At 41.0% G+C, this 266,269-nt stretch overlaps 1 protein-coding gene across 6 annotated transcripts; it reads right to left on the minus strand.

The window, feature by feature from the left end:
* Positions 1–124,693: 124,693 nt before the first annotated feature.
* Positions 124,694–233,910, minus strand: LOC126213094 (zinc finger protein 729-like). Of its 6 annotated transcripts, none has more exons than XM_049940696.1 (8): positions 233,805–233,896; positions 233,336–233,526; positions 232,085–232,173; positions 215,215–215,277; positions 200,327–200,419; positions 199,321–199,401; positions 163,094–163,131; positions 124,694–126,701 (listed from the first exon to the last, which is right to left on the minus strand). In XM_049940696.1, the coding sequence occupies exons 3-8, from the start codon at positions 232,154–232,156 to the stop codon at positions 125,054–125,056; spliced, it is 1,995 nt and encodes a 664-aa protein (XP_049796653.1). In that variant the 5' UTR covers positions 232,157–232,173; positions 233,336–233,526; positions 233,805–233,896; the 3' UTR covers positions 124,694–125,053. The 6 variants fall into 6 exon arrangements, with proteins under 6 accessions (XP_049796653.1, XP_049796651.1, XP_049796652.1 ...); XM_049940694.1 differs by having other exon boundaries at positions 233,327–233,526; XM_049940695.1 differs by lacking the exon at positions 233,805–233,896 and adding an exon at positions 233,616–233,738 and having other exon boundaries at positions 233,327–233,526.
* Positions 233,911–266,269: the final 32,359 nt, after the last annotated feature.

Below are 266,269 nucleotides of genomic sequence, written 5' to 3' on the forward strand. Positions count from 1 at the left end.
CCTGACCCCGCCGGGAATCGAACCCGGGAACCCGGGCGTGGGAAGCGAGAACGCTACCGCACGACCACGAGATGCGGGCTGCAAAATATTAGCCCCAACTATTGATCTCGAGGAAGATTTGTGCCATAATTCTGAGAGTACGCAGTTATGACCTTCTGAACACATAGCTTTTCAACGCTCGTGTACGACTTGTTTCTGACACTCTCCAACCCACTGCGATCGACCATTGTCAGAGTACGAACTACTGTACGGTATGATGAGTGAGAGGTTTGTGTTTATAATGTCGGTGAACCAAGAAGCGATAGTGTGGCACCTCCAGGATCACTATACAGTGACGATCAAAGTGCAATTATTAAACCTCAAAGCTCGTGAAAGTTGTAACTCGTAATCTTCGTGACATGTGGCTATTCGACTAACTCTTACACGCGGGAAATGAAAGTGCGCAAGTGTTTCTTTCTGATATTATTTGTACCTTGTAATTTACTAGTAATAATCATAGAGAACATCTGGTAAATGTAGGCAACAAAATCTGAGTGACAATAGAGTCTTCTTTATGAGAGGATGACGGCGACAATGATGGCGGTGCGCTTTCACAAAAAACCACATTCGTCATACAATTTCTTTGATACAGTGGAACAGAGACGTAAAATCAGGAATTGACTGATTAAGCAGCTTGCTTTGAAGATGTAATATTGTCAGATAACAGAGATCTATGTATCAGTGTGTGTGTTTTATATAAAACTGCCTGAGAATATCAGTACTAGAATATCGTTAAACAATGTTGATCATATATGTGCATGAGATTGACATACTATCTGCTCATATTGCTTACCTGTTTTTCATGTTAAATAACATGTGTTCCACTTGTAGAACAAAGTTTCGAAACACATGGGGCAGGCGTGACTGGTTCCACTCACCTCCTCCCACGCTTTCAATGTGAAGTGAGTATGAGGGCTGTAGATGTCACCCCGTCCCCCCTCCCCTGTACAGTACTCTGCACTCGTGCATTAGGCAGTTGCAGTGGGGCAGAGCCACTGACAGGCAGCCTGCGCGTGCAAAAGGTTAAAAGCAATGCATTCAAAAAGTCTTCATTTAATGTTAATTTTAAGAGGGAGCGGGTGTTCGGTTGCTATGGTTGAGATCTTGCAAGTGTACCTTTTTCTCCTTAAAACACAAGGTCAAGTTGGTTGTGTTTACTTGGAAGGTTACAAATAATAAACATGAAGGTTGAGGACAGATTTCAGTCGATGTCAGATAAGGAGAGATCATGCCAACACAGCAGTAGAGCACACCGCCTCTAGCCTTGACAAGGGCCTGACTTCACCGACACAGAGACTCCACAAGTCTCTCCAGCCGTGTCGTGCTCAGCTGACGTCACTCAGCAGATCCCGTAGAGCCGCCAGATCGCAGGGACTTTGAGACCTTCACTTTCCACACGCTGGTCGCAGACATTTCCTGTGAATCGAATCGTTTGGCGGGCACATGGGGACGTGACAGGACGCCTCAGTGGTCGCAAAGCCAGGAGCGCGTCCACACAGATCTGTGAACATGGCTGCTGTCTCGGGAGAGTCCACAGGATACTCAGCATGAAGCCAGGGCAGAGGTCCTGAATTAAAAGATCACTATGTGATGTGATGCGATCTAGACTGCACGTACACATAATTTCAGCACAAATCTCTGACACGTGACTCCTGTCCGTTGTCGTTCTGATAAAAGCGAGAATGGAGAAAGGTGGCGCCATTTTATTCCGAAATTTTCAGATCTTTGAGGCCATCTGGTGTCGCGTGTGGCCCACTGACACATACGCTCCAGAGGGTACGGGGATCCACTACACGATGGCAACTCCAGCAGGACAGACACTATGAGTCGCAAGGAAGGGTAGAGCCGGTGGCCTTAGAGATAGTTTAAAGTGGATAACAAGCACTAGCGGATTTTGGCACATTTATTTACTTCTTTACGCGTTTATTTCACGTGATAAAATTAAGGCGACCGTGCACTCTCTTACACATAATCCGACACTTTAGTCTGTCAACATCACAACAAGCGTAGAACACGAGCAGCAGGCAATAATGTTAATTATACTACTACAACTAATAACAACAACAATAACAACGCAGACAGATATGAACACACGTTTCTCTTGATGGGACATGCACAACTGTCGATATTTATCACCAGTGGTAAAATTAAATACAGTTGGAAAACTTTGCAACAGTAGCTTGTTTTATCATTGATGATAGAAATTAATGTAAATTCCATATGTTATGCTTTATATCAGAATACACATACTATAAAAATTGCAGCTCTGCATTTCTGACATAGATGTAAAACAGCGTAAAACATCGATTTTTGGAGCAACTGTTTCAAACTGTTGATGAATTAATTTTACATGTTTCTTCGCCTTTCTACTAACAAACTACATAATGACAAAAATATCAAAGATTTACGTACTCCGATTTCGTAACATTATGGCTGCAGTACAAACAATCACGATCGCATACCAGATTTAGCCTTGCAGCGGAGTGGAAGAGACCGGAGTCCCTTTCTCTCTCTCTCTCTCTCTCTCTCTCTGTCGCTATTTGTTTTAACTCGCAACAATCGCTAGCTATCGAAAACTCTTGCTTCCCCACAGCAGGTATGCTTAGAAAAGGATCGAGGCACAGGAAAATACCAGCCTTAGGTTACGTCCGGGTCACACAGAAATTTGACTGTGAGGCATACCCAGGGGCAGATATAACCTGAGATTTCCATTGAATAGCGATGAATTATGGACAGAAGATGAAGGGAATTGTCTGGAAGAATTAATATGGAAAGGAGTGGCACACTGAAGTTCAAGACAATCATGAAATGCATCTGAATTTCTCTTAGGCTGTAGATACAACGTTGATGAATGCCACAGAGGCAGGAATAGACATTATGAACAGGGCATCCTAGAAGTTGGACCAAAAAGGATAAATACAAGGCGTTAACGAACAAGAAACGTTGCGAAACAGAAAAAAAACACTTCAGTTGAAGTGTGAAGAAGAAACAACAATGGCAATGGAAGACACTGGAGATCCCATATAAGAGTCATAGCTTAACACAGATTTGGAACGCAGAAGCAATAGGTAACATACCTTCGTATTTTCCGAAATCATCGGCGGAAGCGTCAACCAAGAACTACACAAGTTGGCGTGTAGACTATACGAGAGTGGCGGTATGCCGTTAGACTCAATCCTGTAGACAAGAGCAGGTACTTGCGAGGACTATCACACAATTAGCATAACACCTCATCTATCGAATTTGTTGACAGGAATAATAGAGATCAAAACTATCTGGACACCTGGCTGCCAATGACACAGGTTCGCGGCGTCCTCCATTGGTAATGCTGGAATTCAGTAAGGTGTTGGCCCACCCTTAACCTTGATTACAGCTCCCATTCTCGCGGGCATCCGCTCAAGGTTTCCTGGGGAATTGCAGCCCATTCTTCACCGAGTGCTGCACTAAGGAGAGGTATCGATGTCGGTCGGTGAGGTCTGGCACGAAGTCGGCGTTCCAAGATATACCAAAGGTGTTCTGCAGGATTCAGGTCAGGACTCTGTGCAGGCAGTCAATTACAGGGACGCGCATTATGAATAGGTGTTCGATCGTGTTGAAACATGCAATCGCCATCACCGAATTCCTCTTCAACAGTGGGACGCAAGAAAGTGCTTGAAGCATCAATATAGGCCTAAGCTGTGATAGTACAACGCAAAACAATAGCAGCTGCAAGGCCTCTCCATGAAAAACACGACCACACCATAACAAAACCGCCTTCGAATTTTACTATTGGCACTACACACGCTGGCAGATGACGTTGACTGGGCATTCGCCATACCCACACCCTGATATCGGATCGCCACATTGCGTACGGTGATTCATCCCTCCACACAACGTTTTTCGACTGTTGAATCGTCCAATGTTTACCCTCCTTACATCAAGCTAGGCGTCGTTTGACATACACCGGCGTGATTTGTGGCTTCTAAGCAGCTGCTCGACCGTGAAATCCAAGCTTTCTCTCCTCCCGCCTAAACGTCAAAGTACTTGCAATGGATCCTGTTGCAGTCTGGAATTCCTGTGTGATTGTCTGGATAGATGTCTGCCTATTACACATTACGACCATCTTCAACTGCCGGCGCTCTGTGTCAGTCAACAGACGAAGTCGGCCAGTACGCTTTTGTGCTCTACGTGTCTCTTCACGTTTCCACTCCACTATCACAACAGAAACACCGGACCTAGGGATGTTTAGCAGTACGGAAATCTCGCGTACAGGTGTATGACACAAGTGATACCCAATCACCTGACCACGTTCTAAGTGCCTGAGTTCCGCGGGGCGCCCCATTCTGCTCTCTCACGATGTCTAATGACAACTGAGGCCGCTTACACGGAGTACCTGGCAGTAGGTGGCAGCAAAATGCACCTAATATGAAAAAGTTATGTTTTTGGGGTTGTCCGCATACTTTTGATCACATAGTGTCTATGCAGAGGAATGTAAAAGAAAATAGAGGATATGACAGATGACGATCAGTTTGGTTGTCAAAAGTGTAATAGCACAAGAGAGCAGCACGTCTGACGTAATTTATGAGGTAAGCAAAACTTGAAAACAAAATGGACACATTCATAGGACCTGTAGACCTAGAAAAGCCATCTGGAAACTAAAATTGTGCAAAATGTTCAAAATACTGAGAAACGTAAGAGTATAATTCAGCGAAAGGCGGGTAATATACAATACATGCAATAACCAAGACGGAACAATAAGAATGCAAGACCAAGAACAAACTGCTGTTCCATTTCCTACCAACGCGTTCCGTATATTCCATTCTTTATGGTTCGGCTGAAAACCTTATCATTTCGTGTTTTATCAGTCCATCTAATTTTCAACGTTCTTCTGTAGTACCACATCTCAAACGCTTCGATTTTCTTCTGTTCCGGTTTTCCCAGTGTCCTTGATTCACTTTCATACAATCTCCATGTTCAGTTATTCGTCCTCAAACTAAGATCGACATTTGATATTAGTTGACTTATTTTGGTCCTGAACGTCCTTTTTGAATGCTCTTGTCTACTTATTACGTCCTCTTTAATTTGTTACTATGGCAGCAGAATCTTTTCAGTTCGTCTAGATCCTCGTCTACAGTTTTGATGTTATGTTGAACAATAATCTAATTTCTGCTACACTTCATTAATTTAGTCTTTCTTTGGATTTGTGCGAATCTTCTCACACTAATCTGCACTTGCAAGCATCTGAACTGTGTGACTGATATTTTCCTGAGATTCTGATTGTCTATCTCTGGAAGACTCTACAAACCAATTGGAATGATAGTTTCGTTTCCAAGACTCTCAACAATTTTCGAAACTCCGAAGGACTGTTCCATATGCCTTCCACATGATTTGGTCGCAAGTCTTCCTCAGCTCTGTTTGTTTCCGTGGGCTGGAGAGGCAGCCATGTCTATGACCGCTGCTTGCCGCGACCTCCCACCAGGTCACATGAGGACAAAGCTGCGTCGACCTGACCGCCACAGGCAAAAACGACACCCGCCGCCCAACACCACAGAACGCCACTCAGTGCCCCAGCTGACTCTGGCTCCACACTACACTGCCTGTGGTACGGTGTCAGTGGTAACCACAGATCTCAAGCCCGATTCCATCAGTCTGTCTGTGATGGTTGGTGAACTCAACACTCCGTTGTCTCGACCCCATCCCCTAGCTACACGTTCTGCAGTCGTTGCCCTACCGCGAAATGTCAGTGTAATGTGTCGGTACTATGCTCTCAAGTCCCTCATGCCGAAGATTCGATCTTCTACAAAGTCTGAAGGATGCCCATAAACTGAACGTGCACGTTCTTTGGACATTTTCTTTTGTGATCTGCCCGTGAATAATTCCAATAGCGTTAAACACACACAATAACCATCGTGTACTCACATCATTCTCCATCTGTAGGTATATCTTTTCTGCACTGAAAATAAGCTCGCGTAAGGACTAAACTCGAAATCATCTCACATGCATAAGAGTAATGCAGTATGATTTTTTAAAAGACAACATATCAGAAATTAACTGTAAAAATTATTTGTTTCCACAACTCCAGTTTTGATCTTATGCCCATTATAAACTGGTATACAGCAAAAGCTGAAAATAAAGGACAGAGGGCATGTGTAGAACGGCACTATCCTGCCATCCATACGGCAGTTACATCAAAAAACGCTAAAAACAACGCATCACTTACATTGTGCCTCAGTAGATGTCAAAATTTACGAACCCTCTGACGTGTATATACCTCATCATTGTATCTGTATGTTGAGTATAATAGCTCTGAGAGTACATCAGCATTAAATGAGCGTAGAAAGGATCGTAGAACTGGCATAAGGTAGATTTATTGTTACCAATGTCAACATAACTAACGTGAATCTCATCAGATCACTGTTCATGTGCACTGTTAACACGGCAATTGAGGCAGTTGGTGGCGGAAAATATTCACAAGTCGGTTTTCCTTAGTTGTCATCAGTGATTGTACATACAACAGTAAACGTTTTATATCGGGGTATCTTAATATCATGTTTACATTCGTTAACAGAATTTGTCATTCTGTATTACGATACAGTCATGTGGCATAAGGGAATAAGATAAGAAATTTGTTTATTATGATAGGGCGTAATAGGACATATGGTATCTACCTCCAAGACTTGCAGTAGCTTGGATGCTCATAATAATCATAAACATATCATTTTACATATTAATTCATTGTATCAGATTAACATCACAAAGACATAAATCACACTGTCGTACATGAATTGACCCACACGACAAATAAGAAAAAGAAGTACAATAAACTGAGATAAAAATGTGTGATGGGATACTTCCCACAAATTACAGAACATTATGTATACCACTACCTAATTGTAAAATGCACTAATAGTACATAAGGTACCATAGCGGTACAAATGTAGTCATAGATTTCCATGGTCCCTAGAAGTTTAGGGGCAGAAGTTCTTTTCCGGCTGCACTTGCAAAATACCTCGCACAATTTTTTCCTGAATTATTAAAATATATTACTTACGTTACAATAAAGGCATCCTAAATATAAAAACGTGTACGAGTCGACACGATTCCTCATCGTTTTCTTAGAAATCATACAACTCATTGGATACGTCACAAGGACTACTCATATTATAAAACCAGCATAGACACGATTCCGTGCAAATCGTTACATCCTATGTTAGTAAGTCAAAGCCAAATAGGCAAACTACACATCCTCATTTATCTTACCTTCTGTTATTAGCACATAAAACTGACTGGAAATTATCTCAAGATCTCTTACTCCTTAAATCCGCCTTATTGCTGAGCAAGTCGTGTGAGCGATTTTTTAAGTATTTGTATATTTCCATTTTTTCAGGTAGGTTGATACTTCTACCTTTAGGGAATGTATTAAGAACCTTTATCGTCGAATCTACGATAGGTGATGGTACTCTTCTCGCTCTGCCTGATGTGCTCTTTAAACTTGTGATTGGAATATGAGCTTTGTAACATCTGGTCAAGGTGTCCATGTTGTAAATCTTAGGATTACTGACAGTGTATATTCATCTAGTTTCAAAGGGTAAATGCTACTTGTATACATTCTGTGAAGGCAGAAAGTGAAAGCTGTCCTTCCACAGAGATTTGGACCACTGGCTTGTTCACCAGTACGTCGTCTCCCGTCTTGTGCAGAACTGCAGGTCCAGGCGGCGGTTTTCCGGGAGCGCCTCTCCAGCTACTGGCGAGACGTGGCGCAGCTGGTCTCACTCGGCGAGACGCACTTCTCACAGCTGTTGGTTCCCCTCGCCTTCGAACATGTGGTGGGTGGTGATTTTTTCTCCTCTTACAAACTTTGTTATATGTACCATAGGTGATAAAATGACACAGTCCGCAGCTCGTGGTCGTGCGGTAGCGTTCTCGCTTCCCGCACCCGGGTTCCCGGGTTCGATTCCCGGCGGGGTCAGGGATTTTCTCTGCCTCGTGATGGCTGGGTGTTGTGTCATGTCCTTAGGTTAGTTAGGTTTAAGTAGTTCTAAGTTCTAGGGTACTGATGACCATAGGTGTTAAGTCCCATAGTGCTCAGAGCCAGTTGAACCATAAAATGACACACACGACCTGGTCAGTTCACGGAGTCTGTTTCCGGGTTTATCTGGTTCCCACTGGGGCTATCTTTGGTTCTCCAGTTATATTGCTAACCCTCTGCCAGAATTCAGAACCGACCTCTACTTCTTTGAGCATTGTGGGATTATGACACAGGGAAGTTAAGCTCAGAATGGTTGAGGATAGGGAAAAAAAATCGTCTGTATTTTCCTTTTCTGGTATTTGCTCGCTACTTCTTTAACATATTTAGGAAACCTTGCATCAGATTCTGGTTTACAATCCCAAGCCAGTTAGCTACGTATTTAGTGGAGACTGGTCTAGTATCTATTGTCTGATTTTTTTATGTGACTATTTTTATGTGACTATTTGCTTCTTTGAAATCTGTACTCCCAATGGAAGAAGGAAGGTAGGAGTCGGAGATTACATAACTAGGAAATTGCAGTGTCTAATAAGGTAAGAGATAAATAAAGTTTTACACACTGATATGGATGCTGTCATGCACAATATCACGAGGATTCTTTGGCAAGGGTCAACAGCAAGTAACACGAAAATCGTAGCATAAGCAGACGACGTGATTTTGTAGGAAGACCATGAGCAGAAATTGAAAGAATAGTAGTTTGTTAGTCTAAAAACGCTATAACATTACTATATCTTTCTCATGCGCACTGATACAACTCGTAATTCAAAGCGCGTTTATTTCAGAGAAGTCAAGGCTAGTTGATGTTGGTTCAGTATTAATCTGTAAGTATTCTAGGCTAGGCTATAATTTATGCTATAGTAACAATTGACGTTCATAAGAATTGCGTAAGTTGACATGTGGCCATATAAAATTACTTCTTCTCAACATGGGGGATCGTCGAGTTCGCATTTCCTAATTAACCTGTATACATACCTGATAATGTATACACTTCGATACAACTGCTCCAACTCCTCCCACCTAAACATTCCCCGCGACTCCGTGACCAGATGTTAAGTAGCTGGTGCTTGTGACTCGACAATGCTCCAGCCATCACAGCCACAAAGGACGAGGGACAATAACCACAACCTGAAGATGAGGTCCATCAGTTGGCGCATTTTGCGTCAGTGGGTGTCGGTCTATTGTCAAAACAACTCAAAGTTTGTACTTTCCATGTATCCAACTATTTTGTTATTTCGTAATTGATTCATGTTTATTGCAATACACACAATCTCTTATGAATAAGGTAAGGTTTTTAGTTTATAATATGTAAAAAACATTTATTACTAATAGAGACAGAAGCTTTCAGTGTATACCTACTTATGACAGCAACAGCAATGGCAGCACAAAAACAATACACTGACACACACACACACACACACACACACACACACACACACACACACACACACACACACACACATGCACACGCCACAAATATATAAGATACTTTCCTTACAGGGTTTGATGTCGTACGTGTTCTACACAAAGTATATCCTCACTCACTCATATACATATATATTGTGCAATAAAGCATTCATGACCTCACACATGCCGAGAGAACTGTGACAAACGGTTCACCAAACTGTACCACAAACAAAAGTCACAAACTAGAACTGTTTAATAATTAATAAAAACACACAGTCCCTTCAGTGAATAGTCTGGATGCAGAAGGGTCCCAAACTATCGCGACAGATGGATCACTTGTGATCGTGAAAGGACAGCTCTGCTTCCAGCTACAATTGCAGTCCATACCTCAGTATATACCTCGATAGAAAGATTACCTGAACAGCATTTTTGGTGCAGCACCAATGCCCCAATGCCGTCGAGGAAGCACCTGTTGTAGTCCCCGATTAGGAAAGCCTTTGAGGCTTTGCAATGGCTGTGCTCGTCATGTAAACTGGTGGGATGGTCCAGCTGTATCTCTAGGACATATCCCTCAACAGCTTTAGCAGCCACATATTTCATCTTTCTCCTCATTCCGGCGACTTCCCCTTTGGACATCCATCAGAACCATCCAAATGATAGACGTTGTGGTCTGGTTTGCCTGTAGAGGCTGTTTATACCCAGGTAAAGGATGTAACGGAAATCGTCAGACAACGTCTACTCCTTCTGGCTCATTTGCAAGTTATTCGCCTCGGCATACCTATGCACAGGTTGGCCAAGTCACTCCTGTATCGCATGTTCCAAGGAGACAAGCAATTCAACGTTGGTCAAGAATTCAATGCTGGCATGTGTCTTTCTTAACATGGCATCCCACGAAAGCTCAGGCATGCACTATAGAATTTCTCGAAGATGTCGGCGGGCAGATGTACATGGTGTTCATTATTTTACATGTTCTTATAAATCAGAGATGCCGAACTCCTGCATTCACCAAGTGTCTCTTAGTTTACTGGGGAGTCTAGATTTTCATATAGACAGACCTCTTCTTCGTCATAAGCTGAAACTTTGAAACATCGAGATATGTGGCTCCCTTTGCTATGCATATCTTCAGGACGCGTTGGTTCAGCATGTTTCTAAAAAGAAGTGAGCATGAAGCGTTGTGAACCTAGGAAGTGGAACATTATTCTTTGTGCGATCATCACTGAAACGACATGTATATCCGAATGGTGCCAGAAATGACACTGATCTTATCATCCTACATCCCAGACTCACCAAAGTGCTGAACTAGAAAGTGGGCATCATACTCACTTAAATTGTTGAAAAGACCGCTATGTGGTGTAGCAGTTAGCAGTTAAAGATAAAAGGCTTGTGAGCTGCACTGTGGGACTTCCATGTTACATGACAACAGGCTCTACAGGGAGTTTCCTCGTCGCGGTCCCCAGATATAACGATCAGCTACCTGCCTTGTACAATGCATCATTCTCCTTCTAGTTGGTCGTGAGGACGTTCTCACTATAAATGTTATAAACATCCCGTGCAAGATTTTCCAGCTCAGGGAGCAACCATCTCACAGTATTCCCTCGACATAAGATTTTAATTTCTTGTGATCAGAGTTGTACGTGTAGACAACTTGATAGGTAGCCACATGTCGTACGCGTCATTCTGTGACAGTGGTATGGGAGCCCGAGGCATCACCTTCACACAGTCCCACGAGAGCTAGGAGGCACTCTGAATCGATGTAAACAACAAAGGGACAGAGCTGCTAGTGAGAGGCATTCTTAAACTTCGAGAACCATTTACCCTTGATAAGCATTTCCACACATATTGGTTCTTCGCTAAAGAAGTGAATGAGGTGTCTTTCAAGATACCAGCTCTTGCTAAATGACTTGAGACATCTACAGCAAAAATATCTTGCAACTTTATTGATCTCATTTGAGAACAAAGTAGGTGGGATACACATTTGATCCAAACATAGTGTTGCTTATCGGCTTTAGAGATTAGCAGCAGGTCTACAATTTTGGGACGTTTAGCGGCTAATTTGGACAAGATGAGGGGACCAACTACTTTATGCTTGACTTCTTTGTTGTTGTGCGACACAGTGTGTTAATGTTCGTCTTCTTCTTCCGGCTTACCAACATTCAGCCCATAAACGCGAATCGAATACTCGCAGTTCTTACTGTCTCTGAAATGACCTGGAGTACTGTGGGGAATTCTGTGCTCGGGAAATTAAAATGTCACTGGACATCTGATGTTTGGTACGCATCTGTGTGCCTTCATTTTTAGGATTATTTCTATCGCTAGCGAGAAGCAACCATGCAAAGCAATTTAAATTTCTCTCATCAAGATTTTGGACATTAAGGGATAATTTTAGCAATATATTCTTTCGAAGAGGGATGTAACTGGACCCCACAATAAGTGGATCAAAATCTTATGAATATAAATCAGGGTGGAGTATATAGCTGAGTGTCTTACTGGACCCCATTTCCTGCATCTATGACTCAGTATGACCACTCTGGTATCGACTCGCCCCATGATGTCGCAAACAGTTCTAACCCAAATTTGGACAATGCTCTTCTCCTCAGCATCACGTCCTCTTTTGGGGGTGCGTAAATCCACAGCAGAGAATTGATTTCCACTTAATGACGGGATACTATGTATCGATGACGTATCCAGGCAGCCACAGAGAGGGGTCGGCTGTGCTGTAAGCCCAACTCCTAATAACTTTGCGCATAAGAAGAAGAAGAAAGAGAAGCAGTTGATAAGAATCTAATGAATGAGAAATGAAAAACTGTATTCGATCATTGATAATAATAATAATAAATTATGGGTACTTACATGTATAACTGTTGTTGTGTTCATTACTGGAATACACTTCAAGCAACTCATCATCAATGGGCGTGTTTGTCATTAAGGTCATATTCAGCATGGGCATTAGTGGAGGTGTATGGCGTCGGCAGGGGCATGTTCCTGAGAGAATATGGACAAACGCAAACGACAACTCAGCTTCAAATGCACCAGCAGCTAGCGGCTGTGTCAGAATACCGATATTCTCACTGCGCACATCTACACACAAGAGCATCTCAAAAATAAGCACAAAAATTTTTATACTGTAGAATAATGAAGGTAGAACTCACATATCTACTCCTGAACAATCGAAGTCATTCCCCAGGGATCATCTTCATCATTATCAGCTGCTGGGTTCAGGTGCCACAGTGAGTCATGGCTGATCGCATCTAGCGAATGAGAAGTAGACCCCGTAAGAATCACTAAAAACAGTATAGAAAATATGTATATTTACTTTCATCCTCTGCCAAACTGATCATGGTGAATGACAGCACACCCCCGTCGGTAAATAGTGACAGCAGTGGGGCGTCATCATTGTCATCCAATGTGCGTGGGCGGCCACTGCAGTCACCATCATCACCACGGTTGCCACACGAGCGCTTCACTGCGACGTCAGTGCTGGATGGCAGTCGCAGGCAGCCCTCCACAGGGCAGTTCACAGACCCCTTTCAGCCACGCAGCGTGCGCTGATGAGGAACTCAAGTCGCAGTTCATCACGCTCCTTCTCTCACCACTAACATTATTTACAGATAGTTCATTGGGACAGGTCCCACCATATTGGTACGCGTTTGAACGTGGCTCTCCCAACTTGCTACTACTCTCATTACTTACCAGGCGAGGGCGCAAAGCAGCACGAACGGGTTTATTTCTCGACAGAAGAAGAACTGCACATATTAAACGAGTGGGATTATGCCGCGACAGAAATGCACGAAATGGAATATGCTGGCTGCAAGCAGTCGCTGATAGGCTACGTTTTGAGCGACACTTTGCAGGAACTTGGAAAATCATCTCGACAGTTCTCGAAAAACAGTGTAGATGTTACGTGGTAAATAAACGTAGCTGACAAAATAACTATACAGAACGCTGTAGGGAGTATCTAAATAAGTACAAAAGTTTTATTAAAAAACCATTTATTTATAGCTCAGCCTTTTTAATAGTATTTGTACCTATCTGCAACACAAGTAAACCCGATTTTCTTTCCACCACCATACATTTTCTTGAAATGTCGGATTGATGGACAGTGGTATGATTCCAAATTCAGGATGGCAGTGTTCTTGAAAATTTCCCGCATTCATACCACCTTCTCACAACCTTTGATGCGCACGACGCTGTCTCTATGATCAAACTTTCGGAGTAATGCCAGAATATCCTCATAGATCATTCCTGTATCGCCCCAGCTTCTGCGCTGATGGAGTCATATCAACCACGCTACTTTCTTCCAAGTCATGTCACATTTCATTGTTCTGAATAGCTGGGGCGAAGTGACAACTGTGTAGGAACTTGTCAAAACACCGACTGAGCCGATGCATATCACAAAAGCTTGCACAGCAGCAACATGTTGCACAGGCAGACAGGCAGTTTGGACTCTGGAAAGCAGGTGTTCAGCTGTATCTACAGGTGTTTCATACACCACCAACATCTTGACATAACCCCAGAGAAAGAGGTGAAGGGTTGTAAGATCCAGCTATCGCGCTGGCTGTCGCACAGGATCTCCCCTTTCCAATCCAACAATGAGGGTGGGTGTTGTTTAGGTGTTTGCAAACATTAACATCAAAGTGGGCTGCTGCACCAACGTGTTGAAACGACACGATTCTGTGGACAACAAAAGGTACATTCTCCAAGAAATGTGGTAACATATCTCGCAGAAACGCCGAGTTATGTGGACAAATCAGATGGGGAGGCAGCAAATAAGGTCGTACGAGTGATATTGGCTAACAACCAGAAATACATTGACAGAGAATGTTTGCTGATGGCCACCGATATGAGCAGTCTGGGGATTGTCCTGTTTCCAGATCTGGCTGTTCGGCTGTCCACCGTCATAGGTAAATGAGGCCTCATCAGCAAACAATACAAACTGTATGAAGTTTGATCGTACAGCACTGTGGAGGATAATGGATTGATAGAAGCGGAGGCGGGGTTCTAAATCCTTTTGTCCCAGTGCTTGCACACGTTCCTTATGATAGGAATGTAATACCTACTCCAACAGTACTCTACACACTCTGCCCTCTGAGGCGTGCATTTCTCTGCTAAATTGACAGCTGCTTAATGCTTGGTAATCGGCTACATGATCTAACAGCATCTCTTCAAAGTCTATTTCTCAGATAAGTCTTTGGCGGGTACTTTGGCTGGCTCTCCGTGGCGTGAATGAACCTCTCTCTCTCAAGTTGGTACCCACAGAGGTAAACTTCTGCAAATTAGGATAATGGCTGTTGAAAAAGCATTTATACACTCATGTTGCTTTACAGCGACTACATCGTACTGTACCGTACATTAAATACACGTCTGCAAACTCTTGCGACAAGTAAGGTTCCATCTATAACTACTCATTGTGCACTGTACACAGCAACACAACTCACCATGACACGTCACAAGCTGTCTGACGCAATGGACAGCTGACAGCAGGGACAGTGGTGTGCTTGCAGCGCAGATTATTGCTCCAGTGCGATGCTTGCAGTCGTCACATGACACACGTGCTACGAGCCAAGTTGTGTACAGTATGTATGTTTGGTAGTCAGGGGTGTACACTGTTTATCAGCTAATACTGTTCGACTGCACAACGGACACACGAGATCTTTGCAAGAGTATGAATAACTGCAGGCATTATTACAATACATGCATTGAGACTGACAGTCGTTGGTTGCAACAGTTACTATGAGCTACATTGTTGTTAGGTGGTGCATGCTGTGTACGTCATTAGCACAATAGATAAGCATTTTCGAGCATTCGTTCCCTATCTCAATATACTGTGTTGTGGAACCACTGTCACCTGTTCCAATATGACCCAAAAGGATTGGGACACCACGTATGGAGAACAAGAGTAGTTCTGTCACTGTTCCCTCGGCCACTACTGATGGCACCCTTGTCTGTGACGAGCACTCGCCTACCAGGACAACATACTGCCTGCTCCTAATGTAAGCAAAAAGACTGGACCTGTGGGAGACGGGCTCGCAGACTAAGGGTTCAGCACAAACTCCCTGTCGAGAATCAAGAATACCAACCATTTTTGCCAGCTGTCGATATGATACTGCCAACATATTGGTCCTGGCAATACCAAAACCGCTTCAGAATTTCTACAGTAGTTCTTCAGCCTAGCCCGAACAAACAAGAACAAGCGAGCAGGGAACCTCAGTTTATGTAAGCAGGGAGAGAAGACTTAATGACGCATTTCTCTTGATGTACTAAAAAACGGCTACAACATACGTTTTATGTTTGGATGCACTAATGTTCGTATGTTATGCTTTTAACAGATGATCAATGCAATGCATGTCCAAATGGCCAAAAAATTTTTTTTCATGTGATATAATTACAACTTAATAAACTTCAGATTTTTTCCTTTACTTACACTGGAAAACTCAGTTGCTGCCAAATCTCATGATTCTAAGTCAATGGGGAGCACCCTATAGGTTTCGATGAGTGAGTTTTCGATTATCAAAATATGTGACACAAATGGCCGTATCTGTTGACTGGAGTGATTTATAAGCTTACAATTTTTACGCCGCCGAGGGTCCATAGACCTATATATCTGACATAAATTTGAACTTGATAACCAGAACATCCAGAGAAAAAGAGTCCTAGCAGACGGACAGACAAATAACAGACTGATAAAAAATAATACGAAAAGTATTTTCTAGAGTTATATAGTTACAAATTAAGGACTTTCAGATTTAGGCCATATCTTTTGAGTGCATTGACTTAGAAACTTACAATTTGTCCAACGCCAAGGGAGCATAGACCTTAATATGTGACGTAAGTTTGAACTTCGTACCCGAAACTGGTCCAGGAAAAAGGACCTTAACATTCGGATAGGCAGACAGACAGATTGATAAAAACAAGACAAGGAAGTATTTTTTATTGTTATATAATTAATATAACTACAGATTAATAATTTTAGGATTCTTTTCGTTTACTTGTACTGTGAAACCTCGCTTGCCAAATTTCACGATTCCAGATCAGGTTTTGACGAGTGAGTTTCCGAGTGTGATTATATGTAATATAAATGGCCGTATCTCTTGATTGGAGTGACTTTTAAGCGTAAAATTTTGATACCTCGCTGGGAGCACAGACATTAATACGTGACATGAATTTCAACTTGATACGTAACGACAAGGGTTCTTGGCAGTCGGACCGACAAACGGACAGCAAAGCGATTCTATGAGGCTTCCATTTCTACAGATTGAAACATCGAACCCTAATGATTCCACAGTATTGTGTCTTCATCCACTGGAGTTATTTTGAGACATTTTCTCTGTTTGGTTCCTGTGTTAACATCAATTAGAACAACTGGGACAGGCTCATTTTGTCCCCTCTGAAACTCCAACGTCAATAAACCGTGCTACATCCCTTCAAATCTGCAATATTCGAAACGTGTTCAGATATAGACGACATCGTTTTAGATGACGAGCAATAAACGGAAATTTTCGGCAAAAGTGAGCAGCCAGGCAATGGAGCAACGCTACAGAATGCTGAGTCAAACTGACATTTCACATGTCACAATTAATTCACATAATTTTTCTGATACGGAACGGCTGATGTATATCATTGTGTTTGGAAACGGTCGCAACGTGTGTTCAGGTTTCTCATAGCATTGTTAACGAGTAAGATTTTGACGGAATAGTTAGCGATCTCACCATTCTATTTTCGAAAAGTTTGGGTAGAATCTCCTCAGAGCCACAGCCTCGCCATGTGGCTCTACACGTAGGAAATCGACGCTGCTGGTGGCCCCAGAACATTCCAGTCGGACACGTCGTTACGAGAGTATGCATTCATACATCCAGACGTTTGTAATGTCAACTACCAAGAAATACCTGCGCCTCTCTTACCTGATGTCATAGTTTGAGAAATGTGTGTATTTAATAAAACCCCAATAGGCATCTGCTGTGCTTAAATGTTTCAATGCATGTACAAAACTGAATGTACCACACTCATGCGCTGGCAGTAATTTCAGTTTTATTTGCTAGTGGTACACGTAACTGTAAATTAAGACAGGCTGCTGCTTTTCAATGTTATGCAAGTAATTTGAACTATTTTCTGTGTGTCTCAGGGTAACCACACGAGTGGTCAGCAATTCCACGGTTGGATGAAGGACGTGGAACGTGTGAAAGACATGCTGCACACGAAAGTAACCGGATTGGTACATGACGCGCTATGCGTCAGCAAACAGGTAGAGCACTACGAGATGGAAGAAGACAAGGACAGGCCAGGGCACTTGATATTCAGGTATGAACCAGTGTGCACTCAAATCTTTGCCGTACTCACTATGAGTCATTAGTGTTCATTTCACTTTTTCCGTGGAAGTGTTCATTACTGTAATAGAATATACTGGTATCATTTAAGTCAGGGTGGAATAAAGAACTAGGAGCGAGAGGCCGTAGTGAAAGAGATGGTTACAGAAACTAGTCATTTGCAAAGTATTTTGATTCCATGTAGCCTTTGATTTTTTTGGTTCGTATTTTGTCTTAAAATATGCCACGTATTACGTAAGAGACAGCGCGAAAAGAGACACAACGAGCGATGTTACTGCTTTGAATAGAGAAAGTAATGATAGTTGCAGATACGTTTTCATAATTTGTGGATTCAATAACGTGGAACCTGACACCAAAAGTGAGGGTGTCCTCATCTTATGCGGAAGAAAAAGGAAGTCACCTGCGGGATAAATTAGGCCAATACCGTGTAGTAGGGACTCTAGCCCATATATTGGCATCTAGTCGGTGAGGAAAAGAGGCCGAAAGTCATGTTCTTCTGAATAGACGAAGAAAAAATCCAAGCACCCATGAGGGAAGATGTCAGCAGAGGGAAGGAAGCGGGTAGCCATGGTTCTTATATTTTGTCCTGTGGTTGGTGTGCTTAAATCATTTTGTAGCATATAGCGTAAATACCGGAAGTTGCGAGTGAGAGGAAAGCGGAATAGTCTCTCGAGTGGTTTACATACGAGGCCGTGGAAGGGAGTAGTGTAGGAGATATGGTGACAGCATGGAGTGTGACCAGGTGGCTTCCTATGTGGGAATGGGTAAGCTCCCAGTAGGCTTCCCACGTCTTGTGGCGGTGTTCTTGGATTATATTAGGTGGCTTCTTGTGAGATAGGTATGGAGGTGGAAAACATGGATTAGAATCGACAAATAGACTCAGTCGTGATTGCTTCCAATTGGATGAAAGACTTCTGCAGTTACGTCTGAAGAGCTTGGTATGGGAGTCACTCTGGAATGAGTGTGTCTGGGAAATGGGCTAGGTCTTCTGAAACGAAGGTGATCAACTGACATCCACACTTAAGTTCATCATGGGAACTGATGTGGAAGTAAAGCTGTGGAGAGCCAATGGTCAGTGTGAGCACTGAAATTATGTGGTATGGGATGGCTCGGACAGAGACAGGCAGTAGGGTGGTAAAATTCACACTGAGGATAAAGTATTATGCAGCGTGATTGAACATGATTTGTAGGTAACTGGTGCTGTTTTTGAGGAACAGTATTGTTACTCCACATTGGTTATTGTGTGCGGATTTTCGGTTCGCTACTCTACATCTGTCATGGGCGCTGTGACTGGGTTACTGGTTCACTGTATACAGAAACCTGCACATGGTGCGATGGGATAAAATTATGGATAATCTGTCAGGCAGTGGGCCGGCTGGCCGTGCGGTTAAAGGCGCTGCAGTCTGGAACCGCAAGACCGCTACGGTCGCAGGCTCGAATCCTGCCTCGGGCATGGATGTTTGTGATGTCCTTAGGTTAGTTAGGTTTAACTAGTTCTAAGTTCTATGGGACTGATGACCTCAGAAGTTGAGTCCAATAGTGCTCAGAGCCACTTGAACCACTTGTCAGGCAGTGGTCACGAAGGTACGAGTGGCTGGGGAGGTGACTTGAAAAATGTAGATGAGTATATTGTTAGACAGGCACAAAGGAAGCTGCAACTCGGGCAGCAGAGTACTTGCGAAGTGCACATGGGGGGGCTATAGTCTAGGCGATAGTTTGAGGTACTCTCATGAACACTCGCCCGTTGGTACACCGATAAAGAAATCAGACCGCTTTCGAAGTAAAGACAGATGGATTGTAAAAATTTTATCAATAAGGTGTCGAAATATTGGTAACAAAACTTCACAAATTTACCGAACTCCAGACAAGTTCTCAGCCTCAAATTGTTCTAGGAACTGAGAGCTGTCTAAAAAAAATGGTTCAGATGGCTCTGAGCACTATGGAACTTAACATTGGAGGTCATCAGTCCCCTAGAACTTAGAACTACTTAAACCTAACTAACCTATGGACATCACACACATCCATGCCCGAGGCAGGATTCGAACCTGCGACAGTGGCGGTCGCGCGGTTCCAGACTAAAGCCCCTAGAACCGCTCGGACATATCGGCCGGCAGCTATCTAAAACCCGAAGTAAAAAACTCTGACATATTTAGCGAGTCTTGGCATGTTTATCGTCAAGACAGATTAGACGCCATAGGAGGGGAAATGTTCATTGCAGTCGACAAAAAATATTCTCTCTACTGACGTTGAAAATTGTGTGTGATAGTGACGTTATCTGGTCTCGCAAACAGGTCTAAGTGAAACCATGTTTTTGCCGCCCACCCGACTCGCTGAGACAGATGTAGAATCATTCAAAGAAGGTTTATAGTCAGCTGTGCTTAAATACTCAGATCATGCAACACTAGTTAGTTGGTAGTGACTTTAACTTAGCAAGTATAGACTGGGGCGATATGGATTCATTGCAGGTGGTACAGATAGTCTTGTGAAGTATTTTTATAAACGTTTCCCGAAAACTGTCGTGAGCACATACTTCTGCAGCCAGCATGTAGTGGAAGTATCTTAGGCCTTGTAGCTACGAGCAGGCAGGACCTTATCGAAGGCGTCAGTATAGAGATGGGGATTAGTGGTCGTGATATTATCATAGCGACACTGGATACGAAAGTCAATATATCAGTCAAGAAGGCTAGGAGAGTGTTTCTGCTAGAAAGAGCAGATAAAGTGTTGTTAGCATCTCACTTGGACAATAAACTTAAATCATTTAGTTCCAGAATTATGGCCATAGAGGAATCATGTGCAAAGTTTAAACATACTGTAAATCGGGCTTCGGAAAAGTATGTGCCTACTAAGTGGATTAATGGCGGAAAAGGCTCACCGTGGTTTAATAACGAAATTCGGAAAATGCTGAGGAAAAAGTCTGTTGCATTCTCGGTTAAAAAAGAGGACGCGCAAATGGCGACAGGCAAAGATTAGTAGAGAGACGTGTGTCTGTGGAAAAATTCATGCGCGAAGCATACAGCGGCTACCACCGTCGTACCTTGACTAAGGATCTGGCGGGGAATCCGAAAAGTTCTTGTCCTTTGCAAAATTGCTAAGCGGGTCTAAGGCTTCCATTCAGTCACACGTGGACCAGTCTGCTTTGGCGCTAGAATATACCAAAAGGAAGGCTGAAGTTAAAAGTTCCTCCTTTAAGATACCATTCACGCAGGAGAATAACACAAACGTACCTTCGTTTGGCCATCTCACAGAGTACCGTATTTACGACATAGTAATAAGCACTCTTGCCATACGGAAACAACTGAAAGAGTTTAAAATAAATAAGTGGCCATGTGGAGATAGTATCCCAGTTTGGTTTTACAAAGAGTACGTCATTGGCCCCTTACTTAGCTTGCATTTACCGCGAATCTTTCGATCAGCGCTAAGAACCAAGTGACAGTCAAAAAATGCAGGTGACTCCAAAGAAAGGTAAAAGAACGGATCCGACAAATTACGGACCAATATCTTCAACTTCTGTTTAATGCAGAATCTTTGAACATATCTCAGTTCCAATATAATCTACTTTCTCGAGACTGAGGAGCACATGTGCACGAATCAGCACTGTGCTAGCACTGCTCGTGCGAAACTCAGGAATTCCTTTTCTCAGATGATGTTGTTGTTGTGGTCTACAGTCCAGAGACTGGTTTGATGCAGCCCTCCATGCTACTCTATCCTGTGCAAGCTTCTTCACCTCCCAGCACCAACTGCAACTTACATCCTTCTGAATCTCCATTGTGTATTCTTCTGTTGGTCTCCCTCTAGGATTTTTACCCTCCTCGCTGTCATCTAATACTAAATTGGTGATCCCTAGATGCCTCAGAACATGTCCTACCAACCGAACCCTTCTTCTACTCAAGCTATGCCACAAATTCCTCCTCTCCCCAATTCTATACATTACCTCCTAATTATTTATGTGATCTACCCATCTAATCTTCAGCATTCTTCTATAGCACCACATTTCAAAACCTTCTATTCTCTTCTTGTCTAAACTATTTATCGTACATGTTTCACTTCCATACATGGCTACACTCCATACAAATACTTTCAGAAACGACTTCCTGACACTTAAATCTATACTCGATGTTAACAAATTTCTCTTCTTCAGAAACGCTTTCCTTGCCATTACCAGTCTACATTTTTTATCCTCTGTGCTTCGACCATAATCATTTAGTTTGCTTCCCAAATAGCAAAACTCATTTACTACTTCAAGTGTCTCATTTCCTAATCTAATTCCCTCAGCATAACCCGATTTAATTTGACTACATTCCATTATCCTAATTTTGCTTTTTTGATGTTCATCTTGTATCCTCCTTTCAAGACACTGTCCATTCCGTTCAACTACTCTTCCAGGTCCTTTGCTATCTCTCACTGAATTCCAATATCATCAGCAAATCTCAAAGTTTTTATTTCTTCTCCTTGGATTTTAATCCCTACTCCGAATTTTTCTTTTGATTCCTTTAGTGCTTGCTCAATATAGAGATTGAATAACATCGGCGATAGTCTACATCCCTGTCTCATTCCCTTCCCAAACGCTGCTTCCCTTTCATGTCCCTCGACTCTCATAACTGCCATATTGCAAATAGCCTTTCGCTTCCTGTATTTTACCCCTGCCACCTTCAGAACTTGAAACAGAGTATTCCAGTCAACATTGTCAAAAGCTTTCTCTAAGTCTAGAAATGCTAGAAACATTGGTTTGCCTTTCCTTAATCTATCTTCTAAGATAAGTCGTAGGGTCAGTATGGCCCCACGTGTTCCAACATTTCTACGGAATCCTAACTGGTCTTCCCCGAGGTCAGTTTCTATCAGTTTTTCCATTCGTCTGTAAAGAATTCATGTTAGTATTTTGTAGCCGTGACTTATTAAAATGATAGTTCGGCAATTTTCAGATCTATCAACGCCTGCTTTTTTGGGATTGGAATTATTGTATTCTTCTTGAAGCCTGAGGGTATTTCGCCTGTCTCATACATCTTGCTCACCAGATGGTAGAGTTTTATCAGGACTGGCTCTCCCAAGGCTATCAGTAGTTGTAATGGAATGTTGTCTACTCCTGTGGCCTTGTTCCGACTTAAGTCTTTCAGTGCTCTGTCAAGCTCCTCACACAGTATCATATCTCCCATTTCATCGTCATCCTCATCCTGTTCCATTTCTATAGTGTTGTCCTCAAGTACACGCCCTTGTATAGACCCTCTATATACTCTTCCACCTTTCTGCTTTCCCGTCTTTGCTTAGGACTGGGTTTCCATCTGAGCTCTTGATGTTCATGCAAGTGGTTCTCTTTTCACCAAAAGTCTCTTTAATTTTTTTGTAGGCAGTATCTATCTTACCCTAGTGATATATGCCTCTAAATCCGTACATTTGTCCTCTACCCATACCTGCTTAGACATTTTGCACTTCCTGTCGATCTCATTTTTGAGACGTTTGTATTCCTTTTCGCCTTCTGCATTTACTTCATTTTTATATTTTCTCCTTTCTTCTATTAAATTCGATACCTCTTCTGTTACCCAAGGATTTCTACTAGCCCTCGTCTTTCTACCTACTTGATCCTTTGCTGCCTTCACTATTTCATCTCTCAAAGTTACCCATTCTTCTTCTACTGTATTTCTTTCTCCAGTTCTTGTCAATCGTTCCCTAATGCTCTCCCTGAAACTCTCTACAACCTCTGGTTATGTCAGTTTATCCAGATGTGCTATGGATGAAGTGCAACAGGCAGATTCCATATTCCTAGATTTCTGGAAAGTTTTTGACACGGTGCCCCATTGTGGACAGTTAAGGAAGGTACGAGCATATGGAAAAAGTTCGCACATAAGCGAGTGAATCGAAGACTTCTTAAGTAATAGAACCCAGTACGTTGCCCTCAATGGCGAGTGTTCATCAGACGCAAGGGTATCGCGAGGAGTGTCCCAGGGATTTGTGACAGCACCGCTGTTGTTCTCTGTATACATAAATAATTTGGCAGACATGGTGGGCAGCAGTTTGCAGTTTTGCTGAAGATGTCCTCGTGTATGGTAATGTGTCGAAGTTCAGTGAGTGTTTGGTGATACAAGACGGGTTAGAGGAAATTTCTAGTTGGTGTGATGAATGGCAGCTGACCCTTACTGTAGGAAAACGTAATTTTAAGCGGGTGAATAGCAAAAACAAACCAGTAACGTTCGAGAACAGCATTCGTAGTGTCTAGCTTGCCACAGTCACGTCGTTTAAGTACCTGGGCGGAACATTGCGAAGTGAGGTGAAATGAAATAAGCATGTGAGGATTCTGGTAGGGAAGGCAAATGGTCGACTTCGGTCTGTTGGGAGAATACTAGGAAACTGTGGTTCATCTGTAAAGGAGACCCTGTGTAGGACGCTAGTGCGACTTGTTCTTAAGTATGGCTCGAGTGTTTGGGATCCGCGCCAGGTCGCATTGAAAGAAGACATCGAAGCTGTTCAGACGCGAGCCGGTAGACTCGTTAGCAGTGGGTTTGATCAGCATCTGAGTGTTACGGATATGCTTTGGGAGCTCAGGAGGAGATCCCCGGAGGGAGGAAGACATTCATTTCGAAGAATACTACTGAGAAAGTTTAGAGAACCGGCGTCTGAAGCTGACTGCAGAACGGTCCTGCTGATACCAACATACATTTCTGGCAGGCACCACGAAGATGAGATACGAGAAATTAGAGCTCATTCTCCGTCATTCTATCAGCAAGTGGAACAGGAAAGGAAACGACAGGTTGAGGAACGGGGTACCCTCCGCCACGCACCGCACGGTGGCTTGCGGATTATGTATGTAGATGTAGATGCAGAAGACGATAGTTGAGAGGAAATATTGGTTTCATGTCCATAAATTTAGTGAAATCATTTTTGGTTTGGTTTTATTTGGAATGGTGAGGGTTCATCTGCTCTATTTAATTTGTTTGGTCTTATGACTGCATGCATGAGGCCCCAGTTGGGTGAAGATAAGGGCTACTAACAGGAGTTTATGACGGTGGTGATGACGCTACAGTGGTGGCGGATGTGGTTGGATCTCCTGCCACTGGCAATGGTGCGGGCGGTGGGGCGGGCCGCGGTTTTGGGGCTGCGACGTTGCTGGCGAGAGAGTCGACGATGGCGTAGGTGACCGTGATGGTGATGGAGCACTTGACGGTGGCTATAGCGAAGATGCTTCTTCGTGAGTGGTAAAGCAATGAAGAGGAGGAGGAAGGGTCTGAGATTATCGGCGAAGAACCACTAAGAGGGTGGAGGTGAAACTGAGGTGGTGTCGTAGTATAGTGGGTCGTACCAGTATGATGGAGAGTTTACTTCATACTCGAAATGTTGAGAGAACATTTTCAGGTTGGTATGAGTAAAGCGAGTCAGAGAATATACTCGACCATAGAATAATTGTCAGTGAAAGGGTGAGGGATGTTGCTCAAAACAAAGAACGCTCTCCGATTTGGTATGAATAAAACTTTTCACAACCGGAAAACGTTGAAGCGAGCTCTGTAGCAATCTTCGAGATTGGTAAGTTCTGTTGAGGTTACGTTTTACCGACTTTTTGGCAGTAACTGCAGAATTCATGTTTCTTAGAAGGCAAGGAAAGATATATGTATCCCAACGAAATGCTGAAGAGAGGAACTGTAGATGTTTATATCGATCTCACAATAAGAACACTACGAGTGTCTGCCAGGTAAACTTCCCTCTAGAAAATCACAAAAGAAAGGCCGACCTTCCAGACGAAGTGAAAATTAAAACATTTTAATTGCTATTTAGTTACCCAAGTTTTCAGACTGATGTACGAGAACATTTAGGTGTAGGCCTACACCAAACAACCGTGTCACAGACATTTCCAGATGTTCACCATCACGTCTTCTCGCAGGATAAGTCCTATATTGTGTGATGTTGGAAATAATTAGGCGTATGAGAAAAATTGATAACTAGTTTATTACAAATTTAGCGATCTGTTCCTCGTAACGAACCACACGGGCGGCCGCTCACATGCTTCAACACGCGAGCAGACCGTTGTGCGCCGTATTTAACCAAAATTATCTTATCGATCTCATTTTGGAGACCTTTGTATTCCTTTTTGCCTGCTTCATTGATTGCATTGTAATATTTTCGCCTTTTATCTATTAAATTCAATATCTCTTCTGTTACCCAAGGATTTCTCTCGTCTTTTTACCTACTTGATCCTCTGCTGCCTTCACTATTTCATCTCTCAAAGCAACCCATTCTTCTTCTACCGTATTTCTCTCTCTGACAGAGTTTCAGTTTGGGGTGGATAAAAAGTCATGTAATCTTATGGTTTCGTTTGCATAATGTGTTCACCTGACTACTATAATAGAAAAGATTAGCTCATGTTGAATGATCGGTAACATCACTAGAAGACGCATCTTCGTAAACTGTACGTAATCGTTTTAATAATTTGTTGCCGCACATAAAATAAGTAAATTGAAACGTAGTGAAACTCTGGGAGAACACACTGATGCCGGTCCCATACACGTCGCCTGTTTGAGCAAGCTGAATGAAATGTAACATGGTGCGTGCTTTCTGTGCCGGACACGGCAGATCACACACACCGAGAACTCAGCAGGGAACAGAGGTGGTGGGAACGAACACTCTCGTCAGAGAATATGGCTGCGAATGTTTTACTCATAAGAGCTTTCTCAGAAAATGTTCTTTTGCTCTGAGAATCCTCTACAGAGAATATCCTCTTGTTTATTAATACGCTACGGTGTGTTTATTGTCTGTTGGATGTCAGTACGAAGTCGAATACCGGAGAAGCATGTGGGGGCTCAGAGTTCCAACGGCAGTGGTGGAGCTTTGGTACCACCCTTCTAGTTCAGGCAGGGTACCATTTCGTGTATCTTCTATAGTTCACGTATCACCATTTATAGTAGGTCAGCTCTAAATTCCTCCAGTCCACTTCATTACTGGACTCGCATGATACCTTTAGTAATGGCTGCAGCACTACAAGCCAAAAACGTGGATCGCGCACTGACCTCTGTACGCAAATTGACGATTGTCTTTCGTGGTGGTGGTCTGCCTCGCTTGTCGACACTCCAGGTCCCTGTGGTAAGTATGTATTGCGTCTTCTGTTGATCTGCCACTTTGTGTACCAACCCACATGCTCCTGAACTGAATATGGCAGTCAGTATTGTATCACTACTGCAGTGTAGTACATTGCAAATTGTCCAGAAGTTTCGAGATTTTCTTTACACTTTGTTTTAATGGAGGCTGTATGTTCACCACCTTAACGCACTTCCATCCGTTTTCTGGTTGCTTTATGGAATGAACTGTTCCATTACGTTAAAAACAGCCCTTTCTCGAAATTCTTCCCCAAACAAATCTCCATACAATGATTACTTAGATCATTGTCAATATGCACGTACTTCCTCCCTCTGGGGCGTGCAAATGATGAATTTAATCACGGCACGGGTTCTGAGACCTAGCGTGCCACGTGGAGTAGGTGTGGTGCTGTACATCCAGGCAGAACACCGTGCGGGGATACGTCGCTTGGAAACGATTTGAGAGTCTTAGCACTATGGCACCGACGACATATCTTGGGAGGGATTGCTTTCCGGTGAAACTGGGGACCCAGACATCACACGGAACTCATTACCATGCAGCTTCATGCTTTAATTGACAACGTTGTTCTCAAGTAACAGTGATAACCAAGGACCATGCTACAACGAGTACAGGTTGTTGCACATTGTCTCAGGCTGTTTGTAAGCTTCCCATCGTTGATGGGCTATAGTGAATGCAGTCGTTGATTAATTAGGAAAAAATTGCCTCATATCCTATTGTGAGGGTTCCATTCTCGTCATGAGATGTACCTGATACACACGCATCGAATCAGTCTAGAGAACACTGACCTTAGGACCAAGTTTTACGGCCAACAAATGCTGTAGGATAACTTGCACTGTTAAACGAGAGACCCACACCAACAATTCACGAAGCGAGACCCAGCGAATGGTTCAGACCCAGGTAAACAAACATTTGTATGCAATAGTGGTGCGTTATTTTGTCAAGTCTTACGTCAACAGACATGTGCTTTTGGACGTCAAGCTCCAAATATATCATACATAGCAGTGTCAGACGCTGGGATGCGCAATTCCGGACGTAAGCGGAAACATTATAAAAAAAAGCCACAACTGATAATGGTTTAAATGAGTAAAACAAAACACATATTGTGGAATAAACACATACTTTTGGTAGTTGCAAAGATGGATTGTTGCAAATACCTTGAGTCATCATAATGCGCTGTCCTTAACCATTGGATTAGCTGAAAGGGACTGGAGAAGTGGAATGCATGTGAGATTCTTCTTTAAAGAAAAGACGTATTCTGCAGCAAGCGCTTCAGTTCTGCAGTTGAATGTGTCTAATTTACATCTAAAATCAGTTCGAACGATGTAGCAGCAGAGAACGCAGTGGATGTTCTGCAAGAAACAGTCAAAATCAGTATCTCTCTTGAGTGCTCTGAAATAGGAAATCTCGAGGTGCAAGAATACTAAAAAAAGAATAGATTTGCGATTGCTTGCTGTGTTTCTATGTTTCTTTTAAAGAATGCGAAAGTTCCAGGTTTGAGTCCCAGTCTGCCACACAGTTTTAATCTGCCAGGAAGGTTATCATCCACCGCTGAGTGGAAATCCATTCTCGATACATTTACATCCTTGCATACACTGTACACGGTTGGTTTTTAACTTTTAACCCCTTCGGCTTGTGTGTTGCAGGCGGCCGCTGTTGAATGAACGCCTACTGCCCTACCAGCCGTGGAACCTTTCCTCTCACGACGACTTCAGTGCGCTGTGCAAGGAGCGGCAGCCAGAGGCGTCGCAGGTGTTCAGCCTCGCTGACGCACTGTACGCCTACTATCGTTTCAACTGGTACACTGTAGCTGTGTACATCGATATGTTCTACGACGATGATTTCAAGACTGTAGGTAAGTTTAACAGTGGGACCCGTCCATTTTATCGTTACGCGCTGACGGCTGAGGAATGAGGTTCAAGTACCCTTATGATTATCTACTTTTGGATCTTACGTGATTTTGCATGCACGCAAGATAATCACTGGTGCTCTCAACAAAGTCAGTTTTTCGACTGCTTGGCAACTCTCCATCGGGACCTGTTACAATCTAACTGCTTCATTTCGATGTACTATTGTCTCCTTCATTGTACAGGTAGTAAAAAAGACTACGTTCAGAAAATTTTGCTGTGTTTAGAGAACTCTGAAAAAGAACAACCTTATGTGACACAAACGTCAGAGGTGGACCCTGCTCGTTGTCCATGAAGGTTTAGACGCTAGTGATGTTCAGAGACTGAGTGATGTTTTAGTGATGTTACACTAGTGGCAGCTGGGTGCTAGTGATTGTATAACACATTCGAAACAAATGGGTGTTTCACAAATAATGGTTGCAGCCTCAGCCTGACAGGCAACCAGCCCACCTGGAGTGTCTGCCAGTTCTCGTACACCGAACAACTCGACTCCCTCCCGTAGGAGGCCCGCAACGTGTCTAAAAGAGTATTCATCGCACAGCAGGTTGAACACCGTCTCTGAACGTCAGTGGAGGTGCGACATTTGCGTCACATAAAAAAGTGTTCCTTTTATATTCTCTAAACACTCTAAAACTCTGTACATGTAGTTTTTTTCAGACCCAGTATGAGGCTTGTTTCAAAAACGGCTGTTGGTTTCTGTAACATAACGGCTACAGACAAACAAACTTTTTGTTAATACTGTAACTGGTGTAGTGTTCTAAATTTCTCTCTGGTATGATATTGTTCGATTTAAAAATTTTCTTTACGTATAATATTTTGATTTGTAACTGAGCAGTTAATTGGACAAGCTAAACTGTTAATATTATTCTTACAAATGTTAATACTATGGACTGTATTGGGACTGAAGAAAAACTGTATTTTCAGCAACGGCACCTGTCTGCTAAACAATTCTATTTCATCGAGATCACTATATTTTTTTGGCTTATTATTTTATTCTCGTTGCTGGACTTATCTCTTACTCGATCATTCGATCTGTCTATCGTGCACCAGATATGAAAGGAGTTGTAATCGTTCGTTTCTCTCCTCGTAACTGCCAGACAGCTTGTTGTTCGGTAGGGAGTAACTCCATTTAAATTAGAGGAGGGGTGGACAGCGAGCCCCACGGGAAAATTGATTATGCCTGCGGGTGTCGCTCTTGACCACTTCAGGCAACCGAACTTGCAGGGTTTTAATTGGTAGTAAAGTGACTAATTAACAAACTAAGATGGTCGAAAAGGGTTACAACAGATAAAGAAGTAAGTTTTCATATGAATATGCCTATATTAGAACCAGGAACTCTAATACTGCAAAGACCTACCTTTAAAAAATTTCGGCTACGCCAGTAAATTACTGCAGACACTCATAAGGATAATACTGGCGCTAAACGGAAATACGCATTGTTAGCAAATTACTAAACAAGTAGACGTGTCGGGAAATGAGAGACTCTTATGCCAACTATATGTAGACTGTGCTGCTCTCTGCAGCGTATCTGTAATTATGACTGAAACTGTAATGGACCCTGAGAATAAATGTGTGAGCTGAAGTCGATGTTTCAATTACTTAAAATGGGAGCGAGTGATGACAAGATTTCACAGATCGAGCAGCGACAAGAGCTGACAGACTTGTGGACAACTAGCCGTTTGTCTGGATGCTAACTTTAAGCCCGACAGCGAACATACTGTCAGAGGAAAGCTATAATGAAAATCTAGAGAGATTGCCGCAGTTCAGTCGACATAACAAACGAGGGGGAAGGAGGAACGGTTGCGAATCTCTTCTGAGCACGTGGCCATGCTGGAGATGGCTTGCGACATCCAGCACACTACTCTCGTCACTTTAAAACCGTGGCGCTTTACTGCCTGCTTTTTACGCATCACTACCCAGCAGAACTGTAGCGAGAGGAGGCGGCCACTCCCTGAGCCGAATGCGGAAGCCTCTAATCGCACCCGAATGACCGTCCCCACTGACCATCTGACGTCAAGAATTAGGACTCACTTGAACTGCTGACAATGGGAGTGGCCACGATCTACCTGCTGGTACACAGAGAGCTGATAACGCCTTCATTCCTCAGACGCTTTCCGTCCTGCCTAGGTGGCAAGTGGCGCCGGCAATGACGCTTTCTGCATCGGGGCGCCTCTTTGAGAATTGTAAACCTTTCACATTTCCAGCGGATTGGACATTACTCAAAGGCAGAAAATGTATTAAGCGATGGTAAATCTGTAGCATCCAGTCTCGAATGCTGTAGTTGACTGGACAAACATTTATGAAAGTATAAGTATATTCAGTTTCATCACGCATCACTTTAGTTTACTAATTGTTAGTTTAGTTCATACACAGACAGAAAGAGTTTTTTGAATATTGTGGAATCATTAAGAGAGTATATACTGTACATGTTGGTTACTGACAAAAATGCTTACTTCTAGCAACAAACCTGGTAATCACTCTCTCCCCCAAATTATCCTACGAACTACCTCACATGACAACCTGGCCACAAAAACTAACAAAAGCTTCACCCTCCATAAACCTCCCAACCTACAAAAAAGGAAGATATATCTCGTAATTTCAAGTACACATATTCCACACCCACTTCTTCTCGAAATCTCTCTCCAACGACTTACTCTTTTGTTTAGTCCGACCGATCCACTAAGTTCCTTAGGCCTAAATCCTTGGGGCCCAGTCTGAAAACGTACTAGCAAGTCTAAACTAATCTAATAGGTAATTCTTAGGAATGAATCCAATTTTACAATTTGCACAAATCCTGATTTCCAGACGATCCTCCTACAAAACATCCCAGTCAGTCTCTTTGGAAGCAACGCTTCTCTCAGTCCCCCTCAATCCCAGTCAACCTAAGTCTCTTTGACTCCACTCGTTTTCGCCGCTGTCAACCAGGCTGGTGAACATGACACACAGTGGGAGATGTTGGGCAGCGATTAAATTCCCATTCCAGCAACCAGATAACCAAAACCTTCCGTATCAACAATAATTGTCACATTCTTACAGAATCCCCGTCCACAACAGACCATCAAATCAAGAACACAGCCCTGATTTGCTGTCGCTACCATTGTGTAGAATCAACTAAATCGCAAACACAAGCCTACAGATGTCAAAAATACTTCCAGTGTGACGACTATATCGCACAGAATCGCAGAACCATGTCACCTATCCCAGTTACAAACAAAACCACCCATCAGCAGAACGAGGAACCAGTCCAAGCGGCAAATTTTTACTTTGTATTCATTCGATGACTAGTTTCGGACCGAGAGCGATTTTCAGATCGTCATAATATAGTGGAAAATGGCATTCCCGAAGATGTTAAAAATGTGCAATGAACATTTGCAGCGCATTCAGAATGAACAAAAAGTAAAAATAGGAACTTGGACTGGTTTTTCCTTCTACTGATTAACAGAAGTTGCCAACCCAAGCTACTTCAGCATGTTAACTGTGCCCAGATGTACAATCTTTGCACACATGCATCGTTTACACAGCTTCAGCGTTGAGCTACATGGGACTTAATTACTCTTCATAATGAGTTACTGGAGTGGTAAGATCCGATATTTGTCATGGCCATTTCCAAGGCTTGCTGAGGTGGTAATGCTGGGATTTCGTTGTCACCATTTTAATGTGGCTTCAAATATTGCACACATAATCCGAGGCAAAATTGTTCATTAAGGAACCCACACACCTGAACAACAAAACGTGACTCAAGCTCCGTCCTGCCATAACCGCACTCGATCCGTGACTGCCTTCCCATCGAGTGGAGGTACTGCAAACTTCTGTTGTACAGTTAAATAAAAGTTCCCATTCATGTAAGCTTCAAAAGAATGTGGTCCAAACATGTACTGCGATCACACCATGGCCCATGTGACATGAGGTGGGTTTCTTTCTAACTCTTGCTGATAACAGGTATTTTCCTTAGACAAAAAAACAACTCCTGTGCATAATGCGGTATATGGCTCATTTACCAGTAAACAACTGTCTTGAGCCCAACAAAGTACGGTAGGCTACAAATCGTAGCTCTATGTCATTGTCAGCTAATTCAATAACAAACATCGGCCCAGATCCTTTCGTATTCAAATTTCTTTCAATGTGGTCTTGCATTGTTGAGCAAGATGCTTGAAGTCCAACTGCTCTTTTGCAAATGGATTTCATTGGAGATGGTTCATCTGATTCAGAGACAGTGACACACGTTTCCTCTCACGGTTTATTGCTTCCAATACGTGCCCTGTCTTTGAGACAACCTGAAAAAACAGACATTTATCTCAGTCAGGCAGGCTACTTTACGAGGTAGACTGTGGCAAGTTGTCTCATCATGCCCTTCGTAGTTTTTTCTATCTATGGATGTTCATGCTCACACAAATCTGCCACTAATCTCTCCTTTGAAATATAGCTGTTGCACCATGGGTTCGGAACTCAGAGACTACAGTGCTGAAACAGAAATACAACACTGATAACATTGCTTTTTCGCCAGCTTGAAAGCAGTAATATCAACAAAACTTATTGCTCTCCTCATTTTTATTAAGCCAAGAGCGACACAGGGACTTCTTGGATGCCCTGAGATGAAATAGACTTTCATGGTAACAATGATATCTGTCTATCTGAATAGTCTTAATTTGTTATGACATGTCGCCTTACATAATTGTGAGTAACTGAACCTGGATAATATAGGTAAACAACGACCAATCTTATCATCTAGAGGAGACTTTGGATCCAGCTACTTGCAGTATATGGGCGCCACATACTTGCTGTCATATTTTTGCAGATGAGAAGTGGGAGCTGGAGGACAGAAGCAGCGCTACGCTCTCCGTGGACACTGAGTGCGTGCAGCTGTTGGCGAACGCCCTGGACCACCCCACGTGTCCGCTGGAAGACCTGCCACCGGAGACCATCCAGCAGCGCCTACAGTGCCGCGAGCAGCTGTGGGACGACGTGGTGCAGAGGTCGCCCCACATACCCGTGACCAGCTACCTGGCCTACACGCAGAGGGTGAACGTCAACCTCTGTCTGCTGGCCTGGATGGCAGTCAACTCGTACGGCATTTGTCAGGGCGTCCCGTTTAGTATGATACAGTCCGTGAGTGATGCTCGCTGCTACTTCGATAGTCCTGACGACCAATCGTGTCTGGAATCGAACGCTACAGATGCCATCTGCTCTGTTTCCAGAGCTATTCTGCTGCTAAAGTGCCGCGACTTTTCCTCCACTAAGGCTTCCGATAATTGCATCATTTATTACCCATTTATAAAGCAATATAGTTCTAGCAGCATACTGTATCAAAAGCTAACAGAAGAAACAGTGAACTGCAAAAACCGTTTAAAGAACGATAACTTGAAATACAAGGATTTCAAAATCGATAGCTTAAAGCCCTTAGAAATCTCATTTATACTGGTGAACATTATTTTCCGCTTTTCGACTGCCGCAGTATACGTGTACCTTCCCCAGTTACGTAACTTGCCTGGAAAGATACTCTTGTCCTTTCAGATCACGTGCATAATCCAGATCCTGTGTTCTGAGGTCGTGTATCGTATGGCAGGCGTCCCTGACTTACCTACAGCAGTACTGATAGACAGCGCCCTCACACTTCTCAGCTGTATCTGGCTAAACTCATTCTGCTACCAGATGTATGCTTGTGTTCGTCATCTCAGGCTTCCTAACGACCTGCTACCTGCTGAAGTAAGCAAGTTATTCCGTCGTCAGGTGTTGTACGTGTTAATACCGTGGAGTATAGTGTGTGTGGCAGCTGTTGCTTTGGAAAAGACGAGTAAATATTACCTGATCCACAGTCGTGTGCTAGTCCTTGTGGGCATTTGTCTGTCAGTGGCTTCCAATTTGGTTTGTCTCGGACTGGTTGGATACATGTACCTACGTAATCGGTATTCCATGCGGCAACTCAAAATTGTTGATAACAATAAATTTGCCTCAAAGAAGCAATGTATTTTTATGTCAGTTAAGGCTGTTATCGTAACTGGAATAGGTATTACAATTAGAATTGGGTTCCACCAGGCTCAAGGAATTGCGCAGTTTGTCTATTACGTATATCTAGTTACAATGGTGCAAGGACCAGTGCTCTTCGTCTGTTTCGTTTGTAATGGAACGACGCTCCCCATACTGAAGAACAGGATACTAGCGTGGTTTAACCCAACTAACATCCCTGCAGGGGGACACCTCTGCTCAGCAGCTGAGAGGAATCTGGCCAGGAGAAACAATGAACAGTCTCTGGTTACAGAATCCTCTCTGTAGCGTCCTTCAGTATTTTTCTCCAGTAACTGTCTTGACAGTAGATTGCGTTAAAGCCTGCAATAAAAGTGAAATCTATCTGATATGGCAACATTAAATGTAATTAAATGTGATATCGTACAGCCATTACTTCTCCTTCCCAATGTCTTCTTTATTTTTAACTGTCTACTTACTTGGAAGTGGTAGCCTCTGTCTACATATCCTATGCACTGAGATTACTTACTACAAACGTTGCGTATCCAAACACACACACACATACATATATATCTGCTGAATTTGTTGGATTTATTAGTGTTCAACCAGTGTATGTATATATATATTGGTTGAACACTAATAAATCCAACAAAAGCAGCTAAGTTCAGGGAATTACCCTCGACTGGCTGTATGAAATATACAGGTCAAAGTCAATAGGGTAAGGATGGCTCAAAAAACGACACTTCCAGATCTGGAAGATAAGAAATTCAGATTATTACTATGAAATTACCGCATCCAAGTCAGTCAATTTTAACCTAAGCGATACTGCCACTTAGCTAACATCACCAAGTTTTCCATGAGCTACAGCTTGCCGACAACGCCGAAGCTGATTACTCTGCAACATTCACAGAGAACGACAGGAATGGCCCTGCAGTAAAATCTAAACATTCACCAAGCGATCTTGTGAAAAATTTGAGCACGGTATAAGAGACACAACGATATATGTACCTCTCGCCAAGGATCTCCCAATTGATATCATCATTTTTCGTACCTTCACTCGGCCCAGCTAAAGTCCAGTGCTAGATCCACGATATTTCCTGTAAAACTCAAACAACAAAAATGGTGAACTTGTAGCCTGTTTGAATCTCGCCAGACTTAGAAATAACGCCCACTTTTAACAATCACTATGACAGTTTTATCTTCGATCACAGATACTGAAGCGAGACTGAATTAGGCGACAGCATAGCTAATGAGTACCTGCCATTTACTGTATGATCTACAGCTATTAACCACAAAAGCAGGAAAAAATTAAACCAACATATATTCACGGATTCGAATCGCCGAAAAATTCAGATTGAGACGTTTAAGCACAAAACCTAGCGTATCAGCTACTGAAACCACTTATTATAACATATTACAACCAACAAACAGTGCAAGCAATACAACCTGCTGCACCTGAAAACGCCCCTAAGAAGAAACCAACATAACACAGAGAAACACTAGTTACATACATAATAAACAAAATTAAACAGAAATAAAATTCCGGAGACAATGCAGCACTAACCAAACGGACGTTTTGATTTGAATAGTCTCAATGCCCTAATAAAAAGAGAAGCCCACCAAGTGATGGGCGAGGGAATCACAAGAATTAGGTCCCACAGTGCCAGTCGTTTTTGGAAAAGAATTCAAACGAGCCATAGCATACCATCTGAGAACAGCCAGCCTTAATAGCAGATGACGATGTCATCCATTACTGATGACCTCAACTAAGTTCCGCAAAGTGCTGGAAAAAAGAGTCACGATCATCCATGGTATCCAAAATTCGTCAAAACTCACGAAGAAACGACACTCCAAAACCAAATGCAACCGCGTAACATCCACTACTTCGTAAGATTAAGGAATGTGAAACAGAAGAAAAGCAGTGGAGGGACTAGAGGCACAGAAAGACAACAACGTAAATTTCTCCTTTCACAAAACACCTGCCACAAACACATTAAAACATTTCTTCATACCGGCCATGAAACTGAAAGCAGTCTCTCTAAAATAGAGGCAAAGTAAAATGAATGTGTTTTCCAAACCTGATAGACCAAAAACCACCCCTACTCATAGGTTACCGTCCTCTTAGTGATAGCGAAAACTTTCGAGACAAATTAAAAAAATTTCAAGGAATAAAGCAACATATTCCGACAAGAACAGGCCAGATTCAGCTGCAACCATAGCACAGGTAATCCGGTCCTAGGACTGAGCAGCAAAGCGACACAGGCTCAACGCAACGCGGCAGACACAATGACATCCCGCTACCTGGTGGACACCGAGCTTGTGGCATGCTGGGCTGCTCTTTGAAATGTTACGTTGCAGTTTTCCACGCCAAGCTATGCAATTAATTACAAACGTTATTGGGAACAGGCAAGTACAGGACCTTATCGGTGATCACCATTCGACGAGATTTACGCCAGTCGCAAAGATGGCACGTGGAACAGCCACGTCTCCACTACTACACACGAGCAGCACACCTGACATCGCTAAATCTTGGTCAAGGAATGAAAGAACAGCTCCGTAGATTAAAATACCCTGGATTCACGAAATCTGTCCTTCAGCACCTATCTGGGACCTTCAATTACTCATACTTTAAATATATATGTATTCCCCAAACATCATCTTTGAAGTTACGTCAGACACATTCTGCAAGTCAGTCATAAACAATGAGGAAATACACCAAATGGAAAATAAGATGTTATAACGCAGAAATATGTTGTCGTGGCCTTCAGTCTGAAGACTGGTTTCAAACACAGCTCTCCATTCTGAAAGCCTCTTCATCTTCAAATAACTACAGCACCCTACATCCTTCTGAATCTGTTTACTGTGTTCACCATTTGGTCTTCCTCTACGATTTTTACCTCCCACACTTCCCTTCAAGACTGAATTGGTTATCTCTTGACATTTCAGAATGTGTCCAACCATCCAATCCCTCCATTAGGTCAAGTTGTGCCACACATTTCTTGTCCCTCGAATTCTAAATACATCCTCACTAGCTATGTGATCCACCCATCTAATCTTCAACATTCTTCTGTAGCACCACATTTCGAAAACTGCTATTCTCTTTTTGTCTAAACTGTTTATCATCCATGTTTCACTTCCACATATGCCTACACCCCATAAAAATAGCTTCAGCAAAAGATTTCCCAAGACTTAAGGATATATTTGAAGTTAAGAAAATTTGCTTCCTCAGAAATACTTTTCCTGCCATTGCCAGTGTATATTTTATATCCTCTCTACTTTGGCCACTATCAGCTACTTCGCTGCACAAACAGCAAAAGTCATCTACTACTTTCAGTGTTTCATTTCCTAATCTAGTTCCCGTAAGATCATCTGATTTACTTCGATTACGCTCCATCATCCTCGTTTTGATTTTGTTGATTTTCATCTTATATCCTCCTTTCAAGACACTGTCCATTCCCTTCAACTGTTCTTCCAAGTCCTTTACTGTATCTCACTGAATTACAATTCATCAGCAAACCTCAAAGCTTTCATTTCTTCTCCCTGAAATTTAACCACTACTCCAAATTCTCTTTAATGCGCCTCGACGCTTATAACTGCCCTCTGGTTTCTGTACAAGTTGTAAATAGCCTTTCGTTCTCTTTATTTTACCGCTACTACCATCAGAATTTCACACAGGATATTCCATTCATCATTGTCAAAAGCTTTATTTAAGTATACAAACGCTATAAACGTAAGTTAAACCCATCTTCTAAGATAACTGTATGGTTAGTACTGCCTCATGTGTTCCCACAGTTCTTTGGAATTCATACTAAACTTCCATGAGGTTATCAGTTTTCTCATTCTTCTGCAAAGAATTCCTGTTAGTGTCTTGCAGCCATGATTTATTAAACTGATAGTTCAGTAATTTTCACACAAATCAACAACTGCTTTCTTTGGAATTGATATTATTACATTCTTCTTAACGTCCAAAGGTATTTCGCCTTTTTCATGCATATAACACAACAGATGGAAAAGTTTTGTCGGGGCTGGCTCACCCAAGGCTATCCATATTGCTGACAGAATATTGTTTACTCCTAGGGCGTTGTTTCGACTTAGATATTTCAGCTCAATGTCCAATTCTTCTCGCTGTATTACATCTCCTATCTCATCTACAACTGTGTCCACTTCCCTTTCTGTAATTTGTGATATAACTGACATACCTACATTAGCTATAAACGAAAACTGTATGACTTCATGACAGCAGAAATTGTAAATATGATGTAGCTATGCTACTGCGCACACAAAAACATACATCACTATACCATTCAGAAGATTGTAGTTCGTGATAAATAACATAGCACTTAGCTCATTTTCGTCAAAAGCTGACTTAAACAATTATTTCATAAACTCCTTCGTATTATACTAGAGATTAGTTTTTAAAAATTAGTCGAAAAGACAACCAGAACACTGGAACAGGACACAAAATGCTTTGACGTTCGACAAACAATCCCAGGTGATGTTTTTTTACCCAGAAGTTTTAACCCAGCCGTAAGGTGAATGCAAGGACTCAGCAATACGAATCACATCGTCCTCCAATCCACCAGGATTACGCACTATGTCCAAACCAAATAAGAGCCTGAGATTAAAGGCAAACACTGTGACAACACCATTAAGTGCATACCAGTTCGAAGAGTTACACGTTTGGCAAGGCATACTAATACTTGTACAAACTTAAGTACTTTCAATTTTACCTCTAGCCTGTAAACAGTGACTGTAATTGGGATCAGCAACTTAGAAGCTGACTTTTTTAACTAGGTCAATTTGAAATAGTCAACAAATCATCTTAATCATAATCACATGTTATTAAAACCTGATTTTGGTGATGGAAATTGTAATCTTACGTATTTCTAAAACATCTAAACTAAATTTCAAAACCTTTTAGTTTTCTTGAACTCAAAAACACAATCATCTACTATTCATTACAAGTTCTGGCTACGAAATAACCATCATCGGGCCTGTAAAAGAAACAGGAAACAGAAAATTGCCTTAGGTTTAACTGACTTTCAAAATCTTCAGTTACATTCGTTAATTCTATGTAATGAAAGTTATGTAGTGTGAAGTGATAATTTGCCACTCATAGTAAATACTATGTGGCAATGAATTCTGTAGGCTTGAACGACATCATCTAATATCATATCTTGGAACTATGTAAGTAAATGCAAAGTACCTGTCTGGTCAACATCAACAGTACACTATTTTAAGATATCGTAGAAATTAGCAAAAAGAAATAATGAAAACATACCATGTAGACTAATGAGCCATATTTGCAATAGAATGTTGGTTGCACCAACGAAGTTAGACAGTGCAACTCTGAACATTTAGGGACAATCAAAACACACTGTTTCGTTAAAAATAAAGGCACTATACCAGCTTAAAAATCGAAATTAATTTAATGAAAAGAAACTCTCTCTCGTTACTTATATCGAAAATGGGTATGAGCAGAAATTAGTAAGGGTAGCTGTCTTTTTGGGCCTATCAGCTGCTCACGACACTGCTTGGTGAGAAGGACTTCTTTAGGAATTTACGATTGTTATGTCATGTCGCAAATTTAAAGACTTAATTTATAACATGCTAAGCAATAGATGATTCCATATCTACTCTAATAAAGACAGATACAGGGTACTTAAACTGAATAATGGTTTACTACAAGTATCTGTGCTGGGGTCACGTCTTCAGGATTATAGTTTATGCTGATGACATTTGCTTGATGGTCCAGAGCCACAACGTTTCTGATGCTGAAACCTCTTTAACCACTGATAGGGAATTCTTCAAGAAATGGTGCCTCCACCTAAATCCTCAGAAAACAGTTCTATCTTCATTACATCTATGCACAACACAGATTACATACCAGACGTCAGATCCAGAGGCCAAGTCTTGCTGTATCGCATTACACCATAATACCTAGCGCCATACAGAATTCTTAACTTGCATGCAAGTAGCATCTTTCTATTTCAGCAGCTAAAGTCAAAACGAGAAACAACAGTCTTCAAAAATTTGTTGGTACCTTATCGGTAACTAATGCCCCTGTTTTATGAGCTATAGCTTTAATCCTATCGCAGGTGCTCTGTTACCGAAGATTGTTGTTCGACCAGGATCAATGATGCCCATACGAAGAAGATAGATGTCCAAATCAATCAGGCATTACGAGATGTATTCAGAGTACAAACACTACAAGACTTCTTGTTCTCAGCATCATCCCACCTCCAGCTCTAAGAAGATCAACTGTCCTAAAGGTCTGGAAGAATGATTGGAAGAATTCTCAACTACCCATTCATCGAGATATTGCACAGCCAGAATACCAACGCTTGAAATCAAGGACGGCCTCATGGTTCACAGCAAAAATCCTTGTTGTGCCCCCTTTCATTGTCAATTATTCACGGAAAATTCAGTAAGCGCAGTCATCAGTAGTGAACAAACATCTAGTCAAGGGCGCTTTCAGGCTGACAGAAGGATTCGATCTCCTCAGACGTCAGTAGAGGATCATGAACTGGATTAGCACTGGACAAGGCATATGTGCTTATCTAAAGTAGGTGGTGAGTGTTCTTTTACAGACAGTTTAATGTCACTTTCTAAATATTCCATTTGCCTAGCCTCAACATAACAACAACAAGGTCACATGTTGCAACACCCTCTGAGGCGTGTGCATGCGCTGTCCCCGGTCATGACGTCACATGATGATCCACTTGTGCTAATTCAGAGATCTCTATATCGTCAAACGTGTTGATGCGATTATCTCCATGTTTAATCATCAGGATATATAACTACCCTGGGGCTGTCTCCTGGATCCTGAAATGTATGTCATAATTTCAACAAATAATTACATGTGATTTTATCAATTATGCTGCTCCCATGGTCTTGGTCCCTGGATCTTGAAGCAGACTCGGTCGTGGATGTTGAAATAGTACTGACTGATGAGAATCCTTGTACAGTGTCATTTTTATTATGTCTTCAAGGCTCAAAATGTGTGTAATTGCCCTGCAGTTGTGCTGCACAATTTTTACATGTTACTACATTAAGTCTTAGGATTAAGAGGTCATCTATACTGCAGAGAGATACATAAACTATACAGCTATCTCATACTGTCAGTTCATTTCCGAATGCTACTCCTTACCAGTACATACATGTTAACAGCATGCGGTTCCAAACATGCGCATGTAAGATTAGTGTATCTGTATGAATGTGAAGTTATAGTAGAAACTGACAATGTTCGTCGTAATGCTAAAACACAATGTACAGAGATAAAGTAGGGAGAGCAATGTAGGCCGATGAAGCACACTGTGAGGTTGATGACAACACACACTGATCCATCTCAACTTGCTCCTGACATGAACATCTGTAGCAATAAGGCAACCATCATCGATCTGTATGAAACTCCTACATTAAAGTTCTCATCATCATCACAGGACTCTTCACAGTGTGTTTATTTAAAACTTAGATGAGTTATGAAGTTCTATTGGCTATAAAGTTCAATATGGACCGCAACAGACAATGTCGGTGGCAACCATATGTGAAACCGTTGTTTAACGATGTTGTAAGTGATGTACATGAAATGTACCATAGAAGACGGTTCAGAACAATGTATAAATGTATGCATGCTTGCAGTACCGAAGTCTGCTACTATAACTCCTATGGATATTAAATCTGTAGAATTGGTTTACAGATGGAGAACCGAAATATATTGTGCGTGCTGTTGATTTGAACACAATGATATTAGAATATAGAGGGTATTAAAAAAGCTATTTAAACAATACTGTAAGGATGTAAGGCAGAATGAATAATAAGAAATATGTCAACAACGTATTTTTTTTATTTTCTGTGCGTAAAAAACGTTAATAAACAAAATTATATACAATGTATATTTGTCTTTTACTGCAACAACAGCAGTGGGAAACAAACATTATGCAAGATTTTTGCAGATATGATAAACAGGTCATACTATTCTACAAACACTCAAACATAAATAACTCACTCACTGAGTGAATAGTGTAAATATGGCAGAGTGTCAATAAGTTTCGACGATATAAACACACATTTATAACAGCATCAAATGGGTTGAAGTTACTTGCAAATACCAAGACACTTAAAGCAGAGACATGAGCAACTGAAGGGGGTATTGACTTTGCAAATGAAGCTTCAGTAGTACTACTTTTAGGCTTTCTGAGAGAAGAACGTCTAGCATTGGATGCGAAAAAGGTTTACAAGTCTGACCTAGCTGTAGATATATTCCTGACAATTCATGCTTAATGCAGTTTTGCAACAGATATGTATTTAAAGGATAAGCTGCTACATACAATTCTTGTTTTTTCCCCCTGCAGTAGGTGCTGGATACAAAACATCAGAGGCTCCATCTAATTTTATATATCTCCCTGTAAGCGTTCAGACGTTGGATACGCTTGAGGTGAATGTTGTTGACCAAGACAGTCAACTTGCAAATTCTGTGGAGAAGAAATAATCGTGCAACTACATTTGAAAAAAGGTAATGGGGATATGATATAAACGAGGTATATGCACACTGCAGAGCAACACTTCTTTGTGTAAACTCGATACATCAACATATGCGAGGAGGTGGCCATGGTGGGGGCAGCAGCATGATGTCAGTGGGAGGTCCGCTGCTATTCTCGCCCCAACACCTACGTCACACAGCAGTGGCAGAAGCAGCGTGACGTCACCTCAACTTGGATGTTCACACTGGGAGACACCCCCAACTCTCATCCATGCTGGAGGCGCACAATCACTGAAAACATTGTCACTGCAGTAGAGCTCTATCAGTAGAGGGTACAGCTGTCTCAGCAGCAGTTCCAATAAAAAAACACCAGTTGCTTGAGATCAGCCAGACCACAGACCTAAATTATTCACTGATTGGTGTGCTATCAGAAACAGAATATCACAACCTCGAATTAAGAGTGGTGTTTGATATCTAGACCCCCTCCCCTTATATTTCTGATGCATGTAAACCTGTTTGGAGCCAAAGGATGTCTAAAATTCAAAGAAGCTTCGGTACCCTTCAGTTAATTGTAAAGCAATGCTATGCTATGAGTTTGAAATTCCTACACATAACGATGTGACTGAGATGGCAGACATACACTTGTAGAGTAGAATAAACGTAATATTGCAAACCACCTCGCTCACTGAATGGTACGAGAAGTATGTCTACGACCGCTTACAAACAAAGTTGTCATAATTCGAAGAAAGACGCTCTGAGCAAGTATAAAGTAATGTGCTGTACTTAGACATTTGTGCATTCATCCATTGTCAACGTAATGACAGTTCTTTATTCATAAAACTTCCAGGAGATACTGCATCGTAACATACGGCTGTTCATGTAATAAATAAAGATGAATTCTGTTTTGTATAGTGTAGCCCGGGAGAATAATTTTGACTCCCTTCCAGAGTGTTCTGGTAAATATGTCGATGTTCCCAGTAATTATAAACATGAAGGCACTGGTTATCCCATGAAAATTCAGGATATCGATAAATATGAAGAGCAGAGTGGGGGGTCTGAATCAGAGCCTCAGACGGTACTGCGACCGTGTAGGCTGCAGATTCCGCGACTTGCGCCATAGGGTGGTGGGGTTTCGGGTTCCGCTAAATAGGTCAGGTGTCCATTACACACAGGAGGCGGCTACACGGGTGGCAGGGGCTGTATGGCGTGGACTGGGCGGTTTCTTAGGTTAGACAGTCTCGGTAAAGATCAAAAAGGGCTCAAGTCTCAAAGGGTACAGGGCAAAGAAACGACCAGAATCAGCCAAGCAATAGTCGCTATTGTAGTTGTAGTTGTATACTCAACAGCCATACCAAAACAATAATTGGCTCCTTCTACCGACCACCCGACTCACATGTTATAATAGCTGAACGGTTCAAGCAAAACTTGAATCTCATTACAAATACGTACCCCACTCATACAGTTATAATTGGTGGATACTTCAATCTACCCTTGATTTGTTGGTGAAAATACATGTTCAAAGCCAGAGGAAGACAGAAAACATCTTCCGAAACTGTAATAAATGCTTTCTCTGAGAATTACTTTGAGCAATTAGTTCATGAACCCACACGAATTGTAAATGGCTGCGAAAACACTCTTGATCTCTTAGCCACAAATAATCCTGATCTAATAGAGAGCGTCATGACGGATACAGGGATTAGTGAACACAAGGTCATTGTAGCGAGGCTCAAAACCATATCAACCAAAACCACTAAAAATAAACAAGAATATGTCTATTTAAAACAGCAGATAAAAATTCGCTTGATGCCTTCGTAAGAGAGAGTCTCCATTCCTTCCAAGCTAATTATGTAAGCGTAGACCAGATCTGGCTGAAATTCAAAGATACTGTATCGACAACAATAGGTAGATTCATACCGCATAAGTTAATAAGAGACAGAACTGATCCACCATGGTACACAAAACACGTCAGAACACTGTTGCAGAAACAACGAAAAAAGCATGCCTAATTCAGAATAACGCAAAATCCCCAAGACTTGCGAAGTTTCACAGAAGCTCGAAATTTAGAGCGGACGTCAATGCGACATGCTTTTAATAGTTTCCACAATGAAACATTTACTCAAAACATTGTAGAAAACCCAAAGACATTCTGATTGTATGTAAAGTACACCAGTGCAAAAAACAGTCAATACCGTCACTGCGAGATAGTGATGGAAATGTTACCGATGATGGTGCCACTAAAGCGGAGTTACTAAAGATAGTTTTCTGTAATTCCTTCATGAAAGAAGACGAAGTAAATATTCCAGAATTCGAAACCAGAACAGCTGTTAGCATGAGTGGCATAAAAGTAGATTTCTTAGGTGTTGCGTAACAGCTCAAATCACTTAAAAAAGGCAAGTCTTCCAGTCCAGATGTTATACCAATCAGGTTCCTTTCAGAGTATACAGACACAATAAAGCGTTTCTTAGAAATCATATACAACCGCTCACTTGACGAAAGGTCTGTTCCTAAAGACTGGAAAATACCACAGGTCACACCAATATCCAAGAAAGGAAATTGGAGTGACCAATATCATTGATCTCAATTTGCAGTAGTATTTTGGAGCATATACTGTACTCGAACATTATGAATCACCTTGAAGAAAATGACTTATTGATACATAACCAATACGGATTCAGAAAATATCGTTCTTGTGCAGCACAGCTAGCTCTTTATTCCAATGAAGTAATGAGTACTGTCGACAAGGGATCTCAGATCGATTCCATATTCCTAGGTTTCCAGAGGGCTTTTGATACCGTTCCTCACAAGCGACTATTAATCAAGTTGTGTGCATATGGAGTATCGTCTCAGTTGTGTGAGTGGATTCGTGGTTTCCTCTCAGAGAGGTCACAGTTCGTAGTGATAGACGGTAAATCATCCAGTAGAACAGAAGTGATATCTGGCGTTCCGCAAGGTAGTGTCATAGGCCCACTGCTGTTCCTGATTTACACAAATGATCGAGGAGATAATCTGAGCAGCCCACTTAGATCGTTCGCAGATGACGCTGTAATTTACCGTCAAGTAAAATCATCAGACGATCAATTCCAATTACAGAATGATGTAGAGAGAATTTCTGTGTGGTGCGAGAAGTGGCAATTGGCACTAAACAAAGAAAAGTGCGAGGTCATCCACATGTGTACTAAAAGAAACCAGATAAATTTTGGATATATGATAAATTGCACAAATCTAAGGGTTGTCAATTCGACTAAATACCTAGGAATTACAATTATGAGCAACTTAAATTGGAAACACCACATAGATAATATCGTGAAAAAATGAAATGGCTCTGAGCACTATGGGACTTAACTTCTGAGGTCATCACTCCCCTAGAACGCAGAACAACTTAAACCTAAGTAACGTAAGGAAATCACACACATCCATGCCCGAGGCAGGATTCGGACCTGCGACCGTAGCGATCGCGCGGTTCCGAACTGTAGCGCCTACAACCGCTCGGCCACCCCGGCCGGCAATATTGTGAGGAAGGCGAAACAAAGACTGCGCCTTGTTGGCAGAACACTTAGAAGATGCGACAAACCCACTAAAGAGACAGCCTACTTTACACTTGTCCGTCCTCTGCTGGAATATTGCTGCACCGTATGGGATCCTTACCAGGTAGGATTGACTGAGGACATTGAAAAAGTGCAAAGAAGGCAGCTCGTTTCGTGTTATCGCGCAATAGGGGTGAGAGTGATACGCGAGTTGGGGTGGCAGTCATTGAAACAAAGGCGGCTTTCTTTGCTGCGAGATCTATTTACGAAATTTGAATCACCAACTTTCTCTTCCGAATAAGAAAATATTTTGTTGACATTCACCTACGTAGGGAGAAATGATCGTCATAATAAAACAAGAGAAATCAGAGCTCGAACGGAAAGATTTTGAGTTTCTTTTTTCCCGCGCGCCATTCGAGAGTGGAGTGGTAGAGAAGTAGTATGAAAATGGTTCGAAGAACCCTCTGCCAGGCACTTATGCGTGATTTGCAGTGTAACCATGTAGAGGCAGATGTAGATGTAGAATAAACATATCTCCCATACGCCTTGGATGCGTGAAACGATAGTGATGGTAAGATTGCTCATAAAGTTGTTGTCTCTCTGCGTTTTTCAGAATTTGCCAGGCAACGGGAACACTATGCAGATTTTCTGATCATCTCTGATGAAAACAATACAAAGCAGCATCATTATTTGTCATCACAGCTTATTTCATCACAGCTGAATAAACATCATGGTGTGCAGTATATCTACAGTAGATGTTTGAGTACATTCCACATGAGTGAAAATTTTCCTGAGCAGCAGCATGACTGTTCTACAAAAGCTTCCGACTGTGTAAACAGCTCATGATAAATTCACAGAATTTAAAAATTTTCACCACAAAGAGCGACTACCATTTGCTGTCTACGCAGGCTTGTAATTTCTACTCACACCTGTACATTGGTACAGGTCCTGCAGAATGGTTGCTATCTGAGCTGGAAAAACTTGCAGTGGGAACTGATGATCTTTGTCATACCATTGTTCATATAATCGAAACACCTGAAAGTCATTCACTATATGAAAATGCATTTGCAGTCAACTGTTGGATAAAACAACTAAAAAAGTTGTTAGGGATCACTGTCATTTAACAATTAAATTCTGTAATTTGAGTTATAAACTTCCCTGGCACATACAATTTGAGCATTTCCTCCCTGAACACTTGAACAAAATAGGCATGTCTGACGATTTAGTTAATGTTATAGTCCAGTACCCTGATAAATATATTTCATTTTCAAAGAGCATAACGAAAAATATCACATAACAGACAGCGTAATTATCTGACAAACTTATGACATACATCTCTGAATGCAAGGATCAGGACCGAAGGAACAACATAATCGTCTGATAATATCTTACATAATATCTGATGAAATGAGGAAATATATTTCAGGATCCAGGCACAACAGGAGAATAGCAACATAATTTAATTATAATTAAATATGCAGGTAATCGAAGCAAAACATGTCACCACGTTTGACCTTCTTGTTGTTATGATTGTACAGAGACTAGGGCAACTGGCGAAATTAGAAAGGGACCTTGCACTATCCATAAAAGAACAATCCTCTTCTACCATTTAATTCACAAATGGGGATGAGCAAGTTATGCAAATCACGATTGTGGTACCGCCTTACAGTCACTCCACCGTATTGCTGCTGACCATTGTCTTCGAGCCAACAAGGAAACATTAATGGGCATTTATCACGCATCAGATGATGCAATCTAATAGATCAGACAATGAGATCTATAGATGTAAGATGCTAGTTAGTGACTGTGCGCATTTGTTTACAGATGTTGTGTATACATGTTTGTTTCCATTATACAATAATTAAGTAAGTAAGTGAGTGCAGAAGCTAATGATACACGTTATGTTTGTTAAGAAGCGACACTAAGTCTTTACAGCCTCATGAGAAATGTAACTTGTCATATTAAGAATGTAAAATACAAAAATATGAAAAGATAGTCGACTTTACCTGTCACCATTTGAAGATACCAGAACATTAAATGCTGTGTGTACTTCTTGGTGCTAATCAAATATTGCCAGAATAATCGCTATTTGGCCCATAAATATGTATAGTTACAATTCAAATAATAAAATAGAACTATTATTATCATTATAAGAAATATAAAATACACTCCTGGAAATTGAAATAAGAACACCGTGAATTCATTGTCCCAGGAAGGGGAAACTTTATTGACACATTCCTGGGGTCAGATACATCACATGATCACACTGACAGAACCACAGGCACATAGACACAGGCAACAGAGCATGCACAATGTCGGCACTAGTACAGTGTGTATCCACCTTTCGCAGCAATGCAGGCTGCTATTCTCCCATGGAGACGATCGTAGAGACGCTGGATGTAGTCCTGTGGAACGGCTTGCCATGCCATTTCCACCTGGCGCCTCAGTTGGACCAGCGTCCGTGAGGGACGTGCAGACCGCGTGAGACGACGCTTCATCCAGTCCCAAACATGCTCAATGGGGGACAGATCCGGAGATCTTGCTGGCCAGGGTAGTTGACTTACACCTTCTAGAGCACGTTGGGTGGCACGGAATACATGCGGACGTGCATTGTCCTGTTGGAACAGCAAGTTCCCTTGCCGGTCTAGGAATGGTAGAACGATGGGTTCGATGACGGTTTGGATGTACCGTGCACTATTCAGTGTCCCCTCGACGATCACCAGTGGTGTACGGCCAGTGTAGCAGATCGCTCCCCACACCATGATGCCGGGTGTTGGCCCTGTGTGCCTCGGTCGTATGCAGTCCTGATTGTGGCGCTCACCTGCACGGCGCCAAACACACACACGACCATCATTGGCACCAAGGCAGAAGCGACTCTCATCGCTGAAGACGACACGTCTCCATTCGTCCCTCCATTCACGCCTGTCGCGACACCACTGGAGGCGGGCTGCACGATGTTGGGGCGTGAGCGGAAGACGGCCTAACGGTGTGCGGGACCGTAGCCCAGCTTCATGGAGACGGTTGCGAATGGTGCTCGCCGATACCCCAGGAGCAACAGTGTCCCTAATTTGCTGGGAAGTGGCGGTGCGGTCCCCTACGGCACTGCGTAGGATCCTGCGGTCTTGGCGTGCATCCGTGCGTCGCTGCGGTCCGGTCCCAGGTCGACGGGCACGTGCACCTTCCGCCGACCACTGGCGACAACATCGATGTACTGTGGAGACCTCACGCCCCACGTGTTGAGCAATTCGGCGGTACGTCCACCTGGCCTCCCGCATGCCCACTATACGCCCTCGCTCAAAGTCCGTCAACTGCACATACGGGTCACGTCCACGCTGTCGCGGCATGCTACCAGTGTTAAAGACTGCGATGGAGCTCCGTATGCCACGGCAAACTGGCTGACACTGACGGCGGCGGTGCACAAATGCTGCGCAGCTAGCGCCATTCGACGGCCAACACCGCGGTTCCTGGTGTGTCCGCTGTGCCGTGCGTGTAATCATTGCTTGTACAGCCCTCTCGCAGTGTCCGGAGCAAGTATGGTGGGTCTGACACACCGGTGTCAATGTGTTCTTTTTTCCATTTCTAGGAGTGTATATAATAAGTGCATATCGTGTATGACAAATGCAAATCACAATGCCTATGTCAGTTTCGCAGTAACTTTACCACGAATACATCAGAGAACATAGCAGCTCTCAGAGGGGAACTATTTAAATAAAGGCAAAATCAAGGAACCTAATATGCATTTTTAAAACAAGTGAGTACAAACTGAAAAATTATAATCCAATGAATGGGACATCTCCCTGTGTGTGTGTGTGTGTGTGTGTGTGTGTGTGTGTGTGTGTGTGTGTGTGTGCGTGTGCGTGTGCGTGTGTGTGTGTGTGTGTGTGTGTGTGTGAGCAGTGGAGCCGATGTCAACGTGTTTGAGGGGACGACCATGAGAGGGGCAGAAACCCATGTCACAGTGTCCTGTGGAGAACACTTTCAAACTGGTCCATCATACTGGCGCCTTCAGTATCCTAACTTGCAACATGTTTATTAACATATGTCACAGAAAAAATCGAAAAAGTTGTTCTGGTCGAATTCACCTTGCTGATTTAGTATTGGTTCAATACCCCTTTTCTTATTACCCTACATTTCTATTTCCGCCAGCAAATCAGGCATTCTTCCCTTGGTCACAGTGAACAGCACCTCAACGCTATGTCAAATTTCCTGCACCATAAATCCCTTGCCACCGAAGGCAGTGCAACTCTGGCAGTATGTGCGCTCCTTAAAGCGAATTGATAATTCCAGTTTGTTATTTTAATTGTAACTGCACGTACATGCATTAATACCAGATGCGAACATCATCCATTACTGACGACCACAAGAAAGTTCCGCAACATGCTAGTAAAGAGACTCACGATCATCCATAGTATCCAAAATTCGACAAAACTCACGAAGAAATGACACTCCGAAACAAAATGCAGCCGCTTAACACCCACTACTTCGTAAGATTAAGGTATGTGAAATGGAAGAGCCGCGGGACTAGAGGCACCGAAAGATAACATAAGTCACTCCTTTCACAAGACACCTGCCTCAAACACTTTAAAACATTTCTTCATCCTGGGCATGAAACTGAAACAGTCTCTCTAAAAAAGAAGCAAGCTAGATCGAAAGTGATTCAAAAGCTGATAGACCAAAAAACAACCCCAAGTTATGGATTACCGTGCTCGCAGTGATAGGGAAAAATTTCGAGACAGACTAAAAAAAATTCAAGGAAGAAAGTAACATAACGCTAACCTGGTCCTATCACGCCAAACTGTGCAGTTTATTAAAAACGTTGTCGGAATCAGGTAAGTACATTGAACGCGTCTCTCATGTCTTTCCTTACACTCGTTTTCGCTTTGCTCATCATTTGTTTGTCAGCTAGGTTTTTACTTCTGTTGAATATAAGATGTGCTCTTTGATTACACAGCGCTTTTCAGACACGGCTATTAAACCAATGAGGATCTTCCCATCCCTTAAAACTTTATTCGGAACATACCTGTCTAGGGCATATTGAACGATGCCTTTGAATTTTTTCCATTTTTTCTCCACATCTTCTTCCTCATCACCGAGTATTTGAGGTATTCTGAACTTTGTGTCCTGTCACCTTTGCTGAGTAAATATATCCTACTACCTTTCTTAACATTCCTTGTAGAGCCCGTCATCATAGATGCTGTCACATCTCTGTGATCACTGATACCTTCCTCTACGTTAACTGATTCGATAAGTTCAGGTCTGTTGGTTGCCATGACGTCTAAGACGTTACCCTCACTAGTTGGTTACCTAACTACCTGCTCAAGGTAATTTTCGGACAAGACATCTCGAACAACGCCACACGAAACCCTGTCTCTGACACCAGTTTTGATAGCATAACACTCCCAATCTATATCTGGCCAGTTGAAGTCACTCCCTATTGCAATGGCATGATCAGGAAAATTACTAATGACATCCTGCAAGTTCTGTCTCAAGCGCTGTATAGCTACAGATCCTGACCCAGGTGGTCTATAAAAGCATCCCATCACCATTTTCACTGTTGGTTGATGCTCAGCTCCACCCAGGTTAATTCAGATTGGGAATCTGTGATTTCATCGAATTTTTTACTGCATTAAACACCACGCCACCATTGGCGGCTAACCTATCCTTACGAGAAACATTCCCATCATAACTTAAAATTTCGTTGTGACTGATGTCTGGTTTCAACCACAGTTGTTAAAAAAGTCTGTTATAAAGTTTCTCACCTTCATGTGTGTCTCATTTACTAGTAGTCAGCAGCGTGTCTACGCTGCAGTTAGCAAAGACTGCCAACATTGAGGAGTGTCTCGGTGTATATTGAATTGTTCTGACATTTAACCTACAGAATGAGGGTGGCTGGGCTCACTAAATATTTTGCAGACTTTATAGTTGGTGCGCACTGTTCTAAAAACATATGTAGATTTTTTTGGATGGTTATCATCACACAAATATTTAAAACATAAATTCTTCTCGCACTATGAGAAAATGTAAATGATACGTTACTGCAATCACATTCTTTTAAATACAAGTTCATGTCATTTAATTCGTGCAAAATAATAAAACTAATATAATAACTGGAGTGAGGCTTTCAAGGATCAGAAATTAAATTTAAGAAAAGAACGATGTTTAAAACAAAATCAAATGCAAAATAAAGACGACATCCATTTGATAAAGATTCTTCTAAGATTAGCGTTGTGTAGGTACTGAGTATGCGACCTTTAGCTCACGAGCCTAGAGCCTCAGCCACTACGCTGGGGAGCTGCTGGGTAAACTTGTGTTATCTTTAGTGGTGTAGTGCCTCATGAGGCATTAGTTTCGTCAGGTTTTCACAAACTGGGGTCCACCAGGGTGGATGGCTGCACGGTGTGAAACCTGGCACCCAGTACTACACCCCTGTATGATAGGTTTCAAAAAGTCAGTCCCACACCTGGTGTCTCAGTGACAAATAAATCTTTACTGCATCCAGAAGTAAATGAATCATAACCTTAACTTTTATTATCAGATGAAATAACGATGACTCATATCTACACTTTTGTAAACTTTGCACATACGAAACAAATGCATTTTTTTAAATTTTTACTAATTGGATGGCTTGTATTAACAAAACAAAGGAGGCTGCTTGATTCATCAGTGTTTGTTGTTTTTTCTGTCGGCGAGCTTCTCAGCCACTAGATAAAATCATATTTCACTCACTTCATATCTTCTACCGTTGTTACACAATAGTATTGTGTCCTATTACTGCACAGCGACCAGCAAAGAAACAACATATAAGAAACACAGAAACCGCCAAACCATAACTCCTTTTCAGAAGGATTCCACCAGCAAGAATGCAACGTTCGCTGTACACGGCTCATATCGAGAGTACTGTAAGAAAAGTACATACACTGTGGAAGCAATGAAAGGCTGTTGTAGAAGACTTACAAAAATGAGTGTGTTAAACTCGTGCATTACCTACTTTTTTATTGGTAATCAGTACAACTCTTTTATAATTCATTCGGTTATTATGACTAGCTCGAAAAACATTAGGGACTTTCGCAGTAAGTTTTGCGCTGTTGACAACTTACAACACACAATGTTTGGTGTACCCAGCGCTCCGTTTTACAAACGAGCTAAAATCGATAGTGCCCTCTGTAGATTTGGACGTCATTGTCTTTCCAGTGGACAGCAGGTGGAATGCCTTTTCGTGTCTAACTGGACAGATTATTTTACGCACAATCCCTGGCCGCCTAATAAGCGGGGCCTGTTGCGTCTGCTGACCATCGCTACGGGGCTGACCTGGCAGCGTCGGCAAGTGCTGTCAGCCTCAGACACTGGATGAGTAAAGTCCGGGTACTTACACTCCAGCAGCTGCGCTGCGTCAAGACAAACACACAGATTCGAAGTCTATTATCTGTCTCGCTGTGTTAAACGTTTAACGAAACGCTAGTAGTTTCAATCAGTAGATTTTGATAGAATTTAATTTCTTAGAGTCGGTCATTAATTACGCGCAATACTGAAATTCCAATTTCAGTTGGCCCTGGAAGCCGTTAGAGAGACAAACCTGCAACTGTTATTGGTTTTGTACGATAGTGGTTTATGAATATAGATGGGTTGACCATTCGCCTAAAGCTTTGGTAATATCCTAGTCTGATTTGTACGACTATGAACATTCATTAGGAAAACTTGTAGAGATATGTTTTCGGTACAGAAGCGTTCTCAATACTGAAATGAACTGACCTTTTTTCTATGGGAGTTTAGCTGTACACACTCTTGACCATATCTTTCTTTGGCGGTTCTCAAAATCGCCTTTTCTCGGAGTTGCCTCATGCAGTTGGAATCTCCGTGCTGCACTTGCTGTGACATAAAGGCCTCTGCTAGCAAACTTCAACTGTTGCTCGTCGCCCAAGGATTAGCTTAAAAAATAATCATAATATAGCATTAACAAATAATTGTACTAGCACATAAAATCCTTTCCAATAATACGCTATCCACGAAGCGTGCAAGTGTGAATCGTTAAAAAGGAAACATCATGTTAAGCGACTGCATGTTTTCTCTTCTATAGGAGACCAGGGTACAGGAAACTTTGCACCTCTAATTTTTATTGAAAATAATCCAGAATTAAACTACAAAAAATTCTGTACCCTCACAAGACTCACAGAGGTGGGAAAGAGCTGGCCATATTGGACGGGTACCTAATTAGCTTCGTTGCTGTAAAATTAACACTTCTTGTTCTATTCGACATTTAGTGCGATCAACGTCTCATATGGGCTTTTTGGAGCCATATCGTCGGGAGTGAGTTCTGTGTGTTCAGGAACAGATCGCATGCGGACAGCATTGATTTTATTGCATTGACTTTGTCCACTTTTGTGGATGTGACGAATGGAATTATTGTCGTAAGATAAGTGGCAGTATAATATTTTATGAATGTGTGAATGCAGACGAAGTAGTCTTAAGAAAATGTCAGTGTTGAGTATAATATAGCGTTCTAAATTTCCGAAATTGTACCGGTGAAAATTAAGAAACGTTCTAATATTGTGATTTGTAAAAATGGCGTTTAATGACATTGGTGGAACAGGATATTTAGAAATGGTGTAGTGAACGTTCAATGTTTTTACTTTTTTACCCTAAGTTATTAATTAAATAATTATTCAATATTACAGCATGGCAACAGATGAATTGCCTTTAGCTGTAACAGTACATGCAAACATGCAAAGCGCACCTAAGTCAACAATTATTAACATCTCCTGGCTGACATAATGACGTCATCAAAGTGTGTCAAGGTCCACTGCCGAGTCCAAGGCCGTGCCAGAGGGCGGGGGTCTTGTGTGCCGCGCTGTGAAGTCTTTACATTTCTTTTTTGACGAGGCACCACGAGCTCAGGGTAGGTGCGTTGCTTACAGCGACTACGAGGCAATACAGCGTCTGCTGTCAGGTACGTAGGTGTTTCTTATGTGTGTGTGTGTCATTCTCTGGAATCAAGGACACATGTTTAGTTAGTTATATAGCACGAAAAAATTGCTTTTCTCTCACTTTTTATCCGTTATTGGGTTTGTATTTTCGGCTTTGCGACCGTTTTTCCCTGGAACAGTTTGTTGGAGACAGTTCACATTTATATAACTAATAGATGTTGATGATCTGTTGGCAGTGTAAAAGTTTCATGCTTCTAGTGTAGGCAGTCAGACGTTATTGCCATTTTGCATTTTTGTCACATGATTTGAAACACGAAGCGACGCGCCGTAGACCCCAACAGCGTACTTTTCGTTGACCTAGAGCCATGAGACGTAGACAGAAACAAGTGTTCATACTAAGGGAAACAACGGAAAGTTGTTAGCTTGTAATTATATAAGACGAATAAACAGTGTGTGGACGTGTCGCATACTTTGACGTTAAAAGTTGTGGTGGATGCTCGCTAAGGAACATAGCGTAGGGTAGAGAGTGTGTCGTGAAGTGCAGTGATCGCGAGGTGTTTGAGACATGAGTTTCTCTCGCAGTCACTTGGTTGGCGTGGTCGCGTTGATAGGGGGCCGGTATCAAACGGAGCGCACGTTGTTGGTCGCACAACGCCATCTAGCAGGGCTGGTATGTCACAAGCATTGATGGATTCACAACGCCATTAGGAGCAACTAGCGAGGCTGGTCCGTCTCTCGCTTACGTCCCGCATTAGAGTGGATTGCTTACCTTCAATTCTTTTCTGAAAACTTGTCCACGGCGTCACACAGCAGTGTTTGTCTTTCAGTTATTGTAATGCTCCAATCGACGGCGATTTTGGTGCGTGTGTTTCAATTGTAAATTTATGTTGCTGTCGTGACAGACAGCACAACTAATGTTCAACACCACAACAACGAGCGTATTTTATTTCAGTTGCTATATGGCTCAGCTCCTATTCTACAACTTGGTTTCTCCACTTTATTAATCGATGTCTCTCAACTTCATCGAATATTATACTTTTCGTATCACCAGAGAATTAGTGACTGTTTTCTCCTCATCAGTCTCCACTTCACTGCCTGTTCGACATGTTTGTGTGATCTCAATATAGTAAACATATTTTTTCTCTATCTACCTCCATTCTGTCCCCCTTCTATCTCCTCTGTTACTTTCCCTCCCTCCTTCCCTCCTCCCCTCTCTCCTTATCTTCCTCTTTGCCCTTTGCACCATTCTTCCTCCCTGTTCTCACCATACCTCCGTCCTCCTCCCCTCCTCCTCCCATTATTTCTGTCCTCTGTCATTTTTCCTCTCCCAATCCTTCCACCTCCTCTACACCTCTCCCTTCCCCCCTACCTCCTTCCCTCCTTCGCACCCAACCTGCCTCCCTTTCTCCCTCCCTCCATCCCTCCTTCCTCTGTCCTTCCATTCCTTCTGCCTCCTACTCTTCTTTCTCTCCATCTGTTTCTTCCTGCATTACAGCATGCAAAGCAGTTAATGCAAGCTCCACAGCTACTGCACACACATTAGCTGAAAACACATGAGTTACTGCACATGCAAGAGTTACTGTGCATGCAGGAGCTACTGTTTACCAGGAGCTACTGCACATGCAAGACTTACTCTGCACTAGAGATACTGTGCATACAAGAGCTCCTGCACACGCTATAGTTGCTACATGAGCTAGAATTGCTTAATGTTCCTGCACATTCCAGTGTAGCTCTACATGCGAGTGTTACTGTGTACAGAAAAGTCACTGCAAAAACAACAGTTTTTGCACACACAACAGTTACTGAATGCACAAGAGTTGCAGCATGCAAAATGGTAAGACTTACTCTGCACTAGAGATACTGTGCATACAAGAGCTCCTGCACACGCTATGGTTGCTACATCAGCTAGAATTGCTTAATGTTCCTGCACATTCCAGTGTAGCTCTACATGCGAGTGTTACTGTGTACAGAAAAGTCACTGCAAAAACAACAGTTTTTGCACACACAACAGTTACTGAATGCACAAGAGTTGCAGCACGCAAAATGGTAACTGTATGTATGAGAGTTACTGCATGCATAGCAGTTACTGCACACACAACACTTCCTGCATGTACAAGAGTTATTGCTTGCACAAGAGTTACTGCAGATGCAAGAGTTATTGCGCCCATGAGAGTAACTGCACACACGAAAGTTGCTGCACACACTGGAGATACTGTACACACAAGAGTAGAGTTATTGTACATACGAGAGTTACCACATCCACAACCGTTACTGCATATCCAAGAGTTACTGTGCACAAGGAGTACCATGCATTCAAGGCTTACTCCATCGGATACTGTATCGCAAGTATATATCCAGAAGAGGAGTTGATATCACACTATGCATCAGTCTCTGAGTCATCACTTCCACATCACAGAAGCTATAAAATTACTCCGTTTCTTTCTCTTTTTTTTTTTTTTTTTTTTTTTTTTTTTTTTTTTTGAGGATTATGGCAGCAAAGTGACCAACGCAAATTGTGTTTCATTTTCAATGCTTTGGGAATTGACCAATGGTGCATAGTCTTTCGCTTCATTAATACCGATGCTGTAGGGTCTCATATATTGCCCACAGTAACATACAGACACTTTTGTTACGACATTTAAACATTCACTGTTTCAGTTGATAACTTTTTGTAATCAAGAAACGTATTTTACATCTTAGATTGTAACACCTTTGTTAAACATATCGCATTTTCTGTCTCGTAGTTAGCGTCTACCAAATTTCGAAGTTATAAATCGCCACGAACGCATTCCGTCATTTTGGTATTTCCAGCGCTTTCTATGGACTCCTGACAATTTGATCATCATTCTGTAACGCCTTGTCCGGCACATGCAGTATTCGGAAAAATAGTCTGACCAAAATTGTAGGGCAGAAAGACAGCATAAAAAAATAATCTGGGTATAGTAACTAGAGGTCGTAGTTGAATATTTACAGCGCTATGCCAGCATGAATGCGGTAATCTGTTTCAACCTTTGTTACAACGTACTTATGTTAGTTTGTGGTCGCTTATTTATTACTTACTTTGACCATTTTAAGACATTTAGAAACATAAAACATGGACATGTGGTTGTCTTTGTTTCTAAAGAAGTGTTGTCTGGAACGTCGGCTGAGTATTATACACATGTTTGTGATGTTTCAAGATTTTCTTGATTTCATCCTGGAGACTGGTTAGACTGTTTACGCATACATTTTGTGTGAATTAACTTTAATTTTGAGTGAAGACGACTAGTATGTCAGATTTTAATTGCGTTCCTGTAGCGCCGTAAATACGCATTTGCGACCGCGAATTTTTCCTATGTTTCATACTGTTTTTTCGCCATACACTTTCGGGCAGATTGTTATTTCGCAGCCTGTATAATGTTGCGGGATGGTAAACCTTACTCAACCACCACTACTTAAATTATATACTATTTACGTACGCTACGCATATGTCATTGAATGACTTCCAGCCCGGTCGTCCGCCTATTCGTCACTGCAAAGCCAGCACACGACACACAAATTCACGAAAGCAGCATCTGATCCGCATAATTACACTGTACTGACTGTGAGCACATTTAGACGTTAATCGCAAATGCAGATAGTAGTAATGTAGAACCTGAATTTATTTTTCCGTTAATCAGCCGTCTCCTGCAACGGACAGCATTGTTGCTGCCTCAGCGATTGATTGTTGCTACTAGCACCGCGGAATGGCACTTTTTAACTTTCTCGTGAGTAATGGCAGTTTTCTGAAGTAAATGAAAACGGAAAAGTAAGTCACATGCAAGTTTTCATAATCGAAATCCCTACATGATGCAGCGACTTAATTTTTAATGTCCACCCACATGAGAACCTCGTGTATCCCTAAAGTTGCGAGATGAGTATCCATTCCCACATGTGAATCACATTCCCAGCCGCTGGCCAGTTGCACAATTTTAATTTTGGATCCGGAGAGTGCTGTTTCGCACTCCGCACATTCATGGATGGCCTTATGTCACAGCTGCTCCCAGCTGATGTTACCCTACAGTCCTGAGAAGGAGGCGATTGTGTGAGAAAATCTTAAGGAAAACGCGTGAAGCAGTCGTCAAAGATATCTTCAAAATGTTTTTATCCAAGCCAGTTAACTCACGTAATACTGTGTTATTATGCTGACCTGGATGACATGCGTTGGGAAGATTACGTGCAGTGGTAAAAGGGAGAACATATTCACACTCCATGGCTTTGAAGTTTGGAGTGGCTAGAAATATTCCTCTCGATTCAAAAAAAGGTCTTAATCGTGTATGTACAACTAGCGGACATGTTGTCACCAGCTATCGCTATTGTAGACGTAACAAAAAAGATGACAGCATAATCTGTTTTGTATCCTTGTGAAATTTATACTCTGTGTGAGAACCGTTTTACTTCGTGGCAATGTGTCCTCTGTTCTCCCTCTGTTTCTATAAACTGCGTTCGTTAAACGGTAACAGATAAATAAATGATCCGTCCAGGGCCTTTACACACTGCACATGAGAGGAGGTAGACTGCATCCAAGTCAACAATTAATTCCCTGAAAAGGCGATGGAAAGAAAAAGAAACTTTTGTCAGCGATATCATTCTGACGTGCCGCTGGGGAGCACCGATCGCGAGAACGATGGCCACCAAAGCTTTATTTTACGGTTCTTGACTGGGTTATACGCCCCTCGTTGTCGTATGTGGGCAAACGCTAACCTTGGACCATGGACCATAGAGATGTAATAGATGGCGCATGCCTCTGTCCCTGTCGTGATGGTATTTCAAACCAAATAGACCAGACAGTAGCGGCATCTGTAGCTGGAATCAAGCAATGATTTCAACAACTGATCTCTTTGTTCAATTAACCAAATTTCCCCAAGAGTCGCAGTGTTAGACCGATAACTATCCTTGTTACGTTTGGCCAGGTTGAACGACAGCAAACGTTTCAAACACTGTCCTGACAATTCTTTATTTCCACAAACGAAGGAATTACAGTAATTCGACGATTTCCTGTTCTTGTTGGACTGTGGCTCATTTAGCTGACCGTTTTTACAGGAGACCTAATATCGGTTTGGCGGGAAGCATATTTACTCAGGAGTACGTGTGATGTGTTTCATTATGATTTACGAAGTACCATTCGTAATGTCCGATTTTTACATGGAATAAAAGACTATGAATTTTGCTTAATCGAATAGGGCTATCGATATAATATCGAGATAAGAAGCGTGATGTTCCAGAAAACGTTACTTGTAGAGTAACTGGGTCAGAGATTAACGTTCTGTTGTGTCAAAAATTTTCAACATTCGTCGAGTCTTATATCTGACGACCGACGTCGCCTACATCCCTACTTTCATCGAAAGAAGGATTTTTGGAATATGTCTGCTGCGCAGCTTGTGAAGTCATTTGGCTTGAAATTCTCCCTTTGAAAGAGTGCGTCCAAACATTTCTCAGTCCTCCGTTACAGAGAAAACAGTAACCACTTTTGTTTCACGTGTGTTTGTGATGGGCGGCAAGCCCTTGCATCTTAAGCAGTACCGACAACTCACCACCGTTAACCCAGCCCTGGAACGCATACGCAGATATAGACACCTACTTTAGAAAATTTACGTACGTTCTATACACATCGCATTCCATGATAAACAACCGCGACGTTATGAAATTTTCACTCGCGTCCTGTTTATTACGAGCTACTCTCAAACACCATCCATATAAGCAGCTCCTACAATCGACAGAGCTTGGCCTTATACTCTTCTCACTAAGACGATACGTTTAGTATTCCAAAAGATTCCTCCTGTTATTAAGTTCAGTCGTCTAAAGGCGGTATTTTTTGTTCGGCTACAATTGTAACATACTATTTTAACATATAAATGGCGTATAATTAAACGACAGTTAGGAACACTGTGGGCTGCAAGTGCAAAACGCACAAACTGCCATCGCCTTGTTTCCACTCTCGACAATGGAACCTCCCAAATTCTGTTGCCCAATTGTTAACGGTGTAGTTGCATTTTCCTCCTTGAAGTAGTGTTGCCGCATCTTGACACATTGTGGCTGCGTATCAAATCAGTATCAAACTTGCCTTGATGTCGACACACAAGAAATTTATCATTAATATCTGCTTCTACCATATGTGTTGTCTACTCTCTGGTGTTTTTAAATAGTCCATACTAGAAGACTGTACTAGAAATTGGAGCGAATGGTACATGTACATATTTTTTTAAAAAACAATGACCAAATTACAGAAAACCGAATTGCTGTACTAGAATTACTGTGCACTACTATAATTTTCCATTTGTCATTAATGCACCGACTTTTACGTAGCGAAGCGTCTCTTGTACTGATAACATTTCTATGAATGATGCGTTATACGACTCTGTTGTTTCGTTGAGACCGATGCTTCGATGTAAACGTCGAAATTTCCAGCTACTATTAAGGTTTTGGAGCGAATGCAAATATCGTTCTGGAGACAGTATTAAGGGGCTCTCAGTTTAGTCAGTATTGGTAACATAGGAAGCTACATTGTCTTCTTGTCCGAACAATCTTGTAGCGTCTCTTTATTCTTAACCGTTGCTGCACGCACAATCACCACGTCACACAGAGTATGTTGCTATTATGCCTTAGGTTCGCAGTGAGACCAGATAAGGAAAAAAGACGCTTCATATCTGAGTGTTTAACGTCGTCCTACAATTCTGTGAATGTTATTCACCTCTCACTGTGTGAACTGCTTCGTTTGGGAACTGAGGTAACGTCTCCAGTTAGTAATGGTAGAGAACTTTTGCCAACGGCTGACTCTCCGTTTCCAAACCAGAGACACTATCAAATCTTGTCGTCCTTACTGGCCAGGCGATGAAGCGATTTGCCAACTCGGGTAAATCTTCTGTTTCTGACTTTCATTGGTTAGGGGAACAGACAAAGAGCACAGTTATGTCTGTCTTAATCCACAGGAAACACACGTGCTTCCGGTTACACTGCAGCTAAGAAAACGCTTCACCTCATCAACGTAATCGCAATGATTCGACGAACAGCCTCTGTAAAAGTTGAAATTATTTCTGCGAGATCTGATCTGTGTGGCCTCTCTGATGACAGAAAATGGAAATCCCCTTTATTATATAAAAGATTGTCTGCATTCCTCGATTTTTTCGTTGATAACAGTAGTCTAAATATTTTTGCGTAAATCGTTAGGCGAAGTATTATACTTAGTTGAGGCAAGTAGAAAACGACGGAAAATGTTATAAATATGGATCGCTTCCCAGAATTAACTGTTCCCTTCGCTTCAGTTGTGTTACATATATTCAAGTCTCGGGATGGCGTCTATTGCTGTTACATTATGGTGACGTCGTAACATCAACACTCGCGACTCATTTATTATGAACGATACTGCACTGCCAAACACGTTACCCCTATATTCGAGTTCCTCTTATTAAAATCTGAAGAAACATTTTTTTCCATGTTAATGTGTCCCATTTTTGCTGTAGTATACGCCTAATACACCTTGAAAACGCAAACGGCGGACATCTTTCCCATAGGCTTTAACTCTCCCGGTTACAGCTGCCAACTATATAATTGTTAATCTCTTGAACTTCTGATTCAGCAAAAGGACCGCGCGAGCCGTGTAGACGACATGTTTACATCGCTGTGACACCTTCTTTCCCGAAACGGCGCTCTGTTCTCCTCCACATTCCGGTCGTACATAAAAACAGGAACATAGTCGTCTTGTTGGCAATGTGGAAACACGTAAAGTTATCATTTTTGTAACCTCTCGACAAGTATGCCACGCATTCTCCGACGTGTCTGAATAGTCGATACCACAAAAGCCATAAAAGAAATAGGTGCGCAACCTATATCTAGACTTAACTGAAAACCGTGCCCCAGTAAGCGTAACTTTGGTCGCTGAATAAAGCACCTCTGCACGCTTTAACGGACACAGATAACACTTTGGAACATACCTTTTGTGAGCAATCTCCGACTTCTCCTCCTCATTCTCATGATTTCACTGGCGTCAGTAGAAAATCCATGTCCTCCACCATTCGTTAACGTCTCCTCTCGATGTTAGGAAAACACCGATAAGTTCGCTGTAACAAGGACAGTTGCACTGCAGAGACCATGTGAGTAAAAATTATGAAGCTCGCAACATGAACGCTTCTTCGGACTCGCAAAACCTATTAAGCATTAATATGTAAACGTGACTACAGAAAAACGGTTCCCGAAAATTTCGCCAGCTGAATCTTGCGTCCCGTGTAAACATCGTGTCTGTCGTACCGTCCACCTCGCGTGCTCAGTAAATACGAGGAAACTCAGAGGATGTATTGAAAGCTAGTAGCCTAGCGAGAAACCAAGAGGCGCTCAGCCACAATGTTTTAAGTGAATATTGTTTTTAATTTAAAAAAAAAAAATCTCACGGGATAGATAAGGATGGTTCTTGTGTAGGACAAACTTTATTGTCTGTAATATAACATACAGTCACCATTAATCTTTATTTTACAATTTCCATTACCAACTTTAGCCCAGATAAACAGGTATTCATCTGCATTCAATTTCTTCTTCCTTCTAGTACTCAAAACAAATGGCATACTTGGAACAAGTGTACCATACGGCTGTTTAGCCAAAAGTCCTGTTGTCTCTGCTATACTCCACGTCTTCCATGTAAGAATATTTGCATCTGATTGGCTAGCAGGCTGTGGCGCGCGACATAATGTCTATTTTAAGAACTAACTGCTAATGCTGTACAGGAAGTGCTTATCAGCAAGGTTGCGCAACCGGAAGTGAATTTTCCAGCAACAAACAGACAAGTAAAATAATACACGGAGAAAAATTCTAAGTCCGACAACAATGGACAACAAAGAAAATACCCGCCCACCAACCCCAACAATGGACAGCCACCACCCATAGTAAACTATCTATAAGCACATCTTTAGCTCACTGAACACACTGGGGAACACAGAGAGCATCCCAGAGTGCCCCAGAGAGCTAAAACACTAAGAAGAATCGCTTCTCGGCTTTTGGCAAGATCAATGTGTAGTCTTCTTTATTAATAAATTCATAACCTAACAATAAAAATAACCTAAAGAAGGATTATTCTGCAACAAGGTCCTAGTAATACTAGGTCCCTTGTTGCTGCAGAAAACAGGATTACATAATGTCTATTTTAAGAACTAACTGCTAACGCTGTACAGGAAGTGCTTATCAGCAAGGTTGCGCAACCGGAAGTGAATTTTCCAGCAACAAACAGACAAGTAAAATAATACACGGAGAAAAATTCTAAGTCCGACAACAATGGCTGTATTAATGTGCCACAGCAATGCCTGGGCGACGTGGTTACCGTCGTCGCTGGCGGCGCAGCGTTCCTGTTTATCGTGCTTTGAAGGCGATAGACATTGATCTTGCTGGACAGTTCAATAAACAACAACTAATTGGAGGTCCAAACGTATTTCGTGGACTCCGTTTGAACTTTACATGTGATGTACAAGCCGTGTTTGGAGGTAGTACATGGCTCACACTTGCAGTTGTATGGGGCAATCATTGTGATTATGGTGGCCTTGAAGCATTTCCAGATGCAAATATTCTTACATGGAAGATGTGGAGTATAGCAGAGACAACAGGACTTTTGGCTAAACGGCCGTATGGTACACTTGTTCCAAGTATGCCATTTGTGTTGAGTGCTAGAAGGAAGAAGACATTGAATGCAGATGAATACCTGTTTATCTGGGCTAAGGTTGGTAATGGAAATTGTAAAATAAAGATTAATGGTGACTTGAAGGAGATCTTGAGGCAAAATTTACCACCTTTCAGTATAGTCAAAACAGATTTTAAAGCGAATAGTGTTTGCCTCTGTGCGGGAGAAAAACGACGGCTACATAGGTCCATAGAACATTGTACATGTGTTGTAGGTATATATTGAGATACAAATGTGAGTTAATATCATCGTATTTAACAGTCATCACTTCCGAATAACTGAAGACAAGAAAAGTATTTTATTATTGCTCACGATGATAGGAACAATGTGGCTAAAGCTGTTAAACATTTGGTTTGTTTTCAATGCTTTGGCAAGTCTGTTCTTTCCTTAACACAGATTCTGTGAGGTCTCATATGTTGGCCCATAATAGCGTGACTGCACTCTTGTCACGACATTTATACATTTACTTCATTACCCGAGGACTTTTTGTAATCACGAAAGGTATTGTACACCTATTTTCTTAGCTCCTTTGCTAAACGTATGACATTTTCTTTGGCGTAGTTATTTTCTACTGAATTTTAAAGTTACATATCGCTAGCAACGCATTCCGTTATTCTGCCGTTTCTAGCACTTTCTGCGAAGGACTAAGTGTACTGGACTCCTAAGAATTCGATCAACATTCTGTCACGCCTCGTCTAGCATGTGCGGAAACACAATTTGACCAAAAGTGTAGGTCACAAAGACAGCATCAAATGAAAGAATTTGAATACGAAACTAGAGGTCGCATTTGATTATTTATGGCGCTATATCAGCATGGAACACACTTAAAATTTTCATTCATTTTGGCCCTTTAAAGACATGAAACATAGAGATGTTATTGTCTTAATCTCTGAAAAAGTACTGTCTGGTACGTCAGCTAAATCCTATGCCCGCGTAAGTGCTACATTAAGTTTATCTTGATCTCAGCGTGACGATTAGTTCATCCAAACATCCTGTTTACGAATACATTTCCTGCAAATTACTTATCATTTTGAGTAAAGACATCTATATGTCAGATTTCAATCACTTTCCTATAGCGCTGAAAATATGTAGTTACGACCCTTAGTTGCCATACACAAATTTTTGTTTTTCATGCTGTCTTTTCCACCCCGTCACTTTTGGTCAAATTGTTTTCGCACGCCCTGTATAACGGTGCTGGATGGCAAACCTAGCTCAACCAGCCCTGTTCAAATTATTCACTTTTTACGTACGCTACGCATGTCTCATTGAATGACTCCCAGCCCAGTCGTCCGCCTATATTCCGCCACGTCACTGGAAAGCCAGCACGCGATCCACAAAATCGCGAAACCAGCGTCAGATTCGCATAGCGATGCTGTACTGATTGTGAGGACATTCAGACATTAATCGCAAATGCCGATCGTAGGCTGCTATTGTAGAAGCTGAGTTTATCTTTCCGTCAATTCTCCGTATCCTGCAGACCACAGAGCTCAATGGCTGCATCATCGGTCGATTGTTGCTGTTGCAGCCACGGAATGACGACAGTTAAACTCAGGCTTTCTCCGGAGTGATTGGGATTCTATTAAATGAATAAAAACAGTAAGAAGTAACGAACGCAGCAGCTAGCAGTAAAACTGCACGTTTCTGGTGATTTTATGCGATGGCAATTTTAAACGGTAAATTACGTAGTAGGACTGAGTTAACAGCTATTACACAAACCCAGGTTTAAAGTTACGTCCTCCACAGACAAATTAACTAACGTTATCGTCCTTGCCACATTTCATTTAACACGCAGCTGTCTTCAACTACTTCTTATGAATCAGAGTTAACTATGGCTCTAACTCATGACGAAGTTGACTATTACTATTACTACTCTCTTATTTTTCTTAGGTAAAGAATGAGCAAAATGCTCACAGGACACAGCAGTCTTGCGTCTAGCATGCAGTCATCCACGAAACAATTCTTCCTGCCAGAGCATTACCTGTTGCGGCGCAGAAATGATTTTGTAATTACCTCTACATGCAATTCATATGTAACCTCATAAATTGAATATTTAATAAAAGGACTAACCGACTTATGTACTGCGTAGTATGAATGAATACTGCAATTTTGGCGGCAACAACGATAAACTAGCGCAAAAGACTTAGCTATAGACGTCTGCCATCATAGGGCTGTCGTGACAGCTAAGTCGTACATGAAATCTTAATGGTGCCAATCAGTCGGGAAGACAGTGACAAAGCTCTTTCGGCTGCAGGAAACGGAGAATTGACGGAGACATAAATTCAGTTTCTGCATTTCAGGGATCTGCATTTGTGATTGAATGTGCTCAAAATGAGTTCGGTGTCCTCTGATGCTGGTTTGGTGGCTTCCTGTGTCACATGATTGCGTTCCAGTGACGTGGCGGAGCGGAGGCGGACGACTCGACTGGAAGTCGTTCGGTGATACACGTGTGGCGCACGTGAGAAGAATCTTCATGACGCAAGCAGTGCTGGTTGAGCGAGGTTTGCCCTGCAGCACCATTATATTCGCCTGTAGTGAAGTGACAGCCTGATGTGCTAAAAACGGCACAATGCGGTGGTACACAGTAGGTACGCAACAGGAAATGAGATACGTATGACCAAGGCGCTACAAAATAAGATGAAAAATATATTTATTAATTACAAAAAGCCCTCTAGTAAGCTACTAAATAAATAAATCTAGTGACAAAAATGTGTGTCACACTATTATAGGGCACCATACGTGACCCTACAGAATCGGTGTTAATGAAAAGAAGGACTATGCATCGTTGGTCAATTGCCAAAGTATTGAAAATGAAACAAAACTGTTAACTGTATTGGTCACATTGTTCCCATGATACTGAGTAATGACGAAATACTTTTATAGCGTCTGTGATTTCGAAATGACGACAAAGAGACTGTTAAATACGGTGATATTAACTCCTGTTTGTATCTCGATATGTATCTAAAATACATGGATAATAATCTATGTAACCAGGTAGCTCTCGTTTTATATCCCAAACACAGGCAAACACTATTCTACTTATTAACGGTTTTGACTGTACTGAAAGTTGGTAAATTTCGCCTCAAGGCCTTAATCAAGTTGGGCTGCTAGACTTTAATACCTCCTGCGACTTTACATGTATTTGCTGAGTGACGTGAGGTGACGGTACGACAGATACGACGTTTACATGGGACACAACATTCACATGACGAAAATTCCGGAAACCGTTTTTCTCCAGTCATATTAACATGTTAAACTGTAATCGGTTTTGTTAGTCCCAACTAGCGTCCATCGTGCGAGATTCATGATTTTCAGACGCATGGTCTCCACAGTGTCACTGTCCTCGGTGCTGCGAATTTTCATCAGTGTTTTCCTAATATACAAATAATGGAGAGTATGGATTTCCAACGGACAACAGTGAAATAATAAGGATGATGATGATTATGATGACGATGATAATGGTGATGGTTATGATGATAATGAGATTGCACATAAAGGGATGTTCAAAACTATTATCCACATCCGTTAAAGCGTTCGAAAGAGCTTTCCTGAGCGACCGGAATTACGCTAGTTGTGGAACGACAAGCGAGGCATCGCTGGTGCAAGAGTATTCCATCCAAAAGTTGAGGCGTGTAGGAATGCTCAGAAAACTTCTGAGCGAGTAAAGACACATTCATACAGCTGTGCACAGAGTTTGAGGATATTTTGTCATTGGACACTGGAAGTGTGGGGGAGCCTTTGCCAATGAGTGAGTGGGTGACTGTGGGTACAGCTTTGAGTTTTCAGCACTGTTTCTCACACGCCGACATACGAGTCCCGTAGGAACTTACCACAAATTTCCATGAAGTTTGTAAACCTAGAAAAACAAGAGTCTGCAAGACCGCTCAATGGGTAGAGCGATTTTGTACCCAGTTCAGTCCTTGAACTTCTGTTATGTACATATTGCCTTTGTATAAAATATATTACATATTTACTTCATATTCTTGCAGTGAGCGTACCACGCTCGTGTTTACTTGTCCTTTCTCTGTTTATGTAATATATTTCATTAACTATATAATTTCATAAATTGACTGCTAAGGTGTTTTATTATTCTGTTCTGGTGCCGGCGTGTCACAGGGTATGATGAGCTCTAACCTCTTGTCGCCTAAGGGAATTTTAGTGGCCATGCCAAGAGAGTGCGCAGATTACTTACTGAAGACTGTATTTTCATGCATTTGACTTTTTTCCATATTTGCTTTATCATTTTTACATAATTATGTTAGCTTCGTGTTCTCATGTACGTCATTATTTTTTTGTACATAAAATCGCTACAACAGCATACAGAATTACATATTGCATCTTAACCATTTCGTTTTAACGGTTTAGATTTAACTTCAGGCACATTTTCATTTGTTGCATTCTATCACTGTAGTAGCTTATACATCCGTTAAGCCAATTGTAAATTTTACTTACTGCATTCTTCCTTCATTGCATATTGTGCTATTATGTAAATCATGAATATGGGTAGGCTTTGGCTACTGTTCATCAGTGTGTTGTGAACAATAGCGCTGTTAACAAGATTACTCTCTCCACACTATGGCCTAGTTTACACCATATTTTAAATACACTGATGGAAAAAATAACAATACAAAGAAAATTTATGTAGAGTAATGGCATTTCGGGAATGTATGTGTTTGGCGAACACATTTAAGTGATTAACATTTCAAGATCATAGATTAATGCAAGTGTGAGATAAGACATAGCAAATATGAAATGGTGGTACATTAATAACCGGTGTAACAGCCAGGATCTTGATTCCAAGAATGCAAACGTGCATGGATTGTCTTGTACAGGTGGGGGATGTCAATTTGTGGAATGGAATTAATGCTGGTTGCAGATGATGTTGGACTTGTCATCTGATGATGTCAAATATGTGTTCGACTGGATACAGATATAGTGGTTGAGCAGGTCAAGGAAGCCTGTTGACACTGTATAGACCATGTTGGGTTACAATGTAGGCGAGCATTATGCTGTTGCATAACGTACCCTAGAATGTTGTTCATGAATGGCAGTACAGCAGCTCGTATCACCAGACTGACGTAAAATTTCGCAGTCAGGGTGCTTGGGATAACCACGAAAGTGCTCCTGCTGTCACAGCAAATCGCACCCCAGGCCATAGCTCCAGATGTAGGTCCAGCGTGTCCAGCACACAGATAGGTCATCACTAACACCGAGGCACAACCAACTTTCATCAGAAAGTACGGCAGACCTCAGCCCTGCATTCCATTGTGCTCTCGCGCGACACCACTGAACTTGCCAGTGGCAGTAGTTTGATTTCAGTCGGCTGCACACTACAGGTTGGCCGACTCGCAGCTGTCCTTAAAGTAATTTATTTGTAACAGTTTATTATGTCACTGTGAGCCCAGTTGCTACTCAGATTAGTGCTGCAGATGCAGTACGGTTCATCAGAGGCGTATGCAGAGCAGAATGGTCTCTCCTCTCTGTCGTTCTGAGCCCGGTTTTCTTCCGACTGTACATTCTCATGACGACTGGTGCCTGTAATAATGCACAGTGCCTTTATTCCTGCCAAATATTTCATAAGTATCGCAGCTTGTCATAGCCCTATTACATGACCTCATTCAAATTCAGTGAGGTGTTTATAAGGGAGTCTTTATAGCTTTAAAGGCATTCTTGACTAACATCCCCACGCTACGTCCAATCTCAAGGATAAAAAAACACTGACGACCGTTAAAGCGTGTATTTAAAGCGAACCTAGTCTGCATCTTCATAGTGGCACTACTAGCGCCACACAGATGCGACTCACGCGAAATTTGAATAGACATCATATCTCAGATGTAGAAACACGCCTCTCAACTTCCATTTATGTCGCACAACTCCTTCTTGTTTTATTGATTTTCCCCCGTCAGTGTGTATGCAACGATGCTAAGCTGATATTGTACTTATTTTGTGATCATGCTACTAAGGCTTCATTATGCTAAGACACGTTTTAAAACGCTCATGCCTTCTCATATTTAAGCCCATGTTTTCCAAAAGTGTGCCAGAAGTAATTTTCAATGTCGTCTATTTCATTTTTCAAAATGTAAATAGACTATAACACTATTTGTTTTCGGTTCATTTAAATTTTTACAATTTTTGCTTCAAAATGTAAAGCAAAGTGTCTCTATACTGGAGGTTGAAGTTCTTGGCATTGTATGTAAGTAATGTACATGAAATACTATGTAAACTGTCTATCGCGATAAATAATTTTCTGATGACATTTTGTATTTAACTGTGAGTAATTTAATTGTAATAAATGGTCACACTTAGGAAAAATGTAAGAAATAGTTGTTATGTAAAAGCCAGGGTGCTTTTGAATGTAACGAAAGTGGCTCTGGAAATGGAAGAGGTGGCAAGGGCGAATTGGCGCGCTACCTAGAGCAGTAAGTCACACAGTCTGTGGCAGCGGTGATTGAGGCAACACCCTTGTGGAGCAAGAGAAGCTTTGAATGCCAATTTACAATTGGGACAGTATTTTACTTTTGCACAGCGTGAACCATTAATTTAAACTGTGTTTTGTTAAAGAATAATAATTCGTGAACTTTAAAAAAACTGGTTTACCCTGTTGTTTCACCCTAATTTTATAACTATGTAGGGTTACTTCCAAGTGTTTGATTAATCTTTCCTGTTTTATAGACTTATGAAGTGCCAAGCTAATATAAAGAGGCACAATTTAAATTGTTTTTGTGTAAAAAGTTGTGTTAGTTGTTTCGCTGAAAGGCACAATGAGAATTTTAGTTAAGAGTACTAATACGTTCTCTTGGGTAAAATATTCCTCATGTATTCGGATCTCCAGGCGGGGACTACTCAGGAGGGCGTCGTTATCAGGAGAACGAAAACTGGCGTTCTACGGATCGGAGCGTGGATGTCAGATACCTTAATCGGGCAGGTAGGTTGAAAAATTTAAAAAGGGAAATGGATAGGTTAAAGTCAGATATATTGGGAATTCGTGAAGTTCGGTTGCAGGAGGAACAAGACTTCTGGTCAGGTGAATACAAGGTTATAAGTACAAAATCAAATAGGGCTAATGCAGGAGTAGGTTTAATAATGAATAAAAAAAATAGGAGCACAGATAAGCTACTACGAACAGCATAGTTTATGCACTATTGTAGCCAAGATAGACACAAATCCCAAACCTACCACAATAGTACAAGTTTATATGCCAGCTAGCTCTGCCGATAATGCAGGGATTGAAGAAATGTACGATCAGATAAAAGAAATTATTCAAAAAGTGAAGGGAGACGAAAATTTAATAGTCATGGGGAACTGGATTCCATAGTAGGAAAAGGAAGAGAAGGAAAACTATTCTGTGAATATGGAATGGGGGTAAGGTATCAAAGAGGAAGCCCACGGTAGAATTCTGCACAGAGCATAACTTGATGGTAACTAACACTTGTTTCAAGACTCATGAAAGAACGTTGTAGATGTGGAAGAGGCCTGGAGACACTGGAAGGTTTCAGAAATATAATGGTAAGACAGAGATATAGTAACAATGTTTTACATTGTAAGATATTTCCAAGGGCAGATGTGCACTCTGACCACAAGCTATTGGTTATGAACTGTAGATTAAAACTGAAGAAACCGCGAAGAGGTGGGAATTTAAGGAGGTGGGACCTGGATAAGCTGAAAGAACCAGAGGTTGTAGAGAATTTTAAGGAGAACATTAGTGAACGATTGACAAGAACGGGGGAGGGAAACACAGTAGAAGAAGAATAGGTAGCTTTGAGAGATGAAATAGTGAAGGCAGCAGAGGATCGAGCAGGTAAAATGATGAGGGCTAGTAGAAATCCTGGGGTAACTGAAGAAATATTGAATTTAGTTGATGAAAGTAGAAATTATAACAATGCAGTAAATGAAGCAGGCAAAATGAATAAAACGTCTCAAAAATGAGATCGAAAGGATGTGCAAAATAGCTAAGCAGGGATGGCTAGAAGACAAATGTAAGGATGAAGAGGCATATATCACTTGGGGTAAGATAGATACTGAATACAGGAAAATTACTGAGACCTTTGGAGAAAAGAGAACCACTTGTATGAATGTCAAGAGCTCAAAATGGAAACCCAGTTCTAAGCAAAGAAGGGAAAGCAGAAAGGTGGAAGGTGTATATAGAGGGTCTATACAAGGGCGATGAACTTGAGGACAATATTGTGGAAATCGAAGAGGATGTAGATGAAGATGAAATGGGAGATCTGATACTGCGTGAAGAGTGACAGAGCAATGAAAGACTTAAGTCAAAACAAGGCCCCGAGTATAGAAAACATTCCGTTAGAACTACTGATAGCCTTGGACGAGCCAGCACTGACAAAACTATACCATCTGGTGAGCAAGATGTATGAGACAGGTGAATACCCTAAGACGTCAAGAAGAATATAATAATTCCAATCCCAAATAAAGCAGGTGCTGACACCCGGGCTATGGGTGTGTGCTGTGTGGCACCAATGTCTGTCAAGATTGAAATCTACTTGAAGTACCCACGTGGCCGTGTTGGCCGCATTCTGTCTCCCACACCACACATTGAACACCAACCCATTACTCAAGCACAATGTCATTAGGTGTGCAATACATCATAACTGAGGATTGGCCTGTTATGACATTTTTGCGACAGAACTGGTTTGCTACCATACATGCACTCTTCACTTGAGCAGTAGAATGTATGAATATATATTACATATATATGGTGAAAATTGGTGTGTGTGTGTGTGTGTTTGGAGATGGTACAGTATGACCACTTATCATAGTATATATATATATATATATATATATATATATATATATATATATATATATATATATATATATATGCAGGGTGGTCCACTGATCGTGGCTGGGCCAAATATCGCACAAAATAAGCATCACACCAAAAAACTACAATGAACAAAACTCGTCTAGCTTGAAGGGGGAAATCAGATGCAACTATGGTTGGCCCGCTAGATGGCGCTGCCAAAGGTCAAATGTACGTCAACTTCGTTTTTTTTTAAAATAGAAACCCTCCATTTTTATTACATATTCGTGTACCCGTAAAGAAATATGAAATGCTTGAGTTGGATCACTTTTTTCGCTTTGTGATAGATGACGCTGTGATAGTCACAAACATATGGCTCACAATTTTAGACGAACAGTTGGTAACAGGATGGTTTTTTAAATTAAAATACAGAACATTCCTACATTTGAACATTTTATTTCGGTTGTTCCAATATGATACCTGTACCTTTGTGAACTTATCATTTCTGAGAATGCATGCTGTTACAGCGTGATTACCTGTAAATGCCACATTAACGCAATAAATGTCCAAAATGATGTCCGTCAATACGTGTAGCAACATTCCTCTGAACAGCGAGTAGTTAGCCTTCTGTAATGTTCGCACATGCATTGACAATGCGCTGACGCATGTTGTCAGACATTGTCGGTGCATCACAATAGCAAATATCCTTCAACTTTCTCCACAGAAAGAAATCCGGGGACGTCAGATCTGGTGAACATGTGGGCCATAATATGGTGCTTCGATGACCAATCCACCTATCATGAAATATGCTATTCAATACCGCTGCAACCGCACACGAGCTATGTGCCGGACATCATGTTGGAAGTACATCGCCATTCTGTCATGCAGTGAAACATCTTGTAGCAACATCGGTAGAACATTACATAGGAAACCAGCATACATTGCACCATTAGATTGCCATCGACAAAATGGGGGCCAATTATCCTTCCTCCCATAATGCCGCGCCATACATTAACCTGTCGAGGTCACTGATGTTCCACTTGTCGCAGCCATCGTGGATTTTCCGTTGCCTGATAGTGCATATTGTGCCGCTTTACATTACAGCTGTTGGTGAATGACGCTTTGTCGCTAAATCGAACGCGTGAAAAAAATCTGTCATCATCCCGTAATTTCTGTTGCGCCCAGTGGCAGAACTGTACACGACGTTCAAAGTCGTCGCCATGCAATTCCTGGTGCATAGAAATATGGTACGGGTGCAATCGATGTTAATGTAGCACTCTCAACACCGACGTTTTTAAGATTCCCGATTCTCGCGCAATTTGTCTGCTACTGATGTGCGGATTAGCCGCAACAGCAGCTAAAACACCTACTTGGGCATCATCATTTATTTCAGGTGGTGGTTGACGTTTCACATGTGGCTGAACACTTCCTGTTTCCTTAAATAATGTAAACGAAGTATTCAGCGAACGGTCTGGACACTTGGATGATGTCGTCCAGGATACCGAGCAGCATACATAGCACACGCCCGTTGGGCATTTTAATCACAATAGCCATACATCAACATGATATCGACCTTTTCCGCAATTGGTAAACGGTCCATTTTAACATGGGTAATGTATCACGAAGCAAATACCGTCTGCACTGACGGAATGTTACGTGATTCTACGTACTTATACAGTAGTTTGTGACTATTATAGCGCCACCTATCACAAAGTGAAAAAAGTGGTCCAACTAAAACAGTCACATTTCTTTAGGTACTGCACGAATATGTAATAAAAAATAGGGGTTCCTATTTAAAAAAGCGCAGTTGATATCCGTTTGACCTATGGCAGCGCCATCTAGCTGGCCAACCATAGCGCCATCTGGCTTCCCCCTTCAAGCTAGACGAGTTTCGTTCTTTGTAGTTTTTTCATGTGATGCTTATATGCATACATACTGTGAGTTTGTTTTTTGCACACTATATGAATGAGTTATACTTTTTTGCACATCATGTGTGTATGTCCGTACGCTGTGTTAAGTTCTGCTGCTGCTGGCCATAACAGAAGGGATTTATTTTAAATCAATGTTGTATCTCCCAGGAAATTTGTGAATAAAAATTCCCTTCCCACTGCAGTTAAAGTCCATAAGTGTATAAGCCCATCAACTGTATTACAACTTCTTAAATTGTATTATGCCTACTCCTAGCTATTGGAAGGGAAATGTGTGAGTGCATCAACCGCAGACAAAAAAGTATTAGCCCAAGAGACATATTGTGTATATATTTCTGTACATTGTTAAATGATTTTTTGTAAATATTGAATGCACAGTTTTCACAGTTTTTGCACATTGCTTTTCTGTGTTGAAACTAATATATTATATTATGTTAAATCCTATTGTGTGTTCTGTGCGGAAATACGTATATTATTTGAAAGTGAACTGGTACAACATATGGGAGATATGATTTTGTAAAAGCATGTTGGTGGGAATCAACGTTGATGAATAAATAAGTACAGTTAGTTAAAATCTAGTTATTTGTTTTCTTTCTACTTCAAGTATAACACACACACACACACACACACACACACACACACACACACACACACATATATATATATATATATATATATATATATATATATATATATATATATATATATATATATAGTTACATGCACAGAATTGCACAAATCTTAAATCTTTTTCTATAAGAATAATGAATGCAATTACACTCCGTTCTTTTTTTGCTATAGTCAGACACAAATGTCTGCATAAAGTGCCATATTTTTTACAGTAGGGATGTACATCTGCATTGTACATTTATTTCTCTAAGATGGCATTATTTACCCTTCATTAAAAGCATTGTAATATGATTACAGTTAATGCTAGGCAGATGAGTGGAATAGGTCTAGCTCTGTGGGTTGAGTGACAGTGCGACACAGGTAAATTAGCCACCTGACTGCCCAGCCTGGCTGATGGTGATGCGCATTGGCTGCTATCTAGCACGGCATGGTCAGAGGTGGAAGCTGTGGCACATCTGGCCCTTTGTACACACTTGCTCAGTGTTGTGGCATGGGATGGTGTGGGACAACAGGATGGTGGTGTAGAATGGGGAGGTCCCTTCCCACTCACGTAGTGTTAAAAACTTAGCACAAGTGGACAGATCCAAATGTAATGAAAATTGGACCCAGGACAAGCAATATGTGTGTGATATCCAGGGTATAGACACATGAATTCTATAAGTGACCAGACTTTTATAAATAACCATGCAGTTCTGAGTGACTACTGGCTTAAAACAACCATCTTATGTGGTTTTTCATGTCGCTGAAATGCTTACTATCCCCAGGGTGAATAACATGTTTGCATATCTATAAGGTCTGAGTGGCGTCCTTCATCTAACAGATAGCCTGAAAGGTCTCTGTTGGATTCCTTTCATGTTAATTTCTTAAATATCTTGTCATTTACGGCATAAATTCCTCTTCTAAATTTGCTGTGGTGTTTCTGACTATCTGGGAGGAGACTGAGCAGTGGAACGTGTTAGTTTTACACATAAACAAGAACGATCTGTCACACTACTACACTTTAAAACACAGTTTATACGTAATTCATGTCACACAGTCTCATACGGAACCTACATCCGCTTTCTTTTGTATACCGTATATGATAAGATACTGTCATCCCCCTTCCCTTCTGTGTGAGAGAATGAACGAGCAAATGTATTTCTAGTTGCATGCTTGATGGTAGCAGACAAGCCTGTCTGCTAGACAACAGCAGGACCAACCTCAGAACAGGTAGCTACGCTTTCTAAAAGCAGAGAGGTTTCTATTCTTAGTATGGTCCTGTCCGTCCCTTGTCATGTTGGTATAGGAAGCTGCCTCTCTGGTCACTTTCGTTTGTATCTGTTAAGCACACTCTGTAGCGGCCCAGGTCAGTCTGCCCGCGGCGAGCGTCTGAAGTGGTAAGATCTCCGGCTAAGTGCGTCTCTGCTAAGTCCGTAGGACAATAGATTTCTTAAGTTCAGCCTAACTGAAAATTTAATCAATTTTATTCCAGGTTTAGCTCTAAAATATCTAATGTTATGTTAAATTGCAATGCAGTGTAATTCGAGTGTGAAGTTCAGAATGTCTTCCGGTAGTTGCTTTGCCACTACTTTGTGAGTAAAGTGGAACCACGTGTTGATCAGTAACTCTAAGTAAGATCATCAATCTTAAATGTGAACGTGCGTGAGATTATAACGTCGCGTCTTGACAATATTTTTCAATATAGCAACTTTTCTTTATGTTCAACCCACGTGGGGTGTACTTTGTAAGACCAGTACCACGTGCTTATACAATTGTTTGACCCATCAGGTTAATAATAAGATGATAGTAACCAGTTCGAGGTTTTTCTTTTGTAAGTTGCTTTTCGATCTAATTTACTTTAATTATCAAAATTATTGTGGAGTTACACTCTTTGTGTAAAGCAAGTTGACCACGTGAAGCATGTGGTGTAATCATCAAAGTAGCCCTCAGCTATTATTTTCGGAAAGATTTCACAGAGAGTTAGTATGAATTTAGTAGTGTGTGGTAATTACATGACGGACAGGATTGCGCTACGAATGTAACTTCTTTGGGTGAAAATTGAACCGGTTGGTTTTGGTTAATTTCCTCTTGCATATGTTTCTACGTTCTTCGTGTGTTATTTTATGAATACAGTGTTGTATGCAGTCTCCCAATCTTGGCTCCATATTTGATGTGTTCTGTAAGATTACAAACTCACATTTTCACAATCCTAAATAAGGCACCAGTTCAGTTATAAATCAAGTTTAATATGCTGAAATTTCAATGATCAATGTTAAAATAAATTTCCAAATATAAACTGATTTATTTCTTTTTATTTAAATTCTGTTTATATATATATATATATATATATATTCAGGTTTAGCTCTAAAATATCTAATGTTATCTTAAATTGCAATGCAGTGTAATTCGAGTGTGAAGTTCAGAATGTCTTCCGGTAGTTGCTTTGCCACTACTTTGTGAGGTAAGTATATATATATATATATATATCACCGGTTGCCATATGACAATTAAACGATTATAATTAATGTTAGTCTGGTTGGGAATTTGGTAAGCTAGACAGGATACCTGGTGAAACAGTTGCTCAGTAATGCAAGGTTAACTTCCCCAGACAGCTCACAGCTTTTAACCCGCTTTTATTGTCTATCAGCACCGCTTTCATAACAAATTAAAGCAACAACATTACAAGCCTTGGACCTGCAGGTGAAGAAAAACATTGTTTGTCTCAGGTGATAGGCACAAGGGAACATGCGAAATCTTATAACAATGCAAGTTGTGCCCATATCCTACATTATTCATTACAAATGCCAGCACAATCATGCACCATCATGGATTTCTAGCGAATTTATATTCAGGACTACAGCCATACATCCAATGCTCTCTCATAGGAGTGGGGAAAGCTACCTATCACACTTGGGAATCTTTAAATTTCTCAATAAATTTTGAATTCACCACCAATATTTGAATTCCTGCCACTTTATACATATGACAATTGACTTGAAGATTAGATACCCAGGAAGCAAATAGACAAAGATTAACCAATCTGTAAATCTGTTCGTGTGTTCTTTAGGAATATAAAATCAGAACTAACTTTATTATATCCATGTGTAGAATGAACAACTTTATGGAGAAATATTCTAAATTAAAGAAAGGCAATTACAATATGTTATGTGAATCTGGAGGAGGCAAAAACTCTACTCTTGCAGCGAAGAGAACGGTATATAACATTCTGGAGTAGGTATTTTTGAGTAGATAGGAAATCACAATCAGTGGTTTTACTAACTACATATTAAAAATGTTCTGACAACATTTCTTGATTTCATTTCTCTAAATAGGTAAAGAAGATATATATTAGGTGAGAGTATGTTATAATAATGATAAAATGAAGAAGGATGATATTTATAGTAATGGAGAATGATCTTTAATGGGATCCAAAGAAAGGGAAGCTCTGTGATAGGCCAAAATGGAGCGATCACTTTGCTAGAGATGACAATAATCACGAAAATAATTTTATACTACCATCTCCCATAGTCATCAATAGTAAATGCAATTTTTTCAGGTGATATTGTTGTGGTATGGATGTGTTTGCTGTTACAAAGAAAAAGGAACAGATTCTGATGGTGACACAAGAGAGACAGAGTAAATGGGGAATCCCTGGTGGACTTTCACGACCAGAGGCTGAAAAGCTGACCATAATGAGGAGCAGCGATAATAATCAGGAAAAGTCAAAACTATTGCTGAAAAGGGGAAAAACTGCACAACCTTCTTTGTTTATAAATGGTTCCGTAATTCTCTCTGAATTGTAGCAATTGGTACAGATGTGAATTATTAATACTGAATGGAAACATATTTGTATTTTTGATAGTGAATCTGATCTGAAAGAAGGTCCTGATACCTAAAAGATTTAGAGTCTTGAAGTTTCTTTGATCAGATAAAGTCAGTGATGAAATGCTTGTCCGTGATATCTAGTTTTCCAGTTCACATAGTACTAACATAGGAAAACTCAAAGCATAATTCTACTAGATTAAAGTACCCACTTGTTTAACTAGTTGATGTGATGGAAATTCATCCTCTAGAAGTATGTAGCTTCTTAAGGACACGGATCCATTAAACACATGAGAGTAGCGATTTTTATTCCTTTTGTATTCAAACTAAAATTGGGTTTCCAAAAAATTTGCATCTGAACGCTCATGGGAGATGTTTTAGCGATAGGAGTCAATGCCTGAAGAGGCAGAGTTTGGATAAATATTTTTAATGGCCAGTGACAAAGCGTTGGTAGCAAGGACTTTTTTTTAAATTTTCTCAGTAATATAGGTCTGGTGAAAATCATCTTCATTAGTATAAAATCGAAAGTTGAATAACAATCTGCATTGATTAGTTATGACATAAGAGGTGTACATGTCTGTTTTTTCACTTTTTCACAGTTTAAATTTGAATAAATGTAATTGATTTTCTTGTAATTACTCGTATATTCCAGAAGCAAGAAAGAAGAAAAAGAGATAAAGTTAGTACACATACAAAAGAAGCACAATCAAAAAATTAATCTATTGGGAAAACCCGGCTTAACGGAAAGGAATGGACATAGGAGGTGATATCTGTGACCATTGAGCAGGGTATGTCTTTGCTTTCCAACTGTGTATATGTAAGAAAGCAACGAGTGGTACTAAAACCTGTCAAGATTTGGTACATAAATAAACTTACGAAATAGCAAAAAGAACTCTTGACAGACGCTGTTGAGAGATTCAAGAAGTTCATCACTAAAGAAAAGGCTGGATAATTCATATGATTTCATACGTTTTTCTGAGCTAAGAAAGATCACAGAATTTCAGTGGAAATTTAATCGAGCCTAAAGCTCACAGCCAGCCATCACAAACATTGAATGATCCTGAATATTAAAATTTATAATAAATGAAAAACACCAGTTTGCTTTTGTTCTACAATATTACGTTTATTGTGAATCAGTTTTTGGCTTACAAGGCCATCTTCAGACATTTACTGAGTATTATCACCAAAGAAGTGAAATGTTAGCAGACAACATTGGAAGAGAAGTAACACATATAGACTGATGTAGAAACATACAGTAAGTAACATCTTTGCAAATGAAAAAGTAAAAACTGAACTGTACATGAATAACAATGGAGTAGAGAGGAAAACCTTTAGCACAAAATAGGAACAACATGCCTACATAACAGTTTCTATTAATAAACAAAACTAATAAAACAAAATAAAATTAGTACTAGATAAGGCTTCATCAGGAGGTATAAAACATGGAGAGCGATACACAATAAATTAAAAGAAGAGACAGTTATCAATATAAATACAGAATACATAAGGAACTAAAGCAATATCAATAAGATAAACAGAAATAAATAAATGCAGGAAAATGGAGGTGTTTGAGGAAACCTACAGTCTAAGAGTGTGGTGGTACTGCATTTTAACATTAACATTATAATCAAAGCAGTGGCTGTGTAACACTTTTCATTAAATAAATGAGCAAAGGAAAAATGAGCAGTATCTGATGAGACAACTACAAGGAGTGTTAAACGTGTAAAGTAATACAACTACCAGTTAAAAGAAAGCCTTAACTATTGAAACTACAGTCTATGTGGGATACAAAGACAACTTCAACAAAATAAAACAACTCAATGAATACAGGAAAATGGCAATATGTAGGAAGAGAGAGTGTGGGAAGTAATGAACAACAAAGATGATTATGTGACGTTTAGGAGAGGGGAAGTGTTGAGCTGTGTCTGGTCATTTAGGATGAGATCTGGACTGTGAGCAAGATGTTTGTTAATTTCCAGGGCTTCGAGTAGGTTGAGGTTATGGCCTTTGTTTGCTAAGTGAAGTACATGGGGCACTGGCTGGTAGTTGTGACCCTCACTCAGTACATGCTCAGCAAATGCAGAGTCTGAATTCTGCAACCTCCAGCTGCGTTCATGTTCAGCCATCCTAGTTGATATGTCTCTGCCTGACTGTCCAATATAAAATTTGTCACAATCAGAACAGGTGATTTTGTATACCCCACTGTTGGCTAATAAATGGTTCTTGTCTTTGCTGGGCTGTCGTGTTCCTGACATAGTAGGAAACCCTATTCTTTTCGTTTATTATAATGTTGTTCTACCAAGAACCGACGGAAGATTCTGTTAATATGATAAAATATGCCACAACCGCACAATTATCCGTCTTTTATAGTAGATTACTGAGACAAAAAGCAAAGTTTACACAACGCATTTGGTTTAACAAACAGTGTTTGCAACGCAAAATTAAGCAAAATACGTCTACATAAAGTCAAGAGAAACATCCGCCGCTGCAAACAAAGCCGTTGACGTCGCAAGATACACGTGGATAAAGGAAGAAATGAAGAAATGGTATCGTGTTCGTGACAACATGTGTACACATCTAAAAGTGGTACATATAGCAATTACATCTGAGTTACACCCCTGTGAGTTCGACGTTTTCGATCGAGAAGTTCGTCAAAGTGTAAGTGATCTTATTCACGATGTATTTTTGCGGCAGAACAAGAAATTATCTATGATTAGGAAGGTGAGTATAGCTCTAACCTCAAACTGTAAACAAAATTTTTCGCAACGCTTAATTAACTTATCGAACTTGGTTCTGTCTCCAAACGAACAAAGAGTGCTTGAGAAAGGTTTTAAATTTGCTCCTCCCCACCCTCCATCAGAAAAACAACTGGATGTTATGAAAGTTGATATTGAATATGCCCTAACGAAAGACACCACAGTGGCCAATGCACTAAAGAACGAAACCAAATTCGTGTGTAGCATCCCACAGTCTACTGACTTTCACACCCTCAAGTACTTAAAACAGAAATTACAACACCAAGGTATCATTGCCACAAAATCTGATGAAGGCAACAGTATTGTGCTTTTGAACAAATATGGTTATATGGATAAGGTTAATGATTTCCTGAATACCACAGGCTTCCAAGTCCTTCCTAAAGACCCAACTAAATTGTTCGAAGAGGATATTAAATATGCAATCAATTCATGCAAAAGCATTTTCTCTGAATTTGAAGCAAAATTATTAACCAATATGAACCCAGTGCCTCCTACAATGTATGGGCTTCCTAAACTGCATAAACAAGATATTCCTATTCGTCCAGTTGTATCATCATTCACTGCTCCATCTTACAAACTAGCCACTAAACTGGATGTCCTAATTAAGAGCAAGACTAAATTTAAACCAGATCATGGTATTTCAAACTCTGTGGACCTAGTAAACAAGTTAAAAGGTATACCTGTCTCACCCAGTAATAAATTAGTATCCTTTAATGTCAGCAATTTGTTTTCTAACATACCAGTAGTAGACTGCATTGATATTCTGAGAGAGCTGATGCACAAGTCTAATGTCAATCCTGTAGAACTGAATGACTTGAGACTGGCCACACAGGCATGCCTCACACAGAACTATTTCCAGTTCCAAGGGACTCTTTATAAACAATTAGATGGCTTAGCTATGGGTTCCCCTCTTAGTCCACTGTTGGCTGAAATATTTATGGACCATTTTGAACAAAATTTTCTAAAAACAGAACCTTTGAGTGTAAACATTAAATACTGGTTTAGATATGTAGATGATGTCCTGTGTATGGTGGGTGACTGGTACTAGAAGACAGCTCAACACATTCTTGAAAAACCTAAACAGTCAACATAAAAATATCCAGTTCACTATGAAGATTGGCAACAAATCCATAAACTTCTTAGATGTCACCATTGACATCAGTACACAAACACATTGTTTCAAAATTTACAGAAAAACAACAACTACAGACACAGTAATACCTTCTTGCTCACAACACCCCATAGCTCACAAACATGCAGGTTTTCACTCAATGGTACACCGTCTCATATCCATCCCCATGTCCAGAGATGATTTTAAAGCAGGGTTGGACACAATAAAATTTATTGCCACAGCCAATGGCTACAATCCAGTTCTTATTGACCACATCTTGCACAGGAAAGAAAAACGAAAAATTATACCCCTCCTCTATGTCCCACCTGCTTCCCCATCCACTGTCTGTAAGAAATGGTGAACATTACCATTTCTAGGTCAGGTATCACAGATTGTAGCCAAAGCACTGAAATCCTGCAAGTATAGGGTTTCCTAGCAAAGACAAGATCCAGTTATTAGCCAAAAGTGGGGTATACAAAATCACCTGTTCTGATGTGACAAATTTTACATTGGTCAGTCAGGCAGAGACATATCAACTAGGCTGGCTGAACATGAACGCAGCTGGAGGTTGCAGAATTCAGACTCTGCATTTGCTGAGCATGTACTGAGTGAGGGTCGCAACTACCAGCCAGTGTCCCATGTACTTCACTTAGCAAACAAAGGCCATAACCTCAACCTGCTCGAAGCCCTGGAAATTAACAAACATCTTGCTCACAGTCCAGATCTCATCCTAAATGACCAGACACAGCTCAACACTTCCCCTCTCCTAAACTTCATATAATCATCTTTGTTGTTCATTACTTCCCACACTTTCTCTTCCTACATATTCCCATTTTCCTGTATTCATTAGGTTGTTTGTTTCTACAAATATGCTTCTTAGTGACTTTGTGAAGAAAATTGTTGATGATTGTGCTTATGTTAAAGAGAGGAGGGACTTACAAATTTTAAGTTACAAAATACTGAGAACGTAGCTGTAATTACATTATTATCGACAAAAACGGAGATCCCATGTTTTAAATTTTAAAATGTTTAGGTCATGGGATTGAGAGAACCTACATTTTTCTCTCTCTTCAAAGTCCGATGCTGAGAGAAATATACGGAAGTTCAGTTTGTTACAGAACTAACTTGATCTGGAAGCTGCTAAAATAAATGAGGTTTTAGGTGTGTGTTTGAGGGGGGGGGGGTGATAATTCGTGTAGTTGACTAACACCCAACATGGTATGCTTCAAATTTATGATGAACCTCACAGATAAGAAGATGGAGGTGAAGCTTGTGGTGGTTAGTGTTCAATACATGGTGTTCCAAGTCTCTCATGCAAACAGAACAATACGTAATTCATTACATGTCTTTACAAAGTGTATACTGCCATACCTAAATTTCACTGTGCAAAACCTAGAGACTTGTTGTTGCTTACACATCATTAGTGCATTTTACGAGGTTATTCTGTGCTGGGTGGTTCCTGTAACAGATAACAGCCACAATTGTGCTCTTCTATAACTATCTCGGTTGATCTGTGGAGTGAGAAGTTTTGAAAAGGTTTGGATGTTCATGAAATGATATTTCTTGTGTGTTTAGATACTTGGAGCAGAGGGTGGAGGGGTTTGAAGAAGGAAAAAGAGACATAGAGACAGATATTTGTTATATTTCATAAAACTGTGTTGGTCAATAAATTTAATCCATTAAGCTGTAAGACGTGAATATTTATCCTTTATTGCATGCATTTTTAAGTGTTAGCATATAGGAATATTTTTTCTGTTACATTCATAATAATGGCGTTTCATCTCTCTTAAAAGTCCGCCCCCAGTAGCTGAATGGTCAGCGCGACAAACTGTCAATCCTAAGGGCCCGGGTTCGATTCCCTGTTGGGTCGGAGATTTTCTCCACTCAGGGACTGGGTGTTGTGTTGTCCTAATCATCATCATTTCATCCTCATCGACGCGCAGGTCGCCGAAGTGGCGTCAAATCGAAGGACTTGCACCAGGCGGGCGGTCTACTCGACGGGAGGCCCTCTTCACACGCCACTATTATTATCTCTCTTAAACAAAAATATGTGAAATTTCTGGTGATAAGTGATCAACACATGATGTTCTGAGTAACCTGTGCAACAGTATAAGTATGTAATTCATTAGAGCTCTTAGTAAAGCATTTCCTACCATATTAAATTTCATAGTTCAATGCCAACAGACTGATGCTGCTGATACATCACCAACACAGGAGGAAGTTAAGTCCGTTCTGGGTTACGTCTGCAACAGACTATGGACCTATCTGCGCACTTCTTCAGGTATCTTGGTTGATGAGTGAGGAGATTTTAGTTCCTAATGAAATGAAATTTATTGCAACTGCACACGTTTCATGGAGGGGATATATGCAAAGAGAAGGTGAGAAATAGAGGCAGATTTTATTTCATAAAATTATTTTAGCTCATAAAGCATCTCCTTCATGCTGTAAGGTGTGAATATTTATGATTTATAGCACACGTTTTCTTATAGGCTATGGGGTACAGCCTTTGTCTAAACAGATGAGTACTGCTTGACCTCTCCTTTTCTCTCAATTCTCTGTATTACTGTTTGTACGATATTACAATGCCTGTGTTGTTCAGAAATACGATTGAGAGTTCCTCTGGACATGGACGCATGTCCTTAGGAACAGGCACTGCAGCGACTAAAGCAGTTGTGAAATACATGAAATTCATTCACAGTTGCAAATGTGGGCAACCGTCAGCTGCATACCCGAATGACAACAGGGAAAATTTGTGGCAGACCTCGGCTCGAAGCAGGATTTCCCGCTTATCGCAAGCAGTCGCCTGACCATTAGGCTACGCAAGCACGAGTCACGGCCAAACCCAAACCTCCATATGTCGTCAACCATGTGTCTACAATCTGCACTCGAATATCCGTTATGTATATTCCCACAGAGAAGAGGCATTTTTAATTTAAAGTTGCTTGCCCTGTTTCAGCCTGTGTTGCTTACAAGTACAATACAAAGTGCAGGCTTGTGGCCATCGTCTTCTTGAATCTCCTGCTCGCTCTGATTACGCGCATAAATTATGCCAGAATGTGCCTCGTCTCTGTCACGTACCACTGCAAATCGTTGTAACGTTACTAGTCATCGTTTGGCACAAATCTCTCCTGTAATTGGAATTTTGCGCTCAAGTAACTTATTTCTGTGCTGTAGGAAACCAGATTTTTTTTCTGTTTTCGTTATTGCCGTTTCAGGTTCATTTTTATTTCGAAGAATTTTGTGATTAATATCCCGTAGGCCTTCGATCTTGAGAAATAAGTAAATATGAAAGAAAACATGAAACGCCTAAGCAATTCTGCAAGGTGAGCTTTGAATACAGAATAAGGTAATACGTTAGTTTCCTTTTTTTCCATTTTCTTTTGTAATACATGATAAACGAATGATAATGGTTTATTCTATGACTACTACTGTGGTCATCTATTTGTTGTATGCTTTATTGGATTACATTATTTGTTGCTTATCTACCTAAATGTGACTATGTGATATATAATGGTTACGATGTTTGATAAAGATGTTTGATGGTTTTTCATACTTGTTTACATTTATAATGATGTTTTCCTTTTACTTAAATGCCCTGTTCAACTGTGCTTGGTCTAGTTTCATTTGAGTATTAGGTTTTACCGTAATGGGGTTTGATAACATTTTCACAATGAGGTGCAACTTTTCTTTGTGCTACGATTGGACTGAAATAATTCTCGTTTTTCATTTCCAGGGATCTAATTATATAATGGTTATGTAGTGGCAGCTATTAAGGTCAAGACGTTTGGCGAGACAAACTCGTATATACTTGTTTCTCAGTTTCTGTGAACGCTCAGTGAGATTTTCTACTTTCATGTTAACGTATCATGGACTGATAAAAAATCTTAAAATTCGGCCAATTTTTAAAAGTACTGTACCTTCTGGACAGTGCAAAGTATTCTGAGCGTTTTTCGTCTGTTGCGTGGGTCCCTAATTAGTTTTGATTAATGTTAATTCCCATTCTTAAAATAGAAACTGCTTAATATTCTTATTCATTGGTGTTGACATAGTGTATTTATTTGCCTTTCTATTACAAACCTCATTATGATCATCCGAGTGTTTGAGATATTGTACCTCTTCAGCAGCTCACTTTAGAATTCACTTTAGAATATCATATCACCTAATCCAGATATTGTAAGGGGGGGAAACCATTTTGTAATGCTCATACGTTTTTATATTTCTGTTATTGCACAGTGAAGTGAACTGAGTCTGACCAAACTCAGTTACACTTCAAATAGAAGTTACTTACAGGATCCCTTCAGCTATGTCTCATATGTCTTTTCGAAAGTGTGAATGATGAGCAACTCTAGATGTCAGTCGTCGAAACAGTGATTCCTTAAAGTTAATTTTTATCTTTTCGTTTCTCATAAAGTTTCATCTTCTGTGCCCAATTGTTGTAGCGAGGGAAATATGCCGCTACATGAGTTCTGTTGTAGGCGTATCAAAGCTCAAGGGCAGCACTGAGACCTAGAAAAGTCACAGCATAGGTCAGTATTTATTCAATAACTAAACAGAATGGATAGGGAGAACGCCGCCCATACCTACCTGCACATACTTGTGAGTTCTTCTTTTGTAATTTGATTCTGCTAAAGGGAAGATGTCTTACGCCAAGGGTTTTCAGCTTAGCTAGTAGCACAGGCCACAAACTCCTCACTGTGACTATGTAAGGATCGCAGCAAATTAAGACAATTCGATGTCATTTGTTTCACAAAGATTCATTTTAATTATTTTTTATGCTTTTGTTATTATAATACATGTTTAGTGGGCTAATGGCATAAAGTGAAGAATTTCACTGACGCAAAGCATGTACTGTAGAATACCCAACCCACTGACGACTAAACAACGTTGTTCCCCACAGGCCCACGTGCAGCTCTTGTTACAGGAACTGCTCAGTTGTGGAAGTTCAGAAATAATTTTCAGTAAAATAAGTTATTATTTCGAATGTGGATTCCTCTGCCGCAGTACCGGCTATATTGGCGTGACTCAAAAGTTGTACGAGGGCTGAGCCACTCCTTTCCAGGCAAGAGTGAAAGGTAGGTAATAAAATTTACTAGAATGAACAGTGAGCGGTGTGCCACCATCATATCAACTGTGAGAGCTGCGGTTTGTCCATCCCTGGTTTAGGCCATCTGCAACAGTCGCTTTCGTGTTTTGTCTCTATTGCGGAGCAGAAGACACAACCTTGATGTTCTTGAGATGGGGAACTCCACCTTATGAAGTGTCCCAATGTAACCTATGTTAGTGCTATAATCACAGACTGTAGTGATAACTCCCAACTGCCTTTGACACAGAATTCTTTGGCTGTAATTATGTCTCAGTGGACCTCGCGACAAACATTAGTTCTATTGTGCCCTCAAGGCACATGGCAGGCTTTACATTGCAGAAACTCGTATAGTCCCACGAACACAGGTGACAGGATTTCGTACTGAGGTTTGATGAGTTTTGCCTAAGGATATAATGTTTCATTGTTAATATCACAATGCTGAAAGCCTTCTACCTTGGTGCCTCTTCCACAAATGATACATATTTGTTCCCCAGAAGTTATTATTTTAGACGAAACTTTAATTTTGCCTGAAGAGAAAACGGTTACTGGTAGTAACGGAAAAAGACAATGGATGTTTAACAACTTGAATTATAACAATATATGTTAAAATCAGGTGATTATACGCTACAAAAAGAAGCTTAACTTCAAGAACCACTGCAGTGGGATACTCATGTACCCCGGGCACATATTTTTACATGAAATGACTACATCAGATACCTCTCTCATGAGCCATGAACTGTAACCAAAAACATAAAACTACACAGATGTACAACTTTACTGCTCCACCTTGCAGAAATTTATACGAATAATAGATGAGTGGCCTACGTAAGTAGCCTATGTAGTGCACAGAATTATCTCACCCCTTACAAATGAAACACAATTAATTAATGAAATAATTAATTTAACCTTGAAACTTCCTGGCAGATTAAAACTGTGTGCCCGACCGAGACTCGAACTCGGGACCTTTGCCTTTCGCGGGCAAGTGCTCTACCAACTGAGCTACCGAAGCACGACTCACGCCCGGTACTCACAGCTTTACTTCTGCCAGTACCTCGTCTCCTACCTTCCAAACTTTACAGAAGCTCTCCTGCGAACCTTGCAGAACTAGCACTCCTGAAAGAAAGGATATTGCGGAGACATGGCTTAGCCACAGCCTGGGGTATGTTTCCAGAATGAGATTTTCACTCTGCAGCGGAGTGTGCGCTGATATGAAACTTCCTGGCAGATTAAAACTGTGTGCCCGACCGAGACTCGAACTCGGGACCTTTGCCTTTCGCGGGCAAGTGCTCTACCAACTGAGCTACCGAAGCACGACTCACGCCCGGTACTCACAGCTTTACTTCTGCCAGTACCTCGTCTCCTACCTTCCAAACTTTACAGAAGCTCTCCTGCGAACCTTGCAGAACTAGCACTCCTGAAAGAAAGGATATTGCGGAGACATGGCTTAGCCACAGCCTGGGGTATGTTTCCAGAATGAGATTTTCACTCTGCAGCGGAGTGTGCGCTGATATGCGCAGAAGTAAAGCTGTGAGTACCGGGCGTGAGTCGTGCTTCGGTAGCTCTGTTGGTAGAGCACTTGCCCGCGAAAGGCAAAGGTCCCGAGTTCGAGTCTCGGTCGGGCACACAGTTTTAATCTGCCAGGAAGTTTCATATCAGCGCACACTCCGCTGCAGAGTGAAAATCTCATTCTGGAAACATACCCCAGGCTGTGGCTAAGCCATGTCTCCGCAATATCCTTTCTTTCAGGAGTGCTAGTTCTGCAAGGTTCGCAGGAGAGCTTCTGTAAAGTTTGGAAGGTAGGAGACGAGGTACTGGCAGAAGTAAAGCTGTGAATACCGGGCGTGAGTCGTGCTTCGGTAGCTCAGTTGGTAGAGCACTTGCCCGCGAAAGGCAAAGGTCCCGAGTTCGAGTCTCGGTCGGGCACACAGTTTTAATCTGCCAGGAAGTTTCATATCAGCGCACACTCCGCTGCAGAGTGAAAATCTCATTCTGGAAACATACCCCAGGCTGTGGCTAAGCCATGTCTCCGCAATATCCTTTCTTTCAGGAGTGCTAGTTCTGCAAGGTTCGCAGGAGAGCTTCTGTAAAGTTTGGAAGGTAGGAGACGAGGTACTGGCAGAAGTAAAGCTGTGAGTACCGGGCGTGAGTCGTGCTTCGGTAGCTCAGTTGGTAGAGCACTTGCCCGCGAAAGGCAAAGGTCCCGAGTTCGAGTCTCGGTCGGGCACACAGTTTTAATCTGCCAGGAAGTTTCATATCAGCGCACACTCCGCTGCAGAGTGAAAATCTCATTCTGTAATTTAACCTTGTTAAATTGACAACTACCTCATTAACATCAATAAAGGGAGAACTTTAATAACAGGAACAACTGTTATACACAAAACGTAAATGAGTAACATGCATCAAAAATTACTTTTCTACTTTTACATTTTAATGAGGGACCGTTTATTTATCTTCGAGTGGCACTTGTATCAACTTCCAGTAAACTTAGTTCAATCAAGTAATTCCAAACGAAGCAAACTGCAGTTCTGCAAAGGACACAATGTACGACGGTAAGTCAAAATTATCCAAATCTTCCTAAAAATAACACTTCCGCGGTAGTCTGTGAAATCATACTTACCGTTGGTATTACTATGGTGGCATGCAATTCACTTGATCTTTATCGCAACTGAAGTGAGCTGGCAGTGGCAGCATAAAATCCATTAGCAACATGCGCAAACGAAGAACAAGGACCAGTGATACGGTTAATTGGTCATAAGGAGTGAAAGGGGCTAAAATCCATGGTAGACTATTAGCACAGTACAGGGACATTACACTGCCAAGGTCAAGTTCTTTCAAGTGGGTCGAGAATTCAAATGTGGCTGGACAAAACTGACTCACAAACAGGAAGCAGGGCGCCTGTCAACGTCCACAGCGACCGACAAAATGGAGCAAGTTCAGTTGGCGGCTTTGACGAATGGGCGGATTACTATCGACGGCATAGCGCCTACACTGAACATCAGTCAAGGTTCTGCTGATACCATCATCCGTTATGAACTTGGCTTCCATAAAATTTGTTTGTCATGGACGCCGTGACAACTCACTGAAGAACACAAACTTAGGCGTCTTGAGGTCAGCCAATAAGTACTCGACCATTACAACAGAGAAGGCGAGCCATTTTTGGAAATAATAGTGATGCGTGATGAAACGTGGGCTCATCAGTATGAGCCAGAATCAAAACACCAAAGTGTGGAGTGGAAGCACCCAGAATCACCAGTGAAGAAAAAATTCTAGTCTGCAACATCAGCAAGAAAGGTTATGCAAACCGTGTTTTTCGATGCAAAAGGAATATTACATGGAGAAGGGGAAAACCATCAACATAGTCTATTGTTGTGCATTGTTGACTAAGAAACTTAATCCAGCAATTCGCAATAAAGGATGAGGTCTTTTGTCATGGTACGTTTTACCGTTACGTAGTAGGCCTAACGCCCATCCTCACATGACTCGCCTCACCCTTGACACAATCCAGAAACTGTGTTTCGAGCCGCTGGAACATCCACCTAACAATCAAGATCATTCTCCATCAGACTTTTATTCGTTTGGGCCGCTGATAGACGCTTTGCGAGGTCACCGATTTTCCTGGGACACACAGGTGCCAGAAGTGTCGCATCAGTGGCTTCACAACCAACCGCAAACCAGTGGCTTCTCAACCATCACAAACCTTTTCGGCAGACATACACAAGATTGTGGACGGCTGGACCAAGCGCATTTCACAGAAAGAAGACTATATTGAAAAATAATGTGTAAATCAAATTCTATTTTTCAAGTAAATGGAATGATTCATTAAAAGTCCGAATAATTTTTGACTTACCCTCATGAAACTGTATCCTCGTCATTTATGTTGCAATCTGCACTCCAGTGAGCAACTATGTTGGTCTAACCATGTATTGACTCATGCTTTAAAATTAAACAGGACCATTCAGACAGAACTGCCAGTCGCTCTGAACTCATTTATGGAACAGTTACGTCAGCTATTATCGTCTGCTGGAAAATTTTTGTTAGTACTTCTGGGTTGGTTACATGACAGAAACGTTGGCTTTACTACAACGGTGTGTGTGTGTGTGTGTGTGTGTGTGTGTGTGTGTGTGTGTGTGTGTGTGTGTGTGTGTGTTTATGAAATAAACAAGTGTGAAATTAATGGTGTTTTTTTTTAATTAATAGCTTGACATTCAGTTACTGTATAATTCCCACACAGTGGACTATGTACTTCCTGCAGCGTATCGACTGTATTCGGTAAAAAAATACGTCAGAGCTGCAACAGAGACAGACGCAGGTGGGCGAGAGCATTATGCGTTGCAAAGCAAAACTCGGCCAAGTGGCGTTGTGAAGCAGAGCCATCTGGGCGCGGTATAGCAACCATCGATGGTGAAAATATACTTGACCTCTTAGCAAAAAATAATCCTGACTTAATAACGAGCATCAAAACGGATACAGGGATCAGCAAACACAGGGTTGTCATAGCAAGACTGAATATGGTTACCCCCAAGGGCAGCAATTACGAGATATATACCAAATAAATTAACAAACGACGGAGCAGATCCTCCTTGGTATACAAATCGTGTCATAACACTATTGCAGAAACAACGAAACAAACATGCCAAATTTAAACAGACACAAAATCCCCATTATTGGCGATCTTTTACAGAAGCTCGGAAGTTAGCGCGGACTTCAATGGGAGATATTCATAACGGTTTCCACAACGAAACATTGTCTCGAAACCTGCCAGAAAATCCAAAGAGTTTCTGGTCGTACGTGAAGTATGTTGGCGGAAACAAACAATCAATGCCTTCTCTGCATGATAGCAATGGAGATACTATCGAAGACAGTGCTGCAAAAACAGCCTTCCGAAATGCGTTCACATAAGGAGAGGAAGTACATATTACAGAATTCGAATCAAGAACAGCTGCCAAAATGAGTAACGTAGAAGTAAATGTCCTCGCAGTTGTGAAGCAACTTAAATCACTTAATAAAAGCAAGTCTTCTGGTCCAGACTGTATACCAATTAGGTTCCTTTCAGAGTATTCTGATGCATTAGCTCCATACTTAACAGTCATATACAACCATTTGCTCTACGGAAGATTCATACCCCAAGACTGTAAAGTTGCACAGGTCACAGCAATATTTAAGAAATGTAGTAAGAGTAAGCCACTAAATTACATGCCCATATCATTAACATCGATATGCAGTAGCATTCTGGAACATACGATATCTGAATGGTGCGAAAATTGGCAGTTAACACTAAATAACGGAACGTGTGAAGTCATCCACATTAGTGCTAAAAGGAATTCGTTAAACTTCAGATACACGATAAATCAGTCAAATCTAAAGGAATACATAGAAAATGTTGTGGGGAAGGCGAACCAAAGGCTGCGCTTTATTGGCAGGACACTTAGAAAATGTAACAGATCTACTAAGGAGACTGCTTACACTACGCTTGTCCGTCCTCTTTTAGAAAATAACTGCGCCGTGTGGGATCCTTACCAGATGGGACTGACAGATTACATCGAAAAAGTTCAAACAAGGGCAGCACGTTTTGTATTATCGCGAAAAATGGGAGACAGTGTCACTGAAATGATACAGGATTTGGCCTGGACACCATTAAAGAAAGGCGTTTTTCGTTGCGATAGAATCTTCTCACGAAATTCGAATCACCAACTTCCTCCTCTGAATGCGAAAATATTTTTTTGACACCGACCTACATAGGTAGAAACGATCACTAAGATAAAATAAGGGAAACCAGAGCTCGTATGGAAAGAAATAGATGTTCATTCTTTCCACGCGCTATACGAGATTGGAATAATAGAAAATTGTGAAGGTGGTTCGATGAACCCTCGGCTAGGTACTTAAATGTGATTCGCACAGTATCCACGTAGATATGGATGTAGATGTAGAAGCCTTTCCTCACTTGCAACTAAGGAAGAGTCTAGAGCACGTGCCTTAAGCGTTGAATTTCTCAGCCATTACCATTCACGTACTAAATGATTCTCGTCTCAGTATCACAGCCTAAACCACGACCCTGTGACACCCATAGCGACATCCCAGAGTGCAGTATGGGGTCCGCTGTTCTACCACGAGACAGGGCAGCCTGCCATGAGTCACAAGGGAGGCGCTCGGGTCGCTGCCAGAGATGTGCCTGACAGCAGCATTCGAGTGACGCCATGCTAGGCCCCGCTCTCTGCGTATTCAGAAGTAATGGACGTCAATTTTTTACACGAGAGGCAAATGGAGGCCTCCACCAAGCTGCTCCTGATGTACTACGGCCGAGGGCCAGAAGAAAGAAATTAATTGAAAAAATCTACTGTCGTACTGATGTCTCATTTCAACTTGCACGGGAGACAATGTAAGGGTCTTTAAACACTGGTGTCAGAACACTGATGTCACTTTCTCAGATCAGAGTATGAACCTGCAATCTTTGGTACAGTGATTCAAAAAAAATTATTTTATTTTGGTCATGGAGAAGAAGTTTGATGGTCATGCATTTTGTAAAGTAGATATTATTGCAAGTAGGGTTTAATTGCTGCTTTTTTCCCGCAAGGCACCAAGGATGTGCAGGCCTTTGTGGGAGACTTTCGAAATCTGGCTCAGATAGAAGTTTGGTCTGATAAGGAATTATTGAGTGTTGCAAAACTGAGACTAATAGGGGAAGCATAAACTTATGTAGGGTATACAGAAGCACTTAAGAGAGCCTCAACATTCGACGGATTTAAAGAAAGGTCAAATCAAAGACATACGGAACGAAATAGTGCCAGATACTATAGGGAACAATTAGGGCTGATAACTAAGAAGAATATGGAAACCGTGGAACAATTTGCATATGGGCTAAGGAAAATTAATGGATGTACCTATGAATTGGGATAGAAAGTGAAATTATTTTCCAAGAAACTAAGCACAGAGTGCTCGACGCTTTTTTTTAAGAAAGTTGCATGCAGAAATATCAAGACATGTGTGGGCTGGGGTCAGACGGATTTGCACACAGCAGTTCAGCTAGCTATAGAATGTGTAGAAAGTGACTTGTTGATTGGAATGTTCAGGAAACAGAGTGTTGGCAGCTAATATAAAATGTTTCAGGTGTGGGCAAATGGGGCATGTAAGGAGGCAGTGTCACCAGCGTCCAGATGATGTGAATAAAGTAAGAGAAAGTAATAGTTTTAGAAGTAGAGGACCAGGCAGGAATAGCCCCAGGCCCACCTACGATCCATCCCAGTAAGATTGGATGCTACGAAATCGTATGCAGAGGGGTAATAGTAGGAAAGACAGGTCGCAGGAAATTGATGGACACAGGGACGCATGTGTTGGTCGCCAGTAGTGATCTGGTGAAATGTAAGCAACACAGTACAGACTGAGTGGAAAGGGGGGAGAAGAAGTGACAGTATTAGAATTGGTGGACACAGACTTCTGCCTGGATACAGTACAGTTAAACAATGTGTAGAGATTGTGCTACACATGAGTAAGGGCTATGACAGGATCCTGGCATTTGATTTCTTATATCAGCTACCTAGAGTGGAACTTGATCGAAACATTTTTAGTTAGGAGAAGCCATAGTCAGCGTAGCGATGTCGCGACGGAATTCTGTCATCAAAGACAAACCGACTAAACCACAAACGACCAAACTAAAGCTTGATTCAGACGATTGTTTACCTAAGGGTATTGCGATACCGCTTTGGGTGAGTACTGAATCTAGCTTGCCAGTAGGACTTTTGTGAGTGATGGAACCCTTAGAAAAACGTAGTATTAGGTCAGGTGTGCTGCTTAGTTAAAAGAGGTATTGTATACATTCAAAAAATAAGGCATGAAGAGAAGTATCTGTTTCTATAGATAATTTTAGCGCAGAGGACATAGGATTAACAAAGAGGTTGCTAATCGCTAGTATGGAGCAAGAAGAATGGGATATGAGGGGTGTCATTGAAACTGCATAATGGAAAAAGTGAAGCACCTAAAGAGCAGCTATGCAGAATAAATGGAAAAATTTCTTTTGGAATTTATAGATTTATTTTTTCCAAAAGAATCATTAGCACTTATGCATATTACACACCACTGCATGCCAATTGGAAATAAATCACCTTTCTAGCGCAAATCATTCAGAATACCAAGGTACTTGCAGCCAGTTTTGGAAGAATTTATCCATCAACAGCTGAAAGATGGAATAATTGAAGAAAGTTATAGTCCATGGGGGTCAGGAACAGTCGTCATGTCAAAAAAATCATTCAATGGGTCGCAGAAACACAGGTTCTCCTTTGATTACAGACACCTAAATGCGAAAACTATAATAGACGTCTACCCGTTAGCAATTATTACAGAACCTTGGATCACTTAGCGTAATGCAAATTTTTTCAACAATGTATTTGAAGAGCGATTTTCACCAGATAGAAGCTTCACGCCTGGATCGACATAAATGAGCTTATTCTGCATAGTGTGGACAGTACCAATTCAGAAGAATACCATACGGATTAAAAAATGCACCTGCAACATTTCAGAGGTTGTTGGACCGAGTACTCAGAGGTTTGTAACCATGGCAGTTGTTAGTGTATCTTGATGACACAATCGTCTATGGGAGTCATATGGGACAGCATATGCAACAATTAAAGGAAGTTTTCCTAAGGTTAAATTTAGCATACTTAACACTGAGTACAGCAAAGCGCAACTTCGTGATGGAACAGATAGCATACTTATGTCACATCATAAGTAAAAATGATTTTACGGCATACCCAACATTAGAGCTGTATGTGAATTTCCTGTACCAGAATCTGTAAAGGGGCTGTAATCGTTCTTGGCACTAGCAAACTATTACCGGTGGTTCAGAAAAGGGTTTGTGGATACTACCATACCATTGACACAGTTCAGTTGTTAAAAACGGGTACTAAATTTTTGTGGTCATAAGAGTGCCAGCGTGCTTTGGATGAGTTAAAAGAAGCTTTAACATCGAGTCTGATATTTGTATTTCCGGATTTTAATAGAGAATTTCTTTTATCATGTGATGCATGAAACCATACACTAGACTGTGTATTGTAAAAGAGGTAGAAGTCGTTTAGACATTTGATTAGGTTAGTACTTGTTCCATAGATCATGAATACGACACTTCGTAATGATGTGAAACGTATCAGGTTAATAAAAGGTGTCTATCCAAGATATTAAATTACACAAAATATTACATGACACTTAATTTTTTTTGTAGGGGGTGGGAAAATTACTGACTTAGTATATCCAAAAATTCATCTAATGAGTAGAAGGAGTTACCATTAAGAAATTCTTTTAATTTCCTTTTAAATGCTGTATGGCTATCTGTCAGACTTTGATGCTATTGGGTAACTGACCAAAGACTTTAGTGGCAGCATAATTTATCACCTTCTGAGCCAAAGTTAGATTTAACCTTGAGTAGTGAAGATGATCCTTTCTCCTAGTTTTGTAGCCATGTACACTGCTATTACTTTTGAATTCGTTCAGATTGTCAATAACAAATTTCGTAAGTAATGTATATATTGTGAGGCTACAGTGAAGATCCCTAGCTCGTTAAATAAGTGTCTGCAGGATGATCTTGGATGAACTCCAGAACTTATTCTGATTACACGCTTTTGTGCAATGAACACTCTTTTACTCACTGATGAGTTACCCCAGAATATGATGCCATACGAAAGCAGAGAACGAAAATAGGCGTGGTAAGCTAATTTACTGAGATGCATATTGCCAAAATTTGCAGTGACCCTAATAGCATAAGTGGCTGAGCTCAAACGTCTCAGCAGATCTTCAGTGTGTTTTTTCCAGTTTAACCGCTTATCAATGCATACACCTAGAAATTTTGAATATTCTACCTTAGCTACAGATTTCTGATCGAAGTCTATATTTATTAATGGTGTCTTTCCATTTACTGTGTGGAACTATATACACCACGTTTTGTCAAATTTTAATGAGAGCCCATTTGCAGAGAACCACTTAATGATTTTCTGAAAATCATCGTTTACAATTTCATCAGTTAATTCTTGTCTGTTGGGGGTGATAGCTATACTTGTATCATCAACAAAAAGTACCAGCTTTGCATCTTCGTGAATATAGAATGGCAAGTCATTAATATATATTAAGAACAGCAGAGGACCCAAGACCGAACCTTGTGCCACCCCATTCTTGATTGTTCCCCAGTTTGGGATATCGCAAGTTTTTTGCATATTATGTGAACTGCTTATTTCAACTTTCTGCACTCTTCCAGTTAGGTATGATTTAAACCATTTGAGCGCTGTCCCATTCATACCACAGTACTGGAGCTCATCTAGGAGTATTCCATGATATACACAATCAAAAGCCTTTGAGAGATCACAAAAAATCCCAATGGGTAACTTCAGCATTTAATATTTCATTAGTGAAAGTATATATAGCATTTTCCGTCGAAAAACCTTTCTGGAAACCAAACTGACATTGTTAAAACTTTATTTTTACAAAGGTGTGAAGCTACTGTACAATACATTATTTTTCCAAGAATTTTGGATAAGGCAGTCACAAGGGAGAATGGGGGGTAGTTGTTGACATCAGATGTATCCCCTTTTTTATGCAGTGGTTCAACAATGGCATACTTCAGCCTATCTGGGAAAATACGCTGCTTCAGAGAGCTATTACATATGTGGCTAAGAATCCCACTTATCTCTTGGGAACAAGCTTTTATTATCCTGCTGGAAATGCCATCAATTCCATGTGAGCTTTTATTCTTGAGAGAGTTTATTATCTTATTCATTTCAGAAGGAGAGGTGGGTGGAATTTCAGTTGTATCAAATTGTGTGGGTAAGGCCTCTTCCTTTAACTGCCTTGCTTCTTCTAATAAACATTTAGATCCTATTTTCGCTACAACATTTAAAAAATGATTATTCAAAAGGTTTTCGACTTCCGGTTTGTTGTTTGTCAAGTTTCCATTCACTTTGAAGGTAATGCCGTAATCTTTTAGTCTTGGTTGCCCTGTCTCTCTTGCAATAATATTCCAAATTGTTTTGATTTTGCTATCAGAGGTATTAATCTCAGATATGATGCACATGCTTCTGGACTTTCTAATAGCCTTTCTTAATGTATCACAGTAGTTTTTATAATTTCGGCTGTTTCTGTTTCATTACTCTTTCTTGTTGTTAGATACAGTTCCCTTTTGTGGTTACGAGATATTTTTATTCCTTTAGTAAGCCAAGGTATTTTGCATGGTTTCTTATAATTAGATTTAACTGTTTTCTTGGGGAAACAGTTTTAAAATTATCTTACAAGTGTATCATGAAAGTTATATTTTAAATTAGCATTGGGTTCCTTGTACACCTCATCCCTGTGTAACTGCTGAAGATCTTCCCTGAAATTTCTAATTGTTGAGTCATTAATTGTATGCACAACTTTGGAGGGTAGTTTTGAATTACTGAATGAAGCTACATCATATACTGTAACTAGCTAGTAGCCTATGTATCAGGGCAACTAAATTCTCTGGAAAGAAATTAGTCCACAATGTAGAAAGAGATGTTAAGATTTTTTTAAGGAACAACATATTTCAAATGTTATCTGTACCATAAAAAGGTTAGAGTTGTAACAGATTATGCGGCATTAAAATGGTTGTTGGGATTAAAGAATACTTCCAATAGGTTGTCACATTGGGCAGTAAGACTAAGTGAAATTGATTTTGAAGTTATGCATAAATGTGGGAAGAATCACAGAAATATGGGCAGGTTAAGTAGAAAAGTAGCAGTATTACATGTTGGGGGTAATAAGCATAAGAATGGCAAGCTGCACAAAAAGTAGATGAAGCATTAAGCAGTATTTTAAGCAGTCATAGTTTTGTATGGAGGATGGGTTGGTATATAAAGAAACCAAGTTGGGGCCGCAGGTGAAGCTAAGGAATAGCGTGCTACAACAAGCTCAAAATCACATATTAGTGGGTCATGGAGGTTGCAGATCTACCAACAGAAGAGTAGTGAAAAGGTATTGATAGAGGAACAGGCAGACAGACATAAACCAGTATGCGTGGAACTGCATACAGTGCACACAGAGAGCGGATTTGTGTCCAATGAGAATACCATTGCAGGGTTACCTGAAGCATAAGTTTTTTCTGGGGATTGATGTTTAGGTCCATTCAAGAAAACATCTGCAGGGAATAAGTACATAATCACAATCATAAATCATTTTTCATGATACTTAGAAATTGTCAAACTAACAGGCAGAAATAGTGGCACAATCTCTTTTGAATAATTGGATACTGATTTTGTATTGCCTGAAACAATAACGATAGACCAGGGAACGAATTCCATGTCAGATCTATTCAAGAACTTGTGTACGTTACTGAATGTGAAGAAGTTAAGAATGAACTCTCTCCATCGACAAGCCAATGGAAGAAGTGAAAGAGTGCACAGGACGATCAGGGACATGCTTGGATACTGCAATGACTCACATCAAACCAACCAGGATGTCTATTTGAACTATATCATCTCCACCTTCGACTTACGGCAGCATACAAATCCAGGATTATGGCTATATGAAATAGAAAATTCCTTATCAGACTCTCTAGTCTTCCCTTTCGTCACTTTCAATATGTCAAATGGTGATGTCGTTTTACGACCATATTGAAAGTGAAGAACGGGAAGACTAGAGAGTCTGTTAAGGAATTTGCCAGAGCGATTAGGGAAATTTGGAATACAGTACAGAATGCAAATACACGAGCACTGGACAAACAGGAAGAAGGAGTGTACCATACAGTAAGAATGCCACAGTATAAGGTTGATCAGTGGCGATGCTGCCAGCTTTGTGTACGCCTAAGGGAAAGATAAAAAAATTTTTGAGAAGTATCAGGGGCCATACCAAGTGGTAGACACTACGTCACCAGTAAATGTCAAGATTAAATTGTCGAGGAGACCGATAATTGTGCGTGTAGGGCGGTTGAAAGCTTTTCAAGGGAGTACGGAAGTAATTCCAGGGATAGGAATGTGAACCAGAAAGGGAGAGTGAGGCGAAAGGTATTAGAAGAGGAAAAAAGAAGTTGTGAAAGAAACAGTAATGAGGAACCCATATGGATTAAGGCCTAGGAAACGTACATTAATATTTTTTTTAGTTATGTTTACATTTAGTTCATTTAGTGTAAGCAGCTGTGGGGCAGCAAAGAATTAAAGGGAGAGGGTAGTAATAGGTACTCCTGCTGATAGGTGAGGTTTAGAGAAGGACGTATTGAATAACATACGACTACTACAACTCACCTGAGAAGTAAAGTGGCGAGTTGCAGAAGAGGCACTTGATCAGAATACCAGGGAACTACAAACTGAAGTGGAAGTCTTAGACAGGGAAGTAGTAATGACAAAGTGGTTGCAGTTCGTGTATGTTAGTGTTTGTGAAGCACAAGGGAAAGTGAGAGAACTATAGGAGGCTATGTGGCAGGCTGTAAGGGGTCAGTTAGGTGCAAATTCGCTGTCGGCAGAGCAGTATTTAAAGGATCTAATTAAAGTACAGAAGGAATTACCACCGGAGTTTCTACTGCTTTCCTGACGACCGCAGACTGTGTGGTTCAGGTGTGCAAGACTCGCACGTCTCTCGCGGTTGACTTACGTATTGTGCGCAGCCGATCTTCTTCTCAAGGCAGACGGATGCGTCGATCTCCACAATGCTTCTTCTCCAAAGATTTCGTACTGGTTGGGGGAATTATACTGAACTACTTCTCTACTTTGGAAATGATCTCTTACTCTCATAGTATCTTGTCTGTATTTTCCTCTTCGCAACATAACAAATACACAAGTTTCACATTCTTTTCCATTTCTCGCAAATTAACCCTGTCTGGAAAACATTAGTACCTAAGATATAAGACTACAGACTCTTTTGGTTTTAATAACCTCTTTTAAAACAGTTCTAGCTCCTAGTAAGTCAAACAACAGAGTATCTAGAGTCTCTAGATAAAAATATATTTCATTTGTTCCCAACAGTCAGTACTATTTCACTATCAAAGAGTGTTCCTTGATTACTCCTTGGACCAGACATATGGTTTCCAAGGTGTACGCGGCCCCCACTTGTCAGGGCCGCTCGTATGACGCCGCTCCAGACTTCTCGTGACAGCTGTCCTTCCTGCCCACACAAATATGTGTGGCGCAGTAAAAAGGCTCTCCCACCTTCGTCGTTAAAATACCGGGTGTTCGAAATGGTGGACAGCCAATGTTTCTAGAATTCACCCCGAAATTCTCGAAGCACTATACATCCCTCCCTTTAGATCGAACATGCAACATTTTACACATATGCATTCTATATATTAATATTACACAAGATGCTACCACAATTACAAACTGTGAACCTTTCAATCCAGTTTGGAGTTATCTCTATTTTTTGTTCCTCTTCCAATCGTAAATTCCAGGTGCACATGATTCATGAACATTCTTTTGCTTTTTTCTTACTTCCCGTACTACTCTTTTTTCTAAGTATGTACTTAATTATAACTTATTGTAATCTGGAGAAACTCTGGGTAGAATAAAAGTGTTCCCTTCTTGGATATTTGTAAACCTGACAAGGCTAGTGGAATAGACAATTCAAACTTACCACAATAATCTCTGTAAACTTGTGACTTCTGTCACAATACTGACCCTTTTTCCCTTTTGGAACAGTACCGATATCTCACATGGGTTGATCCTAGGAGTACCCTTTCTACTTCCGTTTGGGTAGGTACACACCTTTTTAATTCCTAATCTATGGTACACAGGTCATCCCCATCTTGGTGCCCCTGCTGCACAGTATAGGTCAGCCTCTCTTGGGTCTGCCTATCTGCACCTTACGATCCAATAAATGCTGGCTACGCCCTCCTTCTCCTTCCTGATTAGGCCTCCTGGTTCATTGCCCTAGCATACATCTTTATGTATACTATTCTTAAATATTCTCTGGCCAGATTACCAATCTACTTTACACCCATATTCCATTTTCTAATGCATCATCTTACACCCTAGAGTCCTCTTTCACTCCTCAATTTTACTATATAAATAGAGATCATGCACACACCTAGTAGATGCTATGTCTATGTGTATTTACTAACTTTCCTCCAATGACTAGCGTGGCACATGTAAATATATGTTAGAGCTACAAAATTAACGATGCAGTACCATCACATATCAACAATGTAATATGAGCATCGATTCAGATGGACATGTATCTATATTCCTCTACATCTCTTGGCGGGTCTGCCAAGCTTTCTAATTCGTAATTTTCATGTTTGTGTCTAAGTTTAATTTTGTGTGTATGTCGATATGTTTTCATGCAGCCTGGTTCTTCAGCCTACTTATTTTAAATAAGTTGAAGGTTATAGGAAACCACAGAAAGTAAGAAGGACTTCAGCAATAGAAGTGTACGCATATGGAAAGAGGGAAAGATGGACCGGTACTCAGAAGATAAGTAAGAAAGGGAGAAGTGGAAACGGTTGCTAAGACCGAAGAAGGGAAAGAAGATAGCCCTAAAGACAGGAAACCCTTCCCACCGCCCTTCCCCAGGATCCCCACTTCACCGATACTTAAGTGAGGAGCCGGAGAATGTATGATGTTAAACGTCACCTAAAGAATGGACATTCTCACTTTCACCTTTGAAGTCCCCAAAGAAAGATCTTAGCAACTCCTATGGAATAGCAAATGGTGAAGAATCAGTCACACTTGTCTGCGAGGGTTGTGTGAAAGGTGTGGTGTGTGTGTGTAGCGTTAACGTTGTGTACCTACACTACCAACCCCATTTCAAAACTGGTACAAACCCTCCCCATTCATATGATATCTCACCAAAAGGTATAAAATACTCTACAAAAATAGAAAATTATACACTAAAGTCAAACAGTTATTTTACCAGTTAGTCACTTCACATTATATATTATACACACATAAGATACCCTGTTCACTTTATTCATCTAGGTATCATACAGTACCAACATAATATATCTTCTTCTAGAATGTTATTCTGTTAGTTTTACCTCATGCTTAGATGTTACTGTTTACTGTGACTCCTTAAATTAGTCATAACCGTGCAGTCACAATCAGTCACGTAAATACTAATATGATAGGATAGTTTATGAGGTTATAAATAGATTACAGAACTGTAGAAGATTTGAAGGGAATTCAGTGTAGGAAAACTAATGTGGAAGTAACACTGCACCCAACTCAGGAATCGACAGTCGTCACTCTGCCCGTTAACACAGAATGTTAATGTCCCTGGGGAATACACCACTTTATATCTTTAACATCATATTTTCCTTTTTCTTCTCCAGTTGTATGATTCACTAAAAATAAGGTTTTTGGGTGGATTACCCAATGTACTCGGTAAGGCTCCACACACTTTTGAAAAAAATTATGCGTTTCTCTCTTCAAGGCAGAGCTCTGAAGATGTTGTTTTACTAAGACTAGATCATCTAACTTACACTGAGGTTCTATAGCCTTCTCGTTATGTTTGCTTACTAGTTGTTGGGCTCTCTTAATTAAGTTCTTAGCAACTATCGTTTGATTCAGTTGGTCATCAGTAGTAGGTTGTTTGGACCACGTAAATATTTAATAAGTGATTCACCTATAAAGGGTTTACCTATTACTTCTAATGGTGTTAGTCCAGTTGATAAAAACGTCAGCTGAACAACTTAATATATTTACCTGTCAGAAGTTAGTGTTACAGGAATAGTGTGAAGAATTGGTGCAAAGGGATGAAACTGAGCACAAAGCTTGTCAGATAGCTGCAAGTTTTTCAGGAACCCCTCCAGCTAGTTCTGCAGCATCTGTAGCAATCATTCCAAACAGCTCCTCTGCCGTCTCTTTTATACCTACATTTTTGGGAAAGCCGAATGGAGGTGTTACCACTTTCTTACAGAATGTTCGCGATCTGGGGCATTTTTGGACTTGGCCAAATGGAATATTACTAAACATAGTGAGGTCAAAGTTGCCAGATGACAGACGTAAGTACGTTTAACATGTTGATGCATTATAAACGCAATAAAATCTGAAGCAATTCAGTTCAATTCAATTTAGTTTATTACTACGAATCTTAGATCTGTTTTCTGGAAACTCCAAACAGGTCGTACATATTGGTTAATAATAGTGACACTTACAGGCTCATAAATATTTTTTATCACTAATATGAATTCTTGTGATCTCATACACATGATCATATGGCTCACACCCTAACCAAAACAGCGCTGCCCTGTAACATACCACGATATTCATCAGACATAGCCCGACTATCACCAATTAACCCTCTACAGGTGTCGTGCGAAGGTCACAGTGAACTGCAGAGGTAAGCTCCACAGAGTTCGTCGCAGTATTGTTTTGTTGCTGACTAGTCTAAGATGATGTGTCAAGATGCTGGCAGTGAAGTCCATAATGGCGTCGAAGTTAGCTTCGTGATATGACCACACCACATGAAATGGTAATTTATACTCAGCACAGGCAATATTATGCATAATTTTGGCAGCTTTCTGAGTAACAGATTTTTAGTGTTCTAGACAGTTTCTTTTCTCGCCTAGAAGAAAACCTAAATATATACTAGCAGAGCTGCATTTTGCAGGTATTCTGTCAAGCCTCAGGGAAGGATTCCGACTAAGAGAAAACCTTCCCTTCAAAAGTATGTATGTGGTTTTATGAACAGCTGTAGTCAGTTTGTTGCTCTTGCACCAACGCTGCAACTGAGCAAGCCCATCGCTCGCTTTTGCCTTAAGTCTCGCCCTGGAGTCTGCAGACACACCTACTAGGATGTCACCTGCGTATGCGACAACACTTTCAGTAGCATCTGCCCCAGATGTAACAGGGTTCAATACTAAGATCCCAAACCAGTGGACCACTTACGTAATTTTGAGGACAGTCCTTGGTAATCTTTTTAATTACTTTTCTCTGAAGCCCTGGCATACGATTTAGCAGAGCACTATTCCGACAAATAAGAAGTCAGCTACTACAGAGGCCATTTATCCACGTTAAGGCACAAGCTGAATGAAGATTTTGAAGATTTTGTTGATCAAATACGAGCTGTGTCAGGCGGCACATATATGTTAGGGTGGGATGTCACATGTAATGACATGTTAATTGAGCTAGCTAGAACCAGAAGAATTGACGTCTTCATATGTGGAATAGATCTGCAGATATGTAGTGAAGTAAAGGTGGCCTCACATACTTCATTGCATGAGGCAGTAAGACTGACACATTTTTGCAGCCGGCTGGAGTGGCCGAGCGGTTCTAGGCGCTACAGTCTGGGACCGCGCGACCGCTACGGTTGCAGGTTCGAATCCTGCCTCGGCCATGGATGTGTGTGATGTCCTTAGGTTAGTGAGGTTTAAGTAGTTCTAAGTTCTAGGAGACTGATGACCTCAGAAGTTAAGTCCCATAGTGCTCAGAGCCATTTGAACCATTTGAACATTTTTGCAAGAAGGCTGCAAGGTTCATCTCTACTCTGTCACAAAGCAATAAGCTGCGCCACGCTTTTGTAAACGACACGAATTCCAAACGCTGATATACACGTATGGGTATCAGGCCCCACCACCCATCCTCCACGTAATGTGGGTAATGTATCCAGACCAAGACAGAAGTGTAAATGAGGTGACTTACATAATTTTAAAGGACAATATGAGAGGAAGAGTTGCCAAAGTGTCAGTAGATACAGGGGCTCAAATTAGAGCATTATTTGTTTCTCTTAATGATAAGAGTGCACGTAAATCGTTTCGCTGTAACATTAGTGGATTAAGAGAAGAAGTAGTACTGCCCACAGGAAAATGTTTTGTAAACCTGCAGATGGATGGTAAGAATTATGGTTTTTATAGGTAAGTTGGCAGAAGACGCAGAAGGGATTTCAGTGTCATTCTACAGAAGGATATCCTACATCAATACTGGGTGGTGGTAGATTATGGGACACATATTGTTAGATTCAGTGAGGCAACTATTTCGGCGAAATTCGCGACCCTCAATCAGTAGGAATTTGTGGAATGAGGCCTCTCCCACAACCAACAGAACCACATACATGGGCATTTGAAACTTACACAACTGGTAACAACCAGCGGTGGCACATGACCGACTTCACAATCCAAATATTGCCTAGATCAGACTTTCTCGTTGATACACTCGGTCTAAACAACGTTCTCTACAGGTTCTTGATTCGTGTGAGAAGAAGTACAAATAAAATAGAGACACTGGTAAAGAAGTTTTGTGCTCCAGTATTTATTGATGATTTTCGGTAAGAAGATATAGAGATTACACCTGGAACAATACTTGATAGTACTCAGGAAGTTGGAGAGGAAGAATTTCAGAGTGAAAATAAGTTAAAGTGTAAGAGCAAGAAGCAGCTGACAGAAGGAGAATTTGCACAGTACCGAACTTACTTAAAAATCAGGCCTATGAGAAGTTAGCACATTTGCCAGTGTAAGTGAATATGCTTGGTTGTTCGAGCAACAGCAGTATATGTCAGTCACTGACGTTGTACAACACGAAATTCAAACTTAAAACATTAGGCCAATTGCTTAGAAACTGGACAGGCTTGGAACTGGACAGATTCCTATTTTATCTACAATTTGTTCAGGATGTTACACAACAACAGCTGGCTGCAGGGATAGATCATTCCTCTGTGAACGAGTGCTTGGTCCCTATCTTTGTGTTACCAAAAAAAGGCAATCAGTAGAGAGAAAGCCTATCGCCTATGCATTAACGTACAAGCAGTAAACAAGGTAACTGCCACTGATACCTACCCTCTACCCCATATCGACGAAACATTGGAGAGATTGGGAAACTGTAGGTATTTTATTACATTTTACATGTATTCTAATTACCACCAAATTCTGATTGCACCAGAATACCTAAAAAAACCATTTGTGGTTCCATGGGGGTTGTGTTTACACATGCCTTTCAGCCTTAGAAATGCGCCTGTCACTTTCCAAAGATTCCATAACTTGTTAATAAGATGATTGAAGCCTACAACATCTTTTGTGTATTTGAATGACATGATAGTTTCAAGGAGTACTGAGGAACATTTGGTGAGATTGAGGTACGTTTTATCAAGGTTACAGCATACACATTTGAATTTAAAAATTTTTTTTCTGCACAATCAAAGGTTAAGTACCAGGGACATATTATCAGTTAAGATGAGGTTAAGACAGATCCACAGCTAACCAAAGCAGTTGAGACTCTTCCAGGCCCACTAACGCTAAGGAAATGCAACTTTTCTTGCCTCCATTAATTATTATCGTCTTTGGCAAAGGATTTTGCTAAGACAGCCAAACGATTAACTAAGTTGTTAAAGTAAGGTGCAGTGCTTCAGCGGACAGAAGGATATGAATAGGCTATGAGGAAACATAAATATGATTTGACAGGTTCACATTATTAATATACTGATTCTGAAAAGCTTTTTAGCCTTTGAACAGACACCTCGAATATGCTATAAGTGCTGTTCTTTGTCAGGAATAATTGCTAGCACTTAAATTCGGAGTCAACTATTGCAGATGTTATTTCTACAGAAGAAAATTCGCTGTGGTCTCTGATTATACTGCTCTTTTATAGAGGCACAGTTTAAAGGACCCCAGTAGTCATTTGACTCGTTGGGCATTAAAACTATCAAAATAGGATTATGACACATGCCAAAAACCAGGCTGTTCATACCTGAATGTTGATGCACTGCGCCATAAGGTCAAAATGATTCATACTGACAATGTTTTAATAGAAGAATTGAGAGATGTACAATGTAACTGGTACAATTATCTTCAACATTTTCTCCCAGTTGATTATATGGCATGCCACATAAATTCCCCTGAGCAACAGAGTCATAATTGCAGAAAGAGTTGCAAGCATGTATAATAGCTCAGTATCATGACAGTTTGCAGGCATGTCATAATGGACAAAAAGCCATGAATGCCAGAATAGACACACAGTATTGATGAGAAGGTAGACAGACTGGTGTTCAGAAGTATATACAAAACTACTTGCCTTGTGGTCAGAGTTCAGTCCCACAATGGACTTAAATTGCCTTGCAAACACTTATAGACGCTACAAACCCATTTCAGAATGTTGCCTTAGACAGTGTCAGACCGTTCCCACAGACCACACAGAATTATTAATATATCCTATCTACCACTGATCTAGATATCTAAGTTTGGTACAAGTTCCAGGCATGACTATAGGAACAGTAATGACTGCCTTTGTAAATACTTAATTTTTATCATTCGGAGGCCCTGATGATATTTTGACTGAACGGAGGACTAATTTAATGTACACCCTGTTTCTACAAGTGTACAAATTACTATGAACCCAAAAATAGAGAAACACTCCTTATCATCCAAAAGCTAATAGCCACCTCCAATGTGTTCATCAAACAGCAGTTAGGATTTTGTCTTACTACATAAACCAATCAATGACTGAGACAGGTAGGTCGCCTATGTAAATTCTGCATAAAATAGTCATATACATGAATCAACTAGGTATACATCCTATGAGGAAGTATATGGATGGCCTATGAGCTCCCCATTTGAACGTGATAAACACCCATCTGCCGTGTATCTGGCAGAAGTTGTCACCTAAAGGCTATCTGGAAGCAGATAAAGCAAAATAAATATAAGCTACCCAAAAACAAGATGAACGAAGTAACAAAGGGACTGTGCTTTCTCAGTGTAAACTTGGGGACTTACTTTTGAGTTGTAACCCCATGATTAAGAAAGGGAAGACTAAGAAATTCATGTCTCAATACGAAATGCCTTATGCCATCACACTAGTGACTTCTGTTTATGCAGATATTCATTTTCTGACCATACAGTGGTAGTATATTCTGACTGGTTACAGCTGTACCATGGTCAAGCTCTGCCACCCTCTGCAGTGTCACTTACTTCAGTTCAAAATGATTTATGACAAGGCACAGGTACTATCATGCAGAAATGCAGGAAAAAAAGGACAAGTTGCTGTCAGCTCATCCTCTGTAAGCCTTGAGAAATAAGCACCCTTATGCCTTGAGGTCATGGGATTGAGGTATCGTTTCTTCGAACGAGTTTTATGTGGTATTTTATTCTGTGTAGGAGTGATTTCACTATGGGACGAAATTTATTTTATTGGTGCTGTTGTGAGTAATAATTCTGTCATTCAGTCAGTCATTTTGACCGGCTAGTGCAAACGAATTGTGCTAGACTATAGAACCAGTCTCCAGTTGAGGCTAGTTGGCCATCTTTCTTCTGGAGTTTTTTTATGCAAGATGCTGCCAAAATTGCTTTCTAAAGTAAGAGTGTGCCTTGCTGTATTATAAGTTGCTGTATATTTACAGTAAAGTAACGAGAGAAGTGATAACGTAAATGATTAAAGTGTGACCAGAAGTAATTGCTTATACAGTGGACACAAGTTTAGAGAGATCAGTAGTTTTATAATAATCAAGTACCAGTAAAAGAGAATGTGAGGGGCTACAATTCAACATCATCAAGAGATTACTATGTTACTCAGTAAAGCTGTAAACCTTCGTATATGTGAGAACCGTACTGTGGTGATACAAGAAATAACTGTTAGTTTTACATTATGTCCACTAGAGACTTTACATCATGTGAAATGGACTTTTTACGAACGCATTTACACTATTGAAAACGAGGTTTACTCAGTACTACATTGTTATAAGATAAGAATTACAGTTTTGAGGTAGAACGATGTTTTACTTAACCAACTCATAAGCAGCACTGAAGTGAAATAGATAATTGGAGACGTTAAGTAACAAAGTCTCTTTCCAGTAGCTAATATTGATCGAATGGTTTCTTTACAGCAATACATATTTATCTTTTGCCAAGTTTCATACGAAAAACACATACAACAAATTTTCACTTATTATCAGATGTCATGCTATTTCCACTTTACTATCAAAATTTACTTTAGAATTCACAGTTATATTGTCCACAATAGGCAAGTAAACTTCTTAATTTAATACATGAAGAGACAAGAGATAAGTGCATTCATTTATATAACAGTTAAGAACCAAATCTGCAACAACCAGGCGACCTCTATATCAAGTGCTTTGAGTTAATACTAAAGACTAATTCATGCAATGAGTACCCTACAGAGATCATGTACTTACACTCGCCTAAAATCTGCAAACCACAGCTATGAAATTACCCAAGACTCTCATAGTATACACTAGTGGGAAGTTATAATGTATAAGACGGTATTATCTAAAAGTTGTGTTAGCGTTTTGTAAACAAAGAATAACTCACACTGCAAGATATTACTAGCAGTCAGGTCAACACATGCATATAGAGCAGCATAAGTTACTGTTTGGCGGGACTTTTGCACGTCAGATGATCTATATTCTTTGTATGTGAAGGATAACACAACAAAAATAAGTCCTGGCCTTCGTAATTTGTGGTAGAATATATAGTACCTCATGTGGATTGATCTGGTGAAACAAGCGATTTATGGTTACGAATTTTGCCATATGCCATTATAGGAAATGTATTACGCCTTTAAAAACTATACTTTCCTCGATCCTCCACCTAATTTCCAATATACTTCAGACGTGAAATCCTGAACATCACAGTTATGTGCATTGTCAGAAGACACTGCTACATGTCGAGACCATAGATCCAGCATGACAAAAATATAGGGTATCAAGGGTAGGTCAGGAGAACGAAAACATAGATAAGTTGAATTATATACTACTTCTGTATCACAAATGACTCAACTTCATTACCAAACAATGATACCTGAGAGGCACTAAAAACACAGAAGGTGTCAAATGTAGTTTCACAGCAATGGTTTGTGAAAGGTAATGTGTAATTATGTCCCATTCTATATGAAGTTAAAGAGACAAACAATTTTCAAACAACAGTAGCATCTTCACTGTCATATGGAGGAATAAGAATTACATACGGTTCTGCAAAGAAGGGTAATTGCAGTGATTGTTGTAATTACACAGTGATGGACTAACTGCTCTTGTCACTGTGACAGTTACCCTAAAAACAGGCATGCCATTCAAAATGTTTCAAATGGCTCTGAGCACTATGGGAGCATCTGAGGTCATCAGTCCCCTCCCCTAGAAATGCTGTGGACATCAGTCCCCTAACTATCCTAAGGACATCACACACAGCCATGCCCGAGGCAAGATTCGAACCTGCGACCATAGTAATCGCGCGGTTCCATACTGAAGCGTCTAGAACCGCTCGGTCACAGCGGCTGGCTGTTCTACATTACTCGTCGCCATTGCGCGAAAGCGGACCTCAGATATTATCTACATCCTCCATTGAATAAAATGTGGCTTCAGCAGTACAAAATCACATTTATCAAGCAGTTCCTGGTTGATGCACCTGGCACCACACCAATTTCAGCCTTGCTCACACCTTCAAGAAGAAATATGAATACTGAAGCCTTTTTCCATTGTGGCCGCCACCAATGTTATCAGTTACACTCATTAATTAAATACTCACCAACCCACAAATTTGTGCATCTGTCCCTCTAGTGATGTGTTTTACCTGCCAGTTAGGCTCTGCTGTTTTGATGACGTGAATGCGAACGCATCTGATGCCCACTATTCCGTTTATGGGAAGATATAGAATGCGTCATGCAATCTGTTCAAATTCTCTGTGCTTCCCCATCTGTCACTAACTAAGAGAGCAGTGGATATGCATACATTACTGATACAGGTTTCTTTTGCGACCCTTTCATATCCACTGATATGTTCCACATTATGCATTCACATGTAGTACACTATAAGGAACTATACAATTGGATACACCCCAGCGCCTTACACACCTAGAAAGTTAATGTACTACTTGTCAGTACTGCATCACTGAGAAAAACTTTAAATGCTTCGACTCTTAACTCATTTACTTACCTCGCGTATCTACAGGCGTTTCTGCTCATTTCACATTCCTTTACCATATTTGGTTTTGACATACTTTTATAGCAGCAGAATAAAATTCTATGGCTTCAAGACACAAATCTTGTATGGCAGCAGCACACACTTTTCGAATCCTACCATTCGTAAGTTCATTACACCTTGATAGGCTAATGAGATGACGAAAAACGTCTGATTCATCTAGAAACAAGCTCCTGCCATTCCTTTTGCTTCCCTTTATGATTAAGTTGCAGTAACTGTAGTGCATGATGTCACCTCTTTTCCTGTTAATGTATTTCTATTTTCCAGTTCATATTGTTATGTTCTGCGATCTGTTTTTATCACCTAATTTAATTAGGACTGGCATGAACCAGTTAGGTCCCTCAACAGTCACAAGACTACAGTCCTAGCCATCATGAGTTTGGACAGTTAATCATGGTTCCCTTCCTAGTTCACCTCCCACTCTCATTGCACCACCCATTATGTTTTAATGCATTACAATTATAAATGTAACCAATACTCTCAATTTTAATTTCGTTACAGATAACTGAAGCTGGTTTGGCCATTTTCCTAACAGCTAAGCCCTCTATTCTTTCTCATAGCTCACCAAGGAAGTTATCACTACTGGTTATGTCTACTGGCTCCCATTTTGACATCCTTGTCCTAAATCTAACATCTCCATATTCATACCAGTTTACATAATGGACACTTCTAAAATGTGGTTTCATTCTCATTAATTTTCAGAAAAGTGGTGATAGAAACTCATTTATTTTCTGAACAAAGTATAGAATTAGCACACTACAGTAAATCATACACATTAGCCAACTGTTGACCTAATTCTGCAACATGCCAGGCTATAACGTCTTCTGTTCTTTCTAAAAGCATGCCAAAAACAACTGGCTGTGAATTCAGTCCCCTCAACATTCAGCCCTGCTCAACATAGATCATCAGTATTTTTTCAAAAGAATAATGATCTTTTAAACTTTTGCAAAGTTTCAAGACAACTAGCACCTGTGAACACACTATAAATACTGCTGATCAATCATCTTGGTACCCTTGGTACCCTGTTGGTACTGTCTCTACATGAGTGCTATCTCTTGCAGCATGCAAGCAGAAACGACCAGACAATGTGTACTACCATCTCTGTCTTTTCACAGATTTAATTCTCCTTCACTGCATTACAAACACTGTTCATCCTGTGAACAAACAGTCACAGTACCACTCCACAATGCTATGCAAGTTTGGTTTAATAGAACTGCATCTGTGTTGAAAACAAATTTGGTACCCCTGATCAGACTGATGATGATCGCTGTGATAAAGCTCCCCAGCGAGCTTCATTCTTTGTTATGCAGTATCATGAAATCCTAGTATCCTGGCATGTGCAGCTCAGTCACAATGAAGACAACTTTTGGTTACCAACTGACAAATCCATAATATAGCCGCTGTGCTAATACTGAAATACTAAGAACTTAAAAACGCGATCCAGCGTGACTTAATAACTGGACACAGGGAACTGTGCAAACTGACTGCTACTTTGGAAGGGACCAAAGCCTTACAGATCTTGTTGTATAACACCCATGCAACACTTGCATGTTAACACTGTGCACACTACCATTTAGCCAAGACTGCAACAGAGCCTCATCCCTAACTTAGTGCAAGCTGAAACCTTCCAGCAAACCATAACTAATAATTCATTTCATGCATCAGTACACATGCAAATGATCTACTCCATCTAGGAATCAACCTTGCTGTATTATTGCACTGCTGCTATTGTACAACTGTCATGATCTACAGATATTTTAAATGTGCAGATATCCCTGCCAATAACTTGCACCAGTGGCAAATTTGAGTGTTATCACCTTCTCTTTCTCTGTCGCCTAACGGTGGACTTTTATTCAATGTTCTTATTATGATGTATCACACCCACCATTAGGTTATTTGCTCATTTAACTTACACACAGAATAGTTTTTAAATTTTTCTTCTAATTTTCCTGAAACACCTTTTGTGCTGGCACCCAATCAACAGCCTGCCTACACTATCAAAAAAATCAAAGACTCACCTTCTGCAAACTATTCATGAATACTAGCTTGGGCAATTGCAAGTTACCATTGACCACGGCATTGCACACATCACTGAGTGGAGTAAGCTGGAATTCCTACATAGAGTGGTTGCCCCAGTGTCATGTATCTTCCAGTCACTGTAGTTGTCCTCAGAATGGTTATATGGATCATATGTAATCCACGATATTGTGAACTATTCAGATCACCAAAACCAGTGGTGCACAAGCAGCAGCTGTTAGCTAATTTTATACTTAAGTGGATTTTGGATCCTGGCGCAATTCAGTCACGACTCTCGTTTATGACTAAGCATTAGGAGATGGGATGCTAATATGTATTAGATTGTTTCCATTGTATAAGTTTGTCATTTTGCGTATTTTGCAACATGGGAGAGCATTAAATTCAACTTAGTTAAGGACCAAACCAATGATATAGGATTTAATAACCAATATCAATTAAGTTAGTTAGTTACGTGTTCCATTGATCAATAGCACGGAAAAACCATTATGATGTGGAACGTGTCAAATGCACAAGAAATGTGCACAGGAAACAAGTTGTTTTTTTTATTTACATTATAGTGTTATACCTAAATATTTCTATTATCTATCCAATTCCCTTAAATGGCACAAAATGCATATAATATATCTCCAGATTTATTTACTCATATTCAAGAATTCACCTATGGTATGGAAGGAGTTGTTAAGGAGTTATGATTTCAATTTGTTTTGAAACTGTTACTGCTGTTTGTCAGACATTTTATTTCATCTGGTAATTTATCGAGAAGTTTTATAGCAGCATATTTTACCCTTTCTGTGTCAAAAATAGGCTAAGTAAAGGATAGTGTAGGTCTTTCTTTTTCTGGTATTGTAATCATGAATGTCACTGTTGATTTTAAACTTGTCCATGTTGTAGAGAAAAAATTTCATTACTGAGTAAATGTACTGTTAAGCAGTTGTAAGAATTCCTAACCTTTTAAACAGATGCCTACAAGATGTGCGACTATGAACCCCGAACATTATTTTAACTACTTTCTTTTGAGCAATGAATACCTTTTGCCTAAGTGTTGAGTTGCCCCAGAATATTATTCTGTATGAGATCAGAGAGTGGAAGTATGCAACGTATGTTAGCTTACTAATTTCTACATCCTCAAAATTGGCAATTATTCTGATTCCAAAAGTTGCTGAACCTAGTTGCTTTCGGAGATCCAAAACACGAATTTTCCAATTAAGATTATCATCTATATGTACACCCAAAAACTTAGTATGCTCTACCCTGGCTACAGAGTTCTTTTGATGTGCTATGTTTATTGAAGGAATTATACTTTTTGCAGCAGAAAATTGGATGTACCGTATATTTTCATAGTTCAGAGGAAACCCTTTCACAGAAAACCAATTAATAACTTTTCAAAGGACCTAATTTGTATCATTTTCTATTGGGCTTTCCTTTACTGGATTAATAATTATGCTTGTATCACCAGCAAACAGTGTCAGTTCAACATCTTGTTTCACATAAAAAAGGAGGTCATTCACATATATCAAGAACAGGAGGAGACCCATGATCAAACCTTGTGGAACAATTAATGTAATTTCACTCCAGTTAGATGAGGTGGCAAACTCCTTCTAATCACTAGAAGCATACAAAGAGGCTTTTTGCTTCCTGTTCTGTAGATATGACTTAAACCACTCATATGCTTTTCGATTTATACCATAGAATTGTAATTTCTCTAACATAATGTCATGGTTCACACAATCAAATGCTTTGGATAAGTCACAGAATATTCCTACTGGTGACATTTCACTATTTAAACACTCTATTATGTAGACAGTGAAATTGCATATTGCTGTCTCAGTGGAACAGCATTTCTGAAATTTAAACTGTGATTTACTAATTATCCCATTACTGTTGAGATGGCTAACCACTCTTGAGTACATTACTTTCTCAAAGATTTTTGAAAATGCTGTAAGCTAGGATACTGGCCTGTAATTATTGACATCTGTGGTTTCCTCCTTTTTGTAAGAGAGGCCTGACAATGGATATATTTTAACCTGTCTGGAAAAATTCCCGGAGTCAGTGATGCATTACATATGTGACTCACAATATCAGCTGTAATTGCTCCAAATTGTTTTGGTGTCATCTACTCCAACAGAACATTTATTTTTCAAAGATTTAATAATTTTCCTTATTTCACAAGAGGTTGTTAGATGAAACCTAATCTGACTAAAATTTTTCAAAACTGACTCAACATGTGCTGCCTGGCTTTTTCTTTTGAACTATTCTCACCAATTTTTTCTCTTACACTTAAGAAGTTATTGTTAAATACATTGGCTACCTGTGTAATGTTGGTTAAGATGGTCTCATTCTCTTTAACAGTAATACTACCTACCCCAGTGGTTAGTTTTCCTGCCTCCCTTCTAACATTCCATATTGATTTGATTTGATTGCTGGAGTTGTTAATTTGTTCTCTAACATATATATTTCTTGATTTCCTTACAACTTTTCTCAGTGTGTTACAATAATTTTTATAGTGTAAAACTACTACTTGCTCTCACATACAGTTTTCTTTTTCTTTATGAAGACACATTAATACCTACAATAACCCAAGGTTTCTTTGAAAAGATTGTGGTGTTACATTTAGTAATTTTCTTTGGAAAACAATGTTCAAAAAGGGATATAAATTTATTAGGAAATATGTTGCATTTATCATTAGCATTTGGCTCATTATATATATCTTCCCAGTTTACATTTCCTAAACTTTCTCTGAAGTGATCTATAGATTCCGGGTTGAGCACTTTTACTTAATGGTTTCTGAAGTGTACACCCTGTTATGTTTTGTAAGTTAATCAGTTGTGCATCATGGTCAGATAATCCATTTATCACAGGGAAAGCATGTGTTTGTTCTACATCCTCTTGCTGTACAAACACATTATCTATTAGAGTATTACTGTCCTGAGCTATACGTGTAGGGACACTGATCACTGATTGTAAGTTATATGTTGTTAACAACACTTCTAGTTCACTTTTCCTATCAGAATTGCTTGGAAAGTTAACAATGAAATCACCCCAGATTAGTAACTTCTTTTTGTCTGACAGACAGCATAATAGGGAGTCAAACTTTTTTTATGAATAGCTCCCAATCTCCTAGTGGAAACCTGTACACTGTTGCTAATATCAACATTATCTAGCTGAAGTTCACATGCACAAACCTCAAAGTGCTGATCAACACAAAATTTGCTCACTTCAACAGTTCTGTATTTATACCCTTGTTTTATGAAAATGGCAACTTACCAGATCTACAAGTGTAAGATGCTAAATGATACCCATTTATACTGGTATTTTCCATCCCCACAGTTACATGATGCCGAGACAGACAAAGTATATCAATCTCATTCTTATTTTCGAGATCATCCAAATACATTATCAGCTCATCTACTTTTTTTTATTCCTCTGATATTTTGGTGAAGTAAGTTGATATCGTCCTTAGCTTTATCCTGATTTGCTGTGCATGAAGTTTCTTTTCTTCTATTTTCCTTGGTTGTTGTCTGTCTGGAAATTGACTTTAACCTAAAAAAAACCTGTCTGCCTTGGCCCCAATAACCACAGGGATCACCCCTTGTGTGACTGTGGCCTCCCTTACAGTATCTGCTAATAGAGAAGCTAACTTATCTTCCCCCTTCCTAATAAGGTGCAGGCCATGTGTAGTGTGGACCCACCTACCAATAGCATCAACTGGACCAACACTCATGTGAGACTTTGCTGGTGTCTCGAGCATCCTGTTCAGTTCAGTGTTAACACGCTATACCCAGGGCTGATCATGGCGCTGAAAGACCTCCAAAAACCCAACATCTGTGCGCCCAGTTTCTGCTCCTATTTTATCCAGGTCACTCCTAATACTATACCCTGGATTCATAGCCAGGCTGCTTATTGCTCCCCTAACTATAATTACCTGATTTTCCTTCTCAAAGTCCTTGTGTAGCTGACATAAGTTTTCTGTCGCCTGGCTAAGGCTAGCACTTGGTTTCACAAAACTTGTGACCTGGTACTCTGTCCCTAATTTCTCCTGAAGCTGTTGGCCCACACCCCTCCCATGACTGCTACCTATAAGCAGAATTTTTCTTTTCCTATTCTGGTTTGATCCTGACCTGTCTTTTTCTTTAAGCTAATATTCTGCTTCAACCTACATTCAACTAAATCTGAATGAGGCCCTTCCTCCACTACTTCAGATAGCAAGCCAAACTGATTTCCTAACAGAATTTTATAAGTTTTATCAATTGCTTCCCTTTCTGCCCTTTGTTTGCTACCTTTTACCAGCGCCCAGAGTCCTTTTCCTCCCTTAGCATACATAATTCCAAATTCGCGATTTCTAATTCAGCCTTAAGGTCACAAATCTTTGCAGCCTGTTCTGCGATTTTTCTGTCCTTTCTATGTAACCTACACTGACATGGAAGAGCCTCATTATCTATCCTTGTTTCCTCTCCGCTACACTCTCCCCAATGAAACCACAACCTACAGTCTATACAGAACACCCCCTCTTTCAAATTTCTACACCACCACACTTGTCACACATGGTTTGATAGTAAAACTTAACACAAAAGCAGAAAATAACTTCAACAGCAGAATAGTTTAACCTGTGCTAGTATGTAACTAAACACTAATGTAAACAAACTTATAAACTTGGCTCAGAAACTTTTAATCAACCACACAAATTGTGGATGAGACACGAATTAATTTAACTTTGAAGAGCTAAGTCTAGTCAAAAACAAATATCTACACTCGTACGAAATTTACGTCAAAATATGTAAACAAAAACGCAACTGCCGGCCTTTACAAAATATTTCCTTTTCGATGTAATTACGTTTAGAAAAGCAAAACCTTCAATACATAGATTAGATAAGAAGTAAATGCATCAGTCTAAAATGAATTATTAACTAAACTAGCTCTTATTTCAATATTAATCGCTTAACTTAATGAGAGCTTCATACACACACATATGCCTGGCTACAGGGCTGTCAACCTAAGTACATTAAATAAGATTTAATACAACAATGAAAGTGTTACAGTTGTCTTAATGAGATTAGTTTATTATGGATATATAATCAGTTTGTTATGTATCCTTCAATAACTTTGTAATTTTAACTTTTATACTACAAACTGCAGAGATTATAGGAAAAGTAATAAATCTAATTAATATTACTGAGCTAGACCTGCTTTTATATGGAAATAACCAGATAGCCTCCGATGATGCACCCATTTGATGCAGTGTTACAGCCTTTCATGATCTGCAAGGCTAGACCTTCACAACTGGTAACAACATTTGCTGGCCCCAATGTTGTCATTCTGAACCACAATACTCCATCATTGCCCACTGGCATCACCATTGCAAAAGCTTAGAGACTGCCCAGCTGATGCATCTTGGCAGCCCTCATACTGTCCCTGCTGGCTCAGTACATGGTCAGCACACCTGTTGCCTCGGCACCACCACACCACTGTATCAGTGCATCATTTCAGTTGGCTGTGTATATTTCTACAATAGCCAAAATTATTTCTACACTAGCCAAAATTATTTCTACACTAGCCAAAATTGGCCAATTCGAACTCTAAATTAATGTACTATTATTTGTCACTTCTTAAATACTTTGAGTTTTCTATTCCTGTCCACTTTTTTTACTACATTTTGAAAATTGTTTCCCCTATTAGAACGTTGCATCCCTTAGCAAGAGCCACCGGTCCAAAGGAGCATTTTCCAACATCAAACTACTACTTTTGTAATTTTGAAATAATTAGCCTGCTGCTATGGAGGGGGAGTGAAGTGTGTGTGGTAGATTGATAGACCGAGTGGGGAACACTTTATGAAATATGTTTCACTTCAGAGCTGTGGCTAGTCAGGGGCTAGTTCTGTATCTGTTACCGCTGTATATACCTTGTTCACATTCATACAATTCTGACAGTGAGAATACTGATGGGGAGACATTTCCAAGAAGCATTCTTAGTGAGGAAAAACCTAGAAAACAATACAGCAACCAATCAGACCGCTGTTAATGGTCACATGGGGCCATAGAGCATAGCCGGGATCAATTTGGCTCAGTATTGGCAGCCAGCTTTCAGTCTGATCAGAGGTGTGCTTCTATCCCACTCTCCAGCACTATGCCCCTTAGTCTGTTAGTGGCCTTAGAAGCAAAGTTCTGATGTAAATACTAGTCAGTTGTTTTAAAGTACTCCTCATTGTTGTTTTTTCTTAAACAATGTGCTTGATTACCCTTACTCTTGGATCAACAACCTACGACGGACTTGTCCTTGACAATTCTTATACGACAGTTTATTATGTAGTGATTAGCTTAGGTTATTATTTTAATAGGTGCAGTTACACTCTTTAATTTATGGGTATGTACCGTGTTTATGTAGACTCAGTTCTTTGGGTGGTTTTCCACACAACCACTGAATATGGTTATTTTCTGCTTACATCTTGTGTACCAGAGAAACACCATATGACCCATCCTTAGCTGATGCCTATAGATATTCAGTCCATATTGTGTACCTTTTTTAACATGTTACTACAAATTTTACAGTTTCTTAGAGATTCATAATATGTATAGTCGCCACACTTTGTAGTACATTTTCAGATTCATCAGAATATAAGGCTATTGTCCAGAAACCCGGTTTTTCTTTCCTTTTATTGAAAATAATATTTAATACAAATGTATGTGGATGTTGGCTATTATGAATAACCCATACAGCAGTTGTGGATGTCCTATCATGAGAAAGATGAAATACAATGTAATCATATCACTACAAAGTGTCACAGCTAAAGTGTAGCAACACAGAACAGTGCCAATCACTTAATTATAACTATCTCCCATTGTTACACATATGATGAAACATACTAAACCACTTTCAACAATAACAAATAGGTAGGAAATCAAAATTAAAAACAATTGTTCTGAAATTAAAACTGAAGCGTAAGTGCAATTTTCCAAAAACCTCATGTATATTTACACAAGTTAAGAAAAATTCCCACAATGGAAACATCTTTGAATATATCACAAGAAATATTTAGTGCTCACGTTCTGAGCTCTCCCAAGTGTTGTTCTTGTGTATACAAATAACTGGAATGAAATCATAACACCTAATGCTTGTTTACCTATTTCATTTTTTTGTAGAACTTACGCAGTATTAAATGCTGAAGAAATAATTAAGAGCTTTGGTGGATAACATTAACCTATATCATCTCTGAATCATGTACAGAGCTTTGTGAAACAAAAATTTTTCACAAAAAATATAGCTATTGTGCACTAGTGCAAATGGCAACCAAGCATGATGAATTTCTTAGATTACACATTTCCGCATCTGACCCATTTACATGAAGATGCACTGATGGGCAAAAATGTCATGAACACTGTTCATGAGGAGAATGAACGCCACGTATGCACATGATGCGGTAAACAGATTACAAGTGTATAAGCAGACCAGAAGTTTACAAAGAATTGTTCTATCAATAAGATGGGCTGCGAACACGTAAATTTAATGATGTAAGTGACTTTAGCAAAGGGCAAATTACAGTGGCATTGCAGTTGGGAACTAGCACCTCAAAAGTGGTGATGTTGGTACAATGGATTTATGCTACTATTGTGAACATCTGTGGAAAGTGGCTGAAAGGTGATAAATCCATAACCTTATGAAAAGAAGTAATACATCTGTACTTCATCACAAATCTAGGAGGTAAGAAGCTTGCCTGCTCTGTAGAGCTGGACATGTGGCAATATATGCCATATCTAATGACATAAAACAATGCTGGAGCAGCCATACACGTGTTTGAACCCACAGTTCAATGTACATTGTTGAATGTGTGGCTCTGGAACATATGGTCACTGTATGTTTCCATACCGATAATTGTCCATGTCACATGTGCAGAACGACTTCACATTGGTCTGCGTAGCATGGTAACTAACACTGATGTCTTGACCATACCATTTAGCTGATCTGAACGTGTGGAATACAAGTGGTGCAACATACACCCAGAAACATGTAAATGATGTGTCGAGTCCATATCATGTAGAATTGTCAAAGTACTGTATTCCAAAGGTGGACAAGCATGCTATTAAGCAGGTTCCTGTATTTGTTGTTATGTTTACTATTCCAGGATTAGTACGAACTGAACATAAATGCACACACTATTAACGACACACCAAATTTCTTCAGAAAACATCTGAGTAAAATAATTTTTATAATCATGTTTCTCCAGTATTGAGTTTACTAGCCGGAATGAAGCAAGTGCCATGATTATATTTTTACTGTCACTGTTTCTAAAATACAGAGTTACAAGTACTACATGATGACTTTGTTTGAAATAATAAGCAGCAAGTCATGACATTTCCTTGGCTTTATACTGAATATTGCAAGATACTTATGATTACTGACAAATGTAAGGATTTATAACAAATCACAATCTTCTTGTCGCAAGATCGATAGGAAAAAGGAGCAGTGCTAATGACAGAAACACATTTGATTCATGTTTCTGGAGTATTTGGTAATACCATTTCTTGACATCTGAAGCTACAGATATGAATTTTTTTGTCACATTATCTGTTAGCACTCTATAGTACACATCATTGCAAGTTTTTTCACAATTCTACGAGATTTTAATGTTATTTCACAGAAAGTACAATTTATTGTCCCCTGGTACATACGTTATTTTATAGGCCTTGAGGGTACCAACCACGAAAACCTAATTGTGTAAACTAACACATACTTACAGTTTCTTTCTGATGTGAAGTAATGCATGTGTCTTGAGAGTATCCAAGTAAGTGAAACTTCTGTCACAGATACCACATTTGTGAGGTCAACTTCCAGTGTGTTCAAATGCATGTGTCTTGAGATCACCTGATGTAGCAAAAGATTTCCTACAGATCTCACATTTGTGAGGTTTCTTTCCAGTGTGAATTAACATGTGTTTCTTAAGATTGCCTATGATAGTAAAAGATTTCCCACAAATCTCACATTTATGAGGTTTGATTCCAGTGTGAATTAGTGTGTGTATTTTGAGATAGCTTGACTTGGCAAAACATTTCCCACAAAACTGACATTTATGTGGTTTGATTCCAGTGTGAATGAATGTGTGTACCTTGAGATCGCTTGACATGGCAAAACATTTCCCACAAATCTCACATTTGTGAGGTTTCTTTCCAGTGTGAAAGAATACATGTCTGTTGAGCTCGTCTTTCATAGCAAAAGATTTCCCACACATCTCACATTTGTGAGGTTTCTTTCCAGTGTGAATTAATACATGTCTGTTAAGATTGCTTAATGTAGGAAAATATTTCCCACAAATCTCACATTTAAGAATTTTCTTTCTAGTGTGAAATAATGTATGTGTCTTGAGATAGTGTGCCCTAGCAAAAGATTTCCCACAAATCTCACATTTGTGCGGTTTCTTTCCAGTGTGAATTAATACGTGATTTCTGAGATGTCCTGACATAGTGAAAGATTTCCCACAAATGTCACATTTGTGTGGTTTCTTTCCAGTGTGAATTAAACTGTGATTCTTGAGAACGCCTGACCCAGCAAAAGATTTCCCACAAATCTCACATTTGTGAAGTTTCTTTCCAGTGTGAAGCAATGTGTGCGTTTTGAGATGGTTTGGCCTAGCAAAAGATTCCCCACACATCACACATTTGTGAGGTTTCTGTCGAGTGTGAATTAATGTGTGAGCCTTTAGATAACGTGACTGGGCAAACCATTTGAAACAAATATCACATTTGTGAAGTCTCTTCCCAGTATGAATGTAAACATGTCTCTTGAGATCATATGACCTAGCAAACAATTTGCCACAAATACCACATCTGTGAGTTCTGTTTGCAGTAAGTAGATCAGCCTGGGCACTGACGTTAACAGCTATAGACAAAGTTCCATAATTACTTGTTTTCTCTCTATCATTTGTCATATGTGTGTTACACATGTCATTAGAGGGTTTCTTTGAATCTTTCCAAGTTTCCTTACATGAAGACTGCTCATTGTGTTCTGTGACAGAAACTTCTCCCTCGCTATCCAACAAGTTAGTGGTTTCATGCTCATCACTATGTCCATATTTTTCATGACTGTCAGCAGTTAAAACTTGACAATTCTCACTCATTCTCATATGCTTTTTCAAGACAACATTACTATGAAATACCTCACCACACCACTTACAAACATACGAAGGTGGTTGCGTTCCATCAATGTGCATAAACACATGCATTATGAGTCCGTATTTTGAAGAAAAGCTCTGGTGGCAGAGATTACAGCTATATACATGTAATTCCTTTTCCCTCGTACTACAGTCATATTGGGTGGCAACTGAGCATTCCTTATCAATTGTCACATCTTCTGTATTGGTACTGAACCCATGTGTTGACTTCTCCATGTCTATCACCAACTCATCCTGGACCAGTCTATGGTGACAAGTTTCTTCACATGATATGCTACAACTTCCACCAGTAGTCTGAGTAAATCTGAAGAGTGAGGAGGATAATGTTAAATATTGAGATTTACAACAAAGAAACAATATTTGAGTGACCATAAATCTAGTACTATAGGCCACAAGTCCTAAAAGTGCATAAGAATTTACATATTCAGTAACTGTTACTGATTTAAAATTATAATATTCCACCAGAAGCAAAGAACTGATGAGGTAAAAGTGGTTTAAAACGAAAATAACCAGAGGAAATTCAATAATGATTATTCTGAGTCACTGCCGATTTGATCTGAAATCTTTAGATGAGAACTAAAATACTTCACTTTCACATGTTACAATCTTTTTAAAATACAGTGCTACAAGTCAATAGTCTACAACAATCTATTAAATGTATCAAAAATGTATCAGTTACATGTTTTAATTCAAAATTTTTAAGTTCAAGGTATTACAGATTTATTTAAGAGAAATAATTTGTAAATGTTCTCTTCCATTATGTAAGCTCTGTAAGTGCATTCTCTTTGTTTCGCCAACATTTTCACCTCTAGAAATGGTATATTTATTTCACTTGGTAAACAATTGCATTCTCTTTGTTTCGCCAACATTTTCACCTCTAGAAATGGTATATTTATTTCACTTGGTAAACAATTTATTTTGTTTCATTCCAAATAAATCAATTAATAGTGCAAGCATCAATATTTTCATTAGTTCTCTACCATGGATGAAGATCAGCTGGACAATGACTGTTCATGAACAAAAATCAATGTGACATCAATCAAGGGAATAAATTTGCATACTGATGAATGAATGTGAATGCCACACTTGCAGATGGGTTTAATCTAAAACTGTTTTTGGCACTGAATCTTGTATGAAGCCTTTCACAAATGGAAATACTGTCTGAACAGATGGAAATGGTTGCAAAGTTTCTAGTACACTTGGAGTGAGCCTTTTTGAAAATTTTTACATCTTCCCAACATCTGGTCTCCTGGCATTGCAGAACACCGTTGACTGAAGGACACACACATAAATGGTCACATCATCACCCATTAAATACTGAAGGGTAACACTACATACTGAGTGGCAGTGATAACAGCTGATGCATGAGCTACACCTGTAGTATCTGGATTTCATTATTATACCTGCAGTTAAACCCTTTCCCACAGAACAGAACTGTAATGCTTTTCAGGTCCCCAGTATGTACATCACTCGGATATGAAACATTACAAACTACTGAAGGTGTGCAGGCTCCAGAGTTTTCTTTTGTTCTGACTGTACCTTTTCACTTTTTTGCACTGTGATGAGTATATAGTTTTGTTTTGGCATGGTATCTGGTAAATTTCGAGTGTTTTTGAACAGTTAATTGGATCACACGATTTTTTAAATGTAACTGGTGTGTCACATTCTAGAAGTTGACAACTGAATCACTAAATATTGTAACTTTTATAACTCAATAATTTACAACTTGTATTTTCATACATATGTAAGTGAAGTAACTGAACACTAATAATGATAAAACAAATCAGAAAAATATGCAAATAAGGTTTCAAACAAATATCTTTCTGTTTCTCAAAGTACTAGAAATAAAACTTACAATTAAAATTTTACAACATGCCAGTCAACCATAAACAAACCAGAATAAGAAACAGAATTTCTGGAAAGCTTTAGCAATAAATAAATTTTGATGTTAATTATTTATCAATTGTTTGAGAGACCACCATATGAGCATTGTGTAGATACTGGGTGCTTGTGTCATATCCCTAATCTTTACTGCACAACATTTCGTGTGGCAGGTACATTGATAAACTATTCATCTACATCTACACAATTACTCTGCTATTCACAGTGCCTCGCAGATGGTTCAATGAATCACTTTCGAACTCACTCTCTACAATTCCACTCTCGAACGGCGTGCAGGAAAAACGAGCACTTAAATTTTTCTGTACGAGCCCTGATTTCTCTTATTTTATCGTGATGATCATTTCTCCCTATGTAAGTGGGTGCCAACAGAATGTTTTCACAATCGGAGGAGAAAACTGGCGATTCAAATTTCATGAGATCCTGTCGCAACGAAAAACGCCTTTGTTTTCATGACTGCCACTCCAATTCATATACCATGTCTCTGACACTATGTCCCCTACTTCGCGATAATACAAAACGAGCTGCCCTTCTTTGTACTTTTGTCAGTGTCATCCGTCAGTCCCATCTGACGCAGATCCCACACCACACAGCAATACTCCAGAAAAGGGTGGACAAGCGTGGTGTAAGCAGTCTCTTTAGTAGACCTGTTGCACCTTCTAAGTGTTCTGCCAATGAATTGGAGTCTTTGGTCTGCTCTGATGTTGTTGTGGTCTGCAGTCCTGAGACTGGTTTGATGCAGCTCTCCATGCTACTCTATCCTGTGCAAGCTTCTTCATCTCCCAGTACCTACTGCAACCTACATCCTTCTGCATCTGTTTGGTGTATTCATCTCTTGGTCTTATTCTACGATTTTTACCCTCCACGCTGCCCTCCAATGCTAAATTTGTGATCCCTTGATGCCTCAAAACATGTCCTACCAACCGATCCCTTCTTCTGGTCAAGTTGTGCCACAAACTCCTCTTCTCCCCAATCCTATTCAGTACCTCCTCATTAGTTATGTGATCTACCCATCTAATCTTCAGCATTGTTCTGTAGCACCACATTTCGAAAGCTTCTCTTCTCTTTTTGTCCAAACTATTTATTCTCCATACAAATACTTTCAGAAACGACCTACTGACACTTAAATCTGTACTCGATGATAACAAATTTCTCTTCTTCAGAAACGCTTTCCTTGACATTGCCAGTCTACATTTTATATCCTATCTACTTCGTCCATTGTCAGTTATTTTTCTCCCCAAATAGCAAAACTCATCTACTACTTTAAGTGTCTCATTTCCTAATCTAATTCCCTCAGCATCACCCGACTACATTCCATTATCCTCGTTTTGCTTTTGTTGATGTTCATCTTATATCCTCCTTTCAAAACACTGTACATTCTGTTCAGCTGCTCTTCCAAGTCCTTTGGTGTATCCGACAATTACAATGTCATCACGAACCTCAAAGTTTTTATTTCTTCTCCATGGATTTTAATACCTACTCCGAATTTTTCCTTTTGTTTCCTTTACTGCTCGCTCAATATACAGATTAAATAACATCGAGGAGAGGCTACAACCCTGTCTCACTCCCTTCCCGACCACCGCTTACCTTTCATGCCCCTCTACTCTTAATTGCCATCTGTTATCTGTACAAAATGTAAATAGCCTTCAACTCCCTGTATTTTACCCCTGCCACCTTTAGAATTTGAAAGAGAGTATTCCAGTCAAAATTGTCAAAAGCTTTCTCTAAGTCTACAAATGCTAGAAACATAGGTTTGCCTTTCCTTAATGTTTCTTCTAAGATAAGTCGTAGAGTCAGTATTCCTCACATGTTCCAATATTTCTACGGAATCCAAACTGATCTTCCCAGAAGCCGGCCTGTAACAGTTTTTCCAGTCGTCTATAAAGAATTCACGTTAGTATTTTGCAGCTGTGACATATTAAACTGATACTTCGGTAATTTTCACTTCTGTCAACACCTACTTTCTTCAGGTTTGCAATTATCATATTCTTCTTGAAGTCGAGGGTATGTCGCCTGTCTCATAGATCTTGCTCACCAGATGGTAGAGTTTTGTCAGGACTGGCTCTTCCAAAGCCTTCAGTAGTTCTAATGGAATGTTGTCCACTCCCGGGGCCTTGTTTCGACTCAGGTCTTTCAGTGCTCTGTCAAACTCTTTATGCAGTATCATATCTCCCATTTCATCTTCATCTAAATCCTCTTCCATTTCCATAATATTGTCCTCAAGCAAATCGCACTTGTAGAGACCCTCTATACAGGGTGTTACAAAAAGGTACAGCCAAATTTTCAGGAAACATTCCTCACACACAAATAAAGAAAAGATGTTATGTGGGCATGTGTCCGGAAACGCTTAATTTCCTTGTTAGAGCTCATTTTAGTTTCGTCAGTATGTACTGTAATTCCTCGATCCACTGCCAGTTGGCCCAATTGAAGGAAGGTAATGTTGACTTCGGTGCTTGTGTTGACATGCGACTCATTGCTCTACAGTACTATCATCACGCACATCAGTACGTAGCATCAACAGGTTAGTGTTCATCACGAATGTAGTTTTGCAGTCAGTGCAATGTTTACAAATGCGGAGTTGGGAGATGCCCAATTGATGCATGGATTAGCACGGGGAAATAGCAGTGGTGCAGTGTGTTTGTATTGAGACAGATTTCCAGAACATAGGTGTCCCGACAGGAAGACGTTCGAAGCAATTGATCGGCGTCTTAGGGAGCATGGAACATTCCAGCCTATGACTCGCGACTGGGAAAGACCTAGAACGACGAGGACACCTGCAATGGACGAGGCAATTCTTCGTGCAGTTGACGATAACCCTAATGTCAGCACCAGAGAAGTTGCTGCTGTACAAGGTAACGATGACCACGTCACTGTATGGAGAGTGCTACGGTAGGACCAGTTGTTTCCGTACCATGTACAGCGTGTGCAGGCACTATCAGCAGCTGATTGGCCTCCACGGGTACACTTCTGTGAATGGTTCATCCAACAATGTGTCAATCCTCATTTCAGTGCAAATGTTCTCTTCATTTTTACGTGATCAAAATGTAAATTTTCACAATCAACATGTGTGGGCTGACGAGAATCCGCACGCAATTGTGCAATCACGTCATCAACACAGGTTTCCGTGAACGTTTGGGCAGGCATTGTTGGTGATGTCTTGATTGGGCCCCATGTTCTTCCACCTACGCTCAATGGAGCACGTTATCATGATTTCATACGAAATACTCTACCTGTGCTGCTAGAACATGTGCTTTTACAAGTACGACACAACATGTGGTTCATGCATGATGGAGCTCCTGCACATTTCAGTTGAAGTGTTCGTACGCTTCTCAACAACAGATTCGGTGACCGATGGATTGGTAGAGGCAGACCAATTCCATGGCCTCCACGCTCTCCTGACCTCAACCCTCTTGACTTTCATTTATGGGGGCATTTGAAAGCTCTTGTCTACGCAACCCCGGTACCAAATGTAGACTCTTCATGCTCGTATTGTGGACGGCTGTGATACAATACGCCATTCTCCAGGGCTGCATCAGTGCATCAGGGATTCCATGCGAGGGAGGGTGGATGCATGTATCCTCGCTAATGGAAGACATTTTGAAAATTTCCTGTAACAAAGTGTTTGAACTCACGCTAGTACGTTCTGTTGCTGTGTGTTTCCATTCCATGATTAAAGTGATTTGAAGAGAAGTAATAAAATGACCTCTAACATAGAAAGTAAGCATTTCCGGACACATGCCCACATAACATATTTTCTTTCTTTCTTTGTCAGGAATGTTTCCTGAAACTTGGCCGTACCTTTTTGTAACACCCTGTATACTCCTTCCACCTTTCTGCTTTTCCTTCTTTGCTTAGGGCTGGGTTTCCATCTGAGCTCTTCATATTCATACAAGTGGCTCTCTTTCCTCCAAAGGTCTCTCTAATTTTCCTGTAGGCAGTATCTACCTTACCCCTAGTGAGATAAGCCTTTACAGCCTTACATTTGTCCTCTAGCCATCCCTGCTTGGCCATTTTGCACTTCCTGTCGATCTCATTTTTGAGACGTTTGTATTCCTTTTTGCCTGCTTCCTTTCCTGCATTTTAATATTTTCTCCTTTCATCAATTAAATTCAATATTTCTTCTGTTACCCAAGGATTTCTACTAGCCCTCGTCTTTTTACCTACTTGATCCTCAGCTGCCTTCACTATTTCATTCCTCAAAGCTACCTATTCTTCTTCTACTGTATTTCTTTCCCCCATTCGTGACAATTGTTCCATTATGCTCTCCCTGAAACTCTGTATGACCTCTGAGTTAGTCTGTTTATCCAGATCCCATCTCCTTAAATTCCCATTGCAGTTTCTTCAGTTTTAATATACAGTTCATAACCAATAGACTGTGGTCACAGTCCACATCTGCCCCTGGAAATGTCTTACAATTTAAAACCTGGTTCATAAGTCTCTGTCTTACCATTATATAATCTATCTGATCCATTTTAGTATCTCCAGGATTCTTCCATGTGTACAACCTACTTTTATGATTCTTTAACTAAGTGTTAGCTATGATTAAGTTATGCTCTGTGCAAAGTTCTACCAGACGGCTTCCTCTTTCATTTCTTACCCCCATCCATATTCATGTACTATGTTTCCTTCTGTCCCTTTTTCTCTACCCACAATATTATCTATGTGATCGTTAGAATTTAGGTTATTTGTAATCCCTAAGAATTTAGTTGAATTTACAGCCTTCAGTTTTGTGTGACTTATCGCGTAATTGTAATTTAGCACACTTCTTTTAAGACTCATCTGAATAACTTCATACTTTCCCTTATTCAGGGTCAGATGCCACTTTCTGAACCATACAGATATCTTATGTAAATCATTTTGCAAGTCGTTTTTATCATCTGATAACTTTAGAAGACGGTAAATGACAGCATCATCTGCAAACAATTTAAGACAGCTACCCAGATTGTCTCTGATGTTGTTAATATAGATCAGGAACAATAGCAGGGCCTATAACACTTCCTTGGGGAACGCCAGATATTACTTGTTTTACTCGATGACTTTCCGTCTATTAGTACGAACTGTGACCTTTATGACATGAAATCACGAATCCAGTCGCACAACTGAGGCCATATTCTGTAGGCACACAGTTTGGTTAGAAGACGCCTGTGAGGAGTAGTATCGAAAGCCTTCTGTAAATCTAAAAATATGGAATCAATTTGACATTCCTTGTCGATAACACTTATTACTTCACGAGTATAAAGAGTCAGTTGTGTCTCACAAGAACGATATTTTCTGAAACCATGCTGACTATATGTCGATAAATCGTTTTCTTCGAGGTACTTCATAATGTCTGAATACAGTATATGTTCCAAAACCCAACTGCAAATTGACGTTAGTGATATAGGTCTGTAATTTAGCGGATTACTCCTACTTCCCTTTTTGGGTATTTGTGTGACTTGAGCAATTTTTCAGTCTTTAGGTACGGATCTTTCGGTGAGCGAGTTGTCGTATATAATTGCTAAATATGGAGCTATTTTATCAGCATACTCTGAGAGAAACCTGACTGGTATACAATCTGGACCGGAGGCTTTGCCATTATTAAGTGATTTAAGCTGCTTTGTTACTCCGAGGATATCTAATTCTATGTTTCTCATCTTGGCAGTTGTTCTTGATTGGAATTCAGGAATATTTACTTCATCTTCTTTGGTGAAGGTGTTTCGGAAAACAGTGTTTAATAAATCTGCTTTAGTGGCACTATCTTCAGTGACTTCACCATTGTTATCTCGCAGTCAAGGTATTGCGTGTTGCCACTGGTGTGCCTTATGTATGACCAGAATGTCTTTCAGTTTTCTGCCAGATTTCGAGACAGAATTTCGTTGTGGACATTATCGAAAGCATCTCGCATTGAAGTGTGCGCCATATTTCGAACTTCTGTACAACTTTGCCAATCTTGAGGATTTTGCGCTCTTTTAAATTTGGCATGCTTTTTTCGTTGCTTCTGCAACAACGATCTGACCCACCTAGTGTACCATGGGGGATGAGTGCCATCACTTATTAATTTACGTGGTATTTATCCATCAATTGCTGTCGATACTATCTCTTTGAAAACATACCACAACTTTTCTACACTTACATGATCAGATCGGAAGGAGTGAAAACTGTCTCTTAAGAGGGCGTTAAGAGCATTTTTATCAGCTTTTTTAAATAGATATACTTTGCGTTTCTTTTTGATGGTTGCAGTGATGATGGAAGCGCACATGTATTTTATCAACACATATACTACAGCCTGGACAATAACACTGCTGATGGTTTACACCACATTTGTTAAAAATTTTGGCATGATAGCTGTTACCTCTATTTTATTCCTTCCTTTGTTCTCTCAATTTTCCAACGAAAGGGCTGTCATTATGAACAAAAACAGTTTCTCACATTCGATTTATCTACACCGGCACCCCTCTACCCAACAACTAGTTGGGTTGGGGAATCAATGGGAATTTGCAACCTTTACTCAGTCTTTTGGCCGAGGCTGGTTGCAAAGTGCCATTACATATACAGGCTAGTATCACGATGGGGTCACCATTCCCAAAGTCCCTCCCCCCCCCCCCTGTTCTGGGACATAATTAGTGAATTAGTGTACCCCAACTGTTTGCATCCAGTGTAATCCATGGGAAAATGGGAATGTCTGCAAGCTGTGTAACTAAGGTGGAATGTGGGGACAAGCCTGCTATTCACCTAGCAGGCTGTAGAAAACCACCTAAAAACCACATCCAGGCTGGCCGGCACACTGGCCCTTCGTCGTTAATCTGCCAGGTAGATTCGATCCGGGGTCAGCACGCCTACTGGAATCCAGGAAGCAGCGTGTTAGTGCTCTCGGCTACCCTGGTGGGTCGTTTCTTACATCACCGTAAAACTATTACATCTGGTTCCACCTACTAAGGAAAGATACTCAATGCACTTGATGCCAGGGTTGGAGACTGTTGTGAATACAAGCAAGCCTATTAAATCTTATCTCAGAAACATTAATATCATGCAAAGAAGGTATATTCTTTTGAACATTTTTATATTATCAAGATTTTGTTTCATCACTGTTGAATCTCATCTAAAATATCTTCAGGGAAAAGTACACCTGATTTCTAGCTCAATGTCTCGATTCCTGACCAACGCGTTACCACTTAGTGACAGGACAGGAATCTGCAAAGCAATGTTATATTGTCTAGCATAAACATTGCTTGGATTGTGCATGCCTCCATTTGAGTTTCCCCTACAATAAAAGCAGGAGTCATGGTGATATGAGTATGTCTTCTGTTCTCATTTCCACCACGACCACTACTACCACCAAGCCATTTTCTGAATTTGTATCACCAATTTCCATCATGTAATCTTGATGAATATTAGTGTCATCACAACTTCATAAATCATTTACCCAAATATACGTTGAAGTATAGTTCTCTTACTCTCAGAAATCATGTATGATGATTGGTTTGTGGGTCGCTCAACTGCACAGTCATCAGTCCCAATTTTTACACAGTGTTTTTTTTACACAGTCCAATGTAGCCACTGTCACGAATGATGATGACGATGATGATCAAATGATGAGGACAATGCAAACACCCAGTCATTAGGCAGAGAATGTCCCCAACCCAGCCAGGAATCGAACCCAGGACCCCATGATCCAGAAGCAGCAATGTTCGCTACTAGATCACGAGCTGTGAACAGAACTCATGGAGAATAAGAAGTCTGATCAGACTGGTTTGAATGGTTAGGGAGACATGGGGCACACTGCATATTGTAAAAGACACTGACAGAGGTCACTACAATTATTACACTGTAATAACAATAAACACAATCTGTTGACAAAAACCCCTGCTGAGTGGCAATCATAGAACGAGTGTGGTATCTGCTAGACGTCATAGCAACTTTATTATGAATTTACCGAGGGTAAAATCGTCTGAAAAGCACCCTGTTTTCATAACAAGAAATCGATCCGAGGGGTTTTAACTGATTTTAATTAAACTGAGAGTGTTCGGGGTGCTGCAGTGTGGGCTCTATACTTTGCAGGATGTTGTAACATTGTAGGATGTATATTAACTGGTGTCCTCACAGAGCATGCTGAAAAAGAATTTTTCACTTTCCGCCACCAGGTGAAAATATGGCGCTATAAGCAGTGAGAATGAGGTATCAGGCAGGAAAAAGAGAAGAACGATCAGACCAATGATAATGGTGGTTCTGGTACCTTTGTTAGGATATGATCAGAAGTCACATATTCAAAATGGTCTACTGACTCTGCAACATGATGTATCCATGACATGACATAGTTAATAGTTGTCTATATCATATACAGTGTAATCAGATTGACTGTCATCATATGATAGCTTACTGATCAGGGGTATCTGGATACATCCCCAATAAATCTTTCACATATCCCAACATCCACATGTCACATGAATTTATATCAGAGGATCTCGAAGGCCACATATCTTGAAACTGCCTAGATATGATGCAGATGATACTGAAATTTACATGAAACCAATGGTTCACTCGACAAATTACATACCATCAAAATAATGGTACATGTATTTTCATGAAATGTTGGAATCACGTAGCATAACAAGGTCCTTATAAAGTTCAGATGTCACTGTACTCCTAAGAGGTGCATGACGTGTCATTATCTTCGAGGAACACTGGCTGAAAATGAAGGGGGCTTGTGAAATCACACCACACTATCACATAAACTGGGTGCATTGGATGTTCCTGCACAAGATTTTGGAGGAAATCCCCCATATGTGACAGTTCTGTGCATTCACAGCCCCGTGCAGAGTAAAATATGCCTTGTCCATCCAAAGAATATTCCCCAGCCAAAAGTCGCTCATTTCCATGCATGCCAAAAATGAAGGCAAAATGAAAGCGTCGTAGCCTATCTTGGGGCTTCTTTAGCAGCACATTCAGAGCCTTATAGATATACTAGTGTAAAATGTGTCACCAAATCTTTTTAACTGTTGACTGGGGGGAGGCACAGTCAGAGGTAGTGTGTGTGTGGGGGGGGGGGGGGGAGGGAGAGAGAGAGGGGAGAGAGAGGGAGAGGGGGAGAGAGATCCTGTGAGAATGCTAGCACTTACTGCAGAATTTGAGGCATCTGCTGCATGATCAGCTGTAGCTAAAAGCAACTTCAACAACCACTATGGCAATCTGCTGCACCACCCAATTCACTTATTTCTTCAAATTCCTTTATTGTATTCTTCAACACATTTATTGACATGGGGTCTCTTCACAGCCATTTATTTCAATGATATTCCTGCAATGCAGTGCTGCTGTTCTGATAAAACAGCTGTACCACTTGTGCACGGCGTTTCTTCTCAACAGGCACTTCATTTCATTTCATTTCATATGGAAGACATACCTTCTTAACTGGGTGTATATACAAACAAGACAAATTTTCCATATTTCCCAGCCAGAAACGCGCTTCCTAAGGTGAAAAACTTTTTATTGGGTGGAAGTTCATTTTTCCATGTTAAAAGATGGTATCGTTTCCACAGGAGCTGTAAACCTTATCAATCCATTGAATGGTTATGGATTTATAAGCCTGTATAGAGCTTTCTGGCAGTTTAGGAATCTCAACCTACCTGGAGATACGGGCGGGGGAGATACATGGGAGACAGAGAGAGGAAGGGAGAGTTAGAGATAAAACAGGAAAGGAACTAGTGCCTGAGGTGCACAGGATGGAAAGGGGATATGGGAGGGGAGGGGGGGGAGAGAGGGATGAGAGGACCCTTGTGCCTCCTCCCTGTGCTTCTGCTACTTTTACATGTAGCAGCTCCTATTCCAAGTGCCCTCGGCTCAGCATGCACAGGACCAAGATTTCAGTACAGTTCAAATGCATGTCATATTCACTGTTATGTGCATAAGCATCCAGCCATGAACACCTCCACTCCCATGGCCAGAGCTCCATCAACTATCATGCAGCTTTGCCCTGTGCACCTCACATCTCTGAGCCCATTATGCCGTATGACGTCACTGCAATTAACATGTATGACGTGTTGCGTATGTTCGAATTGTTTAAAATGCCTGTCCATACAAGAAACGTTTAAAAACTGGTCTACCTGTAACTCTCATTATGTTTTGTTACTATTGTATCAGTAGGAGGTTCTACTTTCTTTTTGAAACATCTATGCACAGCACTCTCTCAGCATTTGCATCTTGACAATGACTGATTAAGACATCGAGTGTACATATTAAAAACAAACAAGAAATCTCACTGCTAAGCATTCGATTTTCTATACTCAGTTAATTTACTTTTTGTCCATGGCACACAGTAACGGGAGTACTGATGATTTAGATATTGACGCAATTTGCTATTGTTGCTATGGTATTCCAGAGAATGTAATGAGAACAGTGTTGGTAAATATGTGAAGAGCAAGTGGCTCTGAGACAATTATCAGCCACACCACCTAAACGTCCTAAGCCCACGAGCATATATATATATATATATATATATATATATATATATATATATATATATATATATATATATATATATATATATATATATAATGACGATGATGCCTGATGATCTATATCTACATGATAACTCTGCAATTCACGATTAGGGGCGTGGCAGATGGGCATAGAACCATAATTTTTAATTTACTTCTCTACCATTCCACTCTTATTGCGTGCAGGGTTACATCTTTTCATGTGAGCTCTAATTTCTCGTACTTTTCTATGATGATAATTTCTCCCTACATAGATGGACGCCAAAAAAATATTATCAAACTCTGACGACAAAATTCGTGTTTGAAATTTCACGAAAATCTCTGGCTCTAGGGAAAAACGCCTTTGTTCTAATTACCGCCATCCAGTTCATGTATCGTATCCATAGCACTCTCTCCCTGATTTCGTGATAATACAAAAGGAGCTGTTATCCTTTAAATTGCTTTGATGTCCCACACCACACTGCAATACTCCACAAGAGGACAGACAAGCACAGTGTAAGCAGTTTCTTTAGTAGACCTCTTACATTTTCCAAGTGGTCTGCCAAAAAATCAATCTTTGGTTTGCTTTCTCCAGAGCATTATCTATATGAATGTTATGATTTAATTTACTCATAAGTGTAATCCCTACTATTTAGTTGAGTTCACAGCTTTTAGGTTTGTATGATTTATCGTGGTAGCGAAATTTAGCACATTCCTTTCAATACTCATTTGGTTTACTTCATACTTTCCATTATTTACAGTCAGATGTCATTTTTCACATCATACAGATATCTTTATCACTTCACAATTCGTTTTGATCATCTGATGACTTTACAATAAGGTAAATGACAGCATAATCTGCAAACAATCAAAGAGAGCTGCTCAGATTGTCTCTTAAATCGTGTACATAGATCAGGTACAAGAGAGGGCCTATAACACTTACTTGGGAAACGTCAGATATTACTTCGATGACTTTCTGTCACATATTACGAACTGTTACCTTCCTGGTACAAAATCACGAATAAGTGCAAACAACTAGGATGATACTCCAGGGGCACACAACGTAATCGGAAATCACTTGTGAGGAACAGTGTCTAAAGCTTTCTGTTAAACAAAAAATATGGAATCAATGTAATATCCATCTGCCCAAATCAGTCATTACTTTGCGAGAATAAAGAGCTTGTTGTGTTTCACAAGAATTATGTTCTCCAAATATGTGTTGTTATTTGTTCATAAATGATATCTTGAACGTAATTCACAATGTTCAAAAGATTATATTTTCCAAAATCCTACTGCAAAGTGGCGTTAGTGGTATGGGTGGGCATTTCATCGGATTACTCCCATTTCCTTTCTTGGGTTCCGGTCTAATTTGTGCTACTTTCCTGTCTTTGGGTACTGATCTTTCTGCAGTTGAAGAGTTGCATATGACTGCTAAGTATGGAGCTATTGTATCAGCATATTCTGAAAAGAACCTGGGTGGTGTACAGTCTGACCCAGAGGCATTGCCTTTCTTAAGTGTTAAGCTACTCCACCACGTTTAGGATACCCACTTCTAAGTTACTCAAGTAGGCAGTTATTCTTGATTAGAATACTGGAATACTTCACTTTTCCTGTGAAGGAATTGATAAAATTCGTCTTCAGTAACTCGCTTTAGTAGCACTGTCGTCAATAACTTTACCATTGTTATCACGCAGTGAAGGTATTAATGCACCTTGTCAATTGTATACTTAACATACAACCAGAATTTCTTTGGGTTTTCTGCTAGATTTCGACACAGAGTGTCGTTCTGGAAACTATTAAAAGCCTCTCTCATTGAAGTTTGCACTAAATTTCGAGCTTCTGTAAAACTTCGCCAATCCTGCGGATTTTGCATTCTTTTAAATTTGGCATGTGTATTTCATTGCTTCTCCAACACTGGTCTGACCTGTTTTGTGTCAGTACCACTTATTAATTTATTTGATATGTATCTCTCAGTTATTACTTATTTTAGTTCAAACCACATCTGGACTATGTTTAGAAAGACTTATCTGAAGGAGTGGAAACTGTCTCTTTGGGATGTGTCAAGTGAATTTTTATCTGCTTTTTCTGGGGTATGTATTATGCGTTTATTTTGGTGAGTTTTGATGTTGCAGTATTCACTCTTGTGAACTTTTCATGGCTCAACAACATTGTTGTCACTAATCCCTGTACCTGATATGCTCCCTGTTTGGCCATGGTTATTAAGATGTCAAAGATGTTTTCTCAACCATTTACACTTTCAGTGCGTTTCTGAACTCACTGTGCAAAATAATTTTCAGACACACCATTCAGTTCGGTTTTGGACGACATTTTATGCCTTCCACTGACATTGTATTTTCGCCAATATATCGAGGGTAGACTAAAGTACCCACCAACTATAATTCTACGAGTGGCATACCTATTTCAAATGACAAGTTTTCTTTGAACTTTTCAGCATGTTTCATCCAAATCAGAGCATTGGTGAAGGGAACTTATTAATTTATTCTAGTTAGTAGGTGTAAGCTCCACCCGTAATAATCATACTGTGTAGGCTTTCACAGTCAGCGTCCCCATTAGTTAAAACTTATGGCCTTAGAGGCCGTGGTCAATCTGTAAAACTACTACTTCCTGACGTTTCTTTGGCAACTGCGGGCAGCAGTGTGTCAATGCCTGGCAGCCAGGCTCTGGAGGTCCCAACATTGCCTGTCCATGATTTATTTGGCTCTGAGCACTATGGGACTTAACATCTCAGGTCATCAGTCCGCTAGAACTTAGAACTACGTAAACCTAACTAACCTAAGGACATCACACACATCCATGCCCTAGGCAGGATTCGAACCTGCGATCGTAGCGGTCGCGCGGTTCCAGACTGAAGCGCCTAGAACCGCTCGGCCACCAGCGGCCGGCCATGACTTATTTCCAGTATTACAATGAGTTTCACGAACAAACAGAAGGCGTGGCCACGGGCAGCCCTCTGAGTCCAGCTGTTACTAATCTTTTCATGGAATTTTTTGAACAGTAAGCGCTGCAGTCGGGCTGAAAAAGTCCTTGAAAGTGGTGTCGGTACGTGGATGGGACTTTTGTGATATGGAATCACAGTAGAGAGGAACTGTACGGTTTCTTGGTGTATCTGAATAGTATTAATCCAAAGATACAATTTGCTATGGAGAAACAGAGAAATGGCAACTAAATTTTTTGGACATATCAGCAATTAAACAGGCAATGGGATTCTAGGGCATAAGGTGTATAGAATAGAAACACATCGACTATTACCTCCATAAGCATTCGAACCATCATCCCAGGCAGAAGAGATGTGACATTAAAACATTGGTGGACAGAGCTAGTAAGTTTATTTTCAAGTTGATCTAAATAATTTACGAATGGCTGTTAAGAAAAATGGATACGCCGACAACGACATCGAGCGAGCACTTCATCCCAGAAGAGAAGTATGTGACAACATGCAGCAACAACTGTCAGCTGGAAAAGTTTTTCTTCTATTTATTCACAATATTACGGACTGTATTGGGAAAGGTTTGGCCAACCGAACACAAAAGGAACTGTCGACCGGGATATACCGACAAATCAGCTGTAGCAAAACATGTTTTTAAGGAAGGTGATCATGAAATAAAATTTAGTGAGACATGCGTGTTAGCCAGAACATCGATTATTATGCACGTATGTATAGGAAAGCTATAGAAATTATGGACCACCACAATGATTTCAACACAAAAGAGGACGGCTAAAAGTTAGACAGGATATTGTGGTCGACTTTGTTCCAACGATGTGACGATCGATTACATTCATTCAAGAATAATGATGATTGTCAGAGACAGATTTATAGTCGGCCCCACGTGACATATGTTGGTGCCCTCTATGCACACTATATAAACGGGAAATCCATGGCCTGGCAGCCATCGTTTACTCACCTCCGAAGAGTAGGCAACGAAACGTCAGGAAGAGGTAGTTTTACAGATAGACCATGACATCTGAGGTCAGAACTTTTCATTGATCGCTACCCTTACTACCTCACAGGAGCTATCTACTTAAATTTCACTACAAGGTAAACTACTTCAGATGGTTCAAATGGCTCTGAGAACTATGGGACTCAACTGCTGTGGTCATTTGTCCCCTAGAACTTAGAACTACTTAAACCTAACTAACCTAAGGACATCACACACATCCATGCCCGAGGCAGGATTCGAACCTGCGACCGTAGCAGTCACACGGTTCCGGACTGCGCGCCTAGAACCGCGAGACCACCGCGGCCGGCTCGTAAACTACTTCGAACAGCAATGAACACTACACCACCAAATGTATTTCATCTATTCTTTGCGAGCATGCTTAGGTCGCTTCAAAAATTTCAGCTGAACTTATTTAAATACCTATAACGATTTGAGATTCGGTGCTTCCTATTAGAGCTTTCAGCCCTCGATCTTTTCTAATGCAACTACGACAATTTACAGCTACGATACTTACTGTGTTGTATCTACCCTCTTTCTGTGTTCTACTTGCAGCCTTTGAAACTGAAGCACTTTCTGCACTTACCTGAGACCCTCTAATTTAAAAAAAAAAAAGCCAAGTCCCCTCTACACATCCGCATACTCGTGGAACTGCTTCCTTTGTGTAGTTGACTCCTGAGCCATTTAGCTGAATCCGTAAATCCACCATCTTCTGACGCTAGTTGGGGAATCTGCAACCTACACAGCTGCAGAACTGTCTGGGACTCTGATTCAGACATTCACTCCACTCTGTATAAAAGAACCACCTTCAGTTCTGCCCATGATGCTTCAGATGGTGAGCTCTGCCTTCGTCTCGCATACAAGACTGGCAGTCTTTACTAGCCAGTCGCCTGAAACCTGAGAGAACCTCTTCCAATCCAATGTGGCACATATTGTCAGCACCAACGTGAGCCACCACCTACTGCTTGCTATTCCTGCCTTTTATGGCATTTGGAAGCATCCATTTCTCATCTGTAAAAACTCCTCCCAGTATGCACATTGAATTCCTTCCCCTCCTATACAGTCGTTTCCCTAAATGGTGCCATTACACACCTAACACCGGAGCATCCAATCACCAGTAATACTACCCTCTGTCCTGTCTTGCACACTGAGAGGCTTTCTCTGGAACATGGCAAGCGACTTCATCTGGCTCATGGATTTCATCAGCCATAGACAGAAATCAAATTGTTCATCAGACAAACTGAGCAGGCTCTCCGATCAGCAACATGGAAATTCTTTCACTGCCACCCACACGCTAGAATGACTTCCCACTCTACCGGAAGTGAGAGGTTCAAATGGCTCTGGTGTATGGTCATCAGTCCCCTAGAACTTAGAACTACTTAAACCTAACTAAACTAAGGGCAGCACACAACACCCAGTCAGCACGAGGCAGAGAAAATCACCGACCCCACTGGGAATCGAACCCAGGCGTGGGAAGCGAGAATGCTACCGCACGACCACAAGCTGCGGACCAAGTGAGAGGTCAATCTCAGTATGGGCAGTACTCAATGTGAGTGCAGCAGTGGACCAATAGGTGGACAACACTACCTGGAGCTGTGAGCGAAGAATCACCAACTTCATTCACATCTGAACATAGCAATTACTATACCTGTCCATACCAGAGTTGGCATGGTAAATAAACAGACATATACTAAGTATAAGAGTTGAAGGTAAGGAACACAGACAATATTTAAAATAAGTCGCTTCTTATGAAAACATGTCAGCTCATAGTACTCTGATGTACTACTGCTGCTACTATGAGAGCTACCACTAGATTGGGCGATCTAAGTGCTGCAAGTAACACAAAAAAAAGGAGTGATGCAATTCAGCCAGTGGTTCTATGGACCACACAGTTTATAAAGCTTATAGATGTGCCTGATAAATACACACAAAATACGGGATTTGAAGCTAAATAACAACAATAACAATAATAATACCATTACTACTATAATAGTAGTAGATGTCGCGAAAATATACTTACAGCAACTGATAAATAATTCGCTCACTTGTGACAAACATCAAAGGATAAGGATGTCAAGTCGTGCATCAAAAGTCCCCATTGTGAGCCAATTTAAGTATTAATGCTGACGAACAGAGAAAATGAGCAAATAAGCTTCTAACGAACACTATCTGCTTTACTTGCAGGAAAGGTGAAGTCGTTGCAGCAGCAGGCATCTGGTGTCAACATAATGCTGTTCAATCAAACCTACTGTTTGAATACCAGTGGGTGTAAGCATGTTACTGTCAGTGTAATACCGAATAGGGAGTTCTAGTAAGTGGAATTTCTTGAAAACCATCGATTTAGTGATGACAAAGTAATATTCGCCTTGCAACAATGACAATGCAATGTCTCAAAGCAGATGTCAGCCTTGTTCCACATAAAAGTTTGTTCTCCCCTGATGTTACAGGTGATCATACCATCTCTGTAGGGGATAGAGCTGGTACAGTTAAAATATTTAACAACAGAGGGAGCACAGATCTACAGGAGTTGATTTTTAACATTTTAATGAAATGCGGTATAGGATGAGCTAGAGTGCTGGCAAACATGGCAGTCACATATTCTCCAAGTAATTTACTGTCGATAGCTTGCCAAAATCTCCACTCATTGGAAACTACCATAGCTCGACTCCATGATGCATTCTGTGCATTGATGGAAGTGGAAATGTATGATTCGTCATTACCGGATGTGGGCACTGGATTACGATCTTATTTAAGTTTGTTTATATACCAAGCTGTAAGTAGGAGTTTATAAAACCCCTCCATTTCAATGTAAATAAACAGTTACCACCATGACTAAGTGGACGAAACAGTCTCACCCCAAGGGTCTTTAAATGACTGGTCCTGCAATGATGAAGGTAGAAACCAGAAGAACGAGACGAATGGACCATTACTTCCTGATATTAGAGGTGCTTTGGTTATTGGGGTTTCATGCTGCGGAAAATAATTACTTTTTACACTGTTGACATATCCTGTGGGAGTCCGCTTAGAGCATGTATATATATTTTTCAAAAATTCTGTTTCAATCAAAATATTAGCTACTTCAGGAGATTTTGCATGGAGTTAAGGTACTAACATACTAAACTGCCAACAAAAGCAGCGATATTCCACCCCCTGAAAACGTAAAACCAAACAGCTTATTCATTTGGGCAACATCTTCGTGGAAAATCAGGATATCCGCCGACATTTCTGCTTTGCTCGCCACATGGAAGTGAATATAATTTATTTGAGTGAGACATACTTAGGCATACCAAAGCTGTTGGTCTGGGATGCACCAACCTTATAACAATCGAACAGGACAATCTGAATTCAAAGTATATTTTCCAAGTACATGTAGTAACTGACATGGCACTCAATGAATTCGTTATGTGTGAGGTTTGCTGTAGTAACTCTCAGTATAGCGTGCTGGTTACAGATGAAACTACTAAATTGAATGAGAGTCAAAATTTCAAAATGATTCTTCAAAACGCACCTGTGTCAGTATATTGTACACTATGTACAAATTTACACGTGTTGCACATTCATTCAGAGGATGCAAGGCACGTGCGTTTGACAAAAAAAAATGGAGGTAATCAACACTAAATTAATGGAACTGAATGTCTTATCAAGGGAGGTGCTACGAATGGTGAGGTGTTGAATGCTCAAATTCAGCAACATGACCTGTGTGTCAACGAGAAAATTGAAGGAGTCAATGTAAAACTAACGCATATGTGGAACAAGAATGTGATAGCTAAGGCACTTCACGCCCATCACCACCGACTGTCTCAGAATATACGTAAGTTGTAAACTGTCTCAAAAATGGCTTAGTATGCGGCAGCATGTTGTCAAAGAAGTGTAATGTTAAAAACTGGGGTGTGGAAGACAATTTGACAGAAGTTACTTTCGTGAAAGTTAGATCAACTGCAACGAGACCAGTGTCCCTCAGCAACATTTAAGCCAGTAACTGAGAGGCTGAAAGAGCTGTCATGGACTATGGATGAAACCAGAAACAGGAGGAGGAGGAGGAGGAGGAGGAGGAGGAGGAGGAGGAGAAGGAGTGCTGAGTTAAGAAAGAACATATGGGGTCATCAGGGCAAAAGCATATTTGTTAGGTAAGCACTCAAAATGTTTAACCAAGAAGGCAATAAGAATTGGGAACAAGGAATTTGAAAGATTGCCTAGGCTGTTACAGTTAATAATTTTGAAAATGTCGACTGTTAAAAATATACCCTGAAACTATAGAAACATGTGGTCCAATATCACACATGACCAACGCGTGTAAAACCCCAAAAGGATGAATGGAAGTCTCAGAGTGACAAATACAGGATTTTAACTGAACCAGCAGTAGCAGCTCCACATAGTGCAGGTAAAATAGTCGAAGTTCAGCCTGAAAGACTAAACAGTCTACTTTTAGAATATATAAATTATGGTAACTAAATGGAATCATAGATCGATTACGACTGTTTACAGCTTTAGCTGGTGAAGAGAATGCAGATCACATGAACAAAATATTATCGATCTTACCTGGGTTACGAAAATTATGCATCGTCGAGTAAGTGTGGAGAGAGTTGTTCATGAGCTTTACAGACCTGCATGCAGAATATATCTGATAATACGAGGAATGGATTATGCATGGCAGGCTGATCTCTCGGATATGCAAAACTACTTACAATCAAATAATGACGTCAAGTACGTTCTCACAGTCACAGACACATTCCAATTTCGCTTGGGCCTTACCTTTGGATGTAAAGACAGGGAAGGAGGTTTGAGAGGTTTCTGAACAGTTGTTGCAGACAAGACTACATCGACTGTCCATCAACCTTGAAGACATATGATCGAAGTGAATTTTACGATAGACATTTCAAAGCAGAATTCGAATTAAGTGGGATAAATCACTACTCAACATTCTCATATTTGGAAAGTAGTATTGCCAAATGGTTGAACTGGACCATCAAAAATAGAATGTGGAAGCAATTTAATCTTCAACGTATGTGCAAGTGACTGAACATACAGCCAAAAATCATTGACGAGTATAATCGCATCATTCATCACAGAATTAAGAGCAAACCTATTGAAGTCACAAACGAATTACTGGAAAGCTTTGAACCCATTATGTTCCTCATAGAGCAGGTCATATGATGTCAAAGGAACAGGGCATTGATGAAATGGCTTAGTTTCTCATCAAAGCTCAATAGCTGAGTGAACACCCACAATTTGCTATGTAATTCGAAAAGCAAAGCTGAAACCATGCAGTAGTGTGACATGAGTGCTACGAAACGTATCAACAAAGTTGGAGGTGGTATTCTCGAGAATCTGCCATCAGAAGTGCATATCTCTGGCTACAATTTCTGTGGAGCTGGAACAAAACTAAAATAGCACCTAGCTTATGGTGATAAGGGCTTCAGTGCATTGGACAATGTATACAAAGTGCACATCATCGCCTACACTACACGCAAAAAATCACCGTATTGCAGAGCAAATATTAATTGATAAGGCTACACAGGCATGTCAAGGAACGGATATTCATGCAGGACAAACTATTTCTGAATATGTGGTTGATAAGGCAATGTTTGCTCGAACTTACATTGGGTACTGGACTAACCTTTAAGCATTACTGAATTCAGTTCACTGTATACTAAAGAAGAAGAAAAACCTATGGGATGTTAAAAAAATTGGTGACAGCTGCAAAAGGTGCCTTTAGGCAGAAAGAAGGAAGGAAATGATGTGTTAAAACGCCCAGGTTCCTACAAATACCAAAGACATCTGGTGGAATAATTCTGTTTCTGATACCTCCATTTGCTGGGCTGTCAGCTACCGGTTTCATTAGCTAGGACAGCTGATATAATTCAAGCAGTACAGAACGCCTGAAAAAGCGAAAAGTAATTACAAGCAACTAAAAGGCATAATACGACCATGGAGGCCATTGCTATAGGTAAAGGCACATATTTACAATACAGGAAATGGCTTTGGTTGTACATAAAAAAGGCCCACCGCAATGATACTGGAAAAAAGGATTAATAACACAGGTCTGGTTAAACTCGTCAGCAAACTTAAAAATCACGAGATTTTACAGCGTGTTTATAAATGATACATTGCCTGAGACAATGTGGAAATCCAAGAAACAAGGAACTGTCAATTTAGATGTTGTCTGGGGTATGGAGCTCTTGGTGATTTAAGGCCACCTGAAGAACTGTGTTGTCACTTCACCAATAGGAACCAGCTGATGTACAATGTTCGACGCTACCATGACTTCAATTCATACTTCTGAGAATATTCTGCATGATACTTTTCCTGAAAATTGCATAAAAACAAGCAGTATGCAAGTCTCCATGTCACTCTAATCCTAATTGGTTTAAATTGAAAGCAAACTACTTTCCTCCAATATATGAGCAGGGGGTAGCAATGTACAGCATTGACTGGCTGGAAACAAACGAAAGCATAGCTAACGTCACTGAATTAATAATAAATTGCATCTAGAGAATTGGGAAGTTGTGTCAATACCTCTGGGCACTTGCAACATTGACAATTCGTATGTATACTTGAAACGTTTTGTTAAGGGATTTAAGGTATGAGGTGCAGGCAAACGTTAATATGTTTAAATCTAAGATAGAAACAAAACACATTGCGGACTTCAGTAACAAATATTTAACAGGATGGCTGCTACGTTTCTCAGAGGGACAAGTGATGGTGCATAATACTGATAAAATTTGAGTTATCAACTGGTGAACCAACTGCAAGTCAGTACAATTCGTGTAGAGTGTAATACTGCAACGAATTTTGTACCTTGACGACAGATTAGTGCATACTATTTATGCATTTTTTCCTACAGTGTGTCCTGCGTATAAAAGTGAAGAAAATGAAGTCCACAATGAACATGTGTTGCTACATGAAGCCAAGGTGGCGAAGGGTTCACACCCATCAGGAATGTGGCAGGTACTGTGAAGTTAAGCTGCAAAGCAGAAGCCAAAAGTGAACTCCAGGAGGTAACTGAGATGAATGGCATGACCCATACTAGAAGGCAAGGGAGTCATGGAATAAGAGGGAATAGGATGAGTGGTCAGGCGTCAAAGAGAAACGGCATGCCTATCCACTGAGGAGGACATCATGCCAGTATGACTAGTTCTTCAGCATCTTCTGCATAGACTCTCAACCAGGCTCGCGTAAAAGCCGCCAGTGGTGAAACATATTCCATGATGGTGGAGTGTGTTAAGACAGCAAATGATGAACAGAAGTGCATAGGAATGAAGTAAACACCAACAGTCTAGTTATGAATGGACATGGGATTTTTAAAAAATGGAGGAGGGTGGTCTGATCCGCTCCCCTGGAAGTACCACTTAGGAGATGTAGGACATTGAGGAACTGGGTCCCATGTACAGCCAGGTAAGAATACATGGGAGGACCAAGTAAGTTTCCTATCAGACATGAGCTACAGGAATTTTCTAGTTTCAATGAATGGAAGAACGAAAGGTGCAAGATGTAAAGATGGTGTAAGAAACTCATTACGCCGCCAAATATTCATACAAAAGGTTTTGGCAGTGGAAAAGTGAAAGCCACTGCCCATGCTTCACGAGAAAAGAAGATAGGAACGACGCTAAAGACGCCACACGAGGAGACACGTTTGTGTGGAACTGTAATAGATTGTAAAATCCTTGGCGGAAAGGGAGCTGAGACGCCTGTTGGGTGATATTCCATAATATGGTTATTGGGGATAGCAAAGACAATGATACCCTGGACGAGCATTCAGGCAACCCGTTTTCGTGGGTAAATGTGTGTGACAAGTCAAACCATATAAACCTGGAGAAAACTTTGACTTTCAAAACTTCCTCTAGTAAATGGGGCAGACAGCCTCTAAAGCCCCACATGTACGGACTACAGAGGATACCAGCCCTCTAGCAGATGTATCAGGACGACGGTTCAAAATGTGGAGAGCACATCTCTGCAAGCGAATCACATCACTGCATGCCTCAGTCCACCAGGGACCAGGACACACTACAGTAAACTTGAAGTGCACGGTATGGAACATTCTTCAGCGATAAGGATAACATTTGGAAGATACTTTACTTGGTCATCCCAGCTGTGTAAAGGTCGTGAGGGAAGGGTAAAGCCTCCAGTCGGCCTTAGGATGTCAAAGTTAGCGTAAGGAGGGCTATGTGTGAAGCGTTCAGTGAATTCGAAAGTAAAATTCTATGTACCGATTTGACAGAAAACCCTAGGAAGTTCTGGTCTTACGTTAAATCAGTAAGTGGATCGAAAAAGCATATCCTGACACTCTGGGATGATGATGGCATTGAAACAGAGGATGACACACGTAAAGCTGAAATACTAAACACCTTTGTCCAAAGCTGTTTCACAGAGGAAGACCGCACTGCAGTTCCTTCTCTAAATCCTCGCACGAACGAAAATATGGCTGACATCGAAATAAGTGTCCAAGGAATAGAAAAGCAACTGGAATCACTCAACAGAGGAAAGTCCACTGGACCTGACGGGATACCAATTCGATTCTACACAGAGTACGCGAAAGAACTTGCCCCCCCTTCTAACAGCCGTGTACCGCAAGTCTCTAGAGGAACGGAGGGTTCCAAATGATTGGAAAAGAGCACAGGTAGTCCCAGTCTTCAAGAAGGGTCGTCGAGCAGATGCGCAAAACTATAGACCTATATCTCTGACGTCGATCTGTTGTAGAATTTTAGAACATGTTTTTTGCTCGCGTATCATGTCATTTCTGGAAACCCAGAATCTACTCTGTAGGAATCAACATGGATTCCGGAAACAGCGATCGTGTGAGACCCAACTCGCTTTATTTGTTCATGAGACCCAGAAAATATTAGATACAGGCTCCCAGGTAGATGCCATTTTCCTTGACTTCCGGAAGGCGTTTGATACAATTCCGCATTGTCGCCTGATAATCTAAGAGCCTGCGGAATATCAGACCAGCTGTGTGGCTGGATTGAAGACTTTTTAACAAACAGAACACAGCATGTTATTCTCAATGGAGAGACGTCTACAGACAAAGTAGCCTCTGACGTGCCACAGGGGAGTGTTATGGGACCATTGCCTTTCACAATATATATAAATGACCTAGTAGTGTCGAAAGTTCCATGCAGCTTTTTGCGGATGATGCTGTAGTATACAGAGAAGTTGCAGCATTAGAAAATTGCAGCGAAATGCAGGAAGATCTGCAGCAGATAGGCACATGGTGCAGAAAGTGGCAACTGACCCCTAGCATAGACACATGTAATGTATTGCGAATACATAGAAAGAAGGCTCCTTTATTGTATGATTATATGATAGTGGAACAAACACTGGTAGCAGTCGCTTCTGTAAAATGTCTGAGAGTATGTGTACGGAACGATTTTTTTTTTTTTTTTGTGGTTTTAGGGCGCACAACGTCAACGGTCATTAGCGCCCAGACTACTTTAGGAATGCACCGCGAGTCACAAGTTTAAAACAGCAACAAAACGGAGAACACGATGAAAGACATACTGACAGGCATAGGATTAAAAAAGAAAACAGCATAATCAAATGTCCTTTGAGAGGGTTGTCAAATTGATAAAATGAAGAACGCGAGCAGCTGCTCGTGGGTCATCCGCTAAAATGGCTTCTACAGTACATGGCAGGCCAATATCGAGACGTAGGGTGTTAAAATTCGGACACGACGTTAAAATGTGGCGGACCGTCAGCAATTGCCCACATGGGCAGAACGGCGCCGGCGCAGCCGTCAGCAGATGGCGATGGCTGAACCGGCAGTGGCCAATTCGCAACCGGGCCAAAACTACCTCCTCCCGCCGAGAAGGGCGTGAGGAGGACGTCCAAGCCACGGGTAGAGCTTTCAAGGCCCGAAGCTTGTTGTCTGAAAGTGCAGCCCAATCGGCATGCCACAGCGAGACAATGCGCCGACAAATTACCCTGCTACAATCTGACGAAGGGACACCACAAGAAGCTGTCCGAGGCTGGAGGACCGCAGCCTTGGCCGCGGCATCTGCAGCTTCGTTCCCAGGGATACCGACATGGCCAGGAATCCACATAAAGTTAACCGGAGAACCAACGTCCACCAGCTGCTGAAGAGAGCGTTGGATCCGGTGCACGAAAGGGTGAACCGGGTACGGATCACCGAGGCTCTGGATAGCGCTCAGGGAATCGGAGCAGATGACATATGCAGAATATCGGTGGCGGCAGATGTAAAGGACAGCCTGGTGGAGGGCAAAGAGCTCAGCTGTGAAGACCGAACAATGGCCATGGAGCCGATATTGGAAACTTTGTGCCCCGACAATAAAAGAACACCCGACCCCGTCATTGGTCTTAGAGCCATCTGTATAAATGAAGGTCGTATTAATGAACTTCGAACGAAGTTCGACAAAACGGGAGTGGTAGACTGAATCGGGGGTAACCTCCTTCGGGAGTGAGCAGAGGTCAAGGTGGACGCGAACCTGAGCCTGGAGCCAAGGTGGCGTGTGGCTCTCGCCCACTCGAAAGGTGGCAGGGAGTGAAAAATGAAGGTGTTGAAGGAGGCGACGAAAGCGAACTCCAGGGGGTAGCAGGGCGGAGACATACAACCCGTATTGACTGTCGAGAGAGTCATCAAAAAAGGAACGATAAGATGGGTGGTCAGGCATTGCCAGTAGCCGACAGGCATACCGACAAAGCAGTATATCGCGCCGGTAGGTGAGTGGCAACTCACCAGCGTCAGCATGAAGACTCTCGACGGGACTAGTATAAAACGCTCCGATCGCAAGTCGTAAACCCCGATGTTGTATGGAGTTGAGGCGGCGTAAGATGGATGGCCGTGCAGAGGAGTATACGAAGCTCCCATAATCCAGCTTGGAGCGGACGATCGACCGATATAGGCGAAGGAGGACGGTTCGATCCGCTCCCCACGACATACCACTGAGAACACGGAGGACATTGAGAGAACGGGTACAACGGGCAGCCAAATAAGACACATGTGGAGACCAACTAAGTTTCCTGTCAAATGTAAGACCTAAAAATTTTGTTGTCTCCACGAATGGGAGAGCAACGGGACCAAGTCGTAAAGACAGTGGGAGAAATTCTTTGTAGCGCCAGAAGTTAATACAGACCGTCTTCTCGGCAGAAAAACGGAAGCCATTGGCGACACTCCACGAGTAAAGACGGTCAAGAGAACGCTGAAGACAGCGCTCCAGGAAACATGTACGCTGCGCGCTGCAATAGATGGTAAAATCGTCCACGAAAAGGGAGCCTGATACATCAGCTGGGAGGCAATCCATTATTGGATTGATCGCTATGGCGAAGAGAGCGACGCTCAAAACTGAGCCCTGTGGTACCCCATTCTCCTGGCGAAAGGTGTCTGACAGGACAGAACCCACACGTACCCTGAACTGTCGATCCATTAAAAAGGAACGAATAAAAAGAGGGAGGCGACCGCGAAGACCCCATGTATGCATGGTGCGGAGAATGCCCGCCCTCCAACAGGTGTCGTAAGCCTTCTCCAAATCAAAGAACACAGCCGCGGTCGGGCGCTTCCGCAGGAAGTTATTCATAATGAAGGTCGACAAGGTAACCAGATGGTCAACAGCAGACCGGCGCCTACGAAATCCACATTGTACATTGGTAAGTAGGCGTAGAGACTCGAGCAGCCAAACCAATCGAGAGTTAACCATTCGCTCCATCACTTTACAGACACAGCTGGTAAGCGAGATGGGTCGATAACTGGAAGGCAAGTGCTTGTCCTTCCCCGGCTTAGGAATCGGGACAACAATAGAGTCGCGCCAGCATGCGGGAACATGTCCCTCAATCCAGATGCGATTGTAAGTACGAAGAAGAATACCTTTACCCGCAGGAGAAAGGTTCTTCAGCATCTGAATATGAATAGAATCAGGCCCTGGAGCGGAGGACCGTGATCGGCCAAGTGCGGTTTCGAGTTCCCGCATGGTGAATGGGGCATTATAACTTTCACGAGTCGAGGAGCGGAAGTTAGGTGGCCTAGCCTCCTCTGCCTGTTTGCGGGGGAGGAAGGCAGGGTGGTAATGAGCGGAGCTCGAAACCTCTGCGAAAAAGCGGCCGAAGGCATTGGAGACAGCCTCAGGGGCCACAAGGACGTCATTCGCGACCGTCAAGCCAGAAACTGGTGAGTGGACCTTAGTGCCAGATAGCCGGCGCAGGCTACCCCAGACAACAGAAGAAGGAGTAAAACTGTTGAAGGTGCTTGTGAAAACAGCCCAGCTGGCTTTCTTGCTTTCTTTAATAATACGACGACACTGTGCACGTAATCGTTTATAATTGACACAATTCGCCACTGTAGGGTGGCGTTTAAAGGCGCGTAAAGCACGTCGACGAGCACGTAGAGCGTCTCTACATGCTGCGGTCCACCAGGGGACCGGTACGCGACGTGGAGAAGAAGTAGGGTGAGGGATGGAATATTCAGCAGCAGAGAGAATGACTTCCGTGAGGTGTGCGACCTGACTATCGCAGCTTGGGAATGTTTGATCCTGAAAGGTCGCCCTTGAAGAGAAGAGCCCCCAGTCTGCTTTGGAGATGTTCCAACTAGATGAGCACGGAGAGGGGGTATGCTGCAGGAGATGGATAACACACGGGAAGTGGTCGCTCGAATATGTATCAGAAAGAGCATACCACTCGAACCGGCGTGCAAGTTGGGGAGTACATATAGAGAGATCTAAATGGGAATAGGTGTGAGATGTATCCGAAAGAAAAGTAGGGGCGCCAGTATTGAGGCAGACGAGATTGAGCTGGTTGAAAAGGTCTGCTAACAGGGAGCCCCTCGGGCAGGATGCTGGAGAGCCCCAAAGGGGATGGTGGGCATTGAAGTCTCCAGTTAACAAAAATGGTGCAGGTAGCTGAGCAGTAAGTTGCATCATGTCTGCCCTGGTAACGGCAGACGACGATGGAGTGTAAACGGTACAAATGGAAAATGTAAAAGTGGGGAGAGTAATGCGGGTGGCAACTGCCTGCAGGCCGGTGTGCAACGTGATGGGATCGTAGTAAATATCATCCCGGACCAGCAACATAACCCCTCCATGAGCTGGGATACCTACCACAGGGGGTAGGTCAAAACGCACAGAGGTGTAGTGTGCCAAGGCAATTTGATCGCATGGGCGTAGCTTCGTTTCCTGGAGGGCTACGACGAGCGGACGGTGCAAGCGAAGCAGCAACTTCAAGTCCTCTCGGTTGGAGCGAATGCTGCGAATATTCCAGTGAATAAGTGCCATCGTAAGAAAAAAGGGAGATGAAAGAAGGGGTCACCTCGAAGGCCGCTGAGGGCCTGGCTTCGAGCGAGCACTGCCGCCGCTATCAGTAGGCGGACAGTCATCGTCCATTGGGTCTATAGGTTCATCGGCCATCTTGGGAAGATGGCCGGGAGGGGGAGCTTCCTCCGCCGGTGAACGGCCAGATGTTCGGCTACCAGCGGTGCGGCCAGGCGAAAGGGATGACGGCCTGGGGCGGCAACCGCTGGGTGGCGCAGGAGAAGAAATGCGCCGTGGCGGAGAAGGAGAACTGTGCTTCCTATTAGCCTTCTTGGATGGTCGTTTGGTGGAAGTACCGGACGAAGGCTGGGAGGTCGAGGTACGTAGGAAGTCTGCACGGGACGGTTCCTTCTTGAAGGCCCGTGCATCTGACTTCTGGGTCTTCGTCTTAGCAGAAGCTGATGAAGGGGCTGGTGTCTGTGGGGTGATGGGACGAAGAGGAGACGTCGACCGCGCGATCTTAGCACTGGCCGGACGGACGACCGTGGTGCTGAAGGTCAGATCGCAGGTCTGGGTTGCCACCTCCCTGGTAGTCCGAGGAGAGGCGAGGACAGTACTGTATTTCCCCGCTGGGAGCAGCGTGGGCTTCCTACTAGCCAATAGCTTGCGAGCAGCCGAGGTGGACACTTTCTCTTTGACCCGAATTTCCTGGATACAGCGTTCTTCCTTATAGACAGGACAGTCACGGGAGGATGCAGCATGGTCACCCTGACAGTTCACACAACGAGGAGACGGAAGTGGACAGTCACCCTCATGGGCATCCCTGCCACAAGTGACACATTTAGCCGCATTGGAACAAGATTGGCGAGTGTGATTGAAACGCTGACACTGGTAGCAGCGCGTAGGTGTCGGGACATAGGGGCGAACAGAAATAACCTCGTAGCCCGCTTTGATGCGCGATGGCAGCTGAACACTATCGAAGGTCAAAAAAAGTGTCCGGGTCGGTAAAAGGTCATTGTTGACCTTTTTCATGACCCTATGGACAGCCGTCACGCCCTGCTCAGCGAGGAAAGATTGAATCTCCTCGTCAGTCAAACCGTCGAGGGATCTAGTGTAGACCACACCACGAGACGAATTCAAAGTTCGGTGAGCCTCCACCCGGACAGGGAATGTGTACAGGAGTGTGGCCCGAAGCAGTTTTTGTGCCTGAAAGGCGCTCTCAGTTTCGAGTAATAAGGTACCGTTACGCAACCTGGTACAGGATTTGACAGATCCGGCTATGGCATCGACGCCCTTCTGGATAACGAAAGGGTTGACAGAGGAAAAATCCTTTCCGTCCTCAGATCGAGAAACGACGAGGAACTGTGGGGCAGGCGGTAGTACTTTTGTCACTGGTAGCTGGTCACGTTTCCGTTTTTGGGCAGAAGTCGAGAGAGATGGAGTGAAATCCATTGCGGAGAAATCCCCCATGATTGCCAGTGTCTCCGATGGCGCGCTCCTTCCTTGTGGGGACCCTCTCAGAGGGCACTCCCGCCTTAGGTGAATGTTTACACCTCAGGTCACACCTCCCGAGAAACAGACGGAGGGACCAATCGGCATGGTCAGAAGGTATCAGCTCAGGCAATCACCCCTCCCCGGGCCTGGCCTTTACCAGGGGGTACGCGCGTGCCTTACATGTCTACCCAGGGCGGGGAATTACGCGTTACCCCGTCACCGGCTACGCGTGCGAACGCGTGGGTCGGCCTTCAGGTGCGCACAGGGAGGAAGGAAGAAGAGGAAAAAGGAGAGAGAGAGAGAGAGAGAGAGAGAGGACAGTGTCTCAAACGCCGAGGCGGAGACCAGAGAAGGCAAGGAGAAGAAGGCAATGAGAAGGCAATGAGAAGGCAAGGAGAAGAAGGCAATGAGAAGGCAAGGAGAAGGCAAGGAGAAGAAGGCAATGAGAAGGCAAGGAGAAGAAGGCAATGAGAAGAAGGCAATGAGAAGGCAAGGAGATTATGCAGCGGAAAGAGTAAGGAAGACAGTGAGGTGGAGAAGAGCAAAGAAAGGAACCAACCAAAGAAAGGAAGAAACGAGAAGTGAAAAAGCAAAATGACCGCAAATAGAGGTCGTGGAACTGTCCGTCTCCGGACGCAGGCGCTAACTACCCCCTTGAGGGGGAGGGACTCCTTTTAGTCGCCTCTTACGACAGGCAGGAATACCTCGGGCCTATTCTTACCCCGGACCCGCAGGGGGTACGGAACGATTTGAAGTGGAATGATCATATAAAATTAATTGTTGGTAAGGCGGGTGCCAGGTTGAGATTCATTGGGAGAGTCCTTAGAAAATGTAGTCGATCTACAAAGGAGGTGGCTTACAAAACACTCGTTCGACCTATACTCGAGTATTGCTCATCAGTGTGGGATCCGTACCAGGTCAGGTTGACAGAGGAGATAGAGAACATCCAAAGAAGAGTGGCGCGTTTCGTCACAGGGTTATATGGTAAGCGTGATAGCGTTACGGAGATGTTTAGCAAAATCAAGTGGCAGACTCTGCAAGAGAGGCGCTCTGCATCACGGTGTAGCTTGCTGTCCAGGTTTCGAGAGGGTGCGTTTCTGGATGAGCTATCGAATATATTATTGCTTCCCCCTACTTATACCTCCCGAGGAGATCACGAATGTAAAATTAGAGAGATTCGAGTGCGCACGGAGGCTTTCCGGCAGTACTTCCTGCAAACCATACGCGACTGGAACAGGAAAGGGAGGTAATGACAGTGGCACGTAAAGTGCCCACCGCCACACACTGTTGGGTAGCTTGCGGAGTATAATGTAGATGTACAAATTTGCCAATTGGATTTGCACTCAGGTGGGGTAGGAGTCGGCGCATGGATAGCACACAGGAAGTGATCACTTGAGTATGTGTCAGAGGGAATGGGTCATTCCAGGTTGATACGGCGCGCGCCACTATCCTGTGATCTTGTTTAGAGCGCGCGCTATAATCGATTATAGTTCGCTGTTCTAGTGGGGGTGGCGCTCCGGTGGTGATTTGCTATTATGTCGCTGGCGTGTGTTCGTGGTGGCTGGCGGAAAGTGAGAGGGTAGTCGGTTTCTGGTTATTGCACGGAACGTGAAGTTCGCTCTGCCTGATCTGCTGGTGACTAGCGCTAAGGTGGTTGTACCTCGCAATATGAGCAGAGTGGTCTGGGGTGGATCAACTCGCCGCTGTGCTGGCCATGCGGTGGTGATGAATTGGGTCGGTGTACTTGTTCTGCCTGCCTGTCCGATGTGGAGATCTGGTGGGGTCCTGTGATATTCTGACCCGGAGACAACTAGTTGCTAAATTTTGGAGTCATCTGTCAGGTTAGGGTGTGAGCTCGGTAGGCTCGTCAGATTTTCCGCTGGAAGCTCCAGCTGCGGTTTCTGAACTTCATTCTGATGTGGGACGGCGTTATTGGAAGTTTATGCTGTGTGTGTGTGTGTGTGGCACATTACTATATTCATTGGTACTAATTTATTTGCTCAACTGGAGTATCTTTTGTTTATACCGCTGAGTGGGTCGTTACCCACCCGGTCTGCTCAGCGTAGCCTTTGGTGGTGCCTGTATGTTCCTTTTTGAAGGAATTCATGTAGGTGGATCCTGTTACCTGCCCGGAGTTGCGTTCATGTATTGACTATTCATGTGCGCTTGGCTTTTATTGTTTTGTTTATGAAGATTTGTGTGTGTTGGCTTCTGGCACCTGTTAAGAGCGCCTGAGCTAACGGCGCTGTGGTTATCATGTGCTGTCAGGATGTTATATTGTTATTTGATTTTTGAATTTTATCTTGTGTTGATGGTATCTATCGTGTGTTACAGAACATAACCAAGGTGCGTAAGTGATGGGCAGTTGTGGGAGGCATGTCGGGGAGCTCTCAGCATTTATTTCGGGGACCGTTTCTAGTGGGAAGGCTCTGAAGTGTGAGAGCTCGGCCATCTGTGATTGTGTTGGGAGTTGCCCTTGCCCTTTGGTTGTATCAAATTATTATTTTGTTATTATATTTATTGGTTGTGTGTTGCGCTTCTTTTATTTTATGGTGCCAAGTGCCATTATCTTTCTCAAAGTTCTTTTATATAAATGATTTTAAATTGTAATGCCAAGTTAACTTACTATTGGATCTTGGTCTGTGGTGTAAAATCTTTTAAAGCACCATTGTAATTTGTTCTTGCAGAATAAATTTCTCTTATTTTATGGTGCCAAGTTGCCATTATTATTAATGTTTTTTAGTTTATTGCTGCTCTTAATGTTTTCCGATTTTATGGTGCCAACTGTCATCATTCTTAAAGGTTTTTGTAAATGATCTTAAGTTGTATTGCCAAGTTAACTTATTATTGGATTTTGTCTCTTGGCTAAACTCTAAAAGCTGTTTGGGGATTATTGGGTGGAAATCCTTGGATAGTTGTCCTATAAGAACACACATTCCAAAGATGACAGGCGAGCTGGACAGTGCAGAACGAGAAGTCCAAATGGTAAGAAATGTGCATGGAATCTGAAAGGAACGTGGGTGCTCTAGTGGTAAGAGATGATTCAGAAGGTCAGCTAAGAGGGAACCTCTTGGACAGGTTCTCTAAGAGCCCCAAAGCAGATGGTGGGCAATGAAGTTGCCAAGCAGGAGTGAGGGAGCTGACCAATGAGCTAGAGTAAGCCCGGCTTGGTAACAGCAAATGATGGAGAGGTGTAGATGTTGCAAAGAGAAAAGGTGAAATGAGGAAGGGCAAAGCTGACTGCAACAGCTAGCAGTCGCATGTTAAATGAGATGGATGGCCAGCATGGCTCCCACATGAGGTGGAATGCTGTCCTTGGAGGTAAAGATCACAGAGGACCAGAAAGAAACATGAAAGGTCAAATGGGTTGTGAGGATAATTTTTTTCCTTGGAAGCAGAAAACAAGCGGACACTGCAATTCCAAGAGCAGCTTTAAGCCCTCCTGGGATCTAATGCCATGAATTTTCCATTGGAGAAGTCATAATGGGGATTGGGGAAGAGGGAACAAATGAAGATTAGTCACCTTGGTGGCTGCTGAGTGCCAGCCTTCAAAAATCCACTGTTACAGGGGGAAGAGGCTGGAGAATCCTGTTCCATGAGATCAACAAACATATTGGCACTCTCCCTGGGTCAGTCTGAATTCCACGGCAGAAAATCGGTAGGCAGTGGGCACCAGCAAAATGGAGGTCAGCCAGGTAAGGGTACATATGCCAACACCACTGAAGTGGATCTCCAAGTCAGGGAAGGAGAAGACCATTTGTTTTTGTTATAGTTCTTAGAACTTTCTAGTTGACAGATGAAGAGTATGTTTTCAGCTGTAGAAAGTCTTTGCAGGAGTATTGCTTTTGTCCTTTCAGCCTGACAGTTGTGTAGCACGTGATTTCGCCACCAAATGTAAAGATCTGATTCCTTGTTGCGTAGCTGTAGTAGGAAACAGGGATGCTATTGTGACCTGTGTGATTTCACTACTGCAACACTGACTTGAAGTTGGAAGTCTTGGTGGGCATATCCTCCGTTACGGACGGCATAGCAAAAATGGTACTGTAAATGCCAGATGGTAAAATGCACGGATTTTGACTAACTAACAATTGCAAGTGACAGGGTGGGGTTTGGTGGCCTTCAATCAGATCTCCTGGATGCTTGCTCATTAAGACACTTGGGACATTCACGGGATTACAATTGATACAGCACAGAGGAGGCGAACAGCTGCCCTTGTGAGCATCTCTGCCAAAAGTAACACAGTTGGCCATGTTTTGACTGGATACACGTTTTATTATAATGTTGACACTTGTACGAACGCATCTGGTTTGGAATGTATGGTTGGACTGTGATTACTTCACAGCCTCCCTTAATCTTTGAGGCAAAAACTACTCGAGCAAATGATAGAAAATGAGTGCATGTGGGTTTGCAGCTCATGGTCGTGCAGTAGCGTTCTCGCTTCCCGCGCCCGGGTTCGATTCCCGGCGGCGTCAGGGATTTTCTCTGCCTCGTGATGACTGGGTGTTGTGTGCTGCCCTTAGGTTAGTTAGGTTCAAGTAGTTCTAAGTTCTAGGGGACTGATGACCATAGATGTTAAGTCCCATAGTGCTCAGAGACATTTGAACCATTTTTGAGTGCATGTGGGCATTAAGTTTGCATCCATCTTTTTCCTAAATGAGAAAAATTTCACAGTCTCCAACTGCAACACATTCCAGAATAAGGCATGCATTAACTGTAGCAAAGAAATGACCCTCTTCAGTATGTGATACCATGAGGAACCAAGGTGCATTTGGGAGGGCCTTCAAATCTATAGCCTCATTCTGTTTATGTTTATGTTTAGTAGACACACGCTAAGATGGTGATTGATACATTGCAAAAGAATCCCCATGATTGCCAACATCTCCAATGGCATGCTTTTTCCAACTCGGAACCCCCTCAGAGGGGGATTCACCCACCGTAAATGATTGTTCGCACCTCAGGTCACACCCCCCAAACTCCTGACAGAGGGACCAATTGGCATTTGGGAAGGTAACAGCTCAGGCACTCACCCTTCTGGGCCTGACCTGTATCAAAAGGTACATGAGAACCCTACCCGTTGACCTGGAGCTGCCAATTATGCATTACCTTGTCACCTGTAATGTGTCTAACGAATGGGACAGCCTTCAGGAACACACCAGGATGAAGGAGAAACAAAGAGAATGAGGATTCACCAGTTAAGTCTTCACAGCCTTACCGAAAGTGGCACCAGCTACTTATATTTCTTCTTGATGGTGGCCTGTAAACCACTACAAGCTTGTGCGTTTCCTGAGCACCGCTGTGGCACCGAATTGAGAGAGGTGTTCAACACTATATTCATTAATCTGAAAGGCTGGGAATCAGCTCCAATTTTTGGATATATAGCCATTCACCCTTTCTTCTAACTTGTTCTACTGCAGTATGATATTAGCTTGTGCCCATCAAGATAAATCTGTTGAATTTAAGTGATTTAATGTGACATTCTGCATTAAACAAAATACAGCTGCTGATATGCCACCTGCACTTTTATTTTCCTGTATGGATATCAGACATTTGCTCTATTTATCTAGGAATAGTCACATAATGGTTGTTGCAAAGAATAGTATTAATGAATCATTACAGTAGAGCATTTTATAACTTAAGTACTCTCACAATTAATAAACAAAAATTTATATTTCTGAAAAAGTTCTGCAGTGAATTATGAAAACTTACCTTGCACTATCAGATGCACATCTTGTTGAGGTTTCCACCTGAAATATTTGAAGAAATGGCCAGTGATTTACAACTGATGGGACAGTAAATACATAGAATTCTATTAACGTCCACCAACATGTGATTGGTCCACAAAATGCTGTAAGTTAGGCTTGAAAATATCATTAAAGAGGACATGATAAACTGTTGCAGTTAATGGAACAGAATGTTAGTAAGAATTCATTCTCCATTTTCTCACTGTCTTCAGTACTGTAAATAACTACGCAAGCCAGTAATTTGGTTGTAGCCATACTTCCTACTAGACACTTCACAAAGGAAAGTGACCAATAACATCTTTAATCTGTTATGCATTTACACTTTGTGTAAAATTTTCTTTCACTTTTTTTCCGTTATGAAAACTGCCATGCAATGACAGATGAATCCATCATCGTAAGTGACACATTTGGACCTTTGTGCTCTGGGCAGCCCAGACCAACTTGCAGAGGTGAGGAGTGACTCCTAAACCCAACCTTAAGTTCACACCCAGAACTACATACAGGGTTGGACCATTAAATATACAAACATTAATAAATATTGGCAACCTCCAAATAGTTTCACACATTGTAAATGGACAAGTTAAAATTGGCATTACAAAATATCACATTCACAGATGAAGAAATACCACAATCAGAGAACTGTAGATTCTTCACAGAGAACACAGGGAAGAAATTCGCGAAACTACTACAGAACCAGGCTCTGCATTCATAAATGGCAATTATGTTGCAAACGGTAGCAAATTTTTTGGGAGGACAATGGTTCAATCCCACACCCGACCATCCGGATTTAGGTTTTCCATTATTTCCCTAAATCACTCCAGGCAAATGCCGGGATGGTTCCTTTGAAAGGGCATGGCCGACTTCCTTCCCCATCCTTTCCTAACCCGATTAGACCAATGACCTCACTGTTTTGCCTCTTCCCCCAAACAATCCAAAATCCAAATTTTTCATTACCTCCAGAAGTCTCTCTCCCTGTAATAATTCAATATTTGGGTGAGAGGTACACAATAATTAATGCACATGCACCAATAGATCAGGATAACAATGCAGAAGATAAAACAGTCCTCAGAACAATGTTGAGAAGCATCTGATGAAGTTCCAGAGGAAAACATACAGATTTTATTAAACTTTTATCCTCAGACTGGCACAGAATGGAGATGAGAACATTATCTGCCCAAACTGCTATTAAATGAATTTATTCACAACTGGAATTTTGACTGTTATGCCATTCTCAAGTGACAGCTTACTATGAACTAAGTCAGTGTTATTAAATGTCATGCCTAGTGCTTGGGGAGTTGATATTAAGATGTGCAGTATGACATGACTTTGATAGAAATTAGTACATGAAGTACTACCAATTTCTAGGCATACAGATTACAAAGACTCCCATCTTGTAAAGAAAATGGAATTTGTAAACATGGTTAACACAAAAGTATTACCTCAAAAGAATTACCTCAAAAGGAATTATAAAGGATTCAGACATCACACTGAGCTACCACATGAGAATTGCACAACTGCCAAATTAATTCTGAATAAGTACATTCCATATCAGCCCTGGTAGAAAATGTTTTCATTTATGAATGTCTGCCTGACTAGATGTAAGAAAAAAGGAAAACTGCAAAGAAAAAGACATTTAGCATACACCACTAAAAAGATACGAGGACATCAATAATATGATTTGAGAATATCAGACAGCTTGTGTGCCAGTAACAAAGCACAATTCCAAAAAGATGATGAATTCCAGAGTCAGGCATAGATATCTGTTGAAATTGACCATTACCACTGAATAATAAAAGTAAGATTCCTGGCCTAGAATAACTGATAACCATGTTCACATAAGATTCAATGAAATTCCATGAAAAGTTCAAGGAGACAACAGCAGAATTCTAAAATACAAGATATATCAGAGATGGCTTAGGACAGGATGGTCCTGTGAAGGCCAAATTGATAGAGGACTAAAGGAGCAAAATACTATTGGAATACATCTGTAACATTTTAGAAGGCTTATGACTATCAAGCAAGACTGCTTTATTTCAAAATTGTTAAAGAATCTGAAATACAGAAGACAACACGGGTCTTCTTAAAAGAACTACAGCCTCATTTGAGATAAGAACAGACTTTAGCAAAGGCAATGTACTAACTCCATTCTTCTTTCAGACTATACTAGAAAAGTGAATATTGAACAGATGGAGCAGTTGTCAGAATCTACTACCAGAAGTTGAATACTACTTGGTTAGAAAATTGATAATGTCAAAATTGTTTGTTCAACTTTTGTAGATAATTTAGCAATGCTGACAATGTAGAGAAACCACAGAACAGAAAGAAAGAAAAACAGTAGGAAAAGCATGACTACTCGTCTCCTCTGATAAGCTACAGTGAAGCAAGACGGGTAGCATCTTCATACACTCCTCTTGGGAATCCCAGTGCGGAACGGAGGTGGTAAGCCATCCTGTAATATCATAAACATAAAATAGCCTCGCCAATACTTGCCACCTAAAATGCAAACAAAAGTCATATGGACATGTACACTGCCACCTTTCCTTATCTTCTTTTAACTTGTGTACAAGCCTGCTACATCCCTATCAAATACGAAGTGTGGGAGGGTCAGGGGAAAACAAATTTAAGGATCTATGAGAAGTCATGTAGCCAAATGGTGGGGAAAATGGAACCACAAGAGGAAGACTATAAAAGATGGACTCTGCATTTCAATTAACAGAAGATGTTTATAGTAAAAATTCATTCTCCAAAATTGCAGAACCTCCAACTTGCAAGGTAGTCATTTGGCCAAAATACACATCTGTATCACACAGAATACACATCTGTATCACAATTACTAATTTTAGAATCAACAGAAGATAGTGAAAATTACGAAAAAGAAAAGATATTAGGAAACAGAATACCACCACAAACATTTAAATTCAGAAACAATGCAGAAGTATAGATAACTATGTAGGAAAATAACTGGAGACAAAATTTGGCACACAAGGTTAATGAGTCTTAGCATACTGAGAAGAAAAACTGTGTAGCAGTACTAAAACCATTAAAAAATCTCAATGCCTTACAAGAGTGCACAAAGACCTACAAGAAACTTGTATAAATTAGCAAGATATTTAAAACCAAACCAAATACAGAAACAGGATTGAGTTGGTAAATTCTCCACAGCATAACAGTTCCAAAAAGACAAGATAGAAACCGAACGTCAGGTGCGTGGAAAGAAAAATGTGTACAGAAGAAGGAGTAGCATAAATAAATGTAAAACCTTCGCTGGCCCGCAATTGATCAGGAAAAAAAATTGTTCCATATTTGTAGTACCTTCTCAGTAAAGCATAGCGATCGTATATGTACTGCAAACAAGTTGCAGCAAGCAGCTCAAAGAGTCTCTGCAAATATGCAAATAACAGTATTTGGAGTGTTTTGCTAAGCTACAGCAGTGATCAGAAATATTTTGCAGTGGTGTTGTTATGCTGTCAGTACTGCTAGCATGCAGTCACAAAAGAGCAATGCATTCAAGTGTCACTCCATCAAGAGCTGCACACTGCTGTGGTTACATATCTAGTGAACAAATAAGATCATACAACAACAATATACGTATGTATTCCTTTAGCTCGAAAGTTTGTAGCTTGCCTGGATGGTATGGTATCCAGTAACTACTATGACTGAGGTATTCACTCAGTGATTGCTTACTTGCAGGGAACTAGAAGTATAGCAAAACAGAACACTCGCTTGATGTGAGACAAGCTGTTTTGCATGTCTTCAAGATTGGGAGTACTTCTAGGGACTATGGCATATCACAACCACAAACAAGTGTGCACAGTCAATAGCAAAAACATGAAACAACAGTAACCAATAAGCCAAGGTCGGGTCATCCCTGAAGAGAGAGGAGGAAGGACAGAATGATTTGTACGCAATCAGCTGGTGTTCCAAGAGAAACATCTCAACAAAGCTTGTGAATCTCTGTAACATGTTCGTTGCGATGGTGCATTTCTTCTGCCAATTGAATCCAATGTTACTAGATAGCAATAGATTTCCTGCAGCATTGAATATATGGCCATTTTTAAGGCAACTGGGAATTTTGACTGGAACACTGGACTCGTTATATTAAATTTGAGTGTAACACACCTCAATTTTGGAGGCAATTTTTTGAAGAAACAAATGAATTTTATAAACTACAATATATGGTATCAAGTCTTTGTAAGCACCACTGGAAATTAATTTGAACAAATAATGAAGGTAACTGAAAATCTGTCATGCATTCAAACTTTCAAATATTATACGTGAGATAGTAATGTGAATCTACCATCAAATGCACAGGATTGATCGACACTGAACATTTCCCATTTAACATTGAAACATGAAAATCTATACATTTAATATTTTGCTCTGGTGAACTATGTTCCTTCTAAGTCAAGAGAAATGCCCATAACCTACTATCCATTGGGGTTAGTTTCCTGTGAGAAAAGGTCGACAACTGTGAGGCAGTATTTAAATTCACATTCATGTAACTTTTGCACTTGAATCTTTAAGCAATTTTAGGACTTTCCCAAGGTCAGTGCTATGATGGCAAGTAGAATTTTTGTCACACATTTAAACATAATCATAAACTCATTGACAAACAAAAGATGAATGCGTCCAAAATTAGTGAGGGACAGCAATAAACAAAGGATGCAACAAATCAAATATTCTAACTCTGCTGACTGATCTCTCAAAAAATCCGTTGCATAGCCAACTGCTAATTTGTCACTTTCCTGCTATAAAAAATTATTCACAAATATTATATAGAAAAACACTAAAATTGAATTCAACAGTACTATTTCAAACTGTACAGCCCAACTTCAGGAGTTAAATAGAGCCCTGTATAGTTTTTCATTAATTAATTTTATAAACACTGATTACAATAATGCTAAATAGTACTACATGTAAGCCAAAACTGCCACAAGCATAAACAATACATCAAACTGTACAGTGAATACATAATTTGCCTGGAACTCAACTGGATCCAGGATATCTACAATTTGATTAGAACTACTCAATTAATTTGACCAGAGCTAAATGTACTCCACAATTCCATACACCAAAAGACAGCAAGCATATTTCACATTACACCCTTATCCTTATCAAATGTGTATTAGATACTTTTCTGACAAATTAACTATTATACAGTGTGATCAAGATGTGTCAAGTTCAGTTGGTTGTAATTCAAACTTGGTAAGTGCTACGTAGTAACCTAAAGCACCATGTAAATGAACAGGAAATTACAATCTCACCTGATATGACACGTTTGTTTGTATAGAAATATTTCCTTGTATTTAATTACTGTAACAGTTGCATATGATGGCAATTTATCATGATTTCACTGATAATTAATGTAATATTTATCTCAGAATGTTTCTTAAGGTTCTAAAGTGACCAGCATGGGAAGGTGCTTATCTCAAGCCAGGCTTCACAAAATCCTCACCAGAGTACCAACTAATCCAGGAGGTTAATTGAGGAAGGACAATGGGGAAAATACAGAGACAGCACATGAAACACTGGAACTGCTCCTCAAAACTCATTTTCCTCAATATGCTCTGGTGGATAACATAGAGCAGAATGCGACCCCTGAAAGACAATGGTTCTCAGGCACTCAAAGAGAGGACTGGGAATCAGCCAAGGAGTGTGTCAATTTCAGTAAAATCCAATGGGCGGTGGCAACATTCCAATCGGTCAAGTCACCTGGTCCAGATGGAATGTTTCCAGCTCTCTTAAAACAAATAGGAGACAATCTTATAAGAGTCCTCTGCATGTTATTCAGGGTTAGCCTAGCAGTGGGAGTCATTCCCAATGCCTGGAGGGCAGTGAAGGTTGTCTTTATTCCAAAGCCAGGGAGAATTGATCATACGAAGGCCAAGGATATGAGACCAATCAGTCGAGTTAATGTACATGCTGGGGAGAGGAGGCTAACTAGGGCTCCTCTACATTCAAACTAACACACATAACCAGGTAAATCAAGTGAGACAGCTCTCCAACTATTTGTTGGGAGGGTGGAGAAAGCACTTTCTATTCAAGAAACAGCCCTCTGCATCTTCCTGGGCGTGAAGGGGGCTTTTAGTAACACAACCTTTGATTCCATGGTTAGGTCAACAGAGGTGCATGACCTAATGACCACTATATGTAGGTGGACTAGGGCCATGCTTAGTGGAAGGAGGGTAGAGGTCACATGATGAATGAAAAAATAGTAATTAACACCACTAGAGGTTGTCCACAAGGAGTGTTGTCCACTTTATTGTGGAATCTACTGGAGAACGAACTCATTGGGGAACTAAATTACAGACAATGCTTTTGCCACGGATACGCAGATGACCTTGTCATAGTAATACCCGGCAAATTTGCTGACACAGTTAGGAATATGGCACAAGGTGCACTGGACATTGTGCAAGACTGGTACATTACATAGGACCTAAACGTTAATCCTAACAAAACTGTTGTGGTACTAATCACGAAGAAGCACATCTAAAGCTTTTCGATGAGACTATCTGTGAACGGGATAGTGAAATATCTAGAAATAATCTTAGATGAGAAACTAACATGAACCCTTCACATTAAGAGCATCTGCTCCAAGGCAAATTGTACTCTAGTGAGTACCAGAAGGCCTTGTGGCAAAAACTGGGGCCTAAGATCCTGATGTATGCACTGGACACACACAACAGTGGTTAAACTTAGGATCTCCTATGGGGCCGTAGTGTCATGGAAGAATGTACAACAGCAGGCTGCAGCTAAGGAGCTTGCTAAGGTGCACAAACTGGCCTGCTTTGCCACAACAGGCAGAATTAGTAGCACACCAACCACTGGGATGTAAGTCATGCTGGACATGCCTCCACTACACCTTTGGGTTAAGATGAAGGCAGCAGCTGGTGCATACACACTCAAAACTGGTAAAAACTGGATCACATTGGGATATCCAGACTCACACACTAAAATAGTGAGGCATATATAGGAATGGCTTGAGAAATGCCGCCTGACTACATAACAACTCCCAACTGCTTCAACAAGCCTTACAATACAATAATTGGAAGCAGGGAGCAGTGGGAAAACAGTTTGACACCATGCAGAGGACACTGTCTGGTTCACTGATGGGTCAAAATCAGACCAAGGCGCTGGGGGCGGGGTGCACAGGGTTCAGCCAAAACTCGAGGGCATCATCTCTCTAGGAAAACTGGCCTTGGTATTCCAAGCTGAAATTACTGCAATCAAAGCATGTGTGGAGGAGAATATATAAAGGTGCTACAAGGACCATAGCATCTACATCTATTCAGACAGCAAGGTAGCCCTGAAATTATTGGGAGCTCCTGCAGCACAGAACATTATTATTGCAGAATGTCACAGGGCTTTGGTGGAGTTACGGGATTCAATAGCAGAAACTTAATATGGGTCCTTGGTCACTCAGGGATCAGTGGCAATAAAGAAGCTGACAGATTGGCCAAGATGGGGGCAAAGACTCCATTCAGTGGACCAGTACCTGTTCTGATAATCACCAATGCTATGATCAAACGAACTATGGAACTGGCTTAGAAGAAGCACACAGAATACTAGACCAAGGTCTATAAGCAAAAACATGGTAAGGTAACGATGCCAAAGTTGCGCTTTAAAAGATGCTCTGTAACCCTGGGCTTGAAGAGGAAAGAGATTAAACTCATGTTTGGACTGATGACCAGTCATGTGAATTTTTAAAAAAACACCTACATACAATGGGTATAATGGAAGAAGACCATAAATGTAGCATCTGTGATGAGAGTGAAGAAACTGCATCACACCTAATCTTCCAATGCATGACATTGGAGAGCAAAGAGACAGAATTTTCAATGCAACTAGAAGTGAAGAAATTGTGTCTAACAAATAATGGGTAGAGAGACTCCTTGCACTATCTAAGGGCACTGGTTGGCTTTACTAGATATACAGTGAGCAATACTGCACAATAAACTGTTTCGGTGCCAGGTTAGACCAAAGCTGTCTTAGCTTCTCTGCCAAAATCAAATTAAATCCATCATCCTTAGTGAATTTGTGTTCAGGTATTTTTGACAAATTAACTATTATGCAGTGTGATCAAGATGGGTCCAGTTCAATTGGTTGTACTTCGAATTTAGTATGTGCTACATAGTACCTTAAAGCACTATGTAAATGAGCGGGAAATCATGATCTCGTCTGATATGACAAACTCGTTTCTATAGTAATATTTCCTTGTATTGACTTATTTTAACAGTTGCATATGATGGCTGTTTATCATGTTTTCACTGATATTTAATGTTAATATTTATCTTAGAATGTTTGGTAAGCTTCCAAAGTGACCAGTATGGGAAGGTGTTTATTTCAAGTTGATTAGTTTCAATAAGAACAATGTACTTTCAATCACTTATTTTAATTAAGTTTTGTAAGATGTTTTGAAAATGACTAGTATGGTATGGTTTCTTGAGGTTTTAAATAAACAGTTCTGCTGTGCCTCATAGTCTTTGGTAATGTATGTGTGTTTCTCACATAGTCTGGGCCGGTGAACTGTTACTGTTAAGTCTGCATAGGTTTTGACAGTAATTGAACCGAAGTCTCTGGGCAGCCAACCAGTTGTGTCATTTCAGCTCTCTAAAATTGTATGGATGATAAGATTTTGAGCAATACATGAGGATTTAGACATTTTCTCATTACATTAAATTGTTGTATGTTTTTGTGACTGACGAACTATCACTTTGCGCAACTGATAGATCTGTTTTGTACTGAACTTTGATTGACACTGACACAGCATCACTGATGATTACAAAAAAAATGGTTCAAATGGCTCTGAGCACTATGGGACTCAACTGCTGAGGTCATTAGTCCCCTAGAACTTAGAACTAGTTAAACCTAACTAACCTAAGGACATCACAAACATCCATGCCCGAGGCAGGATTCGAACCTGCGACCGTAGCGGGATGATTACACCCAGCTGGACTTAGTTCCGATTTCACATTAGCTTATTTAACTGGGGAATCTGCCAAATATTCACAATTATTCACATAATTCAACTGCATTATCTTCAATCTGAAGTGTTCACCCTTGCTATGTGATCCTATATAATTCAATTTAATGATTTTAAGGATGGCCATTTCTATTTTTGTGTCTTACATTGACAGTACACCGTTCAACTTAACTTTGTCACTGTGTTTACATTTCCTTATTTAGTTGTCACTGCATTTAAATTGGTTTAAACAACTTGTTTAAGTATACATTAACTATTACAATATATGCCTAACTTCATACTTTTAGATGTTGCTTGACTGACAGGCAGCTGGTGGTTTTAACAGGGTAGATACTCAGTGGTAGATGGCCTTGACCCATGCAAGGGACTGTAGAGAGACATTCTGAAATCAGCTCTGTTCACTACCCTGAAACTCAGTACATCATAGGACCAATTTCAAAGCATTAACATTACACATCTTGATTGAATTTTCACAGTAAGCAATCAGCACACAGTGTCAGTAGCTGGACTGAAATCACTATCAGTTGCCCTATTGGCATACAAACTGAAGATAACAGACACAAGGCCAAATATTCAATTTTCTCTTTCAAATCTATTTCATTTTGGAATATCATAATGGAGTTCCTCCATTCAGTACCGGCATAAACATCATAATGACAGATTCTGAGATGATCAATTTTTGTTGATTTTATACTGTGTACTCACTCAATAGAGAAAAGGCACCCAGGCAATATGAGATGGCAGTACAATACCACTCATATTACACTAAACTTGTTCCTTCTCTAACAGCAGCATATCAAACATCTCTGAGCCCATGGAAGTTTCCTAGTGGCTGGAAGAAGGTACCAATCAATCATATTCTCAATTAGTGTCACCTGATAGATGCACATAATCATAGCAAAATGAAGCATGTGCATGAATAACGCTGTATGGTATATTTCCAAGTTTTTAGGAAATCGACAAAAACTGTTAATAAAAATGTAATAGCAGATATTTATTGTTTGCAGATGCAGACTGTTGAAAATCGTTGGTTGTGCTTTTTAAAATTGCACTAAGGATAGGTTTTAGAAAATACATAACTATTAAAATGGTAAAACAGTGTATAGCAACTGATATACAGCATTGCTGTATATCACACTCTACTAGAACTATAAGGTTGCCTAGAGTCTCAAAGTTTTAAATAAAAAAATTATATCATGATACAAACTAATATTTATAGAAAACTGATTGCTTTGGTCTTAAATAAGTAATAGAACATGAGTTTGTTATGAAGTTGAGCCCAAAGCTGGCACATTACACTCAGCTGGCACACTGAATGTTTTCATAAAATGCCTGGATTTTGATTCCCCGTATTTCGTCACATCCAATAGATTGCCTTTCTTCTCCTTACAAGTTTCAGTACCCATTGTAGAGCAACCAAAAACCAAAATGCAACAGAATTTCTTTTACTTCGTGTTCAAAAACATGTTTCACAATACAATGTCTTTCACATGGATGAAACTGCTTATGCCTTGAGGATCATCACTGCATCGCTTCAACCAGAGCACAGCAGTAATTTTCAAAGTAGGTGGCATTTTGAGAACCAGTTCAACAGATCCAATGCCCTTGTCTTCCATCATCTCCTGTATGGTCAACTTCGACGGTTCTACAGTGGCCTAAGCAAAGACATGCTCCATTCTAAAGGAGCCATAACTTTTTACACTTTCTTTCCTCAATCACTGCGAAGTTCCGGTCACAAGGCAGGAAACTATCACTCTAACATAAAAACTTTTTATGTATTTCTACACAGTACTTGCAGTTGACCAGATAGAAATAAAGTGCTAAAATTGTCCAGTTATCGTTCTGCCCAACATGGTGGTCAGACCATATAATTAGTTTGTGTCCCATACCTTTTTCAAGCATCACAAATTTAATCAGACAGGAAACTATTTTGGCTGAACCACACCTTGCACCAGATCCATCCCCTAAATTTACCGTGTTAGTTAAGTACCAAAGTCATGAACCATGAAATTATATGACGGCAACTGTCTCTGGCAGAATACCATGGAATGTGCCAATTTATGACAAAGTACCACGCGTTGTACGTCCACGCATGTAACATATATATTGTTCCTTTGTAGCCATTTCTGTGTTATTTTTTAACAGTTTGTATGCTCAGTCTGCTTTTGCATAACAACTGACTAAGTTCTATGTTGTGCATTTGTATCTCATCTGAAGCTGTGATCATAAAGAATCATTAATTTCTGCACAGATTGAGATTGTGGTACAGACATTCTTTCGAAGATTTATTCTTACTTCGAGAAACTCAAACTGAGTTCTTGAATCAGGGACATGTCATCATTTGATATGACATGTGGCCTACACAAATATTTTCCTCAACCATCTTCAGGAGTGGTCACTCCACTTTCCAGTTTATGTTGAAGAGAGAGTTTTCATTGCTGGGTGATGCAAAATATGTCAAGCAATGTTTTTTGACACACTTCTTTTGACTGGACTTCATATTTGAAAGCAGCTTGTTTCAATGAAGTACTGTCTGTCTTACCTTCCTTTCGTCTGCCTGACACACCTATTTACGTAGAGTTTATCGAGTAAATTGCCTTTTCATTGTGCATCAAGGCATGGTATTCTCTGTACAGCCTTAACTTAATTTACATATTTATGTCCTAGAATCCTTCTTTTGAACACACTACTGTGTTGCACACACGGTCCTGAATCATGCTGTCAATACTACTACCCAATATTCAACTGAATTATCATACTCTACATTCTCTTTCAATAATATAGCAGTGTGTTTTCTACCTTTTCATCACTGATAAAGACAGAACTGCAGTTAGTTTTATTCATGGTCTTAGAATTGTGGGACAAATTTCAATGTTGGATCAACAACAATGGAAAATCCGGGAAGGAATGTAACAATATTATAAAGAGCAAACTTGATTGGTTGGTTGGTTTTGAGTATAAAGGGACCAAACTACAGGGTCATCAGACCCTTTTTTCCCTGACGGAAGCAAGGCTCAAGGTACAAAAACACTCAGCAGCACACCTAAAAAGAAAATGAATGGAATGAACAAAAAATGGGGAAAACATACACTACAAAGAAAAGCAGAAGAAGGTATTAAAACCATAGAGCATATAGTCTGGGCTGGCTGATCACAATAATAAATGAGGATGAGCCAGCCACTCTGCAACACATTAAAACGTCCACCCCAAAAAGACAAGGCGAGAAGAGCACATGTAGGGAAAAGATGACAACGAAGACAAACAAATGCAAAGAAAGTGCGACAGAGTTACAATGGAGGGAGGGTGGCGACCTCAGAGAGAAGGCTAAATGCCCACCCTTGGATTGTATGACGAAACCCCCTCACAAATAAAACCTAAAATTAAATCTGCGGTTTGAAACATTGTTACCCAACACCGAAGGTGGGATTCTAGGAAGGTTAAAAGTCTGCCGTAGAGTGGTTAAAAGTCAGCAGTCCAGCAAGATGTGGATGACAGTCATATGTGAGCCACAGTGACACCGACGTGGGTCCTCACGACAGAGGAAGTAGCTATGTGTTAGCCATGTATGGCCGGCATTTGTTTGGTTTGGTTTGTTTTGGAGGAGGAGACCAGACAGCAAGGTCATCAGTCTCATAGGATTAGGGAAGGAAGTCGGCCGTGCCCTTTCAAAGGAACTATCCCGGCATTTGCCTGGAGCGATTTAGGGCATGTATGGCCAATGTGGAGCCAGCAGAGAACCACAGAGTCCCTGCGACAGGCTTGCATGGAGTCTTTTACACATTTGTAGTCTCCTTAAGGGCGCAGAGTTTGTTGTGCATACTGAGATTATGCCATTCGGTCTCCCAAACCTGAAAAACCTTGTGGTGTAATAATGATCACAGGTCAGTTACAGGGATGCCGACCTCCATAAGTGGTTTCCGTTTAGCCCGTTTGGCCAGCCTGTCGGAAAGTTCACTTCCTGGGGTTCCAATGTGGCCTGGGGTCCACACAAACAACACGGAATGACTGGACCGTTCCAGGGCATAGATGGATTCTTGGATGGTCGCTACCAATCGATGGTGCAGGTAGCTTGTAGGCTGCTGAAGGAGTCAGCACAGAGAAGAAACGACTTGCTTAGGCACATTGGATGTGCTCAAGAGCACGAGAAATGGCTGCCAGCCTTGCAGTCCAAACACTGCAGCCGTCTGACAAGGAGTGCTGTTCTGTATGTTCTCCATGAACATATGCAAAGACAATGTGACCATCACCCATGGAGCAGTCAGAGTAAACCACTTCACGGTCCCGGTACTTGTCAAGAATCGAGAGGAAGTGACAGCCGAGAGCTGCAGAGTTAACTCATCCATTAGCACCCTGTGAATGGTCCAGGCAAAGCTTCAGCTTCAGTGTACACCGTGGAGGTGTACATGAATGGATCTTGAGCATAGGTGGCAAAAGCAAGGACTCCACCTCAGACAGACAAGATCAGTTGCGAACTGCAGTCATAAGCCCTGACCTGGGCCTCCGATGCAGGAGATGAAATACCGTGTATGGGATAAGGAGATGGTAATGTGGATGCTCTGGAGAACTATGAATGTGTGCAACATACCTGGCGAGCAGTTGTGCATGTCTAACCTTCAATGGAGGGACTCAGACCTGGTCACTGGACTCGTCCTGAAACCTCCTGTTGCCAGTCATCTGGGTAGAGTAAACATATCGCTGAGGGTGCCACCAAACAATAAACCAGTTTCCCATAGTCAAAACGAGATTGAACAAGGGCTCTATAGAGCTGCAGCAGCTTAGTGCGATCTGCACCCCAGTTGGTGTTGCTCAGGCACCACAGGGCATTGAAGTGCTGCCAGCAGTTCCACTTCAGCTGACCAAGATGAGAAAGCCACGTCAATCACGTGTTGAAATCCAGTCGTAAGAATTGATATGTCTCCATTTCAGTGAGTGGATCATCCTTAAGGTAAAGTTCTGGCTCTGGATGAATGGTACGACACCGACAGAAGGGCGTTACACACAACTTCGCAGCTGAAAACTAGAACCTGTGGGCTAAACCCCATGACTGCACCTTGTGAATGGTTCCCTGTAGGCACTGCTCAGCAACACCAGTACTGGAGGAGCTGCATGAAATACATAAGTCTTCTGCATACAGAGAAGGTGAGACCGATGGCCTGACAGTTGCTGCAAGACAGTTAATGGCCACTAAAAATAGAGATATACTCAATACAGAGCCCTGCAGGACCCCATTCTCCTGAATGTGGGGCAAACTACGGGAGGCCCCAACTTGGACACGGACAGTACAGAGCGATAGGAGATTTTGCATAAAAATCTGGCATGGGCTCTGGAGACCCCACTCATATAATGTGGCAATGATATGATTTCGCCAGGTCGTGTCTTAAGCTTTTCATAAATCAAAAAAGACGGCAACCAGGTGTTAGCATCTGGAAAAGGCTGTTCAGACGGCAGACTCAAGGGAAACTAGATTATCAATGGTACAGTGACCCTGGCGGAAACTGCCCGGCATGGAGCCAGTAGGCCACATGACTCCAGGACCCAACACAACTGTCGACTTACCATACATTCTAACAGCTTAAAAAGAACGTTGGTGATGCTGATGGGTCAATAGCTATCCACATCAAGTGGGTTTTTACCGGGTTTGAGCACTGGAATAATGGTGCTCTCCCACCATTGCGATGGAAAGACGCCATCGCACCAGATCCAGTTGAAGATGATAATGAGATGGTGCGTTTAGTCAAACAATAGATGTTTGATCATCTGACTGTGAATCTGATCTGGCCTAGGAGCTGTGTCAGGGCAATGTGCAAGTGCGCTGAGGAACTCCCACTCTGAAAATGGAACATTATAGAGTTCAATGTGACATTCAGTGAACTAGAGTGCTTTCCTTTCCATCTGCCATTTGAGGGTGCAGAGGCTCAACAGTAGTGCTCAGCAATTGCCTTTGTGTCGGTAGATAACACACAATTGATGTTAGTGCCAGTAGCACTTGTCGTGGTCTGGTACGCATATACATGACCGATCTTTTTCCAGACTTAGGAAGGTGACGTATGGCACCAATGGTCGAGACGTACCTCTCCCAACATGCCTGTTTCCGTCTTTTTATAAGCTGGAGAATGCGAGCATGAGCCCTTCCAAAGCTATTAACTATGCTAGGGAAGAGTGTCATTTACGTCACTGTAGAGCTTGTCGATGCTCTTTAATGGCCTCAACGATTTCTGGCGACCACCAAGGTTTTCGCTGGAGCACTATAAAGAACAAGGGATCGTTAATTCTGTCACAGAAACGATCGTTCTAGTGACCTGCTCAACTACCACATTGATGGTACCATGTGATGGAGTTTCAATGGTGACAGCAGAGGTGAAAGCTTCCAGTCTGCATTGTTTAAAGACCATCTTGGTAGACATCTGGGGGGAATGGTTCTGGGGGAGTGACAGGAAGATGGGGAAGTGACCACTACCACACAAGGCATCATGGGCTCTCCAGTGGACAGATGGGAGAAGTCCTGGGATGCAGAGGGATAAAGCAATGGCCGAGTAAGTGCCATGAGCCACACTGAAACGTGTGGGGGCCCCTAGTATTTAAGAGGCAGAGGTCGAGTTTCGACATCTCTAACTTGACCAGTAAGCATAGTGCCACCCCACAAGGGGTTATGGACGATAAAATCTCCCATAAGTAGGAAAGATTTAGGGAGTTGATGAATCAGTGTAGCCAATGCTTTCAGGGGTACTGCACCATCCGGATGATGATATATGTTGCAGGTAGTTATTTCCTGCTTTGTCCTTATCCTGACAGCCACAGTTTCAAGAGTGGTTTGAAGGGGCACAGGTTAACTACATACTGAGTTCAGGCCATAGACAAGAACTCCACCTGACGCACTATTATAGTTGCTACAGTTCTTGTAATATCCCCTATAGCTATGAAGGTCAGGGGTCCGCATTGCCAGGAACCAGATTTCCTGGAGGGCAATGCAGAAAGCAGGTGTAAACCTAAACAGTTGCTGTAGCTCAGCCAGGTGGTGGAAAAAGCCGCTGCTGTTCCACTGGAGGATGAGGTTATTGTGAGGCTGGGAAGGCATGAAGCATGCAAGGAGGCAGGTTACACTTCAGCGTCACCTGCTGCCACCGATTGAGTATTTGTATCCGTTCCTATTGTGGATGAGGCATCAAGTGAGATCCAGGTGCTCAGTAGATGCTGAGATTTCCACCTCATCCACAGGTATAGATCTGGTAGCTAGTAGTGGTGTTGAGGGCACCTGAGAATTCTTTTTCTTAGCAGACTTCTTTTTTTTTTGTTTGCCCTCTCACTTCTCTTTAGGGGTTTGCTGGGAGGACTTCTCTGAAGTAGCTTCAGGCATGGAGGAAGACCGTGCAGCTCTTTGACCAGCAGCTTTTGGCTCCTTTAGCCACTGGCGAGCGTCCGCTGTAGCATTAGTGGAGACCTTGGGAGAGAGAATCCCAAGCGACTGCTTCCACACGAGATGAGCCAGAGGAGGCTGTTGCTTCTCTGGCTGGTGGGTGGGGACTGATGTCCCCTGCATTTGGGGAGGAGGGGGGGGGGGCTTGCTCCTAAACTAGGTACTTGTGATGGCGATGGTAATGTAGCTGCAGCATATGTCGACGTCAACCATATGGGTTGTAATCGTTCAAATTTACATTCAGCCTCTTGGTAAGTCAATCTGTCCAGGGTCTTGTACTTCATGATTTTCCGCTCCTTTTGGAGTACTGTGCAGTCTGGCAAGCCGGGGGAGTGCTGCTTCCCGTAGTTGATACAAGTGAGAAGGGGCACACAGGGAGTATCTGGATGCAGTGGACATCCACAGTCCACATGTGGCATTGGAAGTGCAGCGAGAAGACATGTGCCCTAATTTCCAGCACATAGAGCACCGCATATGGGGAGGAACATTTGGTTTAACATCACAGTGGTAAATCGTCACGTTGACCTTCTCAGGCAATGAATCATCCTCAAAGGCCAAGATGAAAGCACCAGTAGTGACCCTGTTGTCTTTGGGTCCCCTGTAAATGCGCCAGATGAAAAAAACACCCTACCATTCTACATTGGCACAGAGCTTGTCAGATTGAAAGAGGAGGTCACAATGCAAAATAATCCCCTGGACATGTTGAGGATTTTATGGGGAGTGACAGAAACAGGATTATCGCCCAGACGGTCACAAGTGAGTAATGCCTGGGATTGGGCTGGAGATGCTGTCTGAATCGAGACTGCACTGCTTCTCATCTTGGACACTTCCTCAAACTTATCCTCAAAATATTAAAAAACTGAGGCTTCATGGGTAGAAAGAGTCCCTGTCCATTCTGCTACAGACTGAATACCGAGGCGAATATGGCTATCTTCTTTCTGTAGCCCTATGTTTCTCCCATGCTGTAGCAAGGGAGGGAAAAGATTTAGGATCATATCTGTCAGCTTTGTACTCGATCTTGCCTTCTTGGAGACAGCTGGTGTCTTACAGTCACCAGTAAGGGATGACTTAGTCCGCTTCATTGTGGGTCATCTGCCCTGATGCCACCCATTCCGATCATGGGCTCTCCCCACGGGTGCCACCCAGCGACAGCAAAGGCCACATGGCATGCTGGTCATTGCCAGGAGTCCTGATGCCCCAGGAAGACAGGCATCTACTCCTTGGCATACATGGGGAGTCTACAGCTCAGGCATCAGCAGTGCGATCCCTGTGTTGTCAGGGGACTACCACCAAATGGGTACATGATTGCCCCACCACAATGTACTGGCTACTGTGCTGGATATTGGTTGCAGAGAAATCCAAACTGCCATGAGGGTGAAAGAGTACAGGAGAAAACGGAAGAAGATGACATACCCTGCAAAGTGTGCTCATCCAAATAGTTGAATTGCAGGTGGAGATGCAAAGCCAAGACAATAGGCTCAGGACATCCCATCTAGGGGAACTATGGATAACTCATGCACCATGTAAGGCATCCTTCCCCATATGGCCCGCACTTCTGTAGAATTTGGAAAGTGGCAGGTCAAACCATAAAATGGGACCTGAAGTTATAGGGTCGAAGAGTGAGAGACTCCTTTTAGTCACGTCTTATGACAGGCAGGGATACCTTAAGCCTATTCTAACCCCCAGACCTGCAGGGGGAAGCAAAGTTGACATTTGTCATATTGCAGAGATGCTAAGTTGCAGATAGGAACAACAAAAAGAGTGTGACAAATAAAACTTTTGGCCCATAAGCCTTTCGTCAAAATTAGATCACACACACACACACACACGCACGCACACACACACGCACGCACACACACACACGCACGCACAGACACACACACGCACAGACACACACACACACGCACGCACAGACACACACACACACGCACAGACACACACACGCACAGACACACACACGCACAGACACACACACGCACAGACACACACACGCACAGACACACACACGCACAGACACACACACGCACAGACACACACACGCACAGACACACACACGCACAGACACACACACGCACAGACACACACACGCACAGACACACACACGCACAGACACACACACGCGCGCGCGCGCGTGCGACTGCAGTCTCAGCAACTTTAGCCACACTGTGAGCAGCAGCACCACTGCATGATGAGAGTGGTGACTGGGCAGGGGTAACGAGGAGGCTGGAGTGGGGAGGGATAGTTGGGTAGGGGTGACTTACAGTGCAGTGCTGATGGGGAGCATGCAAGGATGAGGTGGAAAGAGGGTAGGGCAGCTATGTGCTGTCAGGCAATTGGACAGTGGGCAGGGGAGACGTGGGAAGGGGGGCACCAGCAAAGGAGAGAAGTAAAAAGACTGGGTGCAATGGTGGAATGATGAGGGCTGCATGGTGCTGGAATGGAACAGGAGGCTGAATGGGTGAAGACAATGACTATTGAAGGTTTAGGGCAAGAGGGTTACGTGAATGTAGGGGAAGTTCTCCCTGCACAATTCAGAAAAGCTGGTGTTGGTGTGAAGGATCCATATGGCACAGACTTTGAAGCAGTCACTGAAACAAAGGATGTCATGAATAGTAGCATTCTCAGCAACCAGGTGGTCCACTTTTTTCGCTGGCCATTCATGCAGACAGATGGCTTGTCGGGTGTCATGCCCACATAGAATGCAGCACACTGGTTGCAGCTTAGCTTGTAGATCACATGACTAGTTTCACAGATAGCCCTGTCTTGGGATAGGTGATGTTTGTGATGGTGGTGGGAGTATGTATGGGACAGGTCTTGCATCTATTTAGTCTATTACAGGGGAGTGAGCCATGAGGTACGGGGTTGGAAGCAGGGGTTGTGTAGGGATGGGTGAGTAAATTGTGTAGGTTTGGTGGATGGTGGAATACCACTGTGGGGGGTGTGGGAAGGATAGTGGGCAGAACATTTCTCGCTTCAGGGCAAGACGAGGGGTAGTCAAAACCCTGGTGGAGAATGTAATTCAGTTGCTCCAGTCCTGGGTGGTGCTGAGTTACATGGGGAATGATCCTGTATGGCCATACAATGTGAAACTGGAAAGATAAAGCATGATATATTTATTTTGGTACAAGGCTGGGAGGATAATTACGATCAGTGAGGGTCCTCAGTATATTTTACAGACTATAAGATGCTGCAGGCTATAGGGTACACATTCATACTTTAGCACTTTTTAAAAAGTAACATTTTTACAATTTGTAATTTTAGATTGCAAAGCCAGGCTAACAACAATTCTGTGTATAGAACCACACTGACCTAAAGGCCCCTGAATATCAAAATTGAACTTCTCCTTTATAACGACTGTGTTCTTCATATAAGAGATGGTCTTCACTGCCCACCAGAGCATTACCTATGCAGTACTTCTTGAAAGATTTGACCAAAATGTCTTCTCTTACAGTAGCCAACAACTTTTTTCCAGTGACACACTGGTGTGATTGTAGGTCCTTTCAATGCTCTCTCTGGTGTAAGTCCTTGTTGGGTTTCGTCTGTAGCATGTGAACTGAATTTGGTCAGAAAATATGCCAGAGCAGAAGTGAGCTGCAACAGTGCCAGCTGCAGGTGGGTGGGAGTATTACATGCTGCAAAGCAATACACAACCAACTGGTGTTGTGAAGCTAAGTCAGTTGGGCGTGATATAGCAACAGCCAACACTGGAGTGCATTAACAGAAGTGATATTCTGGATATAAGATTAGTTTAGGCCATTTTGCATTCAGTCCTCAATTGGGACATGTAGTCTTACTCATTTTTTCAGTTCTTCCTTACTGGCAAGCCAATCACGAATGGCTCTTTCTGTTGGAGGAGGACCAAAATGCCACTCAGCTGCTCTGTTTCCATATTGGTCTGCATATGCTATGCACCTGCCACCAGTCATGTTTAAAGTATTTGCCTGAAGCCCTCAATGAACATAGTCTGGAACAAATAAACAATCAGCTATTTGTGTACTAAATGATTCTTGTCTCAATATCAGAGCGAACAACACCCACAAGCCTGTGACACCCAGAGTGACCATCCTAGAATGTACTCTGGGGTCTGCCGTTTGACCACTACACATGGTAGCCTGCTGTGAGGCACGAGGGAGCTGGCTGCTCACTGGAGGAAGTTTACGGCCATCATCAGCTGCATCGCTGTCGCAGCCAGAGTGACTGCTGACAGCAACACTGAGTGACCCCATATTCAGCCTTGCTCCTTGACCTGTCAGCAATGACAGATGTCTACTATTTAACTTAAGAGGCAACTGGAAGCCTCTACCAAGCTGTTCCTGATTTACTACAGCTGAGGGCTGGAAAAAAGAAAGTAATCAAACATATCTACTGTCGCCCTGACACCTCATTTCACCCTCCACATGTGACAATCCAAGGCTCATGCAACATTGATGTCAGAACTTTGCCATCACTTCTTAGAGCAATGTTTGAACCTACACCCTATGTTACAGTGAATTAAAGAAAAAGAAAATCCTCATATTTTGGTCATAGAAAAGCCATCTGACAGTCGTAAATTTTATAATGTAGATTTTATTGCGAATAGAGAACCAGTGGATTTTTCTACTCTTAGAGGTAATGGAAGGAATGACTAGTTAGTGACTGTTAGATGTGCACAGTGTAACCTCAAGGGTCATAAGTGCAATGTATGAAATCACTTCTAGGAAAATGTTACACATGTAATCATTTGGGCCATATGGCTAGGCAGTGCTGGGAGACAATATGGCTCATAATTACATGTAAGAATTAAGTTAATGTATTTTGTCTTCTTGTCTTGTGAATGTTAGTTCTCAAAATGAGTGTTGTCAAGGACAAAGCTTGAATAGAACCAGAGACACAAGGTGTACCACAATCAGAAGTAGTATGCATATTGTTCGAGAAGGTAACAGAATTACCAGCAGAAAATAAGGAACTTTGTGGGTTGACAGGATCACGATCATTCAACACAGTGTAAATTTGTCAGACAAAAGTTTAATTGGTCCTTTTCCTGGTAAAACAACTGACAATGAGCATGTCTTCACCTTCAATATATGCCTCAGATGCATGGTTGGTCTAATGAAGTATTATTGACTGTTACAAAACTGATACTAACAAAGGAAGTAAAAACATATTTAGGGTATACAGGAGCTGTGAAGGGGGCCACAATATTCAAAGAATTTAAAGAAGGGTTAATTCTAAGATATATGGATCAAAATAGTGCCAGACACTATAGGGAACAATTCGCAGTAATAACTAAGAGAAATAAAGAAACTGTGGAAGAATTTGCAGATAGGATAACGAAAATCAATGGACATACCTGTGCATTGGGGCAGGATGCTGAAGTTAATGACATTATTTTGCAAGAAGCATAGCAGAGGGTCTTCAAAGCTTTTTTAAGAGGGCTGCATGCAGAAATGTCAGAATGTGTGTGGACAGGGTGTCTGACAGATTTGCGCACAGCAGTGCGGTACTACTGGAATACAGGGCAAATGGACACGGTTTGCAGCTAATATAAAACATCTCAAGTTTGGACAAACAGGCCATGCAAGGACGAAGTGTTGCCAGCCTCAGGGTGATGTGAATAAAGAAAGAAGAAGTAACAGTTTTAAAAGTAGAGGAGCAGGTAGAAATAAGGTATTGAATAGCTGGGACCCCTGGGCCACCTATGGTCTTCCCAGTAAGACTAGATACAAAATTGTATGCAGATGTGGATGCCATAAGATCTTTATGGGATAAGAAGAATAGGAACAAAAATGATTCCATGATATCATTGGACACAGGGGAGAATGTTTCAGTCACCAGTAGTGATCTGGTGAAATGTACGCAATTGGACCCACCACAGTACAGACTGCATGGAGTGGGAATAAAGACATCATCACACCATTGGGACTGTGGACACAGGCATCCACCTGAATACGACTTAATTTAAACAATGATTAGAGATTGTGTCACATTCAATTGAGGGGTACCACATGATTCTGGATTAGATTTCCTTATCAGCATTGTGCCATACTCAACTTCCAGCTACATAGGGTGGAACATGGCAGAAAAATGCTTCAGTTAGGTTAAGTCATGGTAGAGAGGTGGCAAGAAGAGTCTATTGCGAAAGATGAACCAATTAAACCATGAAAACTATACTAAGACTCGATTCGCATGATTATGTATCTAAGGGTACTGGGAAATTTCTTTGGGTCAGTGTTGGGTCCAGCTTGCCGGCAGCAATTTTGTGTGTGATGTAACCATTAGAAGAGAATTAAGTATTAGATCAGGTGGGTTGTTTATTTAACAGACATATCATGCCCATACCTATTTCTACGTACCATTTCAGCACAGAGGGCACATGATTAACACACCAGTTGTTAATCTCCAATATGAATATCTTGCAGGAATAAGAATGGAACATATGGGGTGTCAGCCACAGAGAATTACCAGGCATCACTGAAACTGTATGAGGAGCAAAAGTGAAGCATCTAGAGGGAAGCAAGAGCAAACAGATGACAAAACTACTTTTGGAATTCAATGGTTTATTTTTTCCAAAAGGACCATTATCAGGTACGCATATTACACAACACTGCATACCAATATGAAATGAGTCATCAGTCTACCACAAACCATACACAAGAGCTAGCAACTTTCACCCAATTTTGAAGTTGTAAATCGATCAACAGCTGAAAGATGGAATACTTGAAGAATGTGATGTCGACAGTGGGCAGGAATATTTGTGCCAAAAATATAGGTTTGGTTTGATTACAGACACCTAAATGAGAAAACCATAATGGATGCCTACCGTTCCCCAAACATCACAGAAACTATGGATCATTTAGAGCTATCCTAATATTTTTCAACAATGGATTTGCAGAGTGAGTATCGCCAGAGAGAGCCTGTATCACAGGACTGACACAAAACAGCATTTCTGGAACCATGGGGACACTACCAAATCAGAAGGATGCCATCCTCATTAAAAAATGCACCTGTATAACATTTCAGAGATTGTTGGACACAATTCTCAGAAGTTTGAAACCATGCAAATGCTGTGTATCTTGATGCAATAATTGTCTATGGAAGTGACAGCAGACAGTATATGCAGTGCTTAAGGGAAGTATTCCTAAGGTTAAAAGCAGTGAAGTTAACAGTGAGTACGAAAAAGTGTGACTTTTTCATGGAATAGATAGCATACCTAGGACATATCAAAAGATGGATGTAACACAGACCAAGATTAGAGCTGTACGGGAATTTCCCGTACCACAATCTGTAAAAGAGTTGCAGTCACTCTGGACTTAACTATTACCACCAGTGCATAAAAGAATGTGTGGATACTGCCAAAAGGTTGACAATTGTTAGAAGAAGGGTACTAAATTTGTGTGGTCAGAACAGTGCCAGCATGCTTTTGAGGAGCTAAAAGAAGTTTAAATATTGAGTCCAATTGTAGCATATCCAGATTTTAATACAGAATTTGTTTTATTATGTGATGCGTAAATTCATGCACCAGCCTGTCTCTTATCAGAAGAGGTAGAATGTGTAGAACATCCAGTAGCTTACGCTCAAGGCAACTGAATTCTGAAGAATGAAATTATTCCACAATGGAGAATGGGAAGTTAACCTTATTTATGGACTTTCATACTTCAAATTTTATCTGTACAGTAAAACATTTAGAGTAATAACAGATCATACGGAATTAAAATAGTTGTTGGGGTTAAAGAATCCTTCCCAACAGGTTGACATGATGGGCAGCAAGGCTAAGCGAATTTGATTTTGAACTTATTCATAAAACTGAGAAGAAGCATGGGAATGCAGATAGCTGAAGTAGAGAACCAGCAGTATTACATATTACTCAGAATATCGAAGAACTACAAATTCAAGCAGAAGTCTTAGAGAGGGAAGTAGATATTAAAATGTTTGCAGTCCGTAGAAGATAGTGTTCCAGCTAGGGGTAAATTTGTTGCAAGAAGGGAAGTATTTAAAGGGTCTAAGGAAAGTACAGAAGGAACTATCGCCGAAGTTGAGGTTGGTTTCAGAATCTGAGCACAAAGGCTTGCCCTTTAATTTGGAGTAGCAACAGCATCATTGAGAACTGATGGAAGAAAAGTTTCTATTTCCATTTCTGTAACAGTAGCAGGGAAACAAGAACATCATGAGTGCTACATAATTCATGCATAACTCGTCACAAGGCGAACACTGAAGAAATTTGTAAGAGTAAAAACTCAGCGACTGTCATTAACTGCAAAAGATGAAGGAAGATATGTAGAAATGGACGAAGCAAAGTTACAAAAATGCCACCGAGAGAAAATCATAGTCTGTCTGCATATGGTAATATGAGTGGGGCAGGATTCCTATGCAGTGAAATTGATAATGGGAGAAAGGAGGAAAGAGAATACAATTAAAAAGTGGTCCAGCCATAATTGTACTTTCAGCATGTCGAGGCACATGGGCTTTGTCAAGACGGTAGTAGCAGCTAGTTGTTACAAGAAGTGGAGGGGTACATCAGCAACGAGGGTAGAATGAAAGGTGAATTCTTTCTTATTAAATGGAACAGCGTCCAAAGTAATGGGGCCTACTTTCTGCCTGTCCACCATGATTGCAGGGATAACTCACTTGAGCATTTCCCAGCCACATTTGTACTGGCCAGAAGAGCCCATGGAAGTGCCACCTGCCGCAAACCACCCAGCTTAAATCAAACTCTAGGGCAAGAACTAATGTAATCTGTAAACACACTTCTGAACCGGCAGGAGGGACCAATCTCCCTGGAAACGTTATTGCAACATGTAAATTTATATTGTGAAAATCAGCACCAGAATGAGACAACACTCACCATTGTCATACCAACCACTGCAGCGGCACTTGTTCTGCTGAGCCTGATGTTCTTCTGGTACACACAAGACAAAGAACATGACCGAGTTCGGACCCAGCCATAGTTCAGGTTCCACTGTGTTGGATAACCCAAGCATAAAAGCAGCAGAATGCACAGTGATATAGTATGAAGAATAATCGATTTATTTTCGCTTTTAAGTGAGACGTAGAGTGTCGGAAAAAATTGTGCAAGAAGCACAGTAATGAAATTAGTACCATGGTGTCTGAGTCACGGTGCAGGGCAAGAGGCCCTATGGAAATTTATAAGATTCAGTGAAAGGGTTAAGGTAACTAATTGTTAGAACGATACATAAGTGGCGAAATAAGGCCGGAAATACTTGTCGCCAGTAACTCTGGTTTAATGGGTAGTATAGTTTGGTCAATCTGAGAGACAGAGTCTTGACAAAAAGGTCAATGTAGCGTATTGACCATGATTGGTCAAAATATATGCTACAGCAGAACAGCCAGCTGCACATAAGTGACGGTGTTATGCATTGAAAAGCAAAACATGGCCAACTTGCTTTGCAAAGCAGAGCCAGCAGGGGCATAGTATAGCAACAGCCAATGCTGCAACATGCTAGTGGAAAGACGGAAGTTTTTCATCACTTGCCACCAGATTAGTATTTACAATACATGCCTTAAACACTAAACAACATAATCTGAAGTGTAGAAGTACTAAGCAGTTCGTATGATACTTGTCCCACTATCACAGCCAACACCACACACCTGTGACACCCACAATGACATCCTGGAATGCAGCATGGAGTCCACCATTCAAACACAAGACAGGGCAGGCTGCCCTTAGTCACAAACAAGCTGCCTGCTCACTCTTGACATTGCCTTCTGTGAAGATGTGTCAGAGGTAGACATACAGCAGGTCTCCAACAATAAAGGCCACTCTGCCAAAGCCATCTGCACACAGTTTACCTTGACACAACACGTCCAGCGGATGCTGCAGGCTTATATGCCAGCTACCGTGCAGTACAAAGGCAGTCTGTTGTGACCTTACAACCAAATAACAGTCCTCTCTTCAGAAGCCACATGTGGTCGACCCTGTCCTGGACTTTGGGATGCAGTTTCAGTCTCTATGAACTGTCGTTAAATCCAAGAAACAACAGCACAATTCGCACTAAGCCATCAAGCCACATCAATTTTTGACTGTCCTGCTTCCTTTCTTTCTATGGCCCTCCAATGCCAAGTCTAGTAGGTATTTTCTCTGTGTCAAACTGCACTGTCTGTAGCTGTGTACACGGTGATTGTGAATGTAAGGTTACCCAACAAACACTACCTCGTTTCATACGTCCCCTGACATCATTGGCAAAGTTGTCAGTTGACCGGAATGCCATCTTCCATGCAGAACATGATCACACGGACATCTGGTTACAGTTTGTAGGATTGTATTGTGAATGAAACACAAGATGGGGAAGTAGTAGTTTGTTGCTTTAATTCTGGATATAAGATTAGTTTAGGCCATTTCGCATTCAGTCCTCAATTGGCACATGTAGTCTTACTCATTTTTTCAGTACTTCCTTACTGGCAAGCCAATCACGAATGGCTCTTTCTGTTGGAGGAAGACCAAAATGCCACTCAGCTGCTCTGTTTCCATATTGGTCTGCATATGCTATTATCTTCAATTTATAGCCCACATCATATGAAACCCCTATTTTTTCATTAATAAACTACTAAAGAAAATTCTCTTCTGTTATCAATAATACAAATCACTTTCAATTCAAGTTCACTGGCACTGTAGACTGCTGTGATACATCATAGGCTTGACAGTGTTCTAGGTTTGTGATGGCGGGGCAGGAGGGGGACTGTGTTAACAAGCTTGTAAGCTCTACAGCTCATGTTCATTGCATCGGTGCACTGCTGCTGCCAGTTGAATCATGTTGCCAGATAGTTATAGGTTTCCCACAGCATTGAATATATGGCCTTCTTTAAGCCTGGCAGGAATTTGAAATCAAACACTGGACATTTTAAAATTAATTTTGAGTATAAGACACACCTGAATGATGTAAGAATTTTTTTAAGAAAAAAGTGTGTCATAGTCCATAAAACATTGTATGGTTTTATTCTGTATAAAATATAAAGTCAAATTGGTGATGTTTCCTTGTGAGTGACACACTTTAGGTCTCAGTGACCTGCCCTTCTTTCCTAACCTTCCTGTATCTGTTACTAACTCTTTCCAGATGAAGGAAATAATAATTCCAAAAGCTAGGGAAGTTCCTTGTACTTTTGTGTGCATGTATTGTCAGTACTAGCTATTTCAACTCCTGAAGGTAAGTGAAGACCAGCCATTTTGTCTGACAAATTTGTAGTTTTGAGCCAATCCAAAATGTGAAAACGAGAGTAAAATATAATTTTCTGAACCTTATCTGTGTTTTTGCATCAAGGTTTATCTGTAGTATCTATTTTCCTGTCTGAAGAGCAAAAATGTAAATAATTTTCCCACATCTATTTTTTGAAAGTTAGAAGTAGAGGTTACAATGATATAAAGAATCTTTGTCTTCACATTACATACCTGATGCAATGATCAGTATGACACTTCCTGTGTGCTGATTTGAACTGCGTAGACCATGTTACAAAATACATTTTGTTTGGCTACAGTGTTAGAGGCATTTTAAGTTTAAATTCATCATGGTTGCTGCCAGATATGGAACTAAAAATACTGATTAAGTTGTGATATCCAAAGAAGAATTTAACATCAAGGATTCTTACTACACAGAAGGTAGGTCAGGAAGAATGTTTAAATTTTTTGTTAGGTAACTTTAACCTAAACAATTTAAAAAAGATGTGCTGTAAAGCAAAGAATTTATGGTGGAATTATTTTGTGGATGAAACAATAAAAGTTTCATTTACTGAATAATTTACATAGTAATACATCTGTATATGAAGGCTGGAGCATTGTTACACATTATTATTACTAGCTTTCTGTTAAAGATAATGGATAATAAATTTGAGAGAGAGAGAGAGAGAGAGAGAGAGAGAGAGAGAGAGAGAGAGAGAGAGAGAGAGAGAGAGAGATTTTTTGCAAAACTGTAAGCAAATCAATTACAATTGGTTCAGTGTAGATAAAAAGACAAGCAAATATCACAAGACTCCAGAAGAAAGGGAAGAGAACAATTTCGCAAATGTCGAGATTTAAAATAAAGGTAAAGAGGAAAAAGAGTTGTGAAGAGTATGTACAAGTAATGTAAATGCACAACCACTCATGTCACTGGAGTGTAACCATCAGAACCCTATTTACGTTCATACTAATCCCCATAAACTTTAGGAAAAGCAGTGAAAAGATTGAAATAACTACATCCAGAGAGCCCAACATGGAAATATGCAGTAACAAACAAATTAATTGTTCCAGTGGAACAACTTCCATAATGTTTAAGCACACATTACCAACACGAACTGGATAACAAGGTCTCAGAAAAAAAGAAGTAAACAGTTGAATTTTTTTACAACAGAGATGACAATATGTCAAGCACCAGACAGATTATTTAAAGATCAGAATACAAAGATGCACAGAGTTTTGCAAAAAACACTACATGGTATTTTCAGCTCAGGGAGCTTATAAGCAATTTTAGGCAGATACAGAAATGGGACAAATAAAAAATACTTTCATTTATTACACATTTTGTTTGTTTTGAATACACCTCAATGCATGTATGTAGGTATCATGCCAACTCTTATTATCTGGTGAATGCACTGAAAAGAGCATTTTTTTATGAGGTAAGGAGTTACTGGAACATGTAGTCTACCGATAATTCATGTATACTACGAACTCATGTATAAAGTGTAAAAACTGTAACTCCTAAACTTCACTCCACATTAAAGAATGAAGTCTACTGACAAACAAGTAAAATGGAAAAAAATGGATTGATGTTGACAGGCAACAAAAATATGCAGAAGTTAATGGTAGCATCACTGACATAGTGTCAGAAATTTATAAGGAAATTTTATATTTAATATTTCACTTCTTCATAGAAAACTCACAATCTGCTGAATTGGGGATATGTGCAAAATGGAGTTCTCAAATCTGGAGATCTACAGACTGACTTTGTAGATAGTGTGTCTATGATTAACGAAGACCAAAGTCAAAGTGCTCATTCATAACATGAATAAGTACAGGCTTTGCAGGTTGTGCCTGGATGCTGCAGGAACATTTTATCATGCCATCATCACTAATGAGATCTAACACATGAAACAGTTTCTGTTGCTGTGTTTTCATATAAATAATACCTGATGTAAATAAGAAGATCTCACATATAAAAAAAAAATTGACAATTCGTTGAGATGGCTGTACTACTTCTATATTTGAAAAAAAAAAAGAAAGAAAGAAAAAAAGAAAAGGTACACATTATCCAGTTTGTGTTCAAAAGTATTTAAAGTGGAAATGGACTATTATTCTTTGCTGCGTGACATGGTAAAGTCGTCATGGATGCTATTTGTGGTACAATGAGGAGAGGAGTGTGGAACCAGATGAAACACAGAAAATGGTATGCTGGGTGAGCTACAGATTTTTATAAATGGCACAAACTCAGATTCAAGTAAAAACCATATTTTATGGTACTGGAAGATGGTTTCTGGACAACTGAGTGAGCGTAACTCTCATTCAGGTCAAACGTTTTTGCTCATATTAAAAACTATTATTATTTTTTACCTTAAGCTATCATAATATTGTTGTCACAACAACCCTGAAGCTTGAAAAAACCAAACATCTTCTCGTAACTCAGGATGCAACCCATCAAAGATGTGCTTGGTATTCAGAGGTGGAAAATGATTCTTGCGGGGATCAAATGCTGCAAACGAAGACATAATAGCAACAGATGCTGTCATGAATGTGCATATTGATCTGATAAATCCTGGACTGTTTGTCATTGTAGAAATTTTAAATGAGAGAGGTATAAAACAATTTCGACGGCATCTCTGAAAATGCAGAACCTATAGTAATGTTTTTAAAACCCATTCCAAAGGCTACAATTTTTTCACAAAATACAAAAATGACAGCACTTTTTGTTAGAACTGAACAAATTTGAACATTAATAAATTAACCAATGATCATTTAAAAAGCATCAGATATTCCTTATGTCTTTAGAATTGGGACCTATGACTGTGTTGCAAGATGAATATATTTATTTTTTAAGAAGAAAATGTAATATAATGAAAACCCGAAAGACTCGTGTATTTAAATCGTATGATTTATGTATAGTTTTAATTTTTTGAGTATCAAAAATTGCATTATGAATAATGCTATTTGTGTGAGCTGTGTATAGAATCTATGGTGTCCCAAATGCAATTAGTTTTTTACTTTTATCTTCAAGATTTAAAGTTTTAGATTCAATTATTGCATGCCTAATTTAACATATTCCTTACGTATTTGGATTTTAAAGGAAGGGTGCAATTCAAATAATTTCTGATTTAAACATAATTTTAAGAAATTATTTCAGAAGCTATCTTTAATTCCACACGGCCAATTGTGTGAACCCATTATCAATCATTTAGAAAAGGAACTGTTACTATAACAATGAATGAAACTCACTTTTCAAACATGTGATTGCCCAAGAGAAAACTTGGAATCGCTCTTTCCTCAGCTGAATTGTACTTTCGATTCAACTAACATTTAATGAGTAACTATACTCTTGTATTCCATTAAGAAATAATTGTATCTCTATCCACTGCAACTACCAGGCCTACTGATCATACAACAAAATCAAATTATTTCCAACATCAATTGGTGGATATTTAGTAGTTCAGTCATTTCTACAATGAAGTAAACAAATTTAGTTGATAACCTACAAAATATTTCAATGCACCCTATGGGTTGTTCATTAAAATTATTTTAACCGATACATCACAACAAGAGTAATTAGCTTTTATGTTGGTTAACTGTCACAACACAGCTGACCCAAACACTACTCCTCAAATATTATGAGAATCAATAGTGGACAGATTACATTAACATCTCAACAGAGCCACATAATTTTACAACAAATTAAGAATGTTCTCACATTTACTCAGCCATAACCTTACTTGTAGATCAGAATTGTTTTGAGAAAATATTAAATTCTTTATAAACTTGACAACTAAAGACAATATGTTTCATCATTCAAGATTTAGCACACATCCATTGAGTTAACCGTGTTGCAAAAGATATGTACAATACCAATCCGTGTTTGCAACATCTGTATTCAAACACTGGGCTTAACAGACCACGTTTTGTTTTGAACATTATACATACTGGTTAGACAGTGATGAAAGGAAACACAGTTTACCAATAAAATGAAAAAAGGTAAGGCATATGTACCCAGTTCCAGCAATTATTTGGTTGGTATATCGTTCATGGCATATTTACCTAACTGTAATATATAACAGATACAAATAAGAGACTTAAATAATCAACAAAATGTTCTCCTTCACTATTTACAGCAGTCCCCCAATGCTGGGATGACTTTTTCATTCTGTAACTGTACAAGTCACATAGAAGTGAAGAAAACTTATTGGCATCACATTAAAGCCTTATCCTTCCTTTACTCAGGGAAACTACAAGTGTTGTCATTTTAAATGAATTACACTTACAAGAACTGAATCTTAGCTTAGCAACAATAAACTGGGTCATAGTGATAAATGATACCTTGGGAGGAAAACTGAATACAGAATGGGGAAACAATACATTTGATGTCCCACAGGACTGACCTACATAAATGTTGTGCTAAAGCCATTGGAGATGCTTTCAAAATCTGCAATGCTTGCCGATAATTAGTACACTGATAATGGCCAAAAACATTCATACTAGAAACAGCCAGGAGAATAATGGAACATGCTTGCAACTGGTTTACAGGCAACAGCACAAAAATTCAACCTTTATACTTACAAAAACATACGTCATGCAATTCCAAACAAATTCAAATGACTTACTGATACAAGTAGATATCAATGACAGACACTGGATGAGGTTCCAAGAGTTAAGTTCTTAGGCATTCAGATCGATAATAAATTAAGGAGGCACCAGCATGAGAATGAGATAACCAAAAAGCTCATCTCTCTCTGCCCTGCAATTAATGAATGTTCCTCCAGAGTGTCTACATGCAGAAATGCTTCCCAGCACGCTTTCTCTCAGTCCTAGCCTATAGGATAATCTTATAGGACATGGCAGCAATGAACAAATTAGTATTTATCCTATACAAGCTTGTAGTAGGAATGTGATGTGAACATTTTGCATCTACATGTCACTATGGAACTCCCTATTGCCTTTACAAATAACATTAATATTTTATTTATTTCTATTTGGCTTTCCCAGAAGATAATTCAAAAAACAAGTGAAAACTCCAAAAGATGCCATTGAAATTGCCTGTAGGTGAGTAATGCTGAGGGGATCAACTTGACAATTTTACCAAATTGTGGATCCCATTTCAATTGAAACCCAAGCAGACACTAAGGAATTGGATGCAGTATGTTTCATTTAGTGTGACCAGTAGTGTCTACTACTTCTAGTAGCAGGCCATTTCTGATTGCTTTTCCATCTTATAAAATGAGTCTTCAAGGGATGACTTGAACTGGTAGCTTCAACATTAATAAGGCTAAAGTGCTGTGCAATATGGGGCAGGAAGTTTGTTGGTAGTGATAAGGAATTATTACTAAACATAAGTAATGTGATGAACAGTTTGATGAGATTATCACTGAACTGAATCTGAAGAGGAGCAAATTCTGTAACAAATTGAAGAAAGTTGATAATATTAGAAAACACATAGATGGTCAAAAAACCGAAGAGATGGGAAATTATCAGAAATATAATTTTTCATACGGATGGTATACCACTGCATTGGAACCAGCATTGACCAGCTAAAGGGTCTGCAGACCTGACCATGAAATTTGCTTCATCTCACATTATGGTATCTTTTTTATTGGTGGGTGTTTGTGAGAGGCTCCACCTATGTGTACCAATAACACTGGATGAACTATGATACTACTTGGGAACAGCATTGAGTTTCCTAAACTGACATGCTTGAAAATGCATGGATCAAGTCTATTGTCTGGATGCTTAAATGTGTAGAAAAGGATTTTGATATTTGTGATCAGTAAATGACGAATCTGGTCCTAAACATAGCTGTGAAAAGTACCTTAATGTTGTATGTGCACACACACACAAAATGTGAGCAACGTGAAAATCATATGGTTCCTTTGGAAATAAAGGCTTTGCAGGCATGTATAGAAATAAAAATCTGACCCCAATTCTGTACCTTTGTAATAAATAAAGTTATAGTCTTGTGAAATCTGATGATTTTAAACATCCTTGAGGAATTGCTTATACAGGTATAACTTCTTTCAGTGAAATATGATGGTCTTAATTTGTCTTGATGGGTTGCACCTATTATTGAATGTTTCACAATGTTTTTCAGAAAATTAAATTTGCTTTCAACACTGTAATCTCTGCCCTGGCTAGAGATATGGTGTGAATGTTATTCATTTATTCATTCTTTAATTTACACATTGCATTCCATAAATGAAGACGTGGATGCATGTGGGGTGAGCCACACTGCATATCTTAAGGCAGAAGCTCCCACAGGGATTTATCTCTGTGAAGTGTAGTGACAACCAGCTGTTTGTGACTAGTGCTAATCTACTTGCACGGTTAATTAAGGGAACTAGTAATAGATTATTTTGTATGTATGTAAATGTACATTTACTACTATGAAACATATTGTTGCTCCTACTACACTGGTCAGCTACTTATTTTACCTAGAATTTCCACATACATCTATACTCCGCTATCCACTTAATGGCACATCGCAAAGGGTACCCCATAACCCTGCTGGTGATTTCCGTTCCCATTCCACTTACAAATATGAGTGAAAAAGACTGTATATGTGCCTCTCAATCAGCCCTGACTTCTCAAATTTCACCTTCATAGTCCTTATGTGCTGTGTAAGTTTGAAACAACAAAATCGTTCACCAGTCAGCTTCAAATGGCAGTTCTCTAAATTTGCTCAATAGTGTCTCTAGAAAGAACATCACCTTCCCTCTGGGAATTCTCATTTGAGTTTCTGAAGGATCTCCGTTACACTTGTGTGTTGTTTGAACCTACCAGTAACAGATGTAGCAGCTTGGCACTGAACTGCTTCTCCAACAAAGTATTAATTTGCTATCTTGCTAACTTGCTCTAGCTTCTCATGCAATTATCTAATAAAATTCCCAATTCCACAATTACTACAGAATCTTGCTGACCATGTGCCAGTATCAAAATGGTCAGCCCTGTTTTTCTGCATCATTATTAAGCTCTTGCATTTTATGCTCCCGAGACCACAAAGGTTGCATGTCCACTCTAGCTGACAGAGCTAAGATATTTACTGCACATCTGCATGTACTACTCAGCATCAGTGTTATGTTCACACATCATATTCGTAGATCTCTCAGGTGTCTACCACCGTTTACTCTAAGTTATGTATTTTCAAAGTAACAAGTGGGGTACATCAGTGATTTCAGTGCCAACCACATGACATGGTATTCCAGACCACACAATCAGCAACACACTGTTCTTCACACTTGCTATGGGAACAGCACTCCATGCAGCGGACACTATCCCTGAACCTCTGGCCCTGGTGCCATGGAGACATCTTGTTGGACCTGTGATCTCTTGGGCTGCATATGAAGGCCAGTATGGCCTTTTGTATTTTCATGGTAAGTGGTCACCAACTACAATCCAGCCACTTTGACAACTACAGCTATGCCCTAGGACACCCTACAGATCACTGTTTTAGCCAAACTCCTCATATGCACATCCCTGACTACTATGTGCAGCATTCTCATTTCTGTAAAACCCTTCTTGTGGAACAACACTACTACTGTTTCACTTACTGTCCTGTGTACTTGTGATGCCAATGCATCCCTTTAATTTGTTTAAAATGGCATAACATGAGTCCCTGTGACATTTAAGTCTTGGCCTGTTAGCTGTGAATCAGCTACACTCCTTTATATAGTCTCTGAGCTGTTCCTAGCATGATAGTTTGGATCCTAGACCTGTATGCTTGTATAATCACCACACATTCCAGTGTCTGAAGAAGCTAACATTTCAGTGCCTGAAAAATCCTTTATAACTTCAGAAAGTCTGTTTATGAACAATCAGATCAAGAGTGAGCCAGTACCTAACCTTCGCAAATGTGTGTTGAATGTTCCCCAATATTTGTCTAATTTCATTCTTGTGACATGTTTATCAATGTGAGCTTCTCCTTCCCTTAGCAAGGTCATAAAGCATATTTAAAAAAAATAATCTTTCTTCTTCAGATCTGCCAGGACTCTAATGGTGAGGCCATACATGGCTTCAGCTATGTACAATCATTCACTAAAAGCTATAAGAGTTTTTCTATTAATGAAAATTTTATAAGTAATACAACAGGTACCACAGAAGCTGCCACAATATGTACAGATTGTGGCCAACGTATCGGGGCTGATCTAGAACCCACAAATTTCATCTCTGTTTTTCAAATCCCAAAAAAATTTTAGGGCAAACTCAAGAATAACTATGATTCACACAAAAGATAAGAACAGCCAGTGTTCTTTTGAATTCTATTTATCAGAAGTTGTTGAAAATAGGAATATTTCTCAAATCACCTACACTATTAGAACTTACACTTCATCTAAATGTGAATTTCGCGACCATCACAGACAACCATTATACAATGTAGTTGATAACAACAAGGGCTACTGAGAACAGGATTATACCAGCCACTAATCCCCTTCCACTTCTATTTAAAACAGTCAGAATGTAAGAGGTGATATGAAAGTCAAGTGCAGGAGTACAAGAATACTCTACAATTACGAACAGCAACAAATTCCAGAGAACTGACAATCTGTGACAATTCCACTGCAATGCATCTTTTACTCTACACACTTAACAAAAGACTTACTACTTGAATACATGCAATACATCAGAGATGTAAATACTTACAGTATTCTCAGTTATATTTAATTCAGGATCCTCCTTGATAAAATCAGTGGACAAAGATATTTCCAATGGATCTTCAACCAACTGAAAGAAGAACACAATCTGTGAATTATAACTGCTTGCTATCTTCTGTGTGTATATGACAGCTCTCAATATTCTTTTCTCATTAGTATCATCCAACTTTGCAGAGATTCTTATCAATTGGGAAGAGAGAGTGTCAGAATGCATCCAAATCAGTTCTATTGCCCCTGATTTTGCTATCAGCCATTGTGTAGTACTTATTTGGCATACTTTCACTTTCTATTTCTGTCACATAATCCACTCCGATTTCAGAGGCACTATGGCCTACTCTATTGGATGGTTGTACTCCCATATACAAATCTCATATACGTGTGTGGCAACATTTCAAAATTAAACTCAGATAATATAAAGATGCAAATAATCTTCCAACAGTAAACCCATAAACAAGAGGAATTTTTGGTCATTAATCAAATGAATGTGGCATTCCACACATTATCATCAAAATTACCCAAATTTAATGTTATTTACACAGCTTCTTGCCATATCACCATGTATTTTCAGTGCCTGCTCTTTAGGGAACAATGCAAATTTATGTCATGTGTACTGGAGGAAAATCATAAGGAATTCCACAGCAGGATTTCAGTAATGATGTAAATACTACAGTGAATAGTGACTGGGAACTCTAGAATATACATCCATCACATGTCATAGTTCCACATATGTTACATCACTGTGACACAGAGATGTAACAAGATTAACAATTACTTCCAAGAGGAAGTCTTCCTTGTTCCGTTTACACCAAATATGTACTTAAGGCATTCATTACATAGAATCACAATAAAAAATTAATGAAAGAGTAATGGTTCATAAAGATATGCTTGTTACAAGTGCTGTTAAAATACTATTGGTAATACGCTACAAATAACACATCTAACTAGAGTTTCTTACTACACTTCCTGCACAATACAGTGCTTGTGTGAAAACTTACATTATGCTCAGATCCAGCAGCATGGTGTTTCAGTTCGGGGTCTTGCTTTACGCAAACACTAGGGTCGCCAGCCTTTAATGGGTCTTCAAGAAACTGAAAAAATCAAGAAAGTGACGTATCAGGGCATCTGTCTTGTTCCTACATGGCACTGTCATACAGGAGGAGACAGGGGGGCGAGACAGGGTGGTTGGTGGTGGTGCGTGGGGGCGGGGCAGGGAGACAGGGCGCGGGGGCAGGGAGACAGGGCGCGGGGGCAGGGAGACCGGTTGGGGGGAGAGAGGGTGGGGGTAGAGAAGGGGAAGAAAAGGGGAGTTTCTTATCAATCTATTTACACTAAGTGACATGCACATAACATATCCAGTCAGCAAAATCTTACAAGACCATATCTTGGGCGTTGGGCAATGGCAAAAGCAAAATTAGTTTCGACGTTCATCATAATGCAATCATAATGATGATGCTATGACATATAAGAAAGTAACTTTTTATTCCAACGCTGGACCATGTTAAGACTGGCATGAGAGAGCATTTTGTTGAAGAAAATATTTATCATTTTAAATTCAACATCCTTTTCCCATCACAATTACTGGAACATGCTGCTAATGATCTTGCGCACAAACTAAATCAGTGCTTAACCGAACTACTTTATTTTGAAGAAGACTCACACTTTGTGATTAAAAAGAGACTAATGGGACAGTCTCTTCAATACAAGCAATGAGCATAAATGCCCTTAATGATTGTGTTTTTGTTATGCAAGCATTATCTCTCTATCCTACATCTGACCATCCTACTTTGCACACGCTGTACAAAATATTTGTCTACCTGCATCTATTGCAGCAGTAGAAAGAAGTTTTTCAACACTGCAGTGTACAATGACATGGCTGAGGTCAACAGTGAAGGAGGATTGACTTAATGGCTTAGCTCTGTTGGACACTCACCCTGACATTGCTTGTCGTGCTGACAATGTAATTAACCAATTTGTCAGGAAGAGTAGGTGCATAGAATTCATCATTTAAAGTACAGAACCACAACTCTAACTTTTTTATATCATGTATATGTGTATAATCAGTTTAAATAAAACTTTCTTACACTTTCCATATGACTTCGTTAGCTTTTATTACAGTAAACGTAAAGGTAGCTCAAGATATCTTTAGTGAGCCCTCCTTGAGGTTTTTCTGTATCTGCCACTGTCTCATATGAGATATGGTGTAAGTTCTATTGGCCAGCTGTGAACTGAGGCTCGTGAGCAACAATAAAATCTGTTGGCTGGGCTCAGAGGACATCCTAGGCTCACTTTTTGGCTGTTGGCTGAAGAGGCAATGAACATTTGTAAGTGAGGCAAGAGAACATCTTTTAATTTGTAGAGTCAAGCTGTGGATGAACTACTATCACCTAATTTTGAGCAGAGTTTAAGACTCAGATCAGACCTTTCATTAGTTTTGTGACCTCCACTACATATTCTCTGGAAAATGGTAGAGTCCCTATGTAGCAACAATGAGTAAGTTTCAGAGATGTAATCTCACATTTACAAAACTGTAATGCATGGATTCGTGCAGTCTATTACAGAGTTGTATTTTGTTTGTTTTGAATGGCCAGCAACTGCTTGTCTCAGAGGCTCAAACTGCAGTATGTGACACCAGCAGAGCACAGTAGGGGATGCATAATTACCTACTGAAAGGTAAGCATATTTCATTCAAACCAGTAGAAAATACAAGGTATCGGTAGTCAATCACTTAATGCTCCCAGTATGCACTGTTGCCCCTTTCAGATGCATTGATGAAGCTGCACAATGAGTGAGTGTTGACCATAATGGCACAGTGAGAGGAGGAATATCACACTGGCTGAATGTTTGTCCCCATTGTTGTGGGTTGATCCCAGCAAGCAAAATTATACCATATTGTGACAATTGTTTTTACCAAGAAATGATCACAAACAGGGAATGCTGATATTACACATTCATGTCCACAACGATGGACAAATGATTGCAGTAAGGAAAACATGTTCAGATTGTTGGAACAGGATGTGACGATACATCCACATATCCGAAAGACTGGACACCACATATATAATTAAGGTGATGTCATCCAATGATCCTTTCAGTGTAGATGCACACCACACTAACTCTTACAGGAACCAGTGAGACACCATGTGTAAGGAGGATCATGAGCAAGTGCACTGCATCAGTGGTGAGTAAGTTCAGAATTTGGGTCTGACAGGAAGCATGCTAGAGTAGACCATGCAGATGTGATGACCACTGTGTCCAGATGGCATAGTCATCACTGCAACTGCCCAGTCCACATGAGACTTGGGTTCAATTCCTGGTCCAGCACATTTTCAATCATCCTTATTGATGTAAATTAATGCCCACAGACAACTAATGTCTCTACTTCCTTTGTCCCTGAGTCATTGTGGCTGCAGGATCAAAATGCTGTCTGTCCCCTTGGACATGTCCTAAAGAACAGACAACACTAGCATATTTGACACGTTGAGATTAGATATGAATAAAAATTTATTTTGCAGTGATAGTGATTCCTTCCATTTATGTTTAACCAAAAATATGTAACTTTACCTCGGGCTAACTTTCATGACCTCCTTTAGTCAACAATCCCTGCTCCTTGAATGGAGCATTATTGAGCAGCCAGAATCTGCCTGAAATAACACCCATAGCACTCAAAATCAATTAGCATGTATGCATTAGGTTACCGTTACTTGAAACAAAGGTGAATCCCGTACATTACCTGACTGCTAACAATACCTTGATTTAATCAGGGTTGTTTCAGAATCAAGTTACACATGAAGGGCTTATTTCAATAGTGGTACAAGTCCATTTTTGTTCATCTTGAGATACAGAGTCCTAAAGTTAAATGAATGCTGAAAAATCTGCAGTTGGGATACCACAAATATATTCAAGCATATGGCTTCTTGCTAGACATGAACCTTTCTTTCTCTTTGTTTGGATAATTAATTTAGAAGCATTATAGCAGAAAAGTGGAGGTAATGGACTTGTACCACTATTGAAATAAGCCCTTCATATGTATCTCTCTCTCTCTCTCTCTCTCTCTCTCTCTCTCTCTCTCTCTTTTTATGATTACATTCCTTCCATGCTTTTGTAGTAAAGAGGTGCAATCCAATATTTTAGTAACTTTAAAATGTATTCATGGTCTGCTGCACAGATCTTAATTCTTTTGAATGAAAAGCTACACTGTGCAATAATGCATTAGCCTCCACTGGTGAAACATCAGAACAATAGAAAGCTACATATATAGCTTTCCTGTGTGTTTTACTGTTAATTCTTGAATAGTAGTACTGGAATGGATATAATGTGTGCACACTGTGTGCAGATGGAGGAGCTGGCCTCAGTTCACCAACAGCTGAAGATGCGTTTTGCCATATTCAGCAGCATTCAGGCTGCTGCCTATTGTAGTAGTGGGGGCCGAGAATCTGGCTCATCACATAGGATGCCTAAGGTGCCACCTATTTTGCCCACTGGCTCTGTTGTCAAGACACCTTGTGGTGTACCCAATGTGGCTGAGTTGTCCTCACCAAATGGTGAGGGATGGGTCGTAACAGTTTGAGGCAGAGAGTGATGTGGAGGCTGCCTCACCCATTGACCCTGTGAGTGGACTGGGAGGTGTTCATTCATCAGGGTCCAGACAGGCCCAAGTGGAGAGAAGTTTTCTAGTTAATCAGGACCTCCAACGTCAAACTTATTATGGAGCTCCTTAGGGAAATGGCATCCAGGACTGGAAATGAATCCTACGTGTACTGAATATGTCTGCCATGGAGCCTCATCTGAGATTTGGAAAATGTCCTGCCTGTGGCTACGAAACACACAGGGTGTGGCTGTCTACAAGTTGTGGCTGATGTTGGTGCCAATGATACCCATCGTTTGGGTTCTGAGGCCACCTTCAGTTTATATTGAAAGGTAGCACAAATGGCGAAGAGCCCTTGTGTCACACATGAGTGCATGCAGCACACACAGTTTGTATCAGCATTCCCAGAATTGATTCAAGTCCTTTGGTTTGGCATGAGTGGCGGGTCTCAACCAAAGGCTTCATTGATTCTCTGACTGCCCAAACTGCAGACTGCTGGAAATGCATTATGAGGTGGAGAATTGTAGAAATACTTGATGAGTCAGTGGTGCACTACACAAAGCAAGCATTTTTTAGGCTAGGCAGTTGTTTGAGGTCCTCTGATGAATGCACGCTAGTCAGACTGCATACAAAGTAAAGACCATACTACCATCAACATGTTAACAGTAAATTCTTGATGTATTTGTAGTTCCTGAATGTAATGCCCTCCAAGAAAATTGTCATGTTCAAAATACGCTTGGACCAAAGCTGGCTAAAACATTGAGCAGAAACCCTTGAAATATTTAGCAAGCCATGGAATGTACACCGAAAAGACAGATGACACACCTGTGGGATGGTAGCATCAGAAGAGTGGAGGGGAGACGAAGGGCAAGAATGAATATGGGTGAAACTTGTGCAATAAATGAAAGCGCATGCTATTGGTGGTAACCCCCAAACAGTAGTGAAAGTTGGATTCTCAGACTCAATAATATTCTTATATTGCCAACATATATAACTATACTTAAAATACTTTTTGTCACAAATAAGTAGGCAGTTATGCAAACATTCATTTTCATTCCATATGTTTTGTGGATTAGCTATGACTGTTGGACACCATCACAAGAGAAGGTACTTGTATAGTTTACAATGTGGTAAAGGCAGGTACATCACACCTATCCATTTGTACAATTCAGTTCTAACGTATCTTACTGTTTTCACGTAATTTAAGGCATAAAGTAATGACTAACTGCATAGCAGAAGTACTAAGTAATTGAAAGGCACATCAACTTTGCTAGCTTTCCCACAGATACTGCTTCAGAACTATGGTCTCATTTTACAGGCTGACTACATTGTGGCAGCACTATGGAGAAGCAGAGTAAACAGTTTCACATGACCAGTAATTATGGGATCCATTTCCATTCTTGCAGATGAATTGATTTTTTTTTCAAGAGCCATCATACAGGATCACAAAATCATTCAAGAAGATTTTTGCACCAACTAGGTATGTCTGTAGTTTTGCACGTATTTCCTGTGACTTTTCTTACAAACTGGAATGACCTTTGCCTGTTTCTATACATGTGCAAACCACTGTTCCATAAATGAACAATTCAGATGGCAGAAAGGTGTCAGTTCAGCACCATTTTTTGTGTAACTGAATCTGCTAACTACACTTTATGGTCATGTGACCTCTGGTGTGTTCATCATCTACTTTTGGAGTGCATTCCATATGGAATTATAAGGATTATAGCTCTGGACTTTACTGCTAAATGCTTCTGCCTTATTCTAGTACTTGGTGGCTCAATGGGTAATAGTGACACTACAAATCCAAAGGTCCTTGATCATTGAACAGCAGGTACTTTTAACTAGTTGGGTAAATCAGTTCAGATGTGGAAAGAGGGTAACAGCACATGGTAGTCAGTAGGACTGTGTGTAGTGGAGAACTCCGGTGTTTAAAACCTCCAGGCTGATGACAGCTTTACCTCTAGTTTATATTTATGTTTAGCTTTCTTTTTTTTTTTTTTTTTTTTTTTGTGGTTTTCGGGCGCACAACTTCAATGGTCATTAGCGCCCTGACTACTCTAAGAATGCACCGCGAGGCACAAGTTGACAACAACAACTAAAAGGGAAAACACAATAAAAGACAGACTGACAGGCATAGGATTAAAAAACATCATCAAATGTCCTTAGCGAGGTTCGTCAAATTGATAAAACAAAGAACACGAGCAGCTGCTCGTGGGTCATCCGCTAAAATGGCATCTAAAGTAGTAGGCAGGTTAAGATCGAGGCGCAGTGTTTTAAGATCGGGACAGGACATTAAAATGTGACTAACCGTCAGCAAGTGCCCACATGGGCAGAACGGCGCCGGCGCAGCCGTCAGCAGATGGCGATGGCTGAACCGGCAGTGTCCAATTCTTAACCTTGCTAAAACGACCTCCTCCCGCCGAGAAGGGCGTGAGGAGGACGTCCAAGCCACGGGAAGAGGTTTTAAGGCCCGAAGCTTGTTGTCGGTAAGTGCAGCCCAATCGGCATGCCACAGCGACACAACGCGCCGACAAATGACCCTGCTAAAATCGGACGAAGGGACACAACAAGAAGCTGTCCGAGGCTGGAGGACCGCAGCCTTGGCCGCGGCATCTGCAGCTTCGTTCCCAGGGATACCGACATGGCCAGGAACCCACATAAAGCTAACCGGCGTACCGACGTCCACCAGCTGCTGAAGAGAGCGTTGGATCCGGTGTACGAAAGGGTGAACCGGGTACGGATCACTGAGGCTCTGGATGGCGCTCAGGGAATCTGAGCAGATGACATAAGCAGAATGTCGGTGGCGGCAGATGTACAGAACAGCCTGGTAGAGGGCAAAGAGCTCAGCTGTGAAGACCGAACAATGGCCATGGAGCCGGTATTGGAAACTTTGTGCCCCGACAATAAAGGAACACCCGACCCCGTCATTGGTCTTAGAGCCATCTGTATAAATGAAAGTCATGTTGTTGAACTTCGAGCGAAGTTCCAAAAAACGGGAGTGGTAGACCGAACCGGAGGTGACCTCTTTTGGGAGCGAGCTGAGGTCGAGGTGAACGCGGACCTGAGCCTGGAGCCAAGGTGGCGTGCGGCTCTCGCCCACTCGGAAGGTTGCAGGGAGTGAAAAATCAAGGTGTTGAAGGAGGCGACGAAAGCGAACTCCAGGGGGTAGCAAGGCAGAGACATACAACCCGTATTGAAGGTCAAGAGAGTCATCAAAAAAGGAACGATAAGAAGGATGGTCGGGCATTGACAGTAGCCGACAGGCATACCGACAAAGCAGTATATTGCGCCGGTAGGTGAGTGGCAATTCGCCAGCGTCAGCATGAAGACTCTCTACGGGACTGGTATAAAATGCTCCGATCGCAAGTCGTAAACCCCGATGTTGTATGGAGTTGAGGCGGCGTAAGATGGATGGCCGTGCAGAGGAGTATACGAAGCTCCCATAATCCAGCTTGGAGCGGACGATCGACCGATATAGGCGAAGGAGGACGGTTCGATCCGCTCCCCACGACATACCACTGAGAACACGGAGGACATTTAAAGAACGGGTACAACGGGCGGCCAAATATGACACATGTGGAGACCAGCTAAGTTTCCTGTCAAAGGTAAGGCCTAAAAATTTGATTGTCTCCACGAGTGGGAGAGCAACGGGACCGAGTCGTAAGGACGGTGGGAGAAACTCTTTGTAGCGCCAGAAGTTAATACAGACCGTCTTCTCGGCAGAAAAACGGAAGCCATTGGCGACACTCCAGGAGTAAAGACGGTCAAGAGAACGCTGAAGACAGCGCTCCAAGACACGTGGACACTGCGCGCTGCAATAGATGGTAAAATCGTCCACGAAAAGGGAGCCTGATACATCAGCTGGGAGGCAATCCATTATTGGATTGATCGCGATGGCGAAGAGAGCGACGCTCAAAACTGAGCCCTGTGGCACCCCATTCTCCTGGCGAAAGGTGTCGGACAGGACAGAACCCACACGTACCCGAAACTGTCGATCCATTAAAAAGGAACGAATAAAAAGAGGGAGGCGACCGCGAAAGCCCCATGTATGCATGGTGCGGAGAATGCCCGCCCTCCAACAGGTGTCGTAAGCCTTCTCCAAATCAAAGAACACAGCCGCGGTCGGGCGCTTCCGCAAGAAGTTATTCATGATGAAGTTCGACAAGGTAACCAGATGGTCGACAGCAGAGCGGCGCCTTCGAAATCCACATTGTACATTGGTAAGTAGGCGTCGAGACTCGAGCAGCCAAACCAATCGAGAGTTAACCATTCGCTCCATCACTTTACAGACACAGCTGGTAAGCGAGATAGGTCGATAACTGGAAGGCAAGTGCTTGTCCTTCCCCGGCTTAGGAATCGGGACAACAATAGACTCGCGCCAGCATGCGGGAACATGTCCCTCAATCCAGATGCGATTGTATGTACGAAGAAGAATACCTTTACCCGCAGGAGAAAGGTTCTTCAGCATCTGGATATGAATAGAATCAGGCCCTGGAGCGGAGGACCGTGATCGGCCAAGTGCGTTTTCCAGTTCCCGCATGGTGAATGGGGCATTATAACCTTCACGATTCGAGGAGCGGAAGTTAGGTGGCCTCGCCTCCTCTGCCTGTTTGCGGGGGAGGAAGGCAGGGTGGTAATGAGCGGAGCTCGAAACCTCGGCGAAAAAGCGGCCGAAGGCATTGGAGACAGCCTCAGGGGCCACAAGGACTTCATTCGCGACCTTCAAGCCAGAAACTGGGGAGTGGACCTTAGTGCCAGATAGCCGGCGCAGGCTACCCCAGACAACAGAAGAAGGAGTAGAACTGTTGAAGGTGCTGGTGAAAGCAGCCCAGCTGGCTTTCTTGCTTTCTTTAATAATACGACGACACTGAGCACGTAATCGTTTATAATTAATGCAATTCGCCACTGTAGGGTGGCGTTTAAAGGTGCGTAAAGCACGTCGACGAGCACGTAAAGCGTCCCTACATGCTGCGGTCCACCAGGGGACCGGTACGCGACGTGGAGAAGAAGTAGGGTGAGGGATGGAATATTCAGCAGCAGCGAGAATGACTTCCGTGAGGTGTGCGACCTGACGATCGCAGCTTGTGAAGGTTTGATCCTGAAAGGTCGCCCTGGAAGAGAAGAGCCCCCAGTCTGCCTTGGAGATGGTCCAACGAGAGGAGCACGGAGAGGGAGTATGCTGCAGGAGATGGATAACACACGGGAAGTGGTCGCTCGAATATGCATCAGCAAGTGCATACCACTCAAACCGGCGTGCAAGTTGGGGAGTACATATGGAGAGGTCTAAATGGGAATAGGTATGAGATGTGTCCGAAAGAAAAGTAGGGACGCCAGTATTGAGGCAGACAAGATTGAGCTGGTTGAAAAGGTCTGCTAACAAGGAGCCCCTCGGGCAGGATGCTGGAGAGCCCCAAAGAGGATGGTGGGCATTGAAGTCTCCAGTTAACAAAAATGGTGCAGGTAGCTGAGTAATAAGTTGCGTCATGTCTGCCCTGGTAACGGCAGATGACGATGGAGCGTAAACGGTACAAAAGGAAAACGTGAAAGTGGGGAGAGTAATGCGGATGGCTACTGCCTGCAGGCCGGTGTGCAACGTGATGGGATCGTAGTAAATATCATCCCGGACCAGCAACATAACCCCTCCATGAGCTGGGATACCCACCACAGGGGGTAGGTCAAAACGCACAGAGGTGTAGTGTGCCAAGGCAATTTGATCGCATGGGCATAGCTTCGTTTCCTGGAGGGCTACGACGAGCGGACGATGCGAGCGGAGCAGCAACTTCAAGTCCTCTCGGTTGGAGCGAATGCTGCGAATATTCCAGTTAATAAGTGCCATCGTAAGAAAAGGAAGATGAGAGAAGGGGTCACCTCGAAGGCCGCTTAGGGCCTGGCTTCGAGCGAGCACTGCCGCCGCTAGCAGGAGGCAGACAGTCATCGTCCATGGGGTCTATAGGGTCATCGGCCATCTCAGGAGGATGGCCGGGAGGGGGAGCTTCCTCCGCCGGTGAACGGCCAGATGTTCGGCGACCAGCGGTGTGGCCAGGCGAAACGGATGACGGCCTGGGGCGGCAACCGCTGGGTGGCGCAGGAGAAGAAAGGCGCCGCGGCGGAGAAGGAGAACTGTGCTTCCTATGCGCCTTTTTAGAAGGACGTTTGGTGGAAGTACCGGTCGAAGGCTGGGAGGTCGAGGAACGGAGGAAGTCTGCACGGGATGGTTCCTTCTTGAAGGCCCGTGCATCTGACTTCGGGGTCTTCGACTGAGCAGAAGCTGAGGAAGTGGCTGGTGTCTGTGGGGTGATGGGAGGAAGAGGAGACGTCGACCGCGCGATCTTAGCACTGGCCGAACGGACGACCGTGGTGCTGAAGGTCAGATCGCATGTCTGGGTTGCTACCTCCCGGGTAGTCCGAGGAGAGGCGAGGACAGTGCTGTATTTCCCCGCTGGGAGCAGCGTGGGCTTCCTACTAGCCAATAGCTTGCGAGCAGCCGAGGTGGACACTTTCTCTTTGACTCGAATTTCCTGGATACAGCGTTCTTCCTTATAGACAGGACAGTCGCGGGAGGATGCGGCATGGTCACCCTGACAGTTAACACAACGAGGAGACGGAGGTGGACAGTCACCCTCATGGGCATCCCTGCCACAAGTGACACATTTAGCCGCATTGGAACAAGACTGTCGAGTGTGATTGAAACGCTGACACTGGTAGCAGCGCGTAGGTGTCGGGACATAGGGGCGAACTGAAATGACCTCGTAGCCCGCCTTGATGCGCGATGGCAGCTTAACACTATCGAAGGTTAAGAAAAGTGTCCGGGTCGGTACAAGGTCATTGTTGACCTTTTTCATGACCCTATGGACAGCCGTCACGCCCTGCTCAGCGAGGAAAGATTGAATCTCCTCGTCAGTCAAGCCGTCGAGGGAGCTAGTATAGACCACACCACGAGACGAATTCAAAGTTCGGTGAGCCTCCACCCGGACAGGGAATGTGTAAAGGAGTGTGGCCCGGAGCAGTTTTTGTGCCTGAAAGGCGCTCTCAGTTTCGAGTAATAGGGTACCGTTACGCAATCTGGTACAAGATTTGACAGATCCAGCTATGGCATCGACGCCCTTCTGGATAACGAAAGGGTTGACAGAGGAAAAATCCTTTCCTTCCTCAGATCGAGAAACGACGAGGAACTGTGGGGCAGGCGGTAGTATTTTTGTCACTGTTGGCTGGTCACGTTTCCGTTTGTGGGTCGAAGTCGAAAGCGATGGAGTCGAATCCATTGCGGAGGAATCCCCCATGATTGCCAGCGTCTCCGATGGCGCGCTCCTTCCTTGTGGGGACCCTCTCAGAGGGCACTCCCGCCTTAGGTGAATGTTTACACCTCAGGTCACACCTCCCGAGAAACAGACGGAGGGACCAATCGGCATGGTCAGAAGGTATCAGCTCAGGCAATCACCCCTCCCCGGGCCTGGCCTTTACCAGGGGGTACGCGCGTGCCTTACATGTCTACCCAGGGCGGGGACTTACGCGTTACCCCGTCACCGGCTACGCGTGCGAACGCGTGGGTCGGCCTTCAGACACGCACAGGGAGGAAGGAAGAAGAGGAAAAAGAAGAGAGAGGGAGAAAGAGGACAGACTGTCTCAAACGCCGAGGCGGAGACCAGAGAAGGCAAGGAGAAGAAGGCAATGAGAAAGCAAGGAGAAGGAGGCAAGGAGAAGGCAAGGAGAAGAAGGCAATGAGAAGGCAAGGAGAAAAAGGCAATGAGAAGGCAAGGAGAAAAAGGCAATGAGAAGGCAAGGAGAAAAAGGCAATGAGAAGGCAAGGAGAAAAAGGCAATGAGAAGGCAAGGAGAAAAAGGCAATGAGAAGGCAAGGAGAAGTCAAGGGAAAGAGTAAGGAAGACAGTGAAGTGGAGAAGAGCAAAGAAAGGAACCAACAAAAGGAATGAAGAAACGAGAAGTGAAAAACCAAAAAGACCACGATTATAGGTCGGGAAACCGTCCGTCTCCGGACGCAGGCGCTAACTACCCCCCCGTGAGGGGGATGGTCTCCTTTTAGTCGCCTCTTACGACAGGCAGGAATACCTCGGGCCTATTCTAATCCCCGGACCCGCAGGGGGGGTTTAGCTTTCTGTCATGTATTCTCTTCATGACACAAGCAGATGACTGATCCTTGGCTCTGTCACATATGCCAGTTAACAACTTATTAGCCTTACAAATGGGCTTTCCAAATGTATAAAGCTTGAGAATGCATTTCACATGGAATCTGCAGCTTGATTATCTTCTTTCTGGCTGCTGTGCATGTGCGTTTGCATTAAAACTGTGCAAACCACCAAACGGTGCATCGTGGATGGCATCTATTACCACAGCAACAACAATTACTACTACTAGGCACTTCTATGGTGTTCTATATGTAGTGTCCCTTACAAATGAACCACAGTTTTCCAAATACAAAAAGAGTTGATCATTCCCCATCCTACTACCATTCTTATGTGCTTGTTCTACTTCATATCACTTTGCAATGTTATGGTTCAAATGGCTCTGAGCACTATGGGACTTAACTTCTGAGGTCATCAGTCCCCTAGAACTTAGAACTACTTAAACCTAACTAACCCAAGGACATCACACATATCCATGCCCAAGGCAGGATTCGAACCTGCAACTGTAGCTGTTGCACGGTTCCAGACTGTAGCGCCTAGAACCGCTCGGCCATTCCGGCCGGCCCCTGCAATGTTATACCTAAACATTTTATTGACCGGACTGTGAATCTGTAGAGTACTGATGATGTATTCTAACATTATGGGATTGTTTTTCCTACTCATCTGCAGTTACTTGAATATTTCTGCATCTGCCATTCATCACACCACATAAAAAGTTTGTCCAAGTCATTTTGTATCCTCGTAGTCACTTAGTGATGATCCTTCCGCACAAACAATGCCATTAGCAAACAGGCACAGAATGCTGTTCATCAGATCATTTCATATATAAATATGGCACCATTCTCTGTGGCACTATTGATGATACTCTTGTCTCTGAAAAAACAGTTGCTGTTGAGATCAAAGTACTGGCCTCTGTTACTTGAGAGGTCTTTGCATCATTCATATATCGGGGAACCTATTCCATATGCTCATACCTCTATTTACAGTATGGAGTGGTGCACTGTTCAAATGCTTTCTGGAAATATAGGAATGTGGAATCTAGCCTGTTGCCCATCATCCATGGTTCACAGTATGTAATTTGATAGAAGATCAAGATGAGTATTGCACAAAATCAATGCTGATTTGTGGATAAAAACTTTTCTGTCTTAAAGAAATTAATTATATTTGAACTGAGGATACGTTCGGGAACTCTGGAGCAAATAATCGTTATGATATTGTTCTGTAATTTTGCAGGTACATTATTTTACCATTCTTATATACAGAAGCCACCTGAACTTTTTCCCAGCTGCCTGAGTCTTTGCACTAGGCGAGAGATTTCAAATAAATGCAAGCTAAGTATGAGGAAAATGCTGTAGAGTACTCTCTGGACAAATGATTTGTGATTCTGTTTGGACATGGCAACTATTATGTTTTCTACTCTTCCAGTTGCTTCTCTACTCCAGGGATCCTATTACTATGTTCCTAATACAGGAGTCTGTGTGACAGTAAAACAACAATATGTTGGTATGATCCTCCTGCACAAACTTGATAACTAAATACAGAGAGAGGTTAGTGACCACCTTCTGCTTTCCTCCAAAGCCACACCAGACTGGTCAATGACTGCCTGGATAGAAGTATTTGACCAGAAATGTCTCATGTTCTCTGTAAAATCTGTTGCTCATGTATGATGGTGGTAGTTGTATGCTTCACGCATAGATCTTTTTACAGACAGAAGAATTTCCATTAGCACTTGCCAGTCACCAGTGTGCATACTTTTTTGAACTGAGTGTACAACAGTCTGCTTCCTCAGTGTTTTCCGAATTCTGACAATAAACCACAGTGGGTGTTTCCTGTCTGTAATCCAGTTACTCACCACATACTTATTCAGCGTGTGATTTACAGTCCATTTAGTGTTTGTCCATCTTCCTCTATGTAAATCATATTGGAAGTAAATGACATTCTCATTGTTTAAATGGGATGTTAACAACTACTTACCCACTCTTTCCAGCAAATCTATTCACCTAGCCCTCTTAAAGGATTCATTAACTTCATTTACCATCCAGAATGAGATTTTCACTCTGCAGCAGAGTGTGCACTGATAAAACTTCCTGGCAGATTAAAACTGTGTGCCGGACCGAGACTCGAACTCAGGACCTTTGCCTTTCGCGGGCAAATGCTCTACCATCTGAACTACCCAAGCACCACTCACGCCCTGTCCTCACAGCTTTACTTCTGCCAGTACTTTGTCTCCTACCTTCCAAGCTTTACAGAACCTCTCCTGCGAACCTTGCAGAAGTAAAGCTGCGAGGACGGGACGTGAGTCGTGCTTGGGTAGCTCAGATGGTAGAGCACTTGCCCGTGAAAGGCAAAGGTCCCGAGTTCAAGTCTCAGTCCGGCACCCAGCTTTAATCTGCCAGGAAGTTTAATTTACCACTGCTGCTGTGCTGGCATCATGATCACTAGCCCCTCTCTGTACTAATACCATCTGTAAGGACGAGCCTGTTTATAGTTGCAGTATTTCAACTATTTCAATGTTGTGTGGGCTGTTAAACTAGCAGCTTACAACAGCTTTCAGAAAACTGTTCTAAGGTACTTCACAAGACTGCCTGTCCATACCACTTGCAATGTATGCACAGACATCTTAGTCTCTACTCAGTAGGTTAGGATCACCTACTTTTTCTGCACTACTTTGTGTAGATTTTTCTTTAATGATTCTGTAACTGTCACAGCAGTATCACATGGCGAATAAAAACATCCAATGCTGGAGTTCACATACACGGAACCATTAAGGGAACTACTCATTAAAACAGGAAATCACAGCTTGAGTCTTGGGACTTGGTACCAATTTTCATATAACTTCATCAATGCTATCTCATTTAATTTTTATTTGTACTTATAATGTAAAGAAGCAATTCTACAAACCCACAAGCTAAACTACTTCGCCTGCTCAAAGATAATGTTTAAATCCATATGGGTAAAGTGTAACAAAATATTCTATTTTACCGGTTTCCTCGCTTCCAACCTGGAGCATACTGTAATACTGTAACCCTTGTTATCTTTACCCTTAAGTAAAAACAGGACTGCTAAAGTGAATACACACACAATTGATTACCATCTCATTATTTTCACCACAGCTCAACAAGATTACTTCCATGTAGTCATATAAATTCTAAAATTACCTCTTTATTCACACCCTCCTCCAACTCTTCTTTTACATTCATGCTGCATGCATAATCTTGGGCCTGTGGCAAAAATAACAAACTGTAATAAGTACTTTTAAGCAGTCACAGTCCTCCCATATTATATAAAATGTATCACACAGATAAACCCCAACCATCACACTACTTTATAACTAAATAGTAGTTATTGTTAAGTGTTCTCTTTTGAGTTCAAAATTCTGAGTGACGAGTTCACTATGGTATACTTCAATGGGAGGAAGCAAAAAATTGTAAGACTGATTAATGACAACGCCTTGGAAAATTCATTATGATCTTTCATTTCAGCCTTCTCCCTATGCTATTGTTTTCAATCACATTTTCTAGCTTCATTATCTACATATGCATATAATGGTAGTGTAATGAAGTAAAATAACACAGCTACTACCTGAAACAATGACTTCAATGTTGTTCATAAAGTCAATATTGTTCATATCAAATTACAATACAGTTTACACCAACTGTGTGGGGGAGCAGAAACTGGACTGTCAAGTGCCACATCAACCATACTACTTTTATGATCAGAATAATAAAATATCTAGAACAGTTACACTGTTGCACTGAATGCTTATTTATGATAAAATTATTAAACGCACACACCCTACGTTGGCACACTACTTAATACTATTCTAACTTCATGAATTCCTTTTGGTGGGACAAGCACGTTTCCAACAGAACAAAAAGAGAGAGTAGGCTACAGGCTACACCAGTCCTATTCTGTGGATCTGAACAATGGGTTTTACTTGCTGATCTCAAAAGAAGACTGGAAAGATTATTTATGGAACAGTACCAGCATATCAAGACTGAAACACCCATAATGTCAAAGGAAGTGCTGGAATGAGAACAAATGAAACAGTGATAGCATAGGAAGAAAATCATTAAACTGATATTGGGATCTGTTGAGGATGTTGGATAATTAGCAGCCAAAGAATAATTTTTTATTGGAAATCATCGTACTGATAGAAACAAAGTAGACCACTTAACTTTCAGAAAGTGTATATCGACAAAATAATGAAGCAAAATGGTGTACGCAAAGAAGATGCCTTGAAGAGAGATGCTGGGCAAAAGATAGAAAGAATACAGCAACATCTTATTAATTGATCTTTGTTTTAATTAACTGCCTACAATAATAATAATATACTAGTACAAATAATGATCATTACGATTTTTATTATTATTACTATCTGAGGCATGATGGGCTACCTCTTTGAATTCCCATCCTGCATTTGGTGATGTCACTTCTTTGGCTTGGAGCTCGGGGCGCCATGGGGCACGATAGGAGCCATGCAGGGTACATCGACAGTATTTGCCATTCATCCACAATTGACAGAATGGAGCCCTTCAAAAGTTCTGTCAAGTTAATAATTGCAGGCACAGGTGTTAATGAAAGACAGTACATTGGTGTGGTCTTGGCTATCTGTATTTGCTATTTGATCTTCTCTGTGGAAGTCACATTATGCAACAAGCTTTCTCATCTGAAAAACTGCCCGATTTCAGTTGTGTTGCATGACTTAATACCTTGTGGCATTGCCTTGGAAGGGGTTAGGGTAGTGTCTAGCAACTAGACAAGCTTGTTATTGTTATTCAATTCCCCATGTTCAGCAGTGGATTCGATGATTTGGTAATCCTGAATACTGTTTTAAGTGTGACCATGTTTAGCCTTAGACAGAGTTTTTGATGAGAATCATCTGATGAGTCCATTGATCTACCCAACTATCGTGGCCGTGCAGTTGTATTAAGTGAGAATGACAGTGGAATTTAGATGCTCCTTAGTCTGCTCCAGTTTTCTACTGTTGTGGCACACTTTGATTGTTTTGGACTTGGACTTAGGGCATGCTTATCATGCTGTGGCTGTTAACATTGCCTCTGTATATCAGCCTCAGGGAATTCACCACTGCCAGCTACTGATAGGCTGCCTTCACTCAAGTTACGTAAATCACTATTCGAAATTTGTACTAAAATTTTGTACATTTTGATTTTTGGGGGTTTGTTGGGTCGAGTGCCTTTCTTGTACATACTGTCGAGCACTGTTAGAATGGTCACATGCTGATCATCTCTATGTGAATCACACGTCACATTCAGATGTCATCCAGACTTGTGAGAACATAGCCTGTTGGTAAGTAACAGGCACATTTGACGCTTAGAGACTGGAACAAGCAAAAGTGTGTAAAACCATCAAGTGTTACTGAGCTCTGAATGTTTTTCGTGTTCGTTCACTGGCCATTTGTGAGGTAGAGAGTGAAAGAAATTTATTCCGTCTCAGGGTGAGTTACTGCTTACCAGATTTAATTGTTCAAGTGTTTGTTATTTTAAAGTTGTCATGAAGTGAGCTTTTCTCACCTGTTATTTATTTACTGCTACAATTAGGTTCTGACTGCTAATTACTGGTTTTCCTTTTTAAAGGGTGTTCTTGAGCTGCTATGCATGCACATTCACATACTGAATCACTTAGGGATTTTCTACAGTATGCCTTCATAGAATTTTCACTGTGTCTGAAGCCAGTTATATCGATCTGTGCACACTCATTCTCTTGTTAATTACTTACCTGCTCACTGGTGCAAGATTTAAAGAGACTTGCTCTGTCTGTCTGCCTGAAGGTAGCTCTAGAAATCAGTGCACCTGTTTACTTTATTAAATTATCTAGATGCACTTGGAGGTGTATTTTAAGAATTTCCTTTTTCTCGGGGTCCCGAGGCAGCTATAAATTGCTCTGTCTTCCAGTATAGCTATTCAGTTTTAACCTTTGAGATGAGTTATGCTTCTATGTTGTCTTAAAGAGCCATCTGTTTCCAGATAATTACACTCCTGGAAATTGAAATAAGAACACCGTGAATTCATTGTCCCAGGAAGGGGAAACTTTATTGACACATTCCTGGGGTCAGATACATCACACGATCACACTGACAGAACCACAGGCACTTAGACACAGGCAACAGAGCATGCACAATGTCGGCACTAGTACAGTGTATATCCACCTTTCGCAGCAATGCAGGCTGCTATTCTCCCATGGAGACGATCGTAGAGATGCTGGATGTAGTCCTGTGGAACGGCTTGCCATGCCATTTCCACCTGGCGCCTCCGTTGGACCAGCGTTCGTGCTGGACGTGCAGACCGCGTGAGACGACGCTTCATCCAGTCCCAAACATGCTCAATCGGGGACAGATCCGGAGATCTTGCTGGCCAGGGTAGTTGACTTACACCTTTTAGAGCACGTTGGGTGGCACGGGATACATGCGGACGTGCATTGTCCTGTTGGAACAGCAAGTTCCCTTGCCGGTCTAGGAATGGTAGAACGATGGGTTCGATGACGGTTTGGATGTACCGTGCACTATTCAGTGTCCCCTCGACGATCACCAGTGGTGTACGGCCAGTGTAGGAGATCGCTCCCCACACCATGATGCCGGGTGTTGGCCCTGTGTGCCTCGGTCATATGCAGTCCTGATTGTGGCACTCACCTGCATGGTGCCAAACACGCATACGACCATTATTGGCACCAAGGCAGAAGCGACTCTCATCGCTGAAGACGACACGTCTCCATTCGTCCCTCCATTCACGCCTGTCGCGACACCACTGGAGGCGGGCTGCACGATGTTGGGGCATGAGCGGAAGACGGCCTAACGGTGTGCGGGATCGTAGCCCAGCTTCATGGAGACGGTTGCGAATGGTCCTCGCCAATACCCCAGGAGCAACAGTGTCCCTAATTTGCTGGGAAGTGGCGGTGCGGTCCCCTACAGCACTGCGTAGGATCCTACGGTCTTGGCGTGCATCCGTGCGTCACTGCGGTCCGGTCCCAGGTCGACGGGCACGTGCACCTTCTGCCGACCACTGGCGACAACATCGATGTACTGTGGAGACCTCACGCCCCACGTGTTGAGCAATTCGGCGGTACGTCCACCCGGCCTCCCGCATGCCCACTATACGCCCTCGCTCAAAGTCAGTCAACTGCACATACGGTTCACGTCCACGCTGTCGCGGCATGCTACCAGTGTTAAAGACTGCGATGGAGCTTCGTATGCCACGGCAAACTGGCTGACACTGACGGCGGCGGTGCACAAATGCTGCGCAGCTAGCGCCATTCGACGGCCAACACCGCGGTTCCTGGTGTGTCCGCTGTGCCGTGCGTTTGATCATTGCTTGTACAGCCCTCTCGCAGTGTCCGGAGCAAGTATGGTGGGTCTGACACACCGGTGTCAATGTGTTCTTTTTTCCATTTCCAGGAGTGTATTTGTTCATTTGTTGAAGCATTTTCTCATTTGCGGTTTGTGAAGATGGAAATTTTGAATCTAAAATCTAAGGACTGGTGGCAGACAAAGATTTAGTCGTTAACTATTGCCTTATTTAAATTGTCACTAAACTAAAGTGTGTAATGTCTTAAATTTGAAAGTTCGGAGTGGTGTTTGTAATCCTGCTAATGTATCTGACTTTAGTTATTTTTGTTAAACAAAAACATTTCAATAAACAATGGAGACTCATGTGAGCCCCAATCCACCAGTCCTTCCACTTAATTTCCCCTTTTCCTGCTGGATGTTTGGTTGGTAACAGAGTATGGTTATTTTCCTGGAAGTAAAGGGGGAAGGTGTCATACTGTCATTTACCATGAGGTGTGTGTTTGCAAGTATCCACTGCGGAACATGGGGTCCCACAACTGTCCCAGTTTGTCCTCATTGAAAAATCAACAGTTTATCTACGAATTAAAAGTTTGTCAGCTTCCATGTAAGGGCGGGTGCCCAACTTGTGGACGACCCCTTGGTCATTAGTACCAACTGCACCCTGGAGGTATATGTTGCACTAGCTGCCTGAGCTCTGGCCATGACAATCTTGTCAGAATGTAGTGTGTTTAGAAAGTAGTCAGCCCCATCATAAGCAAATACATATAATTCAGGCACAATTGATCCATTGGGATAATCACTTGTGTGCGGTATTGCACAATGTAATCTCGATTCTGAGCAGATTACATTAGCTCTGCAGTTACACGGACAACTGCCTTTATTTAGACAAATTAGGAGCAATAGGTGGTGAACAAGATTCTCCCACCGACATATAACTGCTGGAAGTAGTAGGAATGCTACGGACACCTTTAAAGACCTCAGGAGAATTCATTTGGGAAATTACCATACCAAATAATGTTACTGCTGCAAGCTATAATGGAACTTACAATGTAGAATTTAAAGACAGGTAAAATCCATCATATGGATCATGGTCAAATGTTTTCAATCGAATTTTACATGAAAGTGCAACATCAAGGGAGTTGTAAAAATCAGTTATTGGCCTGAAATTGTCACCTCGTATTAAGAGGCTACTCAGGCATAAACATTTTTGGCTATTGCAGTTTCCTCATGAACCTTTTCCTAGGTTCATAGATGAATGCATATGACCATTCCATACCTGGAATTGCAAGTCACAGAGATACAAATACTCAATAATATATTACAGAAAATGCGACCACAGGACTGTTCATGGATTACCTTCACTAATAAATGCACATCTTTTACTGAATTAGAGACTTTGGTGTCCGCTATTGAAGTCTGAGTTTCGCAGACCAGCAGTGATGGGGATTGAGATTCCAAGCAATTTAAAAGGGGACCACCCATAAGGAAAAAGTGTAGGATGTGTTTCCAGTGTAACAAAGAGGAGCATTTTGTATGGCGATGTCTCGTTACATGGAAGGAGAATCAAACAGCCGACATCACACAGAATGGAAGAGGCATGGTAATGTTCTACTGCCTAAGGGCTGGATCTGTGCCAAGTCCGAGGTACGCCCTCCTCAACTCTGGTAGTTCAGTTTCTCGTTTAGATTATCTGTGGCATTTGAAGTTCCGCCATACCTGTGAATTGCCTTGTTTGCATCCGTCCTCCCAATGTTGAGCTCTCACTGGGCACATGTTGCCTCTGGTTGGCTAAACTGAGTATTGGAAAATTTTCTTGGTCTGTGAAGTGGATAGTAACTAAAAATCTTTCAGTGAACTTCATTTTGCAGTGTGTTTTTGTAAGTGGTAGTGGGTTTGTGCTAGTTTGTCAAGGCAGGGTTGTTTATTTTAAATTTAACCCAGCTGAAACATTCACATTGTGCTCCTGTCACGTTGCCACAGGAATTCATAGTGTGTTACCGCAATGTTTGCCATTTCAGCTCAGTCACCTTCATCCAGTAGAGGTGATGCTGGTACTGGAAGTTTTTGATCGGTTACCACAGATCTTAACTAACAGACTGGACATCACTGATAAAATCCAGTACAAGATTAGCCTTACAGATGACATTCCAGAGAGGTTTTCTCCATCAAGGATGATATGTATATGTACTTTGATTAATAATGTGTTGTTCAATGCGGTCATCAGGCCCTGAACTTCAGCCTATGCTTCTACCATATTCTCAGTATCTATGGGCAGCAGTGGGGTGTTTCATCCTGTTGTCGGTTATTGTGCAGTTAATGAGAGCGTAGTTTTGGAATCTGTGCCACTTCCCAATCTGCATAATTCTTTTACTTGGTTCAGTCAGGCTCAGTATTTTGCTGTCCTGGATCTCAATCTCACATATTATCAGATCATGTTAACAGAGGATTCCAAGTATATTACTGCCTGCTGTACAGATTGGAACCTCCACAATTTTAACAGGGTGCCCTTTGGTTTTTCAACGGGAGTTACCATTACGTCTTGCCTTCTAGATTGTGTTTTTGGTGATTTCACATTCAAGTGTCTCTCTAATTACCTAGACGGCATGATTGTTTACAGTTCTAGTCTGTCTGAAAACCTGCAACATCTTGAGGCAGTTCTGGTTTACCAGAGGGAGGTGGGACTTACTGTAAAACCATCTAAAATGACACTGGCACATAGGTTTCATCCTTGGGACATCTTAGTTTCACTGATTGGATTGAAATTGACCAGGAGCATACTAGTGATTTGTGAAAATTCCAAGCTCCTAGAAATAAGAAAGCTGTGGCACGGTTCATAGGCATGACAAATTTTTTTCGAAAGTCTGTGCCCAATTTTATTAAATTAGTGGGGTGCCTTAACGATTCAAGAAATTTCATATGGGATGAAAGTCATCCAGAATCTTCTGAAGCCATTAAGGTGGTACTTAGTAACCCACTAGTATTAGCCATACCCAATTTTGAGCTCGTGTTCTTCTTGCAGATGGACGCCTAATTCTTCTGGAGTAGAAAGTGGTAGCTGTCCTCCTGCAGGAACAGAATGGCAGGGGAGGCGTTGCGTGTTGATGTTCAATAGCAATGCTCCTTGGGAACTTTCACCTGCAGATATGAAATATTCTATGTATGAATGGGAAGACTTGGCGGTTCTGCTTGCCCTTAAGAAATTCAGATTTTATTTTGAACACAAGGAATTTTGTTTAGAGACTGACAATCAAGCTCTTAGTTAGGTTTTGGCTCATTATTTCCATACTACCCTCTTAGGCATTTATAAAACTGTTGTCAAGATCAGACGACACATCACCTGGTCCTCCCTGTATAAGCAAGCCTGGAGGTTGGTGGGGTCAAGATCACTCAACATGTCACCTGGTCCTCCCTGAATAAGGCTGTCCAGAGGTTGGTGGAGGAGTGTGAGAGCCGTAAGGGAGCTGAGCCCAACTTGAATTCCCTCAAGTGGCTTTTAGAGTCTACCCATTAGGAATGCCTGATGGATTAACTTTGTATGGATTATATAGGTCCACTTCATCAAGTGTGTGTGTGTATTAGGCACCTACTAGTTATCATGGATGACTTTTCTCGTTTTTTTGACACATGCCGAGCAGAGAAATGACCATCCTGGCAGCTGGCCAGCATTTGTTATAAATTTTTTCTGTTTCCAGGCCACCGAGGATGCTTGATAGCTTCTGTTTCCCAGCTATTTGTGAGGTTCTGCTTTGACAATGGAATTAAAGATGTGACCACAAATCCTTTTACCAGCATACTTCGCTGACCAGGTGAACTGCAAGTTGAAGGCTGTGTTTATCTTCCACAACAAGGCTCAGACAACGTGGCTCAATTTTGTCTTTAACACTGCACAACCCAAGTCCCTGGAGGCTGCTCCAGCATCCCTTATGTTAGCATATCCAGTCAATTTTCCTCTTGTCAACCTGTAGTCAATCAATGATTTGCTTCAAGAACAAGTCACCCTAGCAGTAACACAGCACAACTGGAGCCAGGCTAGACCTAATACCAAAATTGCCTGTCACAGGTTATCCATCTGTTACAGTCAGGGGCTAAACGGTTCATTGGAAAGGCTGGGGACACAGTGTTAGTCCGAAACCCTAATATTGCTGAAAAGGGGGAGTTAGGGTTCGATAGCAAGCTAGCTCCTCAGTTGTTGGGACCCTGTTAGATTGTCAGGGTGGTGAGCTCAGCAAACCTCCTGGTTCTGAATTTATAGATGAGTAAAGCCTCACACATGCACATTATTCATATCAAGGAGAGGGATATGTAAAGGGCTCCTTAATGGTGGGGAAGGGGGATTTTGGTTTGGTGGAGGAGGCTGAACCACGGTGGGCTCCCTCTTCGAATTTGAGCCCCATGTGCCTGGCAGATGTCACTTCTCACAGCTCAGAGCTCGTGGCACCAGTGGGCATTGTGGAGCAACAATGGGTGTAGAGGAACAGCAGTGGATCTCACGGGCAGTTGGTGTCTTGAAGCTGGACTGTAGGGTGAACCATGCAGGGCTCGTGGGCAGCTGTACTGTTTAGCCGAACTTTATGTGGCAGTATCATTATACCATCACAATCATTACAATAAAACAATCTTTTTTCAATAATGGTAACTGCCATAGGCTGATCAGCCCAAGATTATCATCACTCATCTAAAAGCTGGTATGTACACCTCTGGCACAGACAACAGTAGGGAGACATAGTGGCACGGAAGCAATGAGGCCTTCATAGATCACTGGAGGAAGTTGGAACCATATTTATACAATCAGGCCACCTCATTCCCATAAATTCTGGAAGGGGGGATGATCTCTGATGTTATGTTAAATCACATCCCAGATCTATTCGACCAGGTTCAGGGCTGGCGAGTTGGGTGGCCAACACATCAATTGGAACTCACCACTGTGTTCCTGAAACCACTCTATCACACTCATGGCCTTGTGAAATGGTGCATTGTTTTCATGAAAAATGCCACACCCAATGCAAATACTTTGAGAAAAGACTTCCTGACACTTAAATGTATACTCAATGGGAAACATGATCGTCACGAAGGAGTGGACCTAACATGAACCATGGACCGTGGCACTTGTAGGGAGGCTTGCGTGCCTCAGCGATACAGATAGTCATTCCGTACGTGCAACCCCAACGGAGGGGTATCTGTTGTGGGGCCAGACAAACATGTGGTCCCTTAAGAGGAGCAGCAGTCTTTTCAGTAGTTGCAGGGGCGACAGTCAGGATGAATGACTGATCTGGTCTTGTAACATTAACCAAAACAGCCTTGCTGTGCTGGTACTGTAAACGGATGAAAGCAAGGGAAAACTATAGCTGTAATTTTTCATGAGGGGATGCAACTTTACTGTTCATTAAATGATGATGGTGTCCTCTTGGGTAAAATATTCCGGAAGTCAAATAGTCCCCCATTCAGATCTCCAGGATGACATCATTATCAGGAGACAGAAAACTTATGTTCTACAAATTGGAACATGGAATGTCAGACCCTTTAATCAGGCAGGTAGGTTAGAAAATTTAAAAAGGGAAATGGATAGCGTAAAGATAAATATGGTGGGAATTGGTTAAGTTTGATGGCATGAGGAATAAGACTTCTGGTCAGATGAATACAGGATTATAAATCATATAGGGGTAATGGAGGAGTAGGTTTAAAAATGAATAAGAAACAGGATTGCGGGTAAGCTACCTTGAACAGCACAGTGAATGCAGTATTGTAGCCAAGATAGACACAAAGCCCACTTTTACCACAGTAGTACAAGTTCATATGCCAACTAGGTCCCCAGATGATGAAGAGATTAAAGAAATGTATGATGAGATAAAAGAAATTATTCAGATAACGAAGGGAGACGAAAATTTAATAGACATAGGGGATTGGAATTCAATAGTAGGAAAAGGAAGAGAAGGAAAAGTAGGAGGTGAATATGGAATGTGGGTAAGGAATGAAAGAGGAAGCCGTCTGGTAGAAGTTTGCACAGAGCACAACATCATACACTATGCTCAAAAGCATCGGGCCACCCCCAAAAACTTACTTTTTCATATTTGGTGCATTGTGTTGCCACCTACTCCATATCAGAGACCTCAGTAGTCATTATACATCGTGAGAGAGCAAAATGGGGCACTCCGCGGAGCTCATTGACTTTGAATGTGGTCAGGTGATAGGGTTTCATTGGTTTCACATGTCTGTATGTGAGTTTTCCACACTCCTGAACATTCCTACGTCCACTGTTTCTGATGAGATAGTGAAGTGGAAGCATGAAGGGACACATGCAGGACAAAAGCATACAGGCCAATCTTGTCTGCTGACTGAAAGATACCGCCGACATTTGGAGAAGGTTGTAATGTGTAATAGGCAGATATTTATCCAGACCTGAAAGAACTGGCAGAGGATCAAGTAGCCGAGGCTAGTAGAAATCCTTGGGTAACAGAGGAGATACTGAATTTAATAGATGAATGGTGAAAATATAAAATTGCAGTAAATGAAGTAGGCTGAAAGGAATAAAAAATCTCAAAAATGAGATCGACAGGAAGTGAAAAATGGCTCAGCAGGGATGGTAACAGGGCAAATTTAAGGATGTAGAGGCATATATGACTAGGCGTAAGACAGACACTGCCTACTGGAATACTGAAGAGACCTATAGAGGGTCTATACAAGGGCGATGCACTTGCAGGCAATATTTTGAAAATGGAAGAGAACGTAGATGAGGATGAAATGGGAGATACGATACTGCGTGAAGAATTTGACAGTGCTGCAAGACATAAGTTGAAACAAGGCCCTGGGAGAAGACAACATCCATTAAAACTACTGATAGCCTTGGGACAGCCAGCCTTGAAAAAAACTCTGCCATCTGGTCAGAAAAATGTATGAGACAGGCAAAATACCCCCAGACTTCAAGAAGAATATAATAATTGCAATCCCAAAGAAAGCAAAAGTTGACAGGCATGAAAATTACCGATCTATCAGTTTAATAAGTCATGGCTGTAGAATACTAACATGAATTCTTTACAGTCAAATGGAAAAACTGGTAGGTGCTGACCTCAGGGAAGATTAGTTTCGATTCCATAGAAATGTTGGAACACGAGGCAATACCGACCCTATGATTTATCTTAGATGATAGATGAAGGAAAGGCAAACCTACATTTCTAGTATTTGTAAACTTAAAGAAGCTTTCGACAATGTTGACTGGCATACTCTCTTTCAATTCTGAAGGTGGCAGTCGTCAAATGCAGAGAGTGAAAGGCTATTTACAATTTGTACAGAAACCAGATGGCAGTTATAAAAGGGGAGGAGCGAAAGGGAAGCAGTGGTTGGGAAGGGAGTGAGACAGGGTTTTAGCCTATCCCTGGTGTCGCTCAGTCTGCATATTGAGCAAGCAATAAAGGGAACAAATGAAAAATTTTGAGTAGGAATTAATATCCAGGGAGGAGAAATAAAAACTTTGAGGTTAGCCAATGACATTGTAATTCTGTCAGAGACAGTAAAGGGCCTGGAAGATCAGTTGAGCAGAATGGACAGCGCATTCAAAGAGGGATATAAGACAAACATCAACAAAAGCAAAACAAGGATAATGGAATGTAGTCTAATTAAATTGGGTGGAGATGACAGAAGTACATTATGAAATAAGACAATTAAGGTAGTAGGTAAGTCTTGCTATTTGGGGAGCAAAATAACTGACGAAGGTTGAAGTAGAGAGAATATAAAATGTAGTCTGGCAATGCCAAGGACAGCATTTCTGAAGAAGAGAAATTTGTTCACATTGAGTATACATTTAATTGTCAGGAAGTCTTTTCTGAAAGTATTTGCATTGAGTCTATCCACGTATGGAAGTGAAACATGGACGACAAATAGTTTAGACGAGAAGAGAACAGAAGCTTTCGAAATGTGGTGCTACAGAAGAATGCTGAAGATTAGATGGGTAGATTATGTGACTAATGAGGACACACTGAATAGAATTGGGGAGAAGAGGAATTTGTGGCACAACTTAACTATAGGGTGGCGTACAAAATGTGTTACCAATTGTTTCTTTTACAATTTACGCCACACATTAGATACTCCGTTGGTATCTCTACAGCAGTACCATGAGTTACGAAATGACATGTAATTCACGATACCGCCACTAGGAGACTAGTAACCAGCAATGGCTGACAATGGAAGACTGACGACACAGCAACGATTGGCAATTGTGTTACTTTTTCATTAAACGAAAAGCCTTGTTGTGACTCAGAGGCATTTTCGACAACAGTTTAACACACGATGGGTCCCTTGCAAGAAGACCATTCACGGGTTGTATGACAAATTTGTACAGGAAGGAACAGTATTGGATCCGAAGTGACCTCGGCCTAAGCCTGTTTGTTCGCCGGAGAATATTTAAGCAGTACGAGTTGCTGTACAGAGAAGTCCCGGGAAATTGTGTAGAAAGGCAACAGTGCAACTGGGAATATTCAGTCACTCCATTCAATGCATTCTTAAAAGTGGCCTCCACATGTACCCATACAAGATGACCTGTACACAGAAGCTCACTGAAGAACACAAGCAGCAGAGACTACTGTTTACTCAGTGGGTGGAGGATAGGGAAGAAACTCTCAACAACATTCGGTTTTCAGATGAGGCGCATTTTAATTTAGATGGTGTGGTTAACAAACAAAATGTACACTTTTGGGCCACTGAAAACCCATAAGTGCTTCATGAACGACATTATGCTCCAAGGATTACAGCGTGGGCAGCAATTTCCAGTCACGGACTTACTGGACCCTTTTTCTTTGAAGAAACTGAACAGCGAACGTTATTTGAGCATGCTTCGCATTAGATTCATTCCACAGCTTCTTGCTACTGCCTTGCCCTTCAACACACAGTGATTCATGCAAGATGGAGCAAGGCCACATACTGCAAACACTGTGTTGGAGTTTTTACATGAGCATTTCGACATGCGGATCATTTCACTTAGGTTTCCAGGTAGCTTCAATGACGGACAAAATTGGCCCCCAATAGTCCAGACCTCAATCCATGTGACTTTTCTTTGGGGGCACCTAAAGGAAAAAAATTTCCTGAAATGTCCACGTGATTTAATGGAGCTTAGAAGACTTATTCTTTAAGCTTTCAGTGAAATTAGGGAAGACATGTGCCGTAGGGTACTCACTAACTTCAGCGTTCCTTTGAAGAAAGTTAGGAAACAAAATGGTGGGCATATTGAGCATGTACTGAGTTAGAACAAATCTCCATGGACGGCTCTTCATTATAGTGCATGTTCCTTTCAGATTGTATTGACAATAAAGTTTATATTCAAAAACAAAATGGTAACACATTTTGTGCGCCACCCTATAGAAGAAGGGACTGGTTGGTAGGACAGGTTCTGAGCCATCAAGGGATCATCGATTTAGTATTGGAGGGAAGGGTGGAGGGTGAAAATCAGAGGGAGACCAAGACATGAATACACTAAACAGATTCAGGAAGATGTGGGTTGCAGTAGTTACTCGGGGATGAAGAAGCTTGCACAGGATAGAGTAGCATGGAGAGCTGCATCAATCCAGTCTTGCCACTGAAGAGCACAACAACAACAGAAGGGGTGGATGTAATTTGCAACCAGTTTACAATACTTCTTTTGTGACACAGTGCCTCACACGAGCTCCACTGGACCCATGGGTGCCCACGTGGTTCTTTCCCAGAGTATAATGGAGGCCCCAACAGTACAGGAGTCAAGAGGCTGTTTCCCTTGTGGGTGACGGAAATGAACCCTCCCAAAGGCACGATGAAGGTATCAGGATTCATCAGACCACGCAGTGCTCGGCCACTGTGCCAACATCCAGCGCCAATAGTTACATACCTATTTCAGTTGTTGTCGATGTCATGGCATGGGTCATCAGCGGCACAGACTCATCATTAGGAGTGTTTGGAGCATTGTGCATTCAGACACAATTTTACTCTGCCCAGCATTAATGTCTGATGTTAGTTACACCACAGTTTGTTGCCTGTCTTGTTTTACCAGTCTGCCCAGCCTATGATGTCTACCATCTGTGATGAGGAGTACTTGCCTAACCCTATAATGTCTGGCCATGGTCTCACCTTTGTTTTGCCATGTGTTGAAGACAACTGCCATAGTACTACTTCAACACCCGGCATGCTGTGCAGCTTCCAAAACGCTCATACCAAGCCTTCAGGCCATCAAAATCTGCTCTTGGTCAAACTCAGATTGTGCGCATTTCCTATTTTACAACAAGACAAGATGCTCACTGATACTCCATGCAACCTGTGTGTGTCTGACGAGAAGACAAGGTGAGATGCTATTGCCTGGATGAGTTTATGCTGATAGTAGATCAGTGATCATAATGTTTTGGCAGCTGTGTATATGGATTTAGTATTATGACTTCCAAGTGGATGCTGGGCAATGTCAAGGGAACCATTCTGCAAGATTTGAGGCAATTGTAAAATGCATCAATTTATTACAAGGGTGTGCCAGAAAATAATGCCTCCAAAATTTTGATTCTGTTCTTAATATCAGTTGTCATGCATATGGCACTGTTGATGTTACCACTTTGCTGACACAGTATGCAGCACCCCCTCCTGATGAACAGTTCTCAACTGCGGGGTGTAACGTGTGTGTGTGTGTGTGTGTGTGTGTGTGTGTGTGTGTGTGTGTGTGTGTGTGTGTATTATTTAACTGTGTCAGCACGTGAGAAAACCCTCAGACAACAGAGCATCAATTCAAATAGTTCATCCACATGTGGAGCACCCTCTCCTTCAGCATGACAATGCCAGACCATATACAACTTTTTTTTTTTGCACCTGCAACAGTCTGATGCCTTTAATTCATTATTATTGATCATCCTCCATACTGACCCGGTTTGAGCCAATGAATTTTCAACTGTTTGCAAAACTTAAAGAACACCTTCAGCGACTTAACTTTGATAGTGATGAATTAGTGTGAGCGTAGGTGAGGCTTTGGGTCTGCCAATGAAGTAAAGCATTCTACAGTGACGACACCAACAACCTGATGTCTCACTGGGAGAAAGGTGTTAAGTGCCATGGTGACTATGTTTGAAATAAATATACAAGCACGAAGAATAAATACGTTAAATATTAAGTTTGTTTTAATTAAAATGCTTCAATAATTTCTGAATAGAAATTTTGTGCCATTACTTTCCAGCATGTGCTCATGCCCAAAATATACACCAATTAAAAATTAACATTTAATTAATTTGGCAAAGAAGGTGGCTTTCAACTGATACAATGTTAAGGTCATAGGGAAGTTCAGTTCATCAACTAACACGGCACACAGAGTATGAGAAGACTTCTTGTAGGTAAAAAGTTACATTATGGGCACCATTTGGATGTTTTGGTTAACATTAGGCTGTGCTGCTGATCAATTTGTTACCATATCCTTTACTTGGCTTTCACATTTCTAGACTGTCAGCTCACAGCCACACTGCCACTTTTGAACATAGGCTAAGCCTTGAGATGCACTATGAATCAGACTCCCACTACAACTAATGTTACAAGGGGGGAGTGGGTCTAGAACCACATTTTAACCTTGTAGCCTTTGAATAGTTCTCCAGTTTAGGTCCAAAGTCAATGGATCTTCAAACTGCTTTTCATTTACATGATGTGTGTTTTGCATACATATCATCCTGAATGCCAAACCATCATTACATCAGGGGTCAAAGCCAAAGCCTGAACTGTGTTGGGTCTAACCACTCTTTTACTGTATTTAATAAAATTTAGTATATTTATTTTCCTATCATTTCCTCACAGTGATTGTTTAGGATTACTGTTGTGATAATGCTTGTCAAATAAATTGCAAGCTGTTCACATAGTTTGTATAATCTATAATGAAGTACTCACATATATTCAAATGCAAATGCTGCATTAATGCTATGCCAGTACTTTTGCAGTTGCACTCAAGATGGATGTTGAAACAGATTTTTTCAGCACAGATAGTTCACAAGTAGTTTGTGTGATTGTGTCAGGATAAAAATACTAGTGGCACCAAGTGAATTTGTTTGCTGCTGATAGGTGAATACCCTACAACCGGTTGCACTACATCAGATTTCAAGTGACATGTATATGTAAGATTATTTACACCAGTAACTGTAACATTGTGACAGTTTCACAAACAATATGCGTAACAATGTGCAGCAAATGCAGAAAGTGGTTATGAACAAACCTATCAATATTTAATGTGTAGCCCCATGGCTTCATCAAAACTTTGCTGCCAACATACAGATTCATTCTGCTGTGTAACAATTTATGCTTCCATGTGATATTTGTCTGAAATTTAACTTTACTGCTGAGAGTTCTACTTACATATGGTTCAAATATTCAAAGTAAACAAAATGTACTTCTCAGATCAGTGACCATCCGAATGTCACTTCAAAATTTTGTCATTCAAAAGAAGTGTATCAGAGCAGAATACACCCACTTTATGGCAACCAGTTTATCAGTATAATTGGGTTGTGCATTAAAAAAGTTTTCCATGTTTACTAAACATTAAATTGAAACTCTTGCTCAATTCTATGTGAGGTTTAATACAAGGCTTATTTCAATGCACTGTGCAAAATGTCATGTTTAAGACAGTCAGTTCATCAGTTTAGTAAACCAAATTATTCATGTTTCTAGCTGTACGACATCAATTGTATGTATTCACGCATCACACTGCACACAGAAATTAATGAAACCCTGTTAAGAAATACAAGTAAGCCACTTACTATGAAGTGTAACTCAGTTTGTACTTCATGAGTTTCCTCTTTTTTTATCCACTTAGTTGGCTCCTGGTCCATCGCTTCAGTTCTACAGTCTGAAAAGAAAAAGCAATCAGATAAGAAAAGTTTCTGGCCCACTCAGTTTCCGTTTTTACCATGAGGTATAGCTCAAAGGCAGTATTTTCACTCATATATTGCGTGCAGTAAATGGGTGATTACACAGGAAACAGATTCAAAGTGGCTGAGGAAAAGTGTGTTCATTGATATAAACTCATTCACATTTTGCAGGTCATGAAGAGTGAGAACAATCATAAAATAACATGCAATGGAAACTGAGCATTTAAAGTTGCTACTGCTTCTTTGTAACACTGGCTCATGGATACCATCCTGTTGTGACAATTATGGAAGATGTGTAATTTCGTGTGCATGCATTAACTTCAGCATTACAAACAATCACAGCAGTCAATTGATTGCAGCGATATTACTTAATAACATCAAATATTTCATTCTATACTTGGTTCATTGTGTTAATTTCAGTGTGATAGAGACATGAAGAAAATCTGGACATACGGATTGTTTATCAGTGAATATGCATTTTCAACATACGCATTACCTTGAAACTTACTTCATCTGTATTCATTCACGGATGTATGCTCAATTTACAGGAAGCGTCATCATTTTAGAATCTTTACCTGCTATTAAAGGAAACCAATACCTGCACTGTAGACTGCACATTGCAATGTGGAAGTTCTCATTCTTGATTACCATCAAGATTAAACATTGGTTAGCATTTTCTAACAAAACTGATTTACTGAAACGACTTCATACTAACTGTAAATATGATGAATGATCTATTGAGTTCTGATGACATGTAATGCTTTATGTTAGACAGATTATAGTTAATCTGTACCTAGTATCTTGCCAGTTCGTAAATGATGTTACAGTACTCTTATACAGAACTCCATTAAAACCCACACACTACAACAAACTGGTATTTACATATCGTTACACGAATACTAACGACACGAATAATCAAAGCACATTGAAAACTAACAAAATGCAACAGAATTGCAGCATTTCCTTTCATGCGAACATACTCAAACCATGAAATGAAATGAAATGTGGGCACTTTAAAAAATGCTTACGTTAGCCCTAAAATCTGGAGCCGCTATATGTCTACATCACATCACAGAAAATTATCATCACAATCATTATTACTGCTAAGTAAGTCAAAATAACCGAACTAACATGGACAACCTCTGAATTTCACTGTCCGCCTTTTCTCGTTAGCCACGAAGTATATGAGGAGATTACTTCGTAGACAAACTGCTCCTGACAGCACGTCACACACTCAGCCGTTTCTTTTACGAAGATACACGTAGCGATTTTACCGGTCAGGCCAAAAACAAGCACAAACAACTCAGGTATTTAGTTGTTATGAACATAACCTGAAAAATTACAACATTCACACACCGTCACCAAGCACAGTATAGGTGATGTGATCACAAATACAGAATAAAATCTCATCCTTATGTACCCATTAAAAATTAAAACATAAAAAAGACAGCATCCTCAAACAGCAGGGTCATCACAAGATATTCGCGAAGTATTACGCTCATCAAACTCAACTGTTACTGTGATAGAAATTAAGTACCATGTTAATTTACTTCCGAAGCACATTTCTTCACTTATTCTTGTTTGCAGTTTATAAACGCTTATAAATTACCTGGAGAATGTCACACACAAATTTCCACAACACCACGAAGTTGCTGCTGACTACACACTACACAGTACAGTGAGTACACGAAGGGTGACAGTATCGCAGAACCAGCAGATGCATTCAAAACCAGCGTGAATCTTGTCGCTCGTGTTACCAACAGCAGAATTTTACGTCTTTTTCAGTGAGTGTTACGAGATATGTAATTAATAGTTTTTTCTGTATTTTCTATAGTATTTGCGTGCATTAGTGTGAAATAGACTTGATAAATTGAAGGTTTCAGTTTTTATTTGCGTCTGAATAGGAAAAGCGAAGGACAGCTTCGCGTGTACGCAGACGTTTGTTTACATTCTTAAATTGTTAAATGCGCGGAATCATCAATTAAGTAGTGCACAGTACTCAGTATTTACGTTTATTAGTGACATTTACACTCGGTACATTGAAGATAGCAGTTTATATACATTTTATTAGGTCGTTTTTCGCGTGTACGTGAACGTTTGTTTACATTATAAATACGAGGGTTAATCAGTTTAAGTTAGTGTTGGATGCTCAGTATTCACGCTTATTAGTGTCATTTAGGCTCGTTACATTGAAGGTACCAGTTTTTATACGTTTTCTTAGGAAAAGTGATACTGACGGTGAACTCTAACGCCACTTGCATACGTTTGACTAGCGCAATCTGCGAGCGTTAACAGTTAAGTAGACGTAAAATACGTGGTAAATTAGTGTTACACTAAAATGTCTGAGTAAATCAATGTTACAATAAAACTTCTGAGCCCTTCTTACATACGGTTTAATTAGCAGAAAGCTAATACTCTGCTCGCCGTCTGCTTATTTTCCTTAGTTTTCGTGTACTGTGAGCCAATGGGTTCCTATAAAGTAGAGCTCGTATTTGTGCTTTTCATTCTGAACTCTTATTGTTAGCTAAAGGTTTTGTTTTGTACCTGCATCTGTCAGTGTACAATACTCAGTGTTTACGTTTATTTGTGTCATTTCGACTCAATACATTGAATGTAGCCGTTTTTACAGTTTTATTAGGTCATTTTCGCGTGTATGTAAGCGTTTGTTTACACTGTAAATGCGAGGGATAACAAGTAGGTGTAGTTTACCGCTGGTTACTGTTTTAACATTTATAAATAACATTCACTAGATAGCCCCTAGCAGTATACTGTAGGTCACTGTTTTTTCCTGTAGTATCCACTTGATAGCCCCTAGCAGCAAAATAAGCACCAGATCTAGCTTCTACCATAAATTTTTATTGTTTTTCATTGTTGAGTGTCCTTTCTGCCACCTAGAGTGTAGTTGTTAACCTTGTGTGGCAGTAGGTTTCCTTAAGTTTCTTATAGTAAATCACTTATTAGCTAGATGGATAGGGACTGTGTCTGTTGTGTGCGGATGCAGGAGGAGTTAGCCACAGTCCAAATGCAGCTGGAAGCTTTGTTGGCGACAGTCAACTGGCTCCAGAGTGCCACCTTGAGGTGCGGTGGGGATGGGGTGCCTGGGGCAGCCTTTGCTGTACTAGACGTGCGGGGAGGGGGGCGGGTGAGAGATGTCACAGCTCTCTGTCACTGAGCCGACCTACACTAGTAACAGAAAACTGTTTATTTGCTGCCATTAATCATCAATGAGGAAAGAAGTCAACAAAGCTAACTCAAAAACTTCATAAAAAGACTGAAAGCATTACATGGAAAAATATCCTAAATGTAAAACCAAAATGAACTCCCAACACTGAAAAGATAGTCAACAAAAATGTAATAAAGGAGAAATTTTTAAAAAGAAAATCTGAAACTAAATATAATGTGTTATTTCTTATTAATGTGCTCTATTTGTATGTATACAGTCAATTGAATAAATTTGAAAAAAGGTTCAAGTCATGACTGTGATACAAATTTTAATTAATTTCTTCAGCTTCTATCATTATTAAAGATAAAGCTGAGACTCGTACACCTCAAGGAAACTTTAAAACCATCAGTTCATGAAATGAAAGAAAATGATCTGTTTTATGCCCAATTGTGCAATAAAATCTTCAAAGAAATGTAAATCAGAGTGTATGAAATATCTTTATTGATTTATGAATATTTCAATACCATAAACAGAGGATCATTTATAATTTTTGTCTGTCTGATGCAGTGTATGCGGTACTTTCACTCCTGTGCACTTCACACGTGTAAAACAGACATCAAGGGACTCCAAACCTCCTGTTTGTGTATTAGTCAGTACAGTATAACATGAAGAATGACAGAGAGCTTGGATCATTCCCTGGCTGATTGCTGTGCCCTCAGGATAAGTCTTCAAATGCATGATTAAGTGGACTAAAATGATTTTTTTTCTAGTCAAATTTGTCACCACCCTTTCTTCCTCGGACAGACTATCAATTACATCTTGTAGACACAAGACTACATGTTACACTTGTTGAGGTACATGACTTCAAGACTGTCATGGTCAGAATCTGTGGAGGAGCTATCACTTGTATCAACATCGAATAATTCATCCCCACTGTCATGCTTCATATCTTCATAATTTCTTCCTCAATAGAATGGAACAACAACAACATATTCAATAGAAGGGCTGAAGATAAAAACATTTGGATCAACAGAGGCGTCCGATCCCACCCGTCGGCTTTGATCCGTGACGTAAGGATGTTGTGGTGTGTGACGTCATGACGGTGCGGAGTTTAGTTTATGAGTGTGTTGTGTTTGTAGCTGTCGTCTTGTTGCAGTTGGAGGTGTCCTCAAGTGGCATGTGTATTGTCCGCATATTATGTGGTGTATTGGGTTCATTTGGTTATCACTGCTTGAAGTGTGCATTTATCGGTCATGACTGTTATAGAACAGAAATTGGTTTCAGTGAGTTAAGAATTAAGTTTGTGTTGTGTTTATTTTATTGTGGTGTCATTTGCTGTTTGTCGAGTGGTAAGTCGTTTAATTTAATTTGGGATTCTTTTGTTTGGTATGGATATGTCTTCTAAGTTTAATTGGGTTAAGGTTGAGGGAGAGGGGGGGCTGGTTTGTTTTGGATGTGTTTTTGTTTGTTTGTTTGGCGGAGTTGGGGGGATTGGGGTTGCTGACCTAGTATGTAGCGCTGGAACTTTTTTGTGGTAAGTAGCCATTTTTTTGGATCTATTGTTTGCATGTTATGATGATTGGGGGTTGACAGCAGCGTCCGATCCCACGCGTCGGCTTTGACCCGTGACATAAGGGTGTTGTCGTGTGTGACGTCATGACGGCGCAGAGTTTGGTTTGAGTGTGGCTGTCTCCAGTTCTGTTTTATATTACTTTATTTACTTTTCTGATCTGTTCGTTCTATCTCGTGAGATTTTTTTTTAAATTTAAAAACACTTATTACTTATTTTAATTATCTGTTTCCTCCAATTTCTGTTTTAGTTTATTATATTCATCTTTCTGATCAGTTCGTTCTATCCCGTGAGATTTTTTTTTTTAAAGACAAAAAACACTAATCAGCTACTGAAGCATCTTTATCTTCTATGGGTTGCAGGGGTTACGACCCCTGGGGAGGTGGGTAGGTATTCATGCATGGCTGTCTTCACTTACACGTTGTAGCTACGCAAGGCGTCCATTTCCCACACTTGTCCCGTTAGTGTCATTAGGCTTCTTGTGGAAAGTGTGTGTGTTTGTTTTTGTTTCCGCCATATTTGTGACGTCTTGGGTCAAAGCAGACGGGCGGGATCGGACACTTCCGTAATCCCAAACATTTTTATTCTAATCTTGATGAACAGTAAGATGAAGTAAAATTGGATGCAGTGAAATAATATCGTAGTAGACACAGTACTACTACCAACTTAGTAGCCAGAACTGTGAGAAACTGCTAAAAAATAGATTCGAAGCTCTATTGTGCACTTAAATACATGAACAATACACAGCTGCCTGCGAAGTTGCACATTTATACTTGTCATTAGTGGTCAGGGGGCAGCAGGATGGCTTAAGTTAACTCATCAATAGCGCTCAAGGAAAACCCACAAGCTGTGCTTAAACTCGTCAAAAGTACCTGGTGACTGGCAGAACATGAAGACAGTACTCAACAACAACAGTTAAAGGACTAAGGACAGATGAGACAGTGGTTGGCCAAGAAATTTATTTGGAGGGTAGGCCCTGAAATTGTCATTTTGTATATAGCTCAGTTGGTCAGTTTCATACTGCATCATGCCCAAAAACAAATGTGTCCATTCATAGTAGTGAATCATATTTAAAAAAACTGTGTTAATAAAAACCAAGTTAAGGAAAAACTGTAGTGTCCTACGTTTTCAAACCGAGCATCACAAGAAGTAAACCAAGTATGGCTTATCCCTGGACAATAAGAATAACAATAAAGATGATGATGATGTAGTATTCCACATTAATATTAAAGGAAATAATTTTCAACAGACAAAACATCGTGCTGCGTTAACTGAAGCCTGTGTCATTCGAAGGAATTAATTAATTCATTGTACATGTGCTATGCCAATCAACGATATCAATTCATTTTGAAATGTGAATTGACTACCTAGTATCTGTTAATGAGCAACTTTGGTGGCAACCACTGAACAATGCAACTAGCTGATAGTAATAATTTGAATCTAAGCTTGCTTGCTAAAGAGACTTGATTTTGTAACCCCAAATACAGACTCACATAAGTGCCAAGAGTGGACATTATCAACAAATATTCACTGCATTATCAGACAGTTCTGTGTCGCCTTGCTTTCATGTAGTGAAGAATTCTGCCTCAGCATAGAAGAAGGACATTACAATTTCGCCGACCTTGGAAGTGCCAGTAGGTAGCAGTAGGAAGTTTGACAGCCAGAAACCACACTTTTGAGAGTAGGTGTTCGCTGATGAGACTTGTGTTCTGGAATAAGTTCATCAATCTGTTTCCGTTTGATCTTGCAATTTCTCTTATTTTGTGTAGAGCTGATTGCCAGTTTTTGGCTGCCATTTTCACTGGCATTTGTGTGTCTCAAGTACCATGTGCTCCCTTTGTTAAGTTTGTGGTTTCTGATAAATACGAGTAGAGTTTTATGTGGATTTATTTTGGGCCTTGCCACTTTTTCAACATTTTGGAGGGCTCTTGTATTCTTGGAAAGTCTGTCTTGTCTTTATGAAGGATCCTATGTTGTCAGTGTAAGCTTTACATTTCACTGTAGTGCTGGGCAACTTGATTCCGGTGATGGTGTTGGTTTTCCGCTGCAGGGGATCCAGGGCCATTGCAAATAATGCCACTGAGAGTAGGCAGCCTTGTCTCACCGACCTCTGAACATCCATCAGTTTTGTGTTACGGCCATTTATTTATGGCCTGGAGGTGGTGCTCTTAAGTATATTCATTATTATTGAGATGAAAGAGTATCCAGGCATAGTTTTTCTAGAATCTTGTAAAGATAGCCGTGGTTCACTCCAGAGTGAAGGCCTTATCAAAGTCCATCGGCACAATTGCAGCGTCGAATTTGTTTACTGCTGTAATGCCCATGACTTCTCTATATTCGGCTGAAGCCTCATAGGTGGCCCTTCTGGGCATGGCACGTCTCGTGAGGGTGTATCATTTTCTTCATCAGCACTTTTAATTTGTCTGCCGTGCATTGTGCTGCTATATTGCAGTCAGTGTGATATGTCTGTAATCCTCTATTTTTCACAATGCTGCTTTCTTCAGCATTAAGATAGTGTGTTACTTTTTGAAATCTTCTGGTATTTTCTGACCACCAATCACATCATTTATGACTGGTGAAGATGTCCCTGACGATATCCCAGTACATATGGTAGAATTAAATGGAAATCCCATGTATCCTGGCGATTTTCCAGCTGTGCTGGATTTAACGGTGGTATTGACATCATCTTTTTCCATACTTCTTTCCAGGTTCAATTTGTCTTTGTCTGTCAGAATGACATGCAAAATCTATAGGAGAACATTTGGATGAGGTATTTATGTACCTGCTCCAGGATTTCTGGTGTTGCTGTTGTGTTGTGTGCACCAGAAAGTACTTCTGTTGAAGAGTCTCGATTTAAGATAAAACATGCTGTACCCTGTTTACATAGAAAACATCAACCCAGTCACATATGTTGTCTGATACCCATATCACCATACTTTTGATAATAAACATTGGTGCAGTATTAAGTCGAATTGTTTTTATAAATCAGGAAATATTCCATCTACCTTATTCCCTCAATCTTTGTCTTTGAGGATGGTATGTGGAGTAAAACAAATAAATAAATACAAAAAAAGTGTAGGGGGGTGTTGTGTGATGCAGGTTTTCAGAATTCGTGCTTGTTGGTTTGGAGGAGGTCATTCTGCTTGAAATAACTGTAAATATTTGTAGAGCTGTTATACCTCAACAGCATCTGAGTGTTGGTCCATAGGTTCAAGCGATTGCCACAGTATATCTCTTTTTTATTTTTAAAACCAGTTTTAATATAATGTTTGAGTTTCCTTTAATACATGTAGCATTTTTAATTTTCTTATTTGCTATAAAGGCTACACTTGTATTTACTTCCACTCTTTTCATCTGTAATAAAACATACGGCATGATTTTAATTCCATTTGGTCTGGATTTTTTCAACACTTCTGATAACCTTTCTACATATTATTTGGTCTTAATTAACTCCTCTTGCAACTCCACTAACCTAGATCGTGATCCCAGATTTCTGCAGTTTATTGTCACTGTTTAAGAAGTTGTAGAGACATTTGTGTTTCTAAGGCCCAAGTGATCAAATGCAGAAGTAGCTGTATGTGCCCTGTGGTCTGAGGCTATTGCCCGAGTTTCCTAAGTACAATTTTATATATTCACTATTACCCATTCTGTATAAGAGTATAACTCTTGATTCTTTAGATACTTTGGAAAGTTGAGGCGAAATTGACATAAGATAGCACTTATACTGTGCATGCTTTTAGTGATGACATAGCATCACGCTCAAATCTTAACGACTTTTTTTCCATTTATGGACTTCTTTTTTACTTTCTGCTCTGTTGTGGTTAATATAAAATTAGTACCAGACCTAAAATTTTGACAGAGTTAAGTCTCTTCTTGGAAAGTTTTGTGTTGAAATTTCAATGCAAGCGAGAAAAATTTTATTTTCTACCAGTTATAAATTTTCTCTAGATTATTTATTAATGTACCATAAGCCTTGTTATAATGTTGTATTTTTTATCTTATCTTGTGTCCTGTCTTACATTTGTAACTTATTTTACATATATACTCCTCTACTTCATTGTGTGCAGTAGTCTGTTACATAATATCTTACTTATTGATAGTAGTAGTTCCTTTTACCCTATTAATAATTGTTTCACCTCTCCATTCATTTGTTATTTCAAAATAACTTCTTTCTTTTATAATCTCATTTTAAGGGTTTCAGAGTCTTACATGCTTACAGATTTGTTTTGTTACATTACTGATTAACAGAAAATTACTTCTGAAATGTCCACTTTTGTATACAGAATGGTTCATATTTTGTGTACATGGTTTGAGTTACACTAAAACAAACAGAGTAGTGTCAGAAATTTGACCCCATGTTACTTCTAGAGTAATTGAAGAAAGGTAGATGAAATATCTCATGTATAAAATTTACTCTGTGAGCTATTGATTGATACTGTTTTTGGAGATAGCAGTATTGAGTAGATCAAAATATGGAGTGGCATATGTACCAGGCACATCAATGTTGCCCCTAATGCATTGTGTGCGTGCTGTGGTGCCAGTGATGAAAATGAAGTAGCAAGGCATGTCATTATTGAGAAATAGCATCTCATATGAAATGGCAGTCAATTAGATACATTGTCATGATGGTTTTTCAGTCTAGTAGGCAACCTGATAAGAAAACTATGAATAATTATGCTGGAAAAATCAAAATGGTTATTATACAGGGTGTTACAAAAAGGTACAGCCAAACTTTCAGGAAATATTCCTCACACACAAAGGAAGAAAATATGTTATGTCTGGAAACACTTAATTTCCATGTTAGAGCTCATTTTATTACTTCCCTTCAAATCACACTAATCATGGAATGGAAACACACAGCACAAGAACGTACCAGCGTGACTTCAAACACTTTGTTACAGGAAATGTTCAAAATGTTCTCCATTAGCAAGGATACATGCATCAACCCTCCGTCGCATGGAATCCCTGATGCGCTGATGCAGCCCTGGAGAATGGCGTATTCTATCACAGCCATCCACAATACGAGCACGAAGAGTCTCTACATTTGGTACCGGGGTAGCGTAGGCAAGAGCTTTCAAATGCCCCCGTAAATGTAAGTCAAGAGGGTTGAGGTCAGGAGAGCGTGGAGGCCATGGAATTGGTCCGCCTCTACCAATGCATCGGTCACCGAATCTGTTGTTGAGAAGCGTACGAACACTTCGACTGAAATGTGCAGGAGCTCCATCGTGCATGAACTACATGTTGTGTCATACTTGTAAAGGCACATGTTCTAGCAGCACGGGTAGAATATCCCGTATGAAATCATGGCGGTGAATTGAGGAAGTACAGTACATACTGACGAAACTAAAATGAGCTCTAACATGGAAATTAAGCGATTCCGGACACATGTCCATATAACATCTTTTCTTTATTTGTGTGTGAGGAATGTTTCCTGAAAGTTTGGCCGTACCTTTTCGTAACACCCTGTATAACCTGCTCTCCTATTATAAGGCCTTAGTATCATGATTATGGTGATAGTTTTCTGCTTCATACAAAAGGTGAAAAGGAAAGGATTAAAAGGAAAAAAGATAAAAACGAGTCATTCCATGTCAGATAAACACAGAAAAGTACAATTTTCAACCTGACCTATTTCAATATTCATGAAATTTGGTGTGTTTATTGCTTATGACAAGAGAATGAAAAATAACAAATTACAGAATTTTAGCACAAGTAAGACAGGAGTAATGGCCACTTGAAGCTCTAAAAATGTGCTGATAATTCAACAAGTACTGCTGACAAAAACAGCTGAAGTTTCCATTCTAATAAAGACACAAGAGTGAACCAGGTAATTTTGGAAAGGTCTTGAAACAAGCTTTTCAGTGATATGTGAGATTGCCATAGTTGACGAATGTACACAATTAACGTCAGTGACCTTGACCTTTGACCTTTAATATTGAAAAACATGCCACCTATGAAACTGATGAAACAATATATTTTCTTCTTCATGTTACACTGTACAACAGTAAAAAGTCAAGTTGGGGTGATAATGGGTTTATGAGGTATAAATTAATACATACAGGAATGTGTTGTTCATGCAAAATAAATTGTGTTCAGAGTCTGACAATATGACACAAAGCACTGAAAAACATGTTTATTGTTAAAAAGGTGGTGGTCTAACAATGCACTGGAAGGTAACAATGTAGGCGGGCCATTAACAACCTAACAAGTATTGGATGGTAGCGTGCCTGCAACGTGTACACAGATAGTTGCTGCAATAGGTCTTGTGTGTTGAAATTATACAAATCCACCTGGAGATGAAGTTTGAGATGATCATGTATTGCTGTAACCCATTCAGGGAAGATGGACACAGCAGATGTAAGAAAAATCTATGTAAAGTGCAAATGCGGATGATTAGTGTCATAATGACAGATTACAAAATATGTGGTAAATGTGGAAAAAAATTAACTCAGGGACAAGGGTGGGTGGCCGACCCAGCTACATTGAAACATGTGGAAACCACGAACATGTATTGCTCCTCAGATGAATCACACATCTGCAGCCCCAAAAGTTGCTTTAGATGCATTAAATGATACTTTGTTATCTCTTGGCAAATCCCCAGTGAAAAAGAACAGACTGGAAAAGAAAACATATGTGCAGAAAAACATTGAGCAAGTTCTGAGTTATTGCAAAGTAAATACATACCTAGTGTGGAAAAAATGCAGATTATGAAACAAATGTTGAATCTGATATGGTAAAGCAATTGAAAGAGAAATTCAGTACCAGCACCGCAGACAGTGAGAAGATGCAGATGCTGACACATCTTCTGAAAAGTTGGAGCTTTCGAAGGATTGAAAATGAATTTGGATCCTCTAACTATTTAGTGAGAAAAGCAAAACAAATGTGGTATCTTAGAGAATCCCAAGCCAAGACCTACATGTGTCTTAAGTGAACAATTGTGAATGGTGTCTTATTCTACAACAGACATAATAAGCCACTATTTGCCTGGGAAAAAGGATTTTGTTTCTGTTAATGAGCAGGGTTTCAGGGTTCATACACAAAAATGACTAGTGTTGGGAAACCTGCATTAACTGTATCAGGCATTCAAAGATGAAAACCCAGGACTGAAGATAGGACTATTGAAATTCTGCCACTTGTGACCCAAGAACTGTGTTTTGGCTGGTGCAGGCAGAGTACCATAGCTGGTAGATGCGCAGACAATGGGGCAAGTGTTGGGAGATCAGTGGTGGTGGGGCTCTGGGCAGGCACTGTAGGGTAAATACTGAGTGCTGGAGGGCAAGTGCTATTCTAAACTGAAGCCTACACTCACATATTTTGTAAATATTAAGAGAGGCCCCTCATGCCCACATTTGCGTGGTGCCTATTCAAAAAGATTTGTCACCTCTTCTGTGGTTAGTATCCAAAAAGAATTCCACCGAAAATACAACATTTAATTTTCTCCTTGTTTGTTAACCATTTGTAACTTTCAGAGAAGTGTCATGAATGGGGAATTTTGAGGAAAACCTACACATTTCTCTTGTTGCCATGTTAAAATGTGCTTCTTTTGCCAAAACTCATCAGAGTTTACACAGTCTAACCTCACTAACGTGTTGTGCAGACGCAGTTGTGAGAGAATCCTTACACAGTGGTTCATTTAATTTATCAACAGAGGAACAGGTGAAAACTAAGGTGAGCAGTTTATGAAAAAAACACATCCACAGTATGAAATAAACATGTAATGAGTTCATTTATGTTGTTCTAAAGCCCATACCATTTCTTGCTTCACCAGCTGTTGATGGCTCTTAAAAATAACATTCCTTCACTGGAAATGTCTGTAGTTAGTGGAACAATATGGTAGATAATGAAGAATTACATAATAACCGTATGGCAAAATACTCTCCTGTTTGTGTGCTGTCGTTTGTCAAACTCTCATTATGATATCTCAAACCATTTATGAAATATGTGGAATGTTCTGGATATATCACCTTAGCTTTATTGCTGGCACTGTGTGACCACAAATGAGTATGCTACGTCAGATCAATTTTCTCGAGATTGGTGACAATTACAGACCTCCACCAAGTTTAAAGAAAAATTCAATATGTTAGCTAAATTTCAATGCACAGCAACATATTATGTAACATGCACCGATCACAAAGTCATAGCGACACCAATTTTTCATTGCAAACTTTTTCGAATTTCGTGCTGTGTCTTACTTCCACGTAAATATCACAACAATTATGACCAGTAATGAAATGTTGGGCACCTCATAATGAACCTGACATATAAAGCTGCAAGTAAAGCAAAAATTATTTTTTTAGCAAATAGTTTCTGTAAAATCATTTTAAAAAAATTGCAGGGCATGTGCCTCGATTATATCATCACCGACCAGCTGAAAGATCGACGTAGATTGAAAGTTCTTCCAGTAACTGACTGCTAAGAGCTTGACCTAAGGCTTGTATAAATACTGAAACAAATATATTTAGCCCAAATGGTAATACTTTAAACTGAAAGTTTATTCCATCATATAAAAATGCTGAGTATGGTTTTGAATTGTCATTTAATCTCATCTGCCAATTGCCAAATCCATCAAACTAAAGTACTTTGCTTCCTCAAAATGTATTAATATTTCATTGATATACACTGATATATCTCCCTCAGTCTCTATACGTCTATGGAAAGTACATGCATGTAGCATGAGGTGAACCCTGTCTGTAACCTTTCGTACTATCAGTAAAGGATTGTTGAAGGCACTTATGCTACATTCTATATCATTATCTGTCATCTTATTAATATCTTCTTGTACTTCAGGTTTTAAATGTATCAATACTGGTTAGGATTTGCAGAAAAATAGTCCTTTATTCTTACATTTAAAATTACATGTATGATTGCCTATGACCCCTAGTTTGTTGGAAACATTTTCTCATGGGTACATAAAACATGGTACAATGCTTTCTTTTACATATTAGTTAATAAATCAGACTCGTATACAATTTTTATGAATGTAAGTGACGTTTATTGTAGCTGATTAACATTTTCTTTCTCCACTACTTTTGTATTATTTACTAAACGGATGTGATTTAGCCTCACATATTTAGTACTTGGTAAGGTGGTGATGTAAACTGTATTCTGTCATGGTGATTGTCCACATTGCACTTCATTGATGATGCATGGAAATCTAAAATCGCTTTGTACTTCTTCAATCAATCTGCTCCATATAACACCTGAATATTTATATTAAGTCCACTAATAAAATTCATGGAAATGTAAATGGTCCAATTTTGATAGTTGCTCTTGTTTCCCTTTTAATTAATTTACTCTTTATACCTTTCTCTCTGATAATATATACTCCAGTTAATGGTAGTATTGGGAAAAAATCTTTCTCTGTACTTAAAGATATTAATTCGTGGGTCAGTCCATATCAAGTGGTCCAGTGTTGGTAGCTTGACCATCTCAGAAGAAACTGATATTCAGTTGGTGAATTCCCTCATGTTTGGTGGACTCTAAATTTTTTTAAATTTGTTATCATGTAGAAAGAGCAGTCATTTTGTTTCGGGCTGCAACCATTCTTTTGCATTTAGAAGCATCATGTTTTTTTTTAAAATTATACAGTAAGCAGTTGCCCCAGACCTTTCAAATAAGCATGTAATTCAACATACACTGGATTATAAATTAAAACCATGGTCATCTAACTAAATGTATTTCTTAATGTATTTTTAACGGGTCAGATTTATTGGTTGCAAATTTAAAAAAAAAACTAAATTTTTGAACAGTATTTCTCCAAAGAAGGAGTAATTTGTTGGTCTTAATATTTTTGGTGCTATACTACATAGTGTAGTTACTTTTAATGGAGTGTCAATTGTGAGAAGCTTACACTTAAAAAAGTTCACTATCTAAAAAAAAATTGAATTTGTTCATTCTCTGGCCAGCAGTATCTTTGTTGGGGGACCATTTAAAAATCTGAAAATTACACACTTAATAGACCTTTATGATGTAGAACTTCAGTATAAATTTCAACCTTGGGACTCAATGGGAAGATACTAAAAAAAAATTACCAGTATGAGTTGGAAAGACTTTTCACATTGTCGGCAGTATCTGGACTAATAGATAAAGTATATCAGTTACATAATTTAAGCATATCTATGATCACTTTTTAAAAAAAAAAATGAGCCAGCTAATTGCATTGATCTTGTTTTCACCTTATTTGTTTTTACTACATTGTTCATTGAACAACAGATAAGTTTCCTCACTCAGTTTGGGCATTATGTTAAAAGTTCGGCCAGTCGCAGTTGTAAATTCGAGGGGAGACATGTTCTTCAGTACATTTTTAACAGGTGTCCAGGCAAAATCCTTTTCAACTTTAATAAACACGACCCTTTGTCCTGGTAGGTGTAAAATGAAACATGCACATATTGGTTTTTACAATAGTATTAACAACTTCACCAATCCATCATTGTTCACCATAAAACCATGCCACTATGTCCTTATTTTTAATTGTCAATGGTACATCTTTTCCACACTGGGGAAGTTCACTATCAGGGAATGTTGATGTGATCTTACACTTCAGCAAGTTGTTTGGCTGAAGTATGAAACAGTGAAAAGATCAGGTGCCTTTAATCTTCTGACAAGTTTTGAATCTTTCCTCCAAGGTATTGGTGTAGAGTTCTTGTATTTCCTCACATTTTAAAAACATTGCTAAATCTTTTACCTCTGCTTTACGTAATTTAAACATTTCTTGAGGTGTCAAGATTTGGTTCTCTTAGGTCTACAGAAGACTAGATTTTATGACAGCTTGTTTTGTTGCACCGCCGACTCAATCACATGCATTTTTCCTGAAGCATAATGCAAAAATGTGCCGTTCTGCATCAAATCCATGTCCTTCTCCTGCAAAGGAGATGTTAATAATTCTTTTGTTTTGTTTTTATATTGACTTGCAGCACATTCAGAGAAGTAGATCAGTTTGTTTATGGAAGTTCTGTCCTGTTTTATCTAGTTTGTTAATTGCAGTTGAAAAGCATGCACTGCTGTAGCATTGTGCTAAGGGTAGTCACTTATGACACAAAAACTGTGATTTTATTTTGACCTTTATAATAGAACACAAATAGATGAATTGTGGGTTCTTTGTTTATCCAGTTGTACTCTTGTACTTCATCTCGAACAATAAAGGAATTGTTTTCTGAAAAGTCGGCAAGAACTAAGCACTCAGCTGCCAAGGTTTGCTTTTTGTCTCTCAGAAATTTGTCCTGAACTTTGGCAATAAAATGGTGTAATTCAGGTTTTCAAGGTTTGCTGGTTAACACTCCAAAAAACTCTTTGTGTGGTTTTGTAATTGTCACCATTTCCATTCTGTCTTTATCACCCATTGTTTGTATTGTATATTTTCAGGCATCAAATCATCTTCTGATGCTTCACACGCGTCAAGGAAAGCTTGTTTGCCTGGACAGTCTTGACATTTTCCCATGATCATACAATTGTAACAGTTAATAGCCGGCCGCGGTGGTCTCGCGGTTCTAGGCGCGCAGTCCGGAACCGTGAGACTGCTACGGTCGCAGGTTCGGATCCTGCCTCGGGCATGGATGTGTGTGATGTCCTTAGGTTAGTTAGGTTTAAGTAGTTCTAAGTTCTAGGGGACTGATGACCACAGCAGTTGAGTCCCATAGTGCTCAGAGCCATTTGAACCATTTGAACAGTTAATATTGCAAATGAGAACTTCAAAAATGGTCAACTCTCTAAGATTAGCGCCATCTGTCATGAACTTTGCATTCTGATGATACAAACAAATTCAAACATTATGGTTATTAGATATTGACTCTAATTAGTCCTCTGTGAGATTATAAAGTTGACCTTTTAATCAAATACGCATTACACCATATTGCCAGGAACACACATTTTTAGAGACCATTGATTCAACGGTGTACATAATGAAGATCAAGGAGAAAACATAAACTACTATACATATAACACATCAAAGAGTAAAATATGAATGTTCCCAACACCCCCACAAGTTCTCGAGATGTCAATTCGTGAACTCTGAAAGTTTACCTTTAGGCAGTGCCTTTGTCAAAAAATCAGCTTTCTGCTTATCGGTACTTACAGGTTTCAACTGAATTTTCCTGTTTTAATTAAATGACGAGTGTAGTGGTGCCTCACGTCAATGTGTTTTGTTCGAGCGTGATGCACACCATTGTGACTCAGTGCAATGGCACCTCTATTGTCACAGCATACACTTAACTGGTTTTTCGCTATGCGAAACACACAATTCACGAAGCAATCCTTGAAGTTATACCGATTCTTTCGCTGCTGCTGATAGAGCCATATACTCAGCTTCTGTAGTTGATAGAGCGACGGTTTGTTGTCGTTTTGAAGTCCAGGAAACTGCTGTCGCATCACACAAACCTTCAGTTTCCGTTGTTCCACTTCTTTGGAAAGTTATTCCTACATTGACTGTGCCTTTAATGTATCGCATAATTCGTTTGATCACTTCCCAGTGGATTTTCCAATAATTAGAATTGAATGTACTTAGAACCCCCACAGCATATGCAATGTCCAGTCTTGTGCTTTGATCTAAATACAGTAGCGATACTACGGCTTGCTGATAAGGAATGCGATATAACACAAGGTTATCCTCATCTGTCACTTTAGTTTCACATTTTTGCAGCTTTGAGCCAGGTTCAAATGGATATGCAACTGGATTACAATGTTCCATACCAAATTTCTTGAATTTGTTTGCTGCGTATTTGCTTTGATCAATACTAATCGTCCCGTGTTTCCTGTTACATTTTATTCTCATGCCAAGACACCAACTAAGATCACCAAGATCTCTCATCTTAAACTGATTCATTAGTCCTTTCTTCAAGTCTTTCTTCCACCTATTATTTCTATTGGAGAAAATGATCAAGTAGTTCACATAAACAGCTATAATGAGTATAATTTCTTTCTCAATTCTGAAGTAAATGCAAGAATCGTATTCTGACTTCTTTAGGTTCATTTAATGTAATGTCACATCTAATTTCATATTCCAAATGCTTGACGCCTGTTTTAGACCAAAAATTGCCTTCATCAGCTTGCAAACCTTCATCTCCTTCCCGTTCTTCACGTAGCCTTCAGGTTGACGAATATGAACTTGTTCATCGAGATCACCATATAGGAACGCAGTTCGAACATCCATATGTTCAATGTCCAGATCAAATTCAGCTGATAAAGCTAACAGGATGCGAAGTGAAGAATGACGAACAACAGGCGAGAACGTTTCATCAAAGTCTATTCCTTGTATTTGGGAATAAACTTTCGCTACAAAACGAGCCTTATAACGTTCAAATTCGCCATTTGACGTTTCTTTCACCTTGAACACCCATTTCGAATTAATTTCCTTCCTGCCTGGTGGTAAATCAGTCAAAGTCCATGTTTCATTTTCAAGTAAAGATTTATATTCATTATCTAAGGCTTCCTTCCATTTTTCACAGTCACCACAATTCATTGCTTCTTCATACGAATTTGGTTCAGAAATACAAGGAAGACAAGCAAAATCATCATTAAAATATTTAGTATTTGGTTTTCTTTCAAGTGATGATTTTCTAATTTCTGGTTGGATTTCTGGCTGTGCAACTTCCATGCGACTATGTACGTTGTTATTTACTGTTTTCTCAGTGTCACTTTGTGTTAATTCAAGATAAACTTCATTTCTGTCAACTGCAGCAGATTGTGTCAGTTCAGTTGCCCCTTCAGTAATTTACTATTATTCAAGCTTCAATAAATATCAGAATACTCGGAATAAATTCGTTTAGGTAAGGACCCTACTGAGGTAAATGAAATTTCCAGAATGAGATTTTCACTCTGCAGTGGAGTGTGCGCTGATATGGAACTTCCTGGCAGATTAAAACTGTGTGCGCCGGGCGAGACTCGAACTCGGGACCTTTGCCTTTCGCGGGCAAGTGCTCTACCATCTGAGCTACCGAAGCACGACTCATGCCCAGCCCCCACAGCTTTACTTCTGCCAGTATCTCGCCTCCTACCTTCCAAACTTTACAGAAGCTCTTCTGCGAACCTTGCAGAACTAGCACTCCTGAAAGAAAGGATACTGCGGAGACATGGCTTAGCCACAGCCTGGGAGATGTTTCCAGAACGAGATTTTCACTCTGCAGCAGAGTGTGTGCTGATATGAAACTTCCTGGCAGATTAAAACTGTGTGCACCGAGCGAGACTCGAACTCGGGACCTTTGCCTTTCGTGGGAAAGTGCTCTACCATCTGAGCTACCGAAGCACGACTCACGCCCAGCCCCCACAGCTTTACTTTTGCCAGTATCTGCACACAGTTTTAATCTGCCAGGAAGTTTCATATCAGCGCACACTCTGCTGCAGAGTGAAAATCTCATTCTGGAAACATCCCCCAGGCTGTGGCTAAGCCATGTCTCCGCAGTATCCTTTCTTTCAGGAGTGCTAGTTCTGCAAGGTTTGCAGAAGAGTTTCTGTAAAGTTTGGAAGGTAGGAGACGAGATACTGGCAGAAGTAAAGCTGTGGGGGCCGGGTGTGAGTCATGCTTCAGTAGCTCAGATGGTAGAGCACTTGCCCGCGAAAGGCAAAGATCCCGAGTTCGAGTCTCGGTCGGTGCACACAGTTTTAATCTGCCAGGAAGTTTCGTAAATGAAATTGGAAAATTATGGTTAGACACAAAGGTACATTTAACACTTATATTCAACTGATTGAAGAAGGATGGTTCATACTGTGATACACTTCTAAATCAAGTACTTTGCCTGTTACTGATGTCGAAGGTGGCATGAGGCGGTGCTGCATAATAACATTGCACAGGTACGGCTCTTGATGTACATAGCTCTATCTTCCTCTTGGTGGCGACGATAAAATAGCAAATTTCTGAGCTATTAATTTATTGCTGTACTGCACCATCATGTAGAACATGTCTGAGCATGTTCACCACTTGCAGGGGAGCTACCGACTGTGTGTGTCACTTGCACGCCAATTCTCACTCGCGCGCCCCACCACCTTTCCCATTCCACCACAGAATGGAGTTCCGTTCTACCTATGATCCCTACACATTTTCATTTTACACTTCTGCTTACAAAAACCCTAAGTATGAACCATCTACAATTGCATGACAGCACATACATACAAAATTGACATAATTAATTACAGTTGTACTTGAAATATTACATAATTATTTACAAAATATGTTTTAATACATTTATTCCACCTACATCAAAGAGGTTATTTTTAACAGATAAACTACACTTAACAAAAGCTTACTCTTGTTATAGTATTTGCTTAATTTTTCAAAATTATTACGGAACAAAAAATTTAAAATATACAGGTTAATGGCAGTATTATATTTACAATAGCATTACAACTGCCACAGCGTATTTTGGTAATTTGCCGATGGTCGGTGCTAGTCACAAGCATGGTGAGTTGAGGTATGTTGTAGTTTGACAAATGGGAAAGTGAACAGGCATAAATATCGAATATGGGATACAAAGCATCCACACAAATTCATTGAATTTGAGCATGATTCCCCAAAGGTAAACATTTTTTGTGCCTTGTCACGTCGAAAACTGTACAGGCCATTCTTCTTTGTCGAAAGCACTGTCATTGGGTATTCCTACCTGTACATGTTTCAGCAGAATGGGGCTCCACCCCATTTCCATCTTGAAGTTTGTGGGTACCTGAACACGGAGCTGCTGCATTGGTGGATTGGCCGTGCTACAAAAGGGGACAGCTGTTTCATGAAATAGCCTTCCTGATCACCAGACCTCACTCCATGTGAGTCTTTTCTGTGGGAACACATTAAAGATCTGGTGTATGTACCACCTCTACCACGTGATACAGCAGAGGTCCGGGAGAGAATACGGGAAGCGACTGCCACAGTCGACGATGCCATGCTAGGATGGGTATCGCAAGGTATCAGTTACCATACTTACATGTGCTGGGTCTCTCATGGTTCGCATATCAAATGTTTGTAAAAAACAAAAACTTTCACAGTCTCTCTTCAAAGGGCAGTATGTATGACACCTGTACAATGTTTAGTTCTTTTGCAATAAATAATTATTGAAAATGTTCCCGGACTTTATGTACACCCTGTATGTGACAACCAGGAACTGAAAGAAGGTTTAATTACTCCAGCTTTTAGTAAATCTGAGGTATTTTTGTCTACTGCAGGCTGCAAGTGATAGGATATGCAATAAGGTTTCCAGGCTATTGGCTTGGTATCATGTGTAGGAATCTTGTGGTACATTAAGAAGTTTGACAGAAGTTGTTTCTTTTCTTCAGATGAAGTTGCAAAGTCAGCTAGAATGGGGTACAGTTGACAGTGAGTATATCTAAAAAACAAAACATTTATTTGCATGCCTGTATTGATGAGGAAGGTAGAAGTTCTGCTGTTCATTTATCTTGCAAACTTACGTTTACCACTTGAGCAATTCCTATCTCTCTTACCGGACTGGCTTTGCAGAAGGGGAGCAAGGAGCAGTGGCAGAACTGCTCCCATTTACATTTCGCGTATTCACATTCCTTCGAGCACCTCGTTGACCTACTTGGTTAGCTGACCAGTGCTGTAGAGATGGACAGTTTTCTCTCCCCTTGTCTGATTTTTCTAAAACAAGCACATGCTGGTGCCAAACACTAAGGAGCCGTGTAACTTTTTGTCATTTGCAACGAGTGCAGCACGCTTTGGCAACAAATGCACATCAAGTGGGCTTTATCCTGGTGGATGATTAGACGAACTGTTGCACCTCCTTTGTGAGTTGTATAGCCTATCTTAGTGTACTCGGTGTACTTCACCTTGTCACGTACCTGTGGGGTCAGTCCTGCGAATGAGTGAATCTGCACAGCAAGTTTCTGATTTCCTGAGTGGTATCTCATTCCTTTCATTACTTTCTGTTAGTACATATGTACGACAAGACACAACTCTTATTCGGTCAGAAAATCACTCGAAATCCTCTCCAGAATTTTGTTATTTGATGGAAAGATTGTACTTATAGTAGCTGACGGTATTTATCTCTGTACATATCTTCAACGCATTCTGCAAGGATGTTAAATGCCTTAGTATTTATGAGCCCTTCCTTGAATCTACATAAGCGTGAGCCACTCCTTGCAACTTTGTGCTGGTACTCCTATGAACTTTTCGTCAGTCGATGGGGACAGTTTCCCTGTATCAATTACATTTTGTACTACTGTGTCAACGTTTATACCTAGTTTAGAACCACCTATGGGAACACAGAAATAGGGAAGTTAGGCTAGCTCCAGGCACAGTACTGTTTCGCAGCATCACATTTACTAATGCCTCACTAAGGTGCCTTTGCAGATCATCATTTTTCACACGGAGTTGCTCCACCCGTGTTTGCAATATGTTGGATCCATCTCTAGTTGCCTCTGTGACGTGGTTGAGGGAATTGCTTTAAACTAGACACACACAAACACAAAATTTGATCACAGACCTCGATGATGTCAGTGGCATCATTGGTCCAGAGGCATTTCCCCCTACAAGTGAAGCTTGCACATTTAATATGTAGTAATTGGATAGATAAAAAAATCCAGTCACCAAGTGATGGCAGGAGAAAGGTTTTACTTATGCAAGCTTTTGAAGCCAGTGGCCCCTCCTTCCAGCATAAAGATTGAACGGGTAGGGAGAGGGGTGAAGGGAAGGGAACTTGAGATGTCTAGGGAAAGGGGTGGGGTTCTGAAAAGTCACCCAGAATGCAAGGTCAGGGGAGACTTAACAGATGGGATGATAAGGAAAGACGCCAACTGTTGCTTGGTGAATGGATTTTTTAGCCATACAATTACAGTATACTCTCAGAAATCGATTATCTTGATTGTTACAATTAAATTGTTCATTGACAATAGATTGGGCAGCAATGCAGTGGCGATGCCCAGTGTCGAGGTGGCATCGGGACATCATAATCATGATGTGGCCTCGTGCAACCACGATAGAGGAGGCAGACGAGGTTGAATTTCCTTACCTAATGGCAGTGATGGCAGCATGGTATTAGGCATGGGTAGACTGTGGTGGGCAGCTTGGGCTGACTGTGCTAAGCACTTGCCTGTTGCACCGCAGCATGGAGCCGGACTGTCCTGCACGATGGTTTCTTACATCTGTTCACGGCTTAGTAATTTGTGTGGGGCAGCTCAAAGCTGAAAGTGGGTCAAATTTGGCATCTCACTTCAGATGCCAGTTCTTACACCCACTTGGGGGTGTAGTCAGGATTGGATAGTGAAGTGGACTTGTAATTAATATACGTACTCATGTTGGGAAAAGGAAACCGTATCAGTTTATTTGCTCATAGGGATTACATTGTGAGAATTGTCACGAGGACAACAGAAGGTAGTTCCAGAATCATCCTGGAGCAGAAGGGAAAATGCCAAGGTAAAGAAACTGAGCCATTTAGTGTTTGCTGTAGGTGGCGGTTTGGAGGAACATAAGAGAGAGATGTTATTCAGCTCTGATAGCAGTCAGTGTCTAAAGTCAAGTGATCCTGTGGCATGATTTGGTTGGTAGGTAGGTCTTTACAGTGATGATTGATCCTAGTCCATCATGAACTGGCCCATTGTTGTATCAGCAGCAAGGCGACAGAGTGAATGGGAGCCCATTTGTAAAATGAAGTAATAGTAATTTCTTGCTTACGGAGACTGGAGTAGCACCTTGCAAACAAACTACTTTCCAATAACAGTTTTAGCCACGGATGTGACCTTTCCTGAGCCTTTTACACAACTATTGTGTAAAAATGGCTGTTTGTGAGACTTTAATATGGTGCATCATTTAAACTATATATTTTCAAATTACAAAAGTATAAATATGAAAAACACTGAATGTGACACTTAAGTTTTGTGAATATGTAAATTAACATGGCATCCGGTATCCTTTAACATAACGTAGATCGCAGCCTAGTTAGGCGATACATGTTATTTGTGCATAAAAATATGTCTGATCTCTTCCTCGTGATCAGATAAAGATGTTCATTTAAAAATATTATTTAGCTAGTTAGTATATAAAGAACTCCCCACTGTGTGTACTTCGTGGTGTAATATTTGCAGAAATGACAAAAGAATTGTCGGCTTAGGACATCATCAAAGTGTGACAGATATGGAACATCTTCTCCTGCTACGAAGGGGTTATTTACTTATTGGGGTTGTGGCTCAGCAGTGTTTTCGAAGGCAGAGAGGAAGAGGCCCTGTCTGCAATATCAACACCCAGAATAAGCTTAACAAGGCTGAGGAGCAATGTCACTCTCTTCTGTGGTGTTATGAGATTCAATTTGAAAATGTTGTTCTCGTTAATGAGATCTGTTTACTCAATGTATATGAATGTCACATAAGAGTAACAAAATACAACAGTGTTGTTTAAAAGGCAGTTATGTTATTTTGTGGCTGTCTTACAGCCCTCAATCCTCTGCAAATGGAAACAAAGTCACATGACAAGACATGGTGGCAGTGCATAGCAGGTCCTTAACATGGAGAAACTACAAGAAGGTAACTGACTTGAGGTAAATGTTTATGAGTAGCATCAGGGTGACAGATCATTGAAATGTAATGTGTCTTCTCAGCTCAGTACAGCCATCCCTCTCTTTTTCACTGTTAAATTTCACTACCAACAATTCGTGCTTAACCACAAGCTTCATTCACAAAGTAGTAAAAATAATATGGAATAACTATTGAAATAAATGTGAGGGTTACCCAAAAAGTGAGGCACTACATTTTTTTTCCTTCAGTAATTATTTATTGAAAACAATGATAAATACACAAAAGAAAGAATGTTGTTTATTCTACATTTCCTATACTTCCACACAATTGCTGCCATGTTCTACGCCCTTCCTCCATCGAGACACAAGGGTGTGTGTACCCTGTCAGTGCCACTCCTTGTTCTGGTATTGAAGCCATTTCTCCACTGTAAGAATCACATCTTTGTCATCCTCAAAATGTCATCTACAAATGTGATGCTTTAATGAGACAAGCAAATGGAAGTTGGAGGTGCGCTAGGTCAGGGCTGTAGGATGGATGAGATAATACTGTCCAACCCTGTTTAATGATGGTTCTGAAGTCCTCAAACTTGTGTTATCATATAGAATCAGTCAATCACCTGGGTTATTATGGTGACAAAATCATTGGAAGCCCTTTTTGGGTTTGGTTAATGTGTTCACATCTGCTTCAGAAATATTGGTACTGTGTCTTGGCGTCACATCAAAGAGCGAGAAGATTTAGTTTCCTCATGAGATAGTGCGTAACCCATTGTGCACAGACTTCTGAGTAATTAAGACTATGGACAATTGCATCCACACTTTCCTTCCTGAGTGACAGCTTCATTGCCAAGTGCCAAGTTGTTCTGCATTGGTCTTTGTGAATGAGCACATCAGCAAGATGTGCCTGGTCAAGTTTGAAAGCCACGAATGGCCTCCCTGAATGAAGCAAATCTTGGAGCTCTGCCGAACCAATGTCTCGTAATGGCCTCACTCTCTTTGCCCAGTGACTAACAGAACTTCTGTCTATTGCAGATGCTCCATAAACAGGATGCAAACAACTGGGAATATTCTCGAAGGTCCTATTCTTTACTGTGAGAAGTTCAATGACGACACGCTGCTTGTAGCTTACATCATATAGAGGACACCATTTCAAAACATTCCTACAGGTATGCTACCTGTGAGAATAAATGGGAAATTTGTGTGCAATTTGGAAACTTCAAATAATGTATATCTTAACTGTCACATTCATACAATTTTTGCTGATTGAGAAAAAATGCGGTACATTATTTTCCGGGCAATCTTCGTACTTTCAGTTAGCATGACGCCCTCTGTTCGCTGCTGTGTACGGTGGCGAGAACCTGACCAATTGGGTGCAAATTTGATTTACGTGCTAGCTAAAGTGCTATGTGCTATATTTCATGTTGTGTTTGTGTCCTGCAAAAATATTCAATTTAACTGATGCTCCACTTCACAGATCTCACCAAACTGTCTCATTGTTGGTACAGTTTGTTACGCAAAAATATTGAGAACTCTGATGTCAGTGGATGAAACAGTACCTATATTCCAAGTTACAATTGAAGACTGTTTCATTATTATGAGAAATACAAATTTTTGATGCTAAAACCAGCCAGCTTTTGTTAAATATGAATGGAACGAATGCTTCAGGGCGAGGTGAAGAAAACCGAGAAAGGCACTATGTTGCACCTTCATATTAGGCTAACAACTCTTATGGTGGCAGTCTGTATATTTAGTCTTATTCACAGTCCTGGGCTCTTATTTCTAGTGTGATGATGATGAATTATGTTCGTGCTGACACAGCAAATAGCTTATGTGTGCATAGGATGGCAGGTCTCAGTTGTGAAATATTCTGAAGGGGTAGCAATACCTTTATAATTTGATGAGAAGCAACTTCCCATGCAAGCAGGATATGTGGACATTGTCAGATGTCTGGTGTTGTGCTGAAGACATTTGGTCCTCACAAGGGGAAGGTCTTGGAATGGCCAACCAATTTGACTCATATTTGGCAGGGTGCTTGTATAAACCTAAAACAGAGGACTGAGATATTTTGGCTCAAGAAGCTCCCCCATCCTTATATTTGAGGAAACCACTCCTAAAGTTCATGACATGCAATTGATTCAAATTTGACGAAATCAATAGGTAATTGAAAATTGGGTGTTTTCATCATGTGGGGGGGGGGGGGGATGCTGCATATGCCCATTTCGTAGAATCGAAGAAAGAAATTGAGTATGCCTATGGTAAACACTGTTCAAAAGAACTGCCACTGATGTAGCGATCAAGGCATGTGGCTGAGGAGAAGAGAACATATGTTTAATTTCCAAATGCATTCTGCAGTTTTTTCATTAGTATTTTTGCTGTATTGAATCTAGTAGGAATAGGAAAGTCAAAAGGTAATCAGTGAAAAATAATAACAAGGTAGGGAAATAAATTTCTTTAATGACTTCGATTAGAAAGAATTATAATTTTAGTCCTGGTTGCCCTACAAAGGCTCTTTCACTCACTGTTACATGCCTTCACTTATCTTTGAACATCTACATGGGTGGTACTTGTCATATAAACATTTGAAGCAAATATGCTTGTGGCACCAAGAACATGTAATGAAAGCAGCTTTCGCACAACTACATCATTCATTCTGAAGGTTTGGCAGAAACTGACTTGGCTTACATTTAAAAATAGTTCGTTTTTGGTAATTACACTGAAGTGCCAAGGAAACTGGTATAGGCATGTGTATTAAAATACAGAGAGATGTAAACAGACAGAATATGGCACTGCGGTCATCAATGCCTGCATAAGATAACCAGTGTCTGCCACAGTTGTTAGCTCGGTTACTGCTGCTGCAATGACAGATTATCAAGATTTAAATGAGTTGGAACGTGTTGCTATAGTCGGTGCATGAGCGATGGGACACAGTATCTCTGAGGTAGTGATGAAGCGAGGTTTTTCCATTTGACCATTCCACAAGTGTACCTGGAATATGAGGAATCTGTTAAAACATCAGATCTCTGACATCGCTGTGGCTGGAAAAAATTTCTGCAAGAAAATGACCAATGACGACTGAAGAGAATTGTTCAATGTGACAGAAGTGCAACCTTTCCTCAGATTGCCATACATTTCAGTACTGAGCTATCAACAAGTATCAGCATGCAAATCATTCAATGATACATCATCAATATGGACTTTTGGAGCTGAGGCCCACTCGTGTACCCTTGATGACTGCATGACACAAAGCTTTATGCCTCGTCTGGATCCGTCAACACCGACATTGGACTGTTGTTGACTGGAAACATGTTGCCTGGTCGGATGAGTCTCATTTCAAATTGTATCAAGTGTATAGATGTGTATGGGTATGGAACTGGCCTCATGAGTCCATGGACACTGCTTGTCAGCAGGGGACTTGTTCAAGCTGGTGGGGGCTCTGTAATGGTGTGGGATGTGTGCAGTTGGACTGATACAGGACCCATGATATGTCTATATACGACTCTGATAGGTAACTCTTATGTAACCATCCTTTCTAGATTACCTGTATCCATTCATGGCCATTGTGCATTCTGAAGAACTTGGGCAATTCCAGCAGGACAATGTGACACCCCACACATACAGAATTTCTACAGAGTGGCTCCAGAAACACTCTTCTGAGTTTAAACACTTCACTGGTCACCAAACTCACCAGACATGAACATTATTGAGTGTATCTGGGATGCCTTGCAATGTGCTGTTCAGATGATGTCTCCACATCCTTGTGTTCTTACTGATTTATGGACAGCCCTGCAGGATTCATGGTGTCAGTTCCCTCTAGCACTATTTCAGACATCAGTCAAATCCATGCCATGTCATGTTGCAGCACTTCTGCGTGCTTGTGGGTCCCTACATGATATTAGGCAGGTGTACCAGTTTCTTTGGATCTCCGGTGTAATTCTAATGCACACCACGCATGCAACATCACCTAAAATATTGGTGCTGAAAATTGATCATGAATTATACTATGAATTGTTGTGGAATGTGGATAGTTGTGAAATTCCTGCTGGATTTCCGGATGTACATTGCAGTTTTTAAACCTCCAAATAAAGTTCTGTACCACGGCTCATTGTAAACTAGCATAGCATATTCAGCTGTCTGTGGTCCCTCGTGACATTTGTTTTCATATGAGGCTTCAAATTTTAATTTTTCACCAATCCAAGTTGTTTGAGAAATTTATTTACCTCCTTGTTATTATTCCTTAATAACTGCCATATTAACCCTCCTTTTGTTACTAATTTCAATAAGGAAAAGAAAGATGACAAAAAATCCAGCAGAATGCATTTCAGAATTGAACACAGGTTCTCTGCTCCCCAGCCAAATTCACATCATGAACTGTAGGGAAGGTGTTCTCAAAACTGATCTTCATTTTATGGTGTATAGAAGAAGGCTGCCAAATATGAGCTGAATTGGTTAACTGCATTTGTGGCCTTCTCCTTGCCCATGTTAAAAATTTACACTTTACGCTGCTATTTTTGCATTGTTGTGAAGTACTGATCAACTGGTGGTAAAAGATTTCAAAGAAACCATTGAAGCTATAATAGTGCTTTAATTTGAAAACCTTTTGACAGTGTATGGTTTCTCTGATTGATTACATTTAATGGGTTTCATATAAATGATTTCCTTTTTCTTCTGTGATGCCATATGTAATGTAGTTAAGAGGTATATTTTCGTTTTCATAGTGCTGGAACAGTGATATAAGCCATTTGATACTTCAAAAATAAGCTATTGGAAAGTAATACCAAAGTCCTCAAAAATACCATCAAAATTGGCAGAAAGTAATACCAGAGTTTTTCCATAAAAACACGGGAGAACTGCCGGATATCAGTAACTTCCTGCCACGATATTTCGGCGCAGAGTCTTCTGGCCATCTTCAGGTGAATGCCACTGTACTAGTACTGGCGAGTACGCGCTGAGCTCCGCTATTTAAAGCCTTCTGAGGTGACATTGCGCATGCGCCGCTCAGTGCGCGCGTTCATAACGGCTCCGTGCGCTGCGCCTCGCGCCCTCCACTGTGAAAGCCTGGCGTATCGGTGTCAGGTCGATTTCCATCTTTATGCAGATAACTACGTCGACTACGAAGTTTCTCTATAACAGGATTCCAAGCAGAGTTCAGCTGATAACCGCTATCTCGATTGATGAGAGTCTCGTTGTCAGACAATCTTATTTCCACAGCTTCATTGATAATCGAGCTCCAAAAGTTGGATGTATGGGCTAAAATTTTTGTGTCGTTGTAATTCATGGAATGGTCTGTGGAAATACAATGTTCGGCGATTGCGGACTTGGTGGGTTGGAGAAGGCGAGTATGCCGTTGGTGTTCCACAATGCGTTCCTGCACAGTTCGTGTTGTTTGCCCTATATATGATTTGCCGCATTCACACGGAATTTTGTAAACACCTGGTTTACGCAGGCCCAGGTCGTCTTTAACGGATCCCACCAGTGATGAAATTTTGGAAGGAGGGCGAAAGATGACTCTCACTTGATACTTTCTCAATATTCTCCCTATCTGTGAAGAAATATTCCCAATAAATGGTAGATAAACAGTCGGCCTGAAGGCCTCTTCCTCTTCCTTGTTCCGTCGTTTGTAGGTCTTCATCACTCTGTTCACTTGCCTAGGTGAAAAGCCATTCTTCAAAAATACTTTTTGCAGGTGTTCCAGTTCCGCTTGAAGACTGTCGGCGTCAGAGATAGTATGGGCACGGTGGACCAAGGTTTTGAGAACGCCCATTGTTTGTGCTGGATGGTGGCAACTAGTAGCTTGTAGATACAGGTCTGTATGAGTGGGCTTTCTGTACACCGAGTGACCAAGTGTGCCATCACTCTTCCGTCGTACGAAGACGTCTAAAAATGGCAGACAACCATCTCTCTCTATCTCCATGGTAAACTTTATGTTTTCATGTATGGAGTTCATGTGACGTAAAAATTCTTGGAGACGGTCCAGACCATGAGGCCACACTATAAAAGTGTCGTCAACGTACCGCCAAAATACTGTCGGTTTAAAAGTGGCAGAGTCGAGTGCTCTCTCCTCAAAATCCTCCATAAAAAGATTGGCTACCAGGGGAGACAAAGGACTCCCCATGGCGACACCATCAGATTGTTCGTAAAATTCGTTGTTAAATATAAAATATGTAGAGGAGAGAGTGTGCTCAAACAACGCTGTAATGTCTGCACCAAACATATTGCCAATGAGGTGTAGTGAGTCCACCAAAGGCACCTTTGTGAACAGTGAAACCACATCAAAACTGATCAATAAATCACTACTTTGCAGTTGTAGTGACTGAAGTCGACTGATAAAATCACCAGAATTCTTTATGTGATGTGCACACTTGCCTATCATTGGTTTGAGCAAAGATGCCAAGAATTCGTCGAGAGTCTTGCCGTGTATTGACCAGGGGTGCACCAATGAAGAATAACATCTCGCCCACGGAGAGGGTAGCCCTCCGTAACTTACGAGTAGATGTGGATACAGTAGTCTTAAAATCTGACAAAGGAAACGCTACTGTCCTCATACCAAGGGATGACTATATTAATAAAATCAATGTTTTATTATGTGATTCAACGTATCGCAAAATCGATGAGGATCCCACGAGTCGAGTAGTGCGAAAAACAGCAGAACTTTTATCAAATAGTTCTCTACCGAAGGAGGTCATCAAGAGACTGAAACCAAACAGTTCAGTTCCACCTAGGCTATATGGACTGCCTAAGATCCACAAGGAAAATGTGCCATTACGTCCAATTGTGAGTAACATTGGAGCAGCCACCTACGACCTAGCAAAATTCTTGGCATCTTTGCTCAAACCAATGATAGGCAAGTGTGCACATCACATAAAGAATTCTGGTGATTTTATCAGTCGACTTCAGTCACTACAACTGCAAAGTAGTGATTTATTGGTCAGTTTTGATGTGGTTTCACTGTTCACAAAGGTGCCTTTGGTGGACTCACTACACCTCATTGGCAATATGTTTGGTGCAGACATTACAGCGTTGTTTGAGCACACTCTCTCCTCTACATATTTTATATTTAACAACGAATTTTACGAACAATCTGATGGTGTCGCCATGGGGAGTCCTTTGTCTCCCCTGGTAGCCAATCTTTTTATGGAGGATTTTGAGGAGAGAGCACTCGACTCTGCCACTTTTAAACCGACAGTATTTTGGCGGTACGTTGACGACACTTTTATAGTGTGGCCTCATGGTCTGGACCGTCTCCAAGAATTTTTACGTCACATGAACTCCATACATGAAAACATAAAGTTTACCATGGAGATAGAGAGAGATGGTTGTCTGCCATTTTTAGACGTCTTGGTGCGACGGAAGAGTGATGGCACACTTGGTCGCTCGGTGTACAGAAAGCCCACTCATACAGACCTGTATCTACAAGCTACTAGTTGCCACCATCCAGCACAAACAATGGGCGTTCTCAAAACCTTGGTCCACCGTGCCCATACTATCTCTGACGCCGACAGTCTTCAAGCGGAACTGGAACACCTGCAAAAAGTATTTTTGAAGAATGGCTTTTCACCTAGGCAAGTGAACAGAGTGATGAAGACCTACAAACGACGGAACAAGGAAGAGGAAGAGGCCTTCAGGTCGACTGTTTATCTACCATTTATTGGGAATATTTCTTCACAGAAAGGGAGAATATTGAGAAAGTATCAAGTGAGAGTCATCTTTCGCCCTCCTTCCAAAATTTCATCACTGGTGGGATCCGTTAAAGACGACCTGGGCCTGCGTAAACCAGGTGTTTACAAAATTCCGTGTGAATGCGGCAAATCATATATAGGGCAAACAACACGAACTGTGCAGGAACGCATTGTGGAACACCAACGGCATACTCGCCTTCTCCAACCCACCAAGTCCGCAATCGCCGAACATTGTATTTCCACAGACCATTCCATGAATTACAACGACACAAAAATTTTAGCCCATACATCCAACTTTTGGAGCTCGATTATCAATGAAGCTGTGGAAATAAGATTGTCTGACAACGAGACTCTCATCAATCGAGATAGCGGTTATCAGCTGAACTCTGCTTGGAATCCTGTTATAGAGAAACTTCGTAGTCGACGTAGTTATCTGCATAAAGATGGAAATCGACCTGACACCGATACGCCAGGCTTTCACAGTGGAGGGCGCGAGGTGCAGCGCACGGAGCCGTTATGAATGCGCGCACTGAGCGGCGCATGCGCAATGTCACCTCAGAAGGCTTTAAATAGCGGAGCTCAGCGCGTACTCGCCAGTACTACTACAGTGGCATTCACCTGAAGATGGCCAGAAGACTCTGCGCCGAAATATCGTGGCAGGAAGTTACTGATATCCGGCAGTTCTCCCGTGTTTTTATGGAACAATCAGTACGCCGGGAAAGCTTTAAACATCACATCAATACCAGAGTTGACAGAAAACAGCAACAAATAGGCAAAAATAACTCTGAAATTGGCCATAAAATAAAATGGATTTTTCCTGTCTCTGTTTACTGTTTGTTAGACAGACAGACAGACAGACAGACATTATTTCCACAACATAATACTTATTTCTTTGAGATTGTGTTCTTAGCAGTTGTATACCATTATTTACACCTGATTCTCTTATCTTGAATGTGCTGCCATACAGTGTATGTTCAAGTACAGCGTGTACATAAAATCGAGGAACACTTTCAATTATTTATTGCACAAGAACTAAACATTGTACAGATGCCATACATCCTGCATTTCGAAGAGAAACTTTTTGAAAGTTTATTTTTTTCTACAAACATTTGATATGCGAACCGTGAGTGTTCAGGTAGATGACAATACGGTAATCGAATTCTTGCCTTACCCATCCCAGCATGGCATCGTCGACTGTGGCAGTCACTTCCCGTATTCACTCCCGGAGCTCTGCTACATCATATGGTAGAGGTAGTACATACACAAAAGAGTCACACAGAGTGAGATCTGGTGATCGGGAGGGCCATTTCATGAAACAGATTTCCCCTTCTGTAGCATTGCCGAGCCATCGATGTGACAGCTCCGTGTTCAGGTACCCACGAACTTCACGATGAAAATGGGGTGGAGCCCCATCCTGCTGAAAGAAGAACAGAGTGCAATCTCATTTGAGGTATCAGCCATTGCTGCAACATGTGCAAGTAGGAATTTTCAGTGACAGTGCTCTTGGCGAAGAAGAATGGCCCATACAATTTTTGACATGACAAGACACAAAAAACATTTACCTTTGCAGTACAGATTCAGATTCTTTGTTCACCATTGACCACCTGAGGTGGAATAGGCAATTTAAATGGATATCATATAACATTTTCCTTGAATAGTACCTTAAAGCTAAATGAGCTTTGCAAATATTGGCCATAGATCATAACATACACCATAACATAAGATAAATACATTCAGTGACATCACATAATGAAATCCTTAAAAATTAATGTTGTTTGATTTTATATTCATAAATTCTGTTACATTGTAAAAAGGATTGATTAGTAACCAATTTAGTAGCTTGCTCTTGAAGCTACTGATGATATCCGACCGAGAAGAAAATGGAAGTTTATTAAATATTTTTAGACTATTGATTCGATGGGAATTCCCTGTTCTTGTCAGCCTGTGCCTAGGTATGTCTAATTTTGTTTTGCCTCTGGTATTATGGTGGTGCATGTTTTCCCCCATTTCAAAATCTGCTATATTGTTTTTTGCATACAATTCTGAGGCGTATATGTAAAGATTAATAACGGTTAATATTTTCAGCTGAATGAACAGTGGTCGGCAGTGCTCTGATCTACCAGAATTGCTCATTGGCCTTACCACTTTCTTCTGAATTTTTAGAACTTCAGTGATGTGAAGAGAGAGTCCCCATATCAGCAGTCCATACTCTATCTGTGACTGAAAGAGTAA

This window comes from Schistocerca nitens, chromosome 11, assembly GCF_023898315.1.
Source record: "Schistocerca nitens isolate TAMUIC-IGC-003100 chromosome 11, iqSchNite1.1, whole genome shotgun sequence".
Classification (NCBI taxonomy): Eukaryota; Metazoa; Arthropoda; class Insecta; order Orthoptera; family Acrididae; genus Schistocerca; species Schistocerca nitens.

Bases quoted from the DNA above. Each gene is read 5' to 3' on its own strand.
- LOC126213094 (XM_049940693.1), bottom strand. From the start codon at position 232,156: ATGGACCAGGAGCCAACTAAGTGGATAAAAAAAGAGGAAACTCATGAA. The intron at 200,420-215,214 runs GTAATTTTAGAA...TGATTTTTTCAG, and splicing joins AGGAGGGTGTGAATAAAGAG to TTTCTTGAAGACCCATTAAA. The intron at 163,132-199,320 runs GTAAGTATTTAC...CAAATATTTCAG, and splicing joins TAAATATAACTGAGAATACT to GTGGAAACCTCAACAAGATG.